The sequence below is a fragment of the Wolffia australiana genome, chromosome 19 (genome assembly GCF_029677425.1).
Source record: "Wolffia australiana isolate 7733 chromosome 19, ASM2967742v1".
In the NCBI taxonomy this organism is placed as follows: Eukaryota; Viridiplantae; Streptophyta; class Magnoliopsida; order Alismatales; family Araceae; genus Wolffia; species Wolffia australiana.
The window spans coordinates 7,044,095-7,303,360 of NC_135853.1; the positions used below are offsets into that span (position 1 = coordinate 7,044,095).

The window sequence follows — 259,266 nt, forward strand, 5'->3', positions numbered from 1 at the left end:
ATTGACATATCCATATAGGTAAAGCAAAAATTGACTGATTAATATATATGTTGGATAAATGTAATTAATTGTGTGAGCCAATAAATATTTATTGGGCTTATGGAGTCATCCACTACATTGGTACATAGGACTAGTGGGTCATGTGAATAAGGTTTCTTAAATGTTAGAGGATAAAATTAAAATGTAGGGGCTTAGTGAAACTTCCAATTATGTATAAAGGACCAAAATTGTCAATTAATAAATACCCAGAAAAGTCTCTCATTGGGTTCCTCTTTCTTCTCCCTTCTCCTTGGGTGCATTGAAAACATGCCAATGACTAGGTCTATATCATGAAATTACATGTTCATCGACATTGAATTATTTATATATTTGCATTAAAATATTTAATTAACTACATTAAAATAATATGACCATATTAAGTTTAAGTTAGTTGAATAAATTTAATTTTTCATAATTATGTGATGTTTATAATGAAGTTCATGAATATGCACATTTACTTAGTGAATTATGATGAGACCATAATACTGTAATCACCAGTCTTTAAACAAGTAGTCTTGATACGCATATTCAATATATACTTGGGATGGACATCAAACTATCTGGATAACACCATCTGATATTACTTATATGATCTTCTGGCCACTAGTGTGGATACACTAAGAAGGTAGGTGATATTTGGAGGAAGAGCTCACTGAAGTGATCGATATGTATCCCTTGCTGGTTTTATTCTTAAAACTCAATTATTATTCGTTGAACTGGTCCATCAACCTGAGACACCAAAGACATCTTTTGCACGGACGACTATGTTTTAACTATGGCACACAAGTCTCTAATCATGCGATTAAAATATGTCTAAGCTTGAATATAATAAGAAGTGCACAAAGGTGATTGAGTGGTCAAGATGAGATTGTCCTCAGTAAAAAAAGATTGTACATCAAATTCTTGGCTATGCTAGTGATGATAGTGGAGAAGGTTTTATCCACATATTTTCATCATGCATCAGTACAAGCCCAATGATGGGTTATGATTTGACAACTAACCATACCCTAAGCCATTTGGGAGTCTCAAATAGTCGACGGATTATACATATGCGATAATTGATGATGGTAAAGGTTCCATGACAGAATTTTATTACAAATATGTGTCTCCTAGAGCACAAGGTGTAATTCAGCACCCGGGGGGCTGTAAACTTAACCTATCAAGTGGTTTAAATTGATCCTTGATTAATTATTCTATATGTTGATATAATTAATTAATAAGTTTGATAAATATGTGTTATTGGGTCATTAAAGTTATTAACTATATTGATACATGGGCCTATAGGTTCACACAATTATAGTGCCGGGATGGGGGCAACATGGCTTTGTCATCCCAGGTTGAAAAACTCATCCCGTCTCCAAGACTTAACGTGAAGGTTTTCCTATCATCGGGAAAAAAACTGTCCCACATTGAGGTCTTGGATGATGGACAGATAAGGGAAGGATGAAAATCTGTCAAATTTGTTTCTGACGGTTCAGATCTTGCCTTGTGGCATCACTAAATCAATTCCTTGACATTGATTGCAAAAAGAAAGGGACCGCGAGAGGGAAAGAGGGGGCATGTGAGAGGAGAGAGAGAGAGAGAGACGGAGAGGGAGCAGGTGAGAGGAGTGAGTTCGAGAGGAAGAGAAGGAGAACAGGAGAGAGAGAGAGAGGGAGGGAGAGAATAACAGATGGAGAGAGAATGAGGGTGAGAACGGGAGAGGGAGACCGTGATAGAGAGAATGAAGATGGGAGAACAGGAGAGAGGACGAGAGTGGGAAGGAAGAGAGGGAGAGCGTGAGAGGGTGTGTGTGAGAGAGAGAGAGGGATAGAATGAGAGGGAAAGAGGAGAGTGAGAGCAAGGAGAGAGGTGAGAGTAAAAGAATGAGAGGGAGAGAGGAGAGTGAGAACAGGGAGAGAGGAAGAGAAAGAGAGTGAGAGAGGAGAATGAGAGTGGGAGAGAGGGTGAGAGACAGAACAAGAGAACAAGAGGGAGAGGAGAGTGAGAGCAGGGAGAGAGGGTGAGAGAGAGAGGGAGAGATTGAAGGAGGGAGAGGGGGAAGTGAGAGGGAGCCGGCGATGGTGCACAGGAGGAGGTGGAGGGGGAGGGGCAGATAGCCAGAGAGGTAGTATTTAGGGTATTAAATAAAATTTATTTTTTTTCATCTGGGACAAGGGATGGGATGAATTTTTTTGGAGGGGATGAATCTGACAGACTCAGTTGGCAGATGAACTCTTTCGTCATTGGACAAATCCCTGGACGGTACAGTTTGGATGGATCTAAAATAAATGGATGCTGGACGGGATGATCTTCGCCCCGTCCCGTCCATCGTCCACATCCCAAATGATCCGGAACTATACACACACATAAGATTAATGGATGTTGGCGGATATATTCAAGCTGCCCATGCCAGCCAAAATTGGGTTGCCCCCCCCCCCCCCTTTTTTCTCTCCTACTACAGTTACTCCACCAAAAGGTCTTGATGGTAAGAAAATCAGATTGATTAGAGAAAAGTTGGTGAAGAAGAAGAAGAAGAAGAAGAAGAAGAGGAGGAGGAGATTCAACAAGCCTTTGATCACCTAGATATATCTAGAGGTTGAGCACATGAACAACTTAGAGACACTATCTCAAGAGAAAGTCAAGGGTTGAACAAGTTTTCCATAAGGTAATGAGGTTATTTTGTTTCAAAGATCTATTATCAATTGATCAACATTTTTCCCTGCATTGAAAAAAATTAAGCACTAAGTCATATCATTAGAACTCAATAACCATGTAGATATAATTATTTATTTGTGAGAGACTCCCAAATCACTATTAAGTGTCATTATAGTTAGTAGCTCCATGGTGGATATCATTAGAGAGCACCATATTTCATATTTCTACTACAATGGCCAGGGATTTAATTGCACCTTCTTCCTTGAGTAAAGCTTCGCTCATACTAAGGGCATATAATCACCTTTCTGGATCTATTTTTGAATCATAGCTAAGACCATTAGGAGTGTTCATATTAGAAAATCATAGGTCATTGTTAAATACGACTGTCCATCCATAATGTGTCTTTGGTGTCTCAAGTCTACAAAGCCCTTACACAAGTATTGCATGAATCAGCCTGATTACTTTTTAGAATTATATTATTGAAGGATTCATTCATGTCATTTTGAAGAAATCTTTTCCATAGAGCACCCACTATTTGCCCTTAGTGTCTCCACATTGATGGCTATGGGATCTGATGGAAATATATATATGTGGCCGGCAAGCCAATCATACATTCCACATCTCATTCCACATCCATTAATAAAACATATTCATTCTAGTGCACGTGTGATGCTTATACTGAAGTTCACGAATACATGATCAGACTTAGTAAATTATGATGAGAGCGAATTACGGATATCACTAGTCTTTAAGCATGTGTTCTAAATATTCCTATTTCAAGGATATGCGAGAAGGACATTGAAGTACTTGGATAGAATATCACTATCTAGCCTCACTCATATAATGAGTATGGCCAATCCCGTAGCCATTAGTACGGAGACTGATGGAGGACCATCCTGGAGACGGCGCACCAGGACGACAGCAGCCACGTCGAGCAGCCCGCGCCGATGCTCGCCACCCAAGGTTCAAGTACCCCGCGTAAGAACTCCTATCTTTACTTATGTTCATTTCATGTTTGTTTGTATTTTCGGAGTAGTGGACTGGGCCAATGTTGTTGGGCCTCATCCTCGTCATTTCCCTTTTACTTTTATAATTGTATTTTTGAATTTGTAAGGAGAGACCGAACCACTTCTTGTGACGGTTCGTCCTCTCCCACGTTCTCTTGGCACCCATCCTCCCTATATAAGGGGATGGCATGCCCAAGGAACATTTGGAGTCATTATTGAAAAGTTTATTCACAATTCATCTCCCCCCTATCGTAGTTTGTAGCGTAGGGGGTTTGGCTAGGCCCATCCACGTCGAGATCACTCCATGGTTAGAGCCCACGTCTCTCTCGTCGAGATCACTCCGAGAGGAACGTGCTTAGACGTGCCGTCGAGATCACTCCAGTACACTTAACGAAGTTCAAGAAGTTGACGCCGTCAAAAGTTCAGAAGGCCTTCGTCGAGATCACTCTGGAGGTTCTTGGAGGCTTACGACGACGACGACGTGACGCCGACCTGGGAGATCCGCTCCATCGAGAGAGCTCACCCAGACCGATCAAGAAACCCGTTCTTGACAGGTTATTGATCTCCACTCTCCTCCATCTCCCATCTCTTCCACCCCTTTCAAAAAACCCCAACCATCCTCGTCCTGGACTTTCCGTTCATCCTCCCACGTTCTTGATCCATTTCCCCACATTCTTCATCCCTTCTTCCGCGTTCGTGAACCCTTCTTCCACGTTCTTGATCCCTTCTTCCACGTTCTTGATCCCTTTTTCCATGTTCTTGATCCATTTCCCTGCGTTCTTGATCCCTTCCTCCCACGTTCTTGACCATTTCTCCCCCCCCCCCCTCCCCCATGTTCTTGAATTCTTGAAATCTTGAAACCTCAACCTTCCGCCCTCACTTTCTTGATCTGTCATCCACCCCTCGTTCTTGAATTCTTGAAATCTTGAATCCTCAACCCTCCACCCTCTCTTTCTTGATCTACCACCGTTCTTCCCTTCCATGTCTTGGATTCCCGTCACCCCTCCCTTCCCAACCCCCTCTTGGTCGCCCTACCCGGCCAACATCGCCATTCCGCCCCCCCCACTAGTCCAATCACTTCCGCCTTCGCCCCCCTTGTTGCCACGCCTCTCCTCGCCGGGACCCCGCATTCGCGTGGGCGTTCACATGCCCGCCCAACGCCCGCACGCGGCGGCCACCTCTGCGCACTCGCCTGCCTGCCGTGCGCGCACCTCACGCCCTTGCTGGCCGCACGCCCGCCCACTATGCACCGTCGACCCTGCCCGCCAGAGTCGTCCCGCGTCCACTGACCATGCCGTTGGGAGTCAGCCGCGTCCAGATCATCATCTCCAACGATTCGTCCGCATCTCGTTATCAGTCGGGACGATTCTCTACGCCGTGGACTAAGCGACCCAAAGGTCAGTCTCGTCTTCCCTCCATATTTCCAGCATTATTATCTTCTCCAGTCTCGTCACCTGCTATCGCGTCCTCTGCCCCACTTTCCTCTGCACTGATAGGATAGCCACCATTGTCGAGAGTAGGGAATTCGTGTGGTTGAAAGGATATTCATTTGACAAGGACGCCGAACACTCCAAGGCCGTCATACGCCCCTCACCGCTTAAGCGTCTAGTTGATTTCGTGGGTCATTGGGAGTTTGATCTTAGGATCACTCTTCTCTCGTTGATCGGCACGGCCGACGCCGTTATCCGTTGATTCCCTAAGTGCTCACTCAGCGTTTTCTCATTACTTGAATTACATCTCACATCATTCGCATCATAATTCCTGTGACATAATACGAGCCGATCGATCCTGGCTGACATCGTATTACATCAGAGACACTAAGGATAGATAGTGGGTGCTCTTTAGTGAAAAGAGTTCACTGAATTGATCCATACGAATCCATGAATGGTATTATACTGAACTATCAATCAGGTTGATTCACGTCACGGTCGTGTAAGTGGTCCTTAGACCTGAGATACTAAAGACGTCTTGTGGATGGACGATTGTATTTTGACTATGGCCAACGAGTCTCTAATCATGGGATTCTAAACGGTCTTAGTTCGGGTGCATCAAGAAGTTCACGAAGATGATTGAGTGGTCAAGATGGGATCGTCCACCCTTATTATAAGAGGGGATAACTCAAGGAAGATGATGCGATGAAGTCCTTGGCCAAGGCAGTGATATATTGGAGAAGAGTTCTCCGATGACTTACAAATGCATTAATACAAACTCCGATGATCGATTAAGGTTTGACAGTTGAACATACCCTAAGTTGTCAAAGGAGCATCAAGTGCAGAGGGACTTGCGCACACAGTAACCAATGACAAGAATGATACATCTTCTTAGAGGGTCACATAAAAATGGTATTTTGGATGTTGAAAGATATATTTAAGTTTTGGGCTTTTTATGAAAAATACCCATTTAGTCCAAATACCCATGAAATTCACACAGGCCATATCTGTTTAGAGGCCTTCCCCTTCTTCTCCCTTTGGGCCACAGCTCCTCTCCATTCCCAAAGCAATCAGACGGCATAACGACGATGATGGAGGTTAAACGAGGCTCATCAACGAGAAGGAGGAGATTTGACATGTTGAGGATCACTTAAATACGTCTAAAGGCTACAAAGTTGAGCAGCTTGACTCGCCTCGCTCTAGGATCCAAGAAATCACAGATGCAATCTATGCAAAGGTACTTCGTTTCATGATTTTATTGATGTCGTTTGATTCGTTTCATCGATGAATTGTCATCAGAGCCATCTTCGCCGTCATCAGCATCACCGCTAGTCTGTGTCCATCCCGATCGGCATGCCAAAGTGACAGTGAAGACACCCGGGTTTAAATACCTCGGGTAGAGCACGTCCATGCCCGTATCACCGTGTCTTAATTATCTATTTTTAGTCGTTTGATTCCATGTTCATGTTCTTCATGAAGAGTTCACCGTACTCGTCATGACACATCCGTATTACTGCATTTCATCTGTCATTTTATTTTGAGTCGTTTAATATTTCTTCATGTTTTTTTTCATTTTCAATGTTGTAGAAGGGGTCCCTTATTGGGCTCCTATGTGTATTGTGTAATGGGTCCATCATGGCCTTATATAAGGCCACGATGGACCATGTACATCTCAGATCTGGAGTTTTTGTTTGGCAGTTATCAATATTCTTCCAGGTCTCACCGTGAGGAGAAGAAGAGGAAGACGAAGCAGAAGAGAAGGAGGAAGAAGGAAAAAGGAGAAGAGAGGAGGGAAAAGTCAAGAACGGGAAGAAGAGGGGATAGCATCGCCCATTTCCTTCTCCCTTCTCCCTCCCTATTTCTCACGAATTCCACATTCGGTGCTCATTTGCCCTTCATTGCCGTCGCTGACCGTCTAACCGCGCTAGCAGAAGACATAAGAAGAAGTGCAAAGGGGAAAAGAGAAGGAAGAAGGAAAACAAGAGAAGAGTAGAGGAAGAGGGTGTTCGCGCACAAATCCACTGTCGTTGCCGTCCGTTTTCTCGCGCAATCTGAAGAAAGGAAAGGACGTGGTGAAAATAAAGAGCAGAGGAGGGAGGAAGCACTGGTGGATCCTTCTCTCCGCCTCGTCCACCTCCTGCTATTCGTGAAGAAAGATAATGGAATAGCAAAATTTCATTTATTGCCAAAAATGGGAGGGGAAAGCCAAGAAATACAGAAACCAAAATAAAATTTCAGCTTTAGTCTAGTTGTTCAAATCAAGATTATAATTCAGTAACAGGCAGATATTTAACATTCCCAACCTGGGGCATGATATAAATGATCACTAGAGAGAAAAAGATAAAGATATAAATGAATACTTTGAAAAACTCTCTGATGCACATACTAGAATTATAGGAGGAAATAATGGGTTTAAAAGATTTAGGGGTTTAAAGTGCGGTGTCAATCTACGTGATACTCTTGAAGGGGAACTTGTTGGTGCAATTGATCCTGATCCTAAAGGCTACATACTCTTTGACATTGCAGCTCTGCTGATTACTATAGAGATACGCTGGCCATCCACAACTATAGCAGAAGTGGTAGCTGCCAGTGTACATGGTTACATTGAAGCACTAGCAATTCCATCACAGGACTTAACGCCCAATACACCCATGGCCTTTGTACACGTTTAGCTATATCACCTCTGTAAGAGGGAGAATTAGAGTGGCGAGAGCCCACATCTCCACCGCCACAAATCCCCCCCTCCGTGATTTCTCCCTCGCGTGAGTTCCAGTTGGTCGCACCGAACACACTGGTGACCCTCTCCAACGGACCGTGTCGTCACACTACCTGCAAGCCACGTCAATTGTGCAGTTGAGCCGCGTTAGCTGCATCAGCAACAAGTCATGTCTGCAGCACCATCCGAGTCACATCGTCGCGCTACTCCGGGCCACACCGCTGTGACAACGTTCACCTCTATACGGGATATCTTCTTCATCTCTTCTCTCTACCCACCGCTCTAGTGTCGCGTCGTCGCCGCCTGTTGAGCTACCCCGTTCCGTCACCTGCACGCTCCACCTTCCTACCCGCTCCACCGTGCAATGTCCAAGATGATTGTCGACATATGGCAATTCTGACAAGGTACGTTGTTTCCCCTTGCTCGTTAGTTATATTATGTCTTTGAATATACTTTTGACTGCACTCCACCGCCCTGGGGTAGGTAGGTGAGAGAGATTCTCGAGAAAACTATGTCACGACTGATTCCCTAGGTACGGGCCGAGCCCATCCGTTAGGTGTAGCCCCTATGGAATTCTTCCTTTTGGCGTCATAGTCGCTGTCGTCACTCCGACAAGGGTCACAAGGTCACCCTCTTCGTCCTCGGTTGCCCGCCCCAGAGATCGAAACTTGGCAACTTTCCCCGCAGGTCGGATCTGCACATAGATTCATCTAGGTTTCTTCGCATCACGTAGTTACATTGACTTAGTGAATTTCCCATCAGATGACGCCATCGACGACGTCCGAAATCATCTCTTATGCTGCTTGCAATCATCATCTTCATCCATTTCAATGCCTCTAGAACCCAACAGGATGACCCAAACTCATCAAATGATAGGAACCAGAAAGTGGTATTACTTACAAATGTTTTGATGACCTTCTTAAGCATCCAGTAAAAAGATGAAAAAAACCATAAATTGGAATGCATATTACTCATCAATGTGTTATGATCTCCATGTATCTTAATCAAACTTGAATTCTATCCCATTTTATTTTTATAAAAATAATGGATCAAATATATATGATGCATTTGGCTACCAAACATAAATTGGGAGCAGAAATCCAAGATGATATATAGAGATTGAATGAAAGAGGTTGAATAGAATTTCCCTGTTTTCTCCTATTCCTTTTGATTTTATCCTTAGGTTTGGATTGCTACAATGACTTGATCTTCCATCTGGATCCACATTCCTTATTTCCCATATTTGGAAAAAAGGACTTTCCAAATTCAACTTCTGGGGTATTTCCACAATTATTCCCTTCATTGGACACTATTATTAACATAACATTAATGGGCTAAAAAATGGAGTACTTTCGTACTTGGCCTTTGATAAGCCTAAAAGTGGTGTTAAAAATATGTCTTTGTTTTTTCATTTAGACTTATGCAATAAAATTTATAATAGCCCTTAATCACTAAATACTATGTGTAGAGCAAGCAAGGATCGAACTACAGGGACGCACTCTGAAAGAATATTTATCCTATTTCAAATAAATTAATTCATGAATGAATTAAATTTTCATTTAATCGGCCTTAATTGTGTTTAATTTTGTTTTGTAATTAATCAAAATTAAGCAAAAGCTTAATAGTGATCTTTCTATTTTCGGCCAGGACACTCCAGATAGGATAATTTTGACTCTTATATCAGATCAATTCAAATTTCCAATATTCAAACCAGAATGATTTATGAAGACAATTTTTATTTATTAAAATTGGGAATTAATAAGCAAGAAATAGATTTTTAAAATTGGACTTGAAGATGGGCGAATTCTTGGCTGTAATTTTGGATTTAGGTATTTTAAATGTTCTGCATCAAAGATGCAATGCTAGTACATCATCTAAGAATAATTAATTGCTCCTAAAGTTTCCCCTAAGGGTATTATCCCAGATCTGCACCAGAACGGGAATTGAATTTTCCAACGATCAATTTTTAGATCTAGAGAGAGAAAATAGATGAAGTAACCTAGAGAGAGAAAGTAGAAGAATTTAGGGGAAAATGAATTAGAGATGAAATTTGACCCTAAATAATCTAAGATGCAATTTGAGATAGAAATCAATGTAGAACTAGGAGTTTAGAGTCAGATCTTGAATCAGAATCAAATTGTAATGCTAATCACCATTCAAATCAACTTTAAGGGCATGTACATTGTGCCCATGCTTTGACGTTTTAAAATCATCAAAGAAGAAGTTCAAACAATGAATAAGAAACTTACAACTTTGAAGATTGAACCCAAGATATGTCGACTTTAGAAGCAGCACTTGTGTCCTTCCTGGCCAATTTCTTGGGGGAGATCTTCCTTGCTGAATTTCCCTTTCTTTCCTACTATTTCAAGATCCCACCGTATAGATCGTTGAGGGTGAAAAGACAAACATACACTCAATTTGAGCGCGATTGGACAGCTAGATCTCAAAATATCGCCATTTTACTGGCAATTAATCCTCGCCGTTGGATATTTTATCTCTCCTCCATGCGGTAATAAAATGCCCTTTTCTGATTTGTCACCTCGTTTTATCCACCCTTGGATCGCACACAGCCACGTTCTTGCACAGAAAACAAAGCATTTATTATTTTGTAACGAAATGCATGCAAAAAAACATACCTTTTGAGCGGATAAGAATGCGCCACGTCGTCACGTTCTTTTTTCTATTTTAATAAAAGAAGGTAAGCTTACCGTATATTAAATGCATGCGGATTCGATAACCGCGTGCAATTAATGGATGTGGCTAATCGATTCCGGGTGTATGATTACGAGGAATATTCTTACTTCATAAATGCATGCAGAGATTGATTCTCTGCGTGCATTTATTGCACAAAAAAGACAATAAAGAAAAAACAAAGGGTACCTTTTCCTCGCTGCCCATGCGCAGTGATCATTGACCCATGATTCACTCATTATGGCATCCCGCATTGTGATACCAAAATGAGCCTATAAAAGGCTTATTTTGGCGCTTCCAATAGTTTGCCTGAATTTTTGGGCGAATGACGTGGACGCCATGAAATTAATCAAAAAATTATTATTTTTAAATACTAGATAAATCATAAAACTTATTCTTCAATTCTAAAAATCATTTCTTGGCTATATAATGGTCAGAAAATAATAAAAAAGTATGGAAATTTTCCAAAAAAATTAGTAAAACCCATAACGACCTCTAGCCAAGTATTTTATGCCCTGAAAAAAATATTTCTTCAATGCACTGAGGTTAAATGCCATGTATAAAACACTAAAAAATAAAAAACAATCATACAATCATAATGCAAGTCATTTATGTCAATTTATGTATGATAACATGCAAATATGGCTAATAAAACACATATATGTAATGTAATGTTCATCAATATGGCTAATAAAACACATATATGTAAAACACAATAATGTAATGTTCATTAAATTTTCTAGGTATCAGCCTCTATTATGGTCTTGGACATCTCTTTATGTTCCATTTTCACCCATAAATCACCATTTAATGAACCTAATTCATGAAGTTTAATTAAATCTCCAATAAGGTGTGAGAAAAATCTACTTGACTCTTAAGAAACAAGTGGATTTAGTTTTAGAAGTAAATAGATAAGATAAATAGAGCTTCGGAATTAAAAAATTAGAGTTTGGTTATTAATAAGTCAAATTAAACCTAAAAATTAGTGGTAAAAAGCTAGTATGCAAGCATATTTTTATTGACTTAATTTTCATATCTTTGGTCAAATATAATACCACTTGGTTCCTTGAATGAGTTGTCTTGAGCCACATAGAATGTCAACCCATGGACAAATCAATATGGTCCTTGGCATGTTGTATCTCCTCCTCATCTATTCACTCAGTTTTTCCATATGTCTAGATTTATCTTCTTAGTGTTTTAGCATTGCACCATATAATAACTAATATGATGTGTAAACACTAAATAAGATATGGACTATCTGATTAGCTCGCATACCATAACATTCTGTAATTCATAATATCTCATTGGTGTCCCAGGTCTCTGCATCACCTACAAACCTGTAACATGAATTCCGATGGGCTCTTTCTCTAAAAATTGCACTTTTCTCATGGGTCCCCCACACAAATATGTTTATAGGATCAACCATATGCATTTTATGATCATGAGCGATCAATAATATTACAAATAGATATGTGGTATCCCAATAGGAAATACAATGAATAGGAGCATTGAAAATGTGTTCATTGCTAAGTGATGGTGATGCAGGACAACTAGAGGAACGCGTGCAAGCGACTAAGGAGATGGGATGGACGACGATGGGTGCGGATAAAGCAGACCACAAATCCACACGACCGGTTTCGAAAACTTAAAACCGATGAAATAATGGTGGTGTAGTCCCTTTCCTCGTCGAGGGCGGGAGTACTGTCTTCAACCACCGTGACGATGCTAAAGCACCAAATCCAATACTTTCGACTTCGTGTTCGCAGGAAAAACTCACGAAAAGACCTAATCCACTAATCGTTGAAATTCCAAGAAACTCAAAGCAAATCCGACAATGGTGGAAGAATTCTCGTGGAATACTGGACGGAGAACACATGACACCAAAGAGTTCAGGCATACCTCAGCACCGGAGTGCGTGATGAGGCTGCGGGAAATTCTGGTCGTAACGTGGCTCGACGATCCGGGCATTGTATGGCCCCGCTTGGATGATATAGCTTGGCGATCTGGGCATTGAGTGGCCTTGGCGATGGGACGGCCGGACTAAGCCTGGTTGCTCAGTGGTCAGAGTGCTTGGGCGTGGGGCATCGTTGGCGGGACGATTGACGTGCGCTTCGACAGGGTATCGCGGATCCAACTGTGGGGTCAGTTGGAGGGGGGTCAATGGGGGAGTCGCCCCCTTGCGGGTGCGGGCCAGCACCCCGACACCAAAACGGTATGCACGACGACATGTGGCGGCGAGAACGTCCGGGGCGTGGGCGGTCGGCGTGGCAGCCAGGGCGGTGTCGCTTGCACGGGCAGTCTAGGCACGGGCAGCCGGTGGCGGCCTGCGCGGGTGTGGCTGCCTGCACAGGTGGCGTTGGCGCCTGCGAGGGTGGCTGGGTTGGCGGCCTGCGCGGGCAGCCTAGGCACGGGCGAACGATGGCGGCCTGCACGGGCGTGGGTGGCCCGAGCGGCCGGCTTAGCTGCCTGCGGGCGTTGTTGGCGCCTGCGGGGGCGGCCGGGTTGGCGGCCTGCATGGGCGGCCTAGGTACGGGCGGTCGATGGCGGCCTGCGCGGGCGTGGCTGGCGCGGGCAGCCAGTTTTGCTGCGTGCGCGGGCAGCGTTGGCGCCTGCGCGGGCGGCTGGGTTGGCGGCCAGCGCAGACAGCATTGGCGCGGGCGGCTGGCGGGCGGTCTGCGTGAGTGGGGGTGCCAACAACGGAGATGGGGATGAAGACCGGCGGCGGTGGTGACGACGGTCCGACGAGGATAGGGTTAGGGCAAGCCTTCCAAGAGGAAAACTCATTTCTTGAAATAAACTTTGGCTAAAGGTTTCTTACAGCTTTGGCCTTCATATAGGCCTTGGAGGAAAGAGATAATTTGGGAAATGATGTAAAAATAAAACGTGGGAGATGTGTAATCATGTCATGTCAATGGGCAGTTCTGGATCTGTCGTTGACGACGTGTCATGACGCGGGATGTCTCGAGAGGCGGTGGTGGTACGTCCGAAGTCTGGCGGTTATTTGGTTGATGTCGTTGACGATTCTGCATGCCCGGCGTGTCGGATGACATTGGTGGCGTGTCCGGTGTCGTAGCGGTGACGTTGTCGCCACCAAATGGCTTCATTAATATCAAATCATAAATTTAAGATTTATAACTGGGATTCACTTTTTAAGAAATCATATTTTTTGACCAATGAAATGAGGCCATTTCGTTGGTAGATTAACCAAAAATATAATCATTGTTGTCATATTTTACATTAAAAAAATTATGGATGAAGATGGAATAAAATAGAATAAATGGGGAAAAACGTATACTAATAGAATACGTTTTTCCCCATTGAAAATATAAGAGGCCTTTCAAACACTTGAAAATATAACTTTTTTAGTTCAATATACTAATATTTAGTATATTGATTGTTGAATGTGTGTTTCTTCTTACCTAGTTCCAAATTGATCACAAATGAGTTAAGAATTAAAAAATTACCTAGTTTCTTCTTAGATTTAATGTGTTTGTTGAATCTTGACTTCTTACCAGTTCATCTTTACAGTACAGCCCTAGATTTACACTGGGATTTCATTCGAAATAATATATCAATTTAAATTTGATCATGTTTATAAAATAGGTCTAATATGAGCTTTATTACACAATCACAAACACAAACTGGCAGTTCAGAGAGTTTTCCCACATTCTAAGAAATTTGGAATTTGTCATTATGGAAAGAGAAAGAGGAAAATGCATTTTATTTTATAGGAAAATGGATTGATTCCTTATTTCAATTGAAAACCTGTTTTGTGTCATGTTCTTGAGAAAAAGAAAGCTAATATAATATGTTAGTTTACGACCAAATACCCGCAATAACACAATTCATCAGTTTGTTGGACCATTGTGCCACTTGCAATATTATGACTTTCTCTAAGACCTACAAACTATTCGCAAGATAATCAGTGAAATACTGAAATAAATCAAAGGCATACATTAGACACTGGTTTGGAAGTTAGATTAATCATTTTGTGTATGAAATAAATTTCAAAAAATAATAAGTTACTAAGTTTTATTTTCTAAACAAACATGAAAGATAGTTTGGATCATTTCATGCACATTCTTCATTCATATTATGATACCCTTACACATATTTGACATGAAATTATATGATTGTGCATGAATAATGGAATTTTGGATAAAAAAATTATAGGACATTATTTCAATCACTAGTATGAACTTTATAGCCAGGAGTGACATGTAAATACATAATATGTGAACATGCTACCGATGATAAATCAGTTTATTATGATATCATTATAATTTATTCCACTGGACATATGATTGAACGTCATTACAGACACAAAATATTTATAAATCATGAATTTGAGATTTATTAATTAAAACAAGATGAAGTGAAATTGGGTTGTGGGAAACTTATTATTAGCAGGATGTCTGAAGTTTGGAGATAGAGGCAAATGACAATCAAGACAGTATGGTGGCGCACACGACCACGCACCATCACCGGACATAACGTCACTATCGCAGGAGACGTCCCATGTCATGACATGTCGCCAATACAACTTCGGACCCAAGATCCGAGCATCATTTAAATTAAATTTGAATTTTACGTTTATTTTTAATTTTCTCTTTCCTCCATGGCCTGTACATAGGCCAATGCTGTATTAAATTACTTGATGAATTTTTCTTTTGGAATTGAAATTTTCTTCTTCTAAGAGAAGTTTTCTCCTCTCTGCTGCCGTCGTCGTCGTCGTTGGTCACCACTATCGCCGTCAAGAGGAGGCCTCCCTACCTGCACCATCGCACCGTCGCATATGATCGCCACACACGGCCGCTGCACGCATAGCGTCTCGCCCACCCACTACCTGTGCGGTCGCCGTGCTCAGCCGCCTGCCCACGCTCCCGCCCGCCCATGCAGCCACCCGCCCTCGCGGCCTCGCGTGCAAGCGTGGCTGCTGCACGGAGCCACCGTCCGCTACACTAGCGCGTATAACCTCTGCCTGCACTGGTCCCTGTATGCATCGGCTTCCTGTGCCCCATTCTGCAACAACGTGCCTCAAACCCTCCTCTTGCATTAGTGAATCTCGTTTACCATGTCACCCTATCAAAGTGCACATCATTTGATCCCGCCAATGACGCGTCGATAATTTTTTGCATTGCCTCTTCCCACTATTCTTGTGCTCTTTTCACCGCGGTGGTTGTAAGACAGTCCTTGCGCCCTTGATCGAGGAAAGGGGCTGCAACATCTACATTTTCACCGGATTTAAAGGTTCAAAAATTGATCGTGTTCATTTGTGGTCTGTTTTATCCATCCCTAGTAGAGTTAGCCTATCCCATTCGTGTCATCCTACATCACAGTATGTGGACAGATGATGGTATGATTGAACAAATTGATGGATATTATGTGGCCGTCAAGCCAATCACACCACCATATTTATATAAGTTCATTGAATAAAATATTTGCTTTCATTATTATTCCTTGTGATGTTTATAATGAAGTTCATGAATACGTGAAATGACTTAGTGAATTATGATGAGATCATAATACAGTGTTCACTAGTCTTTAAACATGTATTCTGAATATTCCTATTTGATGGATAGTCCAGACGGACATCAAATTATCCGGATAGAATAGCACTAGCTGATCCTACTTATACAATAAGTATGGGTGATCCTGTAGCTATTAGTGTGGCGACACTAAGGACAGATAGTGGGTGCTCTTTGGAGAAAGAGTTCACTGAATTGATCTGTACGAATCCCTGAATGGTATTATACCTAAATGTTAATCAGGTTAATTCAAGTCACGGTTGTATAAGTGATCCACTGACCTGAGACACCAAGGACATCTCATGAGTGGATGACTACGTTTTGACTATGACTTATGAGCCTCTAATCATGGGATTCAAATAAGTTATAGATTGGATGTAGTAAGAAGCTTACGGAGATGATTGAGTGGTCATGATGGGATCATCCGCCCTCGATATAAGAGGATATTGACTGAAGGAAGACGATGCAAAAAAATCCCTCGCCAGGGTAGTGAGGATATTAGAGAAGGTGTTCTCTAGTGATCCCCTAAGTACAAATCAAATGATGAATTAGGGTTTGACGATAAACCATACCCTAAGTCATTTGAGTGTCTCGCGCAGATGATGGATTATACATATACGGTAACCGATGATGGTAAAGGTTCCATGAGAGAATACGAGACTACTCGGTATCTTCTAGAGTACGAGGTGTAGCTTGGCATCCTAGGGGGGAAACTTAACCTATCAATTGGGTTAAATCGATTCTTATTTAATTAATTTATATGTTGATATCGTTAATTAATATGGTTGGTCAATAAATGTTATTGGGCCATTTAAGTTATTAACTAGAACGATACATGGGCCTAGAGGGTCACATGCACAAGGTCATAAGGGCATTGGTAGATATATTTTACTTCAGAGTCTTTTGGAGAAAAATCTTAAGTAAAATATAAAGAGGGAAAGGGGTCTCATTTTAAGCATACATGCAAGCCTGATTTGAGAGTCTCTCCCTTTCTCCACTCTCTTCTCCACTTATCCAAGGAAGAGTGTCTTGATGCTAAGGAGATCTTCAAGATTTTCAAGAAGAGTTGAAGAAGAAGACGTGGAGATCCAAGCGCCAAGTGATCACGTGGATACTTCTGGAGCCCGGACTCGTGAATGGCTTCAGAACAATCTCAGAGCGACAAAGTCAAAGGTGGAACGAGTTCCACAAAAGGTATTTTCAATGGTTTGTTTAAAAGATTGATTGAGAATCGATCGACTATGCTTCCGCATCCATGAAAACGTGATTTCCATGGACAAACCAAGGCACCGAACCCTACACAAATGGCTATTTAATCCCATCCCATCCATCCGTAGCCATCATTTTTCATGTGTCCATCCATCCCTCTTAACCTCTTGTTGCAGGACCTGGAGATAGGGTGCTACAAATGGTATCCGTATATGATATTCATATAGGATAATTTCGGACGTTGAAGATATCGGATTTGGATATCATTATGTATTAATGGGCGTATAATGGTTACGAATATTGTTAGATTGATTTTGATATCAGATTTTGATACTATTTAGGGGATACCAATTACAATATTCGCATCGAACCCTACACAAATGGCTATTTAATCCCATCCCATCCATCCGTAGCCATCATTTTTCATGTGTCCATCCATCCCTCTTAACCTCTTGTTGCAGGACCTGGAGATAGGGTGCTACAAATGGTATCCGTATATGATATTCATATAGGATAATTTCGGACGTTGAAGATATCGGATTTGGATATCATTATGTATTAATGGGCGTATAATGGTTACGAATATTGTTAGATTGATTTTGATATCAGATTTTGATACTATTTAGGGGATACCAATTACAATATTCGCATCGAACCCTACACAAATGGCTATTAAATTCCATCCCATCCATTCGTAGCCATCATTTTTCCTGTGTCCATCCATCCCTCTTAACCTCTTGTTGCAGGACCTCGAGATAGGGTGCTACAAATGGTATCCGTATATGATATTCATATAGGATAATTTCGGACGCTGAAGATATCAGATTTGGATATCATTATGTATTAATGGACGTATAATGGTTACGAATATTGTTAGATTGATTTTGATATCAGATTTTGATACTATTTAGGGGATACCAATTACAATATTTGCATTGAACCCTACACAAATGGCTATTTAATCCCATCCCATCCATCCGTAGCCATCATTTTTCATGTGTCCATCCATCCCTCTTAACCTCTTGTTGCAGGACCTGGAGATAGGGTGCTACAAATGGTATCCGTATATGATATTCATATAGGATAATTTTGGGCGCTGAAGATATCGGATATCAAAACCGCTAACATCAAACAAAATAGATATTTGGGTTGAATTAAATGGAAAAATATAGCCTAGATAATAGAAAATTTATATTTCTGAAATACTGATATGAAATTTATACTAAATTATTGTTCCACTTTGATGTCAACTTAGGGAACTTAACAAAAAATACACTATAAAAGCAAAGATGGTATGTAAAAATAACGAGTATCATTTGGTGGGATTAGGCAAACATAGGATTTCATTCCACAAGCCATCCATTAACCCCCCAAGAGCTGTGGGTGACTTGATGCTCGATGAGGTTAGTCATTGGTAGGGAAAATTTGTAGCGGGTCTAGTAGATGTGGTCAGCCAATGGCTCAGACTACAGATCACGGCTAATAGGAATGTGTGGCTTGAGTATGGGGTCAACTAGAGTAAAGTGAAGACTTGCAAGGATTTGTCTCAAACTGGTCGGGATCAATTCGATTTGCTTCGATGAGAATTGACGATCACTTTTAGTGGTATCTGTGTAATTTAAGTCATGTCTACCTCTATTATCATCATTAGCTTCAGAATCAAAGTGTTAGCATCAGATTCAGAATTCAAATGAAGGCTTGGAAAGATTAGCCTTGAACTGGCATGAATCAATTTGATTTGCTCCAATGAGAATTGAAGATCATTTTAATGGTGTCTCTTTAATTTTATTCATGCCTGCCACTGTTGTCGTCATCAGCTTCAGAATCAGAGCTGATGACGTGCATGCTTGAGTCTTGTGGTTTCTTCATGAGGCATTGAAAGAGTAGTCGCATACTCCGTCGGGGTATACATTGAGGTTGGGCTACCACTTCCTCAAGCAGTGACTTTGCACCTGTAATTAGGGAAGGACACGGTTTGTTCTTGGTCTGGTTTTACTGAACACCTAAACCTAGACCTAAAGTTTGGTACAGTCTCCATCTCTATCCGGTCTCGGTCCGTTCTGGTCTTTGGTTGGTCAAGTTGACTAGTCAATGTGCAATTCCATGTTAAGTTGACTTGGCCGTCTCATTGCATTTAATGTCACCTGCGGAGCCGAAGCAGTATTGGATAATGAGAGAGAGGGGGAGAGAAAGAGAGATATAATTAGAGAGAGAATGTGAGAATGTGAAAGGGAGAGAGTGAGACTGAGACTGAGATCATGCAAGACTGAGAGAATACCAGAGGGAGAAAGTAAGACATTGAGAGAGTGAGAAGGAAGATTGAGAGAGAGTGTGTGAGAGTTATGGAGGGAGAGAGGGAGTAGTTAAGGAGAGTAGAAGAGGGAGAGAGCAAGAGAGGCAGAGAGGGAGATCTGGAGAGGGGAAGTGAGAGGGAGAGGGAGAGAGGGAGAGAGGAGAAAGAGCAGGCGAGAGGGAGAGAGTTCAGTAGGGAGAGAATGGGCAAGGAAGAGGAAGCAGGCTAGAGGGAGAGAGTATGAGAGAGAGAGAGGGGGAGAAGGAGAGCTAAAGAGAGGGAGAGCAAGCAGAGAATGAGAGGAAGAGAGGAGTGAAGTGGGAAAGAGGATGAAAGAGAGAGGGAGAGAGAGAAAGTGATGGTGAGAGAGGAGGAGAGGGAGAGCAGGAGAGAGGGTGAGAGTGAGAGAACCGGTGAGAGCGCAAGGGGGCGAGAGAAAGAGGGCCTTGAGAAAGGAGTGGGAGACCCGGTGAGAGAGAGGGAGAGGAGAAATGGGAGAGCGAGAGAGAGACATAGAGAAAGAAAATGAGAGGGAGAGAGCGAGAGCGGGAGAGAGGGCGATATGGAAGGAGGGAGGGAGAGCGAACAAGAGTGAGAGTGGGAACGAAACAAGGGAGAGAGAGATAGGGAGAGAGTGAGGGGTGGGGAGAGGGTGAGAGGAAGGGAGGGAGAGTGAACAAGAGGGAGAATGAGGCTGGAACTACGGGAGGGGGGAGAGAGAGAACGAGAAAGAGAGAGAGGGAGAGAGGGGGCGAGAGACAGAGAGAACGAGAAAGAGAGAGGGAGAGAGGGTGAGAGAGGGGGGGAAGAGAGGGAGAGAGAGAGAGAGAGAGCGAGAAAGAGAGAGGTTGGGAGAGAGGGGGCAAGAGACAGAGAAACAAAAAGAGAGAGGGGGAGAGAACTAGCGGGAGAGAGGGGGTGAGCGACAGACAGAACGGGAAAGAGAGCGGGGGAGAGAACTAGCAAGAGAGAGGGGGTGAGAGACAGAGAGAATGAGAAAGAGAGAGGGGAAGAGAACTAGCAGGAGAGAGGGGGCGAGAGACAAAGATAATGAGAATGAGAGAGGGTGAGATAGAGAGGAGAGAGAACAACTGGGAGAGAGGGAGAGAGAATGAGCAGGAGAGGGGGAGAGAGGAGAGAGAGGAGAGAGAGAGCGAGAGGAAGAGAGGGAGAGACAATGAGAGAGAGAGAGAGAATGAGAAGAAAAGAGGAAGAGAGTGAGTGAGGGTGAGAGAAAGAGAGTGATCATGGGATAGAAGGAGAGAGAGAGCCGATCTTCAGTCCGGTTCGACATGCGAAATGGTCTTGGACCAAAAGGTTTCGTCAGCCCTAAAATGGCTGACCAACGGTCCTGTTCGGTCCGGTCTGACTGAATTTCGGGTCAGACCATGTACTTCCCTACCTGTAATGTACTAAATGGCTTAGGTGAGATTTTATGAAAGATTCAAATATAAGGTAAAAAGTTCAATTCTTCTGTGGGCTAACAAATATCACATGTCCAACCAGTTACAAACAATGTACTTATATTGCATACAATGTACTTATATTATCCAAAGAGTAACAAAATAGAATACTTTTTTGAGTTTGAAATCAAAATTTTGGACTGGTATCACATCAGCATCGCAATGCTTGGTGTCCTATGTCAAAAGCCCATTGCCTAAATGTTATATCACTCTGAAGCTACCGCGACATCTGAAATACACAGTCATTGTACAATCCATATGCCTAACATAAATAAAGATAAATTTGAATCATACTTGATGGATCTAGTTCAACATTGATTTCACCATCAAGACATGTGCCGTACCATTTCATTTTTTCTCCTCTACACCAACACTTTACACAAACAAGTTCCTCGATACCCGAAACCTCTAGTAGAAATTTACATACAAATTTTGATAGTGCTGGATAGATGAGAACACCCTTACTGCCCCCACCAGGCACGTGTAGTATCTCCCCTTCTTGGTTTGTTGTACATAGGAACGTCTCAAATTCTTCCATAGGGGGCTGCTGATGTTGTTCCTAAAGATAGTTCATTGCTAAGGGCTTGACTTACCCAAACCTTCGATGGTTATTATTGACGGGCATGGTTGTGTCGCATCGGTCATGTAAAACTAATGGTGTAGTAGGGAGGATTCCTCTAACATACGAGACACCTTCAAATAGGATGCCTCGTCAAACATTGACCGCTTGCAAAATGGGCCAAGTATTGCGGCTGCGAGGACAGCATCATTGTTCCAAAAAAACTTTTGTAGGTGATTAGTTTCGTCTACATGGTGATGTATGCAGCCATCAATGATGCTCGTTCCTCCTGAGGTAGTCTCTTGCTGGTGAACGGCGTGGACTCAATAACTTGCTTCATGACATCCTCTATGTGTCGTGATAATGCCCGCACATGGAGGAGGACTTCTCCAACAATGGACTGCTTCAATAAATTGACATGATCTTTTGTGTACCAAAAGGTCCAAGTAGGAAGGCATATTCCTTCAACAACTATCATTCTTCACGTGAGATCTTCGTCTGGCTCCCCCTACCATGAATAATGCAGCCCCTGCATCAATCACAACTCTCTTCACAATAACTTCTTCTAGCATCTCGTGTGTGATACTCCACTGTGTTGGGCAATCAAGAGAGGGAAATCTTGGCTTCAATTTATGTTTCCTACACAGATCAACATAATATATCTATCGCTTAGTTTTTGAACAAATAGCATAAACAACTGGATTCACTTAGTGACTGTGGCCCCAAGCGAACCGATGCAGCGCTGTATTGAGATGCCCTCTTTCCCCTCCTCCACCTCTGATTCATTGCCATACAGGTTGGTAGTCATGCTGACATCACTTTCCTCCTCGACTATGGATGTCATAGTGGGAATAGAAAAACTCTTCAATGCAGCTTGAACGACGATGTTCACAATGTTGTGACGCAAGAAACATGTCATCTAGCGCTAAACACTATGCTCAGATCACATAATTTTATCCCTAATATGGCCATCATTCTTTTGTTACTTGATCTGTTATCAAGGGTCACTGCACATAACTGCAATGGAAAGCACAGTAAACATTTTATCCCACATTCAACAACTTTATCATGGAGAAATATTCTTAACATTACTTACCCTTGAGTTCAGTCCAAATTCTTCAAGCACCTCAACAAGAATTTTTGCCATAGACTCCACTTCCAAGAAGCATCAATCTAATGAACTATTACACCTAGAAATCCACACCACAGTCCATGCATCGACTGCCGCCAACACACGGTTGACATCTGATAATCTACACACAATATCCACCTTCATCCTCTCAAATAAGTTCATCGTCCACGCCTTGATGACTCGTGCAATAGGAGAGGGCATTTTTGACTGTGTCGCATATTGCCACGTCTCCTTCCACACATCAGTATCAACCCACGCCATGGCAGGTTAGTGCAACATACATGCCCACTAATGACGTCCTTGGTCTCTTCTAGCGTCCAACCCCGCAAAGGTCGCCTTCGATTGAAAAGACCTGATGTCCCATCTTTTGCTAAGTCATGTATACATCTTTGCGTACAAGGGCTGACCTTCAGCCCATTATGTTCTTTTGGATGAACAAATTTGGAATGACGCCAAAAGACGCTTGTACTACCATCTATTGGGCGCTTCTATTGCACGACCTTTGTCGCATTTTTTGGGCAACAAATTTCACACTCATATTTGGAATCCCCATTTCGTATGGGGCATTTTTTTGCTCGTCGACGGAGTTACGATGCGTCAGCAGTATTTTCTGCTTGTAAATTCCTCAAAGGCCAACTCCTTGTCAATTTGGGTTAAAGCATTCTATGTCGACGACATGGCAGTTGGTTGGGCGAAGATTAAGGTGTATATGTAATGTACTAATGTTCAAAAGAGGAACACTATGTAATATTGGAAAAATAAAATGCACAGTAAAAAGTAAAGCACCATAAGACAAAGTTGAAGGAGCTCTATTAACATTTAACTAAGAAACAAAAATCGAAATAAGGGGAGGAAATGACTAGAGACAAATAAGGAGACAAAATAAAATATCCATGCAAGTTAGAGATATCCATGCAAGTTGGAATTTGTGAAGATGTTAGTGAGGCTCAACATTTGTGAAGATCCTGAGGAGGTTCAACATACTAACAACCAGATGAATATTCATAAAATCAATCATTCAAGTAACTCAAAGAAACTAAAATCCCAACGGTTGTGGATTTGACTCAGTGCGATGCGATAAGATGGTCAACATATTTTTTGTGTTATTTTACTCTGTTAATTTATTTCAAACTCATCTTCTCCCAAAGAGAAACCCAAAGCCATACATAATTTCTATTCTTCTTATATTTTTGTGAAAGATTTGAATTACGTATGTCACATAAGGATATCGTTAGTACCGTTAGTAGCACACGAGAGAAAGACACTGAACGAGATAGAGCCAAAGAGAGAGAGAGAGATACAGAGACAGAGACAGAGAGAGAGAGAGTTAGAGACACATAAAGATACACAAACAAAGAGAGAGAGATACATAGACAAAGGGAGAGAGAGATACAGAGACAAATAAAGAGACAGACACACACATAGACTGAGACATAGAGATATATATAGAGAGAGAAAGAGAGAAATACACAGATGGAGTCAGAGATACATAGAGAGAGAGACATCGCGAGAGGTGATAGAGAGAGAAAAGCATCACTTTAGGGAAGGTTCTTGTTCAAAAAGACATAAAAAGATGCAAGTAACTTCGCATATGTCTTCAATGTGATAGTGGGTCACAAGAAAATTTCTTCTCAGACTATGGTTTGAGAAACATGACATTATAAGCACAATTACAAAAATGCTGACAAATCCCAAACACATTGTCCCAAAACTCGAGCCCAATCAAATTAGAGATCTTAAAAATTTTGTACCATTCATTCTTACAAAATTCAAATGCAAAAAAATTGCCAAAAACAACAGGCAGTCCAGCTCATCTAGTGATTTAGCACACTGATTCAATAATTATTCAAATTTCAAAAAACCTTGATCAAACCATCTAAGGTGATATTTTTGCAACATAAACCAACATATATCATCGAGAGTATTTGATGAAAAATCAGGTCAATGTGTATATATAACTAAGAAGAATACATGTTTTATTGGCAGTAATAATAAAATGTTTTAATAAGCATTATGAATTACGATTTGGGGGAAGAATAACATAAAGATGATGAATCTCATAAGTTTACTAAGCAAATGGGGTGAATCATCTGCCCTAATGTATTTGTTCATGCAATAAAATCCTCGCTGCTGATTTCTATCAGAGTCAGATTTCACTCACAATCACATTTCAATCAGAAGTGGAGAACATACCTGATGTGAAACTACCGTGTGGCCTCTGCGTCATCGGCACCTCCAGCAGCAGCTCCAACAGCTTCTCCAACAACAGCATCAGCTCCAACAACCATCGCCACCTGCTCCTCCAACTCCTCAAGCCCTAACAAGTGATGCAGGACGACGTCGGGGACGAGGTCCTGCCGTCTCCGAGGATGGGGCTTGGTGTCGACTGTGTCAATGCCCGACAGCTACTCCACGGTAGTCGTCTAGCACGGGTATCCTACGAGGAGGACCTATGATGAAGATGCACGGGCGAGGGGTGTAGCACGTGCAACTGCCGACAAGCAAAGGGGTGCTGACCTCCGGAGTTTCGACGGAGTCGCCCAGAGACAGGGATAGACCTTCCAATCCTCGTCCAGGTGGACATGGACGTTACGGCGTCGAATGGGATAACTCCCGCCGGGTAGTGCTCGCACGTGACGGGTGGACCTGACTCGTACCAAACAGGTAGGACGCTCAAATTCGATAGTTCTTCACTCAACCTTACACGCTCACCTACGTCTAACCCGAGCGCGGTGGAGGCAACCGAAAATATACTGCAAGAAATAAAAGACGGGGACAGTACGGCGTACCTCGTCGGGGAAATCGTCTTCGTCTCGTGCAGGAGGGTCGGTGGAAGCGTCAGCAAAGGCATCGGTGACGGTAGTGGCAGACAATCTGGCGCGGGTGGATGCCGGAGGATGGAAGATGCCGCAGGTCAGAGCGGGGGATAGAGCAGCAGCCGATAGACGACCCGCGGCGCAGTGGCATGGCGCGGCGGGCGCGAATAGGCACGGCGCAGCGGGAGGTCACGGCGCGGCGGAAGTAGCACGGTGGGTGCGGCGTGGGACGCGGCACGTGAGACTGTGGAGTGGAGTGGGCGCGTCCCGGTGAAGATGGATGGCTCGGCGACACAGGCGCGGCGCACGGCGCGGTGCAGCAGCCTGGCACTGAGGTGGCCGCGCGGTGGGACGCGGCATGTTCCGGACAAGAGGCCACGCAGCAGCGTCGGCGGGAACGCTGTAGGGTGGCTGAGGGCCCCTGGCGAGGACCCAACAACGGTCATCGACGGCAGGGACGCTCGCGCAACGGCACGGGCGTAGGGCATGGGGGCCCTTAGACCAAAATGACCCTACCAAAGACTCAAACAACCCTATGACCGTAGGGCATGAAAACGACCTGGAGGAACAAGGAAAACCAAGACGAAAGATGGGGAAGGGGGGGGGGAGATCCTTATAAGGACAAACCTCCCTCCTTACACATGATCATGACGTGTAGGAAAACGACGAATGACAAAGACCAAGACTAAAACAACAAACAAAACAAATACGTAAATACGAAGATAAAGGTATCCATTACCCGGGATACTTGAATCCGGGCGTGCGTACCGTCGCCTTGGCTTGCAGAGCGGGCTGAACACGGACGGCGGGTGCTGTCGCGGACGACGGTGACGTCTACGAAGACGTTTCCGGGGCTTCGGCTGGGGCTACGCCATCAACAAGTATGTCTTTTCTGTAGATGCACGTATTGGACCGACATAATATAAAAAGTAGTATTGGGCCAATACGCTTATCGTTTTCATTATCCGATGTCCGGACACGATATCGAATAATGAAACTCAGAATAGTGTATTGTCTCTGAACGGTGATGGATAACGGAACCGTAAACGATAACAAATGGAATTTTCCCGTCATCCAACATTGATATCCCATAATAGTGAATATCTGTCCGATATCCGGTATCGGACAACCGATATCCGGAAAAAATCGGGACAGTGTCTGATACCGGGTATCGGATATTGAACAGGTATCGTCTGTCATGTGTAAATGGATATTAGGAAAGATATCGAAATGGGTAAGGACAAGGTGGATATCTGCTACTGGATATCTAATTTTGATATCCAGATATCGGAGCCGGTATCCAGATTTCAAAATCCGATATCAAGAGAAAAAATCAATATTGATCATGCTTTCTGATGATTTACGTTTGCAACTCCCATATGTTTTTATTATATTATGCCTCGTCCAATATATACACCTCTGAATATTCGTTTCTTCCATATGGAAGAGTTTAATATTAAATGTCCCGTTCCATCCCGTCCAACTCTGTCCCGTCCCGTCTGCCTCTACCCGCCTAACCCTGTCCGTCACATCTATCCTCGTCCCGTCCCGTCCCTTTTATCCCCGTCTCATCCCTTTAATCTCGTCCCGTCCCTTTTATCCCCGTCTCATCCCGCTTAATCTCGTCCCGTCCCTTCCCTTTCATCTCGTTTATTAATCTCGTCCCATTTCGTCCAACCCCGTCCCGTCCCATTTCGCCCAGAGCTTCGAACAGTATTTTCTTATGTTGGCCGTTCGATCAAGATCTGACGAATATGATTGCGTCACAGCAGAAATATGACGTAATATCTCCGTTTGACTATTTTCGAATTAAATATTAAATTCTCGAATTCCGCATAAACCTCTCTCTCTATCTCTCGCTTCTTTCTTCGTCAAAGCTCTGGACTGAAGGCGCGGCTAGTCGTGGTAGGGCGAATTCTTGCACTATTTCTTGTTTAATCGTTCATGCCGTCGAATAATCTTTTATTTAGTTGAGTAATCTTTCATAGTGTTGAATAATTTGACGTTGATCGAGTACGGTGGAGAATTGATAATGAGATGGATTTCCTGTTCTTGAAGAAGTCATCTGAGTCGCGTAGAGGGGATCATAATGGTGTAATTTCTTGTTGAGAAAGTTATACTTGCTGTAGTGGCGGTAACGATGGGAATTGCGAGTCTGGATTCTTCAGATCGTGCTGGGGGAAACTGGATTACGGGAAATTTGATGTTAATTAAGTAGCAGGGATCTAATTTATTTGATAGAATATCCCCGATTTTATTCTCAAGTTATCTTTCTTCTGCTGCGCTTCGCATTTTCTTCTTCTGATCTGTAGTTTTCCGAATATCCATAATTAACATGTCCCTCAGAATATTTCAAAAAAAAAGCCCCTCAGATGTGCTTCCTTTTATTGTTATTGCAGGAAAAAAAATTTGGAAATAGAGTTGGGGAAAGTGCATGTAAAGTCTCGGCATGGACGAGGGAAAAAGAGGGGTATTTTCATGCTCCTTGCTTAGTCTATTTTGTTTGGCTATAATTCTTGAATTCCGAGAACAATCGGTGATATCCTACAAAAACAGTGCAAATTCTTTTGACAGCTTTTTTCTTTCTAAATGTCATCTGCTTCTCAGGTCCTTTCATCTCTTCAAACAAATTGGGAAGGTCACCGACTTTGTGTGATCTCCCCTATCCTTATTTCACACAAAAAAAAATTCTTCAAATAAATTTAGCTGATATTTCTTCAAATAAAAGTTAGCTAATATAGAAATGTTGTTGTTTTCCAAGAAAACATGCTGCATTTGCCTTTTGACATCTTTTTGAGAAACTGGATTGCATTTCACCGATGAAATGGCGTCTCGCTGGTGGAAATGCAATTCAAATGGAAGAGACAAATGTCCCTCCAATGTCTTAGTAAAATCATTATATGAGTGGTCATTGTTCAGAGGCCAAAACAAGAATAACAGAAGCCCTGAAAAACTAATTTACTTTCAAGCTATTCTTCAGGTTTGTTTTTTTAGGAGACTTTCTTCTAAGTTTGCTTCATAAATCTCCCAAAAGTATTTAGTTGCTTCTACTCAAGATTATCTCTTTTGATTCTTACTCTTCGGCAGCCAGGTACTTTATAATTCTGCTTGTTGGGACAGGACAGAAAATTAGTCAGCTGCAAATGCCTCTTGAACAGGGAAAGTATCATAAGACATGCCTATACTCATGTGACAGAAAACTTTGCCATGTGATCAAATTTTATCCAGGGATGAATTGTAATCAGACATGGCTTTGCTGTCCCCCAGTGAAACATCATAGTAAACATGAGTATAGATTGCCAGATCTGCTTGAGAATTCCTTTGAAACTGGATGCCCAAACCTGGGATACATTTTAAGCCTGTCAATATATATATTGAACTGTCCTCTCTTACATTTTCTTTGGGTTGTGCATTAACTCACTAAGTATGCCCACTGAGTACGACAGGAAAGATCTGGTTGGATTGGTAGGTTTACTCAAGAAGTGTTAATGCCTCCTATGATTTTAGGAGGTACTGTTAGCTACCACTGTAGGTTTAGTGTCTAGATCAATCTGAGGTGAAACAGATTTACATGCAGACTTTCCAGTCACGTTTGTGGTTTGGATTATAAGTTTTATGGGATAAAAAATGTGTTCTTTACTTCAATACCACCAAAGTTTTTTAATTTTTTGATGCATTTTCCTCAAATTATATGGCCAGCTGTTTACCTAAGAAAGCAATGCCAGGTTGATTGTTATCTTTGCCTGAAGGACCGTGATCTAATTGGCTGCACATTCAAACAGTGGAGTGTGTGACACAATCCCAACCCTCCTCTGGGGAAGTCCTGTCTTTTCCCTTCTTCATGTTCCCTTTAGATGGGGCAGCCCTTTCTTTAAGGGGGCAGCCAGAAAGTATTATGAAGTTTAAGCTCCTTATCTGATCTCCCCAATGTCTATGTCCCATCTCTCACTCTATGATCCATGTGATCACTCTTCTGCATGGCATCTTCAAGCAGCTCATCCCTGGTCAATCCCCACCTACTCTATTCGACCTCTCCTCCCTGACCATTCCCATTCTTTTCTTTACCCTGAGAACTTCTCTCTCTCATATCTCTTTCGACCATTTTCATCTCTGTGCTCGACCTGGAAATGTGTTACAACCCAAACGGACGAAAAGTTATCGGTAGAGCGTGAATCACGACTTTCAAAAGATAATTCACTTTGGAACCCAGTAGCAACGCACACAGAGTTTGAAGAAGATAGGGATGAAAGGAAACTATTACGATCGCACTGAATCGGTGGATCGTTTCTTGAAGGAGAGGGAGGATCTCCCAACCCAACCGTGGAGTGCCGCAGCTCTCGCCAAGGGAAGTCGCTTCGTATCCTCTCCTGCTTCCTTCTCTTCTCTTTTGAATTACGTTTGCACCTCTTCGTATTCCCTCCGCTGCTCTGCACGTGCGAGACGGAGGCGCTTCTTCCTTCGCACGTATGTGCGTGGAAGAGTTGTATCAAAATGTAATTCAATTGAAACATTTCATCACCTTTATTGTACTATACATAGAAGATGATATGACATGGGGGAATCGTATGAGTATGATCTCTTTCACTGAAGCAAATACTGGGTTATTATTTCTGATACTTGCACGATAATTTCTTTACAGAATCAAGTTAATTGTTATGCCTGACTAATTACGTGGAGATCGCCTTTGCATGGGCTTTGAGTTCATATTCTTTATTTTGTATTTCTACATGCCCTTGTTATTTTATCCTATTTATGGAAAAGAATGAGAATTAGACTGTAAAGAACAAACCCAAAAAAATTCAATGAACACATCAAACAATCAAACTAGAAACTGAGTTACAGAGAGCAACTGTTGTGCTTTTGATGTAACTGTTGACTATTAGGGAATAAATGAAATTGCAATTGAGACTTAAAGTTTTTCGATAAAATATCAAACATCCGAATGTTACTCTTGGTTGTAACATTGTTTTCATGCTATTTATCCCATTACTTGATGCATCTCCTAGATAGAAATTCCTTGTCACATGATCTCTAATAATTGATCTTCTCATTGTTTCAGGATCTATCTGGTCCTTCGAATGTTGAAGGCCCCAGTGCTCATGCTTCTCTTGGGGAAAGTGGAGAAAATTTACTTGGTTCGAATTCAGGCCTGGCAGACGATAACGAACAAGTTGATAATGGCCCTGGAATCTATGCCATTCCAGTTCCTTCATTTGCTGGGGAATGGACTGGCATTCCTGCTACCAATCTGATTCCAATCAAGTACAATGTGCCGACGTGAGTTTACCCTGCGGGCCTTAGTTTTAATTTATTTTGGTTTGTTAGTTTATCTTGTCTATCGTTCATTTTCCTATTTACTTATTGTTAGTATGCCACGTGTTATGTAGCCCAAACCCTCCGTTCTTTCTTTATTTTATCGTTAATGGGCCAAGTGGTATTTGTGCCCGCCTCTCCTCTGTTCCATTTATTGTAAGTGGCTCACTTTGCGGAACCTTTATTGATCATTTATTCCTAGGAGAGGAATAAGTAGCCTAAGTTGTATGGACTAGCCCATATCGTGTCAGCCCATATGAGGAGCCTGATCCCGCCCTGTGAGATCAATTAATCCTTCTCAAGTGCTTGCACGCCACTTCTTTGGCTGAAAAATCAGGCATCTGTGTCATCCCTGTTAATCTGCCCAGCACCAGTGTGATCCTTTGTCTTCGGGCTCATCAAATGTCTTTGAGAGTTATAAGCTGCCATATTGTCATGTGCACTAATGGGAAAGAACAATGAGCACCAGATGGAGCGACTGAAGACAAGTCTAGAGATGCAGGGAGGACCATATTTGTTTTTCTGGACATCTATGTCAGGTCAGATGGATTCATCATGTTTGAATGGTGCAAGATGGTAGAGTTGACTCTGGAAAGCTGGTGCTCAGGCAACCATTTATGACAGGTCCATTTCCCAAGAAAGATCCGCAGGACAAGACCTGGAAAGCAGATGAATCATTAATGTGTCAATGGATAATAGGTGCTAGGAACCAGTTCATGAGGACAGATTTCTTGGACAGGGGGATCAAATCCATAAGTATAGTGCAAAAAGCATCATTTGTGGTGCATTTATGAGCTATACTTAATTGTCACCCAGGTGAGACGAGGAGACAATCATATCATGACCTATGGCTTCAGGTTGAAGTGCATTTGGAAGGACTCCTGCAAGTCAAGTGAGAGAGGATATGTGCTCTGATACAGACTCATCAGCTTCCTCATAAGCCTCCACCTTGATTCAAAAATCTCAGGAGCCAAATTCTCCACAGGGAGAGAACCAACTCTTGAGGCCATAGGGAGTTTGGTGAATGAGGAGAACTGCCTTAAGCTGGCCCCTTATGCACCTACCAACTACTTTCTTGCGTTGGGGTCCAAAAAATTTCACTCCAAGCCAGGGCAGGGCAATTCTATCTCAAAAAAATTTGGCGGAAGCTCAGGCTCAAGAAGAAGACCCAAAGGATGGATTGTTGTGCATCTTTTGCAGGAGGAAAAGGCACACGAAAGAAACTTGCTGGAAGCTAGCCTACAAAAATCAGCAGCAGCAAAAGAAAGCATATGTAGTCACTTACCAGGAACAGGAATTAGGAAAGCCATCTGGTGGGAGAGGAAACTGAAGAGAAAGGTCCTGCAGAAGGGTCCTCTAGAGTAAGCTGAACTTGAGGAACTGTAATAGCAAGCCAACAGGTTCCAAGAGCGTTTGAGCGCTACATCCAAGGTGAAATCAGGTGAGAACCATTTCTTTTCTAGAACTCACCAAATTTCATGGATTTTGGACACTGGTGCAACTGATCACAAGTCAAAGTATGAAGCCCACATCTCAGACACATTGTCAAATAAAAAAGGCTGTTAACGTCGAGTAAAAATCTCCATCCACAATCACGTACTCATTTTTGCAATGATATCAGATGAGCTCTTAATCTTGGCACTTGTAGGGTTCCTTTGAACACCCCAACTCTTTCCAATTCAACCTTATCTATGTTGAGGATATCTTGATCACAGGGGACAATGCAGAGGCGATCAAGAAACTTGGTAAGGACTGTGCTAGCCAATTCGATATTAAAGCTCATCTGATACTAAATCTATCAAGAAACTTGGTAAGGAGCTCTGATAACATTGAATTACTTTCTGAAGTAACCCATTCCAAGTCATTACCCTCAGATAGCTCATGAATGATCCACCTGAGATTCATTTTCAAGGTGCTCAGCAAGCTACATAAATAGTATGATTGGAAGAGGTTTCTTATTCACTTGCTATGTAGGTCTAACTATGGAGGCTTATTCAGATGCAGACTTTGCTAGCTCTATAATTGTTCGGAGGTCAACATTTGGATATTATACCTTTATGGGTCAATTATTTTTCATATCATGAATAAGTGACCTAGGTTGTCTAACATGTCTACCCGCATTTAACTGGTTGAAATGAAGTGAAGCGGGATGTCATTTTGTGATTGGGCTTTCTCATCTAACCCTAACAGGATATGTGGAGGCGTGATTGGAAGATGAGGCCCATAAAATCAACAGTGTTTAACAGTATGGCTGCCTGCTAGTTTTTTTCAAGCTGTGGACCTTCTCTTTACTTAACTTAATTTTCTTCTCATATTCGTAAACATGCCCTTAAGGAGCACCTTAAAGATTAGTTATGGGCCAAACCCAGTATTTTATACCATGTATTTACACAGGTTGACATGAATCAATAGGATTATATTATCTGGAGGAAACCCTAAACTATTAGCACCAGCTGGGGCTGTATCCAGCAGATCAGATGTGAAACTTGACTTTTATTCAAACTGGAATTAGATAATTTTTTTAAGGGCTTAATTCCTCCACCCTCCTATATATTTTGCTGGAGGAAACGTGAGGACTTTTAATACATATGCACCGTAAGTTCCGTGAAAAGCTGAAACTTAATGAATCTAGTGGTTTTCACATGTTTTTTGCATTTTATTTTCCATTTCCAAAGAGGAACCCTAGATGTTAAAAATTTAAAGGCTTGTAATTAGTAGGACATTGGGCCCTCCTTGTCTGTAATCACTTGTTTACCTTTTGATGATCATAGGACAGATGATGCTGGGAGATTTGTTTTTTATTAAAAAGAAAAAGAGGGAAGATCACCTGTAGCGATGATCAACCTGAAATTACTAAAATATATAATCGTAAAAAATACATCACTGATTACCAACCTGGTCCCCTTTCTGTCCTTCACTTCCTACTGATCAGTAGGACATACAGTTCTCCTCTCCACAACATGTAGTACGGAATCCAGTGACACAGCTCTTTCCTTTTAATACCCAGGTCACCGCGAGGAGCCTTTGCCACCTCAAGTGTCCTCTGCCTGCACCCCCACCCCAACCCCCCCCCCCCCGGAGTGAGCTCCAGCATGCCTCGTCAAATGTTACATCTACCCAGATTGGCTTCTGTGATCTCCAAATTTCCTATGCAAAATAACACTCAAAAAACAGATGAGAGCAATCTTCCTCGCCTTGCACACACATGGGGCATGATGCTGATACATCTGGGATCGTATCCTTTCAGAGGACTTATGTCATAATTCGTCTCCGCACTTTTAATGGGACCCTTCTGCTTCCATAAAGGTCGACACAGATGATGGCCTAATCTTCTGTTATACCCTTCTGATCCTCATTGTACCTCCCGAACTGAAATAGATGTGCCCATCCACATCCAGCCGTCACAGGTTCCAATGATGGGCTGTAGGTGTCACATGGACTGCTGCAATTTTCAATAGGTCTTCCATTCTCTGGTCAGACAACACACCGTCCACGATCAGATTCCATGTGTCATCCCAACAGTCTTGCACCGTGGCTTGAGGATTCCCTGTCAATGCAAAGAGGAAGGGGAAAGCCGCTCGAAGCTTGCCTTAGGCAGTCCACTCATGTGTCCCATAGCGAAATATGGCTCTGTCCCTTGGTTTGGGTTCAAAAAACCTCAAAATTTGTGGGAAAATCTGTCTCAAGCGCTGCCAGAAAATGGATGCCCTTCAATTGGGGTTCACCGCTGTTCCTAGCTCATCTCCTTACCATAGCTGTCTCTCAAGACCTTCGTGGCCATGTCTTCCTCCAGTCTGATAGGATCCCGACTGGGATCGTATTGAGAACGTGGTTAACCCTGGCAGGGTGGACGACGCCGAGGGGACGAGAGTGGCAGAGAGTGGTGAGTGGACGTTGCCGGAGGAACGGGGGCTCGACGGAGTGGACATCGTCGAGAGAGAAGGAGACTACTGGAAGGAAAAATACGACTAACTCATGTCCTGCCCTCCAACGAGGAGGGCTACATATATAAAGGAGATGCAAAAGACGAGAATGCCCCTAGTGGGCTTACTAGACGGAGTGGATCGTAACACAGTCACATAATCTTGCCTGCACATTTCATCAACAATGCGGCGGTCATGTCTTGTAAGTGTAGTACCCCCAGCCTTCCCTGCTCCGTGGGTTTGGCATGACGACTTGTTACTTCAAAACCGTTGAAATTCCATTTGTTACATCACTCAATCTGCCTTATATAGGCAGGTATAGGTGTTAGACTGCAGAGTTAAAAGTATAGTATAGTTGAGTTTTATGTTAGACTGTGATACGATCCCCATGAGGACTTATTGAACGAAAAGATATAATAGCACAAGGAATGACCTCCCTCTTGTCATTTAATGAGCAACGTATCTACAAAACTATAAAATAAGATAGAAGGTGGGAGCCCCAAAGAGAAGGGTCTTCTTCAGGAAACCTAGTGGGCTGTCACTGCAGTGATTGATGTTGGAGCTTTGGGGATCGAACCTCGAGTTCCAGAGGAGCTGATCCAATTCCAACCATTCATATCTTACTTTCCTTCTCATCATTTGATAATCCTTCTACCTTCATGCCACGTCTCTCATCATCAGTCACAATGGTTCTCCAATCAATACACTACGAATCTTGTTTTTAGAGGTGAACTATATTTTCTAACATCTATTCGAATCAGAGCCTACATCTCTGTTCCTTGGATCCAACATAGTCAGGGCTATATCACCAAATGTAATATATTGTAATTTTATTTAAGGCAGATTGACCATTAATGAAATTTAGCCGTTCTTTGGGTTTTTTTAGAGTTACCAGGGCGGCCGTTTCTGATACGATCTCGTACTATCTAGGGTTAGTTTAGTCAAGTCAACCCACTAGGGCCTTTTGTGTTATTTGTTCCTTACATACTTCCTTTATATAGGGATGCCCTCCCTCTAGGAGGCAGCCAAGAAGAATGAAGCTAGACTCATCAATCTCCTCTCTACAAATCTGAGTCCCCTCTCTCCCTTGTGATTGTCTCTACTGCACCACGTCTTCAGGCAGCACGGCCCTGGTCCCTACCTCTGTTCAACCTCCCGTCAGATCATTCCCGTTCTACTCTTCAATCCCCCGGGAACATCTACGCTTTTCGTCATGCCCTCTTCCCCAGTACGAATTTACATCAGGAGTTTCCTATCAGGTTCCTCATGTTGTCCTGCATCCTCCCAGCACATCCCTGCATCAGGCTTTGAGCTTAGCCTAAACCGTAGAAATGCTCACTTGTTACACATGCAAGAAGGGAATTACAATACTACACAAAAATCCCAAAAACTTAACCCTGAATCTGACACCACTTCATCTCGGTTAAATTGGTGGTCTGTATAACCAGGGTAATAAGTTCGGCCGGAGGAGACAATGGGGATACGCGGCAGGAGGGAGAGCAGCAGCAGCAGCAGCAACAAGGGCAAGTTGTGAGGAGATTTCATTTTGCAATACAGATAGACTTGATGCTCATCTTCAAGCTGGCGGCGGTTGTTATCTTGTTCAATCAAGAAGGGTCTCGGCAGAGGCTGGTTCTGCTCATCCTCTTTGCATCCATCATTTATCTGTGAGTTTTCCTTCTTGTCCACGTCACATTATCAATTTCCAAATTCAAGGTCAATTCTAAGATTCATACAGATGAATGCCTAGAATATGTGTCATTTGTTCTTACGACTTAATGAAATGTTTATTGTTAGCTCTGCTCATCCTATTTGCATTTCCATTGTGTATCCATGTGATATTCCTACCAATGTCGATTAATGATGTCTATAATCCTGCACAATCAAATGATTTAAAATGCCCACTTATTTTTGTTAAATTTCTTTTAATTAAATGATCATTCCTCATTTTGAACTAAGAAGAGCCTCTGTAGATGTTTTGGTTCCGCCCATTCTCTTCGTATCCCTCATTTATATTCGAGATTTTTTTCACAAAAAAATTCCTTACCCATGTCAGTAATCAATGTCTAAAAAATGTACATAATAAAATGCTTAAACACATCAACGCCATTCATTTGTGGAATTTTGGTTAGTCAAAAGATCGTTGATCATTTTAACTAAGAAGAGTGTTGAACCGTGTACTGAACTCTATTGGGCACCTTGGAGGACTTCTCTCTCTCTTATTTTCCTCTCTCTCTCTCTCTTAACTATATCCCACGTGTGACCTTCTGTAAGTGGTCACACGTGGGACATTCATTTTAATGCTATGTCACACGTGGGAGCCTTCTTAAGTGGTTCCCACGTGTGAAGTTGTAATGGAGCCTTTAAAGGCCTCCAAAAACCCTAGCCGGGAAAAAAAAAAAGAGGTTTAGTTGGTTTTCTTTCCAACTGTCTAAGGCGCCGCCCAGTGCAGGAGCTCTTCCTTCTCCCTCCTTTCTCTCTCTCAGTCCTCTGTATCACCTTACAACATGGTATCAGAGCACTCTATTCTCTGAGTGCATCCCTACAGTGCCTAGGAGTTTGGTTGCTGGAGTAGTTTGTGCCTAGAGAAGTTTTTCAGGCCAACATACATCAGTTCTCCAAGTTTTTTGAAGGTTGTTGCTGTCTCTCCAAGAATGGCGAATCAAGGAGATGAAATCGCAGCCCAGGGTAACCCTGGGTTAGTTCAGCATAACTCTGAAATCAGAGTTTTGGAAGCAGGTGGGTCAAGTGCTGCACAAACACCGGATTTAGGAAGAGCTGCTGTGGTGTTTCCTCCTGCAGAAGTTAAGTTTGATGGGGGGAACATGTTTGAGTGGTCCAAGATGGTCACTCTCACTGTTTGTGGATGTTTTTTGGGAGATCACTTGACTGATCTGCCCAGACCCCAGCAGATGCAGATTTCAAGAAGTGGAAGGCAGAGGAGTCCCTCATTTTGGGTTGGATGTTGAGATCCATGACATCTGAGATGAGGAGAGATTTTCTGTACTGTGAGACAGCTAAAGAATTGTGGGATGAGATTCAGAGGTACACCGCGGAGCAGTCGCATGACTGGCGCATCTACGAATTGAAGGTGCAGGAATCTATGGCACGTCAAGGAGGAGAGAATGTCCGGCAATACTCCTCCCGGCTGAAGGCGATTTGGAGAGAGATTGACCATCTATGGCCTACACAGAATCCACAGTCAGTGGAACGTCAGTATATCCTGAAACAGCGGATATTCACGTTCTTAATGGGCCTGAACTCGGTCTACGAGTCCGTGAGGAGCCAGCTTCTTCACCGGGAGAAGTTGCCATCACTAGAAGAAGCCATAGGTTCAGGGTTACCCCAGACTCTCAGGGGCAAAATTCCGCTGCACTACTTACGAAGAAGCCTGAGAGTCGGGGCAATCCCACTGGCAATTGGACAGCACGTCCATCGCAGCCAAATTCAGTAACTGGGAGCGAAGGAGAAGACAGTCGTGACGCTCTCTTCTGCAACTACTGCAAGAAGCGTCAGCATACGAAAGAGAACTGTTGGAAGCTGGCCTGGAAAAATCAGAACTCCGGAAAGAGGGCCATGGTGGCCTCGTCACAGCCGCAGACCCCTGGAGCAACCGTAATGAACTCAGAGGTTGAGGAAGTTCAACAAAAATTAAGCTCCACTGCCCTGGTACAGTCAGGTAATTCCTCCTCTCCTGAATGGGTTGCTGACACGGGAGGTACTGACCATATGTCCCCAGAAAAATTGTTAGATCATACGGCCCAAATAACTCATGTATTACCGGGCCCATGTTTTATAAATGGGCCCGATCATAGAGAAATATGACTGTTGATTCCAACGGTCATATATCTCCAACGGTCGATTGGCAGCCTCTCTAAAAAGGGGAACATTGTGTAGTATGAGGGGGGTGTGTGTGTGGAAATAATAACAATATATTTCTTCTTGTTCACATATCCTCTCGATAGTCAAGAATTCACATGGTATCAGAGCAGCAATCGTAGGCACACCAAAGGCGACAAGTTTTTTTTTCTGATAATTTCTAATCTTCCTCGTTCGGCGACGAGTTCCTCTTGCAATCTCGGCGGCGTCTTTCAGCAACGATTTCTGCGACGATTTCGGCAATTTCGGCGACGATTTCGGCAATTTCGGCGAAGATTTCGGCGGCGTCTTGCTGCTATTTCGGCGACGATTTCTGCTTCGGCGACGTTTTTCAGCAACGAGTTCTTCTTGCAATTTCGGCGGCGACTTCTTCCTCGACTACTCCTATCTTTCTCTCTCGGCGAACTCGGCGAGCTCAGCAAACTTGGCAAACTCAACGAACTCAGCGATTTCAGAGATTCTGCAATTTTGTTCTTGCGATTTCGCGATTTCGTGATTTCACGATCTTTCGCTATTTACTCCCGGAGTACCTTTTGATTCGCGATCCACGCGTTTCAGAAAGACTCCGCGCTTGGGGCAAGCTACGACCTGTGCAGAAGAAGAGAGGAGTTTGGCTCTTGGGTTTTTTCCTCTTGAAGCTTCACACGGCGAAATTGCCCGATCAGAAGTTGTGTTTATTTTCCGGGGAAGTTCTTCTCCAGTGAAGACTTGCTCCGTCAACACTCAGATCAGCAGCTCTTGTTAAGGAGTATTCCGTCTATTTGTGTTCCGTCTACTCATCTCCAGATGGGAAAGTCCAGGATGGTTGAGAAGGAATCCGAGATCACCTCCTCAACCATCATTAAACCGGCTGAGACACCTGCTCAGCCAAGGTTGTTCTTACAGGACCTGGATATCAAATATAATGGAATCAATGGGCAGAAGTGGATAATGTTGGTCCAAAGATCCCTTAAGGCTATCTACCTGGGGAATCACCTAACAGAAGATGCTCCTTCGAAAGACGCTCCCAAACTTGAAAGAGTAATTTGGGAATCTGAAGAAGCCTTTATCACCAATTGGATGATAAAAAATATGGAACCAGATCAGGCAGACGACTATCTAATTATTGACTGCGTACGAGACTTATGGCAAGAAATTCAGAAATCATGTGCAGAAACCCACAGCGATTATCTTGTCTATGACCTTCGAGAACAAGAGAAAGCATTGAAACAGGGAAATCTATCAATTTCTTCCTACTCTGCAAAATTAAAGGCCATATGGAGGGAGCTTGACCTTCTCTGGCCCACTGGCGACAAGAACTCAAAATCTTATCTCAGAGAAACCAAGTTCAGAACCCTCACCTTTTTGATGGGATTGAATTCAGAGTATGAGAATCTTAGAAGCCAATTGCTGCACAGAGAGAGGTTCCCCACCTTTGCGGAAGCTATCTCTGAATTGCAAGGGGCAGAGCGGCGGAAGAAGCTTAACTCTAAGGATGGCGAGGTGTCTACTCCTGTCTCCGTGGCCCACTTGGCCAAGTAAGGGGAACCAAGGCACAACATAAATAATGCAGCCACATCTTCTACTCAGCTCCAGAAGTCCACTCCGCAGGAAGGTAATTCCTCAGAACTTACTTGTGGCTATTGCAGGAAACCAGGCCACCTAAGAAGGGACTGCAGAAAGTTAGCCTGGAAGGAAGAGCAGATCAAGAAAGGGACGTGGAATCCAGGGCAGCACAAGAAAGCCTATGTGGCAAGTGAAGGAGAGGAATTATCTGCTGCAAAGAAAGGGGAGGACGGAGGTAAAATTCGGAAACTTATTCAGTCAGAAGTAAACAAGATCCTTCAGAAGTTTGGCTCTACTTCACTCGTACAGTCAGGTAAGAAATTCATTTTCACTACAGTTACTAATAATACACCCACTACTGTTTCTTGGATTTTAGATTCTGGGCCGACAGATCATATGTCACCCCACAAAATGCTATTTAAAAATTATGAGCTAGAAACTAATAATCTCAGAGTTTTTACTGCAAATGGTGGAATATTAGAAGTGGCAGGAAGAGGATCAATTGAGATCAAAGGGAAATTACTGAAAGATGTTTTGCATGTACCTGAATTGAAAGCAAATTTATTGTCCTTAATTCAGTTAGTAAATGATACTGTATGGCGATTTATCTTAGACTCAGATTCTTGTTTCCTATGTCTTAAGGAAACCGGACGGAAGATTTCATCTGTTAAGAGGAGGGGAGGTCTTCTCTTGCTAGATGGATTGGAGGAGGATGAAAGGCAGAAAGCCACCTATACTGCCCAGAGTGAAGAGCGGATCAATCTCCTGCATAGGAGACTAGGGCACCCCTCATTCCACATTTTGAAACATTCCCATCCCAATTTGTTTAAAGGGATTATTTTTGATAATTTGAACTGTGAAAGTTGCCAATTTGCTAAACACAAACGATCTTTTTTTCCAGTTTCAGATCACAGAACTCAATCAGCATTTGATTGTATCCATAGTGATGTGTGGGGACCTTGCTCCACACTTGGACTATCCCATCACAAATGGTTTATCTTATTTGTAGATGATTTCTCTAGATATACATGGGTGTATCTACTGAAATCTAAGACTGAAATTCCATCTATTATCATCAAATTTTGTGAGATGATTCATACACAATTCGGAAAGAAAGTACGGATATTTAGATCAGATAATGCAACAGAATTCTTTTGTGGAAAAGTAACTAATTACATGGAAGAAGAGGGGAATTCCCACATTTATCTTTAAGAACTAACCTCCCGGCCAAGGTGTTTGGCTGTGTTCTATATGTTCAAGTTCATCATGCAGGTAAGTTGGACCATCGAGCCCTAAGATGTGTGTTTCTGGGATATTCTTCAACCCAGAAAGTTTATAAATGCTATCATCCAAGCTCCAGGAAGATCTTCATTAGTGCAGACGTGAAGTTCGACGAAGTCCGAATGTTTCATGCTCATTTGGAACGATCAGAAGAGTATTTAGAATCTTCGGAGCAAGAAAATGATAGTATGCAGCGAAGTCTCTCCTCAGCATCAGAAACTTATGATAAGGACATGGCTATAAGTACTCCTCCAAGTCCTCCTGAGGAGGAGCCTTATAGACCACGTGACGACTCAAGTACAACAATCCTGCCGGCAGGAGGAGAAGACTCAGGAAACGATGGTTGGTCCATTGCCATAAGCAAGGGAATTCGTAACTGCACGAAGACTAAACTCTATCCAGTTAAAAATTATCTATCTTACTCCCGGCTCTCTCCAGAGTATAATCAGGTGGTTCAAGCCCTAATGACAGTATCTATTCCAAAGAATGTGACAGAAGCGATGTCATCTGCAGAGTGGAAGACAGCTATGGAAGAAGAAATGGCAGCACTAAAGAGAAATGGTACTTGGGAGATGGCCCCACTCCCACCAGGAAAGAAACTAGTGGGAAGTCGATGGGTATTCACTATAAAATATCACTCAGATGGGTCAGTGGCCAGACACAAAGCTCGTTTGGTGGCACAAGGATATACACAGTCTTACGGCGTCGACTACAACGAAACCTTTGCTCCAGTTGCAAAGCTAAACACAGTTTGGGTTTTAATAGCACTTGCAGCACTATTTAATTGGCAGCTCTATCAATATGATGTGAAAAATGCCTTCTTACATGGAGAATTGAAAGAAGAAGTGTATATGGCACCTCCTCTTGGATATTGTTTGAGTCAAAACTCAGGGGACATATGTCACCTCAAGAAGTCCTTATATGGACTGAATCAATCGCCAAGAGCATGGTTTGGAAGATTTTCAACAGTAATGTTAGCAGTGGGGTTCTTCCAAAGTGAGGGAGATCACACATTGTTTATAAAGCATGGCAAGGATGGGAAGATTGCAATTTTAATTGTGTATGTGGACGACATCATTATCACTGGAGATGACCACACTGAAACTCAGAATCTGGAGAAACACCTTTCACTTTCCTTTGACATAAAGGCACTAGGTTTAATGACGTATTTCCTGGGAATTGAAGTGGCCTATTCTCGGGCAGGGATCGTACTTTCTCAGCAAAAGTATATCCTTGATTTGTTAAAGGAAACGGGGAAGTTGGATTGTCGACCAGCGGCTACAGCAGTGGATAGTAATGTTAAGTTAAAAGCTGAACAGAGTGAAAAAGACACCCGTAAACAAGACTTCATTTCAACGTCTCATTGGTAAGCTACTTTATCTCAACCACACTCGGCCGGATATTGCTTTCGCAGTCAACTCTCTAAGTCAATTCATGAATGATCCTCGGGAATCACATCAACATGCAGCAGATCGCATCCTAACTTACCTGAAGGGGTCAATTGGACTTGGTCTACTATTTAACAGAGGAAGTGAGCCGAGTGTGGTCCTCTACACGGATTCTGACTATGCAGGATCATTTGAAGACAGCCGGTCTACATCTGGTTATTGCAGTTTCATAGGAGGGAATCTTGTCACATGGCGTTGTAAGAAACAGAAGGAGGTCTCTTTATCAAGCGCAGAAGCTGAACTCCGAGCACTGAAGAAGGGAGTATGTGAAGGAATGTGGCTTAAGGGTATCTTGCAGGATTTGAAAGTTTTTTCAGACAAAGGAATGACTCTGTACTCTGATAGCAAATCAGAATTGCTATGGCAAAAAACCCAGTTCAACACGAAAGGACGAAGCATGCAAGGGTGGCACGACACTATATCAAACAAAGCATTGATGAGGGCTTCATTATACCTCACTACATTCCTTCTCTGGAGCAGATTGCGGATATTTTCACCAAAGGGATCCCTGGCCTGCAGTTCCAAGTCTTGGTGTCCAAGTTGGGCTTGATCAACATCTATACCCAACTTGAGGGGGGGTGTTAGATCATACGGCCCAAATAACTCATGTATTACCGGGCCCATGTTTTATAAATGGGCCCGATCGTAGAGAAATATGACCGTTGATTCCAACGGTCATATATCTCCAACGGTCGATTGGCAGCCTCTCTAAAAAGGGGAACATTGTGTAGTATGAGGGGGGTGTGTGTGTGGAAATAATAACAATATATTTCTTCTTGTTCACATATTCATCCTCTCGATAGTCAAGAATTCACAAAAATCCTTGTTCGGGAATTATGTGTTAACTGAGGGTTCCGACAAAGTGCAGACCGCTGGTGGAGGATCATTGTCGGTTAAGGGAATTGGGAATATCTCAGTTAACTCTCTCGGAATTCTGAAAAGGGTCCTGCATGTCCGAGATCTAAGAGCCAATCTTATCTCGTTACAGAAATTAGTTGATGATTATGGTTGGAGGTTTGTCCTTGACAGTGATGATTGTTTTCTTTGTGACAAGGTTTCCGGGAGGAGGATTTCATCCATTAGACGGCAAGGTGGACTGCTCCTCCTCGAGACTTCTCCACAGCAGTGCTTGGTGACGCAAAGAAATAGTACCGGGGAGGAGAGGGTGCTGCGTCTACATCAGCGGATGGGGCATCCCCCTTTTAATTTACTTAAGACCCTTTATCGAACCATGTTTCGTGGTATTTTGGATGAGAAGTTATTTTGTGAGGCCTGTCATCTGGCAAACATCGTCACTCAACCTTTAAGTTAATCGAAGAACGTTGTGTTTCACCTTTTGAATGCATCCATAGTGACGTGTGGGGGCCCTGCCCCACTACCAGTCTTACAGGATGCCGGTGGTTTATAATTTTCGTGGAAGATTGTACACGGACAATGTGGACTTATTTACTGAGATCCAAGGCAGAGGTCCCACAAGTAATGATTCAGTTTTGTGAATTGATCTTGACTCAGTTTGGGAGGAAAGTTAAGCGATTCAGAACCGACAATGGCTCTGAATTCTTCAATACTACAGTGAACTCCTATCTTGCAGATCAGGGAATTGTTCATGAATCCTCCTGTGTGAATACGGCCCAGCAGAACGGATTAGCAGAACGTCGTCTCGGGTATACTCTGGCCATGATACGCTCCTTGTTTTTTCAGGCGAAGCTTCCAAAGTGCTACTGGGGAGAGGCAGTACTTACATCCACCTACTTGATGAATCGAACTCCAATGAGAGTAATTGGATATCAGTCCCCATTGAGCTTGTTAAGTGCTGAGTTTCCGGGCCTGAAATTTTTCTCCGGTCTACCAGCTCGTGTCTTTGGTTGCACAGTATTCGTGCATCAAAGTTCTGGTAAACTGGACCCGAGAGCCATTAAGTGTGTCTTTGTGGGATATTCAGGTACGCAAAAGGGCTATAGATGCTATCATCCCACCTCGCGTAGAATTCTATGTATCTGCGGATATTGTATTTCATGAGTCGGAACCGTTCTATCAATCTGAGAATCTTCCCAAGACAGTGACAGTGGAGGAAAATACAACAGGGCTGCAGTTTTTATCTCTCCCAGAACAGAAAATGGCAGAGACTGACACTGTAATTCTGGAAGAGACCGTGATGGATCCTATCCTACCTGACGAGGAGGGGGATGAGCATGCTGAGGGAACTGAAGAAGTGGCTGCTGCTGTTGAAGATCCTGAGAAGGAAGGAATGGAGAATTTAGTTGGGCCATCAGAGATTTCTGATGGAGTGCCAGCAGAACCATCAGACATTGGCCAAGATGATTTGGGGTGGCCCATTGCCCTGCGAAAAGGTGTACGTTCCTGCCGATCGACCGTAAAGTACCCAATTGGGTATTACGTGAAGTATGAGAAACTGGGACAGGATTATAAAACTTTTCTCACATCCCTGGGAAACATTATCATTCCCACCCGGGTTGAGGAGGCTCTTCAAGACCCGGGTTGGAAGGCTGCAATGGATGAGGAGATGGCTGCACTGGAGAGGAATGAGACGTGGGACCTTGTCTACCTTCCCAAGGGAAAGGGGGCAGTTGGTTGTAAGTGGGTATTCACTCCGAAATTTCACTGCAGTGGGGTGTTGGAAAGACTAAAGGCACGGCTGGTCGCTAAGGGATATACTCAGGTGCAGGGCGTGGATTATGGAGAAACTTTTACCCCGGTAGCGAAGTTCAATACGGTGCGCGTTTTGATCGCAGTGGCTGCAAAGTGTCGTTGGGATATTCTGCAATTTGACATGAAAAATGCTTTCCTCCATGGTGAGTTGGAAGAAGAAGTCTACATGCAACTTCCTCCAGGGTATCAACCACCAGAGAAAAGGAACCTTGTTTGCAGGCTGAAGAAAGCGCTCTAAGGGCTAAAGCAATCCCCTAGAGCTTGGTTCGGAAGGTTTACTAAGGCAATGGTAAATCTGGGATATCATCAGGCCAGAGGGGACCATACACTCTTCATTAAACATGGGGCTAGTGGAACAATCACTATTCTTGTGGTATATGTGGATGATATCCCCATGACAGGCAGTGATGTGGTGGAAATACAGCAGCTGAGTGATGCCCTTTCCAAAGAATTCGACATGAAGAAATTGGGTCTGCTAAAGTATTTTCTGGGCATTGAATTTTCCCATTCAAGTGCTGGAATCTCTCTTAGCCAGCACAAAGATATCCTCGATCTGTTGAAAGAAACTGGACAACTGGGGTGCAAACCAGCAGCTACGCCACTTGATCCGAATGTGAAGATTGGGAAAGGAGATGATGGCGCGGCAGTGGATAAGCACTTCTATCAGCGATTGATTGGGAAACTGATCTATCTAAATCATACGAGACCGGACATCTCATTTGCAGTCAGTCTCCTCAGTCAGTTTATGAGCGAGCCTTACGAGATTCATCTGCAGGCTGCTTTCAGGATTCTGGCATACTTGAAGTATACAGTTGGGCATGGCCTCCTATTCTCTCAGGAAGGGGAGATTGCACTAGAGGCATATACAGATTCGGACTGGGCAGGATCCTTGGTGGACCGCAGATCTACTTCGGGCTACTGTACATTTCTAGGTGGAAGCCTGATCACGTGGAGGAGCAAGAAACAGGAGGTATCCCTCTCCAGTGCCGAGGCTGAGCTCCGTGCGCTGAAGAGAGGAGTTTCGGAATGCCGCTGGTTGAAGCACTTGCTTGAGGACCTATCACTTTATGGAGATGGGGGAATCACGCTCTACTGCGACAACCAATCAGCCCTAGCGATTGTCAAGAATCCAGTCCAGCATGACCGGACGAAACATATGGCCTTGAATCATCACTACTTGACCGAGAATATCGACCGGGGAATTATTCACCCGGTGTTTGTGTCGTCAAACAATCAAAAGGCAGACATCTTCACGAAGGCACTTCCGACATCACGGTTCCAGTCATTGGTGTTCAAGCTCGGCATGGTCAACATCCACACCTAGCTTGCGGGGGGGTGTTGAACTGTGTACTGAACTCTATTGGGCACCTTGGAGGACTTCTCTCTCTCTCTTAACTATATCCCACGTGTGACCTTCTGTAAGTGGTCACACGTGGGAGCCTTCTTAAGTGGTTCCCACGTGTGAAGTTGTAATGGAGCCTTTAAAGGCCTCCAAAAACCCTAGCCGGGAAAAAAAAGAGGTTTAGTTGGTTTTCTTTCCAACTGTCTAAGGCGCCGCCCAGTGCAGGAGCTCTTCCTTCTCCCTCCTTTCTCTCTCTCAGTCCTCTGTATCACCTTACAACAAAGAGTCTCTGCAGAGATTGGTTGTGGCCCTTCTCTTCGTATCCCTCATTTATATTGTAAATTTTTTACCCACGTCAGTGATCAATGTGTAAAAAATGTACACAAGAAATGACAAAAAATATCAACGTCATTCATTTTTGCAATTTTGCTTTAGCAAATAATTATTGGAGGGTCGGATTTAAGAGGGGTCTCTGTCGAGGTAGGGTTTGGCTCGTGCTCTTTGCATCCAATATTTACGAGTGACATTCTTTACTTACAATTGCAAGTGGCCAATTTCGGATTATGCGCATATGTTATCTGTTTAACTATACGATTAATCAATGATTATCCGAATGCTTATTTTAGAGGCGACGACGATGAACAATGCTTTCGCTCTATTTAAGCATCTTTAATATGTCGCTGTGTAAGATTTCGTTGAGATCACACGGCGATAAAAATCTGTTGCAGCATCCATCATGATTAAATATCCGGGATTTGTTTTTAATCTCTTAATATATTCCTTCATTTCGTTTTTGTTTTTTTCTTTAATCTCTCAGAAACTTCTAGTGACTGAAATCTTTGAGATTATTTTTGTTGATATGATTATTATGTTTCTTTATTTTTCTCTCTCCTGTTAGCCCATTAAGGGCCCTATCTCTAGTCAGCCCATTAGGGCTCCCTATAAAACCCTGTAATCTCTTTCATTTCAAGGTAAGAAGAATTGTTTTCTTGTTCACATGGTATCAGAGCCCTAACCCTAACCCTAATCTGGGTTTCCTGGGCTTGACCTTGCGCTCCGATCTCTGGCGGTTCTCACGACCGCCTGATCTCGCGCTCCGGTCCATCGCTGTCCGCCGTATCCTGCACCGGGGGTCGCGTGCAGCAGTTTGCCACGCCCAGCAGCCAGCCGCCCGCCGCGAGCAACCACCAGCCGCCCGCCGCGAGCAACCGCCTGCCGTGAGCAGCTGCCAGCCGTGCACGGTCGCCCGCCGCGCGCAGCCTCCCGGCGTGAGCAGCCGCCCGCCGTGCGCAGCTGCCAGCCGCGCACGGTCGCCCGCCGCGCGAAGCCTCCCGGCACGCGCAGCAGCCAGCCGTGCACAGCCGCGTGCTTCGGTCCGCATCGACCTGCCTCGGTCCGTGCCGCGAGCCGCATCCGCCGCGCCGTGTATCTGCCTCAGTCGAGCCATCAGCTCTTGCAGATCCCACCGCTCGGTGCAGTTGTTTCTTGCGGCTGGTTCAGCACCTTCTGACTGTGATCTACTCTGATTGAGCCACCGGATTCTACAATGACGAATCCGGTTGCTGCTGATTCGCCAGAAGCCCAGACCTCCACTGTTACGCCAGACTCGACGCCGGTATCTACGCCACATGCAGCTGCAGTGCCTCTTGAGCCCGGGAATTGGTCGTCCTCTCCTGGGCCATTCTCTCTGCCTAGGATGCCTCCGGATGGTATGTTTACTGGATTTAATCTTCTGCAATGGCGCCAGTACGTCCAGATCACTTTAAAGGGGCGTCTCATGCGCCATCTTCTAGAAGACGGACCTCCCCGGACCAATCTCAAGTATTATGACTGGCTGGACGTTGAGGGGGTAGTTCATCGCTGGCTCTTGGACAGTATTTCACCCAGTGTTAAAGGTGAATTCCTGTCTCTAGAGTCGGCTCGGGCGGTCTGGGAAGCGGCACTCGAGAGCCACTCCAAGAAGCACAACATTGCGACTCTGTACGAATTGGTGCATCGGGCCGCCAACCTGCGTCAAGGAGACCGGTCTATCATGGAGTACAGTATGGAGCTCATTTCGTTGTGGAATGAGATTGACCACTACATGCCGCCCGACCCTCATTCGGTGGACCGCAAATATACTCTTCAACTTCGGGTTTTCCAGTTTCTTATGGGACTGAACCCGGAATATGAAGCGGTACGGGCTTAGCTTATACATCGGGAGACTGGTCCTACCTTCAAGGATGCGCTCCGCAGTGTGAGGGTTGAAGAATCTCGCTTTCAGCAGGCCCAGAACTCGGCTTCGGCACTTGTAGCTCAGTCCTCTTCGTCTGCGCGCCCATCGACGACTACACCACCCAGTTCTTTGCCGCGTGGTCAGACTGCTCGGACGGAGGATTCTCCGAAGGGTGATCCTTCGCTGTTTTGCAATTACTGCAAGAAGCGAGGTCACTCTAAGGAGACGTGCTACAAGCTTCAACGGAAACGCATGCAGCAGAGTAACCTTGCTACTGTCGCACCTGCTGCCGGTCCCATGCCTACTCCGGGTCAAGTACCTATGCCATATGGTCTTCTCCCACCCTCGCCCGCCAGCTTTACTCCGGAAGAAATGGGCGTCACGCCAATTGCTGGATCGTCCAGTCGTGGGATCATGCTCCTTGGCCCACGCAGGTATGTCCACCTGTCTTCCTACACCTCCATCCCCTTCTGGCCATTCTCCTTTCTCTTCTACTTGGCTCCTTGATTCCGGTGTCACCGCCCACATGACTCCTAATCCAAGAGCCTTTGTGACTTATGAACCCGTCCCTGGATCCTCCAAAGTCAAAACAGCCTCCGGCGATCTTCTCACCGTGGCGGGTATTGGACGTGTGGCTATTTCCTCTTCTATGCATCTACCTAAAGTTCTTCATGTTCCACGTCTTACTCATCATCTTCTCTCCTTATCTAGCCTTGTTCGCGACTTGAACCAAGACCTTACATTCTCTCCTACTTCATGTTTTTATCGTGATAAGGTGTCGGGGAGGACGATTTCCATTGCTGAGGAGCATGAGGGGCTCTATCTTGTTCGACCTCGTTCGACTTCTTTTGCTGTTGCTGCTGCGGCAGTTTCCCTTTCGACTTCCCACGAGCGTTTGTGGCTTCTTCATCGACGTCTCGGCCACCCCTCTTTTGCTACTCTTTATCGTCTTTTCCCCAAACTTTTTCAATGTCATTCTGTGGACCGTTTTGTTTGTAATGCTTGCCGAATTGCGAAACATCATCGCACTACGTATCCTATCTCTTCTTCTCATTCTTTGACCCCATTCTCCCTTATTCACACCGATGTGTGACCATCCCTATTCACAGCACTTCCGGCTCTCGATGGCTATGCATCTTCATTGACGATGCAACTCGTTTCACGTGGGCATATTTCTTAAAGAACAAATCGGAGATATCACGTGTCATTCCTCAATTCTACTCACTTGTCCAGACTCAATTTTCTACATCAATTCGTCGCTTCTGCTCCGACAATGCTAAAGACTACGTTAACACTTCGTTAAGCACTTTCTTTCGAGACAAAGGCATTATCCATGAAACCTCTTGCCCTTATACACCCCAGCAAAATGGCGTTGCCGAAAGAAAATTCCGCCACATCTTTGACATGACTCGGAGCCTTCTCTTCCATATTCATGTGCCCAAGTATTTTTGGGGAAGCCGTCCACCGCCATCCATCTCCTCAACCGCCTTCCGTCTCGAGTGCTTGACTATTCCACTCCTATTGACCGTCTTCAGCATGTCTTTCCCACTCTCTCTCTCCGAACTAATCTCACCCCTCGTGTATTTGGATGTGTCTGCTATGCGCCTAACCATCACCTTGGTCGTGATAAACTGGATCCTCGTGCTATCAACTGTGTGTTTGTTGGTTATTCTTTCACCCAAAAAGGGTATTTATGCTATCATCCACCCTCTTGTCGGTTTGTCGTCACCAAAGATGCCACGTTTGATGAATTTCTTCCCTACTATTCCTCCTCTTCTCCAGAACCACCATCGTCCACATCTCCATCCGATCCACTTGAATTCCTAATTCTTCCTCCACCATCTCCTCCGTCATCCGTCTCTAGTCCCTCTTCGCCGGCCCCGACAGAAGTGTCTCCTCCTGTTGCTCCTCCAGAGATTGTGCCTCCCGACCCGTCTCCGGCCGCCGTCTCAGTCCCTCCTGTGGAGACTCCTCCTGTCCCTGCTGCTGAATTCCCCTCTTCTGCCGAAACTTCTTCGATTCCACCGCTTCCTATACGTCGCTGCCTGCCTGAAAAACGCTACGGTATTACTCTTGCTCGTCGAAAATCTCGGGTTGCTTCTCCTTCTCCAGCTGTCCCGCCTCCCTCTTCCTCCACCCCTCCAGAAACCTCCTCATTAGCCGTGCTGCCCTCGTCTCGTTCTTCTCCTCTCTATCCATTAGAGGCATCCATCTCATCTCACCGTCTCTCACCATCCTATCATGCCCTTCTCACCTCACTTGATGCCACTTCCCTTCCAAAGACGGTGGACTTTGCCCTTTCGTTTCCGCATTGGCGTCAGGCTATGGCGGAGGAGCTTCATGCTCTTGCTCAAAATGAGACGTGGGATCTGGTTCCTCTACCGGCCGGGAAGCATCTAGTGGGTAGCCGTTGGGTGTATGCTGTGAAGCATAATTCCGACGGTTCTATTGAGAGGCACAAAGCCCGGGTTGTGGCGCAAGGGTTTACTCAGAAGCATGGCATTGATTATCAAGAGACATTTGCCCCCGTCGCCAAGCTGAATACGGTGCGGATCTTATTGGCCCTTGCTGCGGATCGTGGCTGGATTTTGCAGCAATATGATGTGAAGAACGCTTTTCTGCATGGTGATTTGACTGAGGAGATCTACATGGCATTACCTCCTGGCTACACTTCCTTAGTGCCGTTGTCTCCAAAGTCGGTTGTCTGTCGCCTGAAGAAAGCACTATATGGCTTGAAGCAATCTCCTCGAGCGTGGTTTGGTCGTTTCACAATGGTCATGAAGCGCCGTGGATACCGTCAGTGTAATGGAGATCACACCCTCTTCTACCGCCATTCCACGTCAGGGGGAGTCGCTATTCTTCTTGTGTACGTGGATGACATCATTCTTACGGGTGATGATACGGCGACCATTACGGAGCTGGCTATGTATCTTTCGCCGAATTTGCTATTCGCCATCTTGGCCCGTTGAGGTACTTTCTTGGCATAGAGGTGGCATATTCTTCGAGCGGGATCTTTATTTGTCAGAGAAAGTATACGGTGGACCTTCTCTGTGAGCTTGGAAAGGAGGACTCCAAGCCTGCTTCGACACCGATTGATGCGAACCATCGACTTGGTGCCGATGCGGATGAGGAGCTTGCTGAGCCTGGACCATATAGAAGACTTGTGGGCAAACTGATTTATCTCACCCAGACTCGTCCGGACATTGCATATTCAGTGGGTGTTCTGAGTCAGTTTATGCAGACTCCTCGCAGGAGCCATTTTCATGCTGCTCATCGTCTCCTCCGTTTCCTGAAGGGCACCATTGGCCGTGGACTATTGTTTCGTCGCCATACCGGCCTGCGTCTCGAAGTCTACACCGACGCAGATTATGCTGGCTCTGTGGTTGATCGTCGGTCCACATCTGGATATTGCACCTTCTTGGGCGGCAATCTGATTACTTGGAGGAGCAAGAAGCAGAAAGTGGTCTCCCGATCAAGTGCTGAAGCGGAGTTCCGTGCCCTTGCGCATGGTCTTTGTGAAGCACTTTGGATTACCCAACTTCTTCGTGAGCTACGGTGTCCAGTTATCTTCCCTGTCCAGTTGTTCTGCGACAACAAATCGGCGATTAGCATTGCTCATGACCCCGTTCAGCATGATCGTACAAAGCACATTGAGATCGATCGCCATTTCATCAAAGAGAAGCTTGAATCGGGAGATTTTTGCACGCCATATGTTCCGTCCGCTGAACAACTTGCAGATATCTTCACCAAAGGGCTTCATGCCCCTAGGTTTGAGGAGCTCTGTTCCAAGCTGGGTGTGGAAAACATCCACGCTCCAGCTTGAGGGGGAGTGTTGATATGATTATTATGTTTCTTTATTTTTCTCTCTCCTGTTAGCCCATTAAGGGCCCTATCTCTAGTCAGCCCATTAGGGCTCCCTATAAAACCCTGTAATCTCTTTCATTTCAAGGTAAGAAGAATTGTTTTCTTGTTCACAATTTTCACACCAACAAAGTTCTTTAAAGATAAATCGCGTACATATAAAAATCCGATTATCTGGATGATTAATTGTCGACTTTAATTACTTTTTTTTGGAGACAGTTACCAGACGGGGGCATTCACGCCTCTTCTTAGATGGCTACGACAAGCCGTGGGCGCCGGCGCTCCCCTGATGCAACCTCCTGCCCCACTTCCTGGTCAGTAGCTTTCTTAATCAGTTGATTACTATAGAATCTAGAATAGAAATTTATCATTTTAATGTGATTAATCGGGAAAGATAATCAGTGCTAACATATTCTGAGTGACAAAGTTTTTTGTATTTATGTGGCTTGCAGAGGAGAACGAGCACAACGAGATGGGAGAGGGGAGGAGAGAGAATGGAGTGGACTGGGGGGGTATAGTGAGGGAGATTAAGGTGCTGGTTATCAGCTTCCTGGCTTCTCTCTTCCCTGGCTTCCACGTGCACAATGACTGACTGACTGACCTCTCTCTCTCTCTAACTTTCTCTCTCCCTCTCTTCCTCTCTCGATATTAAACTTTCAATTCCGCATTAACCTCTCTCTCTCTATCCTCTTCAATCTCTCTGTCTCTCTCTTCTACTCTTCACTCTCTCTGTCTCCCTCTTCTGTCTTTTCTCTCTCTGCATTTTGCTGTCTCTCTCTTCACCTCCGTCTGTCTCTCTCTCTCTCTTCACTTCTCTCTCTTAGCTTCCATCTCTGTCTCTCTCTCTCTCTCGCTTCTATCTCTTCACTTCTGTCTCTCTCTCTCTGTGGCTTCTCTCTCTTCACTTCTGTCTCTCTCTCTCTCGCTTCTCTCCACTTCTGTGTCTCTTCACTTATTTCTCTCTCACCCTTCATTTCTCTGTCCCTCTCCTCTCTTTTCTCTCTCTCTCCACTTCTGTGTCTCTTCACTTATTTCTCTCTCACCCTTCATTTCTCTGTCCCTCTCCTCTCTTTTCTCTCTCTCTCCACTTCTGTGTCTCTTCACTTATTTCTCTCTCACCCTTCATTTCTCTGTCCCTCTCCTCTCTTTTCTCTCTCTCTCCCTCTTCACTTCAGTCTCTTTCTTTTCTTCTCTCTTTCTCTCCCTTCACTTCTTTGTTGCTCTCTCTCTCTCTGTCGTTGCTCTCTTCTCTCTCTCTCTCTCTAACTTGGTTTTTTCCCTGTAGACTGATCTTCAGGGAAGGAGAAATAGAGAGCTAAAAGAATCCATCATTTTTTCGGTTCATAAAAGAAAACTAAAAACTGATAATAGTTGGAAAAGGGACAAGGCATGGGAAAGGACATTATGATAGCAATTCACGTATCACTTGATTCAGACGACTTATCTGCCGGACGAACTGAAAAAGGGACATGTTTATTCTTTTTATGAAAAATACCCCAAAAATGTAAGACCTAGAAAATTAGGCATTATTGCCTTGATTGATGGGAAAAAACAGGGGATGCATGCACAGGAGAGATAAGATCTACTTAGGTGGAATAAAGGGCCATTAAGCAACCAACGAATGTTTATTTTGTTTGAGAAAAATATCCCAAAAATGCAAGGCCTTGAAAATTAGAGTTTGGTGCCTTGTGATTGACGATAACAGACAACAGTACAAGTGCAATAAAGATGTGATCTATCTAAGTTGAATAATGGGCCATTAAGAAACCAATGAACGTATATTTTATTTGAGAGAAATATTCCAAAAATGTAAGGCCTTGAAAATTAGAGTTTGGTGACTCGTGATCGATGGAAACAACAGACAGGAGTACATGTGCGAGAAATATTTGATATATTTAGGTGGAATAAAGGGCCATTAAAAAACCAATGAATGTTTATTTTATTTGAGAGAAATATCCCAAAAGTGTAAGGCCTTGAAAATTAGAGTCTGGTGACCGGTGATTGATGGAAAACAACAGACAGGAGTACATGAGCAAGAAAGTTTTTGATCTATTTAGGTGGAATAAAGGGTAATTAAAAAACCAATGAATGCTTATTTTATTCGAGAAAATTATCCCAAAAATGCAAGGCCTTGAAAATTAGAGTTTGGTGACTTGTGATTGATGCAAAACAACAGACAGGAGTACATGTGAAACAATGATGTGATATATTTAGGTGGAATAAAGGACCATCAAGAAACTAATGAACGTTGATTTGTTTTATGAAAAATACTCCAAAAGTGTAAGGCCTTGAAAGTTAGAGTGTGGTGACTCGTGATTGATGGAAAACAACAGCTATTCATGTACAAGAAAGAAGTGATCTACTTAGGTGGAATAAAGGGCCATTAAGAATAGGGTACGCCTGTTCCGATACCGGTATCAAATTACGGTATCAGGATGGATGCTGTAGCGAATACCAATAATCGAATTTTCGGTATCCATTTTTTTTGACATCTGGATATCGGATATTGATATCGGATATCGGTTGCTACAATACTGATATCCGATATTGATATCCGTCTCGATGTCATCATCCGCCTCTATCACTCATGGAGAATGACGATATCGGATATCAGGCGTGGATATCGGATTTTTATATCCAAGTTAGAGAGGATATTAAAAATATAATTAATCCATAATTATTCAGCAGTTAGAATGGATCAATGTGGGCAAGAGGGTAATTGGGGTGCTTTTGATTGATTAAGTGGCTCGTTTAATGTATACAGCTGAATCTTTTCAACTTCTTCCATATGGGATAACAGGATTCGGAGTTTAACATCAAACTTCGAATCCTTTTATCCCATATGGAAGAAAATAGAAATTTTCAGCTCTATTTATTGGATGATGTGTTAATATATTAAAGAACCAACAATTGTAGGGGGCCTTAAATATAGGGACTATAGATTATAATATTAATTTATCATAAAACGTATACTCAGACTCATTTAGTATATACAGAGCAAAATTTCTACTTTCTTTCATGTCGGATTACAGGATTTGGAGTTTACATTAAACTTTGAATCCTGTTATCCCATATGAAAAAAAATAAAAATCTTGCACTCTGTGTATTAACTGAGGTTGAAAATACATCAAAAGCATACGACATTGATGTACTTTAGTCATTGATAGACATGGTCGTTCAGTTCGTTCTGTGCGAATCTGTGGGAACTGTGTTTTGTCCGGTTTTCCGAACATAACAAAATTGAATTCGCACATAACTTAGCATAGACCCCCTGTGCGGATTGTTTTGTGCGAATTATTTTTTAAAGTTTTATAAAAAAACAAACTCGATTCTTCCCTCTCTGAGTCAATCTCTCAGTTTCTCTTTGGCCCGTCCTTCTCTGAGTCGGAGCGACTCACTACCCTAATCATGTGTCTCCCCATCTCTGTACTCTCTATTCTCCACTATCAACCTACAGTCTGTATAGTTTCTGTCGGCAGACTCGCTGCTCCGGCGCCGGATTCGGATGAGGAGCATAGTGGAGGCAGAAATAGGAAGCAGAGTTTTTTAGGATTGCTAAGTTTTTTTTGGTAAGTTTTTTATTATTTTGATTTCAGTTCATGTTAATTTTGGTTGTCTCTTTATGTCTTATTTTTTATCAATCCCTCCTCTCTGTCGATTTCTAATTGTTGATCAATCTCTCATTAAATTTCATGTATACATTTATAGTTTGTGAACCTTGCTTGGACTGTTCTGCCAGCCCAATTTAAGATCCTAGACCACCCAACTAAAGATATTGGTTTATCAGTATTTGTTCTACCACATTAAGCGGCCTTCCCTAGATAACGGGCGTTCCAAAAATTAATGACGCACTACACCAATTCCTGGATAATGGTGTAAAATTCGAGTTCACTGCAATTTCACTTCCTCATCGTAAATCAATAGAATACATTTCTGTGGATTCTTCAAAAGAATGTTATGGAATTTCAGCAAAAAAACTAAATTTTCTCCAGTGGATCAGTGTTCACTATGCCCAATTTTGGATCCTCGACCTCTAAATTAGAGATATTAATTTCCCAAACTGTATCTTCCGCATTGAGCAGGAACTTCACATCCTGATGAGCTTCCATTCCACAAATCGAACAAAAAACGTTCACAAATAAACAACCATGTCTAGCTTGGATTAGCCAATTCTACTAATCCCTAGCACTTAAATTTGTTGAACAACATGGTTGGTTTGTAAATCAAATCAAGATCAAAATTTGCTTTGTCCAGCATACCATCATGATCTACATAGTTTAGATATATAAAATCTGGAACTTTTAAATTTTGGTTTTCCAGACTCTTGAAATTATAATTGAACGCCTACCAGACTATATGAGATTAAAGATGAACCAGAATATCAACTTTAATTGTTAATCACATGTTCCCATTTTCAAACTAAATCTTTTGGTAATACTTTCTGGCCATTGTCAGTTCCACCTAGACCAAATATTTGTTTGATCCATATAGAAAATTTAACTCAAAATTTATTGAATAAGCCTCACTAAAGTCTAATCAAACTACATAGGTTCATGAATGTTAATATGTATAATTTAAGTCAACAATTTCAATATTGATTTGAATTTGCGAGTTGTTCAAGAAGAAACTTAGTTTCATGTATACATCTCTCTCTCTGATTAATCCCTCATTTTCTCCATTGATCTCTCGTTCTCCTTCGATGTCTATCTTTTGATCTATCTCGATTGTACGTTTCTGTTGATTTCTCTCTCTCCTTGTCTCTCTGTTGATCTATCTCTCTCTCTGTCTAATTCTTGATCAGCAGGAAGTCATCTCTAGGAATCTGTGATCGTTTCTGCCTTTCGATACAAAGCCCTAAGCAGTGTTCTCCGTCTTCTCCATAACGATAAGAGCAATTCCTGAATTTGCCTCGGAGGTATTCTATAAGGTGCGTAGATATGTGAAAAATGAGACACAGATCTGAGAATCTTTTTTGTCAGTTAATTTTCACATATTTCATTTCTTTTGCTTCTTTATCTACCCGGATGAGGATGAATTTCAACATTATAGTTGTCATATATTTCAATTTACGACTCTGCTTGAACATTTCTACTTTATAAGTGCACATTAAACTATGTCAAAAATTAGTTTGGTATTGGATGAATTATTTGAGAAATTTACATTTTCAATTGTAACTTAGGATGCCTAGAGTACCTCTCTCGCATGCTTCTGGTTCCTATGAGAGCTCTGCATCGTCCGAGGGTGTTGGCCACATCCAGAAGAAGAGAAAGAGAAAGAATGAATGCGCTGCACGGATACACTTCACACAGGTGGCGCCAAAGGTTTTCACATGCAATCAATGTGCAACTCGTACTCGAGGTCGTGCTGTGACAGTAGAGCAAAATAAGTATAGTTGTAGTATGGTCCTATGGTGACATTTGCTAAATGTGCACCATAAAAAGTATAACGATTTGAAGGCTCAAGAAGGGAGCTCTTCTAACCAACCATCGGTGGTAAACATTTTTGACCGACAAGGTAATGACAAATTGTACTTCACTGGTTGCACGTTGGGGACGACAAAAGAAAAGCTTGTACATTTCATCTATCAGTCAGCATCGCCGTGGAACATTGTATGTAAAAAATACATCATATGATTGCTTCGATACATCTCACATAAGGAGATATCCATTCTATTGACAAGGGTTGTGAAGGAAAAAGCTGTCAAGCTTTACATTGAGTTAAAGAGCAGTATTCGTGACCGAATGGAGAGTGTTGATAGAGTGGCAATCACTCTAGATTGTTGAACTTCTGCGAATCAAATATCATTTATAGGTTTCGCCGTTCATTGGGTAGATACAGATGGAAAATGTGTGAATGTGTCCTAGCTATACGCCAGTTGGAGGGCACGCACACTGGGGAGTGCTTGAGCAAAATTGTGTTGGAGGTTCCTGCAGAATTTAAGTTAAGCACAAATGAATGTGCAATTGCGACAAACAATTCTTGAATAATGCAACAATGATGGCGACATTAGAATGGGAGTTGCGGCCAGTGGACCCCCCTTTTACTACAAAGAAACATGTCTTGTGTATTGTGCATGTGATCAACTTAGTCATGCAGGCCGGATTGAAGGTGCTCAATGTCGTCGACGATGTGCCAGAGTCAAGTTTCATCTATGAAGTAGACCTCACAAACCTTGATGATGTGTTTGATGTAGAGGTGTCGGATCCTCGTGCTATTTCCTTAGGGGGTGTTGTTCGGCGACTAAGAGAGGTGACCATCGCTATACGAGGATCGTTGAGGAAGAGGCGAAGTACTTTTCTAAAACGCAAGGAGGAAGAGACAATTAAATATGACAAACACAAGGAGGATCCCGATAGATTGCCCTACAAGGTGGAGCTCCACTTTCAAAATGCTACGCGGGTGCATTGAGAAGAAAATTGTTATTGATATGATGATGTCATCTGCTCTTCGAAAACGTGCTTTACTTGATGCAGAATGGTACCTAGTAGAAAAATTTGTCGACTTACTCAAACCACTCCAGCATGGTACCTCTGTCGCTATTCAGAGCAAGGCACCGACGTCAAATGAGGGTATAGTCATTATTAAGGGATTGATGATGCATCTTGAGCAAATTAGAGTGGGAGTAACGAACTCTTCCATGCTTCTAGTTGGGCACGCTAGCTCTGCTAGGCAAAGGAACGCATTATCTAATGTATGTTCTGCTATGCAAGCGAAAACTAGATAAATATGTGTCTGTACTAACACGAAATGAGGCTTTCACTATCGCCTCTCTACTTGACCCGTCTATGAAGCTTCACTTGATTGATCCACAGGCTAAGAATGAGGTTCTATCTAGTGTCTGCAATATCATGGAGTCACATTTAGCATCACAAAACATTGGGAGTTGGCCCACCAAACCATCTGCTCTATCAACGGAGAGTGATTTCATACAAATGGAGCTCAAAGAACTACTAGATCCGTGTGAGCTACCACAAAGAGTTGATCCGATTGAAGAGCTCGATGTATATGCGACGGCCCCACCACCATTCAGTACGGAGGTCTTGCATTGGTGGAAGACGACGGATATCATATAATTTGCATTTTTATATTAAAAATCTCGTGCTTTCCTTATTGAATATATGATTACTTTTACCCCGATAACAGGTCAGGTTTCTTACCCCGCATTAGCATTGGTGGCGAAGGAATTTCTAGCAGTTCAAGCGATGAGTGCTGCGTGTGAGCGTCTATTCTCAGAAGGGCGCCATGTAATCAACTATAGGCGATCGAAGCTCACGGCAGAGAGCGTTGAAGTCTTGATGATGTTGAAGTCATGGTACAACAACGATGGTTTGAGAGCAGAAAGGACAAAAATGGTGATGAAGATGATGAGCCATTTGACATTCGTGTGAATGCACCCACCGATTAGACTCTTAATATTTTGTCTTCCTCTTATGACATATACTCTGTTATTGTTCCTTAACTACTATATTGAACTATCGGTTTATTTACACATTAGGAACTCTGTTATTGCTCCTTGAATTGGTGAACAAAAATCATGATGATGGTCATGGTAAATTCTTTCATGTTTTCATGACGAAGATTAGTTGTCCAACACATGATAACGGCGATGAAGATGGAAGAAGACCACGAGCTAGATGCAAGACTCCTCTAGAATTCCTATGGAATTACTATTAATGTGTCTTGGATGATTGTTCACTCAACTTTCTCACATATTTGGATCTATCTTTTTGGAATTTAACTGAGTTGTGACCCTCGTATCCATTTTTCATTTTTACTAATGTTTTTTGGTTAGCATGGCGTCGATCACGTTGAGAGCACCAATCTCTCACAACATCGCAATCCGGTAAGGGTAGCATAAAGTGTCTGATGCTCTTTTTTACTATTTTTTCATTGATGCTCTTGCGTTACCATTCTAGAATCTTCTGAAGTATCTTGGATTGATCCATTGTCACTGACAATTGTCTCAAATTATTAGGAAAATCGATTGATTAAATTGATCAGAGTGCTCGAGGATGACATTGGATATCAATTGAGAATTCTGGAGCATAACTATCCAGATACGCCTGGTGTGACATCTCATCAGAATTATGTTTTGTTATATGAAGTCTCATATTACAATGTCTCTTTTTCTCTTTAAAAAAATCCTATGACTGTTTTATCTTTTGTCACCCAGGATTGGCCATTAAAGATTTTTGGAATGTCGATGAAAGAACCATAGTCTGTGTGGTAGACCCAACATGCAGACCCAACATTTAGTGAGGCCAAAATCATCCTTACTTCAATTGGAAAATTCTTTAAGGGAGTTCTTAAATTTTCTCCACCCTCTCCAGACTATCTCTCGTCTCTTGATACAAGCTAATGTCATTGATTACCTCGAACAAGCTTTGTTTAGAGTATCTTCAGAAAATTTGGATTAAATTGAGACATTTTGTTTTGATTTTGAGGGCTGTGACCGTGTCAAATTTAAATGGATGTGCACCTTAGGTTGATCATGGATGGCAAATTTTTTTAACATGACAGGCAATATCTTGCATTTAAATGTCGATGCAACAGTTGCTCTAGAGGTTCCTTGAAACTTCAGGAGCCGCGTGGTTGGGAAGTATGGAGACATGTTCTACTGTTGTTTTTTCTTACAAATCTTTCAATGGTTGTTCGTTGATGACCTTCATTTTTATGAGTTCTTTCACTCTATGGTGGAAATAGGGTGAAGACCAATCCATCGAGGATGCTATGATGGCGATCTTAGGCTGCTTGAGTGATCCGTTGGAAAGGACTAGCTGTGCAGAGTTTCTATGAGCATTTGATGAACACAAATTTGCCATAATTACATGTTCAAAAATGTACATAACTGGCATATCTGCTGTCAAAATAATAACTATGCAAAAATGTGCGTAGTTGGCATCCAAAGGCTGAAATCATATTTTCATGGTCTACAGACTTTGATAGTAATTATTCAGGGATCTCTTTTTGCAACTTTGAAATCATACTTTCATGGCCTACAGACTTCGACAATAATAGCTTAATGATCTAAGAAATTTTTATGAGGTAGTAGATTAGTTTTTAAATAATTTTGTGTTTTTCCCTTTTTTGTGTAACTCGTAGTCCATAAAGTCTTCACACATGTTCAAATAAAGGAGTTAACACATGTTTTTATTCAGGTTCTGGGAAATCCTTCTCTTTTCATTGGGCCCTCAATCACAATCCTACCAAATTAAGAGTCTAGGACAATAAATTGGCTTACACAAGCACCTTCAGTTTCCTGCGAAGGTTGACCTCAGGTCAATCTATTTCATGGCCTACAGACTTCGACAATAATAGCTTAATGATCTAAGAAATTTTTATGAGGTAGTAGATTAGTTTTTAAATAATTTTGTGTTTTTCCCTTTTTTGTGTAACTCGTGGTCCATAAAGTCTTCACACATGTTCAAATAAAGGAGTTAACGCATGTTTTTATTCAGGTTCTGGGAAATCCTTTCTCTTTTCATTGGGCCCTCAATCACAATCCTACCAAATTAAGAGTCTAGGACAATAAATTGGCTTACACAGGCACCTTTAGTTTCCTGCGAAGGTTGACCTCAGGTCAATCTATTTGATCTCACTTCACCTTCAATATTGCTTAATGATCTAAGTTTTTATGAGGTAGTGGATTAGTTGATATCAAATAGTGTAACTCGTAGTCCATAAAGTCTTCACAAAGGAGTTAACATGTTTTTATTCAGGTTCTGGGAAATCCTTCTCTTTTCATTGGGCCTCAATCAAGATATCAGGATGGATATTGAAAAGTGAACAGTGGATTCATGTCAATCTCAGAAGTTCTTACACAGTAATTCTTACACTGTTCATAATAGAATTATAAATCTTTAGAAAGCTATGATGCATTTATAAGAATTATAAATCCCATCATTCTCCCTCTTGTGTATTGATAAACCATAAATTGGGGTAGATTATGTTGTCTAAGGCTTGATAACTTGCAAATTATAATGTTAAATTGATGTATATTAGATTATATTTATGTGTTCTAATGGCCATATATGCATGTTATCATATATAAATGGATACAAATGACTTACACTTTGATTTTATTACTGTTTCTAATTTTTTAGTATTTTTACATGGTATTTAACCTCATTTCATTGAAGAAGTATTTTTACAGGGCTTTAAATACTTGGCTAAAGGTTGGTAAGGGTTTTACTAATTTTCTGGAATTTGTCCATTTTTTAATAATTTTCTGACAATTATTTAGCCAATATATGAATTTTAGATGTAAAAGAATATTTTTACGAATTATTTAATATTTTTAAAATGAATTTTATTGAATCGTGGCATCCACATCATTTGCCCAAAAATTTGGGTGAATGATTGGATGCCTTTTATGAGTGCTCTAATAGCTCATTATGGCATCGCAAAGCGCAATGCCATAATGAGCAAATCCTATTTTTGAAAAAAATGCACGTGGGCTACATGGCGCGGTCGGCAAGGAAAAAGGTAAGTTCTTTTTTTTTATTAATTTTTTTGTGTAATAAATGCACATGGTGCATCGATCTCCGCGTACATTTATGAAATAAGAATATTCTTTATATTCAATGCATGTGGAGTCAGTTAACCGCGTGCATTAAATGCACTCAGCCAGCGACATCATGTGCATGTATAAAGAATTTGTTGTATTTAATATAGGTAGTAATTGATTTTCCGCGTGCATTAAATGCACCAGGCAATCAAAAACTGCGTGCAATATTCTAACGAAAAGCAGTTTTTGCCTTTTATGATATTTTTTAACAAAAACAGGGCGACGTGGCGCATTCTCCCCCATTCAAATGCAGCATCATTCTCCAATGATTATGACCTTTGGAAGCACGCAAAAACATGGCAGCGCATGACCCAAGGGCGGAAAAACAAAGAAAAAGCCATGGATGAATCAGAAAATGCCACTTCTATCTACTTGAAGGAGTGATAAAATTAATCCAACGACTAGGATAAATCCCCAGTAAAATGACAATAACTTGAGATCTATTTGTCCGATTGAGCGGAAATTTTGAGGACATGTTTGTCTTTTCTGCCTCTATGATCCATACGGTTGGATTTTAAAATAGAGGTCAGGAAAAGGGCAAAATTAACTTTTTGAAGATCTCCGCAAGGATTTGGCCAGGAAGGACACATGAGTTGCTTTGGAAATTGACAGATCCTGATTCATCATGAAAGTTTTAAGTTTCTAATTTGCCTTTTGAACTTCTTCTCGAAAGATTCTAAAACGCCATGGCATGGGCAAAATGTACATGCCCTTGAAGTTGATTTGAAATGAAATTAGCATTGCATTTTGATTTTGATTCAAGATCTGATTTTTAATCTTTAGGTCTACATTTATTTGGATCCATTCTACATTTTTAGATTTTTAGATTAGGGTTGAATTTCACTTTTTCCCCAAGTTCTTCTACTTTCTCTCTCTAGGTAAGATCACCTATTTTCTGTCCATAGATTTCAAATTTGATTGTTTAGAAATTCAACTAAACATCTAAAATACCTAAATCTAAAATTTCATCCAAAACTTTGTCCATATTCAAGTCCAATTTGAAAACCCCCTTTCTTGATTATTAATTCCCAAATTTTAAGCATAAAAATTATCTTCATAAATCCGCATAATTTAAATATTGGAAATCCAAATTGATTTGATACAATAATCAATAATATCCTATCAAAAGTATCTTGACCGAAAAGATTAATATCAAAATTAAGTTTCTACTTAATTTTGATTAATTATAAACAGAATTAAACATAATTAAAGTCTATTTTAAAGGCAAAATTAATTTATTCTTGAATCAATTAGTTTTAAATTGGATAAAAATTCTTGCTTAGTGCCTCCCTGCGGTTTGACTCCTTACTTACTCTATACATAATATTTAGTGTTTAAGGGATATTATAAATTTTATTGCATAAGTCTAAAAGCTCAAACAATGACGTATTTACGCACCAATTTTAGGATTATCAAGGCTCCTGGTGTATACAACAGTATTTATAATTTTCCTTCCAATCATAGAGCAATGGAAGAATACATACACAAGGAGAAGTATAAAACAAGTGGATTTCAACTTTAATCTTTTTCCAGAATATTATGTTCATTTTAGTAATGAAGTCTAATTAAAGAAATTAAATACTGAAAATTAATTCAAAATAACTATATGAAGTGGAATTTTATAGTCTAATTAACCCATTTTATCAAAATCTTATAGCATATATAACTTCATGAATTTATAATTAAATACTGTGGCAAAACCAGGTTGTAGAGTGAGACGAGATGCAGATTTTTACTATTGTTTGTGGAAATGGAGATGGAGGCAAACATGCACTGATGAGTGGTGGAGTTAGAGTTGGTATGTATGTTGGTAAACACCTACGATATCGTTGATGATAACTGATAAGCTCGAAATGTACGTGTTATATATGTCGTTATTAGGGGTTTCCGAACTTAAGCAATAATATTTACCTTATCCCTTAGTGTTTAAGTAAGGGGTTGAATCCTAGGGAGGCAATAGGGAAAATTCGCATTTGAATAACCTAGGGTTTAAATTCAGATTTTGGTTAAGATAATAGCTTCTTAGATATATTCACCCTTATAGCCTTTTTAGCTCAAAACATATCGAATTGCTGAAATTAATTTTCTATAATCTTCTATCATCAAGATTAGGATGTATGATTAGTGAACTATTTTTTGCAAGAATTAGTAGGTAAGTGTAGAATTTTTTGCTATTTGATTGAGTGGGATTAATATGTTTTGGTGAGTTTAAATTGACATGGATAGTCAAATTAGTATGATTTAGTTGAAGCAATTGAGGTTAATTCAGATTGATTTATGAAATTCTCTGGTAAAATCCAAATTAAATTCTCACAGATTTGGGACAATATGAAGGTTTTTATTCAATTTTTTTATTTATCCTAATTGGCTCAAAATTGTAGAAATGACCAAAATTAGCAATCCGTGAATTGGATTCACGATTTGCTAATTTAAGAATATGAGATCAATTTGGATGATTTAAGAGATGGATATAATTGAGAATCGTCACTTGTTTTTCTAGGAGTATTAATTAGATTAAAAAAAACAAGCTAAGACTTACGACTAACTATGATCAAAATCGAAAATTAAGAAAAAACTACGGAGATGAATGAACTACGAAATTGAAAAGTTGAACAAGTAATTAATTGAAGAATCAATTCAATACCAGAAGTATCAGAAGTAATTTTAGGGTAATAGGAAAGAAATTCACGCAACGAGCTAACTGAATTTGTTCAAATTTGTGCTTGATTTTAAGGCAGAATGCGGCGCCGGATCATCAAATTTCCAGTCCAATTTCAGCTCCAAAAGCACTCCAGGCTCCTCTTGAGTCAGAGAGGGAGCTCGGGACTTCTCCTCTTGCTTCCAGATCAAGAACCGGAGCTTCATTTTTTATTTGCCCCTTTTATCGCCGCGAAATCGGAAGAACTTGTTCTTCCGATTCCGTTATTTTTTCTCTCCGAGACGCAACTGGTTTATTTCTGTTTTGCATGGCTCAACTCTGGGCACGACACGCACAGAATTACAAACGTGTGTGTCGCGCACCAAAGATGCGGGCACATCTTCTGATAGGACTGCGCGGCCCTGCATGTGGTGCACGACGTTTGCACGCCCTGCGCCACTTACAAACTGTTAGCGATTAAACTGGCCCAATAAGGGCCAGTTTCAATTAAAAAATAATGTTTCTATTAACAAAACAATTAAAATAAATTTTAAAAAATGTTTATTAATGCCTAAAATGATTTTATTAATTTCTAAAATTTGTTTAATTTGTTTCTTTTCCTTTTTTATAGAAATAGGTCAATTAATCATTAAGTTTCATATAAAATTCATTTTAAAAACATTTAAAGTGTAAAAATTGACCTCAATATTGATTAAAAGTATTATTTAACTTGAAATTCAAGGAATTTATTATTTTAACCTAAAATGATGATAACAGCGTCCGTTAAAAATCAATGTTTTATGCTAAAAGCCCAAAAATATGATGAAATTAGCACTTAGTTAGCTCCTATTTGCATGTTATCAATAACCTAGGGAAAGGGACAATAGCGGGAGTCAAACAAAGAGGAAGATCACACTTACATCACCGTCACTTAACCCACAAACTAATTAGCGCTTTCTCTTCACGAATCTTGATATAACATCATTTTTTAAATCTTTCAATCGAAGAACTGATCCAAATGATATATTAAATGAGAAAATTGACGAAAATGTGTCTGACAAGTCAATCACACATCTCACATCACGTTACGTAAAAACTTGTTATTAAGATCATTTGAATCACCAATATTATTTATTCAATGTTAGTGTTCCTCAATTCAGTACAACTATGTCACAGCTTGTACGGATTTTATTAATTTTGAGAATTTTGTGAATTTTTTGACTCTGATGAGAAAATTTTATTCACTTTGCGCGAATTTTGTTCTGTTTGTGTGAATTGTTCTAGTTGTGTGAATTGTTCTAATTGTGCAAATTTTTATAATTTTCGCACAAAAAAAGGAACAGAACAACAAACAGACCCCTGTGCGGTTCATTTATGCGAATTTTTTGTTCGATTAAAACGAACAGAACAGAACGACCATGTCTAGTGATTGAATGGGATGATAAAGTTTATTTTATCTGTCGATACCGGATATCGATATCCGGATACCAATTCCGATATCCGGGTATCGAAATCCAATATCCAGATATCGAAATCTGATATCCAGTATCTGATAACCGTTTCGTCCTTAACCCCCCCCCCCCATATCAGTCATCGATATCCGTCTAGACCTAAAGGACGGATATCGACGGATATCCGATATCCAATATCAGACACTGTCCCAATTTTTTCCCGGATATGTGATATTGGTTTTCTAATATCGGAAGTCGGACGGATATCAATTGGACAATCACTAATTAAGAAACCGATTAATGTTTATTGTTTTTGAGAAAAATACCCCAAATATGTAAGGCCTTGAAAATTAGAGTTTGGTGCCTTGAAATATGGAAAATAATACGACATGAACACGAAATAGAGGTCCTATAATGTTGAAATAAAGGGGCACCCAATAAACCAATTAATACTGATTTTTTTGGGAAAGATATTTAAAAACGTGGGGCCATGGAAATTGGAGTTTCCACCTAAAAGATACTTCTTTTAATTTGGAGAAAGGGGTGCCATTGAATGTTGAAAATTTGGAGAAAACATACCCAAAAATGCGGGTCTTGGAATTTATAGCTTCTTTTCCTAGAGATTGATGAAAAACAATACGGGTACATGTAAAATAAATATGTGCTCCTTTTAGGCAGAAAAAAAGGACATCAAAAAACCAATGTATGGTTAAAATTTAGAGAAGAATCTCAAAAAAAATCATGCAACGGAAATTGGAGCTCACTGCCCCCAGATTAATGGAAAACAATACACACATAGGAAAGATAACAATAAAGGCGCATCATGAGACTAGTAAATGTTGAATTTTTTGAGAAAAGAGCCAAAAAATCCGAGGTCTTGGACATTTAACCTTGTCCCCTTCAGATTTACGAAATACAATACAAGGACAGATATATATATGTAAGAGAAAGGCATGATTCTTTAAGCTGGAAGAAAATGACACTATGAAACCAATAAATGTTGAAAATGTAAGAAGCAATTACCCAAAAAATGCAAGGTCTGGGTAATTGGAGTTCCTTGCCTTGAGTTGGATAGAAAAATATAAGAAAGACGTGCTCTTTAACATTGGCAAGAAACCAATAAATGTGGAAATTTTAATAGAATTACTAAAACAAATGAAAGGTCTCAGAAATTGGAGCTTCATGCCTTGAGATTGATTAAAAACAATAGGACACATAAAAGAGAGATGATCTTTTCTGTCGGCCAGAAACCAATAAATGTTAAAAATTTAAGAAAATTACTAAAAAAAATCTGAGAGAACTTGGAAATTCTAGCTCGTTGCTCTGATATAGATGGAAAATCTGCAGAGGCTTACTTGATTCTTCGACCCACTCAATTTTCTGTGAAAATTTGGGCAGAAGAAAATATGGGTCTTGAGGAACTGCTCTCCAGCATCAATTGGCAATGCAGCAATGATCTTGGGCATTTAATTACGGTCCAGAAACTGCAATTGGCACCTCTGCTAGTTATTGAACTGATGGGTGAATAGAAATTAGGGTTTTGCTCATGCCCAAAGGAGGCCGTCAAAGCCGATCTCTAGACTTGAAACGGGTACATCCCCAATTTCAGCTTCCGTCGGTAGTTCCTTGTCGTCGATGTCAACATATGGTTCCAGAAAATCTGCTGATCTCTCGGACGGAATGCCATAGTCTTTCAGTATGCAGGAAGACGAGTTGGCTGCTGCCTCCCTCTCAAGAACCACTAGGAAATTGTCCTCGAATTCGAATATTAAGTACTTCTCCTTGCACGCTGCACGAAGAACCAGAGGAAGATGAATTCCTAAACCAAAATAAAGGAAAGCGAAATAACACAGAGGAGTGAGGGAGAGAGGGGGAGAAAAAAAGAGAGGAATAGGGAGGGCCTGAAGAGAGAGAGTCCCAGATAGAGAAATAGTCTCAGAGAGAGAGAGACTCAGGGAGAGAGAAAGTGGAAAGCATAGAGAGAGAAAGAGAGACACAAAAAGAGAACGAGGGACAGAAAGAGAAAGAGACATACAGACAGAATAAGAGACATAGAGAGAAAGAGGGACACAGAGAAAGAGAGACACAGAAGAGGGACAGAAAAAGAGAGAGAGAGAGAGGATTAGAAAATTGCAAATGCAATGAAACAAGGTGATGAATCCATGAGCTACAAGCAGACTGAAGAAAATCATTATACAAATCAAATATAGGAGCCCGGAATAAAGGATAAATTTGTCAACTTCCCCAAAACTAGTCTCCTGGCCTATGAAGCTATTAATATTTAGGCTTTGACTAAAGGTGAAGACCAATGAAATAAATTAAAGGGAAAAAAGGAAGTTAAAGAAAGCACCAGATTGGGGATAAACTCCTATTTGTGAAGAATTTATATTCCCAAGAAAACCATCAGCGAGTCCTACTCATTAATGCCTCATTTTTTTAGCACCTTTACAGAGAACTTCATGAGAGCGTTATTCAACACCAGTTAGACCACTAGTTGGAAATATTATTCCCATTCAGGGTTTAACATTTGAAGAAGATGAAGAATGAAAAGAAGAAGAATATAAATAAGAAATAAATGAAGAAAAAAAGAGAAGAAAGCAACGAAGAAACAAGGTAAAGAAGAAGAAAAAGAAAAGGAAAAAAAATGAAATAAAGAAGAAAAAACAAATAAGAAGGAAAAAAAGAAGAAAAAGAAAAGGTAAATCACCGAAACAAAAGGAAAGTCAACAAGAGCACAAGTTTAAGGATAAACTACGATAGGCCCACTTTCAATGAGGAAGTCACCTTTAAAGGAAGAGTAACAGAAAGTTTCTAGATATTATTCACTCCTTTGACCTCATTTTCAGATATCTCAGAGAATAAGTACACAGAAAACTTAATTCACCCGATCATGTTCCAGACCTCAAAGTTACTACGCTTAGGTATTGGCTTCTAAATAAAGTAAACAGGAGCATCAGATGATGGGTAAAGTAATAGTTGCTCACTGTCAAGAAGGTGGCCTAGATGTCTAATATTCTTAATGCGGGTTCCATTGAACTTTAGAACCTGAAATGCAAAAATGTCGTAAGATCAGACCCCTAGATTCAATGAAGATTATAAAGAAAAAAAGCCTTAAAACAATCATAACTACCTGCTGATTTCCCATGTCCTCGTAGCCGATGTTAACTTCATTAGCTAGCACCTGAGAGATATATACAACGGCATTAGAAAACAATGCTCCATACATAAAAATCATAAACGCAGGAATTTTACTTCTAAAAAAAATATATCAGAAATATAACTTAAAAATGAAGGCAAAAGGGTAACAACTAGTCAGAGGCAGCAACATGGGTCTAAAACAATTTTCTTCGACGGAGGCATTATTCTTATTCCGTTACAATGATCATTAGAACAACAGTTTAACTCATTTGGTTAATAAATTCGTGTTGCAATATTAAGGGCATTTCAAAAAATAGTCGCATAAATTTCGCTTAAAAAATAAAAAGATGAGCATCGTTCACCTGAGATAGAATGACAATTTCCTCTCCCTCAAATTTCGCCAGAGAATATCTCGCTTTGGCCAAAAGTTTCAACTGAAAACGTTACAAAAAAAATAACTGAGTTTATTTTCCTTCATCAGAAGGCTGAAGGTCAAGAAAGGAATAACTTACACCAATGGAATCTTCGCACTCCTCGCTGACACATGAAATCAATAGCCAATTAACTTAGTTTCCCAAGTAAAAATGCAGCCTAGGGTTGATATTTAAGCAAGTGGATCTTCATAAATAAGAAAAAAGGTAACAGCTTACTCGATCAACGGTTCTGAAAGAGGGGTGAAGACTAGCCCAGCAACGATCAGATATGAAGGTTGGCCCCCTTCAATGTGATAGGGGACCTGGCAAGGAGTACACAGACATCATAATGAAGGTTCAGAAGATAACGGGATAAAATTATTTGAATTTGTAAGGCTTTATTGAGTTTTTTTTTTATAATTTTTCTTGTGCCTTGAGAGATTTGGTGCTCACCAAAAGCACGCGAGGCTTTAGAGTTGTTTGCACATTCATGTGAACCCCATCTCTGATGATACCCAGCTCTGCCATATCTCCAGCAAACCTGAAGATAAAGAACCAAAAAACAGATTTCTCAGAAAATAGACAAAATCATAAACAGTTGATTATCTCAAAGCATGGATGAAGCGCCCCATGGATCATGTCACGCCTTATCAAAATATGCATAAAGAACCATGAAGAACCCTATTAGTTTATAATCCATAAAAATTCAAGCCAAAATCTCTTAGCCCTAAATCTCAAACGGCCTTAGAAACCCAAAACCAAAAAAGACCAAGTACTCAACTAAAACATAGGGTCTAAAACTCGAGTATTTTTTAAGCAAAAAAAAGTTATTAGAAGTAACCTCTGCGTGGTAGAAACAAATTAAAATCAGGAGGAAAGAAAGGTGAACAAATTATATTGTTTATTCAAGGCATGGAAGAATAGCCCCATGACCTATGCCATGGCTTTTGAATATGATCATGTAAAGAATTGGGAGCCCTAAACACAAACCCATAAAATTAAGTACTCCACAAAAACCTAAAGGTTTAATTTAGTCAAGAGAATCACCCAGACTCAAACCCAAAAAAGAAAAACTAACTTGCTCGTTGAAATCTCTCCTCCGTAATTTTAGGGAGAAAAACGAACTAGAGGTAATACTTTGTAGGGTAGAATACACATTAAAAGATGGGAGATGGGAATAGAGAGAATTAGTACTTCTGGCTTATAAGATAACGGAAAGCGATACGCTCTGCAGACCGAAATGGTACAGTTCCTTCTGACCCTATTTGTACACCGTCGAAGCTCACTATCACATCCCCCTGAAATGAAAAAGATAAAAACTCCTTTTTTTGGAAAGATAACTAATAGATGGATGGCATATTAATCACTATCACAGTCGTTAGTAATGATAAAAAATGGTCATTGTTAGCCTACAGTGATGGATCATTATTAGTGTCTTTATTAAGCCATATGTGGACTCCTCTTAAATGACTAATAGAATTTGAACACAAGGTCCATTAGTCCCAAGATATGAGGGACACTATGATTTCACATTTCATCGAAGAGTAATTGTAAATGTTTTGTTCTATTCAGGCACATGCCAACTGTGCCAAAAACTAAGCTAAGGCAAGAGCGCTACTTTTCACCTTTAAGCAGGATGTTGTTCTTCAACACTCCCCCACAACACCTGCTTCTGGCCTATTTATGGCCAAGGCGTGTAATGTGTTGCTTCCATGATTTGAACCTGGAACCTGGCTCTGATACCATGTTAGAATCAACTGCTTACCAACTGTGCTAAAAGCTATAGCTAATATTATGGGTGTTACTTATCATCTTTAAGCAGGATGTTCTTCATCGACAGTTCTCCTGATAAATCCTAATCACCTCCGCAGGTTAAGACCATCAGAACACTTAAGTGAACTACTCAATGTTCTAGAAACTAAATTATTTCAAGGAATAAACCCCTAAGCAGTTTGGATTGGAAATATCATATGAATCCCTAGTCGACTTTCTTTATGTGACTTATATCCTTTTAATCATCAAATCAGACAAAGAAATGGGAAGGCCCCCCTTTATGTCCAGAAGTTAATTAAAAAAGAAGAAATCAAGACAACATGTAAGTGATTACTACTGAGGTCAATACCTCTTTCAAAACTTTATTTGCAGGAGATGTAGGTTCAACTTTGCGAACAAGGACACCCTGCAGACCAAGAAAAACAAAAAAAATTACATAAGTAACAAAATGGGAGAACATGTAAGTTTCACATTAGGAGTTACTTGGAAAGAGATAAAAGTATTTCCACATTATAAAAATTAGACTATTTGGTAGTTGAGTTCTTTTGTGTTTTTCATATCATGCTGGATTAACACTTTGACATGTTCCCTTTTCAAGAAAATTCGAGAGTGAACCACGAAGAGGAGAGCCACGTCAGCACATGATGAGTGAAGAAAGAAGCATGGGATCCTATAAATATAGGTCAGCCGAAAGACCAATGCGAGTTTTTTTCTAAGCTTCATTGTTTCCCTTTTGGGCAACACAGGCAGAGGCTGGAGTGCAGGAAAGGCCTGCGGCCAGGATAAGGATCTTCAGATCCTTCACGTATCTTTTCTTCTTCTTCTCTTTCTTGACTCTTGTCTCTTCTATTCAGTTAACCTCTCTCATTCTATGTCCTAGTTCAAGAGCTCTACTGGATTTGGTATTGAATTTCTTGCAATAAAGTTCTATAAGACAGGACTGACCTATCTGATACCAAAATGCTATCAATTTGGGTTATTTTTAGGGCATGCAGAGAATCTTCTCAAATACCAAATCCAGTAGAGCAACATTCAGGAGGTAAACAAGATGAGAATAGTACAAATTACTCAATTCGGTTGCTATTTGAGTAGAGGGAACTGGCAGAAAATTGGCAGCAGATAGATTTGAGTCGTGGCCACAATGTAACCCAGCAGAAGATCAAGAATGATCGATTGCACAGATCTAGCATGCGCAACGTCAGGGTCAATGATGATGGAGTCGCACGAGCAGCAGCATATCCAGTGCGAACAGCAGTGACACCCGCACGAAAAGCAGCCGAACTGGCATGAGCGGTGGCAAAGCAAGCAGTAGTAGTGGCCAAACCAGTGTGAGCAGCAACAAAGAGGGTGTGAACGACAATAGAGACTGCAGTGGATCTGGTGAAAGAGAAGCCGGAGTGTTGATGACTGATCAGAGGTTAAATCTCGAGCATGACTACAACATTTGGCCCATCTGATACCATGAATCACTCAAGAATTGAGGGGGATTCTACAGGCCCAAGGAAAGGAAAGAAGAAGAGGCTTAACCCTCATACGCTTCACCAGGGTTTATTACATGGTATTTTTTAGAGGAAAGAGAATCCAAATTGGGCCCATCTTAATGGGTCATTACAAAGAGACGTGCAAATTACAAGAGAAAAAGGAAGAAGTTCTTCTTTTTACCAGACCCTTGGAACTTTCTTTTATTTCTCCGTACTTCCTCATTCCGATTTTTTCTTGGTATATCGTGTTTTTGAGGGGACTTTAGTTGTAATAAACTATTAATTAATGTTCATCATCTCCAACTATGTCGAGTTAAACAGCAGAAACTATTTGAGAAGATAAATTCAGGTTATTTTTCCAATACTTAGCGTCAGACTACAGGGCTAGTGGGGTGTGTTACATAAAATCGTATCCCTGTATTCGCCTCTTTAAGGTAGGTATAGTGAAGTTCAATGTAAGCAATTCTAGGTCTATTTTCAAGCTCCCAAGGCAACGGGGCTCCTCCCATCGTCCTGCATCTTCTCACCGATCATCCAAAAGTCAACATTTTGGATGACAAGAATAATATGCAGTAGCTCAATCAGATATAATAAAGAGAGATTGAATATCAAATGAAAAATGAAAAAAGTACCCTTTATGTCATTTATTTATGGAAAAGAGAAACCACAGAGAGAGAGAGAGAGAGAATTTGCGAATTCCTGCTTCCTTGATGGCAGGGAAGCGAGGATCATAAGTTTTAATGGCACTCCCATTACCACGAGCAAAAGATCCAAAAACTGCTAAAGCTACAGATATCAGCTTCTATATGAATTTCAGGGCTTCAACGACATGTGTGATTTAAAGTCACTCAATAATGTAGAAAATATACCACATCTATCTTAAGGCAAGTACCAGTAAGAAATCAATACATCAAAAGGTCTGGTTCTTCTAATGAGTTTTACATCAAGCATCATACCTCATTTGATTGCACTTTTAAGCATGCACGCAAAGCTGGATTCTCCAACTTCTGAAGTAGGACGCCAAGGCAAGGAAATCCTACAAACAGACAAAAAATAAATATTGGAATCAACCGTTTTATTGGATATTGTTTTTCATGAGATAAAAGATAGACAATGAATAGCTAGGCTCCTATGCCACAGTCCAAAAAAATGTGGCGTAAAGGTGATAATTAGATTAATCGTACTCCAAATTGGTGTCCAAGAGAAACTAAAAAACAAAAGTTAACCAAAAATATATTTTCTGTTCTCTCAGAATTACAGAGCTAGATCACCTCAATAAAGATGTGTTGCTAGCCCAACTGAAAGTATTGGCCAACCTGAATTTTGAAACACTTTCCAGGAAGAAAGTATTCTGATGTTGAGGAAAGTTTCTTGAGATGACTTGGAAGAATGCATATCAGTGAGACAGTTTAATTTTATAATGTGAACGAATTATTTAAATGTGTCAGCAGAAGAATAATCGAACTTACCTTTATGTTTTAATTTACCGTTTTTTTGTTTATCTGTAAATGTGGGCCCCATATTTAAGAGGCCCATTAACTCACCAATCCGCTAGCACATTTATAAGTGGGCCTGGCCCATTTACTTGTAAGTCTCTGGTTTTTAAACCAGAGAAACCCTAGGAATGTAACAACGAAGTCTTCTTTCTTTCTTGCTTCCTTCTGTCGTTCTGATTGGCGGCAAGGTCAAATGCCGACCAGCCATGGAGCAAGCTGACAAAATGTATACTTCTTTCATGGCCCAAGTGATGCAACCAGATAATAACATTCATGAGATAAGACTACAGACATGATTTAAACAATGTCATGCTGTAGTTTCCGCATTTTAATGCCTTACTAATCACAACGAAGGGCTGGTTTTATACCAACTATAATGGAAGGGCACAAGTAAAAAGGGAAAGGTCAGATATGGGCCTGTTACAGAATAGCCCAATATCAGTAAGAAGATAATAACACAGTTAACACTGATAAGATAATAGATGATTCAGAGGAAGTACAGTCCCGTGGATCGGTACCTGTACATTTCATAGGGAGCATCTCCTGTCCCAACTTGCCCTTCGCATAGGGAGCATCTCCTGTACTAACTTGGCCTTCACATAGGGAGCATCTCCTGTACTCAGCAATATCCGCCATCTCTCCTGCTTCATTACTCTTTCCCATATCTTTCTGAATTGGCCCCAAAACTACATTGTCTTCCTCATCTGTGCCCTACATGTATTTATAGACTACTGACCTAAGGGAGGAAGATGGAAATGCCCCCGGGGGTCGGGAATCATATCAACCCTCAAGCCAGACGTGGATATCGTCCATGCAAAGCTTGGCTATCAGTTTGTAGAAAGTTTTCATGAGAAATGCTTTGGTGAAGATATCAGCAATCTGATCAGAAGACTCAACAAACAAGAGAAATTACACCTGCATCCATTTTCTCCATGATAAATGCCGATTAATCTTGATGTACTTGTCCTATTGTGCTTAGCAAGGTTACTTAAAATCTGCCAAATCACAAAAGAGGCAACTGTTTAAGGCCTAAGTGAATCTTTTTTAACTTTCACAACATACCCCATTTGTGGTTGGACTAAAACCCTGGAGGGACACTCATGCAATTCTCTGAGAAGAAAGGCATTTTTCTTGTCTTACTGTTAAATATCTCACTCCAAGCTGACTGCAAGAGTAACTAGAACATCTTTGTCACTGGACTAAAGGTATCAAAGTATTCCAGCTAGAATACTTTTCTATTAGTGGCCCACTCGAATGAACTCTTTTTTCTATTTCCCCCTTAGTGAGTCTGGGCCAGCCCGAACTCTTCATGATGAGCCCAGCCAGATAACGGAGCAGCTTCGGCAGAAGTGGAGCTGGCCTTCTCCACACCATATGATTGTGTAAATCCTTCGGCAATCAACCAAGCTTTATACCGATCCATGGTGCTATCGGTATTGTCTTGGGCATATATACCTTTTTGCACCAAATGGCTTTCTTCCCGGACGGTAGGGGAACTTAGTCCCACATACAATTATTTTCAAGTGCAAGCCTCTCCACATCCATTGCTCGATGCCATTTGACAGATTCAGCATTTATCTGGGGAACCTGGATTGAGTAAGTGCGGGAGCAAAATACTTGATCAGGCTTGTTCAACCTATCACAGGACACAATGGAAAATGGGATATAAAGGCTTATTGGTGCAACTTCTGGTGCTTTAGAGAAGAGGAATGGGCCAGTAAACTTATTCATCAGTTAGCTAAGCACCTTCACCAGGATTGTCTTCGGGCCCAACTCCAGAGGGCACTGAATCAGGATACCCAGGTATCTTTATAAGATTTTTACTCGATGGCCACAACTGGGGACATTGCGAGCGGAGAGATTAGTTCATTCCCAAACAAACAGACTGATCTGGTACTGGTACTGGTGGTGGTACCGGCAGACCGACTGTATCCATCAGTGGCAACGTGTCTTTATAAGATCTTCACTTGATGGCCGCAACTGGGGACATTGCGAGAGGAGAGATTAGTTCATTTCCCAAACAAACAGACTGATCTGGTACTGGTACTGGCAGACCGACTGTATCCATCAGCGGCAATGTGTCATCAGGAGACTCAACATGGCAAGCAAAAGCATCTACAGATGTTTAAAAAGCAACCACCACCATAGAAAGATTTCAATACACAAAAGGTCACACTTACAGAGATGAAAAAAATTCCTAGGAGGGGATGATAAGATTTATAACCCTTCTTAGTGGAAAAATAGACCACAAAAATGCACTTGACCAATCTAGGATCCAATTTTCCTCCCCGCCCAGGAGGAGAGTGATCGTGGAGGTATGTAATGCAGCCAAACATCCACATTGGAGGTCAGTTCTCTAATTCACGTAAGGGAAATTGATTTGTAAGATGAATGCTGGTTAGGATAAACACGGCCAATGGGATGTTGGAACCTGTTTGTCCAACAAAAAGTCCTGGAGGTGGATACAACATTGGAAATCCACCATTCTGATACCTCATTCTGTTGTGGTGTTCCACAAATGAGGATTCATGAGGAATCCCTCCGAACAAAAAAAAAGCTGGAGATGTGCACATTGAAACAATCCCAAGCATTTTCAGATTGGAACCGACTGAATCTGAATCGTTTCATAGAAATGACTGTCCCTATTGCCTCAGATTTAGTTTTCAGCTAGTACATCCAAGAATATCTTGTGCATTCATGAAAGAATATGATGAACTATTTGCCCAGTCAAACATGACACAAGGGAAGATCCCCAAAGGTCGCTTTGTACTCAATAAAATGGGCATTGGGTTGGCTCACTAACATTATTGAATGGAGATTTTTTGTACTTGGCCAATTGCCAGACCTCATTTGTGCTTTCATTTTTCTCATTGTTTGCTTGTTCTCATCACCAGAGCACACTGATCGATAAAGGTTTCTTTCCCTGCATTTGACTTTCTCTGGAGTAGATGGCAGTGAATGAAGTGTCGTCGATTACATTGGCTTCTCCGCAGAGTGTATCTCTGCCTGGACATTCGTAACCGTCTCCATTGGTGTCCCCAAGATAGCAGAATCTCAAGAATAGCATGGCAACGAGAATTCAGAGTTTTCTTTGAGGAGGGGGGCACGAACCGAGGGTTGCAGTGCTCCACAAGTTGCACAAGATGTAAGGCACAAGACAAGAGCTGCAAGATAAGTAGCAAGGGATGCTGCAGGGGAGACAAACCATGTCGCAAGACTTGGCACTGGACAAGTCTCAGTAGAAGAATGCCACAAGACTTGTGGCAGGATGAGAAGCAAAAGCTGCACAATGTGCTGCAGGGGTTTCAAGACGATCTGTGAAAGAAGAAAATGCAAAATAACTCACAAAAAGAACAGTAGACAAGTATAGACATTGCAAGACTGGGTGCAGGCAAGTCGCAGAAGAAGAATGCTGCAAGACTCGTGGTGGGACAAGCCGAGAGAACTGCAAGGCACATCACTGGAACTGCCAAACAAAAAGCAGGAGAGGAACACCAAAGCTACCCAAATTCCATCACTGGTTAACACTTGAGCTCTGTAAACACCACAAGGGCTGGTGAACGCCATTGAGCTATGATACCATAGCCCACAAGGATTTCCAGACTGCAATGCCTCACTAATCACGATGAAAAAGTTGGTTAAAGTGCCAGATACAGAGGAAGTAAAATGGAGAGTTTAAAGACGAAAAAGCCCGGTATTAACCTGTTAGCGAATAGCCCACTATCAGTTAGAAGATAATAACAAAACCAACAATGTCAAGTAAAAACAACACATTATATGGACGGTAGTCTTCGCACATGTATTAAATCAAGCCTGGCTATAATTTGGGATCCTACTGACATTCAAAGACAGATTATTCAGGTAATTGAAAACTGATACTCACCAGTATACCTTCCACTTTTTTCATAGTCATTCATGAAATGAGAAACAACAGTCGTGGGAATCACATAACCAATATTTTCAGCTTCATCAGATCTCAGCACCTAAATAGGAAATGATGATTAGAATTATCAACCTAACGCTCTAAAGCAAGGCCATCTGAATTAACAAAAACTTGGCAAAATGAAAGACACAACATTGTGTGAAATCTGAAATAAACATGCTCAAGAGTACGTTTCATGTTTTTGAAAAGGATTTAATTCGATCAGCCCAACCGTGGGGAGCACTCGGCGCCATCTCACATCCGTGGTGTCATCGACCCGCTGCATCCATCCGCAGACCGCAACATATTCGGCCATCGATACGCCTTGAAGAATTAGGGTGTTTGTATCTAGTCTTTGTAATTCTACCTTCTCTAGTGTCGGAACTTTCTGCCAATAGGCCTTCTCGGACCTCCTCTAACCCTGGAGATTCCCCAAACATGTCCCCCACTAAGCACTTTTGGAGTGAACTAGCACATGTATCCACCCCCTTTGCAACTAGGTGGGTCGTTTGTTGGTCCTGTCTCCCGGCCTGTTGGCCTCTCTGCTAATGTCTTTTAGTGCTTTCTCCAGCCCCTCGACGACAATTGGCTTGGCGATGTCCTGCCCCTCTGCATCTGCGGCAGATCACTGGCTCTCTACATTCTCTTGCTTGGTGTCCCATCGCTAAACATCTGAAGCACCTGTTCTCCTCGCTGGCCGGCCATCGAGATGTCATTGTGTTTTGGGATTGTGGCTTTTTAACGCGACGATACCTCACCGTCACCCATCCTTCTTCGTCGTATTCCGCTCCATGTGCTACTCCATTCCCTCAAACTAAGACTTCTTCGCATAGGCTTGATTCTAGTGTTCAGACCCCATTATCTCACGTGTGTGGGGACTGCTTCTGCCTGCCTGCAAAATAATTGTCTCTTTCTGTGAACTTGACTCCAGGGTTCCCCCCCATGTTCCGAGCATAGTTTGCATGTCTGGTGACCCCACGCTCTCCGGCTCTGATCCAGCACCGTTACCTTCCCTGCATGGTGTAGTCTTCTCCAATCTCCTCCTGATCATCTTCATGGCCCCTCCATGCACGAGCATGAAGCCCTCCAGTGGTTGCACATGCTTGAGTCTCTTCTCTCTGTCAACCATTGTTCTCTGCACGTCTGCCCAGTGCGCCGTCCAGCGTGGATGGAGGATCTGAGGTTGGGGATCTCACGCCATCTCCTCAGGCCCTCATGCTGAGACACATCCCAGCGGATAACCTCTTCGCGTCGGGAATTCTCCATGAAGAAACCTTCTCGCTGGAGGCCCCTGCCGAAGACATCCCTCAGTGATCGCAACTCCACATCAGGAATTCTCCATGCCGGGGGATGCTGCCCGCAGCTCATCCCCCTCCCACCATCCCTTTCACCCAGCGGCCAACGTCTGGGTGATCGCTGTGCCTGTGGACTCTGGCCCGCTGCCCCTCTCCCACCACTTTGTCTTCCTCCTGATCGGCCGCAACCCTTTTGCCGTGGCGGCCGACGTCGTGTCAGTCGTCACGCCTGAGGAATTTGCTCCGTCACTGCTCTGTCATCCTTTCGCTTTCCTCCCGACCGGCCGCTATCCTATCATGACAGCGGCCAACCCTGGGACGTTTGCCGCCCCAGATCATTTCATTCCTCCACCGCTCTATCTTTCCCATCTTCACGTCTATCAAGTGCTAGGGTTTGCGCAATGGCCAAGCAACCAGCAGAGAAGGTGGAGACTTGGCAGAGAGTCGGAGCCCCGTGCCCTTGGCGGAGTGTCGTAGCGGTGGACCTTCGTCGCGTTCTCGTCTGTACTCAAAAGCGTCGGAGCGCCGGGACGCCGACGACGTCGGAACATCGGAGCGATGTTGGAACGTCGGAGCGATGTCGGAACAGTGGAGCCCTCGTTGGAGACTTGCCAGAGCCTGTGCGCCAGAGTCTCCTCGCCGGAGTCTTGCCGTTCTCCCTTGTCTTCGTCCTCGCCGTTCTCCCTTCTCCCTCGCCCTTGCCGTTCTCCCTCGTCGTTCTCCGATCAGGGATCAAAATCCCCAAATCTAAGGATCGCCTATCAGGGATCAGGGATCAGGGATCGCCGTCCTCCCTCGCCGTTCTCCGATCAGGGATCAGGGATCTCCGATCAGGGATCGTCGCGCTCCCTCACCGTTTGTCGTTCTTCCTGCCGTTCGCCGTTCTCGATACATTAATGGTGTTGCTCTGGAGTTTGGGTGCCAGGATCTTTAGATATGCATCTTTCACATAGAAAGATGACCCCCGCCATACCCGACCATCTTGACCATCATTCGATGGGCTGAGAGGTAGAAGGGTCTCTTGCATCCCCAACAACTCCTTGAACCGTAGGTCTGATAGTGCCCCTTTCAAAATAGGGACCCAAACCCCATCCCAGTATTCTCCGACCGTGGCGTTTGGGTTCCTCGCTAGAGCAAAAAGGTGTGGAAATTTCAATTTCATGGCACCTTGCCTGGACCAGTTACCAATGTGGTCGTCATGTATATGTAATGTATACATATTTTCTAATAGCATCTGGTTTACCACCATTTTGGGTGGTCTTTCTTTTTGTCTTCAAAAAATAATAATAATTATTCGCATTGGCTAGGAGTTCACAAGCCTCGGTGAGAGACTGTTGGGACGGCACATGGAATCCAATCTTGCAGGATGCACTGTCTGAACAGAGATTGGAAGATCTCCGGAACGTGCTACAGACCATAGTGGATCTACGGCCGGTCAATGGGATAAGGGACAGCTGTTTATGGAGGGGAGCCCAGTGGTCAGTCCGCGGTGTGCATAAGAAGATCTGGGAGAGTACGACAGAAGATGCAGACGTTATCCACATGAGTATATGTCTTTGGAAGCAGAAGGTGACGTTGAAAGTGCAAATTTTTGGTTGGCTGCTTGTTAGACGTAGAGTTATGACACGTACTCTCCGAACCCACATGATCCCGGACACGCCAATCGTGTGTCGCATGTGCGGCCTTGGAGGGGAAGACTGTTCTCACCTGTTTTTTGAGTGTCCTTTTGTGCAGGCCATTTGGAGAGCACAGCAGCTGAGAAGAGTGGACGTGACGTCAGATGACGTGTGCTGGAAGTCCCTCATGAGGGGGCGGGTGGCGGACGGTCGAGCCGGAGAAGGGTCCTAGCGGTGCTTTGGATGTTGTGGCTTCACCGCAATGAGGTGATATTTAAGGGAAAGGCTGCACCGTTGGAATCGGAGCAACATGATGTAGGAAAATGTATATCCTACTGGTTCAGTATGACATAAAGGAGGGTAAATGGGTCCGGCAGGCCGGGCATGTACTATGTCATGATCAATAGCAATTTTGGGGTTGACACCAAGTTCGGTTGGGCTTCCCTCTTTCAATTTCAAAAAAAAAAACCGTGCTGACTAATGAATTGAAATACCTGAAATGCCACGCCAATACATTCTCCCTGGTCATTAAACGCAGGACCGCCACTATTTCCTGAAATAACATAAAACTTCTATTACACCAGGGAAAACAAGAATTAAAGAGGCACTAATAAGTAAATATAACATTAAAAATCATTGAAAAGTATGAACAACTTTCCGAGAAGTTTCAACAGTAGCAGGCTTGCCTACCTGGGTTTATTGCAGCATCAATCTGAATACCAAGCAAATCAGAGGTACCATGGGCATACGACGTAACCTGTTCACAGAAAAGACTAGGGCATAAGGTTTAAAATAGAGAAAAGTATATCACCCAGAATATGGATGATATAAGAATAAAAATCAAACAATAAGAAGAATAAAAATTCAGAAAATTATAAAGCAAAGCCTACAGTACTAATTCAGTATTTGATGATACAAGAAGAATAAAAATCAAATAATAAATTAAACCTTGAAGTAAAAATTAATCACTGGGACAATTATTCGTTATCAGTATCTCCTTCCAGATAATTAAACTTTCTGTTTAGTGCTCCCACAGATCATTGAGAATTAGTTGAGTTCGCTATGATGCTTTGTGAAAGGGATTGATCAGTTTGGATGATCAACTCGCGATTTTCAGGTGTCTCTGTTCAGGTCTATGGTTCTTCAAATTTGTTGTTCAGCCAAGTAACTTCATTACAGAATGATTTTAAAACCCTATTATTACCAAAAAACGTAATAGGGATGAGAAGAAACTATAATATTTATTAAGTAACTATGCAAAGCAGGGAAATGGTCCAATGCTTAAACTAACCTCAATCCGTGAAACAACACCTTTTGTGACAGATATGGTGTCGCCTCCAAGAGGATAGCCTACAACAGTTACAGAGTCCTGAAAAATAAAATGGAAAGAAAGTTGGCATAACAGCGCCAAATATATATTATGAAGTTTCTTCTATCTGAGCATATAAGCATGAGAGACGCACACAAGAATCCAAGGACAAAAAGGTTATGCAAAATAGATTCCAACACATTCAGAGGAAAACCCCGATTGTTTATTCACCAAAGGAGAACCATGAATGCAATTCTCTATCGTACTAGACTAAGCAGGATATGTCAGGTTCAGTTTCGGTATTCAACTGTAAGCCCCGTAGAGCATAGATGGGCTTTTCATTGAAGACTTTTAAATTAATGTCAAAAAAGAAACATAATTTAAAAATAATCTGCGACTGAAGGATAACCAATCCAACCTGAAGGCATGGCAAACGGCCAAACCGAAGTGGTTCAACATCTTTCCAAAATTCCTCATTCTCAACCGACAGCAATGCAAGATCACATTCAAGGCCTCTCGCTAAAACCTATAAACAGATCACTGAGGAAGTATTTAGCCAAATATCAATTAGAACAACAGTCCGTGCATGTACTTATATGGCTAAATAAGGATAAATCGAGCGACTCTGAACAAAAAATTTGCAGGATAGATATGAATACAAGATATGGGTTTCTAATTAAGTTAAAAAAAGCAGATATTCTTCAAAAAAAGGTTAAAAGTCACATGAAATGTTACGTGGTATTCATGTACCTAATAGAAACTACTGCATTGCATCAGTAAACACAATTAACACAACTTGATACTACATTTCTCATGGCCGTGATGCAAAACAATAAGCTAATATTCTAGACCCTCTCTTTTATCACAGACAAAATACGGCGAAATGCCGATCATAAAAAGGTGATCTTCTATCAGATCCCTTCAAGGACCTATCATACTCCACAAGGACATCGTCAACACTACACAGTGTGGTCTAATTAGCGCTTGTGGGTTCTAAATAAAGCTGGTGGGAGTCCATCCCTATAAATAAGGAGAGAAGATGTCTACCGGCAGCCATTCTTTTAGGTTGCCCATCTGGCTCGTTTTTGGCGTATTTTAGGAGGGACTGGTCCGGTCATTGCTTTCCATTTGGTGTTGTATCTTCTCTCTCTCCTCCTATCTAGTAAGGCAAACTACTCTTGAGAGAATCACTATTTTCAGTATATTTTCGGCAAGAAATCCTTTCAATTCTATGGTGGCTTCCAATTCTTAAGGCAGGACCTCTACTATCAGATCTTACTTTGGATTGAGATCTTTTACGACATTTCTATATTCAGCATTTCTGTTGAAGTCTCCATACTCGAATTATTTATCAATCCTGATCTTACGCCAGGATCATAACAATTTGACAATGTATTTGACTTGAAATAGACCAAACTAGACAAAGAAAAATGAAATTCAAATTTCAGTTTCATCTTTACAAGCAAAATGAAATGTGAACTTCTTTGACTCTAAATTGGCGCACTTCAGTAGCCTAATTATTTCTAGCGTCCTGGAAGTCCATAGGGAATAAAGTTTTTTTTAAGAAGCATAGGGAATAAACATAGAAATATAAGGGAATAAAGAGTTTTTTCCACACATGAATAATCAAAGCCAAGAGTGAAATAAAAACTAGAGTTCATTCTTTCATCAAGCCCGAGTAATTTTCATTGGATTAGCGATTATCAAGTAGAAGCTTGACCGAAACCAAAAAATTCAGCGATTACAATAGTTAAACAAAAAGGTGCCAAGGCCACTCAAATATGAATAACCAGAATTTGAGATACCTTGGCAGGAAATTTGGTGTCATCCCCCCTTCTTTTAACCTTGACCTGAAGTCAACAAAATAATAAATACCTAGAGAGTTATTTCAAAAAAATAAAAATAAATACCTAGGGAGTAGAGGTAAAGTAGACAATGATATTTAAGAACGTCATTACCTAAATATGCAAAAGAAAGCCAAAAATTGTACTGTAAAAAATAACAACACTACATTGTGATTTACATTATCAGGTTAGATTGGTGAGAAAAGTTAGGGAAATATTTCAATAACATTCTGAACTCAAAATAATTATGACTAAAAACTCTTCGAAATCAGGTAAGCGTGAGCAGTTAATTTAATCAATTTTTAACAAGTAAAACTAAAATAAAACTTAAGTGTTTTAAGACATGATGTCCCTTCTTCTCAAAAATCACCACATTGAAAGCATCATATCATGTGAGAAATATTTGATGAATGCGTGTCTTAGGAGTTTTTTTTGAAATAGCATCATATTATTGATTTTATACTGAAGAAAGTACAATGTCGCTAGAGAAAAATGATAACCGAAAATTTATTAAGTAAATTAGCATCAGATATATTTTTGCTTGAAAATCAGACGAGCAGCAAGCCAAAGTTCGATAGGGCCAAATTTTAATCAGTTTGAAGTAGCATAAAAAAGGTGAATGGACTATAGAATCAGAACATCCAGAAAGCACCACTTTGGGCAAGCCCTTGATATTGAAGGTCAATCCAATTGATTCAAAGTTCCCAACGAGTTTTGAGAAACCACCAAAAATTATTGAAATAATTCCTATGGATAGCCCTATCAATGAAGTTTTCAAGATCCACATATTCCCAAAATCTTCTTATTCCCCGGTCCTGCTGTTTTTTTGAAAGGTTAAAGGAATATCACCCTAGATCGGTGATCAACCTGCTACAATAGAAATATACACATTTATTATGAGACGGGCCAAACCCTTTTAAACCACCGAGAAACAAACCTCCACAACAAAATGTGAGGACCTTCCCCATTCTGCCTACCTCCTAAATATTCCACCCTGAAAAAGGCCCAAAATGCATGGAATCTTCTGCCTGGCCCAAACCTCCTGAGCAAATGGGCACACAAAGAGCATATGTAAGCAGTCTTCTCTGCCCCCTGCGCACAGAAGACACTCTGCCTAAGTGTCAGGAACTAGTCTCCTCCTAAAAGCTCACATCACAAACTAAATAGCAGCTAACCAAAAATATACATCTTCTCGGGAACATTCTGCTTCTATATGAAGCTGCACGCGCAAATGGTCGCCAGCTTGTCCTCAATCTATCCATCTCTGATCTTACCATAAACACCACATACAGAAAAACAGGTACCTTCCCAATCTCAGTCATCATATCCCTGGTTGAGAGGTCTAATATGGTTAAAAGAATACAGTGTAGCAAAAAATATCACCATCATGACCGATAGGTCACCCAGAGAGTCTTGTGCAAGAGCAAACAGCTAGGACAAAATCCTTTCATAGATTGCCCTAGCCGCTGGCCCTCTGACTGAAGTCACACATACCTCTCAGTCTAGCCACCTGCCATAGTTGTTCTTCAGTACCTTCACTGCCAGATTCTCCCTGGAACTCATGATCTTGCTCACCCACTTAGTCAGAAATGCCAGGTTCACTGTTTGTAACTCTAGACTATCAGTCCCTCCACAAATCCCAACAGACCAGCGGCATCTCCCAACCCTCCCCTGACCTTGAGCCTTTCCAAAGAAACCTTTGCATCAAACCTTTGCAACTCCCCCAGGTAGCTTAAAGGCTGAGATAGAATATGAGGATCACAGAAAGCATTGATTGGGCCGGCACCAGACCTCCCCCTCGACACTACCCAGGCCGGCCAACTTCGTGATTGAAAGTCTACCCCTCATCAATGGTAGGCCCAAATATTGCATGGGCAATGCCTGAATCAGCCTCCCCATGGCCTTAGAGTATTGGACCGCCTCCTCCTGCAATAACCCAAACCCAACAAGAGCTGATTTGGTACGGATAATTTGGAGACCCAAAAAACCTGAAAATAGATTCAGTGGCCAGGAAAGGTTCCTAGCTTGATCCAGGGAGCCTTTCATAAAGAGTATGGCATCATTAACATATTGCACTAACGAAATACCCTCCAGGAAACTCATCGTTTGGTAACACCTCATCAAGTCGTGTGAGCATGCATTTATCATACAGGTAGCAAGAACATCCAGCACTAGGAAGAAAATAATGGTGCAAAGGAACATCCCTATCTAACTCCTCTTTGCAGATGTATTCATCCCCCAGGTTAAGGGAGAGGTAAGGGAAAGTGAGAATGTCTCACATGGGAATGCCTAACTCCTAGCTTGCCCATTTACCGAAAATGGGAAAGTGAAAGGTAATGCATCTCCTAACCCTGGCCACATATTCCATGGGAAAGCCTCACATGCAAGACCATAAGAAAGCCCAGCTTAGGAGGTCATTAGCTCGTGCAAAATCTACCTTCCACATGACACCCATGTTCCCCTTTCTCCTCCACAAGGCTACAATCTATCCAGCCATGGCTGTGCCATCCACCAACTGCCTACCCAGAATGACGGATGATTCAACCGATCTGACTAAATCCCTGATCACCACCCCTAACCTGTTTGCCAGGAATTTCCCAATGATGAGGCAGCTGGAATTGGACGACGAGATGGAAAAAAAATTCAACTCTAAATGCATCTTTGGCATTTTGGCAGAAGAAAGAAGTGTGATATGTTGGTTCTCTTCATGGCATAATTACCTCTCCTGACTCCTCCAAAGTGGCCATCACCTCGGTCTCAACAAAGTCCCAGAACTTACTGAAGAAAAACACTAAAAAGTCATCCGATCCTGCAGCCCCTTCTCAATTCAAACCCTTGATGGCTGCCCAAACCTCGTCCACTGAGAAGGGTCTCCCTTGCTAGCTCCACTTGCAACTCTTGTGCGACCCTGGTTGTCCCCAGCTACACTGGCACTGTTCCCCTCCCGCGGAAAAGTCCAAAAGTGGTTAGCTAGAGCTTGAACAACTGTCTAAGTCCTGACATACTCCTGATTTCCCGCCTGCAGCCTCAATATCTGACTTGTTTGCCTCCTGCATTTGCCATGAGATTGTGTAAGTGTCACCCACTCTCAGCCACAGTTGCATTGATCGCTGTCCGCAATTCATCTCCACCTTCCTTTCTTCATCAACGACCACTTATCCACACCCCGGACTCTCCCTTACCTTATCTTTCAACAAAACTCTTACAGCCTTCAGATAGTTCATCTGCTTTATCTTGATAAGCCATTTACTTCTTGGACCCAATGAGGTGCCTCTATAGCCCTTCAATTTTCTTACACAGCCTTGTCATTGCCATCCCTGTCCGGATTGTGACCACCACCATCTCACCACCTCTTCTTTGAACTTTCCTACCACCGCCAAGTCCTATCCATCATGTGTTTGCCAAACAATCAAAGAATGGTCCAACGATGGTCTAGGAACCATTGCACGTCTGTCTTCTAGAAATGCTCCAAAAGTACCACCAAAAACAAGGATCCGTCCAGCCAAGAGAGTGTATTGTGAACATCAGTGCCCTTCCAAGTATAAGTGCAGTCACATGTGCCCCAATTCCTACTACAACCCCATTTCCCGATATGAAGAACCAAAATCCCCCCGCACTTGGGGCCCTCCGATTGGCTCTATTTGGCATACATCCTGATCATGTTGGTCTCCCCCAAACACCAATAAGAACCCTTGAACGGCATAATATCCTGTAACTCAACATGGTGATTGCTTAATAATTTGGATTCACACAACATCTCCAGAATATCTCTTCAAAAATTGGGTCTTGTTAGTTCAACATGTTAGTTCAACAGGCCCATTGGGCATCACATGTCCCTACGGCCCAGCAAGACAGTGCCCATTAGTGACTGCTAATAAGCAGCCACTAATGTGACCGTTGGACTCCAATGGTCATAAGATGACCGTTGGACTCCAACGGTCATTTTCCTTTGTTTAAGAGGCTATAAAGCCAATGTAACCCCGATTGTAACGATACTGTTTTTCCACGAGTAAATATTGTTGATTCTTGCCCATGATCCTTCTTCCTCAAAATCTCCTCTCATCCCTCCAGGATTACATGGTATCAGAGCAAGGATCATAGACATCTTTTTTTTTCGAAGGATCAAAGGCTGCGAAAATCACTCTGACGTTCTCCCGCGGAAATCGATCCCCCGGCGGAAATTGTCCTCCCGCGGAAATCACTCTCCGACGTTCTCCTGCGGAAATCGATTCTCTGGCGGGAACTGTTCTTCGGCGGAAATCATTTCGACTCTGGTCAGTATTTAAGGATTGCTCGATCGTTTTTTCGGTTTCGACGGAAATCATTCCGATTCCGGTCGTGAAACCTTCTTCCGTGGTTTTTTGCGATCTCGATCGCAAGTGCTGAAGAAACTCGTGATTGCGAGTTCTGAAATTTTGCGAATTTCTCCTCTCGACGAAAGTCCCTTATTGGTGGGCCGTATCCATTCGGCGACTATTCCTTTCTTCAAGAGGAGATTCGACAGAAATTTTTCAGTTAGTGCCATATTCATTCGGCGGGATTTTTTCTGCGGGCCGTATCCATTCGGCACATTTGTTTCCTTCTAGCAGTAATCATCAACTGCTCTGTTGGGTAATTCTCTCTTCATCCAGTTTCATTCCCCAGTTGTCAAGACTCTATGGGAGGTAAATCCCGATCCAAGATGTTGGAAAGGAATTAGAAACTTCTATATCTACTACCAAAGAAGCTGATACTACAATCCAGAACAGGTTGATCTTACCCGATCTGGATATGAAATATAATGGGATTAATGGGCAAAAATGGGTCACTCTTGCTCAGAGGTCCCTCAAAGCTGCATATTTGGGCAAACATCTAACTGAGGATGCCCCTGCAGAGGATGATCGAAAATTATATGTTTGGGAGTCGGAAGAGGCATTTATTGTAAACTGGATGATACGAAATATGGAAGAAGAACAAAGAGACGACTACCTCCTTATAGACTGTGTTCGGGATCTGTGGGAAGAGATTAATAAATCCTGTGCAGAAACCCACAGCGACTTCCGCGTCTTCGACCTCCGGGAACAAGAAAGGACACTGAAGCAAGGCAGCATGTCTATATCTTCATATTCAGCAAAGCTCAAGGCCATCTGGAGGGAACTGGACCTCCTCTGGCCCACTGGAGATAAGAATTCACCATCCTACCTCCGAGAAGTGAAGTTCAGAACGCTTACCTTTCTGATGGGTTTAAATTCTGAATATGAAAATTTACGGAGTCAACTGCTACATCAAGAACGATTTCCGACACTAGCAGAAGCTATCTCCGAACTGCAAGGAGCAGAACGTCGGAGAAAATTGATTCTTAAGGATGAAGAGTCCACTACTCCTGCCTCTGTAGCTCACCTAGCTAAAAGGGGTGAGCCTCGGAATAATTCAAGCTCTGCAGCGCCTCCTCCACAGACCCCTAAAGCGACTCCAAAAGAAGGTAATCCACCAGAACCACTTGTTTGTGGCTATTGCAGGAAGGAAGGCCACTTGAAAAAGGACTGCCGGAAACTGGCCTGGAAGGAGGAGCAGATCCGGAAAGGTCTCTGGGTGCCCAGAGACCAGAAAAAGGCCTATGTTGCAAGTGAAGGGGGAAATCCCTCCACCAAGAAGAGCAATGATGGGGGCAAAATTCAAAAGATCATTCAATCTATGATGAATAAAATTCTGCAGAGGATAAGCTCCACATCATTGGCCAGATCAGGTGAGCACTTTGCCTTCACTACCTACAATAATATTAGCCCCATAGCATCGTCTTGGATTTTGGATTCAGGGGCGACGGATCACATGTCACCCCGAAAATCCCTCTTTAAATCATATGAATTAGTTTCCAGTGATCATAAGGTTTTCACTGCTAATGGTGGGATTTTAAAAGTTGAAGGAAGAGGGACCATTTTTATCAAAGGAGTATTACTAAATGATGTTTTACACGTACCTGAATTAAAAGCGAATTTACTGTCCCTAACACAATTAGTTGTTGATACTGGATGGAGATTTATCCTCGACTCCGATTCCTGTTTTTTGTGCATAAAGGACACCGGGAAGAAGATTTCGTCTGTTAGAAGGGAAAGGGGACTTCTTCTAATAGACGGCCTGGAGGAGGATGATTGCCAAAAGGTGGCCTACAACACCCAGAGTGAAGAACGGATCATCCTCCTCCACAGGAGACTAGGACATCCTTCATTTCCTCTTTTGAAACATGTATACCCCAATCTGTTTAAGGGGATCATTATTGACAATTTGACTTGTGAGTCTTGCCAATTTGCTAAACACAAAAGAGCCATTTTTCCTGCCTCAAATCATCGATCTTCCGCTGCATTTGAATGTGTTCATAGTGATGTATGGGGGCCTTGTTCCACCACTGGTCTCTTCCAGCACAGGTGGTTTGTTCTGTTTGTGGATGATTTCACTAGATATACGTGGGTATATCTACTGAAATCCAAATCTGAGGTCCCATCAATCATTACACTCTTTTGCGAAATGAATAATACTCAGTTTAGCAAAAAAGTCAAAATGCTGAGAACCGATAATGCTAAAGAATACTTTTCTGGAGAAGTAAGAAAGTATCTAGGAGATAAGGGAATTGTGCATCAGTCCTCGTGTGTGAACACCCCTCAGCAGAATGGCCTCGCTGAGAGGAAAATTGGCCATATCATGTCTGCGGCCAGAGCCCTTTTGTTTCAAGAAACTGTCCCAAACAATATTGGAGTGAAGCAGTTGCCACGGCCACACATCTTATAAATCAAACAGCATCCAGAACCCTGAAGGACGGGGTAGGGGTGGAGGATTTGATGAGAGGATTTTTGCAGAGAGTAGTTGACTTCATAAGTTAGATTTTTGCAGAGAGGATTTTCCGGGCTACGGCCCCGCAGAGAATTCATCTTGGTCGGCACCGGAGCTTGACGATCTCCGCCGTCGGGCACGATCTCCGCCGTCGGCCCCGACGGTGGCCCACTCGTCGTCGGCACTTGCCTCGTCACCGACGCCGACGGCCCCCCCTCCGCCGTCTGCTGCAAAAACTCTCGCCTCCTCCAGCCTCTCCGTCGGCTCCCGACCCAGCTTCCACATCCAGGGTGATGAAGATTTCTGCCATGGAAGGGAGCTCGAGCGAGAACCGGAAACCCTAGCGCCCGAGGAAGAAGAAAGAAAGGACTGGGGGCGACGCTGCCGGTCGGTTCAGGGCGGCCCTCTCGCCGACGTGAAGGATCTGCTGTGGGTTTCCTTTGGCGCGATTGTGCAAAATACATGGCACGGATATACGTTGGAAACCTGGACGCCAGTTTTACTAAAAGGGAGCTTGAAGACAAGTTTCGGGCCTACGGCGCTTTGAGAAGTGTATGGGTGGCCCGTAAACCTCCAGGTTATGCTTTTGTTGAATTTGCTGACAGAAGGGATGCTCTTGATGCTATCCGTGAGCTTGATGGCAAAAATGGATGGAGGGTTGAGATGTCTCATGGGGGAGGTAGCCATACTCGGGAGCGACATGTGGGGTCGGCTATGAAGTGTTATGAGTGTGGCGAGCCGGGGCATCTTGCCAGAGTGTGCCGACTTAGCATCGGCTCCAGAGGGATGGGAAGTGGAAGACGCCCGAGTCCTAGCCCCTGGCGACGAAGAAGCCAAAGCTATGGCCGTAGGGCCTGGCGGGCCCCCCCGCGCCACGGACTGAATGACCGGGCGGGCAAACGGCGAAGTCCAGGCCGTGCGGGGTCGGAGGCCGACGCTGGCAAACGGAGTACTTTTGCAGACATACTCCGAGAAGCTCCGCGTGGGGCTGGCTCTGGTGCGCACCCTTTGACAGCCCGATTTGCCCAGCGAGAAGAGCATTCCACACAACAGAAGCGACGGCTTGAACGAATCAACGAGAACTGTTGCTTCCGTTGCCTGGGACGCGGACATGTCGCAAAAGACTGCAGAGATCCAGTAATCTGCCGCCGATGCCGACGCACAGGTCACCGCCGATCCGAGTGCCCAATGCACCTAAAGCTGGGAGGCCGTGCTGACTCGAGAAGTTTCACGGAGTTCAGAGTCACCTCTCTCATCGGGGAGGTTCAAGGAGGCGCTCCGACATTGGAGGCAGTTCAAGCAGGTTTGGCGGAACACTATGCCCCGCTTTTTCAGGCGGAACTCCAAATGGTGGACGAGAAACAATTCCTAATTAGAAGATTGCCTCGGGCAGCAAGAGAAAACATCTGTGGATGGCACCAGCAGATGCCGGCGCAAGGAACAGTCAAATGGCGGGGAGTCAAAAAGACAGACGGGGGATGCAAGATAAAGAACGGTACAATCTTGGTGGAGGCTCATGGCATTCCGTTCGGATATCGCTCAGTGGAACACGCAGCCCATATGGTGCGAAAATTTGCTCGCCTTCGCCGGATTATATCCACCGGGCTGGAGAGCGGAGACCCTCTAATCACAGTGCTTGAAGTGGAACCCCACAACGTCGGTTTTATGCGAGGCGGCCCCAGGGGCCCCGGTTGTCCAGCTCTTGGTGGTCCCACCGCCTCCTCCTCTTCCTCGATCGGCCAACTTTGTGATGGTCGGGAACCCCCCCACAGGCATCGAAGGGGACGGACGGTCCACCAGGGGAACCTCAGGGCCTCAGGCAGGCCGAACAGAGTGGAGGCAAAAGTCTGCGGCGCTTTCCACGATTGGCTCCGAGAGCGTTTCTTCGCTCATTCAAAATTTGGGGCGCAATCCTCCGACAACGCGCGATGCAACTCCTGAGCAAGCAGCCAAGAATGACTCATCGGAGGGGAGAGAAGCATGGACTCAAGCAACAAGGGAAGGTGTCATGGCAGACGAAGGGGCCACCTCCCCAGCTGCCCCTATCGCGGCTGAGCCCAGCTCCCAGGGGACAGCGCCAGAACGTGTTGAACATCCCAAGACGAGAATGATTGCGGAGGCAGCAGGAGCTATGATGGCTTCGACAGTAGAGGGCGCCACGGTAGCCTCCCCATGAATTGCCTCTCATGGAACGTGCGAGGCCTCCGTGACGAGCGAAGGCGAGGAGTAGTGGGAAGATATATCAATGAATGGGGGGCAAAGGTGGTGTGCATCCAAGAGACTATGTTAGAGCAGGATCTACCCCAAGTGTGGGGCGCCCTCGGCCGGGGGGGTGATGGAGCACACGTAACCGGTGATGCAATTGGCCGATCAGGGGGTATTGCAGTGGCTTGGAGGGCGGAGGACTTTGATAAGCTGGAGGAGTGGAAAGGGCGGCATGTGGTTGCGGCCCGTTTGTCCAACCGTGAGGACGGGCGGACATGGGTGGTGGCCTCGGCCTACGGACCACCGGCCTCGCGAAGAGGGGAACTGTGGGAAGATATCTACGCCTTTGCCCACAAATTCCAGGAGCTCCCGATTCTCATTGGTGGTGATTTCAATGTGACTGTGGCGGCCGAGGACAGTCCGAATGGCTTGGGGGGGATGGACCCAGGTTCGGCGGAGTTCAGGAACCTACTGGCCAACTGTGGATTTCAAGAAATGGGGCCCTCGGACCGACGATTCACCTGGCGAAGCGCAGCAGGCCCTCTGGCGCGCTCTCGGCTCAATCGATTCCTATGCTCCATCGCGCTGCTGGAGATGTTTCCGCTCGCAGAGGTCACGTCCCGACCCCGCCCTATTTCTGATCATACTCCTATTTCCTGGCAGGCACAAACAGGAACTGCAAAGCCCCCCTATTTCAAGCTAGATCGTTCCTGGTTACGAGAGGAGTGCTTCAAGAGGCGAGTTGCCGAGTGGTGGGGTACCGTTCCTGCTATCGGATCAGCGTCGGCACGGCTGGCTACTAAGCTGACAGGGCTCCGCCCACACCTCATCGACTTCCGCCGGAAGATTCGCGAGGACCGGAACCAAACCAGGGACGCTGCTCTTGCGGAGATGCAACGATGGGACACAGAGGAGGATAGCCGGCCTTTATCAGCGGAGGAGTTGGCGACGCGTCAAGCCCATCGGGACGTAGTGGCTGAGGAGGATTTAAAGACTGAAATGGACTGGCGACAGCGATCACGGCAGCTTTGGCTGGCGGCAGGGGATGCAAATACCCGCTTCTTCCATCAAGCAGCAAGTGGGAGACGAAGAATGAACAAGATCAACCATTTACGGGTGGAGGGGACAGTGGTCAGCGCCAGACGGAGGTTGGACGTGCCTAGCTAACCACTCGGGCTTTCTACCGTCGGGGACCGCGTAACAAATGGAAGTGGTCTGGAGCCGACGCACCCAGGATCTCGGAAGAGCAACGAACTAAGCTAATCGAGCCTTTCTCAACTGAAGAGGCTCAGCTGGCCATTCGTGGGTTGAATGCTGAAGGGGCTCCGGGACCAGACGGCATGCCAATTTTCTTCTACAAGGAGTGCTGGGATATGGTGGGTCCGGAGGTCATGGCGACTTTGGAGGAATTCCGGAATGGTACCTGCGAGATGGACCGGTTGAACAAAGCTTATATCGTGCTTATCCCAAAATGTCCGGGAGCTGAACAAGTGGGAGAGTTCAGGCCCATCGCTCTCTCCAATTCGATATACCTGATCATCGCCAAGGTACTTGCCAACAGACTCCGCGAGGTAATCGGCTACTTAGTGAGCCCTCTTCAATCTGCTTTTGTCCCGGGTAGACACATGGTGGAGAGTGTGGTTGTGGCAGAGGAAATTCTTGCGGCCTGGAGGCGAACAGGCACCTCCGGATTTATGTGGAAGGTGGACTTCGCCAAGGCATATGATACGCTTGACTGGCGATATCTCTGGAATGTATTGCGCAAGCGTGGTTTCCCGGAGGTTTGGGTGCGATGGATGAAGCTCTGCGTAGCGACCAGCACTTTTGCAGTCCTAGTCAATGGCCGACCTCAAGGGGGCTGGATCCACCCCCAAAGGGGTATCCGGCAAGGATGTCCACTGGCCCCGCTTTTATTTATATTGGCGGCGGATACCTTGACGCGGTGCTCGGAACGGTTGTGTGCAAGGGGGCTGCTCAGAGGATTTCACACCCCTGGCTGGCCTAGTGGGATCCCACTCCTTCAGTATGCAGACGACACTACTTTTTTCATCGAGGGATCGGTGGAGGAGGCTGAGAACCTCTCGATCTTGCTGGACATCTTCTCCGATTTCTCTGGACTCAAACTGAATAGGGCCAAGTCTACACTCGTCGGTATCGGGCTATCTCCAGAAGATTTGTGTCAGTGCTCCCAACTTCTATATACGCCGATTGGCTCCCTGCCCATTCGGCATTTGGGTCTGCCTCTCACTGATGGCCAAGTTGGAGCACGGGAATGGCAACCGGTGGTGGAGAGGGTTGAACAGCGGCTGGGAGGCTGGCGAGGTCGTCTCTTGTCTCGAGGAGGGCGACTGGTCTTGGTGAAGGCTGTGCTAGCCGCGATTCATCTACACTTCATGTCAGCCTTCGGGGTGCCAGTGAGCGTCAGAGAAGGCTTGAAAGCTGCATGCGGCGATTTTTTTGGAGCGGGCCCAGTCAAGGGGAATCGAGGGGCGTGGCCCTCATCAGCTGGACACTGTATGTCTCCCCACGTCACAGGGAGGCCTCGGTGTCAGGCACATTCAGCACACCAACATGGCTCTGCTGATCAAATGGGTACGTCGACTGATGCAGCCTCCATCAGATCAGGTCACGGCGGTCCTGCACGACAGCTACGGAAGGGGAATGGACTGGGAGCAATGGGCTACACCCCTATGAGGGGACTCCGCTTTCATCAGGGGGCTGAGGGGGGTCTTCGCCAAGGCTCAGCCTCTCTTTCGGCCGAAGCTAGGGGATGGAACCGGCCTTCGGTTCTGGTTGGACGATTGGACCGGTCTTGGGCCCCTGCGAGACCTATTCCCCAGATTATATGGTCTCTCGCCCGCCCCCAGTGCCCCGGTTCGGGGGATGTGGGACAATGCGTGGTGCCCAACATTACCTGCCCATCTTTCCGAGCAACGAATGGAAGACTTCCTCCAGTTACAGCGATTGATTGCCTCTTTGCAGCCGCAAGAAGGGGCGCGGGACACCTGGGAGTGGCGAGGAGCCAGTTTTTCGGCCAAAACTGCATACCGCATTCTGCGGGGACAGGGGAGTCCAGCAGACCGCTCCCTCATACCCCGAAGTCGAAAACTGTGGAGGCGGCGAATCCCACTGAAGGTGAAAATCTTCGGCTGGCTTCTCTTGCGGCGTAGACTGGTGACGCGACAGTTCCGTCAACGCTGGTACCCGGGAATACTGCCCAATGTCTCCTATGCTCCAGGGCGGTGGAAGACTGTGGCCACCTGTTCTTCCGATGCCCGACGGCCCGGGCTGTGTGGCAGGCAGCCGGGGTGGGTAGCGTTGACCCCGCTACTGAAGAGGACTTTTGGAACTCCATCAGTGGTGGGCTGTTCCGCCGGGAGCCGGAGTGGCAACGGATCTTCGCCCACCTTTGGGCGATATGGCTACACCGAAATGAAGTCATCTTCAAGGGGAGGCCTCCCTCCGTCGATGCTATTCTGCACGACGCTAGGGGATTGGCAAATTTTTGGAAGAGAGGTGGCTGTGGCCCCCTGATTTCGTCCCCCTTGTAATGCATGACTTGATTTTCTATGTCATTATATCAATGGCAACGGGGGGTCCCTATTCTGGGGGACTCTCTCTATTTTCCTCAAAAAAAAATCCAGAACCCTGAATTTTTCTGCCCCAATTGATCTTATGTCTTCTGAATTTCCTCATTTATGTCTAAGGACTAATCTGCCAGCCAAGATATTTGGTTGTATTGTATATGTACATGCTCACCATGCAGGAAAGTTGGATCCCAGGGCCCTAAAGTGTTTATTCCTGGGTTATTCGCCTACTCAAAAAGGATACCGATGTTATCATCCCAGCTCAAAGCGACTCTACATTACAGCAGACGCTTCCTTTGATGAGGCAAGGATGTTTTATGATTCAGAGAGCAGGTCGGATGGAAATCTTGACTCCGTGGTTCAGGAGCTTGGCGACAATGGGCATCAAGAAGTACCTGTACCATCCAACATTGGTCAACAGCATGCTGCAGGTCAGATTTCCAGTCCTATTCAGGAGGAGGAACAGCCTGATGTCTCAGAGAGTATTCCAAGTAATGACGAAACAGTTTGTGAAGATATTCCCAGCAACAATGGCTGGTCTATTGCCGTTAGCAAGGGTGTTCGGGCATGCACACAGACAAAGCGGTATCCAATTGGCAACTATGTTTCATATACTCAGATTTCTCCTGAGTATAATAGAATAATTCAAGCACTCATGACCGTGTCGGTTCCAAAATCAGTCAAAGAAGCCGTGTCTGCTAATAAGCATCCTTCAAGTGCCCATTAGTGACTGCTAATAAGCAGCCACAAATGTGACCGTTGGACTCCAATGGTCATAAGATGACCGTTGGACTCCAACGGTCATTTTCCTTTGTTTAAGAGGCTATAAAGCCAATGTAACCCCGATTGTAACGATACTGTTTTTCCACGAGTAAATATTGTTGATTCTTGCCCACGATCCTTCTTCCTCAAAATCTTCTCTCATCCCTCCAGGATTACAGGTCTCAACAACCAAAAACACCTGTCGCTCCTCAAAAGCATTCTGAAGAACAAAATGTACACAGATATTTTGGAGAGGACATCATGTCCAATAGATGATAAAACCAAAGATACAGTTCTTTCCAAAAGAGTCCTATTGATCTAGGGTGGTCAACTCCAGTACACAGGTTTTCCCCCTCAATGATAAAGTCTACTTTATGCACTTAAATAAGGTTCACACAAGGGACTAAGTTGGAACAAGTGGGCCTGAAAGCTTTTTGTTGCACCCATGGACTATCACCTGAACTCAATAACTTCTCTTCGCACAACCCCAGACAACAGAATCTCAACTCTTCATAACCTCAAAGTTGACAAAAAATTTTCATAAAATTGACCATATTAGAGCAAGGTTCCAGAGAAAGGAGATTAGGGCCATTATCATTTATTTTGAAACGTTTTTAAGGAAAAGGACTACAAAAAATACATAATGTACTCATAAATGAGAAAAGGTGATAACATAAAGGAGAAAGAATGGTAATAAACGAGAAAAAGGAGAAAAACTGGTACTCATGAAAGAGAAAAATCAGGCCTCATGACATTGAAATAATATTTGTCCTGCATGGAAATTCACCTGCGTATAGTGCTCAACACAATGTGCATTTGTTAAAAGTTTTCCATCACCTATCATGAAGGCACTGGATCACCAAGTAACACAGGTGTTAGCATAACCTGTGATGGTAAAAGAAATCCAACAAGGTACAGAAACATAAAGTTATAAAAGAAAAACAAATGATAAAAGGTTCCATGCCTTCCCGTACTGGTGTACTGCCTCTGCTTTTGCCACGGAAGCGAGTAATCAGGTTGGGTATGGGTGCAATAAACCTAGGTAGTGAGGAATAACGAGCATGATTAGGACAAAACAAAGGTTATCAAATTTGAAAAGTCCATAAAAGGCAATAGTCTTGGAGCCAATAACTGACCACAATCCCGCAGAGGACATTGATAATAAGACAATAAACAGGGGAAAAGGGAGTAAAAGAGGGCAATCCCTTCCCCTTCAGTACATGATGAATATTTTTTTTTTTTGAAGAAACATGATGAATATATTTATTTCTTTCAAAAAAGTGATGAGATATTTATACCCTTGACAGCCCAAGAAATAGTTGCCACCATTTACCCCACCTAAATGGTGTGTATCATTAACCACATGACAAAACTTTAATGAATGTAAGAAGAATAAAAACAAGACTACGGAAATAAGAAGGAAGAATCGGATATCAAATTTGAAGATTTCTTTTTGGGTTCAAAAAAGAAAATGCAGATGAAAAAATGCCAAAAAGGGAAAATGATATCCAGTATAACATCAATTATGGGTAGCCAAGAGGAAAGGGAAATAGGACAAATCTTAATAAATGAGTACTGGTAGACAATTTCAATATCTATTGGACAGATCTTGCCCATAGTTCCATTTGACTCAAGCTCAAGCGAATGATCAAATATTCTCATGGGCCCTTTGCTGATAGCTACTAAAGAAACCTAGAATTGAAAGAGGCTCAACTATGAAAATGACTTAGGCGGGAGTGGGGAAGAGAATAGAAGGCATGATGAGGCGTTTTCTATGGAGGGATCTGGGCCAGAACAAAGAGGGGGTCTGGCAATGGTGGCATGGGATAAGGTATGCCGCCAAATTAAGATGGGAGGTCTGGGGGTCCTACACAGGCAGAGCATGAACTCGGCATTACTAACCAAATGGGTGGAGAGAATTTGAATCCACAGGAGAACTTGGTCATCAATTTATTGCGTGACATCTATGGTAAGGGTCTGAATTGGGACAGAAAGGCAGATAGGTATCATGGAGCATCGCCATTCTGGCAAGGGCTGAGACAGCCCTTTCCTAGAATGCAATGTTTTTTTTCGGCCAAGTTAGGCGACGGGAAGACATTCCAATATTGGAGAGATGCATGGTCACCATGGGGCATCCTTAGTCAGATATTCCCTCGACTGTATGCACTTGCCCAAGATCAAAATGCCCACGTGCGTGACTGCTGGGAGGACGCGTGGAACCCGATCATACAAGGTGCCTTATCCGACCAGCGTGTGTCGGAATTCATAGATATGCAGCAATCCCTATTTCAGTTACGACCGGAAGATGGAGAACGAGATAGTTGGACATGGACAAATGGCCCCTTCTCGGCCCATAAGAATTATGCGATGATCCGAAGGGGGCAAGAGGAAGACATGGCACTAGTCAGCGCATGCTGGTTCATATGGCGCCAAAAAGTCCCATTGAAGGTGCAGTTTTTTGGGTGGCTGCTAGCTAGGAAAAGATTAATGACAAGAGTCTTTCGAAAAAAGTTATACCCAGATACTTCGTCGCAATGCGTGCTGTGTTTGAATGGGGAAGAAGATTGCAACCATCTTTTCTTTGAATGCTCCTTTACTCGTACAGTTTGGGCCAGCCAGTTACTCTCAAGGTTGAAGGTGACATCTGAACAGGCCTTTTGGGATTCGGCACAGAATTACGTGGGAAGAAGAAACAAGGAAGGGGGCCAAGCACTAGCTGTGTTGTGGGCCATCTGGTTGCATAGAAACAAGGTGTTGTTCAGAGGAAGAAGGGCTTCTACCGATGCAGCTATACATGAAGCAGAAGGACTTAAGGCAGCATGGTCCTTGCGAGCGACAGGAAGTGACGGGAGGTTTTGATGGTGACTGATAAGCATGTAAAGGGCCTGTAAGGTCCTGACGGGAGGTTCACTGTTTCGTCGGGTGTTTCATCCCTTGTTATAGTTCAAAAAAAAAAAATGAAAATGATTTAGAGTTCATTATATGGTACTTATTGTGAGGAGGAGTGAGAGTCTAAAATGGGCCCATCGTAGTGGCCTATTACATAGAGACTGAAGAGAGAAAAGAAAGAAACCCATTCAACAGCTACATCATTAAGAAGCCACAGTTTATTCCTTCGCACAGTTAAATACGACAGAAAGTCGTGGCATCTTCAGTCTCGGGTTCTATAATATTCACAATGGGGAAATGCAGAATTATTTAAAGTTCTTTATTGTATTGGTAGAAGCTGATCATGAAAACATCCATTTTTTAAAAATTATAGATACCCTTTTGTCAACAGAGAAACTATAAATCATCAGATTATAATTTCAGAGTCTTGTTAAAGAAAGCACCAAATCCTTGAGCTAAAAAAAGATTAAGAGACCATACCTTTACAACAGCATTAAGAAAAGCTGTATCTTGAAGGTCTCCCATGTCATAGACCTAATTTTGATATCAAACTCATCAGAATATACGAAACATTTTGAACTTTTGAGGGTGAGAAGACTATTTGATGCTAAAAATGAAAATAAATAAATCAGTGATGGTAATGCTACACTAAACTTTTTTAACGTGATAGCAGCTTTACCGTGAAGGGATGGGAGAGTTGGGCAGGCCTTTTGAACAATTACGAAAAGGGTACGTTAGGATGTTTAATAAAGAGTCCAGGTAAAGATGGGTACATTAGTTTGTATTGTTTCTTTTAGTTGTTTCTAATTTTCGTTTTATCGGTTGTAAGCGGGCCACAGGTTAAATATGTGGCCCACTATTTTGATTTTAAGATGTTTCTCTCTAGACAGACCCAGGCCCATTTTGTATAAGCTAGTGTATATACAGCCATAGGGAATATGAGATTACTTTTTTGTGGTGTTTTATTTTAGTGCTATATCAAACCCTAGGTAAGACAAGCGGCTGGCCAATAAAGGGATGAGGAAGGTGAATCAAAACAACAGGGTATCAGAGTGCAAGACAAGATCAAATGAAGAGTCTGGGTGTCATCCTTTCGCATTATCCGGCTGCTTGTCCTGTTAGACTTATCCCTCCGTTTTTTATGAATCGAACCCCACTCAGAATGGTCAACATGAATAAAGTCAATGGTTGGGGTACTGGACAAGGGCGAGTTGACAAGAGTCTGGAACATCTAACTTAAAGATAAGCCAGCTCAATTCGTCGATATAATAATTAACAAAAGAAAGAAAGGATTTCTCGGAGTTATTGCAGAAACAGACCCAGGAGTTCACTTTCCCATTTGAACATTCGGTACATGTATAAGTCTGTGGAAGAGTCAAAGGTTCTGATTTAAGGAAAAGTCCCCCCTAATCTTAGATGGGTCATCTGAGGGTTCGCCCGGTTCATTGTAGTGCTTACACACTAGTCTACCCTTCTCTGAAAGCTCCGCGAGACCACTTATCATTAGTCTTTGGCTGGGAGTCTTGCTCATGTCACCCGCCTATTGTATCTGCTCAGCCTCCTCTGTCAAGTGACTGAAACTCTCTAGGCAGTCATGAGCATCCCTCATGACTGGTAGTTTTCCCGCTTGTAAACGGCAGCAAGCTTCGTCAGAAGTGACTAGTCGCTTTCAACTCTTGTACTAAATATATGGTCTAGTTTTTCTTTGTTTCTTAAGTCGCATATTGTGAATTGACTTCGTAACATGGCCTCAGAACCTTGCTGCCGACGCACGCTACTAAGAGGTTCTGAAAGAAAGTCAGCAAGATACCTTGCTTGCATTCTTTGGTCAAGCCACTAGAATAGAAATGAGATAGGACTCTGGAGATCTTTCATATCTGATTACTCATAACAGAGTTTCCCTTTGTATTCTACTTCTTGGGGCCATTTACTTCACAACCTTCATTGATTGGTTATTCCTCGTAATGTCAGAACCTTGATTGTTAGTTGATTCCTCTTCTCCACGTTACTTTTTCGGGCATAGGAACAATGAGACAGCTGATCATTCAAAAAGATATGAGGGACTGTTAGTGATAGACTATCCCTCATGGGCTAATGGGCCCTATTCTATAAGCCCATTAGCCCTATTATCCTCTCTCCCTCTTAGGGTACATATACCCTTACATGTACTCTGTTCAAGTTATATCATTATCTTCTTCTTCTCTTCCCCAACATGGTATCAGAGCTCCAGAGCTCCTTCCCTAGGGTTTGACATCGCCACCTACAGCCGCCACAAGACGCACAGCAGCCGCAGCCCGCAGCCGCAAGCGCACAGCAGCCGCAGCCGCAGCCGCTGCGCACGCACAGCAGCCGCAGCCCGCAGCCGCCGCGCACGCACAGCAGCCGCAGCCCGAAGCCGTCGCGCACGCACAGCAGCCGCAGCCGCAGCACTACCGTAGCAGCGCCGTAACAGCACCATGCCGTTCACCGAGACCGACTTCCTGGAGAAGCCACTTTCTCGTTTGGGTGACTCACCAACCGACCCAGCTGTGATCAAAATAAAAGGTTACGGAGTAAATGAGTTCTCCATTGAACACAAAATTACAAAATAAATGAATTCCATGATGGGTGTGCACCTCTTTCCCAGGCAGGAGCCAACCTCAAAAATTGTCTCCCGTCAGCTTTTTAGTTTTGATCACTTGTCCCAGTATGGAGCCGCCATTGGATGTTTCACCATTGAAAAGTTGTTTACCCACCCTCATCAGCTGACCTCAACAATGCAGAATATGTAGGGAAGGTACCATAAACCCAAAGGATCTGGGTGGCTTGTCCAAAATCATCAATCACCAGTTTGTGAAGCGATACTTCTTGACTTTCAATGTTTTCTTCAGATATCTATTTTTCTCTGCATACCACATGTTTGTGTATTTGCCTCTGTTTCAACTGACACTAAAAGAGGCTGAAAGGTGTATCAGCTCCAGCCATGACGAAGAACAAGGAGAACTCAGAGGTTTCAAATACTGATGAGGCCAGTGGCGACTACAGTGGCAGCACAGTGGTGCTTCCAGATATTCAGGTCACGTTTCATTGGCTGAACATGTTCAAATGGAGCAAAATGGTGAGCTATCTTGAAAGACAGATAGTGGGAGGCCACTTGAAAGATGAGCCAATTCTCAAAGAACTTCCTTGGCATAAAACTTGGAAAGCAAATGAGGCCCCAATCTAGCAGTGGATACTGGCATTTTTAGTCCTGACATGGGGAGAGATTATTTATAATCGGATACCATCAAGGAACTCAGGGATGATGTTCAGAAGTATAGTGTTAAACAGCATCATTTGTGTCCCAACATAACTACTTCATGGACCTGCTCGAGGAGACAAGTATGCTTGGTTGTAAGCCTGAGAGTACGCTTGTGAATATCAATCTGAGGATGGTAAAGGTGAAGATAGTACACCGGTTGACAAAACTTCATCCCACAGGTTATTAGGAAGGTTGATCCATCTGCATCACGCTCACCGGATATCTCCTAAGTCAGCTCTCTAAGTCAAGTTATAAGATTCATCTCCAAGGAGCTCGTTGGGTTCTTGCACACGTAAAAGGTACAGTTGGCAAGTGTCTTCTATTCACAAGGACTGGAGGTTATCTGTTGAGGTTTATACAGATGCTGATTATGACAGCTCAATAGTGGACAAGAGGTCCACACCTGGATACTGCACATTTATTGGGGGATTCTTAGTCACCTGGCAGAAAAAAAAAAACAGAAGGTATTAGCCAGGTCTAGTGCAGAAGCTGAGTTTCTATCTGAGGCCCAAAGAATATGTCAAACTCTATAGCTGAAAGGCATACTAAAACATCTGAAGCTGCTTCAACAGGAAGATATTCGGCTGCATTGTGATAATCAATCTTCAATTGCCAACGCATAAAACCCTGTTCAACATGAAAGAACCAAGCACATTGAAATAGACCGACACTTTATAAAAGTGAATATTGATACAAATGTCACTGCTCTGGCATATGTGGGGTAATGTGAGTAGGCACCTGATATCTTCACAAAAGGAACAGCTGACGCGCAATATCAGAAGGTGGCGTTGAAGATGGGCATGAATGATATCCATACCCAATTTGCAGGAGCCAGTTTGTGTTGTTTCATTAAGTCATTAAGTCATTTCTAATTTTCTTTTTATCCATAACAAGTGGGCCACAGGTTATCAGATACCAACTAGTTCTATTTTTAGAGGTGTCTCTATAGACGGGCCAAGGCCAACTTAACCTAGATGGAACTAGGCACGCTTTGTATAAGCCAGTGTATATAACTAGTGGAGGGAATACGAGGGAACTAATTTGCTGTGTTTTATTTTAGGGCTGTGTCAAAACCTAAACAGGAGAGGAGGTTGGCGAACACAGGGAAGAGGAAGGTGAATCAAAACAACAGGGTATTAATTGATTATTGAGTCTTGAGTGCTGCAGCGAGGAGTTTCTTCTTTGAACCCCAAGGGTTGTAGAGGAACATCAGCACTGGGAGACTTTGAGTATTCTCTTGAATCTTTGTTCATCCAACAAAATATATTATATATCTTTTTACTGGTTCCTAACGCTATATTTGGGACGCCAACACATTTCCGGAAAGGAAAAAATAATCCGAAGGTTTTGTAGTCCCTAAAAACTGTATTTTGGCATATAGGAGGGAATTTCAATGAGAGTCTTCATGGCGTTATTGCTCTTAGTTGCAGATAACTTTACTTTCAAAAAAGGTCATGCGTTCTCCCAACCTGCAAGCTCTGGCATGTATCTTTTCTTTGATACAGGCATTTTCCTTGAGTCTCCCTAAGTCTTTAGGTGCATCTATCATATAAGACGTATTGGCTCATGTATCGTACTTGTGACTATGATACGACCCTTGCCCCACTTCAAGGATATTTCTGGTATTTTTTGGGGATTTTGGTATGACCCTTGTCCCAAGGCCTGTATGCTCTTCCTTTGAATAGGGTTAGCCCTCCCTTCATTTGGGCAGATTATGTATTTTTCTGGATGAACAGGAAAATCATCTGAGAACATTGATCAACCCAAATTTAATGACTGACCAAAATGGTCTTCAACCCAACCATCATTCCATCAGAAAACCATATGAAATGAGGCTCCACATCATGTAGGACGCTGCCTGCCGACACAGCTCTTCCCTTTAAAACACAACCTCATTTCAGAGCAGCCATATCGCCCATAATACTGTGAGGAACAGCCCCTCCATGCGGCCCCCCCCATCAAGCCCCAGCAGGCCCCATTGGAAGCCGCAATGGAACCCTAGTGCAGACTATGTATTGAAATTACTCTATGATACATTCTTTTCAACAACGTATCGTCCCCGTGCTACTAAAGGGCCTGGTGAGCCCGGGCACACAGGGTGAGCAGCCTATAAATAATGGGGGCAGCAGCTGGAGCGAGATTTGTCTTTCAAGAAAGCAGTTACACGGCAGCTGCGGCTGAGGCTGGAATGCGGATGCACTGCGGCCAGAGGGGAGAAGGAGGTGCCCTGCTCCGCCATTTATTTCCCTCCTATTCCCTGTCCAACCCTCCTCCACGTTCTCTCTATTGTTCCTATTCACCATATCTGGCTCTTTTAGCTGCAATCAAGTGAAGCATTTGGATTACTCTTCTCTCACATTGTTTAGCTTGCCCGCACTATTTTCGTGATCATTTTGGTGGAAAGCTTCAACATCTCTTCCGATACTCTTGGAGTTATCAATCTCATACGTCAGTGTTTCTCCCTCATCCCAATCTCCAGACCCCCTCTCTGAGTGATCGTCCACACCTTCGTCAAGTCTGTAGCCAGCTCCAACTTCTCAATCTCTTTCTCCCCCTCTAGATCAATCTCCTTCTCCCTCTTACTATCCCCTGTTGATCATTTCCGATCTATCTAAAGCATATCACAATGGAACCCCCAGGGTTCTATCCGTCATTCATAATGGATTCAACTTCTTGAAATGGGTATTTAAACAAGTCATTCATGACTAAGGCAAGTGGAAATGACAGTCTGTCATCCGTTCTGTCCAAAACTGTCACCTCATTCCATCCAGGGGCATGGATGGTGTGTCCTAATGAAACGAAATGGATTGTCCAGAATGGAAAAGCCAGACAACTGACGAAAGAGGGCAGACCGATGTCAGATAACGATGAATGCCCAAGGATGACACACCATGATGGATGATGGCCAATCAAATCAACAGATACTGGAGGCCACCAGGATGACATACCACAAATTATAAGGGGCCAAGTGGCTCAATCATTTTCGAGCCCCACTGGCATAAAATGGCCATCTGCGTTAGACTCTTAAGGTACATTAACAACCTGATACAAAAAAATGCAAGAGGTTGCTTGCCGGGTGGGGAAGCTGAATACCATTCTATGGCTCAAATCTACAAATGAAACCGTTTAATGAGTTGAGAGTTCTTAACCTTTTAGACTATCCAATTTGGCAACAGGAAATTTCAGGGTTGAGAATAACCCTCCTTTTTTTTCGAAAAAGAGACTAACCGTCCTATAAACTTCCGTGTGTTTGGTTCACGGAACTACCAGGAGTCTGAAGCCTTCATAATGTCTTTTATTATCTGATGTGAAGACATCAAAAATATTCTCAATAATTAAAGAATCAACTGCTACACATCTTTCAAGGAACTAATACTTCACGATAAGAAATTTTCAACTCAAAGCTCTTTAAAACATTATTAATAAGAAACTTGAGAATCCAACCACAGAATTCTACAAGCGCAGCTGTAAAACATTAGAATTCAGACATGAAGAAGTATAGAAATAAAAAACAAGATCATAATACTGGAGCATTCATAATGTGAAAGACGGTTAAAGAATGGACATGCCTGTTGATCGCCCAAATTAGAAGTGAACCCTTTCCTATCTTTCTTCTGAAGGTTGGAAGGCTTGAAAGCAGTGGGCTCAGCTTGAACCAATTTCTCCTTCGCACCACCAGGAGACAAATGAAATCTCTCTTGCTTCCCTTTCCTCCGAAAATTCTGTTGAGAAGAAGGTTCAATCTGAAAAATGCCAACAACAATCAGTGTGAATCACGAGCTGCTGTAGTACTTGACTTTTTTGACATATAAAAAAAAAATTACAGATTCTTGCCAGACTGGTCACAATCAGAAAGGATTTCACTGGTTTACAACTGGCGGACTTGATCATTTCCAATTCCTCTCTATTCGAAAATAACTCCCTCTATATTTAAACCTTAAGTTCGACTAGACAAGATTTGTGATTAAAATCATCTCGCCACGTACTCTTCACCCTCTCCGATTCATCAACGTAGACTAATAAAAACGCATAACACGGACAATGTCGGCATGTAATTAAAAATTCTGAAGCAAAATGAAGCTCCAAGAAAACAGGCGAATCAAAACAAACAAGCAATGCAGCAAAACTCTTAAACAACACCTACTGAAATAAACATCCGCAGAAAACTTTTAAAATCAAACTTAAAGCATTGATGCGGCGGGTCAAAAAATACACTGTCATCTTTCTTTTTCGCTTTAATCGAGCAAGTGCCGAGAGATGTCCTCCGAGATTGCTGAGTTCCATGCGACGAGCAGAAAACAAGGTTCCTCGACGATATTCGCGGTAGAGGCGGAGCCAAAGAACACTTGGAAGACGCCGCAGCAGCAATCGCCATCGTCGCCATTCGATCGGAGCGAAGGCGACGGCAACGATCTCGTCAGTGATTAAGCGCAGAGCGAGCGATCTTCTCGCCTTATCCGCTCGCGAAGAAACTCAAAAAAATATAATTGGTGAAAACCGCGCGCGGTTTCAAGCGGGGATAATTTTGCGGTCTGCTGCTCCGTCGGACCACGATAGTGGTCTCACTCTCTCAGTCTCATTTTCGTACATATTACCATTTTGGTTTACGTTTGGATTTTTACTAAATTCCACGTCCAGTAATTTATTTGTCTTTCTCTGATTGCATTTTTCAGTTATGTTCCCACCATTGAAAGGTAAATATTTATTTAATATCTTTAATAAAATTCTAAAAATATAAAATCCCACTCGCCAAAGAAGTTTCTATTGAACTCAGCATAGCCACCATATATTTGACCGTCCGTGGGCACCCTCTTGGTGTTGACGATATTTAACATAACCATGAACATAAGTTTTATACTTTGATTTTGACATTGACTAGTCAACCTGACCAGACCGGGATCAGTCTTGGACGGACGGGGACCGAACAAGAACAGACCTGGACCATAGTTTGGGCAAGGTTTAGATCTTTGCTAAAAACTCGGACCAGACTGGTACCATCAGTCCCTACCCATGATTCCCCAATGGCAGCTTTGTAAATAACTACGCTTTGTAGCATTTATATTTCCATACTGATCATTAACTATTATAAACGTATTTGGAGGAGGAAAAAATATCATGGAATCGTTCCTGGCACAATTTAGTTACCCTTATTTCCACACAGAAAACTTTTAAATGTTAAGATTTCAGTTTTAAGACCCATTTTTCTTTTCAATCTTCCTATGCGCAATCCATTCTGCATTAATGATCTAAGCCAAAATCCTAAATGTGGGATCAGAGTGACATATTCAAATTTTGATTGACAAAATCATTTTTTTTCAAATGGTTTTTACGCGCTATTGTACACTAATGCAAGTCGTAATACTAAGCAAGACGGCCAATTAAGCTTCGGGAGGAGGCCGTCGGCACCCATAGCATACTTGTGTCCTGCAGCAGTGGTGATGCATGGAGTATAAGCGGTCCTCACACCATCAATGGATATCAGTGTGGAGGTGCGCAGGGGGTACGACAGTAAGGAGAGAGGTCGCGCACTCTCCCCTCTAGTACTCCAAACAACCTCCGATAGATCCATTTAATACCCTTAATTTAAAAAATGACACTTTCGTACATCTCTAATCAGTATCGATGCAGCCATAGTGCAAGAACAGAGCACGAACACAACTTGAATCGATAAGCATTGCTCTATTTGAATCACCCGAGTCCTTAATTCACAAAGCTAGTGTATCCAACCCTTGAGTCCATAGGGGGTTGTGCTTGAGCCCATAGGCACTGGAGCACTCTATAACAAAGAGAACACTTATAGGAGGTAAACATGACTCTCAACAAAACAAAATACTTTGATAATCTTCCTTCAAAGGTACAAGGGGTCTTATATAGGCTACGAAAGGTGTAGGGTCGTCCATCAGATACCTTAAAGCATTGGGAAAAAATGACTCTAACAAAATAAAACATAAAAGCACGAACTTACCAGCCTAAGCAGAGATATTATGCAGATTTTGGGGTATAATATTTATCTATTGCAAGATATTGTGTGGCTCAAGAAGATTCTGATGTGACAAAACATCAGACTTGAAAAGGAATCACATACATATTCTGCAGATTTTGAGGATTCTTTCATAAAAAATGTTATCAAAGGGTTTTGTCGATCTCTAAGTATTTTTCTACAAATATTGTAAGCTTCTGTAATGATCTCCATCTTGGGCCACCACTTGCTAATGCGCCTCAATATAAGGGTTTTTAGACTGCATCAAGTATTATATTAAAACATATGTGACGGAGAAAGAAACTTACCTATTAATCCCTCATGGAGCCATTTAATACCCTGAACTTCTAAACGACGCTTTCATAAATTCCATGTCTCTCATTAGTGCTACATTAAATCCCACGACTCTTCATTCCACATTTCTGTTCAAGTTGGTCATTGATACTAAAAAATATGTTCTAGAGATGGAAACCTACCAATAAACACCAAACTGAGACTCTTAAAATCCTCAATTTCAAAATGACATTATCTTTACTTCCCAGATTCAAACTAGTGTTTAAGGACTGAGTGAGATCCCAACAGTATATCCTTCTCAATAGCAAGATATCTCGAGTTGATGCCAAGAGCAAGTTCCAATCCACTTAAAATAGGGTATACATCTAAGGTCGATGCCAATAATTTGAGTTTTCAGAGCAATCAGCCTAGAATCAACTAAATCCCCAAAAAAGAAGATAACAAAAAATCCCCTATCAGAGAAGACATTTTCAGGTGGGGTGATGGTGTGACACTTACCATGGTCAATCTATGGTTCCGCATGGAACCGGATAGTTAGTTAAAAGTAAAAGACTACGTCATGGTCTGTTAGATCCAATAGGAATCTCATAATATTAATTGCATCCCAAATGCAGATCATGATGAGACCATTTTCTGATTCAACTAATATACTCAGTCCAGGAAAAAGACCAAATGTTTAAAGGTCATAAATAAATCAGGGCCAAATCCTTTCAACAGTCAAGATGGAGAATATACATATGCATTAAATCAATCTACTAGATGGAAAACACTTGCATCTAATGTGTTGACATCCACATTTGATATTGAATTTAATCTGGCTTTATATGCAATTTGGACTGTCCTCTTGTGATGACCTGCAATTTTAGTGGATCAATATGGACAGATTTACCTATGTATTTGCGCTAAATTCATAATATATGCCCTTTATAAATACTAAAATGATTAAGTTAATTTGTAGTACCTTGTTCTGAACTTTGTGCATTTTTACGTATCTTGAGGGATGTTTATGACAATGGTTTCTGAACTAGTATACATTTTTTTATTAATGATATAATTTTTATGAATTTTTGGATGATATGTTCACAAGGATATCTTAGTTAGAAAGTATATTATTTATATTTTTGGGCTTTAGATTATATTTTTTATGAATTTACATGATTAGGTTAAATTAGAATCACACCGCATGTCACCATTCCATCTAGGAGACCACATCGCTCCAGAAGAGGGGCGCCCTATCGACCGCTTGGCACGTCATTGCTTGTCCCATGGACTGGTGGGCAGATGGGTAAGTCTGCGGCTGTCTTGTTGCAAGTGAGACGTACTGAGGCCCCAAGCAGCATCAGTGGTAGAAAACCATAGATCTAGATGACTAGATGATAATTTATGGAAATAGAATAAAGACATGGATGATGGTTTGGAAAGGGAAAGAGACAACTCTACGTAGAGAAAGAAGGGGAAAAAGGTGTTTAGAGTGAGGAAATGGGCAAATGAAGGGAAAAATGGATAATAAATGGTATAAAAATATATATTTAAGTTTAATCAATCTCAAGGGACATCTCCTTAGCCCTCAATGTCTCCTCTCATGTTTAAATCCTTATATTTTTCAGGATCATGCAGTTTCCACTGAACACAAGAGGACATATTGAATGAAAACTTAAAAAAACTTACATTCTGTGTCATTTAGTTCCTAAACATTTCTACACCCACATAACTAGAAAGCATTCGTTAGTGAAACATTTCTTGACTTTAAAAAACTCTTGAATATTTGGCTGAAAGTGCCCATAATGCACATAATATGAAAATTACAAGTAATGCATGAATATTCACTTAAATCAGGTACCAATGCAGGATGAATTTGTATAAAATTAAATAAAGTTTAGATGATTAACAGATCATTTATCATTTTATCACCTAAAAGAATTCAGTGAACTCTCGAATGAGAGTATGCGGCCAATGGAACTTTCACATACTTTCATGATAAAAAATTGACATCAAAATTAGAGCCCATGGACACAGAATCAAACTTCCTTGTCATTCTACAGTATTACAAAAGTTAAATTCAAATTTGAAAAATTGGAGAAAAAAATTGTTCAAAAGATTAACTAAACTAGTGAAAGTAATAAAATTTAGAATACCAAGATATGATACAAAGAAAAGAGAATTTTCGCATGACCTGCCCGTATGAAACCTTGATGAGAAAACAATAAAGCAAAACAGGTTATAGAATATTTCACTTTTCGTTTAACATAGAAATCAGGGATGGAAGGGGAAAGAGGGGTAAAGGTTTTTCATGTTTTTGTTGGCGGCTAACCTTATACAGGGGTGAGAATACATGTGTATTGTTATTATGAATCACTTCTACAGTCCTCAAACACATTAAGTTTTCACTAAACATAAAAATCGGTATTATAGGGGGTAAGTTTTCTATCTTCTTAATTTATTGTTAACCCTTTCCCTATGTGGGGATCATAATACACATTTTTCTTATGAATCCACAACTTCCTAAACCCTCGTGTATTGGGAGTAAACCACCATTATTGAGAACACAGATTGATTGTTATTATGAACGCTTCTCCAACCGTCAAACATACTTAGTTTCATAAATCAGTTATTTGGGGGGGATAGTTTTAAATTTATCCATAACCCTGCCCATTTGTAGGGATCGAATACAGATTTATTTTCATATGAATCAAAGTCCTCAACACTCATTATTGATAATATCTATTGCTTGTTCTTGTTAATCGCTTGTACATTTCTTGAACATTTCAAGTTTTCATAAGCATAGAAATCATTTTTGGGGAAAGGGGTGGAGAAGGATTAGTTTTTTGATGCGTTTAACTATGGCTAACCCTAACTCTATACCGATTCATTTTCTCATGTATCAACAGCTTCATCCACCCTCATTACTTGGTACATAAAAATAGGGGGAGAAATTAAGGAAGGACAAATGTTGTCATGTGACCTTGGATGTGGCTAGGCAGGTCACGGTGAAGACCATCCTGCTCATTCAGGTGACCGAATCGATCTTGTAGATTCAATCAGGCTTCAGCTCATCGTGTTTGAGCAGGAAGGCATGCCCGTTGAGGATCTTTGTCTTTGCCCAATGTGCCTGGTCGCGTCAGTTCCTCACCATGTGCAACACTTCAAAGGTCTTCTTGCACTTTCTGAGCCCAATGTTTCCCGTAGAAGCATTACTCCTTCTTTATGGCTTGGCAGGCAAGTGATGTACTTCACTAAGTGACGCAGCCTTTGTACATGAAAAACATAGGAACAGGACTTGAATCCACAAGCCTTGATCTACTTAAAGGAGCTAAGTACACAGAACTAGCCTCTCCAACCCTTGAATCCACAAGGGGTTGTACTTGAATCCACAAGCACAAAAGCACTCTCTAACAAAGAGAACACTCAAAAGGGGAGAAATGACAGTTTCAAAAAGACAATAGATTTTCAATAATGCTCATTCAAGGGTACATGGGGGCATTATATAGGCCACAAGAAGTGCAGGGTTATCCATAATGACTGTGCCCATGACAAGACAAGTCAAAACATTGAGAAAAACAATTATGACAAGCTAAAACAGAGGATAAGTAGCCTGACAAGCCTAAGCAGAGATATCCTGCAAATTCTAGGGCCAGTAAAAGCTGTCAGGAGATATTTGTGTGGCTCAAGAAGATCCTAATGGGACAAAACAGAAGATATGCAGCTCTGACAAGTTAGAGCAGAGATCCTGGCAGAAGAAGAATCTAGTAGAGGATTCTGTTAGAAAATCTTTTCAGAGAAAACCCTGTCAGAAGATCTTGTCAGAGAGAATCCTGTCAGAGGATTTTGAGGGGATCTAGGTATATTTCTGTAGATATTTTCAGTTCTAGAAGAATCTCCTTCTTGGGCCACAATTTGCCAATGGGCCTCATGAAATGGGCTTTTGGGCTACATCACTGAGCTATAGTGTGTTGCGGGCACCACCTTGATCAACTTCTTCGCGGCAGAGAACAATAGCCGCTTGTAAACGGGGACAACACTAATGTCTTTAATGGCGCATAGATAGCTATCGCGGTAGGCGATGTCAAAGAAATGGGCATTCTAGCCCAATGTTGTTCTCTTCTTTTATGTGGACGAAGATGGCCTTCTAGTACACTCACATCATCTTACTCGCCTCATGGGACCACTCACCAACTCACTTCACTTCACTCGCCTCAGCAGAATGGGGTAGCTTTAAGAAGAAACAAAATGATTATGTCCATGTTTAGAAGCATGTTGAAGAGGAAGAATCTCCATATAGAGTTGTGGAGAGAAGCGGTGAAGACATCAGTCTATATTTTGAAATTGAGCACCCACAAAGGCTCTAGATGGGAAGACTCCATGTGAAGCATCTACGTTTCTGAAACCTATTGTTCAGCACTTGAGAGTTTTTGGATGCTTTGCACATGTGAAGAAGGTGGATGGAAGGATCTCAAAGTTGGGTGATCGAAGCAAGACCATGGTGTCTGTTGGTTATGAGATTGGGTCAAAGGCGTATTGTTGTTATGACCATGCATCCCACAAGATTGAGGTGACCACTGACATCATCTTTCAAGAACATGCAGGATGGAATGTGACCTCTATAAATAATGGAGTCGAACAAGGTGTAAAATCTAAAGGTGTTGATTTTATAATGATTTGGATGAACACGAAATTGTTGAGATGTTGACGATGGAAGTTGGGCAAAGCTGCAATGTCTACACTAAGTCAAATTATGGATGTGAGAATGATGCAGTTTATCAGATTCATCCGTCTGATGAATCTCCCCTCAAATATAGGATCTTGAAGAATGCATATCGAATGACAAAGGAAATGCCCTCGACAACATGCTTAGTGACGATGATGGTGCCGTCCACATATGTTGAAGCCAGTGTAGAGGAAACTTGGAGAAAAGGAATGTTCGAAGAAATGGAGGCTATTGAGAGGAATCACACTTGGGGTTTGGCATCCCCACCAAAAGGTTGTAACACCGTTAGTCTCAAGTGGGTATTAAAAGTCAAGAAGAACTCAAAAGAAGAAGCTGACAGGTACAAGCCAAGATTAGTCAAAAGAGGCTTTGTCCAAGAAGCTGGAGTTGACTTGATGAAGTACATGCTCTAGTTGCAAGAATGGAGAATGTAAGAGTCATGTTGTCTTTGGTAGCACAAGGAGATTGGGAGGTGCATCTCATGGATGTCAAGTCGGCATTCCTCGACGACTACATAGAAGAATAGTAAAGCAGCCAGAAGGTTTTGGACAGAGAATAAGATCACTACGTGCTAAAGGTATGAAAGGCCCTGTATGGGCTTAAGCAGGCACCAAGAGCATGGTACCTAAAGCTCCGTGGATGTTTAACTTCATTGGGTTTCCAAAAAGGGTCAGAACAGCATGCTATGTATACAAGAAGCATTGAGGTTAAGAGACTCCTTGTGGGAGTTTATGTTGATGATCTTATGGTGACTGGAATGAATCCCAATCACATAAGTTTCTTCAAGAGCCTGGAATGAAGAAGTTTTTACAATGTCTCATTTGGGTTTACGCAGATCTTATTTGGATATTGAGGTAATTCAAATGAAGACCAAGATCAGACTCAGCCATAAAATGTATGCATTATTAATCCTTAAGGAAGCTTGTCCTGTTGACTCAAACCCAGTGCAGCACCATTGGAAGGTGGGGGAAGTGAAAAATCCAAATGACTAAGAGCGGCTGACCCAATGGCGTACAGTAGCTTGATCTGAAAATTGAGGTATTTGACTCACACCATACCTGATATCTCTTATTCGGTGGTTTCTTATCTTAAGCACGTTTATGAAAGCTCCAACACCCATGCGTACGTCTGCGATCAAGAGGGTTCTACGATATGTACGAGAGACGTGGAACCTATGTCTTTGCTATGAGAAAGGACAAATTGAGGTTGCATTATATGGATATAGTGACAATGACCACTCCAAAGATGAGACATATCATGAGATGACATATATCCTTCAAAAGGGACGTAGCTCAAGAGAGAATGTGGCAGTGCCGGCCAGTTCTCCGCCATCGTTGTTTTAAAGCTATGGCTTTCCTATTTGGAGATGGCGGAGATGTGGTTGGTAGAGATTTATATAGCCGACGTTGCTCTAAAGCTCTAAAGCTGCACCATCGTTGCTTCCTCGTCTAAGAAGGTTATAGATCCATGCAAAAGCTCGCCTTTTTCCGGGAGACGGAGTCTGCTATCAACTTCCGTGTTATTTCGCCCAAGAACAAAGACCAGGAGAGAAAATTATGGACGAGAAAAACAAGGGAACAAAAAAACAAGCCGGATACCAGGAAATTTGAAGGTTAGAAAGAAAGAATATTTCTTCCTTTATGATAGGGAAAGAGGAAGATAGATGACAAGAAAAGTTAAGAGCAGATCGGAAGGAATATTTCAACGAACCAGTATATGCTAACATAGTGCTTTACGCGAAAAGATATTACACCTGTTCTCAGAAACCCAATTAAATAAAATGAGCAACCTCGGTCACTGCTTGTTAGCGTATATCGCCAAATAAACACTAGCGGTTCTCGTTTATTTCCTGGCAGGCAACATGGAATTTTTGATCTCCGAACAAACTACACCTTGTAACCAAAGCTGAGTTGAATTTCATTCAGTAAGGAAACCGCCATATCGATTTCATTCAAATTGTCGCCATCATAAAACAAGTTATGCATGTATTGGCGCTTTTTCCTAGACCCACACACAGCCAAAAACCAAGTACGATGGAACATATATTTGTATTACAGCGATGATATTCCACAAAATCATTACGAAAAATCATACATGACGAAAAGTTCCAAAAATATCTTTAGAAACGCCTCCAAACTCAGAGCGCAGATGGTTTTTGAAATATAAGGGAACTCCCTACACTCAAGTAAATCCAGAAAACATAAAAATAGAAACCTACACAGACGTGTGCAGAAAGATCAAAACATAGCAACCGAAATCAAATCTTTATATGTTTTTTAATTGGTCACTACAGAAATTAGCCATAATGCAGACTTAAAAGTCACAGCCATCAAGAAAACATTCTTCTTACGTTACACAGTTTCGGTAAGGACAAATGGATGAACAATTATGCCTCATAGTTCGGTAGAGATTTCCCGCGTCGATTTTTTTTGTTTAGGCAATTGCTCTTCTCGGAACTTAGTCCATTTGCATACGAATAGAAGTATCAGATAAAAATCATTAATATATTAAACATCCATTACTACGGCGTTCTATCCAAACTCTAACTTCACTAGTGAAATAACCAAGAAGGCCGTAAGGAAAAACATTATCCAAGTAGAAGAAAAGGCACAAAATGGACATATTCACAAGAAATTTCTGCAGAAATGTATCAAGATCCTCCTTTCAAAAAGTTCAACATGTAATAAATAGAGTCCCCCGGAGAGGAGCATTAGGGATCCATATAAATTATTTAACGGGAAATGGCCCCCTGAATATATCAAACGACTTATTTATAATCTCGTCGTCATCGACGAAAACGTAGTTATCATACCATTTTCCAATTGGGGAATTTCAGAAAGGAAAAATGCCACTATCTGAATAATAATTAAAGCATTATTGATTGATAAGTAGATATTCATCAGTACAACTTCGAAAGTTATCATTACCTTAAAAAGAGCGTCAAGCTATATTACAGAATTACGATTAATAATTTAATCTAGAGGAGTGATATATCTTCATATGTTTTTCTGTGTTCCCATTTCTTTCGCCTCGTCCAACCGATTTTCCGCCCGAGAGAACAGGAAACAATCGCGTGACCGACATGGCCACGTCCAAGGTCACCCGGTAGTGTTTATCCTTTCCGAATTGCTGCCCCTATTGGTTTGTGCCAGATAATAAGGCTGGACGAATCTGTTTATACTCAGAGAAAATGAATCTGTATAGGGTTATCGTTACCCAGAAATTAAAAGCAATCGAAAAACTCTCCCCTCCCCTCCAACCAGCAACTCCACAATTGATTTCTGTGTTTTTTGATAACATCATACGCTCAACGACTGTACAAGCGATTCACAAGAACAAGCGATCTGTGTAAAGAAGATCAAAGGCCATGTCAAATCGTCATCGACCGAAATAGGATGGTTAAATAACTTAGCTTAGTAAAAAACTGGATATATATCTATACTCGGTATGAGAAATAGATCATCAGGATTAAATATAAGATAATATAGATGGTTAGGATCAAATATAGATAGGATTAAACTAGTGGACAGGAGTAAATATAGATAGGCTTATATAACCATTAATAAACTAACGGTGAAAATTAAATCTAACGAGGTAGTTACAGATCAAGATCTGTAACTACCTACTACTAGCCGTTTCTATTTATCTATAAATGACAACCCATCTGTTTATCAAACTAACTAGTCCAAGGAATTAACAACGATCTTCATCCTCGTCGGGCTTCATCTCTCTTTCCTTCTCCTCTACCTCTATTCTTCTTCTCCTCCTTCTGCTACTTCCACTTCTCGTGAATGAATCTTTTCACTGTGTTCTCAATAATGACTGTTGAGGGCGCTGATTCATGTGAAAAATAAGATTGTATTCTCATCCCTGCATAGTGTTAAGGTTAGCCATAATTAAAAGCATCCAAAAACTCTCCCACCTCCCCACCCCCACAGCATAACTATCCGGACGTTCGGTCCTGGTTCCGGTTCGCACGTCGAACCGGACCGAACCCACTCCCCCTCCCCCTCTCTCAGTCTCTTCCTCGCTCTCGTTCTTCTTCTCTCTCCCTGTCTCCCTAGCCTTCTCTCCCTCTCTTCCTCGCTCCCCATCAACCTTTCTCCCTATCGTTGTCGCTCACTCTCCACCTCTCGTTCTCACCCTCTACCCTGCTCTCCCTCTTGTTCTCTCTCATTCTCTACCTCTCTTCTCACCCTCTACCCTGCTCTCCCTCTTGTTCTCTCTCACTCTCTACCTCTCTCTCTCTCCCTCTATCCTGGTCTCCCTCTCTTCCTCTCTTACTCTCTTACTCTCTCCCTCTCTCCCTCTCTCTCACCCACTATTCCGCTCTCACTCTCTACCTCTCTCTCTCTCCCTCTATCCTGCTCTCCCTCTCTTCCTCTCTTACTCTCTTCCTCTCTCCATCTCTCCCTCTCTCTCCCCCTCTTCCGCTCTCACTCTCTACCTCTCTCTCTCTCCCTCTATCCTGCTCTCCCTCTCTTCCTCTCTTACTCTCCCCACTCTCCCTCTCTCTCACCCACTATTCCGCTCTCACTCTCTACCTCTCTCTCTCTCTCCCTCTATCCTGCTCTCCCTCTCTTACTCTCTCCATCTCTCCCTCTCTCTCACCCTCACTCCATCCCATTCTCTCCCTCTGTCTCACCCTCTCTCCATCTATTTCTCTCTCTCTCTCTCTCTCGCTCTCTCTTTCCCTCTCTCCCTATCTCTCACCCTCTCTCCCTCTCTCTCGCGCTATTCCTCTCTCCCTCTCTCTCGCGCTATTCCTCTCTCCCTCTCTCTCGCGCTATTCCTCTCTTTATGTGGTTCATCCTTGGGAAATCAATGAAGGAGATCCTTATGTTTGCATCAGATAAGGGTCACACAGGCTATGTCTTTATATTTTTGGACCCTTAACATATTCGCACATAGTAGTCTTGAATCAAAACAAAGGGAGCTACTCAGAAAAATATAAGTTTAAAATGAGTATTTGATTTCATTTGAACACAAGAACGCCACAAAGTTTGGTAACTATTTTATGATGCTTTCAGATTATTGTTGTTTTGTTATAACCTTGTTGTCAAGAATGCTAGTGCATATCTTCTGATAATAGATAATGTTACCACTAACTTCAGATTATGTCAGAAAGTAGAGAGGAGGATTTATTTATATGATGAACGGTGGTTCGCTGATATGCAAGTCTTTGGGGTGCCAAATATCAATACCCCAATCACCTCTGCGCCTTACTTATCAAAGACGGATATTTGTGGATTTTCAATATCATGGAGAAGATTAGGTTCACAAATCACAATGATCTGTACCGATTACAGCGATCACTGAGGGGATCTCAGGACCCTTCTCTTTCATTCACACAATTGCCAAATTCGAAAGTGCACTCATTAATGTTGAACATCGCCTATGGAGAGAATAAAAGAGAGAGAGAGGGAGAGACAGAGAGAGAAGAAGAGAGAGAACGGGAGAGAGATAGAGGGAGACAGAGAGAGAAAAGAGAGAGAGAGGGAGGAAGAGAGAGAGAGAGAGTGAGAGGGAGGGAGAGAGAGGTAGAGAGAGAGAAGGAGAGAGAGAGAGGCAGAGAGAGAGAAGGAGAGAGAGAGAGGCAGAGAGAGAGAGGGAGAGAGAGAGAGAGAGAGAGAGAGAGAGAGAGAGAGAGAGGCAGAGAGAGAGAGGGAGAGAGAGAGAGAGGCAGAGAGAGAGAAGGAGAGAGAGAGAGGCAGAGAGAGAGAAGGAGAGAGAGAGGCAGAGAGAGAGAAGGAGAGAGAGAGAGGCAGAGAGAGAGAAGGAGAGAGAGAGGCAGAGAGAGAGAAAGAGAGAGAGAGAGAGAGGCAGAGAGAGAGAAGGAGAGAGAGAGGCAGAGAGAGAGAAAGAGAGAGAGAGGCAGAGAGAGAAGGAGAGAGAGAGGCAGAGAGAGAGAGAAAGAGAGAGAGAGAGGCAGAGAGAGGGAAAGAGAGAGAGAGAAGAGAGGGAGAGAGAAGAGAAAGAGAGAATAGAGGGAGAGAGAGAGAGAGAGAGAGAGAGAGAGAGAGAGAGAGGGAGGGAAGGCAGGTAGAGAGGGCAGAGGGAAATTTGCAAGCAATGAACACAAAATTAATACATAAATATTACTAAATCAGAATCCAATCCACACTATCTGGCTACAAAGAAATCACATGAACTGACGTGAGCTTAAAAATAAAAAAGTTGAATATTAAAATTAATAGAAAAAACAAAATTAGAGGGAGAAAGACAGAGAAAAAGATAGAGCGAGACGTGGACGAAGCTGATGAGACACAGAGAAATAAAGAATGATTGCAAAAGAGATGGAGAGAGAAATAAATAGATACAGATATATGTACAGATGTGTAATAAGGGAACCATTCAACTGCCTTATGATTATGATAAATACGAATATCGATGGAGATAGAAAGAGATAGAAAGGGATAAAGAGTGAGAAATACAAAAAGAGAGATAGGGCGGGAAATAAAGACAGTCGTTTAAGGAGAGGGTTCGAATCTTCCGTTCAATGGGCTCAGGAGACGGTCGATTTTGCAGAGCTCGACCCTCGGCACAAACGAGACTGAATGAAGAAAAATCTGCAGTAAATGAGAGAGAAAATTCGTTCGGTGAATACAACCAGATGTAGCAGCCACGAGAGCTGAATTCCCTGAAAAAACAAGCGATTGAGGAAATAGATTCTACGGTGACTCTAATAAGAGATCCCGAAGCAAAGTAAAGTAGAGAGAAACGACGGTGATATCAGAGCATACGAGAGAGAATGTGAAGCAAAATAAAAAAGCCGGGAGATTATTCGACGAATAGGACTTACGTACTGTTCTTAAAATATCGCGTGACTTTAAGATTCTGCAATATTCTACCGTAAACGCACTCTAATTACTATACGACCGATGTGCTCGACAAGAAACCAAAAATGGCTCCTGCGACAACCTGTGTTACAAAGTTTACGGCAAGAAGGAGACGTTTGAGAGGAACGTGGGCTTGTCACAGGATGAGAGACTGAGAGAAGTAGATAAAGAGAATGCCAGAGAGAAATAATAAGAACGGAAGAGGAGATGGACAATGGAAAAGCGGTAGAAATTGAAGGGAGGGAAGTCAGATTGACCTTACGACGGGTCGCAGATCGAGAGGAGATTCAGAAGAAAAGTCTGAAGAAGTACATGTTGATGGATCGTCAGGCAGAGAAGAGAGGAAGAGAGATTCACAAGGGAAGAGGCGAGGAGAGAGTAGTTCAACAACAAAACATCCTTCCAACTTTTTATGAACGCCTATTTAATAAAGTTTCTCCGAAAAGAGAGCGGAAAACTCTTAATTCTATACGTAAACATCTGATCTCGCTCAGGAACAAAAAGAGGTCAGAAGAGAAGGTAAAGAGAGAGGGGAAGAGTTCTATCAAGATCGTTGTCACACTGGTTCTTATATATATAGATTATCATAACTCGAGTAGGCAATGGTTTCTGCTTTGAGAACACAGATCGCTTGTTCTTGCGAATCGCTTGCCCGGTCGTTGAACGTATTATGTTATCATAACTCGATTGTGGGTGTGGGGGGAGGGGAGAGTTTTTAGATTGCTTTTAATTTCTGGGTAACGCTAACCCTATACAGATTCATTTTCTCGACTATCAACAGATTCGTCCAGCCTCATTATATGGCAAGAACCAATAGGGGCAGCAATTCGGGAAGGAACAAAAATTCACACGAAAGAACCGCACATGGCCTTGTTCTTTGTTGTGTGCTTTTTTTTTTCAAAAACGAACAAAATTCGCACATTCGCACAAAACTAGAACAAAATTCACACAGAGCGAACAAAAGAACCGCACACGGGTGTTCTGTTCTAATTTGTTTTTGTTCTGTGCGGAAAACCAAACAGAACAAACAATTCGCACAAATTCGCACAAAAAGAACAGAACGACCATGTCTATGACTCATGGTGAAGGCTATCCCGCTCGTCCGCACGATCAAATCGACATAGTAGACGCAGTCCAGCTTCAGCTCTGAAAACTTTGCCACGGGCAGCACCACCAGCACGTCGTGTCCGAGCATTAGGGTGTGCCCGTGGAGGCCCTTCGTCTTCGCCCACTGTGCCTGCCAGCGCAGGCTCCTGACCAGGCGCATCACTTCAAAGCTCTTCCTTCGCACCACCCCTTGTTCTACTTCTCTGTCGCCCGGCAGGCAAGCAATGTACTTCACCCAACTATAGTGCGTTGCGGGTGCCACCTTGATCAACTTCTCCGCCGCGGAGAACAGCGGCAGCCCGTAAACGTGGACGACACCGACATCGTCGATGGCGTACATATAGCCTGCCCAGTAAGCGATGTCGAAGAACTGAGCGCCGTGGCTGAGTGCCGAGAGCTCGGTCCAGTCCTCATCCCTGACGGCAATAACCGCCAGGGAAGACAAAGTATTACGTAGAACGGACACCGCGGGCGGAGACTGTGGGGTTTGACCTTGACAGGGTCCACATGATTTATGTTCCCGCTCAATGGTTTTTTCAACTCCCGCTCATGTTCCTTGTTAAAGGAACACTTTAAACATTATTTTCTTAGAACGAGTGCTTATTTTTCTGGTTTCAATCTTCCTTCTTCTTCTCCCTTGTTCTCTCCCACCAGGACTTGTGCTGCCAAGGAGTGGCAGCAGGGATTCTATCCCAACATTTGGTATCAGAGCTTGAAGTCTGGTCCAAGGAGGAAGTAGGAGGAGATCCATGCCATGACGGGCTGGTGAATCTACCTCGCAAGCTAGTGGGATGTCTTCAGCAAAAGATGAGGCTTCTGGAACCTCTGTCGTGATGCCCAGGTCTCTAGTCGAGACTGGACATGGTTTCCCCATTCTCTCCAAGCAGAACTATTCTCTCTGGGCTATGAGAATGCAAGTTCTGTTGGAGCAGAATGGCTTATGGGAAGCTATTGAGGCAGAGTCGGTGACGAAGAAGAAGGATCATCAAGCTTTGTTGGTTATCTATGGTAAAATATCTGATGAGATATTGGCTCAACTGGATAGCAAGCTAACGGCCAAGGAGACGTGGTTGATGTTGAAGACGAAGAACTTGGGTGTTGCTCGTGTTCAAAACGCCAGAGTGCAAGCCCTCAAATGCGAGTTTGAGCTGCTCATCATGGGAGAAGATGAGCTTGTGTCTGATTTTGCAGGAAAGTTGTCCAAAGTTGTCACTCAGCTAAGGACCATGGGAGAGAAGTTAGAAGGAGACGTGGTGGCCAAGCTACTACAAGCTACTCCGACGAAGTTTGACTCTATTATATCCTCCATTGAGTAATTTTGGGAGATAGAGTCAATGACGTTGGAATAAGCCGTGGGATCCCTCAAGATACATGAAGACAAGTTGAAGGATTCCCAATCAAGAAGAGAGGAGCAAGTTCTGTTAGCGAGAGCTATCAGAAAGGGCAAGAAGAAAGACGAAGATGAAAACTCTTGTGGCCGTGGATGTGGATGCGGCAAAGGAAGAGGCCGTGGCTGAAGCAGTGATGGCAAAGGATGGACCAAAGATGAGGACTATAGACCTGGAGATAAGTCAAAAATTAAATGTTACAATTGTGAGAAATTTGGGATTTTGCTTCTGAATGTCGGAGCAACAAGAAAGAGGAGAAGGCAAGTTTGGCCAACGCCGAGGAGAAGGGCGAGTCGGCCTTGCTAATGACATTGACAGAGCCTCTGGATCATGCACTACTCCAGGGGAGTGAGGGAGATCCTCTGTTGCAAGATATGTGGTACCTCGACACATGGGCCAGCAATCATATGACGGGCATGAGAAGTCTGTTCTATCAGCTAGAATAAGCCCACCTTGGCAATGTTCGCTTTGGCAAATGGGTTGAAGGTAGATATTCAAGGCAAATGAAGCATCATAATGCAGTGTCAGAGTGGATGAGAAATGACACTAAATAATGTTCTCTTTATCCCTAAATTACACTCTAACATTTTTAGTATTGGGCAGCTTGATGAACAAGGCTGCAAGACTGTGACGGAGCATGGTCATTTGATCATATACAATCAACAAGGGAGACTGTTGGCTCGTGTAAAGAAGACCAATGGTCGTTTATATCTGTTGAAGCTAAATACTATAAGAGGTTTTTTGGTTTAGGTTGACGATTCTACTCGAGTATGGCATGTATGCTATGGGCATCTCAACCACCAAGCATTGAAGTTGTTAGCTGATTGAGAGATGGTTGAAGGATTACCACTCTACCATCTCCATACCAGTTATGTCAAAGTTGCATAGCAGGCAAGCATTCGAGAGCTCCATTTCCATCTTCATCAATATATAGAGCGAAGACACCACTAGAGTTGCTACACGTTGACTTATGTGGTCCGATCACTCCGTCACATGGGTTAGTAATTCTTATTTTATGTTGATAGTTGATGATTTTATTCGACTCACTTATGTTGCCTTGCTGAAGAAGAAGTCTAAAGCTCTTGGCGCTTGCACAAAATTTAAGGAGATCGCAGAAGGCGAGAAGAATGTGAAGGTCAAAGTTCTTAAGACTGATCGAGGAGGAGAGTTTGCTTCAGCAGAGTTTTCAGCTTATTGTAATAAGCATGGGATAAAGAGACACTTGATGGCTCGATATTATGTGCAACAGAATGGTGTCGTTGAGAGAAGGAATCGGACAATATTGTCTATGGTGCGATCTATGTTGAATGGGAGAAGCCTTCCCAAGGAGCTATGGGGAGAGGCAGTGAGCACTGTCGTGGACTTCATGAATCATGCTCCAACTAGAAACCTAGAAGGAGATACTCCGTATGAAGCTTGGATTGGGTCAAAACCTAAGGTTGCACACCTTAGAGTTTTTGGCTGCCTATCTCATGTGAAAGTGCTTGGGGGGCACTTGACCAAGTTGGATGACCGAAGCAAGCCTATGGTCTTCATCGGTTATGAAATTGGGTCTAAAGTTTATCGCTGCTATGACCCTAATAGTGGAAAGGTGCATGTGAGCAGAGACATCATCTTTGAAGAAGATGCCAAATGGGACTGGGATGTCCCTGAAGTGAAGAAGAAGCAAGGTACCACACTCTCTTATGATTTTCCTATGTTAACTGAAAATTGTGATGGTGAGGTCAATGGACATATATTTAAATTAACACATAGCCCTTTTATGAAAATTGTGATGGTGAGGTCGATAAATTAACACAAATATATATATTTAATCGCGTGTTCCTTGAGGGTGATACAAATTTGGTTTAATCTTATAGAAGGGGACTAAGTCAATGGATCAAGGATTTTTAAAAAATAATTTGGTAATACTTATGATATTTCTAACTTAATGGGAATAGGAGATTTGAAATGGACGACCAAAGTTTAGCACATGATAACTTTAAAGTAAACAATCACTTAGAGAAAATGAACCATTATCATGAACCACAATTATCTCAAAGTTAAGGTGACACAAGGTACCTTAGAGATGGGAGTCAATAGCTTGAATGTTCTGATGTTGAATGGCCTTGATTGACGTTGATCTGCAATTCCACGAGTGGGTGTGAATAAAGAGAGGGGAATGTGTTGAAAAGCGGATAAAAGGAAGTGTGAGATTTGATCAGCACGAGAGGCTGTTGATGTGTAATATGAGGGGGGTGGAGATGAAGTGTGGAGAATGATTTACAAATTGGATGGGACAAGGGGTGGGAATTAATGAAGTTAAGAAGAAGGGAGACAATGAGAACTAGATGGGGATGATGAGGTGGGATGAAGGGGTGGTTCAATGATGGGGATGATGGGGATAAGATGATAGGGAAATGATGGAGATGACAAAGTATGGATAAAGGGAACGGAGGAACCCAAGAGGAGTTGACAATGTTGAATAAGAGAAGCCGCCGTATTCGTTCCGTTGACGCTCCGTTGCCGTTATCGCCAGAAAATCACCAAGGAATCACTCTTTTCTCACAAACAACTTCACAATAATTCTCAAGCAAAAGTGTCCATACAAGAAAAGAAAACATGAAGTTAAGAAGAAAATAAACTGTCAATTCGAAATGGTGGTTTAAGAGAATATGGTAGAGAGAATGGTGGTCCACATAGAGAAAGTTGTGGGGAAAGTTGAGGGAGAGAGGTAATGAGAAAAGTCAACTTGGAGGTTATAGGGGAAGAGAGAAAGAAAGAAAATTAGAGGAAAGAGAAAAGTGGAATAGTCAATAATTGTAGGCGGTTAAGAAGGAGAGAGAACGGATAAAAAGAAAGAGGAGAAGTGGAGAATAGAAGTCAAATAAAAAGGTTGAGTGAGGAGAGAGAAGAAAAGAACGCCAAATATTGAGAGAAAAGAGAAGGGAGAGAAGAGAGAGGGAGAAGAAAAGTCAAAAGAGAGAGGAGAGAGAGGGAAGGTGGTTAAGCATTTCCCAAAAGTAGGAGTAGAAGAGAGTGAGAAATGGGAGAGAAAGAAGGGTGATGGTATTGCATGTATTTTTCACCTTGAAACTTTTTACAACGATCATGACTATTTATAGTAATGGGATATTACGATGGCTATATTAGAGAGGTAATCCTAGCCATTGGGTGTTTCCCCTGCTGGATAAAATTCTAACCAGCAAGCCTCATAAGGATGTGGGATTATGTGTTCAATAACACTTTGATGATGATTAGTATGCAACTTATTGGTCAGTTGGGTTATCCGACGGAGATGCCGAGTTAGCTGACTTGCTTACACCACCGTTATGCACAACAGCCGAGGTAGAGCAGAAACGTTAAGCTTGGACAATATGCGAGTAAAATGAGCTTTGGGAAGAGATTTGGTTAATGCATCTACCAATTGATATTTGTTGGGCACGAATTTTATTTGGAGATTTGCTAGATACTTGTTCCGGACAAAATGATAGTCAATCTCGATATGTGGGGTGCGAGCATGAAAGACCGAATTTGAAGCGAGATATGTGGCTCCAAGATTTTCACACCAGAGGATGGGTGGCGAGCGTGGAAGAAGATTTATTTCCTTGAGAAGAGATTGAATCTAGAGAATTTCGACAGCTCAGTTGGTCATGGCTTTGTATGCAGATTATGCACTTGAGTATGCCACTGTGGCTTGCTTTTTTAGCTCCATGAGACAAGATTACTGTTGAGATAAACGAGAAATGCACTAGTGGAGCAGTGATCAACAGAATCACCGTCCCAGTATGCATCACTAAAAACATAAATAGTTGAATCAGAATTTTTGTGAAGTACCAATCCAGAGGAAATGCTGCCTTTGAGATAACAAAGTGGATATTTAAGAGTTTGCATCTCAGCAGAAGGAGGTGAATGTATTTTCTGACAGGCACGATTGACAACAAATGCAATGTATGGGCATGTAAGGGTGAGGTATTGGAGGGCCCCAACTAATTCTCAATAAAGGGTGGCATCCCCTAAGGGAGAAGATGAAAGGGAAGAGGAGGATTGACCATAGGGTGTAGGCAGAGGCTTACAGGTGGTCATTTTAGAACACTCAAGGAGAGAAGCAATGTATGTGGATTGGGATAAAGTATACCCATGAGCGTGAGCATGAGGCTGAGTAGAATGCCAAGAAAGTTATGAGCAAGACCCAAGTCTTTAAAGTCAGAGTGAAGCTCGTGAACGAGTTGAGCAATTGCAGAAGTGCTATGTGAAAGAAGTAAGATGTCATCTACATATATTAGAATAAGATGGGCACTGGAGTAAGCTGAAAGAGGTTGATCCAAGAAATCTGAGATGCAGGAGAGAGGATGTGAGTTTGTGGAACCAAACTCGGGCGATTGTGTAAGGTCATAGATAAACTTTAGAAGTTAAGAGACATGAGTTGGTTGAGTGGAGCTTAAAAAATTAAGAGGTTGATCCATGTAGATAGTTTCATGTAAGTCGCCATGGAGAAAGGCATTGAAGACATCCAAATGATGGATCCACCGGCGGTGGATGGTGGCTATAGAGAGCAGGAGACGAATAATAGTATGCTTGATAATAGGGCTGAACATGTCAGTGAAGTCAAATTCTTCTTACTGGCTAAAAACTTTAGCGACTAAGCAGGCTTTGTACATATCAATAGAGCCGGTAGGAGTGTGTTTCAACCGATAGACAGATTTATGAACAATGACTTGGAAATTGGGATTCTGAGGAACAAGGATCCAGGTGCGGTTCAGCATTGAGGCACAATACTCTGTAGACATGGCTGCCATCCATTGGAAGTTTTGGGAGGCATCCTTAAAGGAGGTGGGCTCAATGGGGTGATGTAGTTGAGCCATAAGTGCATGAGGGAAAGGATGTTTGATAGAAGAGAAGCTTAAACATTTGGACTAAGTCTGGAGAGGAGAAGAACAAGTGGCAGTAGGGGACTGGGGAGCAGAGTAGAAGGTATGGAGAGGTATAGTTTTCAAGAGGATGCTAGGGTAGGGTGTGTAGCCAAGTGTGGGAAGGAGGTCAGGATATGTGACAGAAAGATCTTCTGAACAAAGTAGAACAATTGGGGAGTAAGAGGCAGAACTGGTCAGAGAATGAAAGGGTGGGGGTTCGGAGGGAAAGAGGAAGACGAGGAATGCAAGTTGGGAGAATCATGAGACACAGGAGGTGAGCAAGAAATTGACACATGAGACAGATAGGTAACAGAAGAGAGAGCAGGAGAAATAGAATGATTCGGGGAAGGGCCAAGGCGGCCATATCTAGGCGAGTGCATAACATTGGGAAATGGAAAAATAGATTCATAAAAAATAACATGACGTGAAATGAGAGTTTTATCTGAAAGCAATGAGAGGCATCCATAACCCAGGTGTAGATAAATTTAGCCCAGAAGGACGCGCTTCTCAGATTGAGAATAAAAGTTGTGATGAGAATAAAGATGTAAGTAGGGATGGCATAGACATCCAAAAGCGCTTAATAAGAAATAGTCAGCAGAGGCAGTGAATAAAGGTTCAAGAGGTGATTTGTTGCTAAGTACAAGGGTGGTCATGCGATTGATAAGAAATGCAGTCGTGGCCACAGCTTCATCCCAAAAATTTTTGGGCATGTGTGCAGAGTGAAGCAACGTGAGAGCAGTTTCAATTAAATGGCGGTGCTTGCGTTCGGCATTACCACTTTGTTCAGGAGTATGTGGGCACGATACTTGATGAACAATGCCTTTAGATTTAAGATATGTGTGAAGAGCTTGGTATTCTCCACCTAAATTCTATGATCTAGTGACCATCTCATTCTACCATTTTCTGCTTGTAGTTGAATAAAACAATCAAATTTCATTTTGAAAATCTACACATTCCCTCTGGTTTTGGCATTTCTACAAACACCTAGGGTGCGCTCTTAACTTCTTTCATTTTTCACTTTCTTTTCTCTCTTGCCAGTTGCCACAACTCTCCCTCTTTCTAAGTATTTCACTATGTTTTATCCATACATATGTCTTCCTACATTTTTCTTAACTATAGTTTAAACAATAAATAATAACATCCCTTACAAGTATTATTATCTTAACATATATTCTTCCTCTCTTCTAACTCTTTGTTTAATATATATATACAAGTATTACCTCACTCTCTATAATAGATCCCTGAGTAAGATTATTTGATCAGAGAAATAATAATCAAAACGATGAATATACATCGAAATATTCATTTAATAATCTCGAATTTCTAAAGACACTCTTAAATTCCACATCTCCAATTTTCAGTTTACCACATGGATCACTAATTATTCTATAAATACCATAGAGAAGGGAAACTACCAATTTACCCTCCACAGAGCCATTCAATAGTTAAAGACTATTAATCATCCAATGTTACTTTCCTTGTTACTATCACCAATTCATAATAGGTAATTAAGCACCTAATATTGCAGTTTGGGTATTTATATGTGTCAGAAATAATCATTACCAAAAGGGGAAAAGGGGGGCAAATTACTTGATATTTTGCTGTTTCCTCAGTATTTGTTCTTGCAGTTCCCGCCAGGGTAGTAGGGGCGGCAGAACGAAGAAAGCAGGCGCGCTGGGGTTTCCGATTCGACCTCTTCTCTATCGATCGAAGCAGTTTTTGATCTGTATTCTTAACTTCTGTTCTTCTTTCCTACCCTTTGATCGATCTCTGATACGTCGCACTTGGCGGAGCAGCTGACGAGTGGCATGATGGGTAGGTCTATAATCCTCCATTTAACCATCGTTGGTTCTTGTTATTGAGGATTTCTTTTCGGTTTTTTGTAATCGGCGCAGTTTAGTTGCTCTGCTGCTCCTAGGGTTTTTTGCTTCGAACGGGTAGTGCGTATTTTCTCGATTTGTCTGGGGTTTCTGCTTTTTTTGTTCCACATTTTGGGTTATTTGTGATGAGTGTGCATTTTTGCCTGCTTTTTTGCGATGAACTGCCTCCTAATCGGGAATCTATGTCTGGTTATGGCTATGATTTTGTCTCTCTTGGCAGGTCGAAGTGATGTTTCGCGCGTGGTGATCTTCTGGGTTCAACGATAGACTCTACGATCCAGGAAATCGACTAAAGAGCCTCGTTTTCTCGCAGATCTGGAATTTGCATTATCCGAATCTATTTATTCGGTGAGCATTTCAAAAATCTTTTTCGCTTAGATCACTAGAAGACCGACACCAGTGGATATAAGTCAACTTTTGAACGTTTTGTTCGTTCTGATGGTTTACCTGCATTACATGGGTTATGGATCCCTGACTGCGCTTTAATCTTGTATAATCAGTCAAGAAGTTATTCTGAGATCTTTTACACAGTTGATGCAGCTTTTAGTCGATATGCATTATTTCTATCATTTGAATGAGCGTCGTTTAAAGAATTTCGTAAAGCTAGCCTTTCTTTTTTATTTGACAAAGTTTACATTTTCCCTACCCTGTGTTTTCATTTAATGACGATTTTTTTTCTGTAAATAACAATTTTGTGATGATTTTCTCTGACGGGACTTGAATCTGGGGTGAAGAATGGAGGAGTAGTCGTTTGCCTTAAAAGTCAAAGTAATTAATTTTGAGAAATATTTCTTTGAATAAATCACTCTCCCCCCATGCTTCTGCATAATACAATGTAATACTTTTAGGAAATCCTGGTAGAAAAACATTTGCATAAAAAACCAGGTATGCAAATAGTAGTATAGTGTCCTCAGGCGTTTCAACTCAATATTTAACGAGCGTCGTTTTTCATCAGTTATTGTTTTTCGGATTCAAATGGGTTGATCACCAGTTCCAAGTGATCTTCCTTTTGTCTTTCAGAAAAAAATGTTTTGTTAATCCAAGCGTTTCTTTGTTCCTACTTTAAGCTAGTTGATAATTATCTTGAGCAGTAAGTCATTCAGATATTTTACGGGGTGCGCTTGAGAGAAAATGTTGTTTGCTGTCTCTACACATTCTGATTGTTCAAGGTTTAGAGATTATTTGGTGTTTATTTAATTATTGTAGTTTACACATCTTTTCCCTTGTTAAATTTTCGATTGCATATAATTCATTATCGTGTTTAATTTCACCGGTTTTGAAAATCAGATGTTTTAGCGCCGAAGTTAATGTAAAGCAGTAGAATCTTCAATTATTCGGCTTACTTTTCCTGTTTCTAGAAATCAATGGCCGGTTCATCAGGGCCCTGGAAGCGACTCGAAATATTAATTTTTTTTAATAATAGTTGAGGACTAAGCGATTAACTAAGCAAAGCTTTAGCCTCTGCGTAATGACTTTGGTGGTTGTCCACCAATATGCTATTTTCCCAAAAAAGACCGATTTCCTATCATTATTTTTCTTCATTCGAGGGGAAACAAAATCAATAATTTATTTGCCTGCATAGGTTTGTATTTAAGCTTCTTTTTGGCCTGAAAATTGTCATTTTCTCATCTTATTGCAGCAACAAACTAATGAATGAGTCTCTTTTTCCTTTTTTTTTTTTTGAAGGGAGGGATATGTAGTAAGATTTGCATCTTGTTAAGAGTGTGGGGGTGCTCATCGCGAAGCGGGGATGGAGTGCAATAAAGAAGAAGCTGTCCGGGCGAAGGCCGTTGCAGAGAAGAAGATGCAATGCAGAGATTATGATGGAGCCCGAAAAATGGTCCTCAAAGCCCAGAGACTTTTCCCCGACCTCGAGAACACATCGCAGATGCTAACTGTCTGTGAAGTTCATTGCTCTGCTGAAGCAAGAGTCAATGGTTTTGAGGACTGGTACGGAATCCTTCAAGTGGAAGCCTCTGCAGACGAGGCATTGATTAAGAAGCAGTACCGGAAGCTCGCCCTTTTACTTCATCCAGACAAGAACAAGTTTGCCGGTGCTGAAGCCGCCTTCAAGCTCATCGGCGAGGCACACCGCATTCTCTCAGACAAGATGAGTCGCACTGTGTATGACTTGAAGAGAACTTCTAGCGTTAAAACTGCAGTTTTGAAGTCTCAGAGTGGAGCCCATAACTCTAGAAAACAGCAACCTCCAGTGCCAGGAGGATTTGCAAACCACGCCCCGCCTTTCAGCAATTTTCATCATGCTCAAGCTGCTCGCCCGCCGCAACCGCAGACCACCACGGCTACTTCTGGGTCAGCTACATTTTGGACTCTTTGTCCTTCTTGTAGAATCAGATATCAGTACTACTACACCATCCTCAACAAGCCCCTTCGTTGCCAGAACTGCTTGAAACCTTTTGTTGCATATGAGATAGAGCCGCAGGTTGCGCCTGGAGTCGTGAACTTTGGATTTCCCCTGAACAAGTCTGGGTTATTTCCGCAAGCTCAACACACTTCTAGCGCTGGCCAAAACCATGGGAAAGAACAATGCAAGAACGATGGGACTGGCCCTGTTCCTACTGTGTTTACCAAGGTATTTGGTCAAGGCAGTAGCCACGAAAAGAAGCCAACGGAGGATAAGAAGGAAGAGAAGGCGGAGGTTGAAGAAATGAAAGTTGCAGGGAAACAACAGCAGACGGCTTCGAATGGACAGCCATCGGGTAATGCCAACGTGAAGCGAGGGAGGAAGATGACAGTGGAATCAGAGTCTGACTCGGACGACTCCGACGACGAGACAATGCTGAGAAACAAACAAAGTGCCGGCTACAGTTCAGATCACCGTCCTCGTAGATCGTCAAGGCTGAAGCAAAATATTTCATATGCTGACGAAGCCAACAGTGATGGTGACGACACAAAACCTCCTTCCAACTTCAAACGGCTGAGGAAACGTTCGTCTACTGAACCTGTGCATGGGAACGATGAAGAGCAGGTCGAAGCACCCGCCGAGGAAACTTGCAATCCTTCTAACGAGACAAACTCCACCATGGAAAAACCCGTGACCCCGCAGGAGACGCCGAAGAAGGCAACTGGCAATAAGGCTGCTGAGAGCACTAAGTCAGACGACAGCGACAGCGACAGCGACAGCGGGCCAGGGGTTAACACGAACTATCTGGACTACCCGGATCCTGAATTCTACGACTTCGACAATGATAGATCGCCCGAGTGCTTCTCTGCTGGTCAGATCTGGTCGCTCTATGACTTTTTGGACGGGATGCCGAGATTCTATGCCCTTATCAAGAGCGTTTCTTCGGCTAACGGGTTCAAGGTGCGGTTCAGTTGGCTGGAGCACGTGCCGATAGGGGAAGCCGAGAAGAAGTGGACCGATGAAGAGCTGCCCGTGGGCTGTGGAGCATTCCGGCTTGGGAAAGCAGAAACCTCTGACGTCTCCCGTGTTTTCTCCCACCCTGTGACGTGGAGCAAGGGCAATCGGAAGAACCAGTATCTAATAGTCCCCAGGAAAGGCGAAGTGTGGGCTCTATTCAGGGGCTGGGACAAGAACTGGAGCGAAGAGCCGGAGAAGCACCAGAAGTTTGACTACGAGGTTGTTGAGGTGCTGTCTGATTTCAACGCCGAGTCTGGCGCCGACGTTGTCCATTTGGTCAAAGTCCAAGGCTTCACTTGCGTCTTCCGCCAGCGAGGGGGGGATGCCGTCCATGTCGCTCCGGACGAGCTACTCAGATTCTCTCACCAGGTGCCGGCATACAGGATGAAAGGGACTGAGCGGGAAGGAATCTCCGAGGGGTTCTTCGAGCTGGACTTTGGCTCACTCCCCGTCAACATGGACCCGGAAGTCGAAGACACGGCGGAGAAACCTGCAGATGAGGTCAGATACGAGGACTCCGAATTCCACGACTTTGAAGAGGAGCGAGGCGAGGATAAGTTCAGGGCGGGCCAGGTCTGGGCGTTGTACTGCGAAGACGACGGCTTTCCCAAGTACTACGCCATAGTGAAGAAGGTGGAGACGGAAGAGTTCACAGTGGAGCTGACGTGGCTGGAGGCCGAGCCGCGGTCCGAGGTGGAGGCCGAGTGGCTGAGCCGGGGGCTCCCGCTCGGGTGTGGGAGGTTCAGGCTGCTGACCGGAAAGGACGGCAAGCAGAGCTACACTGCCACGGACACCTTCTCGCACGTGGTTCAGGCCCGGCAGATTGCCGGCGGGACGAAGCGGGGGCCGTCGGCATATGACATCGGCCCGAGGCCGGGGGAGGTGTGGGCAGTGTACAGGAATTGGAGAAGTGATTGGGAGATGACTGATCTCGAGAAGTGCATGGACGCGGGGGAGTATGATATGGTGGAGATACGGAGTTCGTCGGAGGTCGTGGTGGTGGCGGCGGTGCTGGAGAAGGTCGAGGGGTTCAGGACCGTGTTCAGGGCGGCGACAGCGACGATGATGACGACGACGGTGCTGGAAATTGGGGTGGTGGAGATGACGAGATTTTCACACCAGGTGCCGGCCTTCAGGCTGACCGAAGAGCGTGGGGGGAATTTGAGGGGTTGCTTTGAGCTGGACCCGGCGTCGGTCCCTGAGGTGCTTCTCTGCTCAGGTTAAGTCGATTGTTGCGTTGTTTGGCTTGGGTTTTTGGGAGTCTCCTCGCCGTGTGATCTATGGATTTTTCTTTTGAACGGCTGAGGAGCGCAGCGGCTCGCTCGCGATCTATCTCTCTTCGGAATCAGGATTTCCGTTTTTTTTTGTCATATTTTTATACACGTACTTATTCCCTGTTAAAATTAATCCAGCTAATATTGAATGCTGATGTTGAGTCCTCGTCATGGATGGGTCAAGTATCTTGAGTTAGGCCATCATTAATTTTTAAAACATGTCTTCCCCGCATCACTACCATTCTTATTCTTGGATTAATTTGTGATACTAAATCTGTCATTGAGCAAAAGGATAGGCAGAGAGAGGGGGATGAAAATATGCAGATAGAGAAGAAGAATGGCAGAGAGATGAAGATATGCATATAGACAAGAAGAAGAATGGCAGAGAGAGAGATGAAGATATGCATATAGGGAAGAAAAATGGCAGAGAGAGAGAGATGAAGATATGCATAAAGAGAAAAAAATGGCAGAGAGAGAGAGATGAAGATGTGCATATAGAGAAGGAGAAAAATAGCAGAGAGAGAGAGAGAGGTGAAGATATGCATGTTGAGAAGAATGACAGAGAGAGAGAGATGAAGATATGCATGTAGAGAAGAAGAAGAATGGCAGGGAGAGAGAGATATGAAGATATGCGTATAGAGAAGAAGAATGGCAGCGAGAGAGAGAGATGAAGATTTGTACATAGAGAAGAAGAATGGCACAGAGAGAGAGAGATAGATGAAGATATGCATGTAGGGAAGAAGAATAATGGCAGAGAGAGAGAGATGAAGATATACGTATAGGGAAGAAGAAGAATGGCAGAGAGAGAGAGAGAGATGAAGATATGCACATAGAGAAGAAGAATGGCACAGAGAGAGAGATAGATGAAGATATGCATGTAGGGAAGAAGAAGAATGGCAGAGAGAGAGAGAGATGAAGATATGCATATAGAGAAGAAGAATGACAGAGAGAGAGAGAGATGAAGACATGCATATAGAGAAGAAGAAGATGAATGATAGAGAAAGAGAGAGATAGAGATATGCATATAGAGAAGAAGAATGGCAGAGAGAGAGATGAAACATGCAGATAGATAAGAAGAATGGCGGAGAGAGATGAAGATTTGCAGATAGAGAAGACGACTGGCAGAGAGAGATGTAGATGTGCAGATAGAGAAGAATAATGGTAGAGAGAGAGAGATGAAGATATGCATATAAAGAATAATGGCAGAGAGAGAGATGAAGATAGAAAGGTATGGAGGTTTCAGAGGGGTAAAAAGATAGGCGGCTAGAGAGAGATGAAGAGGGTAGATAGAGAGAGAAGAAGATAGATAGAGAGAAAAAGATAACTGGAAAGAGAGAGAGAGATGCATTCATAGGCGTTCTGAAAGGCATTAGAAGGAAACTACAACACAAAGCACAGCGGCAGGGAAGACATACATAATAAGACACAATTATCATGCTTTGATATTAACTGAACACGATTTTACTAATTAATAAATGCAAAACTCACAATAGAATTTAAACGCAAATCACACAGTAGGAATATCGTATAATGCAACCAAATTTCATGTCATAAAATTCAAATAATGTGTACTATCAGTGTATAATTCAGAATCAATTCAGTATAAAATGTATGATTGAAACTTTATTACAGCACGTGAGTAAGAAAGAATGGTCCTTTCAATCATTAATAAATGTAATACTTTGCCCCTTCCTGCCCAATTTTAGTACTTCTACAGTAAATATGGTATCTAAATCTGCATTTAATAATTAAATACAAATAATAGTTATTTCCCTAAACCGGAACATTGTTTAGTTCCATCCAAAACGCGTCTCTCATGAGCAACGAGCGACGTCAAGAACCAGAGCGATACCACTTCAATCATAGTCCTAGTTTGTCTCTTTCATCGAGGGTGCCCATAACGTTACCCTTTCGCGTCACGCTTTCTCGATAATCGTCCCCTCACACCACTCATACTCCGAAGGTTCGACTTTAGGAGAATCAAGACTGAAGCAGGCACGACTTTAGGAGCATTACAAAGTAAACTAACTCCGTTGCTACCATCTACAGTGCAGGGACGAGGAGGGGATGGCTTTTTCGTCCCAGTACGAAAAAATCATCCCGTCCACGAGATTGGACAAAAACTGGGACGGAAATTCATCCCAGGATGAACGGACGGGATGGTTTTCCGATCGTCGAACGGAAAAATCCATCCTGTCCAGAGGTCTCGGACAATGGACCGTTAGGGATGGATGAAAATCCGTCGGATTCGCATCCGATGGTCGAGATCTTGCCACGTGGCATTGGTTAATCAATTCCTTGGCATTTTACATCGAAGTCCCTGCTTCTTTTCGCACACGCAAACTGACGCAGCCCAAAAGTATTTGTTCATATGTCCCTTTGCTCTCTCTCCCCTCCATATTTCCCCAAAAAAACTCAGAAAAGTATATTAAAATTTTAAAACGTAATTTTAAAACTTTGGAACGGGACGGATTTCCTCCGCACGGGACGAACTGGCAAAGCTGGGACGCGGACAATTTTTTTCTTTAATGGATGAATCCCTGGACGGGACGGGTTGGACGAAGTTGAAATATCCGGACATCGGACTGGACGATCTTCGACCCGTCCCGTCCATCGTCCACGGCCCGGACGATCCGGAACTATACTACCATCAATCCGGCACAGCGGAACGATCCCTGGGAGCGGAGACGAGGGACAGGGCAGACCAGGCTCTGGCTTTTGCCGGCAAAATAACTGTCATTAAATTAATTAACAAATAATTTTCAATTAATAAATAATGGGGTTTAACGGTTTTAGCCGGTTAAGATCCGACCGCCTCTTTTTAAATGGAAGTTCCCGCCAAGAATACAGCCATGGCGAAGAGCGAGAGTGCTCGGCGTGCGGAGAAAGCTTCGATGGCGAATGTAATGGCGGACCGATCGATCGTTCCTCGGCGGATTGGAGATGAAGAAATTGATAAAAATCTCGGATTTCATGGCCAGTTGTGCGATCGCGATGATACAATTCCTTTGGAGGAAGATGATGATGATGATGCGGTAGAGACGGAGTTCATGGAGGAGTCTTCTGACCTAGCCGGAGAGACGCAGTTTATGGAAGTTCAGGATCCTGTCAGCTGGAATCGTGGATTTGAGGTGTGCGTGGAGACCGAAGCTGCTGAGGATGGCGAGGAAGGGTCTCAGAAGACCGCGGTGTTGGATAGTGATGAAGAGCACTCCGATGAAGTCTCCACTCCTTTTGTGATTCCTTCCGTGAATTGCATAGCTGAATCGGATCAGGCTTCACCTGCTGTTGGAGGGGACGGATCAGGTTTGTCTCTTTTTTGCGTTGTGATTGAGGAGGTGAAAGGGGAAATTCGAATTTGGTTCGTGGATAAGTGTACTTTAGCTTGTCGGATTTGAGATTTTTTTGGGATTATTTCGATTGAGCAGGGCCTATAAAGAGGAGCTTCAGTGAAGTCCGGGCTGCATCGCTGCGGGCTGCTGGTCTTGCAGCAAGCCGGAACGCTACTCCAGAGATTGGCGTTTCTCTGAGGAATTCATCTTTTGCTGGTGAAGTAAGTGAAACTAATGAGATAGTCCTTTCGTAAAAAATCTCATGTACTTTCAGTTTTCAAATATCATGGCTTTCTGTCACCTCACCCACTTTATCTATTTTAGATATAATCTCTTTTAGACACAAGCGATAATGTCATGATACTGGGTCTCTCTCAGGAAGTTTGTAAATCCTGTACTTTGCGATTTCTGTGCAGGTCTCTCATGGTGATGAAGCTGCGAGTAGAAATGTCAGCCATGCAGCAAGGAAGCTTGATTTTGAAGAGAAATTATCTGGTGGAGCTGATGGTAGAAATTCAGAGCCTGTTTACTCTCTTTATTGCTCGCAAGAACCAGCTGAACAGATCAAGGCAGATGCTCTGAAGGCTGTTGATAAATTCTTGTTCGTTAATGATATGGGGCTCTCTCAAGATTACAACAATGGGACGAGAATCGAAGTGGAAAAGTTCTCAGTTCCGATTGCTGTAGGGGCTCATAAACTAATGAAAACTTGTATCCCTGGAAACCCTTTAGGGAAAGCCAGAATTTTTGACTGGGTTGATAGTTGTGAAGACGAGGGTGGTGGTGACTTCTTTACAAAGAGAAAAGACCTTTTTTTCGGAGGTACTTTGCATATGAAGAAATCCCATGCATCATCATTGAAGGAAGAAGGTAGATTTTCTGGTGATGGTTCTAAGAGAACTCGTCTATCCTCGTCAGAGCGTCGAAGGAAGCCAAAAACTTCCATTGGCGATGTTTCTCGAGATTCACCAGTAAAACTGTCAAGAACTGCTGGACCTGATACTCAAGTTGCAGCTGAAGCAATGGATCTTATTTCTTCTAACCTTGGAGGCAGTGTACGGAGATCAATGAGGTTAAAGGCGCTTCACAACACATCTAAAGAGGATGGTTTGTCAGTGATTGGCCCTCATGTGTCCTATTCTCTTGAGAATGAGAGAGTAAATCTCGAGCAGGTTAAATTTATGGCTTCATTGGATGATGCGAATGAAGAAGAGAAAACCCCTGAAAGGGGAAGACGGCATGAGGGAGAGCAGGCAGTTGAAGACACATATGTGTTGCCAACTTCTGAATCAAGTAATGTATCGCCCATTTGCACCAGTGCTCATTCTTTGAGAGAAAAATGTCAGAGGCGCTTATCAAGATCATCAGTTTTCAAGGAGCCAATTAAACTGGGGAAGGCAGAAATTTCTCCAAATGTTGGCCTCAGAGATCTCCGAAGAAGGAGAGAGATCGCGAGCATCCGGGTTTGTCTCAGTCATCACTTGGATGATGATATAATTAAGAAGCAGAAAAGGGTAAGGCATGTTACAACATTTGCTTTCTAGAACTAAAACTAGCGTTCATCATCACTGATGAGGATGCGAAGTCGTTATTGTCTGTGTCATTCGTCATTGGAAGGATCACGACGATGACTAAATCATCATTGTCATTGACTTTCCTCCACTGGTCGGATGAGGATGCTGATGATTGTTTTGTCTCATCATACCCTCTGTTAAACTCACTTGGATGAAGAGATACGATGATGAAATCGTTATCATCTTCGTCATTTGACTGTGGCTGACACTACGATAAGGATTATTGAATCATCATCTCCATTCAAGCTGAAGACTTCGAGTGATGGTTTTTGAATGACAGTGATGACTTTCGTCATCGCCTGAAACTAGAACCTTTTTTACTTTCATCCTGAGATCTTTCTGCTTTGCAGATTTTGGTGCGTTTGGGTATCTCCTCTGTGGATTGTGTTTCGGAGGCTACACATTTCGTGGCAGATAAGTTTGTTCGAACTAGAAATATGCTGCTAGGAATGGCTCTTGGCAAACCAGTGGTGTCGCATCACTGGTTGGAAAGCTGCAGCCAAGCACGCTGCGCAATTGATGAGAAAAATTATATACTTAGGGACGTGAAGAAGGAGAAAGAGATAGGGTTCAGCATGCCGGATTCCTTGTCTCGGGCACGGCAAAAATCTTTTCTTCAGGTATATGTCCATTTGATTCAATTATCTTTTTAGATTTTACTCGGCGTCTGTAAATTATGATATAGATATTAGCTTTTCTTGCTCTAATTTGTAATTGTTGAAACTTATTCAGGGTAAACGAGTTTTCATCACACCTAATGTCAAACCCAGCAGGGAACTAGTTGCTGACTTAGTTAGGGCAGCCAAAGGCGAGGTATTCTCTTTATGATTATCATTCTCTCATATGCATTATTGTCTCTATGGTGGTAGTTTTTTGATTACCAGACTATGGCATTTCTATTCTTATCTTTTACCCCCAGACGTACCTTACCCTTATATGTTTTTATTTATTCATTTAAAGTTATTTTGTGATAAGGGTTCTCTTTGAGATAGCCCACTCTGCATACATACTTAAGAGCCCCCCAACTTGTGAACGAAAACTGTTGTGTTTCCCGTTTTCTCTCCTTTTAGACTGACTCTATGGCTACCTCATCTCGCCCCTCCAACTTCAGCAGTGGGCAAAATCGGGATACAATTTTTTGATTTAATAATCCAAATTGGAGCAGTGTATTTTGCTCCTTGATTTTTAAAGGAACATATTATTTGCCAGCCTGTATCTAACAACCATTTTCTGCTCTCCACCTATTTTCTTTTGTTAATATGTAAGTGGGCCACATCTTATAAATAGCTTACCGGCGCTCCTTTCTAACTTCCCTTTGTTAACTACTTATAATCCACATGGATTATAAGTTCTCTAATGTTTAAATGGGCCACGGCTCGTTACTGTTTAATTGGTATTTAAGGCAGGTTAGTAAGTAGTGTTCTTTTTTATAACAAAGTCCTAGGAAGAAGAGAGGTGGCAGTGCTGGTGGTGGGTCATCTGGAGCAGGATCTCATAACCATCTCTTGTCATTTCTCACACAAATACTCCATCTTCATATTTTTTAAGAGAACCAAATTAAGAATAAATGGATTCATGTGTTTGCATTTGTGGATGATTTTCTTTCGAAAGGATGAATCTGTAGATGATAACATACACTGTCAGGTGTATGCTCGAGAGGAGAGCCAGCCATGCAAGCAGCAATGGCTCAGGAAGTTTCCTGCACTGGGGGCCCACTACCAGAGAAAACGACTAAGAGCCTTCCTCCCAACTGAGTGAGGTAGCGCAAAGTACATCATGAGTCTCCGATTTAGACCTTGATTTAAGCCTCTATCTGGGACATGATTCTTGAAAGAAATAAAGCTAAATATAGAAGACAGACTGAGAAAAGGAAAAAATATATCCGGGGGCTAACCCATTTAAGCATCTGAGGGATGATCTGTTAGGCTTTATGCTTCCTGGACCACTGGCTCCAAAGGCGATCCTCATATGGTTCTGTGGCAGGGGCCCATGGTTAAGGCGGGCCATTCGAATAGTAGGGGAAGATGAACTGATTCCCAACCGATGAGAATGGTAACATCACGTAATTTCCCACTTGATTCCCAACATGTTAAGGTGCTCCCAGTTGGTTGAGAGCAGATTGATTCAGAATCCCCTTCAGTGCAATTCGAGGGTCCATTATCTGATTTGTATGAAAGAATCGAGATTTTACAGTGTCTATTCCCAGTCCATCTAACACCCACTCAATCTGGGCTATCATGCCTAGCTTAACCATCAGTTTCTGAAACCCTAATCCTGGTAGGCCTCTGGTGAAGATATCAGCTACTTGATCTGCATTGCAAACAAATTTTGGATTGATGGCACCCTTGTCCACCTTTTCCTCAATGTAATACCGATTCATTTCAATATGCTTTGTCCTTTCATGTTATACTGGATTATTGGCAACGGCAAAAGCTGATTTTTCATCACAAGACAGTCTAGTTGCCTTCAGTATTTTCTTCCCTTCTTCTTCCAGAATACCCTTTGACCCTCACTCCTTCACATTACCTCTTGAGCCAAAGCTCCTTGACTCAGATTCTGCCCTGGATCATGTGATCACTTGCTGCGTTTTGTCTTCCAAGTCACAACATTACCTCTTATGTATGTGTAGTTCCCTGTTGTCAACCTTTGGTGTACGACTGATCCAGCATAGTCAGAAATTCTTGTCCAACTGTGGTTTTTAGATAGGAAAGCACACAGGTATGCAGCTTGAAAATATATTTCCTTTGGATATTGCATGTGTTGGCTGCACAAACCAACAGGAAACATGATATCAGGCTGATATAGCCTCAGTTAAATCTGATAGGAAAACACTGAGAAAATATTCCAAATTGTTGTCTTGGAAATCCAAATACCTCTATAAAGAAAGACCCAATAATGTCTTAACGTGACTGTGAATCTGTGAGGAAAAAGAAGAATCTGATGGAAGAAAGATGAGATCAAATGAGGATTTGGCAAAGACACGATAGGTGAAGCAGAAGCCGACTCCTCTCGTTGTCGGAGCCTCCCAAAGCACCAGCCTAAACCACTTGCATAGCTGCCCCACTCGATTTCTAGTGGTCATTTCTTGAATTGTCATTCCTTCCTCCACCTTATATAAAGAGGAGAGGCACATGTGACTCCTATTCATCCCACTTCTGTACTTACTGGTATAAATTTGATTTGGGAACTTATTGCAGGCTTGTATGATCCAATCATATCATCCCTCATTAAAGGACTTGTATGATTCAAGCATATCATCCCTCATTACAGGACTTGTATGATTCAAGCATATCATCCCTCATTACAGGACTTGTATGATTCAAGCATATCATCCCTCCAATGAGTCACCATATGTGCTTCTCGAAATAGATGATTCATTTATCCATACAGATCTGTACAAATATGTTACAGGGTTGTGGGCTCGACCCGGTACTACTCACGAAGCAGATCCTCATACCCAACAGATCTTCGTAATGTATTTTTACAAATATGTTGAAAGATGGGGATTAAAAAAATGTTACACCTTGAAAGAAGGAAATTGAATAAAGAAAGAGAAAAATAAGCTAGAAAAGGAATATAGAGTATGCATTCAGCATGTTTCCAAAAATGTTGCCTATCTATTGCAGCTATATTTATATTGGTTCATAATTCTGTGATGCAGCCTCTGGAGAGGGTGGGGAGATCAGCAGCAAAAGAGGATCTTCTGGTCATATCTTGTGATGAGGATTTTGCCATCTCTTCCCCTTTCCTTGAAAGAGGTAAATGATTACTGCGTCATGTTTGAGGATTAAATTGTCAATTTTTCCGAGCTGCTCGTAATCAATAATCTTCAGGTGGGGAAGTCTTCAGCTCCGAGCTCTTGTTAAATGGGATTGTTGTTCAGAGGCTTGATTACGAGAGGTTGACCCTGGATGCAATACCTATTCCAATGTTTAATTAATGTTCCCTCCTTCCAGTCCTATGAAAAGGCATTTATAACTAAGTAATTCGGTGTTTTATTTACTGTGCCTATTTTTCTAAATGAACAATGTTTGTAGAAATTTAAAGCTATTTGTGTCAATCGATTTAAATAATTTTTGTAGAAGTTTCAGTTCTACATCCGATCTCTAAAAAAAGCAATTTAAGATTACTTATGATGTATCTTCTTGACATCATTGGATTTGAACAGTGTTTGTTGAAGTTCCAGTCACGTCTTCTATTCACGAGAATTATTTTTAACAACTAGAAGGAATTCGTCAGGACTTTGACGAGGTCCTGCTGATGACATATCGGCAGAAAGGCAAATGGCCAATGCCCATCAGATAGGGCCTGGGTCGGGGTATATGCCCATTATTTTATTTTGTTATGTTTTGTTCTAAGACTCTTGTATGGACGATTAGTTTGGCTTTTGAGGTATCCGTGCTGCATCTAACAGAGTTGGAAGCCACAATCAAACTCCTCTCCGGTGCAAGAACCGGGTAGATTCATGAGTAACATACCAGAGGTTTATTTGTTATACTTACTTTTTTGGGGAAAAAAATGTGAAGCGGTTTGTGTCAATCAATATAAATAGTATTTCTAGAGGTTTCAGCTCCTGCTTCCATTCCTTGGCAAGAACAGTTAAATAAGAACAAGAAGGAATCTAGCGGTTTATTTTACTCTCTGTCTCTCTGCCTATCTCTGGGATAAGCGATCAAATTTAAAGCTGATTATGACAATTGATTTTGATCGTGTCTTTACAAGTTATGGCTGTTCCTTCAATTCCAAATAAGACGAGACTCTGTGAGGAGCTATTGATGTCCACTGATTCAAATGTTATCTCCAGAAGTTTGCTTTATGTATATTCATTCAAATGCTGTCTGCAGAAGTTTTTGTTTCTCCTTCCTATCCCTAGAAAAAAGCAATGGAAGAATATACAAGGAACTCATGTAGGAATTTTCTTAAGTTTCCCGATTTTCATAGAGAGAAAATTACAAATTTAAAGATTTCAACGTCAACTAATTTTAATATTGTTTGAACAAGGAATTCGAGAAGGAATTTTGCAAAGCATGCTTTTTTTTCTGGAGAACTGATCAAATTTAAATCTTATTTCATAAATATTGTGTCTTTAAGGAATTCATTTTAACTCACTCTGCCATTTTTTCAGCTATTCAAATTTCAAGTTATTCATGTCCTTTAATTTAAATAGAGTTTGTAATGTTTTGTTTCTGTTCATCCACAGACATCAAATTTTCACTGATCGTATCAAGCGGACCCGCTCTACTATCTGGATTAGAACAAGCAGCAATAATCAGTTCCTCTCCTTGAGCAAGTCCAGGTAGGCAATCCACTGCTTCATAGAGTTCCGTTTCTTCTTTTCCTTGTATAGCTAACCTTTACTAGACATCTTTAAAGCCATGTTTAAAGATTTGGTCTAAGACTCATTTACAAAGTCCCAATTCACATAAGTTCATAATAGGTTTAGCAGACGATGATTGAATGGTGTACAATCGTCTGGGATGGGAGGGTATGATGGTTTAGGATGGTTTTCGTCTTGTCCCAATTCCCTTTTTTTGGGTCGTCTAAAACCGTCCTGTCTGAAACTGTCTCATCAGGGAACCGTCCGGTCTGAAACTGTCCCATCTGGTAACCATCCCGTCAGGAAAACGGCACGCCCCTGCGGTCTCGATCCCTTCTGACATTAGAAATGGGAAATGATTTGAGTTCTGAAACAAATAAGTTCTTAAATTCAAGAAAATAATCATCAAATGGAATTTTAGTACATTTCTCTGCAGTCTAACGACTGCAGATGAGACCGTTCATTTTCGCCAGATGAAAATATGGTCTCATCCTTTGTCCGTGTTAGAGTCCTGATGAGATAACCGATTCTTGAAATCGTCGGGTTATAAATACCCCCTTGTAAGGTCATTAGAAGGACTTTTGGATGAAAGATCAACTTGTGGTTTCTTGGCACGAGTAGCTGTATCCGTCTTTCGTGAGGACAAGAACTCCCGATTCGGAGGTTCTTGAGAGTTTGTTCACCTATCGTTCTCTCTTCTTCTCTCTTACCTCTTCCATCTCTCCTATTCTTCTCTCTACCCCTCGTCCCATTTCTTGATTTTTTTAGATCTCCATGGGGATCGTAACAGTTTGGCAGAGGAACTTCCATCTCATCTGACATCCGAGACCCTGGACGGGACCGGTTATTTTGTCTCAGGACGAAAAAAATGCCCTCTCTGTCAGTGAACTTACAGGGGTGGGTTGATGAATGATGAAGGACGAAGGCAACAATGATTACAGCTCTTGGAAACCAGATGATGATGATGATCCCAAACAATCACCATCGTTATCCAAAGTACCGTCATCATCTTCGACAATGAAAATTGATTATAAACTGATGGATGATTTGTCATCATCCACTGGTCATTGTTGATGCAGAAACCTAGCTTATACTAATTCACTTAAGTTACGGGACAAATGACTACTGTTTTCCAGATTAATATTCTTTCATAAAGATTCGTTTACTGCTCCTTTCCCAAGTTTTACACTCATGATCCCAGGAATACCATTTGATGCAGCCTTCCTCTCTTCTAATTTCAGGAATTCCTCTGATTAGGGCATTTTATCACTTGCTTAGTGATGGTTTTGTAAATATAAATAATTGTTTCAACTAGTTGAAACTTTCGATGATGATTGTTCAGAGATATCATCATTAAATGTTACTCCGACATATTTAAATAATCATCTCCAGACGACAAACCATCGTATAGGGTTACAACCCAATACGACATGCAGAGCAGGATGACGTGGCTCCGGATGATGCTTTGTGATGCAGCCTTCCTCCCACAAAATTTAGGAATGCCCCTAATGCAGGCTTTCAATCACTTGTTTAGTGGTGACTTTGTAAATACGAATCAATTAGATGGAATATTAATTTTGTAAAAGTTAACACGGCATAACCCTGTGTAGGGTTCAGTAACTGTTTTCCGTCACGTCTTTAGTCCCGTCACGAGGGTCATGATTGAAGATGAAGACTTGACGAAAGACATATCTGGGACTGTCACAGTGATGTGAGAGTTGAGGAGTTGCCGGGATGACGATGACATGACAAATGGTATAACATACGGTGAAGGGATCGGATGGGAGAGTTGAGGAGTTGCCGGGATGATGATGACATGATGGATGATATGAAAGATGGTGAAGGGATTGGATGGAAGAGTTGGGGAGTTGCCTGGATGACGATGACATGACGGATGATATGATAGACTGTGAAGGGATCAAATGGGAGAGTTGAGTTGCCTGGATGACGATGACATGACAGATGACGAGGGGTCAGGATGGGTGACGTGACGGGGCATGAATCTCAACAATAGTGGACAATATTTTTTAGAAAGGAAAAGCTGTCTCACACTCTCTCCTTCTCTTCACATGTGACATGTTCACGGGTACCGTGGCCGCTATGAGACATGGTGGGGATGCTGGGAGAGAGGTGCATAGTGAGGGAATCAGAAGATTTATTGCTCGCAACAAATTGCACAAACTTAGGTCTCAAAACAATTAAATTAAAGCTGAAAATAAAAGTTTTTTATTTGTTTATTTGCCCTTAGTGCCTGTCTGTGATGCTATCCGGATGACGGGATGAAGAGACAAAAGTCATACTGTGAAGGTTTTTTTCTAAAAATCAGGGACGCGTGACAGGACGGGAGCCGTGACAAACTACCAGCTACACTGTCCCGTCCCATCCATCCCGTCCGGCACATTGTTAACCTTATCCCTGCATTAATATCCATCAAAATAGGAATACTGAGAAAAATGAATGTAGAACTGATTAAATATGCAGAGTGGGGCATTTTCTAGTATGTCTTCACTGTTAATAAGGAGCCCGCCATTAATTAGGCTGCTGATTATGGTGCCATCATCCAGACCCTATGCACATCGTTATCTTTAGCAAGCGATCATTTAAGAAAATCAGTCAGCGTTTGATTTCTAGATTAGGGTTCATCTATGTCTCTGAATGAATGCCTTTTTAATTTAGAAAAAAACTGGCCTTGAAAAAGGTAAGCATCTCCATAAAAGAAACAGGATTTTGCGTTTGATAACAGCCTGAAAAGGCAGTGGCCTCCTCTACTACCTTCACAACTTTGCAAACGTAAGAATCCAGGCTGGTTGCATTGACTCCATCAGCCATTCCTGCAGACGAGAGATAGATGAGACGAAAGTCTCAATAAATAAAAGAAGGGTATAAATATAGGAGAGAGAGATAGATAGACAGAGAGAGAGAGAGAGACAGCATCCTATGACAATCAAAAAGATGTGCAGAGAGAGAGAGAGCATTTACATGCATTCTTATATAGTTTGGATAGATAAAGAAAGAGATATAGAAATGTACCTTGTGCAAGGAGAACGGTTAGCTAGTGGCTACTCAGAAGACTGGGAGAAGTGGTGGTGGCCCCCATCTTGGGGGGTAGACGTAGGCGACGGGCCATCCTGAAAGTCGTACCCGCCGCCGCCTGCCGCAGTCGGATTGCTCTGATAGGATGCGGGGTTGAAGCCCTGAATCCCGCCAGGCGAAATCGGCATAGCGGACGACCCGCCTGCCGACGGAGGGGCAAGAGGCGGAGGCCGAGGAGGCCCATTCATCAGCATTCCTGCCGAGCCCGGACCGTGCGGACCCGGATATGGCATTCCTGGCATGCCCCCATAACCTGCACCATAAACCCAAGGACAAGATTTAGAGTGAGAAAGAGAGAGGGGGAATAAGTAAGGACCATTCCGGTTTCATTATTGTTGAAGATATGGGCTAAATAAGTACGTAAAACTCATTAATAAGCCAAATGGAGTTAGAAGATTATCTGCCTCCATCGGACCCATTAACCACGGCTAACGGCTAGTCAAATTAGCCGTTAACTAGACGTTAGGAACTAGCCGTTAGAGGGCTAGTATAAAACTGTTTGTATCATTGTAATGTACTAGCTTTTGCTGTTAAATAAAAATTTATCTTCTTTGGTTCTTGCTCTACTCTTCTCTGCAATCATCAGAGTAAATCAACAATTATCTTAAGCCATAAGAGAAGAGTGTTACTGAAGCAGCGGCAGAGAGATAACTCAAAACAAAGAGCATAGGATCTTGATCATCCCCCAGATCAGACTGTAGACCATTGATCAAATCGATTGATCAGATCATCGCATCCTACTCTCTGCTATCAAGATAAATCCTTATGAATAGCTGACATCTGGTGAAATCATGGCATACCCCATCCTGTCTTAATAAGCCTACGCACTGATTCCGGTTAGATTATGAGCTCTACAACCTTTTTCATCATAAATAAACCATCTGTTTGACCCGTTATTGATTAATGGAACGAATAAAAAAGAAAGAAAGCATAAGAACCGAGGTTTTGGTCTTATACCTCGTACATATACACCCAAACATATACTTCGGTTCAGTGCACGTATATGAGATTTCAATGGGAAAATGTCCGACTTTGTCCATGACGGGTAATAATATATCGATAAATAGATGAATTCTGAACTCAATGAAGATTAATGAAGAATGGATTTAGAAAAAAATGAAATTAACAGTAATCCTTGACAGATACTTGGGCACCAAAAAAAGAATGTTTCCTTATTTTGGGTTCCTAGTTTTTTGAAATCCTTTCGTTTAGACATTTTGAACAGAAGGTTTAGGCGTTTTTGGATCTGTCCAAAGTTCTGACAACTTTAAAAAAGATCTTATACTATATTTATGATTCCTAATCCTAATTATTTTCTCCATTTATGCTACAATTGAAGAAAAAAGAATCTTTGGTTATCAAACTTCGAATTTGCAGCCTGGAATGAAATTAAACATATCAGCAGGATAAGCCCTAAAACACTTTCAAGCGCTGACCCAGAGGAACAAGAGCAGCTTTGCTGCCAAGATTGACATTTTCTATACCTAAAACAGTTCCGAGAAAATGCAATCACAAACAGAAGCCCTAAATTTCGTATTTACGATCACGTATCCTAATCATTATCTGTCTACGTTCTGGAATTCCGCAAGATTGACATTTTCTAAACCTAAAACAGTTTAGAAGATAACTACAATTCCTACATAAATCAATATTCAAGAACCATAGATAATTTAAATCAATATTCGACACAGACCTGGTGCTCCTGGCATAGGACGTGGCAAAAAAGGAGGCCTCATCGCGGAGAAGGGCGGTTGCGAACCGCCAGGCATCGGCATCATTGGTGTAGGGAGAACGGGGAGACGAGGCCGCTGAGCATTTGGCGGGAGAGATGCTAAATATGTCGCGCCGACTTGATATGCTGCTTGCCCAAGATGCTCTTTGATCCTTTGATCTATAAGGCTTTGGGTTTGTTGCTCCTCAAACTGCTGATAGTATTGACGTACGTTTGCCTGGTGGTATAATAATTCAGTCAGAACATGCTAGGTCACCGATGTAAGATAATCTACCTATTTGTCTATCTCTCTGTCGATATGTACCTACCAATTTATCAACCTGTCAATCTGTATATATCAATCTGTCTCTCTCTTTCTATGTATCTACCAATTTATCAACCTGTCTATCTGTATCTATCAATCTGTCTATCTCTCTTTCTCTGTATATATCAATCTGTCTACCTCTCTTTCTATGTATCTATCAATTTATCAACCTGTCTATCTGTATCAATCAATCTGTCTATCTCTCTTTCTATTTATCTACCAATTTATCAACCTGTCAACCTGTATATATCAATCTGTCTATCTCTCTTTCGATATGTACCTACCAATTTATCAACCTGTCAATCTGTATATATCAATCTGTCTCTCCCTTTCTATGTATCTACCAATTTATCAACCTGTCTATCTGTATCCATCAATCTGTCTATCTCTCTTTCTCTGTATATATCAATCTGTCTACCTCTCTTTCTATGTATCTACCAATTTATCAACCTGTCTATCTGTATCAATCAATCTGTCAATCTCTCTTTCTATTTATCTACCAATTTATCAACCTGTCAACCTGTATATATCAATCTGTCTATCTCTCTGTCGATATGTACCTACCAATTTATCAACCTGTCAATCTGTATATATCAATCTGTCTCTCTCTTTCTATGTATCTACCAATTTATCAACCTGTCTATCTGTATCTATCAATCTGTCTATCTCTCTTTCTCTGTATATATCAATCTGTCTACCTCTCTTTCTATGTATCTATCAATTTATCAACCTGTCTATCTGTATCAATCAATCTGTCTATCTCTCTTTCTATTTATCTACCAATTTATCAACCTGTCTATCTGTATCTATCAATCTGTATATCTCTCTTTCTATGTATTTACCAATTTATCAACCTGTCTATCTGTATCTATCAATCTGTCTATCTCTCTTTCTATGTATCTGCCAATTTATCAACCTGTCTATCTGTATCCATCAATCTGTCTATCTCTCTTCCTATGTATCTACCAATTTATCGACCTGTATATCTGTATCTATCAATTTGTCTATCTCTCTTTCTATGTATCTACCAATTTATCAACCTGTCTAACTATATCTATCGATCTGTCTATCTCTCTTTCTACGAACCTATTAATCTGTCTATCTCTCTTTCTACGTATCTATCGATCTTTCTATCTCTCTTTCTACGTATCTATCGATCTGTCTACCTCTCTTTCTACGTATCTATCTATCTACATATAAATCTTTCAATCTACCTTTCTTTATACCTACTAATCAATCTGTGTCTCTCTCTATCCACCTATCTACCTATATATCTGCCTAACCAATATCTACTTATCTCTGTGTCTGCTTATATGTCAGTCTATGTATCAATAAACCAAAATTAGGAAATAATAAACACCTTGTGCTTATACCCAGCATTGTGTTGCTTCCGGACAGATGGCTGAAAAAGGTGGAGAAAATGAATAAGCTAGTAAGAAATAGGACTACTACATCGAAAATTTCAATCAATTTCATAAAAAAAGAGCTAGGGAAGCGAACTCTTCAGTCGTATAATTGAAATCAAAGATAAATTCAGAATATAAGAACACTGGAGTAAAAATGCGGTCAACCAACTTATGGAATCAACTTTACAGACGAATGCGGAAGATGAATGTCAAGAATTACAGGCGGTAAAACCAAACAAAGTTGAGAACAATGGAAAATCAGACATAAATTCGGAAAATAGGGGCACCAAATGAGGCAATAAGGCAGTCAATCCACCTGTTAGATAAGATTTATTGGCAAAAGTGGAATGTACAAATTAACAATCACAGGCTAACATCAAGAAGTTGAATTCATGAAATTTAGAGTAGCCAGTGCTATCGCAGGTTCGATATACTTCAGGAAGTAGAACAAAATTTAGATCATTTAAGAGAGACTGATTTATACCGAAACTAAAAATTCGTCCGAATACAAGGGATAATCCCGAGCATTCAACTCACCGAATCATGAGTGAGATAAGTATCACAATAATCGCAATAGTACCTGCAAACAAGACTAGCAACAGTTAAAAATACGCACTTCCACGCAAAAATCAACACCAAGGAATCGTAAACCGCTTTACCTTGGCATTTTAATGCAATCTCAGTCCTCGCGAAGAGTATCTACGTGTTGGAAGCTAGGGCTTAGGAAGAAAATGACAGTATTATCAACCAAAGATCAATGAAATTAAGAAAAACGAAAGTAGAGACAATCTAGAAACTTCAGCGCTTGCTACGCGATCGGAGCGCAAATCAGAATCAACTACGACGACGAAGAACATCGATCGAACAGAGGAAAGAGGGTTTTATAGAAGATCAAATTCTGGCAGTAAATAGAAGCGTATTAGTCCACATAATTTGGCCCAGTTAAGAAGATCTCGGCCCAATACCCAAAATGAAAAATAATATTAGTTTATACTTTATAGAATCAATCAAAGAGGCTACAAATTTATATGTTACGTACATTTTTTGTGTAGATGAAATATTTTTCTTTGGAATCAAATAAAGGGACTGAAAATTTATTTGTGAAGTACATTTTTGTGTACATGAAATATTTTATGATAGAATGAACCAGAGGACTACAATTTTATTTGTGGAGTATTTTTTTGGGCAAGTGAAATATTTTACTTTGGAATCAAATAAAGGGACTGAAAATTTATTTGTGAAGTACATTTTTGTGTACATGAAATATTTTATGATAGAATGAACCAGAGGACTACAATTTTATTTGTGGAGTATTTTTTTGGGCAAGTGAAATATTTTACTTTGGAATCAAACAAAGGGACTGAAAATTTATTTGTGAAGTACATTTTTGTGTACATGAAATATTTTATGATAGAATGAACCAGAGGACTACAATTTTATTTGTGGAGTATATTTTTTGGGCAAATGAAATATTTTACTTTGGAATCAAATAAAGGGACTAAAAATTGATTTGTGAAGTACATTTTTTGAATAAATGAAATATTTTGTCATAGAATGAATCAAAGGGACTATAATGTCATGTGTGGAGTATATTTTTTGGGTTAATGAGTAGCATTTCATTCATTTGGAGAATCACATTATAAAACAATTTTGTTGTGGGATCAATCAGAGGGGCTAGAAATTTATTAGCGTGAAGTATGTTTTCTGGATAAACGAGGAGTTCATTCATTTGGAGCATTGCATAAAATATTTTTATGGAATCAATCAAAAGAACTGTTAATTTATTAGTGTCAAGTACATTTTATGAATAAATAAGTGCCAGTCTATTCATATAGAGCATCACATAACACAATATTTTTTTAATGGAATCAACCAGAGGGACTTCTAATTTGTTGGTGCGTGTACAGTTAATGGATAAATGAGATGCATTTCATTCATCCGGGGCATCATATAACCAAATATTTTGTTATGCAGTAAATAAAAGGATGTAAAATTACTTAACATAACTTTCATATTCTTTCTACCAGATGATCCAAGAGAGTGAATCAATCCCAGATTGCACAAAAGAGAATTTAGTTTCGCTAAACATATTCACTCAATGGTTTCATTATGAAATAAATTTTTACTGTCCAACCAATTATATATTTTTTTAAACATGAGGGATTTTGTAGTTTTAAATGATTTAGATGCTCATGGATAATATTCAGTTGACAGTCATTTTTCCTTGATTTTTTTTTTTCAAAAGTGAAAGGGACAGTCACCTGAAAAAATGATGACCATCCCATTATAATCAACATGGTTCATCATGAACTACCTAAACAATATCACATTCATCCCAGTCCATGCCTGACCTGAGGGAACCTGGCTGCCTAAAGACCCTCTAGAGCATGGAACTCCCCATCCGAAGAAGCATTTCTGCCTCTAAATATCACCTCAGTCCTACGTAGACAAATGGCCCATAATGTTGTAGTACCTGGTCTCCCACTTCATTTGTTTTATCCCGCCTACTCTAGATTAAATTCAATAAAGGCTGCTTAGAGATCACATCTGCGCGTGAGAGCTCTTGAAAGGCTCAAATAGTGTGAGCAAAGGGGCACTTAAAAAATAGGAGCTTATTGTTCTCTTCCCCTCTAAGACAAACACATATTCCCCTGATGTCTTATCCTTTTGTATAAGGCACACTTATAGCCAACAAAAGATCTGTACCTTCAATGGAATTTTCTTGTCACAATATCATTCAACATGCTTGGGGCATGTCGACTCCTCCTCTAGCCCCATTTGAATCCTTGGATAGGCCTTTCAGACCAAAGGGCACATTTGGTCCACTTCAATCATTGTATTCTCCGCACTAGGGTCTCATTTGCACTAATGATTGTTGCATGTGAATGAATTATTTAATGCTCTAGCCCAACAAGACACTCTTTAAAATCAGTTTCACACTACATCCCAACAGTCCCCGGCAGTGGCATTTGAACTTTTTCTAAGAGCATATAATTGAGGAAACACCTCACTCAAAGTTCCTCGAGATGACTATTCACCCAACCATTACTGAAATAACGAGCTGTTTCCAAAGTTGGTGGAGAAAAAATCACATACCCAAGGTGATATATGTCTGAGTACTTGCCAAAAGGTTGATGTTCCTCTGAATGAAACCAATCGCAATTCCTAATTCAGCCCCTCACCGTACATAGCCCGCAACACTTGGATGGTGAGGTCTTCTTGGGGATTCATAATCCTTTCCATCCTCTTGATCCACAGGGTCGCGTTCATACTTTGGATGTGTAGTACCTCCAAGTCCCCCAATTTTGAAGGTCTACATACACTATCCCAAATCAATAGCACCAATCCCATGCTTCAATCCAGTCCACCTTCTTTCACAAGATACTTAGGATCTGGCCTTTTAACTTCCTCTCAATTCATTTTGGCATCTTGAATAGTAAGTTTTAAAATATAGGGATTGTGGAAAGCACTACCTGATGTCGGACATCACCGATGGCGTCGTCCAACAGGTAATTCCCTAATAGGCTGTAACTACGTGATGACGTGAATCCTAGGGGAATTACATGCAGGCCGCGAGATTTGAGTGGACGGCCGAAGACGGTGACGGTGATCTTCTAACCCTCGTCGGAGTGACGACGGTGACTATGTTGTCGAACCGAATACATTCTATTGATGCTCGCACGTAACGGACGAGCTCGACCCGTACCAAAGGATTCACTCAATTCATAATTTTCTCTAACCTAATCTAACCCGAGCGTATATTGCAGAAAGTAATATAACAGACGAGTAAGGGAGCAGCGTACCTCGTCAGTGGCATCGTCGTCGTAAGAGAATCCATCGGTGCATGGGCCGGTGCGGGCAGATAAGCAAAAGTGTGTCGAGAGACGGGCATTGTGTAGCTAGACAGGCAACAAATGACGCGACACTCAAGCAATGATTGGAAATCAGAGATGCAGAGAGAGCGCGAGAGAGAGATCCGCGATGACGAGGCATTGCAAGACGAACAGCCGGTGGTTGACGGTGCGATATGTGATTGTATCGATGGTGTGATGCAACCAGAGTGGGGTGGCCGCGTCCGTGGGCGCAAGTGCTGTCGTTGCGAAGGTCCAAGCTGTAGCAAAGGCAGCAGAGACAACGACGACCATAGCTACAGACGCAGCAACCGTGAGCAGTGCAGTGAGAATGGTGACGTCAACAACGTCACGCGTGAAGCAGCCAAACGATCAAGAATGCGGAGAGACAGGCCTCAGCAACGTAGATTCAAGGGCGGGGTCAAGCACTAGTCGTCCCTGGGTGTGAAGCATGCACACAACGGCAACACCCAATCCTGATGTTCAGCACCAAAGACGGTATCCTTCGTAGTAGTGGGCTTCTAGGGAGGTGGACGGCGTGCATCCACCGTTAAGTTCTACGGATGTGAATGGAATCCGCAAGAGCTTCCTACACAACCGCGTACATGCAACACCAGTGTAAGGGTAGACATGCTGCAATCGTAAGCGTGGCCGCAAGGGCATGGATCGCTGTAGGAATGATGGGGGACCATCTCGCCATCAACCAAGGAGGACGTCAGCAACCCCGCCGAGCAGCTCGAGCTAACGTACGCAACACGTTGTTCAAGTACTCAGCTTGATGACATGTCAGTAGGATCACATATTTCCTATTATTTTCTTTAAATGTAATTTTCTTTTGAATTTTGGATGAGCCTACTCGTATTTGGGGATTCGTCCATTAAACGGTTATTTTCTGTGTGCGTGTGAAGGCGTCGCTCATCCCCAGACGGTTCGTCCCCATTACGACTGATTGGGCATGTCTTCGTCCTTATATAAAGACCAGTATGCCTAAGAGGAAAACGGACTTGAAATTGAAATTTGAAAATTGGAGTTTGAGATTCCTTGTTCTTTCTTTCCTTGTTGATAGATAGAATTCTCCTGCAAGATCGTGCTTCAAAACAACTCTCCCACGATGCAAATTTTGTGGATCGTCGTCATCACTATCTTCAGAGAACCGGTGCAAAGTATTACCCTCAAGAAGCACCATTTTCTTGATCGTCTTGGTTCACGAATCTTCCAAGAAACATCATCTTGGAGTAATCTTGGATCCCCGGAGGAACGCCTCGCCGACTCAATCCCCCGCTGCACTCGTGCACGCACCCAACCCCGACCGCGCCCACCGTAGCCGTCAACCGCGCGCGCGATCAAGCCACCCTCGCCGTGCGCCTGCACGCAGCCCTGCTGCCGCATCCCCACGGCCCTTGCCACACCCTTGTCCTTCACCACGCCCCTGTCCATAGCCCTCCGCTGCATACCAGCGGCCTCCCTTGCCACGCGCTTCTCCGCGGCCCACTACCGCACACCTGTGCACCCCGATCGTGCCCACCGCGGCCCTCAACCTTGAGCGCAATCGAGCCGCCCTTGCTGCGCAAATATCTACGACGACGCTACTGTGCCCTGTGACCCCTTTACCGCAGCTCATGTGTCCCCTGTCGTATCCACCCTCGGTCGGTCTACTAGTTGGTCAACAATCTCGTCGTGCCGGTCTACAACACAGAGATTGATCAAAGGAGACACGGAAATCGACAAGGACTTCGTCCCTTCCAATTCTATCGTCTCCCCTTTGTCCACATTTTTAGTTATTTCCTTTAGTGCCGTAGATGTGTAACCCGAGAATCAGAGAGATTATACTTGCTTCATCACAATATGCATAACCACTTGTGAGTGTAGGATATCTTTGTGGTAGTTCACTATCTCACTAACGGAGGTGGATTGGACGCTGACTGGTAAACCATTTACCTCTCGTCTTGTAGCGTTGAATTGGTCCAAAGGGACATTGATGAGTTGAATTGTGCCTCAATCGATCTTCATTGATTTAACTATTTGTAGACTTTGTTCGCTCATTCCTCGTACTCTGTTGTTATTCTCAAAACTTGCATCACATCATCAAGCTAATTTCGTTGCATACGTCGATTCTTGTGGGGTAAAAAGCGCCAATCAATCCCGGCCAATAGCGTTTTACATCAAGGAGCTTCACCGGTAAAGCCGTTGTCCTGCGGCGAGTCTGGGCACGGGGCTGCGAAAGTCCAGGGGTCACCGTAGAATTCTTGGTGGCCTGATTGAGACCCAAGGATCAATCATGCACAACCTGTGGAAGCCCGGGTCACAAATGGGATTCCTCTGCGCACTATGAAGGAGACCCCAATGGATGTGGCCGAGACCCACCCACACGGCACGGTAGGTTTTCTCCATAAGGTGCAACGGAGATCGTGGAGGGATTTACTGTGGATCCAAAATTCTGATAGGGATGGAGAAATTGGTGGAGTATCACTGGCGTCCTCTCTTCTTTCTTCTAGTCTTCCTTCTTCTTCTTCTTCTTCTTCCTCCTCCCTCTTCTTCTTCCTCCTTTCTTTTCTCTCCTCTTACGTGGTGCCCATCATGGCCTTATATAGGGCCATGATGGGCCCTTTATAATAAGTCCAACAAGGGGAAGTCCAATAAGAGACCCCCCCTTTTACAACATAAATACTGAAAATAATAGATTAAATGATGTGAAAATCAAACAATACAAACAGATCCAAAAACATGATGATATGGACGCATCACGACAAGTAGGGTGCGCTCGTTATGACAAACACAAAACAGAAATTAAACGACTGAAAACAGATAATTAAAATGTGAATACGGGCGTGCTCTACTCGGGGTATTTAAACCTGGGCGTCTTCACCGATGCTTTGGCATGCCGGTCGGGCTGGACATGGACGGGCGGTGATGTTGTTGATGGTGAGGATTGCTGCGATGACGTTCCGTCGATGTTGTTTGGGTGCGCTCCATCAATCCTCCAGGGGTCGCAAAAACTCGGCTTCGCCAAGTTGGTGATGGTTAACGGCAATGGCTAAAGGAGATCTGGCCGCAGGTGTCGTAGATCGTCCTCCATGATCCATGAGTCATCTGCACTTGTGTGTCCCTGCCAACGCACCAAAAACCCCCACGATAGCTCACCCCCTGCATAGTTAATTACCTCTTGCAGTATAGAATCGACTGACTCATGCCAATTGGGTGAAATGATTGACGGAGTGGTCGCGACATACTAACTCACACTGAGCGGGTCTAGAAAGTCTGGGTCAGAGGGGGAGAAGGGGCTCGGTGCAGAGCCAGGTCTTCCATGTTAAACATAGAGCTGATCCCTTGTGTAGGAGGGATTTCGATGACGTAGGTGTTATAGTCCACTCTTTGGAGGATCGAGAACGAGCTGGTGCTACGAGCATGTAGCTTAGTTGTCGTCCTGGGAGAATATCTCTCTGGTCTTAGTCTCACTATCACACGGTCTCCCACGTCGAACACTCGGGGTTGGCGATGCAAGTTGGCAACCTGCTTGTACAATGAATTTTAACTCGTGATTCTATCATGAATATGCTTATGCAACGAAGAAACATGTTGGGTGAATGCAAGACTGTCCTCAAAAACCCTAACATAAGGAACTACGGGTGCTAGGCCGAGGGGTCGATGAGGAGCCTGGCCATAACTGATCTTGAAAGGACTCAACCTGGTGGTTCGATTCACCAAGGAATTTTACGCGAACTCAGCGCGGGAAGTTATCAAGTCCCACGTTGTAAGGTGATCACCTACTGGGGACCTAAGAAGGTTACCCAAGCTCTGATTGACTACCTCCATCTGATCATCGGTCTAAGGGTGGTAAGCCGTCGAGAACTTAAGTTTCGTCCCGGGGAGACTCCATAAGGTCTTCTAGAAGTTACTTGTGAAGCGGAGGTCTCAGTCAGAGACGGTTGAAGTGGGCAAGCCGTGTAGATGCACAATGCCTTGGAAGAATAATTGTGCAACTTGAGTTGCGTCGGATGTCTTTGCACAAGGCACAAAGTGTGCCATCTTCAAATACCTATTAACGACGACCATGATAGAGTCGTATCATCTTACGGTCTGGGGTAACCCTAGGACGAAGTTCATACTGATGTCGTCCCACGGTCGCTTGGGCACCGGTAGGGGGTATATGGATGGTTGCCTTAATGGACCATTAGGGGAATGGTCCATTGAGAGACCTTCCCCTAATGGACCAACTTAAAAAAAAAAAACAAAATAAAGCAAGGACTAGGCCCAAACATATGGCACATTAACTGTTCATAAACATAAAGAAATGCATAAATAAAATATTAGCATATCGATCGTCAACCCGTGTACTTGAAGTATTGCATCGGCTCGGGCGTCATGTCGCGGTTGATGGCTAGCTTGAGTAGGAGCTTCTAGATGGTCCCCCATCATTTTTGGAGTTTCCATGTGTACCTGTTAGGAAAAAGACAAAAAAATGAATTTTAATTGTTATTTAAGTAATATCCTCGCAGTTGCTGTGGTGGCGCGTCATCGCGTGCCATGTTAGTAGAAACCCCTTTTTTACCAAATAGGAGTGTGACACAAGTGTGACACGTGTGCACGTGCACACCATGTGCACATGTGGCACCATGTGTCGCGTGACACATAAGGGCAGATGCATATTTTGACCATTCCACTGATAGAAAAAGAGTAAAAAGAAAAAAAAAATTAAAATTAGCTCTTTCTCGATGCACATAGTGCATTTATTGCAAAAGGAGCTCTTTTTGTGATTCATCCACGTCATCGTGCACAGTAAAAAGATAGAAAAAGTAATTTTTTATCTTATATGCCATTATGGCGGCGTTTTTGCGATTCCATAACAAAGTAGATAAATGTTTGGCTGACTCCAATCATTATCTTTAGTTATGATACATGTTATTCGACGAATCAAACGGCGACACGCGGTGGCGTGAGATATAAAATTCAAAAATAAATTCTAAAATTCATATTTAATAAAGTAAAAGCCAAACAATATAAATAAAATATATCAACTCATAAAAATCATATCTTCACAAATTTAATGTCAAAAAATTCAAGAAAATTTATCTTTTGACTTAAAAAATTGTATTCTTCAGAATCTGTTGTCATAAAAATGTAAAAAGTACATAAATCTGCAGAAATTTTAATTCTAAAATAGATTTAATCATGTTAAGATTGATAACATGCGTTTATAATTAATTTAATGCAAATAAACATGTAAATATGGTCAGGTTAATAAGCTAAAATGATTTTTATCAAATAACCTCTTCCACTGCCTCATTGTCAACGTGTCTCTTATGCCCTAATGTTAATCTGAAATTCTGGTTTTTTGATATATTGCTATTTGCCACAAGATGAAGAAAATCTTGTGTTGATTATCTGTGTAGTTGTCTCTACTTTATTTCCAATTTGTTGTCTTTTGTGTAACTACCCCTTCACAACTTTGAATTTTGTTTGCCTTATCATTAGGATTCATGTGCCCTCCAACTGTCTAATTTTTTGACCCTTGATAGGGTATACTTTCTCCTCTTCTTCCTACCTTGTTGGATGCACTTCTGACACCCATCAAGTGTTTTTCAGCCCCTCGATTCCCCTCGATTCTTTGTCGCAAAACTGGCTTTGACTTATGAATTCCATGATCTCCCCACTTCTTCCTTGAATCTAACTTCTTGCAACCACGGTTGATCTAATTTAGATTGCATATGGAGTTTCATTAAGCTCCTCCATGTGTACACACTCCATTGGCCCAATTTCTTGTAAGACTACATTGGAGACGAATGACCATTACTCTTCTCAATCCAAATATTTCCCTCCTATTCTTTTGGCTCCATCTCTCACTTCCAGAGTCACATTAAAAATCTTCCCCTAACAACATTGTGACCCTTAGATGGTGGACACCACTCCAACAAATTCCTGTCATAAGTGAATCCTACTCGTGGCATTCATTGGACCATAAATCGAGACTAGATGTAACTCAAAATCACCACTCTTCCTTTTCAACTTAGCTATTGTGACTTATATACCCCTCCTCACATCTACTTTAGAGAACACTACTTCACTCCAAGCTACCAATACTTACCTAGAGCACTGGACAACATTAATTGCAAGGAATCCTTTGGAGAAACCTTAGCCCAGTTGGCTTCTTGTGTCTCACATCTTTCCAACATAATTTCCTACAAACACGTCATTGTTACTACGCATTCTCTCAAGTACCTTGCCATTATTCCCATCCTACGCTCATTTTGGAGATAGCTTCATGATTAAAATATGATTCCCCAGCCTTGGTCTGTAGCTTATGTAGCCACGCCTCAACATCGATCTTATCTACTTATCAACTAATTAAAGGGTCTTTGTCCCCCTCACTCAGCTCCCCCCCACCATCTTTGCCATCACCATAGTGGCATGCTCTAGAAGCGACAGTTGACATATAGCCCATATCTTCCTTCACATTACCTCAGGTCAATTCCCAAATCGTTAACTTTAGACACATCCACTTTTCTATCCACTATCCATGCCACAACCCCCACTTGTGCTTAATGTCTTGTTTCTCCTTTCGCACACAATGAAGTCCCTTAGATTTCCCCCTTTCTGGCTTAACGATGCTGACCGTGATTCTCATACTCCCACAGCTTTTGAATTCTTTGGGGTGTCAATTCTACTAGTTGATGGTCTGTTGTCTCCAATTCATGTTATGCCTTCCCTTGGATGACACATCTCCTCGAATATGGAACTCCAAGTCTCACTCTGAGTTCCCTTAGTTGTTTATTCCATGTCTTATATGTGAGTGATTTTGGATCTTGCCTGTGTGGTCCATTGGTGTATGTTTGTCTCCAGCTAGGGTAGATTCCCTCGCTGCAATCTAAAGGTGGGATATGGGCATCAATTGTTTCCAATGAGGTATCCCCACCTTGTATGGTACCTTTCTCATGATATTCTTCAACCTCTCCCCTTCTTGATCACAATGTCGATAGCAGTGGAAAAATTGCATGGACAACCTAATCTCAAAGTTCCCCTTCGAGCACCCCAAAATTTGATCATTGGTGGTATTGTGGCTCCCTAGAGCCCGTCTGCCTCTAGTAACATGATGGTAAATTCCTATATACCAATCCAATTGAGAGGAATTATCAGATAATGCCAAACGACTTGAGAGGAATTGAGCAAAATGATGTAACACGGCAAGTGTCAGGACCGACCGGCACGTGTCACAACACAAAATTGGCAGTCTGAGACAAATTCTAATAAGATGAATGCAGAATTGATGAATACTAATGAGAAATATGAAATGACTACTGATTAAGAAGACGACCAATTAAAAGATGGGAATGTGGACTAATCAAGTTCTGACTCCCAATGACCAGGCATATTGTTCAGACGCCTAGTGGTGGGGGGGACACGTAGTATCTAATGGCATCTATGACCTCTAATAATAATGATCCTAGTGCTTTAACAATGAAATCCTACCCTAATAAGATGGTCCCTAGTCCTAGCGATGATTTTTGAAATTATTGGCAGAGAAGTAATTGAAATACAACAATGTACAAAATAATGATACTACTAAGAAAGAAAGGGAGAGCAATAGGACCTTTTTGGTCAAAACCAGGGAGTCCGAAGCTTGGAGTCATAGTGTCAATGTTGAATGTATTGGCGAAGACTGTTCGGCGATGATGATGGAGTGTGTCGGAGGAGGGAGAGCTCAAACAGAGGGAAATGGTTACACCGGCTTGATCTGAGGACATGCTAATACATTGAAAGAGTAGTGGAGCAAAGGCCGGGGTAGGTAGGCAATAGTGCGGGATAGTGCAAAATCAAATCTCAATAGTTGACAGAGTATGTGAACTCTGTCTGTCCACGCAGATCAGAGATCAATGAAAAGGCTAATTCAGGCAATTGGACGTCCATTCTGATGCTCATGATTGAGATGTGCGAACAAAAACTGTAGATGGGAGTATCTTTGAATGTGTGGTGTTCTTGATGGTTGTTAGTCAAATAATCACAATTCAGAGAGGCAAGATCATTAAAGATATCTGCAAAGAAATGGTTCCAATATCCAAGCTTCACGGTGGATATCCATGGTGTCAGTCACGAACGAACATGGGCAGTGGCCTAGGAGACGAAGAATTTCAGCTCTGGGCAACCAAGTGCATGCTGGCCACTAAGGATGGAGGGCGCTGACATATCACAGGATCTATCAGACGGTGACACTGGTAATGGCGCGGGCAGGCAAGAATCAATGTGATGGGTGCTTGAATCAGGGTTAGCATGCAAGAAAGGCAAATCTTGGAAGAAAACTCCAAGTAGATTCAAGAAGAGATGGAGACAACAAGAAGCGGCGTGCGACGGCATCGACTGTCGTTCTTACAACGGAGTTACTACTCAACGACGGTGAACCTGAGGGCTTGGCGATGAACAGATCCCACGATCCAATCTTAAAAAAACTGTGAATCGATATCTTTCCTATGGGAGGAAGCGAGAACTCAAATGAGAAGGAACTTTCAATTTTCAAAATGCACTCTAAGGCCTTCCTTGGACATTTCGTCCCTTTATATAGGTTAGGGAGGATGCCCAATTGGGCTGAACGCAGGGAAACCATCTCAAGATACATCAGAAATGAAGGCCCATCCAACAAATACAAAAATAACCATGGACGAGGCCCAAACACGAAGGCCCATCCAACAATTCAGAAAGAAAAGAAACCAAAATACATGTGACTCTCGTATAAGGCACCCCTAAGAACGACGTCGTGTGCTGCCATATATATCTTCTTCATAAGGCCTCCCTCCTACCTCTAGTACTCCCCATGGTTTGTCTTGTCGGTCATAGGAGCCCTCCAGCCTTGCTCCAATGAAACAATCGGAGGTCGGTTGGTGTACATTAATGGCAAACTATACTGCCTTTATTGTCCTATGCATGGTGTCCTTGCTAGAGACATTTGTAGCATGTCGTACCCCTCTAGATATTGGTGATACGAACTGACTTTGTGTTGCTTTATTATGTCACAATCCAATCCTCACCCATAATTCTTCCTCTTCCTCAATTGGCGAGACATTGTGCCCAAAGATTGTTAGCCCCTCCAAAGCCCCTACGGAAGGAGCTGCATGACCAGAATGCCAAAATGAGATAGAGGAACATTCATCTTTCTTGGCCTGCACTTTTCCCACAAGGTGTATCTTAACTTCAGTGCGTATCTTCTCATGCCTGCAGCACTTCGGTTGCCCTACGCTTCTTTTCCAAACTGTGCTTCCCTGTTTTACCATTACACATTTCCTTGTGTTGATCGTGGCTTCCCCGTTTCTACAAGGCTACCTGTTTTTCCTCTTTATACATATCACGGTCACTTGATGCGGAGATCGTGAATCACTTTTGTATTTGATCACTGGTTGTCATAATTGGATGTTGTACGACATTCAGGAGAAAATGATCACATATTTGTCGATCATGTTCATCCCCTTGTTGCTGAGATTCTAATCCTCTCCCATTTTCATGATCACGATCACATTAGATTCCATTCCTATTCTATGGTCTATATGCAAATGTTGAGTTTTGCTTCAAAGAGAGTTTTACGTCACAGTCGTGTGTCATCTTGATTGCATCATGGAGGGTTTTGCGTTGCATGCTGTCATGAGTCCATCCTTTCAGAGAGCACACATTCTAATGTACATGTAAGATGTAGAGCAGAATAGCACAAGGCAGTGGAGACGATGCTTCCTACGCTTGAGAGATAAAGCTTTCAACCTCTCATCATGCACGATAATATAAAACTTACTTTTATAATATAATTTCTTCATTTTATTTACTTAAAATACACCATATTATTCTTCATCTAATATTACATTTTAGTTTACATATGTAGTATTTTTCTTGGGATTTTTTGTTATACATAAATTTAAATGACTTGTGTTTGAGACATTGTTCCTCTCGCTCTTTTGTTGCATCTATTTTATGTAGTAGTTTAATGTCTATTGATCTATCTATTTTCCTCACAAAAACTTGTATATTGACAAATCCAATTTGATGCATGTAGGTATGCACATCTTATGGATAGTTTTTGGAATCATTATGCCATAATATGCTCATTTAAATTGGAAATTAAAATTGATGTATTAGTTGGGGTCATTTTTTTAATTCACATGTCCAAAAAATCTTCCATAAAATTATGTTCATTTTAACATTATGCATTTTGGCCTAACCACAACGCGGAGTTAATTATGACACATGATTTGTTTTCAAATGAGAAGAAGCATGAAATGAGAAGAATTGTGAAGAAAGAAATAATAAAAAAGGGGGTGTATGAGAACGAGTGCATGCAACCAAGACCTGATTCAGGAGCAATCAACCAGCCAGCTGTCAAGGAGTGTCGACACGTACAAACAAGTTTAGCATCTACCATCACTAGTGGAACATTGAGCCCAACATCTGATTTTGCATCTTCTGACTTCCTGCTCAACCTAATTTTGCATCTTTTGACTAATAATCAAGAACAACATCAGGAAATCTGTATTTGACGCATACAACTAATCTAAAGCCCATGAAAGCTCCAACCGATCTGGCATAGTGATGTCGGACGTCGTCGGGGATGTCGTCCAGTTGACATCGAGTATGATCGTTCGGTGCCGATGAATGATAATGGTATTGGACTATGACGGTGGCATCGTCCGTCCAAAAATCCTAAATGGAAAATATGCTACGATGCAATGCAAGATGTGACTAGTTTGGGTACGTGCAAGGGCTGACTAGCAATGGACAACCGATTTTCAGACTCGACGGAGTCGCTCGGTGGTGGAAGGATAGACCCCTCGAGCCTCGCCTGAAGGGACGAGGACGACTACGGCGCTGAACGTAGGCTTGTGACGGGCAGACCTGACTTCACGCTCAACCTTTCTCTCTCACCTATATCTAACCCGAGCGCAGTGGAGGCAATCAGAAAGTATACTGCAGAAAATAATATAACAGTCGGCAGGGTGACGACGTACCTCGTCGGCAATGGCACGCTGAAATCCTCTGCGCTAAAGTGTCTGGAGCAGTCGTGGGCGACGTCGGCAATGGGAGGCACTGGGGAAGGAACCATCGTGGGTACAAAGGCCTCGGGCCGGAGCAGATAATCAGGTATCAACAGGAGGGAGGGCAACGACACGATCACACGCTGAGGGCCCTTGGTGCCCAGGCTGGCATCAGAGAGGGTCCACCAAGGGAGTGGCTGGTTGGTCGTGGCCCGGTCAATCAAGGCTGGTCATGTCTAGTCGTTCAACGGAAAGGGGAAGGGCGAGACCAGGTCATCGAGCGCTCGACGTCAGGAGTCGAAGGGGCGCCGGCCCGTCAAACCCAAAGATCACCGACCGGGTGGATTGGTGAACGGTCGTACTGTCCGCATGCATCGGGTTTGACCCGATCGCGGAAGTCGGCCGAAGAAAAGGACCAGGACCCGATCGCGACCGGCGAGAACCGGCGGGACAATGTCCGATCGAGCATCGCGGGTTTGCTGACCCTGATCGACTGACGGGTGACTGCGTTTCAGGAAGGGACGGACGTCGCGAGCGCTGTTGCGGGTCCTGGAAGTCGTCCGGTACTCGAAAGGAAGTGGGTCACGCTGTGAACTGCACTGCTAGGGATGACCACTGATTGAGGGAGTCAAATGGTGAGGAGGGGTGGATCTAGGCCGTCTGGGCCTCCTTTGTCCTTCTTCCCTCCCTTCGACAAGCTCTGCACTCCACAAACAATCCCGCACGATATGCCTCTGCTTCTTCTTGGGGTGGGACTTGCACCGTTCTTCAATAAACAATTCAGAAATGTAGAAGCAAAAACAAGTCCAACTCTGTTAGGGCGCCCATCCTTTCCTTTTATAGGGAAGGACGTGAATGGGCCCCTAACAACCCAAAAGAGAGGAAAACAAGGGGGTCTAGGCCCATTAGAGGGGAGGGAGGGGAATGTCCTTATAGAATGGACTTCCCTTCACTACAGCGCAAAAACGAAAGGGGAAAAGAAATAAAAGACAAGAGAAGGGGAATGGACTGGAGGAACAAGAGGGGGGACGAGGGAGAAGCGGTCAAACCAAAGCTTCTCTTCCCGTCACTGACGAACGTTGACGGCGGAAAACACAGGAAAACACGGATAAAGACTCGGATGAAAACAACAAAAAAGAGAAGATGATATGTCCCTTACCGTGGATATTTCAATCCGTCGCGCCGTCGCCTTGGCTTGCTGGGCAGGCTGAACGCGAGTTGGCGGTGGTGTCATTGGCGACGGCCGTGTCTCCAAAGACGTTCTTTGGGGCCCGGGCTGCGTCGCACCATCACACAGGAAGGCATCAAGGAAGCTTTAGGACATCTCAAACTTGCACCAACAAGGAGGAAGGTGGGTAGAGACGCACACCAAAGCTAGGGGTTGCTATCAACAACCGCATTCTCAACTCACCTAAGTTCGGTAATTCAAGTGGATTTCTGCCTCTTCTCTGGTAGAATTTTACTTAGTATTTGTTCTTCGATTCTTGGAGTATTAGATTCAAGCCAAACGGAGGCTGGAGTTGGATTTTGAATTACATTTTTAGAACTTCCAATTTGAGGCATTTCATCAAACGCCAATTGGACACCAATAATTTTGCTCATTTTCTTTTAATTTTATATTATAAAATGCCAAAAAATATTTATTAAATATATAAATTGATATAGTAGTATTGTACCAAGATACTCTAACCCGTTCCTTTGATTAATACCAATAACCATGTAATACTTCCCTCTTATTATTCTATATTATCTTCTGCCTATACCTCTCTACCTTTCTTAAATTCTCCCAAGAAATGAAAGACATCTTCTTATTAATTTTCTAGCTTATAAACTTGTGCTTTATATCTATAATCCAATGCACCTCCATTAATAGATATCTATAGATACTTAATTCATCTCTTCCCACTATCATTATAATTCTTATCAATTTCCCCTACTCACTATCTCCTTAAATATAAATATTCCTTTAATTACTATATATGTCTCTCCTACCTTACTCTTTCTCGATATTATCCCAATTGACACTACCTCTAATATATATTGAATAATACTTTATACTATTTTATTAAATCAGTAATCCCTCTTATTACTCGTATTTTTGTCTCTTTCCACTTAGTCCGTACTCCCTATTTCTAAAGGCCTGTCCCTATGAGACAACCTCAATCACAACTAGACATACCTAAGTGAGTTTTTAATAAAAATTAAATTAATCAAGATGATTTAATTAACAGAAACATTTAAAATAATGTTGTATTTTCCTGTTATGTAAATTAAGTTTCCTATGAGTTTATAATTTATCCAACTCTCTTATTCTAAATTTCAATTCTGCATATGAATTTCTTTTACCTTTTCTCATTACTAAAACTTATCTTGGCAAAAAATAATTTCACTATTCCCTTAAATTTCAAACACAACATAGGTCTCCACACAGCTCAAATCATAAATTCTTGAGATGATGTGGACCTACACCACAGAAAAAGCTGTTTCCTTGTATTTCTTCTACATCTGGTGTTGCTTGAATGGGTCTAATATTAAATTCATAAAATGGTTTGCATAAATATTTTAGGATACAAAAAAATTATTACTCATGTTTTATGATTAATATAAAATTTGACAAATGTCAAGGCATCTCAATACCCCATACCTAAACACCTCAAGTTACCAAATTTGTGGTATATTTGATATGGTTATGGGATAAATATTGTACAAGTTATCATCAGAGCTAACTAAGATTATTCTATGAACTCGAAATGAATAAGACATTAAAAATTTCAGTACCAATTTTATTAGTGGTACAAAGATAAGAAAGCTATTCATCATCTTGTACAATAAGAGCTTGAAAAATAGATATATATGTACAAGAAAGATCCTCTGGAATCTGAGGCTGCGTGACTATTGGAGTCTACTATTTTGAAAATTTTAAAAATCTAATGCAAAAATTTTGAGGTAATAAGAGAAAATAAAGTTTATTCTTCATACAGAATCACTAGAAAAATATGGAGATGGCTATCATATTAATTGTGCATTATGGTAATTAGAGCTTGCTTTTTAAATTTTTACTTTTTACATGTACCCATCATTGTTGGCTCTAGAGTTTATGGGATTTATTTTTGGAAAGTATGCAAAAAATATATATTTCAATTTTGAATATTGAATGTTACCTTCTTTGATAATACTTTTAAAGTATACTTTTACATGTAAGCATCATTGTTGGCTCTAGAGTTTATGGGATTTCTTTGATAATACTTTTAAAGTATACACTTTCAATTAAAAATTCAGCATTAGACTATAGTTTTTATTTTATCATTATTTAGATTAATTAAAAGCATAATACATTAATTTTCAGAAGAAGATGCCATTCATTTGATGAGAAGTAAAAAAGATTATCAAAAATTTGCATGGCTAAATTTAAAGCATTTACTTTCAAAGTAACAGAAAGAAAAGAAAGGACTGGAGAGGGAGAGTCAGAATCGAAAGAGGACTCCTCATCCATAATGCACCAACATGTAGATTTTTGCCTCTAAACTTGTACATATCTGTATCATGGCTGTAGGCTTGATAAGCCATATCATCTTAACCAAAAGATCATAGACAATGTAAGAAAAAAAATAATTAAAAGGAAAAAGTGGTTAACTTTAGATCAGGAAATACTGATATCACAAATTAAAATTATTTTCCTTCAGTATTAAGATGGGGAAATCTGATACCTTTTACCCGACCTGTTTGGTGATGAGAAGAGGAAGCGTGGAGATGACATGTTTTAATGACTTTGGAAGTTGATGAATTTTGAAAAAGATTGAACAACCCATGGGTGATTCAATAAGCCACACCCTATTTTTCTTATGTTAGGAATTCATATCTTCATAGATCTAGATGTCATATATCAAAATTTCATGTAAAATACTAATTAAGTGAATAATTTCCTCATGTTAAAAAATGAAGAAGCAATAACCGTTTCAAATTCAATTATATCAGCAAAATAATTTTTATTCTCCAATAACTCATGGAATTCCTCTAACATGATTTCATTGAATCAAAATAACCATTTCCTTATGAATATATATGTGTGTGTGTGTGTGTGCGTGTGTAACTGATTCAATGTGGATGGCTAGTAATTCAAAATACATTTCCCTATGCACCCTATTGACTATTTCTGGAAATATTTCATAATAATAAGGAAATCAACATCGTGATAAATAAGAGGTAATATTGAAAGTCAAAATCATACAAAGAATTGTAACATGAAAATTCCTGACACTTACCTTCATTTCTGCCACAAGTTTTGGCCTCAGCAGCTCATATGGGGATTCATAAATCTGTGGTATATTATTTAATTAGAAATAGTCATTGAAATTGTGGGAACTACCAAAGACTCCTTGAGGATATTAACCGCATTATTGGTATCTTGTCTTCTGGCATTATTATATTTAATCATACATTGTCTAATATATGTCAACATAGGATCACATTATGTTCCAATTTTTTATTTGATTTAAAATTTGTAAAATTATAATGTGATAAGATTGATGATTTGCTCAACCTAGAATAACCTAGATGAATGTAACATAAGGTTTTTCTAAGTCTAGATGTTAACAATGATTAGATCATGAGGTTTACCATGTGAGATGCTCAACTTGCACTAACATCCACACACTACATTTGAGCTGTATGATATATATATTCATGATACGTATGATAAGAATATTTTTATGAGTAATTTTTATGATACAACATGGAGGTTTGGATCTCACGCATGCTCCTCCTTTATAGTCTTCGGATATGAATTCCTTTAAGTCTGGAAGGTGGAACAAACTCTAGGCCTGCTGAATAAGCACTGTGTAGTTTAGTGTAATAAACTCCGTTTCAACACACAAATCTATTCATTGTAAGTATCTAAGGTACTGCTCAGAACAAATGCAGCAGTTGATGGAGCAAAATCCAACATGTATGAGCATTGGGAACCAAAGAACAAGCAGATATTCAAGAGGTTTCATGTCCCATTTGATGAGTGCTCAGCAATGTATTAAGACTGGTGGAGAAAGCTTCAAGCTATAGTATAGTTGTTGAGATTCTGATGCACATTAGGAGAATCTCATTTTCCCATTTTCCATACATTTGAGGGTTTCCTAGAAAGATAAATCTTAATGGGACGGTTATTAATGAACAGAACATCTTCTTGAATACTTTTAAGTCTTGAAGGATCTAATCTCCTATGAACAAATCTTTGATCGAGCAACAGACTATATGATATATCGGATGCCAAAACTTTGACAGTCCAACATTATGATTGGCTTGAGAAATCGACTAAGTATGAGTATGCATTGGATATCATTAAAGGAATATGAGAAGAGTATTATAATTGAGAGATTCATTTTGACATGGTTCAACTTTACATGTCATTAATGAGCTATGAGATATTCAGGTGGGTGTAAGACAGAAATTTAGGCCATGATTGGTGTATGATGAAGCCATTTCATGAGGGAATAGATCTCATATATTCACATGATTAAGGGATCTTCAGTATACAATTTTTTCTTGAAGATGATTGAATGGACTTGGAGGTGGTGTGAGCTTGGAGAATAGTTCTATGTGACATAAGCAGTAACCTCCCCATTCAATTTCTCCCTAACTCATATTGATAAGTTCACTATTAATTTTAAAATGAAAGAGATCTGGCTATGCTATTTAACTTACTTGAAGATCTCAAGGGTGAACTTTCAAGAAAAAAAATTCTAAGACACCTTAGATGGTATGGCTAACAATTAGGTCTCGAACATCCCTCCAAAGGACATGAGGAAAAGCATTTTAAGATAGCTCTTTTATAACATGATACTTGCTACAATGATTAGTTTGACAATGGTCAGAAAGGTTACTTGAAGAGGAACTAAAATGGCTTACTCATTTATTCAGTTTGAATCAAGTTGAGAAATATCTATGCTTTAATTGTTGACAAGTGGGTGGAAGCTAAGAAGATACAAGATGACGTCAAAGCTAGAAAGTATCATGAATTTTGCAATATAATCACAGTATGGACGAGGAACCTCAAACTTCTATTGGGATTATTATGTTATTATCTTATTCGTAATATATGTTATTATCAAACTTCTATTAATATTCATAATATCATTATGTTATTATCATACTAAAGACCATAGTTTCATAAATATTGTGAATAAAATTTATTATGTTTATTTGAAAAAAAATTGGTTGATTTTGAATTATTAGTCAACGGAAAAGATCAGTTTGATGTTTCTTACTATCTCCAAGTTTATGTTGTTCTTATGAAGAGAAATAACTATGTGAACAAGGATCATCTTTATGATCTTAGAAATATCATCAAAGTAATATTTCTGGAGATGCATGATATCCAACTCACTGCATTTGATTTGAATCATATGAAAGTCACTAATATCGCCTGATGGGTAAATTACTTCTGCACAAATTTTGGAAATGGAGAACATGCCAGTGACATATTGAGGCTGATATATGTTGATTCATGTGGCCATATACCTGAAAGAGTATCTAAACTCTTGATCAGATCAAGGATAATAATTCTTGAGTATGGAATCACATAGTTCATGAATGATAAATATTATCCTGACTTAGTCGATCTATTCACAAACACTTATGAGGCATGGTTCATCAAATAATGAGAAATTGATTCTCATTATGAAACCTTATGGATGTGCTATTTAAGTTTCTAATGCTCTTTTAGGCAAATGCAGTTATATTATCCGCATACCTACTGAACTTGTTCCTAGAAAATCCATGATTTTGGTAGTGGAAAAGGATAGAAATACGAGTTTACAGATGTTTAAGTGTGGGGAGTTGAGCCCGTATGAGGAGTTCACATAAGATGAGGTATGAACTTATGGATATCCAGAAGCGAAATTTTGGATACTTATTGTGATGTCCTGAGGGACAAAAAAACATTTTTATCTGCCAACGGGCCGTCTTCCTAGAAGACATGTATCTTCTAGGAGAAGATAGTGGGAGAAAAGGTAGTATTTCAAGGAATTCTAGATCCGTAACCATGAAGACCTCATTGGATGAGGACTCATACTCAGTGAAATTGATCATGCACACATAAGAAATTTACTTGTTGAGTCAATAGAAAACTTTGATATTAGATATAATAATTTAACAAAATGTATACAAGTTCTATGTTAGATATTTAAATATCTAACCGATTATGAGACATCTCAAACACTAGAAATTATAACGAATATATGGATCTTTAAAGTTGATCCACATACCCATTAGGATTGTCTTCATTGAGAATAAAGATGAGCCATGTCTATATGTAAATACTAGTAGACTCAAATTAGTTTCATACTATTTTATGTATAGGACATTCTATCATCAGGAATGATATCAGAATGTTATCCTAAAATAAAGGAATATGGATCTATAGAGATAGACCACTACTGTTATTAAAATTCTCCAATCCATTTCCATGGAAATCATAACCAAGAGGGAATCTGGGACAGAAGAATGCAAAATAGGTCTCATGTTGATGAGATGTGGAGCTCATATGTTTGAGGAATATTCATCTAATCCTCCTCGATAACCCTAAAAATGCATGTAAATATGTCGTTGATTTGGGGTTTAGACTTATACAATAAAATTTATAATTTCCCTTAATCACTAAATATGGAATATAGAGTAAGCAAGGGGTCGAACCACTGGGAGGAAACAAATAAGAATTTTTAATGAATTAATTCAAAGATGAATTAACTTTGTAATTAATAAATCTTAATTATGCTTAATAATGTTTTTAATTAATCAAAATCAAGTTAAACTTAATTTTGATTTTAAATATTTTGGTCAGAAAGCTCAAGATAGGAATATTTCAATTTTAAGATCAGACTAATTCGGATTATTAATTTCCCAATTATTATAAAATTTTAAGACAATTTTTATGAATTAAAATTGGGAAATTGGGAATTAAATAATCAAGAAAGAGATTTTTAAATTAGACTTCAAGATGGATGAATTTTCGAATCAATTTTTATTTTTAGGTTGTTTATATATTAAATGAAATTACTAAACAATAAAAATACAAATCTAGAGAGAGGAACTAGACAAATTAACCTAGAGAGAGAAAGTGAAGAATTTGGGGAAAAGATTAAATCCGACCCTCAATTAAAAATCTAATGAAGTAGAAATGATAAAAATTGATGTGGAATTAAGGATCAAAAATCATATCTTGAATCAGAATCAAAATATAGTGCTAATTTCATTCAAAACCAACTTCCAGGGCATGTACATTTCGCCCATGCCTTGGCGTTTTAGAATCGTTCAAGAAGAAGATTGAAATACAAATCAGAAACTTACAACTTTAAGTGCAGAATAAAGAACTGTCAACTTCCAAAGCATCCCTTGTGTCCTTCCTGGCCAAATCCTTGGAGAGAGCTTCAAAAAGTGATTTTTTCCCCTTTCCAGACCTCCATTAAAGATCTAACCATCTGGATTGTAGAGGGAGGAAAGACGAACCTACCCTCAAAATTTCAGCCCAATCGGACATCTAGATCTCAAGATATCAAGGTTTTAGTGATGATTAATCTAGGCCGTTAGATTTAATTTATCTCTCCTCCAATGAGTGAGGAAATGGTGCTTTCCTATTGGTTGGCATGAGTATTTCTCGTTTTATGCCTTCTCGGATCACGTTCTGACACGTGATTGTCCTCGTCGTCGGTGCGTAATCATTGGGCCACATCTCCTTCTTTTATTTTAAATTTTTTTCCAAAAAAAGAAAACGACAAAATGAGCCGCACTGTTTGACCGCATTATTTTTAAAAAATAATAATCAAATGGGCGGTAAGCTTACCGCCTTTATTTACATTTTACGGCATTTATTTATGCGTGCATTTAATGCACGCGGCGAATCAATGCCGTTAAACGTCGTCATCATTTTTTTATAAATAATAAAAGGTGTCGGTTAATGCACGCGCTAACGACCTTAAAATATATATATAAATATTGCACGTGCGTCGGTTAGCGCGTGATTAAATGCACGCGGCTAACCGACATTTTAATATATATATTTTTGAATACTTTTCGCCAACTTTTTGTTTATTTATTATTATTAAAAAAAAACTTTTCATATATATAAAAATGCATCCACGTATTTGCCCGAATTTTGGGCAAATGACGTGGATGCCCCTTGATATATATTTATAAATGCTAAATAAATGCTAAATAAATGCTAAATAAATGATAAAAAATCATTTCTTGGTTAAATATTGGTAAAAAAATTATATAAAAATATGGAAAAATCCATAAAAATTATGAGAGCCCTTACCATCTTATTATGAGGTTAAATTCCATGTAATAAATGATAAAAATTAGAAATAATAGTAAAATGAAAGTTTAAGTGATTTATCTTTATTTTAATATGATAACATGCAAATATAGTCATTAAAACACATCATTATAATGTAAAATTCATTAACATGTTAATTTTCAAGTTATCACTCCTAAATTGAGTGAGAAATTAAAATAATCTTGAATGGCTTGGCTATTGGATCCTCAGTAAGTAATATATGTACAAGGCCGGTGGAAACTTTGCTCATGCTATGCGTAGATTTTCAGCTGACCCAAGAGAGTAATACTAGATTAGCAATGAAATGAATACTTAAATACATGTGAATGATAAAAGATTTTTTTGCTTCTAGACAAAAGGAGATGAAGCTTCAAGGCTACACTAACTCGAGTTTTCATCCAGACACATTCTTGTTCACATTGACTTTAGGTGTGGTGTCTTGGAAGAACTCCAATTGGAGTAACACTACAGATGTGACAACAGAAGCTAACTACATTACTACAATTGGTGCCGCTTAGGTGAGAGAGATTGAAGAAATTTACCATTGATCGTGGATTTAGTCATATTTATATGTTTAAAATAAGTGACACCACATACTTTTAAACTAACATATCATCCCACATACTTTTAAAATTCATTATAAGCATCACACATTATAGATAATGAACATGCTTATAACAATGAATGCTTGACAAGATGTTGAAGGCGTACTTTGCTTGCATGGCACACAGTTCCACAAATTACAGCCTAGTAGTGGAAAATTTAACAAATATGGATTTTAGACACTAAAATATTTTTCCTTCTAATTTTATAAATGACCTAGCCTAGGAGAGCATTTTCTGAGGTCCATTAGCAACTAGTGGCCCAATAAGACGATTTTTCTAGAGTTGACAGGATCTATAGAAAAGTACCTAGAGCCCCAAAAAATCCTCTAACAGGATTTTCTCAAACAGGATTCTCTGATAGATTTTCTCTTACAAGATCCTCTGACATATTTTCTCAAACAAGATTCACTAACAGATGTATATTTGACAAAATCCTCTAATAGATCCTTCTTCAGCTAGGATTTGCAAATATTTCTGCTCTAACTTGTCCCCTTAAGATCTTCTTGAGCCACATAGACATCTCCTGCCAGCTTTTACAAGTCCTAGAATATGCGTAATATCTCTGCTCTGGCGTGTCAGGCTGCTTATCCTCTATTATAGCTTGTTAGTGTTATTTTTCTCAATGTTTTGAGTTTTCCTGTCATGGGTACAGTCATTATGGATGACCCTACACTTTTTGTGGCCTATATAAGGCCCCAAATGTACCCTTGAAGGATTATTGCTGAAATTCTTGTTTCTCTCCTCTAAATGTTCTCTTTGCAAGAGAGTGCTTTGTACTTGTGGATTCAAGCACAACCCCTTTTGGATGGTTGGATAAGCTAGTTTTGTGATTTAGGAGTTGGCTCCTTCAGGTAGAGCAAGGCTTGTGGATTTAAGTCCTGTTCCTACCCTATTTGTGTACTAAGGCTAAGTCAATAAATGTCCTTTTGAGATCTCTTAAATCCTCATTGTCCTTTAAGTATGGCACAGTGAATATCTTCAAGCTTTTTTTATGAAGCTCAAATGACATATGGATGCTTGATAATAGAGTACAGAAAATGTGGGAATGCTTGAGTTGGATATCAACTCTACCTCTCTTACTTTATTGCACGACTCATCTTACTTTAATTAAAATACAAATACAAATGAATTGTTCAATCCCTGTCCAAAATATAGATAAATATAAATTTTAAAAAAATCAATATTACAATACCTTATGCATACACAAACCTCTTTAAGTGAAGGGAGTTCTCAATGCATTGGTCAATGTCAATTCAATCAAATCTGTAGTGCGGTCCAAGTTTTCCCACATCCTCAATTTTCTTCCTGAAATAAAAACTAAAGAGGAAAATTACCAAGCTAAAGCAGAATTATGTTAAACTTGATGGTACTAAGTTTTTTCATGTAAAAGTGGTATAGATCACATTTGAATGAGCTACAAAACTGCCAAAAGGCTTTGCAAGTTTGTAGTCAATACAACCCTTGACAATAATTATATCATCTTCATAAAGTTATGAGCTCGTTTGGCTGGCAGTGTGAGTAGGATACGGGAGGGTTGATTAGCCAAAATAGGGGTGAATTTTGCAATTTTTTAATCCCTTATCGTTGTTGATTTTAGCATGTACAATAAAATATATAAAACTCTAACTTAAGATGTATAGTGATAAGTATGGGTATCGTCTAAGGGAAGCTAGTAAGGTATTCAATTAGTGATCTTCTTGAATAATTGAACCCTAATCAGAGTTAATTTAATCTTTAATGAAGATCAAATCACCCTAATTAGATGAAGAGTTTAGAAAGGGGTGTAGAAGAGATGGGAAGAATAGAAGAAGTAAGGAGCTCTAGATTGATTTCTTTGATCCAATGAAAAAGATCAAAGGGGTCAATTAGAGGGGATAAGAAGAAAATCTGATTTGGCTTTAGTATAATTTTGGGAAGTTTGGTAACGAAAATTACTAACTATTAGATGATAAAGGCAATCTAATATCCCCTAGAAATTAAACTTTTATAAATTTTTTAAAGTGCAAATGGGATAGCTAGGTAAATTTCACAATCTCTCCTCTCAATCCCATTAAAAGTTTGTACATGCCACTCAAGCCAAGCAATTAGAAATGCAGACCAAGATCAACAGGAAAAATCACAAATTACACTAACAAATACTCCAAATGACACTAAAATTCAAATACAAGGAAATAGAAATCACCTGATAGGGTTGATCCATGATGAAGCTCCTCTCTATCTTACAGCTGTGATAGAGCCACCTCCAGAATGACCTCCTCCTCTTGAAATTTGGCTTTTATACTTGGGTTATATGGTAAAAATTACCAATTTACCCCCAGGTAATAATTAATTTTTATCCATCAGTGTAGATTGATCTAAATGATCCAACCGTACAAATAGAAATATGAAGTCAAGATGAGAAAATCCATAAACAAAAATCACCTCAATCGGACTTCAGGATGAAAGGTAATTAATAAATCAAAAATCAACAAATCTAAGTCGTTGGATCAATTTTTATTTATTAATTTTTTTTTTTCTACACGCAATGTCGTGTCGTTCTTTGACAGGTCGACGCATTTGAACTTAAAATGGCGGGCTCATTCTCATAGTGCCACGTACCCCCTGCTAGAAATATGACAAAATAAAAAAAACATCATACATAGTGGTGTGTATGTACCGGTGCGCTTGTACTTCAGTCAGCCAATGAGAGAGTGCCACGTCCCCCCCATGCGCGCATTGTGTATGCATGCGTGGCAGGTGAACTTATTTCTTGGAGAGAAAATTTCCTGCGATTTTGCATAAAAACCCCTAATTAAATGGGTGCGCTCAAATGAACGCCGTTGAAGAAATATTTGTGTTGATGCCCTTCTCGCTTTCTCTCTCCTCCATTTTTTTTCTTGAAAACCATTAAAAAAATTCTGATTTTTGTAATTGTATCTCTACGTTTGGACACACAGCCGAGACTTTTTTAAGGGCATAATTGCAACACAAAATGTAAGAAAAAGCCCTCCGGCATTAGAAATTGCTTAAAAATTTTTATTTTTTCTTATAAATATACTTTTTCCCATTTAAAAATTCATTTCTTCCTCAAATAATTCCCAAAAAATCTAATAAAATCCTATAAAATTCTATAAAATTCAGTAATTCATCCCCACCTTAATTATAATTAAAATTAAATTTTAAACCTGCCATTTTTATAAAAAATAATTATTCCAATATTAAATAAATTCCATAAAATTCATAATTTAACAGAAAATTAGGAAAAATCAGACTTCACTTGGAAAAATTAATTTACATGTAATGTATGATAACAACACCATTTTAAACTCTTTAAATGCAGAAGATTTTGCTAATAGCTTGAAATAAATACCTAATTTAGGGTGTTATCATATACCCCCCTACTTAGACATTGCTAGTCCCTTAGCAACATCTAGGTATTTTGTCAAATTCTCATTTTTCATCATGTTGGAAGTGGTAAACATATCAATCACAAGCTGAGATGAAACACTAAATGACAATTTGAGCGCTGACCTTTTTAGGAATGTGGGGTTCCTCTCTCCTTGGTTTGGATGACTAAGTAGATGAAAAGGGAGTGTACTTGTCATTAGGTATGATGCTATGGTCCTAGGGTAGACTCTCTTAACTTGTTTATTACTGGCCTCGCATCTCTCACAAGCAAGATCACTCTCTCCAGGGGTGGCGGCCACCTAGTACTTGTCTCTTCAATAGAACAAGCCAATTTCCTCATCCTGTTGAGCACAGAATTCGAAAGATAAAAAAAGAATATATGGCAAAATTGTCGGGATTGTAATAGGAATGATGGAAGTAGACATGGTTGTTCAGTTCCTTTTCTGTGAATCTCTGTGATTTGTTCTATTCGGTTTTTCGAACATAACAATAACAAATTTTCACAGACCCGTGTGTGGTTCAGATTGTTTGCTGTGTGCGAATTTTTTTAATCATTTTGAAAAAACAACGCAATTTCGCCCTCTCCCTAGTTCCTCGGCGGTCTCTATCGTTTTCATTGTCATCGTTCTCCCGTGTGAGATCGCATCTCGGGTAGTGCAACATCTCTGACCAGTATTTATCGTGAGTAGATGTTCCTTGCCTTGAGTTCACTCATTTTTGAGTTTCTCGTCTTGTGGGTTAGATTTTCATCTACATCCATACTCCAATTTTCATTCCTTCGAATTTATGATGTATGAGAAAAACTTCAGGGGATTTTATTGCTTTATGATAATTCTCTTGGGTTTTTGCTCCAATGGGTCAGAGTCAGAAGAATATTAGCAGTGGTATCTCGATCGATCAGTGGGTTCTACTGATCCAATGATGGTTGACCGGGAAGAAATTAATTAGATTCTAGGAAGAAAAAACAAAGATCTCTGTTTGTTATTTATCATCTTGCATTCTTTTTTTGTATTGTTCATCTGTGTATCTTTCATTGATTCAGTGAAGGGAAAACAGAAGAAATTGATTGCATTGAAGTTAACCTTGGGCATAAACTCTGCCAATTTTCTAGATTTTTCCAGACTTTTCTTTAATATCTTTTGTTTCAACTTTTTCTGAGTTACTTGTTAAGACTCAACTGTCCTAATGAAGTTCCCAATAACTTTTATCTGTTAAGACTCGTCCTTATCCCTCAACTGTGGAGCTTCCTCTTCCCGCTACCCTATCTGAGAAGACCGTTATGCCTCTCTATCCATCTACCTAGAAATCTTGATATCTGAATAATCTATATATTTATATAGGTTATTCACGCATCTACCCATCCATCCGTCATTTGATTTTTTCATTCATCTTTGCACCTACTGACATATAGAATACATACACTAACAGTCTATGAAAGTTATACTCCAACTCTATTTTTTTCCTTATATTGATTGATTATCTGTTGACCAAGGCAGACATCGGCAGTGAAGGTAAGCGAGGTACTATTCAGAGATATCCGTGGCATTTCAAAGACAGCCAATGCAATTAAGTTGGCATGCAGCGACATGGTGTCGCCCAGTGATATCATTCTTCATAACATTAAGTTAAAGGCAGAAAATGGTGGCAGCGTCAATACTTTCCGAGATAAATGGGGGTAATGAATAAAACAAGGAGAAATTGATTCATCTCTTATCTCTACTATATGTCCTTCAGTTCATGATGGTTAATAGCTCACACAATCCAATCATTGGTCAATAGTAATTACAATACTAGAGAAAGTAATTGTGCGATTTTGTTCTTCAATTATGTTAATTTTCACTGTTGAATTTAAATCTATTTTTCAGGTTGGGATATATTTATAAAAAAATCATTATAAACCATTTTAACCATATATTTCTGCTATTGAAGCAGAAGAAACTCTTTATTCCACTTAAATTGATGGTTGTGATAAGATAGGTGTAAAAATTAGAACATTATAAATTCTAAAGTGTTTCTTGTATTTTACTGCTGTGAATATTGGATGACATGAGACTCTTCTCATTTTTTGAGTAGAAGAGTTTCTTCAGATTATGTATGTGAGGAAAAATAAATGAAAACGTTTTATTTTTTAATTAAAATTTTAAAATCATGTCAAAATGAAAAGATTGAGTAGAAATATCATGGAAATATTTGGAAATATTTCCAAATTTGTGGTTCTATCATGTAAGGAAAATTTTTATCAAGGCATTAGTAGATAACTTTGATAACACATGGGATTTTTAGGTGAACATAGCGTCCAGTTGTCAGATTCTCTCTCTATTTGGAATCACTGTGTCATTAATTGGGACCTTTATTATCCAAATCAACTTTTACTTTAGTACATATCGGGTAAAGTTATGGCATGTCATTGTAAGACAACATTATTCCACTACCCTTGAACCAAAGTACAATCATCAAGGCTCTGATTCTATGCTTCCTCAACAAGTCAATTTTAAATTTTAAGTCAATCACATCAGGATACCCTACAATTGATAGCAGGGATTCATCAACAATAACATATGTCAGCCATAACATTACCACATAGACTATTACATGCCCATAAAAATCTTGTTATTAGGATCATTTGAATAACTAAGACTATTTCTTTCATAATACAACCACACAGTATGAAAAAATATTCTATACATTTTTTCCAGTGAATTTGTGTGAATTGTGAAAATTCTGTGTGAATTTTTTTTGAATTGTGAAAATTTGTCGCAATTTGTGAAAATTTTATTCTAATTGTGTGTCTTTTTTCTCGAATATTCTAATTGTATGAAAAGCTGTTCTAATTTTTGGACAAAAAAGGAACAGAACAAAGAACAGGGCCCTGTGCGGTTCTTTTGTGCAAATTTTTTATTAATTTCAGATGAACAGAACATAACAACCATGTCTAGATTGAAGTCGCGTGAAGGGGATGGGATAGGTGTTAACAATGGGGTGAATTTATGGTCAAAGGGATGCGGTGCTACCTAAGATATCCTACTCCCAAGATTTTAGACTAAGTGGGTAAGATAGAAAAGATGTCACCAATATGATGATACATAATTACAGACCAATATAACCATGAATGGAATATTAGCATAAGAAATGCATACACATCAAAACCCCTTTTTCTTATTTTTTTTCCAATATATATTTTTATTTTATTTTTCTTGTTTTTTATTCTTCATGTTTTTTAGAAGAGGGGCATGAAAAAAATAAAACACCTTCCATCCTATAAGTGGTTTTTAAACATCTTATAACATTTATCATGAATGACATAAAAATAACATTTGTCAAGAGAGAAGGGACAGAAGAATAAGATTGAGATAATGAACAATGAATCATGGACAGAAGAAGAGGCAAAGAAGCGATATCGGAGTGATATTATGGAATGGAAGATAGACGTATTTGGGTTTATCCTGAAATAAGAGAAGACTAATGGCGAGACAAAACAAATAAGTGGAATCGGTTACTTCGAGCTGATGGAATGGGGGACCTCAATTCACTCATCACTCTACCTTTGGAGCATAGAGCATCTACCCTTTGACTTTCCATCATCTAATCACCACTAGACTCTCTCCCCAAATTGAAATTGAATCCATATTGCTCAAAATCGCGCATTTTTCTATCTGCAACGTGCTCTTTATCCGCTCTAGGAGCTTAAATTCTCCGCACATGATCCCAAACCAATGAATGAAAAGTTTGATGAAGGTTAATTATGGTGAATAGCAGGCTAAGTTCATGCAATGCATTATGGTTGCCAAATAAAATGAACTAGCTCCCCCCTACTATATCATGCATGGTCCTCAATGCAGAATTGAACAAATAACCGAATGAGAAGTTGAGGGAAAGAATGACAAACAATGGGATGGACATTGTGGCTCGCCATTGAGATGATAGATATAAAAATCCTGAATAAGTCGTAGATGCATCATGAGTCATAATTGCTCCAACTTGGTCAATATCCTGGTCAAGAAAAAAAAACACAAAAACTAGACTAATGGAGGAGCCACATGAACAAAACAGTTGAATTCGTTAAAGAGAGAAATTTTAGAGAGAAATCAGGTTGAGGACTTGGGTCCTAAAAGATCAGACTGTGGCTAGCTCTTCAAAACTGCTCCTCCATATGGTAAGGTTGCCTCCCTCAATTCCTCCTTCATGTGGCTCCACCTACTTGGTGTGGCATATATAGAAAATAGGGAAAACGACCTAAAGGGGAACTGGAAAAGGATCCCAGTTCCCATTAGGAAAAGGAAAGCAAATCAAACTAAAGATTATCTCGAGCGTCAAGCTAAACTCAAAGCATTGTGTATGAGAAACTCAATCCCCATGAGTACATAACTATATTTAAAAGTGAGTTATCTTCTGACTTTGGCTCACAAGAGTAAAACGTTAAAGGAATGTGAAATAAAGAAAATTATGCAAAAAATTTCCATTCAAAGAAATGATCATGCCAATCTATAAAAAGGATTTTACGCAAAAAAGGTTCAGCCTCAACTTCACTACAAATTTGTTTCATCCTTTTCTTGGTTTGAACTTTAAATAATTCATTTGGTGTACTGCAAAATTTGTTTTCCCATTTATATTTTTATCAACATCATCCTCATTGAATAATTCATTGCTATTTTTCATCACTTGATTTCTGTCATCAAGAAACAACATGTAAACATCAGAGATTAGTTTGTCCACTTCTTCCATTGAGATCTTTGATTCCCCAAAATTATTCCTCTAAGATTTTCCAAAAGAATCATGTATTGAGAATTCATTCATCTCTTCTCCACGCATATTATATGTGGGTTTACATACACTTCCAGTACGCAGTGCTTATGAAAATCGAATAGGAGGTTGATACTCTTCAAGCTTAGGATGGTTGTGTTCAACCTGCCCTTCCTCATCTGTTTTCACATTTTCTTCCATTTGTTCCTGAAACATTAACTCAAAAGCAGTATAACTTTCTGATTGTTATTCCCCATTCCCATGTACTCCATCTTCACAAAAATATAAATTAAAGATTTCAGCAATCTCAATATTTATAGTTTTCCTTTTTCTGACAAAATAATCTTCCTCAAGGCGACCACTTTCCGCTAATAAATCCTTCAAAAATTTACAAACCTCTTTCTCCATATGTAAGATCCTTAAGTAGTATTATCCCCTTTCATAAAAATCATTTGTTTTAGTAGGAAATCTTATAATCATATTATGAAGTTGAATCATTTTGGAAAGACATTCATGTTTGAAAACATCCTCATATTCAAAAAAATAATTCATCATAAACTGGCCACTCTTTTAGGAGTCATCAAGTTGAGAAATTTTCTCTTGAATCAGTTCAAAGTCATTAACAAATACATGATGCTCTTTGGAAAATGAAGCTGAAACATTTTGCCCTAAACTTGTAGAGGAAGATCCTAAGGATAGTGATTGCCCCCGCTCATAATGTGGATTTTCTAAAGGGGGAATAACTCGAGTGTGGAAACCATAACCATGGGTATTATGGAGAGAAAATTTAGGGGTTGTTGCCTTTGTAGATTTCAGATAATACAAATGCTCATGATAACTGGAGAATGGTCATAATCATACATATAAGGATTAATGTCACAATGTATTTTTTCACCATGATGCAAGGAATCTCTATGATCAAGAAAATATTCAGATTCTGAAATTTATTAAAACAATGATCTTGGAGATGATTTTTATGAAACTCATGATAATGAGAACTTTTCCCCTAATAGTGAGACATGGTTGCTTCATATGCTTAGAAGATATTGTCTATAAAATGTAGTGCAAGAGTATATATAAGATTAATAATAAGCAATTTATAGAAAATTAAATCAAAAAGGTTTTGAATAAAATTTTAAAGCACTCAATTGATAGAAATGAAAACCAATTCAATTTCCTTAGCATTGCTTCCCCAGCAATGACACCAATCCATAAGCCAGAATAGGGATGAATTTTGCAATTTTTTAATCTCTTATCGTTGTTGATTTTAGCTTATACAATAAAATTTATAAAACCCTAACTTATGATGTATAGTGATAAGTATGTATATCGTCCATGGAAAGCTAGTTTGAATGGAATGGAAATGAAAATAAATTCCTTCATGTATTACCCCATTCTGTTGCATCTTCCGTCATCGGTCCATGACCTTAGAACAGTAACGAAACAAAAGCCTTCATTGCTTCTGTTCTGTTTCGTCATTAGGTGATAAAGTCTAGCTTTACAAACTTGATGGAATGGGATGAACCAGAAAAAAATGCCTTTCCATCCCATCCTTTATGTTCTATCTTTCGTCATCCGTCCTGAACTCAGAACAGTAACATAACAAAAGCCTTTGCCATCCGTTCCGTTCTCTTTCATCATCTGGTGATCCATTCTACCTTTACAATCAGGACGGGACGGGACGGGATGCAAACAAAACAGAATGCCTTTTTGTCCCACCTGGGCTGTTCCATCTTCCGTCATCCATCCTGACCTTGGAAAGAAAGCCATCGTGCCTTCCAGTCCTGTGTTTTGTCATCGGGTGATTTACTCTAGCTTTACAATTAAGATGGGACGGGACAAAACATATTTTTGTCCTCTCTGTGTTGCTCCATCTTCCTTCATAAACCCTGACCTTGTAATGAAAGCCTTCGTGCCTTCTAGTCCAGTCTGTTACATCATAGGGTGGTTTACTCTACCTTCACAAACGGGACGGGACGGGACGGGACGAAACAGAACGAAATACCTCTCCGTCCCATACGCTATTCCATCATCCATCATCCGTCTCGAGCTTGATGTGCGGTAGAGCTTTCTGACGAATTATGAATGATGATTTTGGACGGACGGAACGGGACTGAACGGATTTCAGTCATCCGTCCATAACATTTTAGTTTGTCAGTTTTGTCTTCGGTCCATACTTCGTCATCGTCACAACCCCGTCGTCAGTCCCGTTCTGTCATTCGTCTACTATAGATGGATCAATCGAGAGAGAGAGAGAGAGAGAGAGAGAGAGAGAGAGAGAGAGAGAGAGAGAGAGAGAGAGAGAGAGAGAGAGAGAGAGAGAGAGAGAGAGAGAGAAATACTTCTTACACCGAAACGTCATCAGTCCGTTTTTGTCATCCGTTTCGTCATTTCCGTCATCAATCATCCGTCACAGATGACGGATGACGAATGCCTAAAAGTACGTTCAGTCAGTCTGTGCTTCGGTCCGGGACGAAGATGGATGAGGTGTTTGCACGGACGGATGACGACTCGTCATCCGTCCAACAGCTCTATTATGTGGACCAAAGGAGAAGTGTACACGTGGCAGTTTTATTTTCTTGAGGAAGGGGGAATAGAGCAAGTACAGAAGGCGAGGCTCGCCTTCTCCGGCGATCTGCTCAGAAATTTGGAGAAATTCCGAGAAATTCGGAGAAATTCGGAGATGTCAAGGAAGGCGGACGATCTTCCGCCAGGATTCTCCGTTGATGACGCTCCGATTGGTATTTATCTTCGCCGTTTCTATTTTATTATTGTTTTTTGTTTGTTTTTGCTCTAGTAGAATGTAGTTCCATGGGTGTGATTGATGGAACCGACAGGGGCAGGGGGAATTTGCATGCGATTATCAGTTGCTTCTCATTCGTTGAACTGACCTGCCGCCGGATTCAGCTTTTCATTAGAGTCGTTAATGGCGTTTTTGGGGAATTTCGGGATTCTTGTTGGTTTGTCTGGAGTTTGTTCTTTCATGTTCGGCTATAATTTGTTGTCTCTAAGTTTGATTCCGGGAGTGGACAATGGAAAATTTACCTATTCAGTTTGTTTTTTCGTCGAGTAAAATTTGTCGCTCAAATGCAATTTCTCGATTCGAATGACCTGCCCCAAGATTTTTCATCGATGAATCGCGGATTGGTATAGAGATACGCGCAATTTGGTCCGGACTTGGTTTGTTTCTGTCGTGTTAGGATTTGTTTTCCTAATTGTGATTGGAATCGAAGGGGTAAAAGTTTCCATGTAATGTATTTATTTTCGACTAATTTCCTTATTACTGGATCGTTCAGCTGCGCTGCCGCCGGATTAGGCTTTTAATTAGAGTTTTCTGTGGCTTTTTTGGGGAATTTCTGAATTCCTTGTCTCATTCTATCTAACCATTTGTTAAACTGTTTTATTTCCGCTCAGTATATTATTGATCTCTTCATCGTGTTCTTAATTCAACGCAAAGACCGGCCGAAATTTTACAGTGTTTGAATCGACTCGTGTTGTATAATAGCTTGGGACAACGCCAAGTCGCGCGGGCGGCTAATCGAGAAGAAGATAGACTTCCTCGAAACTATCACAGGAAAGGTACGGTTGGTTGATGCGTTCAGTTTTTTTTGCTTCAATCAAGATTCATTCAATTATGCGAATTATACTTTAGAGTTTAGAATCGTGGAGTGGATTTCTTCGCTGTATATTCTTCGAGAAGTTTGTCATCCAACCTAATTTGATCCGATGTTCATTGTTTGATAGAATCCCCTGTTGTATTACCTTGCGTAGATATTCAGAAAAACTGGGCGATGCATGATGAAAAGAAAATGATTTCAATGAAATCTAATAATTTACGTTCTAAACCAATTTGAAGGGTAAACAAGAGCGTGGAATCAGGCTACCCATCAAAGTTCATCTGAATCACATCTTATTTTGAATTTTCAATTTACAATCTAATGGCCTTGGTGATTTTGAATTATGAACGCGTTATGAACTACTGTGCATTATGAACGCGTTATGAACTACTGTGCATTATGAACACGTTATGAACGCGTTATGAATGCGTTATGTGCATCATGAACTTTATGAACGCGTTATGAACACGTGTGTGATACTGTGCATTATGAACGTGTGTGTGATACGACCCTTGAAGTGTGCTCGTATCGGGGTAGGGGGCTAGATGAGGAGGAGGAGAGGAGAAGCGGAAATGATCTGAGGAGAGGTCTAACAGATGAGGCAGGGATCAGACCGGGACTAGCCACCAAAAAAAGCAATGAAGCAAAGACGATCAAATGATTAAAATGCCCTTGTGGACTAACATGATGTGACTAACCCTAGATGGGTTGTGGATCATATCAGTGTGTCTCAGAGCAATGCACATCTTTTTGGTTTTTGGTTCTCATTATCATTACATAGTTCAAGATGGAAATAGATGCTCTTCATTCTACCTAGGCACACTCTTCCTCGGACTGTATTTCTTGAAACAAATGTTGAATCTTACTATTTATCTTAAAAAAGTTACTTGAATCTTCATATTTTTAAATAATTTTACTTCCTAGCAGGTAAGTAACCGGAGGTCACGCAGATGGCTGAATGACCGCTTATTATTTGAGCTCGTTCCACGTTTGAATGCAGAAGAAATTAGAGGCCTTTTTGCACCGCCTCCTTGGGGTAATTTTTTATAATTTTATTTTTAGTGATATTTCAATTTTTTCCTAGGAGTTCTTTTTTCTGAAATTTTTTTTTCCCGGGAGTTTCTTTTAAAAATAACAATAACGTTCATTCTAAACAAACGAATGGAAGTTTCTTGTAAGCCTTGTTTTCAGATGCGTGCAAGTCTAGAACTTAGTAATTGATGATAAATAGTAGAGCACCTGAAATTTCAAGCAAGAGAACTCCTAATGGCGATACCCTACTTTATGCATTGTGCGGCTAACAGAAAGAGGAGATGAAAGACGTACAAAACATTAGCTCGATAACCAAAGGTTGACATACCATCCAGTTTGCATACATCCATTAGGAGGACCCAGATAATAAAACAATGAGAAATCATTGGATCAGTACTTGAGCATTTGGGAGAGAATACGGGTTATGCGGCCTACTCTGTTAGAATTAGAATTGCAAGCTCTTCATATTTCAAACGTCGGGGGTTGTTCCCCTAGCTGAAGAATTCAAGATTGCGTCTCTTTAGTTCAGTATGAGAACTTCTATGTCGAACACCGGTGCAACATGTTCCGCTTTGTTGCTTGAAATGCAACTTTTGATTAGGTGTCGGTTCCTCAGTAAGGTTGTCGAGTAGTTGAAGTTTGGCAATCTAGTTGAAATGCCCTTGTAATAATGCTGATAATGCTTGATACTGTTTGTAATCTTTGATACTTTTGCAATGTTTGATCTCTTATAAAGTCTCATGGCCTGCAATGACATATCAATCTTATCCAGTAAGTTTCTTAATTTTGTGCCAAAAACTTGACAGTGTTGCTCGAGTGTAGTTGAAAGCTTTCTTCAAATCTCTACCTGTATTATGGTCAAGCGCAAGTTTAACTTTCATAAAATTTCAAGTTATTGGAGTCTACCTTACGACTATTTTAAATTTTACTATCTTGAGATATAGTTAAGCCTTAATATGGAGAATAAATTATATTTTTTTGCTGAAGGTGACGAAGTTCCGGTGTCTGCATTTTCAAAGACTAACGTAAGTGAGTGGGATTCTTTCAGAAATATTGACATGGACAAACAGGTATGCTACGTGATCTCAATAGGTGGTTATTATGCCCTATTATGCCTCTTCATTTAAATTACTTGGCATCCAGTGAAAGTCACTTTTTATCTGGATATTATTTATTCATTTCAGCTTCTAGTAATCTCCACTATACTGGAGATGCTTTTCTTTAGAGATGTAAATGATCAATGAAAACTTTATCTGGATGTTTTCGTCTTGTGATTTCTGAAATATTAACTTTGGAGTCTGTTAACTTTTTTAATGATGTAAATTTTGTTCCTGAGCTGTTCTTCTCATCCGCTTTAGGCAAGGATGATACAAGGCATGGAAACTTTCACAAGAAAGAGAGACATTCCTTCTTCTGCGGCTGTTGATAAATCCATCGCACTGATTGCATGGCGCCGAGTAGACCGCCGAACAAGAGAAGCATTGAGACGTAATTTTCTTCCAGACCTCGTTCAGAGTTATGAGGTTAAAAGACAAATCTCTCCAATTTGGCAATATTTTTCTTGTCCTTAGCTTTGATCTGCATTGACTCAATCTCTGCCTTCTTTTTTTGACTCAGAAATGTATTCAAGAGTTCATTAGCAATAGCGGAGAAGAAGAGGCGATGGTGCTCTCTGTTCAGGATCCCTTCCGAAGATTAGTTCTGCATGGGGTCTGCGAGGTAGTTCAAGGCTTAATTATCTTAATTGATCTTATGCAATCCATCATCAGTCATCGGTCCTGATAATGGCACAAAAATCTCTGTGCCTCCTGTTCATTTCGTCATCGAGTTCCGCTGATTTTCTCTTGATTTACCACCGTCCTCCGTCTGTTCAGTCTTCCGTCCAGTCCAATTCCTCTGACGGAAACATAACGGAACCACAGACTCTGTGACCGCTGACAACCCAAAATACCGTACCGTTCTGTCCCGTAGTATTCAGTCATCCGTTCGTCTGTCCTAAGCTTGGAGATGTTTCCATGTTCCTCTGCTGACGATTACTTTTGTCAATCTTTGAGCAAATAGAAATGTTGGATGATGATGAATTCACCATGGTCATTGTCATCCCCAAATCTCTTTGTCGTCATCATGATCCATACTTAGACTTGGACAAATAACAATGACGATTTGTCCTTGACTGGGTGGATGACGAGGACGAAGACATCATGCTCATCTTCGTTCATCAATCAGATGAATCATCATTATCATCTAGCATTCTGTCATTTTGTCGTCATCGTCATCATTATCCGTATTCCAAGACCATCATTTCCATCATCATCCATACATATCCATCATCATATATGTGCAGCATCATTTCATATCAAACTACACAAGGTTGGTCGATAAATATAAACCTCCAGGTCTAAGTAAACATCATACAGATCATATTCAATACACTATTTCGCATCAAAGAACAAGGATAAAAGGGAATTAAACTAGAGTTGTTTTATGTTCACAGTTCTATGACCTTGTGTCTGTGACACAAACAAAGAACAAGGAGGGCAAGGATTGGAAGGTTACCATGATAAGGAGGAAGAGATCTGGTTCTCAGAAGATCCCTGTTGGAGTCACCATGGCTGGTTTCATGAGGGCTGCCAAAGTCAGGGAGCCTTCTTAATCTTAATTGAGGCCTGTTTATGTTGTATATTATTGTTAACTGAAGGTAGATCTCTGTTTTTATTTAACAAAACCCAACCTAACATTTGAGACTTTGTCCTTGCTTGGAAAAACTTATAATTTAGGTTAGCAAATAACCTAATGCTGACCTAAATTATGTTCAAGCATGTTTGTCAGATTCAAAGTCAACGCCAAGCTAGAATTATGGGCATGCTTGTGCATTTTTCTAATATTGATTTTAGAGGGAGGAGAAAGAGAGTATCAAACAAACATGTCGTCATCCCGAGCCACGAGTGGACGGCAGAGGAACGATCATCTTCATCGCCATGTCCGTCGATGCGGGTCGTAGGTTGACGCCGCTATATTGCAGGGATGAGGAGGGGACGGTTTTTTCGTTCCAGGATGAACAAATCGTCCCGTCTGGGAGATTGGACGAAAACCGGGATGGAAATTCGTCCCGGGACGAACGGGCGGGATGGTTTTCCTATTATCGGACGAGAAAACAGTCCCGTCCGGAGGTCTCGTACGATGGACGATAAGGGATGGACAAAAATTTGTCTGACGGTTGAGATCTTGCCACGTGACATCACTACATCAATTGCTTGACATTTTACATCAAAGTCCTGCTTTTTTTTTTGCGCACGCAAACTGACGCCGGCCAAGAGTAACTGTACATATGTCCCTCCGCTTTCTCTCTCCTCCATACTTCCCTAAAAAATGCATAAAATATATTTAAAATTTTAAATGTGAATTTCTTTCATCCGGGACGAGGGACGGGACGGTTTTTCTCCAAACAGAATGAAACTGGCAAAGTCGGGACGCAGACGATTTTTTTCTCCAATGGACGAATCCCTGGACGGGACGGTTTTGACGAAGTTGAAATATCCGGACGTCGGACGGGACAATCTTCGTCCCGTCCCGTCCCGTCCATTGTCCACGTCCTGGACGATCCGGAACTATAGACGCTACTCATGCTCTGACTGCGAGATCACACATAAGATAACCTAGCCTAATATCTGAGACTTGACCCTGGTTGGGTAAAATTTATAATTTGGGAGGCTAATTATAAGCAGGAAGCTAATTATAAGTTAATGCCAAAAGTCAACATAAATGTCAAGATAGTATTATGGACATGCCTGTGAAGTTGCAATAGGATCAAAATGAAATATCCCTTCCAGCAAATGGAAATGACAGTAATACCCTTACAGAGTCTAGTTGACCCCAAAAATGGTAATTTTTGAAAACTTTGGGTCAAAATAAGATTGACTTTTACCAAAGTAAAAGTCAAAATAATGATATTCTCTTGGCATGGGTGGACTAAATCATGTTAAAGAAATGAGAATTTCGTTAATTAGTCCACTAGTAATCTCAAATAATAAAATATACTGTGCTGGTCCAGGAATTTGGGCTGGGCCAATGAATTTGGGTTTATCAAAATTTAAAAAAAATTATTAATCTTTCGAGAAATTAGCTATTTTCATTAATATAACTGATATCCGAACTCGTTAAATAAGTTAATCGCGCGCTTGGGAAGACGCGTGCCAAGTCGGACTACTATTACTTCGCTGGAGTTTCAACGCGGAGGGCGATTTGGAAGACTTAGGGATTTCTGCAATTCTTCTTCCCTGGAGATTGCGATTCCTACAATTGTTCTTCGGAGATCATACTTGTTCACGGCATCTGTTTTCAGATCGAGATTCTGAGATTCTGCGGTTCTTCTTCACCGGAGGTCAAAATTCAGGTATTTCGTCTTTCTGGAGATTAAGTTTCAGAGATTTCTGCGCTTGTTCTTCATCGGATATCTATTGTTGGGCACAGCATCTTTACTCTGATCGAGATTTTGAGCATTTGTGGTTCTTCTTCACCGAATGTCAGAATTCAAGTATTTCGTCTTTCTGGAGATCGAGATTCAGAGATTTCTGTTCTTGTTCTTCATCGGATATCGATACTTGTGCACAGCATCTTTACTCTGATCGAGATTTTGAGCATTTGTGGTTCTTCTTCACCGGAGGTCAAAATTCATGTATTTCGTCTTTCTGGAGATCGAGATTCAGAGATTTCTGCGCTTCTTCTTCACCGGAGATCGAGACTCGTGCATATCATCTTTTTTCAGATCGAGATTCTGAGATTCTTCGGTACTTCTTCACCGGAGATCAAAATTCATGCATTTCATTTTTCTGGAAACCGAGATTCAGAGATTTTTGCTCTTGTTCTTCATCGGATATCGATACTTGTGCACAGCATCTTTATTCTGATCGAGATTTTGAGCATTTGCTGTTCTTCTTCATCGGAGATCAAAATTCATGCATTTAGTCTTTCTGGAGATTGAGTTTCAGAGATTTCTGCGCTTCTTCTTCATTTGAGCGCGATACATGTGCACACCATCTTTTTTCAGATCGAGATTCTGAGATTCTGCGGTTCTTGTTCATCGGAGATCAAGATTCCTGGATTTCGTCTTTCTGGAGATCGAGATTCAGAGTTTTCTGCGGTTGTTCTTCATTGGAGATCAATACTTCTGTATAGCATCTCTTTTCAGATCGAGATTCTGAGATTCTGCGGCTCTTCTTTATCGGATAACAAGATTCCTGCATTTCGCCTCCCTTGAGATTCTGAGGTTTCTGTTGTTCTTCTTTCGCGGTGATCGCGATTCCATCAATTTGTGTATAACGGAGATTGAAATTTCTTCATTTTGTCTCCACTTGAGATCGGAATTCTGAGGCTTCTACGGTTCATCTTACCCGGAGATCGTGATTTCTTCCATTCCTACCCTCAGAGATCAAAATTCCTTCAATTTCATCTATATATGCTGTTCTTTTTTCTAGATTCCTAAAAGTCCTGTCCCTCAGAGATTGAAATTTCTTCATTTCAGATATTCTGCTGTTCTTCTTTCACGAAGATCTCTATTCCTAAAAGTCCTGTTCATCAGAGATTGAAATTTCTTCATTTCAGATACTCCGCCGTTCTTCTTTCACAAAGATCTCTATTCCTAAAAGTCCTGTTCACCAGAGATTGAAATTTCTTCATTTCAGATACTCCGCCGTTCTTCTTTCACAAAGATCTCTATTCCTAAAAGTCCTGTTCATCAGATATCGAAATTTCTTCATTTCAGATATTCTGCTGTTCTTCTTTCACGAAGATCTCTATTCCTAAAAGTCCTGTTCATCAGATATCGAAATTTCTTCATTTCAGATATTCTGCTGTTCTTCTTTCACGAAGATCTCTATTCCTAAAAGTCCTGTTCATCAGAGATTGAAATTTCTTCATATCATCTGCGTTGCGATTGATATTTTGAGATTTCTGCTGCTGTTCTTCGTCAAAGACAGCCATCGCCATGGGGCAAGGCTGGAGCAAGAGGCTGGACGACTGGATGTACCCACAACGGTACCAGTACAACCTCCCTCCCCACCCGCCGCCCCTGCCTCCGTCATCCGGTCCAGCACCTGATCCGGTCCCCGTGTTCTCGCCGCCGCCACCGCCGCCGCCACGCTATGTCTTGCCTGCCAATTTGCCGTACCAGGGCGCTTCCAACCGCCCTCATCACCTTGAAGGGCTTTACCAGGGGGCTGTCCCCTACCCTGGACCTCAGCCGAACGGTTACAACTACTATTATCAGTATCCTCCAAGTGGAAATCTTCCTGGAAGATCGAATTATCAGTATTATACGGTGAATCAAGGGGGCGCTTGGTGGCCTTCGTCTGCTCCAATTACTTATCCTTCTGCTTCTTCTTCGAACATGGTTCCTCAGCACCCGCCGGCGCCTTACGTGGAGCATCAGCAGGCTGTTAAGATAAAGAACAACATCAATTTGCACAAGGATACGATTTCTCTGCGCAGAGATGAGCAGAATCCGGAGCACTGGCTCGTTTCCTTCACTTTTGATGCTCTGCTTGATGGAAGGTTAGTCCATAAAATAACTCCTTTCTTGATTTTTCTTTTCGAATTTAACGTCAGGTAATCGGGAGTTCTGTCATTGACCCTAAACGATGCTGGAAAAACCTTTCATTGTTTCAATGTTACTAGGACTGTTTGTTTGGTTTCGAAAAGAGTTAAAACTTTTGTTCAAAAACACAAACTAGGGTAGAAAATGCATGCTGCGACTCAACTGGGTTGTTGATCCTGTCTTCCTTTATTTTTTCGTTTCCTTTTTTAGTCACTGGTGTTTCTATCAGGAGATGCAATGGAGTACTTGCTTAATTTGTATTTTTATCTTTCTCTTTCTTTAGTGATGTCTAGTTTACTGGAGAAGCTATTGTAGACCTTTAACTCGAAAGTTTCTCATGTTGACTGTGTATCCTGGGATTTTCTGGGTATTTCCGTTTATAAGTTGGAGGGACAGTATTTAAAATTTTATATTAGCAATCGCTGTTGCGCTGACATTGTACTCTCAAGAATCGTTTATCTTGGAGGATATTGTCTGATCCTCAGACATGAGCTCTTAAGCCTTATTATGTTAATTTGCAGAAGGTGGTGAAAAGCTGAAAATTTCTGAAGTAGTGTAGGATGAGGTCTTTCTTTAGAGATTTTTGAACCGGGTACCTCCGATCTCATTTTCTCACTTTTAGCCCCAGAATAAAGTTGACGGATGATGAGAAATTCATTATCATCGGCATTATCCCTGAATTTTGTCATCTATGTTTGGGCTTGGACAAATGATGACGAATATGAATATAAGGTTTCTTCATAAACGGATGGTGATGTGATAACGTTCGCTATGGAACTATCAAGGTAATTGCCAAATTTGATATGATCCGCTACGGATCTGTCACGATATGAGAAGAAATTGATTGCAATGATCATTCCTTTAATTGGAATTAAAGGAAGAAATGCAGTACCAGTCTATGTTAAGAACAAGAAATCAAGTCTGAAGAACTGTGAAAGAGAGGAAGAACGAAAGAAGAAGGATAAACAGAGCGGGAGAGTAAAGCGGCTCCTTGCTCTCTTCTGGATCTGGAAAGATCTCCTGAAGTCCAGCCACGTCTCAGCAGCTAAATGAATTCTTGGTCAATGGTATTTGATCAGGATCTCCCACCTTTATATTGAGTTTTCCCCCTGGCCAATCTTGATCATTCCATCCCACACGCGTATATTCGGGCCGTTACTTGGGCTTTGCAGCTTCTTGGCATGCTTATTCTTAGAGTAGTGATTCTTAAGGTAGGGTGAGGGTGATTTATTCTTCTTTGTCATTATCATCTCTGAATTTGTTTTTGTGAACAATATTATCATCCTTGAATTTCATCATCCTGGACGAACAATGAGATGAATGACCAGACAAATGATGAGATGACTAGGAGATTATTTATTCTAAATCAAGTAATTCTATGAATGTCAATGAGGATGGGTCATTGTTATTATCATCGTTCATCGTTATCGACCTATATGAATCCTTCTTTGTCATTATCATCTCCGAATTTGTTTTTGCAAACAATATTATCATCTCTGAATTTCATCATCCGCGACGAACAATGAGATGAATGACCAGACAAATGATGAGATGACTAGGAGATTATTAATTCTTCATCAAGTAATTCTACGAATGACGATGAGTATTGTCATCATCCATCGTTATCGTCCAATATGAATCCAGATCTGAATACTTGAAGTACTTTAATTTTCCCTGAATTGGCACATTCGTAAAATTGTTCCATCCTTTTATCAGATGAAAACTTCCTAATATTAGCCCTTAACACGTGTTTTTCAACGTGCAGTATAACAATATATTACTTTGCCAAAGAAGGGGAGAAGTGCGACTTCGTGCCCATGTATCCTGATATTTATTCTCCTATCACTGAGACCTTTCAAAAAGGGCATGGACAAAAGTTCTGCCAGTCGTCCGGGCACGGCATCGACCTTGGATTCTTCGAGCTCGAAACTCTATCAAAACCATCTCGGGAAGACGTCTTCCCTCTAGTGGTGTGTGCCAAAGCTTGGTCAGAGCCGGTGACCACCACCACTGTTGACAAGCAGCCTCAGTCTTTGGCGGATTCCGGAGCGCAAATCACGTTAGCGGTGATCGAGAAAGGCGGCGGCGATACCTTCAAAGTGAAAGTAATTAAGCAGATATTATGGGTTGATGGGGAAAGATATGAGCTGAGGGAGATTTTCGGCCTCGCGAGCAGCGCAAATGAGGAAGTAGACGGCGACGATCTGGGCAAAGAATGTGTTATATGCATGTCCGAGCCTAGGGATACTGCGGTCATGCCATGCCGACATATGGTATGATATAGATTTCTATAATTACAGTCACTGCCCTCCTTGCATAGCTTTTGTTCCGCCTTCTTACGTAGATTTCCTTCTTTTTTTAGTGTATGTGCAGCGAATGCGCGAAAACGTTTCGGTTACACTCAAGCAACTGCCCTATATGTCGCCAACCTGTTGAGGAGCTGATGGAGATTAAGGTAAATAGTGGGTAATTTCTGGGCTTCAAGGATGGATCTCTTACGTCCTGATATATATATTTGTTCTTTAATTAACCTCAAACCCATCTGGGTTGAGGTTATATATCCCATTTTAACTGTGCATATGTTATCGGCTAAAAAATGGTGGTAGCTTTTGTACATACTCTGGAGACCATTCTGAAAAATAATAGAATTGAGAGTTTTGAGATAGACCTGGAGTGAACCTTGTGCATATAGCTTATTATGTCTATATTCTGCTGTCCGTTTCTTTTTATAATCCCAAATTATTAGCTTTGCTGCATTACAGATTGATCTACATTGAGGGCCCGAATAACGTTATCCGGGAATATGATACGTTCCCAGATTGTTGGTCTATTAGAGACATATAATATATGTGAATGGGGTGGATGTAGCTTATTATGTCTTGATACTGTTGTCTGTTTCTTTTTATAATCCCAAATTATTAGCTTTGCTGCATTACAGATTGATCTACATTGAGGGCCCGAATAACGTTATCCGGGAATATGATATGTTCCCCGATCGGGGGTCTATTAGAGACATAGAATATATGTGAATGGGGTGGAACCCAAATCAGCAATTCCAGACCAGGGTTTGTTGGTCCCAACGGCGTTGATATTGACGGGGCCCATGATCTTCTAACTATAATTTTACTAAGTTGACGGTTGAAATTGCCGTCAGCGGTCCCTCATACACCGTCAATATCTTTGTCCACCACATTAAAAATGTATCATCATGAACGTCGTCGTCATTGCCAACAGGGCTCAATGACACTGACAAGTTCCCCTATTCCGGATTGAATCTGACTGAGCTGACAAGCCCTTGGGAGGATCACATTCTTTCGTCCCCAAAATCGATCATGCCGTTATTGGGCCAGGCCTAATTTTGGTTCAATTAGATTCCTATGTAAATAAAATCAGCATCAGAAGTATGCAGAATGATGACACACTTATCACTACAGAAACCAGAAAAAGGTGGGTAACTTCCAACTAAGGCTCAGTTTAGCCTCCAGTTCTTTGAATTTTTTTTTTAGTAATAAAAGATTCAGCTAGGAGATTGAGATTTTGATGAAAAATTAGAAAGGTTGCTTGGAATATCATTTTGATGAAGGTTATCTAGCATAGTCAAGAGTTATTCCAAAGTGTTGATTGGAATATCTTATATCTCTTTTTTATGGACTGTTAACATGGGGGTGCCTTTTGGATTCTCTCTCCTACTCTCTATAAATATCTTGCAATAAACCCTAACTCTTGACTTTAGGTTCTAGAGGAGCCTAGATAGTTGATCCACCTTTGTGAATATGATATCAATACCATCATCATTCCATTGATCTCTGACCCTTCCATAATTGGGTTATCAGGTCTAGTCGCGTCGCGGATCGACCAACCTGACCTGTTGTGTTAGGTTCTAGAGGCAGGTTCGGCAAGGGTTTCGTCGGGTCGACCCGAGAGGGCCCATGATTCTAGATGTGGTCAGCTCAGTAAGAATTGATTTATACACAATTAAATATATATAATTAAGGATTGATGCAATTAAACTGTGAAATTAGTTGTAAATATCATAACACTTGACCTGAATACCACTTGACCTAGAGGGTAGGTAGGTGGTGGGGCTGCCAGCCGGAGCCAACCCTTGGTTCGAGTACACGACTTGGCCAGAAGTCCTTGTCAAGGATTGGTTAGACTTTCTATCGGATCGACCAGTGAGCCCGGCCTGACTGCCCCACCCAAACCCTGCACAATGCTATTTCATAAAGTCAAGCATGGTTAGCTTATGTTGACTAGTAAATATACTTGACAAGTAATATTCACAAATATGATCAAATTTCTGATCATTGAACCATAACTTACTAGAATCAAGAGATTCATTCCAATAAGGTGACAGTATCCATCTCCATGTGTTTCTCTATCTCTTTTTCTCTGTATCTATATCTAACTCTATCTCTCTCTCTCTACCTCTGTTTCTATCTCTATCTCTATAAATTGCAAGATTTCTTGATCTTATTACATTCTTAGTTATCAATTAACCTTTTGTGCGAAGACCATTTTTACTACCGAGAATTTAAATGCCTAAGTAATACCAGAAAATAAAGTAGAAAGAATAAACAAAATAAAGACAGGCTTAGTCTTTAGCCAGATATCAAAATCAAGCCATGTATCTCATGTTTCTTACTCCCATGTTTGACAGATTAGCAGTCCTATGTTTCATCCTCTTTTTCCCATAACTTTGATAGTAACTGGAAATATACAATGAAAACGGTAGAACACAAAATAAAAAGAAAGTGGGTCTTGGAAAGCAAAGAAGTAATGTTTTGGGTTAAAAGAATGTTAGCCAACACGACATAGAGTGAAGAAGAAAAACTTCAGGCCAGAAGTTGTTGAAGGAACCAAAAGATATACATGAAAAACCTTGATGGGAAGATAAACAGAAGAAGCATGGAAATTTTTTTGCATCAAACTCAAAGGAAAGACTCAATTGCTAATTGAAAAAATTTAAAATTAATAGCTCTTTCGATTATGCAGATTCAAGTGCTGATCAATAAATAAGTATGATTGTTCCTCTCCATTTTCATATGTCAGAAATGTTCATGCCAAGAATCATCAATTATATATTTCTTTGATTTAGGACTTCGTTCAGAGTTAGTTGAACCTAATGTTATCAACCTAGCTTAATAAAATGATTTTTACTGTTTTATAAAATGGTTTATAGAGCATTAAAAATCATGGATGGAATAATATCCTGAAAATAAAAACAAAATATTTCAGTTTAAATGTCTTAGCAATGTTACACATTTTTTAGAAATCTCAAATGGTAAAAGTCAAAGTATATTCCTCATCAGCTTTAAGATACTAAGGCAGTATTGTCTAGAGATAAATATTGATATCACCAATTATATTAAAAAATGTGTATCTAGAGGATAAAGGAGTAAAAGACGTGAAAACTTCTGGATCATTGTGTCAAGGGCAATCTACACGATGTTGTTATGACTGCAGCTAATTAATGAAAAGAACATTTTGACATAGAAATGTTGATAATAATGGACTGCCTATTTATCTTCTTCCACTGGTCGTCAGTATATCAATGAATACCATATTTTATGTCAAAAATGTCTGCTACTTGTTTAACAAGCATAACACATATAACTGTAAAATGTTTCAAATAATGTGTTTGTTAAATTTTAGATTCATAAAAAACCTCCATTAAAATTTTTAAATGATTTTTATTCCTTAATGTTGTAATTATACAATAACTATACCTAGATGAGGACTGAATATGTTAATGATACGCTATCAGAATCTTTATGTCTAAGTATATGTTCATTTAGTGGAACGGAGTTCATAAATAGAGAAATATGATCGAGCTGAAAGTGTCTACTAATCTCTTTGTACTAAGTCAAGTTAATACTAACTAGGACAATTAAAAACGACACTCATACAGACAAACTCATTAAAAAACCTAATTATTAGTTAATAAATTAAGGCTGGAAGCGGTGACCAGTGACCACCAGGCACTGTCAGTAGTTGTTAGAAAAATGTCAACTTAATACCAGTAGTATTAAGTAGTATTTCTAAGTACTAATAGCAGTTAGAAACACTGAACTACTATTTTTGACACTACTATTTTTATATGATTTTTGTCTACTATTAGGTTCCGACCAGGGATCGACAAGCGTCATCCGTCATGTCACACGTCACTCTGACAAAAATGTGGCGGATAAAGTGACGGTGACGGCGATGGTTTGAGGGGTACTTGACGGTGATGGTGATGGATGACGAAGGGGGCGTGATGGTGACATGACGATGACGGGGAGCCCAGGATGCGTGACGTGATGGAACGGCCATCATGGATGACAGCCGTGACGTTATTTCTACATACTTTTAAAAATCAGTATTTTTAAATGTTTCGCTTTTCTGTCATTTTGCACAGAAGTACATGTTTTTTTGCATTTTCAAACTGACGCCACCTATAAATAATTGGAGTTATATCCCTCAAATTTTCTTTCCTTTAAATTTTCCCCAGTAAAAACCATATGAAAATTTTAAAAGTATACCACTAACTGTAGATATTACCGTAATATCCTATTTTCTTGATAAGTTGATCTATTTTCCACTTAAAAATTATTTTCTTCAACAAAAAATTTCCAAAAAATTCAATTAATTTCCAGAAAAATTATGAAAAATTCGGGGACCCATCCCGACATTAATGAACATTAAAATAATTTTGAAACCTGGGTGAACCTAAAGCAAAGGATTGGGACATGTATTACAATGAGTTTAAATTTGATTTTTACGTGGTTATTTTGAAACAATTTTTTAAAGTATACATTTAAAAGTATGATGCAGTATATGTTCACATCAAAACATATGCCGGATTGGTAGAAATTTTTCAAAGAATTTCACTAAAACATATGCCAAAATGGAGGGCACCATAAAATTAAAATTTCACTAATTTTTGTAATTTTTTTAGTGGTCTTAGCCATTCCTCCAAAGACTTTCCTCAACAAACTTCAGCCCGGAGCACCACTATTTTTTAAAACTGCTTCAAATGCTACGTTCAGTCATCAAGATATGCACCGAGAGAAAAGCTGCAAAAATGCTATCCACCCATCTGCGAGGACGACAACTCTAGAAAATTGGAAAAAGTAAGTTAGTAATTGGGTTACTGGAAAGTAATGTAAACCATAAAAAATGAAAAAAATAGTTGCAGTAACGACCATGAAAAACATACATGAGTAATACGTTCTTGAGGAAAATTATAAATGATTGCACCCAAAAAATATTGAAACATATGTTGAATGTGAGTGTGTCTTAGAGCCCACATATACTTCCATAAAAAATCACAATGACGAACTTGAGATCTAGGTGATCATGATGGAGTTCTAAAACTTCATTGTGACCAGGAGCCCAATGCTTTCAGCAGTAAGGCGTGCCCTCTTGAAAGTGACGATTGCACGTCTTGTGGAGAATAAATGCTCTGCTGGGGCACTAGTCGCACATATTGAGAGAAACTCTTTCTCTAGGGTAGATAGTCGAGGGTAAGTTTGTGAGCCTATGCATGCCCACCATCCTAGTGCTGTCTCCATGTTTTTTCTTTCCGTTGATTGGAGATAAGTTTCCAATTCTCCGTTGGAGTCGGTACCCGTCGTTCCTTCTCCCTAGCTGGTGCTACACCATCGATGAGTTCAGTGAGCCAGTCATAGTCCTCAGGGTCATTACCAACTATATCTTTATCACCATGCATGGGCATAAGTCAGCGGAGAAATGCCAATTCATCATGAATGATGCTAGGATCGAGTGATGATCCCTTTTTGAAAGGGTCAAGAATGGTTGTTGTTTTCATTGCATGGTTCTTCGAAATAATTGACTCATACTTCAACATCTTACACTTCATGCTCTCACAAGCTTGTCGGATAGATGCAATTTGACAAGCGGTCATCTTTCTTTCTGACATGAAGATTGTATAAATATCAAACTTATGCAACACTAAATCAATATGTTTCATCAACGCCTTCAGAATGCAAAGGACTTCCATGACTCTCACTATCTTCGAGCCACTGACATAGTTTTTCATCCTGTAAAATGGCCCTAGTATGTCACAGAAGTCAGTCAACATTTCCCTCTTGTCACGTGAGAGTCTCATGTCCTGATCTGCTATGTACGAGATTTGTAAAGCCATAAAATTGATGATATCTCGCTTCTCCAATGCGGCATGTAACATGTCATGCATACTGTTCCACCATGTTGGATAGTCTAATGAGATTTGGTTGTGATTATTTTGCATGTCTTTGCACGTCTTCATGTACTGTTGGCGTCGTTGAGTTGATGCTCGGATGCTTGTCACTAAGTTTCTCAAACGGGCAACCGCATCCCCCAGGACAAGGGCACTATCATGAATCACCATTTTTGCATGACTTGCCATCGCCTCGCGCATAGCATCCAAATCATCTATGTCAGTGTCGTCTGAAGTATCCTTTACTTCGTTCGCTATGCAGTTGTCCGCAATCCAAGGAGGAGGTGTATTCACTGACATACGCAACGACTTCAATGCATCTTGAACAATAATGTTCAGCACGTCGGAGCACATGGAACATGTTGGTCCACTATGAAACGGTCATTCACTGACTTGAGATCCTTCGCGAGCAATGATATCATCCGCCCATTGCTTGATGCATTGTCTGTAGTGATAAAGCCAACCTACATTAGAAAGGTTAGAGTTGCAATAAGGCATTACGACACAGAATGAAGCATGATGGGTTGTCATTGACCTTCATCTTCAAACAGAAGTCATCCAACATGTTTCCCCATTGTGTTTCCCCACTAGCTTGCATATAGCAAGTACACATTCACATAGTTCCCACCGGTGGTTTACTCAATGAACTGTGATGCTGAGAAGACCACACAAATTCTCAGCAGTCCACGCATCCATTGTCAATGAGACCATGGGGACATTTGCTGATAACTCTACGAGCCTCCCCTTCATGACCCCGTATAACTTATGTGTTGCAGCCTTTATTGTCTTCAATCCTGGTGGGTCAACTGTCCTCTCAACAGTGTATTTCCACATAATCTTGAACCCCACACTATCCACGATGGCCCATGGGGAGTCCGTGAGACAAAAAAATTATGCTATGATCTCCTTCATCTTTTCTAGCGTCTTTGAGACTACACTACACTGCCCGTACGCCTCAACTATCGTCCGTTGATCGGGATCAGTGCCCTTCAGCTAACTATACATTCTACCATGATTGAACTGCAAGTGCCTTCAAATATGTTTGTCGACCCGTCTTGTCATCGCTTCAACCTATTCCGTAGTGGGTCAACTTTTTGGTCGCGACATAATACGCACACCCATATGCCTGACCCAACCTCTGTGAAAGATCTCAATATTTCTGTCTTCCCTTTGCATTTGGTACGTGAAGTCCCAACCAAGGGTAGATGGGCTTACCGAACATCCTTTGACAATGATTCTACTGCCAAGTCAACGCACATGTCGCCACTTGGAGTTTCCATCGACGACTGGTTCATAGAGAAGAGATAAACTTTGCTCTGCTCATTGCAAAAGTCAGAACAGTGCATGAGCATCATTCTAAAAATGCTCATTTTGTTAAATTCAAAGATTAACTCATTTACCTACATTCAAACATTCTTATGACATATAACACAAAGTAAACATTGAATAAGTCTCCATGAAAGAAACAATAGGATACAATGAAATTCTTAAACATTCAATAAACACGCTGAACATTCTGAAAATATGATATGAACGGTGTGACCTGTAGGTGAGTTAGGAGGGACGGAGAAAAAAAACTAAATTTTATTTGTTAACCCTACCAAAAGGTAAAATGGAAAATGTCGTTTCCCAATCCTGGCTCTCTATTTACAATCATCACAGCCATCTAAACTTACTAATATTTACAAATCTCTCCTTATATAAAGTTCCTAAAGCATTATTAAAATTTTCTCTGCAATGACATCACCATTTCCATTATTTTCAACTTCCTTTCACATGAATGATCCGCCAAAATAGACATCATCACCGCTTAAAATGACTGATATATACAATAATCGTCCTCCCTTAAATCAAAATTTTTGCAGCAAAGAAACCATGATATGTATAATAATCCTCTCCCCTTAAATCAAAGTTTTTAGATACAATCTTCCTACATTTTTTCCTTCAGAATTTTCCTTAGAGTAGCTCAAAACAAAAAAAAGTACTCCCTGGCTCAAACATCGTCACCATCACCATGAACATAACAATGATGATCATCATGACGGACTAAATTGACAGACGTGTACAAGAATCCTACGACTCTAAATCAAAGTTTCTAGATAAAAAAAATAATCTTCCAAATATATTTTTCCCTCAGAATTTGTTCTTCCTAAAAGATAGAGCTAGATCATCATCACCATCACCATGATCAACATCATCATCATGACCGCCAATGTTCTCTTCCCTAGAGTTTCTCATCCCATAAAAATGAATGAAATAATCCCACAGATTGACATCAGGATGATCATCAACCTAGAGCTATGATCATCATGATGACCACCCCAAGTGACACAATAGGTGCATTTGATTTGATTCCCATAAAACATGAAAACACTGTCTACGACGGGGTTTTATCTCTTCTTATTAAATTCTATATATTGGATGTGTCGTGCTTCGCGTGTCCAAGAGCAATGGAGCAACCTATTGATGACCGGAACACTAAACACCCATTTGACGTGTCTGACTCATCAAATGGGTCTTGTGACATCCCAAGGAAAGTGGCAGACCCCGTTGGCTGGACTAGTGACACTTTAAGCCCATGGCCTTGGGTTCTGTTATATGGAATGGGACACATTTGATTGTGGGTCATAGAAAAATAGTTTTTTAAGACAAAATAACATATTAGAACCAGAATGAAATGCTAAAAAACATGAGATAAAATATATAACAAGATATATGCTTCATAGAGATTAATAAATCAAGCCAGATAACTCAATTATGTGTCATACCTCAATTGAAAATTGAAAATTAAGAATCATTAAAAAATTACAAAGTAAAAACTATTTGGGAAAAATAGATATGTGAAGCATCAACACAAATTCATAGAGTCATTTGGTCTGAACGCTGGATGAAAACCATAAAAAACTATAAAATTCATAGAGTCATTTTGTACCTCTGAATCCAACGAAATAGGTTTCAGCTCAATCTGAGATGAAATGAAGAAGTTACAAGTGAAAACCCCAAATCATACGGAAAAATTGTTTTGATTTTCATCAGAATACTGTTTGAGAGCTAATCTAGAGGTCAAGGCGAATAAAAAGAAAAACACGAGCTATTCCGACGAATCAATCATGAAATTCAGATTCAATATTCAGTGGAATAACGTTCAAGAACCTAATCTTGCCGCTAAATGGGACTATAATGTTCTTGCTAAATCTCTCATCCTAGAGCATATACATTTTTCCCATAATCTAATAAGATTGCACAGAAGTGCTTAAAAATTTAAGATAGGTAAAGCTAATTAGTAGGATCAACAGTTAGTATTGAAAGACCCAAAGTATAAACTATGATATTCTACTTTGATTCATTAGCACCTAGATCTTGTACTTTTTTGTGGGGAGCACGATGAAGATAATCCAACTCTCTCGTCCTTCTCTTCCCTATCTTAGATCTTAGTCCGGATATCCTTATCATCATTTTTCCTCCCCTCAGGTTAACCTAACTCTTCATGAGAAAAAGTAAGATCTTCTTCTTGATTGTACTTCCTGTAACAGATTTCTTAATTACTCGATATTCATAAAAGAAGTTATTTATCTCCTCTGTCTCTATCTCTCACTCTCTCTCCCTCAATTTTATACCAGAATCACATTTCATATTTACATATCCTGCACCCTTTGGAGTGACCCTTTAATAAGTACTAATGTATATGTCAGAATGCCTGAGACTGATTTAATTCAAAATACATTGCACCATTAGAACCAGTATTATTAAGTACAAATGCATAGTTTTTTAAGACAAAATAATATATTAGAACAAGGATGAAATACTAAAAATCATGAGATAAAATAGAGTCATAGAGTCATTTGGTTGAACGCTAGATGAAGACCTTAAAAAACTTGCCTCAGAAAGATGTTACACTCATTTTGGCCTTCTGACTCCAACAAAATAGGTTTTAGCTCAATATGAGATGAAATGAAGAAGTTAAAAGTGAAACCCCAAATCATACAGCAAAATTAAGTTTCAATTTTCATGAGAATACTATTTGGGAGCTAATCTTGATGTGATTGAGAAAAAAAATTAAAATTTCAGATTCAATATTCAGTGGAATAATGTTCAAGAACCTAATCTTGCCGTTAATCACGTCAAAAACAACATCATGAGGTAAATTGACGAGGAATCATAGGAGATCATGACTGAAAACAAGAAAAAATCACAAAACTTACAGCCCAAAGAGGAAGCTAGGGCGCCCTCCCGGTGACCCAGCCGACGAGATTCTGCAATGCTAAAGTCTGTAAGTTTCAGAAAAAATGGTCGTTGCAAGCTCGCAGCCTGCGAATTTTTTTTAATGTAGGGTTTTTTCACGTCACCGGTGACGGTGATGCCATCACGGTGATGCGGATGGGACAGGACGCCAAATGGAGGTACGTGTGACAGAACATGATGGGTTTTTTTGTATATGCTGGGACACGTGATGGGACGGTGACGTGACGACAGTTTTGTCAGGTCACATTTGTCACGTTCTGTCATCCGTTCCATCACATCCGAGGCGTCACACCCCGTATGCGCCATTCCCTAGTTCTGACATTAAGGGATTTCCCCTTCGCTGATTTTATTTAATTTCTCAAGCCACATACAAGAATGGATGGTAAGAGCACCCAGAAGCCTAAACTCTTGTCCGAGGCCCTCCAGAACATTTGAAAAACCAACATAGAAATATGTTAATCACGGCATAATTTAAATTAAAAAATAAGGTAATAAAACCATAAAAGATGAACAGTAAGAGTAAGGTCAATAATTAATATGGTAAGCCTCAACGAGATGATGCTAGCAGAATTATAGATGAAGTTGGATTTCGTCTCAGGTACATAGATTTTATGACCTTAATATGATTATTTCTTGTAGGTTGGAGAGTATATCTTTAAATACTTAAGTTGATCATTTGACTTAAAGGGAGGTCAGATACTAGAAGATCTGGTCACTTGTATTTGAGTTGGAATTCATATTTTATGCGTTGGCTTGGTTGAACTTTTATGGCATTTCTATCTTCATTATCTCTCCACTCTCTCCACTCTTCACAGACCAAATGTTCTCCAAAGGCAGTCTCTAATGCCTCTATGTTTTCTACATTCTCTCTTCCCTCTCTCTGTGCTCCCTCCAATCAATTCCTCTCATCGTGCATGCACTTTTCTAATGTCTCCATTCACTTTTCATTTTCTGTCCACACTCGTAATTTTCATATGCTTATTTATTCTGCAACTGTGCTATCTTATTTCTTGAATTAAAATTCGTTTTAACTATATATTGACAGATTTTTTGGTGGATATGTTACCTAGTTCTTCTACGATTTATGTATATATTTCTGTGTTTCTTATGAACCTGGGCATAAGGCCCACTATGTAATTATTACTTCTTAGTTATGATTTTTATTATTTATGTCATTACTGATGTAGCCTTATTAGCCTGAGAATTTGTCCCATTATTTAACTCTTAATTTTCATTTATGTTTTTAATTATTATTGATGTAGCCTTAATTTAATTATTATTTCTGTGTTTTCTTATTATCATGTGCGTCAGTTCCATTGACTCTTACTTTCCATTTCTTTTTTTGATTGTTAACTTATTTATGCATGTTAGCATTATCCTGTGGATTTGTCTCATAATTTAATTCTTACTTTCTGTTTATTTTTTTGTTAATTTATCATATTTTGGCTCTTCTTATTAGCATTGGGATATGTCTCAACATTTAACTCTTACTTCCCGTTTGTGGATTTTATTATTTATCGCATTTTTGTGTTTTCTTATTAACATGCAGATTTATCCCATAATTAACACTAAATGTTAATTTATGTTTTATCTCCCTCAATTTTAAATTTTCTTTTTACTCATTACTCCAAGTTATTTAGCTTCTTTATTCTTTATATTTTATGTGCATGGGAACTTATTCTCTCATAATTATATAATAACATGTTCATGTAACTCTTTTAGAGTGTTTTTATGCCCATTTCACAAGAGTCAAAGAACAAAAAAGAGGTTGTTGGTGTTCTTTCCACCAAATCAGAATCCAAATAATTGTGGTAGAGTCTTTAAAACTGCTGAATATTTCAATGATTTGCAAGTAAGCAGAATGATAGAGAGAAAATATTATCTAATGAGGAGAAAGGGTGCACATCAAAAGGGTGGAAACATATGAAAGGATGTTACCCAATTAATGCATGATAAAACCACATACATCTCTATTGATCAGTTTTCCATCACAGACCTTTTTTTCTTCTATGAAAAATCTTGAGCTAGAGTTTAATGAATTGATCATGGGACAGAGCAAGAATGAGCTCACACTCTTCATTGCTTGCATAGCATGCCCTTTCACTCTTGAGCCATCAATGAAGAGACTTATGTCATATTATACCCAAAATATGTGATTCTTCCTTGTAAAAACACAGTGTTGAACACATTACTCAGGATGTTTAAGGATTGGAATAAAAAACTGTGAACCAAGTAGGAGCATGTGCCAATTCTTGATTAACATTATTGCTTGGACATCAGAAATTAAAGTTTCGCTTTCAGGAATAATTGTCCACTGGACCAATGTTCAATGAACTGTGTGTGAGTGTGTCTTGAACTTGGAAGATCTGTCTAGCCGCCATTCCGGGTAGATGATGAGCAACAAATTAGTGAAAGTCTTACATGAATTTGAGATATCTGACAAATTCGCCTAACATGTTCTCAGAAAGAATTTTATCATGAAGTAATGAAAATTATTTTAATACTACAGTTATTTCTATTATCTTCCTTAGACACATGCCTTATGCAACAAAGATTCAATATGATTTTATTCAAGAAAGATCATTCCAAAGTTATTGATACTTTTTTGGTACAACATACACTGAATTATGAAAATTGGCAAGCAAATCAGGTCTAGATTTTGGCTGATACACTGCAGAAAACATACACTGAATTAAATTAATTCTCCAAAATTAATTTAATTTATTTACACCACCTGCACGTGATGCAAGGCGAAGCGGTTGGACATTGCACCCGAGATGGCGAAAGTCCAGTAGCCGAAAGCATCACTAGCTCATGATTTGCAGTATTATTGTCTGCAGAATATTTCTAATTTATGGCTGCAAAGACTGGAGTAGCTTCTTCCTGCACAGAAGACACTAGTCAGTTTATTGAGCTCCATTTAATTGTTCAGAGAAGAGAACTCTATCCAATTCTAACTCTAGTTAATCTTTCAGGATTCGGTTTAAGAATGTTTTCCCAGAGATAATTTTTTAGAGTTTATTATTCAACGTTTGTAAATTGCATCTAGTGCGAAGAATTCATTTAAAATGAAAAATTCAAGATCTTGAAAGAATTTTCTCTGCAGAAATTTCAGAATTTTGTGATTATTCTACCGGTGGAATCCTAGTTAATACTTATTTTTTCTATCTAGAACGAATAATCAATTCAGATGACAGATTCAAGAGCAAGGAAGTTTCTACACTTTTTTATACAATCCAGATCATCTTTTCCTATTCAACGCAGGATTTTCAGCCATCTATCCAATTATTCTACTGATGGAATCCTATCAGATGTTCATTTTTTCAAATGTAATATTGCTAATCAATGCCATGGAAGTTCCAATGCGTTTTTTAATACAATCCAGATCATCTTTCCCTATTCAACGCAGGATTTTCAGCAATCTGTCCAAATATTCTACTGATGGAATCCTATCATTTTTTTAAATGTTACAAGACTAATCAATGCCATGAAAGTTCCAACGCATTTTTCCCTATAATCCAGATCATCTTTCCCTATTCATCGCAGGATTTTCAGCAATCTGTCCAAATATTCTACAGATGGAATCCTATCAGATGTTCATTTTTTCAAATGTTACAAGACTAATCAATGTCATGGAAGTTCCTACGCATTTTTTAATACAATCCAGATCATCTTTCCCTATTCAATGCAGGATTCTCCCCAATCTGTCCAAATATTATACAGATGGAACCCAATCAGATGTTCATTTTTTAAAATGTAACAAGACAAATCAAGTATAAAAGTTTCTACGCACTTTGTCTACAATCCAGATCATCTTTCCGGATTCTCCGCAGGAAATACATCATTATTTCCGATTATTCTACCGATGGAATCCTAACCAATTTCCTTTTTTAAATATTTAATACGACTAATCAATAGATTCCTCGTTGATTAGTTTAATGCGCAGAGAAAAATCAGATTGAAGATCAAGAGAAGGTTAGGGTTTGAGCGCCAACCTTGAATGTGGCCCCCCAGATCTCTTCCTCAGACGCGGGGACGGCAGTAATCTTGTTCTTGGGATTCTCGTAGCTCTTCAATCCTCCGATATTCGTGCAGTAGAAGCAACCTTAATCAAAAAATTCAAAGATTCTAATCAGTGTTATCTTGTCAGACTAATCAAATCAATCAGTCATCCCCCCTAACAAGAACACTTAGAACAAATCAATCAATCATTCTAATCAGTTCTTGTTCTTGTAACAAGAACACTTGGAACAAATCAATCAATCATTCTAATCAGTTCTTGTTCTTGTAACAAGAACACTTGGAGCAAATCAATCAATCATTCTAATCAGTTCTTGTTCTTGTAACAAGAACACTTGGAACAAATCAATCAATCATTCTAATCAGTTCTTGTTCTTGTAATAAGAACACGTAGAACAAGACTGAATCTGGTGGGGTTGATGATGGAGTCTCCTCGTCTCTATCGTCATCAGTCCACATTTCATCATCGTCACCATTCCATCATCAGTCCCATTCTGTCATTAGTTCCCGATGAAGAAAACGGATGGACAACGAAATGCGAACAGATGGAGTCTCGTCATCATCTCTACTGTCATCAGCACCATTCCATCATCAGTTCCGTTCTGTCATTAATCTTCGAGAAGAAAGGATGGATGATGGAATCTGGACAATGAAATGTCGACGGATGGAGTCTCGTCATCTCTATTGTCGTCTGTCCACATTTCATCACCCTCGCCATTCCCTCATCAGTCCCGTTCTGTCATTAGTCCACGGTGAAGAAAAAGGACGGATGACGGGATCTGAACGACGAAAATGACTTATATTTGAGAGATAAGGGGAAATACCCCATTTAATGATGACCAAACGCATCATCAGATGAGAGTTAAATGATGGAATTGTTGTCATCTCAACTACCATCCGTCCACATTTCGTCATCGTCTCTAGTCTCCCATCAGTCCACGACGAAGAAAGGAACCAATGACAGAGACCCAGATGACAAAAATAACTTATGTCTAAAGAAAAGGGAAAATAACCTTTTAATCCTTCACACCAACCCAGATAGTCGTTATCGTCGATGAGGACGATCCATGTGAATGACTAAGAATAAGAGGAAGCAACCCATAAACCATACATTCCCTTAACTCTCAACCCGTCATCTGACGACTATGACGAAGTTGGGGGAATTTTAGATTTGGATTGAGATTTATTCTTAAATATTATATGATTATCACATTTCTGATTATATTTAAAATTTTTATTTTATTTTTTCCCTACAATTATATTCTTCTTCCTACATCCTAACATCATCCATCATCTTGGATGGATGACTGCTGACTAAAGACAGAAATGACTCCGCATGAGAGCCCTACAGACTGAAGTCTGCGAACTGAAGTCACTTTTGTAACCATACTTCCTACAGAAAAAAAACTAACTGGATCGTCAACTACCTCGGGGGAAGGCAGCAATCGACTTGCCACAAGCTCCTCTGAGAAGATCGAGATCATCGGCAAAGGCCAAAAATCCATCAGCCGTTGTCCCCCAGAAGAAGGGCACCTCCCCGTGTGGATCCTGCGCTTAAAACCACATGATTGTCATCCAACGGCCGAGATTAAACCAGAAAGCTATATCACTTCATTTAATAATCCGTGAAATTATACAATATAATACTGAAAATAGCAATAATTATTTCAAGAAAATCTATCATCACCTTCATCATATAAGCCATGAAAATCCATGTGTATATATATATATATAAATAATATAATGCTAAGAATAGTAATAATTTTGTCAAGACAATCTATATTTTCCTTCAGTTAATGAGCCACGAAATTCAATGTCACATCTATTACACAGTATAATGCAAAAAATAGCAATGCCATTTTCAAGAAAATCTATCATCACCTTCATTTAATAAGCCATGAAAAATCTATGTCACGTCTGTTACACAAATATAATACAAAACAAAGCCATGCCATTTTCAAGAAAATCTATCATGACCTTCTTTTAATAAGCCATGAAAAATGTACGTCGCATCAATTACAAAGTGTAAAGCTAAAAATAGAAATAAAATTTTAAACAAAATCTATCATGAGCTTCATTTAATAAGCCCTGAAATCAAAGTTACATCTATTAGACAATACAAATCAAAAAATAACAATAACACTTTTAAGAAAACCTATCACTTCATGTAATAAACCATTGAAAATCTATGGTATATCAATAACACAATATAATACTAATAAGAGCTATAACATTTTAAAGAAAATATTATAAAATAAAAATAAAGTAATAATCAAAACTATATCCATCTCACAGTATAATGCTAAAATATCAATAACATTTTCAAGAAAATCTTATAATATAAATAAATAATCAACACTGTATATTATTCACAATATAATGCTAAAAGAGCAATACCATTTTTAAGAAAACCTTATATAATAAAGAAACAATTAACACTTTCTCCAGCACCCAATATAATGCTAAAAATAGCAGTATCATTTTCAAGAAAAATCTTATAAAATAAAGAAATAATCAACAATATGTATTATTCACGATATAATGCTAAAAATAGCAATAGCACTTTCAAGAAAAATCTTATGAAATAAAGAAATCATCAACAATATATATTATTCACAATATAATGCTAATAAGAGCAATAACATTTTCAAGAAAATATTTTAAAATAAAGAAATAATCAACGCTCCATATTATTCACAGTATAATGCTAATAGGAGGAACAACATTTTCAAGAAATTATTATAAAATAAAGAAACAATTAACACTTTCTCCAGCACACAATAAAATGCTAACAATAGCAATAACATTTTCAAGAAAACCTTATAAGATAAAGGAATAATCAAAACTATATCCATCGCACAATATAATGTTCAAAATAGCAATCCCATTTTCAATATAATGATCAACACTAAATCTTATACATAATACAAGGTTCAAAATAAATCACATTTTTCACAAAAACCTTATCAGACTAAAAAAGTGATCAATACTAAAAAAGTTATAAAATGCTAAAAATAGCAACAACATTTTCGAGAAAACCTTACAAGATAAAGGAATAATCAAAACTATATCTAGCTCACAATAAAATGTTCAGAATAGCAATCACATTTTTCAATAAAATCTTATCAGACTAAAAAAACGATGGACACTATATCTTATATACAATAAAATGTTCAGAATAGCAATCACATTTTTCAATAAAATCTTATAAGACTAAAAAAACGATGGACACTATATCTTATATACAATAACATGTTCAGAATAGCAATCACATTTTTCAATAAAATCTTATACGACTAAAAAAACGATGGACACTATATCTTATATACAATAGAATGTTCAAAAGTAGCAATAACATTTTTCAATAAAATCCTATAAGACTAAAAACATGATGAACACTATATCTTATATACAATTCAATGTTCAAAATAGCAATCACATTTTTCAATAAAATCCTATAAGACTAAAAAATGATGAACACTATATCTTATATACAATACAATGTTCAGAAGTAGCAATAACATTTTTCAAGAAAAAATCCTAAAAAATAAAGAAACCATGAACACTATATATATAAGCCAGAAAGAAAAGCAAGAACAGTTGAGAATCGGAGCCTACGGCGGCAGCGAAGAGGGAGGAGGAGGAGCGATCGAAGATGAGGAAGGCGAAGGAGCCGCGGAGAAGGGCGACCATCTGGCTGGGGGGGAAGGGAGCGCGGTCGCGGAGCGCCTTGTAAGCTTCGATCACCATTATCACCTCGTTCTCCTTCTTGCTCAGCCCGTAGTGCTGCTTCAAGCTCGAAATGTTCTCAATCGCGCCGCGGAAAACGCAGAATATGTCGTCTTTCACCGCGAATGACCTAATCCGAAGCAAAATTAGGGAGAAATTCTTGAGGAAACGACGGGAGAAACGACGAAATCGTCATCGTCGTCGTCAATTATCCCTTTTTAGGATTTAGGGTTTCCTACAGGAATTGGGGGAAAAGGGTTTTTTCCCCCAGTTTAGTCCATCTTGTCAATACTAGATGATCATCTAGTCAATATGATCATCATGTTGTCTTTTTGGAGCTGTCTGTTCCGTCTAGTACTCACTGAATCATAAATGTTCTAAAATTCAAGAAAAAATCATAAAATGGAAATTTAGTATATTCCTTCCGATTTTTAGTCCATCCAGTATTTCACTAGATGGATCATATGATCATCCAGGTTGTCTTTTCGGAGCGGTCCCATCTGAATCATAGTTCTAAAGTTCTAGAAGAAATCATAAAATAGAAATTTAGTACGGTCGCGGGTTGGACAGGGAAGCCATCCTGGTGGATGATATATATATAACTTAGATATGATCTCTATATTTCAATAAAGTCAAATTCAAAGTTGGAAGAAGAATCAACATAAAAAATTTAGGTCAAAAGATTAATTAAACGAGTTAGGCAACTTGTATATATCAAAGCTTCCAAAAAAAGTACCATACTCAAATAGGTTATTGAGCCCTTAAACATAGTGAGCTTTCAAGCAGGTATAGTGTATTGGATAATTATGAGAGATTTATGCAACAAAAAACGAACTGGAATTTCACTAATTCATCTGGAAACTTTTTCATTTAACTATATAAATAGTTTTCTAGTCAGATCAATAGAACTTCTTTTATTGTATTTTAATAAGTGGAGCCTGCCTTTCTCTTCGACCCACCCTTATTTCCATTTCAATCTTAGTAATCCTACCAAATTCTCCAGCCTTGAAAGATTTTATTACTACCCTGAATAAATTAAAAGGGTGGTAAGATAAACTTGTCACATAAATTCCTAGATTAGTAAAAGAAGTGAAAAATAACGATTAATTTATATCAATAAGCCAAATAAACACAAATTAGATGACAAAGATGGCAAACTGAACATGACCTAATCCAACCCACCATCAGTCATCAATCCTGAGTTTGTTATATGAACGGAACTGAATCCAACCCATCATCAGTCATCAGTCCAAGCTCGGAACAGGAGCGGAACAAGAACGGAACGGAACCGAATCCAACCCATCATCAGTCCTGATCTCAGAACAGGAACGGGACAGAATCCAACCCATCATCAGTCATCAGTCCTGACCTCGGAACAAGGACGGGACGAAATCCAACCCGTTATCAGTCATCAGTCCTGATCCCAGAACAGGAACGGGACGGAATCCAGTCCATCATCAGTCATCAGTCCTCACCTCGGTTGGAGGACGGGACGTAATTCAACCTGTCATCAGTCATCAGTCCTGACCTTGGAACAAGGATGGGACGTAATTCAACCCGTCATCAGTCATCAGTCATCAGTCCTGACCTCGGATCGAGGACGGGACGAAATTCAACCCGTCATCAGTCATCAGTCCTGACCTCGGATCGCGGACGGGACGAAATTTAACCCGTCATCAGTCCCGAGCTTGGGATATGAACTGGACGAAAGCCAACACGTCATCAGTCATCAGTCCTGAGCTGGGAACAAGAACAGGATGGAGTCCGACCCGTCATCCGTCATCAGTCCGGAACGAGGGAGAGGAACAGAAGGGGACGAAGCCCTAAAACCATGGCCCGTTCCGTCTGTCCCGTCACGTCATCCGTCATCCAAGGGGGTTGGGTTGGGTGAAAGGAGGAGCTACCATTACCTGGGGCTGAAAGGAGAGTCGTGGAGGTGAGAGAAGGCGAGGTGGCTTCCGTCACCGTTGACGTTGACGGCGACGGCGGGGTCGGCCGAGGAGAGGAAGCGGGCGACCAGCTCCGAAGCTTTCGTCTTCGGCGAGGGCGAGCGGCCCGCCGCCGCCGCCAACTCCTCCGGCGGCGCCGCCACGGCGCTGCTAAACACGCCCAGCATGTTCTCTCTCTAACTCTCTCTCTCTAGCTCCCTCTCTCTCTAGCTCTCTCTCTCTTGCTCTCTCTAGCTCTCCAAGTCTCTCTCTCTAGCTCTCTCTAGCTCTCTCTCTCTCTCTAAGTCTCTCTTTCTCTCTTGGTGGGTTGTTCTCTCTGTTTATAGGGGAGAAGGATGGAGGGTGGCACCCATCCTGCGGGCCTGCTCGTGTCCCTTGGCATGGAGGTCTCTCGCCACGCGTTTGCAGAGAGAGAGAGAGAGATAGAGAGAGAGAGAGAGAGAGAGAGAGAGAGAGAGAGAGAGAGAGAGAGAGGGAGAGAGATGCCTCCGCCCACATATTCCCCGCTGCGGGGCAAAATATCTCAACGTCAGTCGTTTTCTCTCTCTAACTTTCTCTCTTTATCTTTCTCCCTCCCCTGAATTTTCTCTCTAGATTTATCTCGCTAGATTTCTCTTTCTATTGATTTCTCTCGCTAGCTTTCTCTCTCTAGATTTCTATCACTAGCTTTCTGACTCTTTAGATTTCTATCGCTAGCTATCTCTCTCTCTAGATTTCTATCGCTAGCTATCTCTCTGTCTAGATTTCTAGCGCTAGCTTTCTCTCTCTCTAGATTTCTATCGCAAGCTATCTCTCTCTCTAGATTTCTAACGCTAGCTATCTCTCTCTCTCTCGATTCCTATCTCGAGCTATCTCTCTCTCTAGATTCCTATCGCTAGCTATCTCTCTGTCTAGGTCTCTATCGCTAGCTAGCTGTCTCTCTCTAGATTTCTTTCGCTAGCTATCTGTCTCTCTCTACATTTCTATCACTAGCTATATCTTTCTCTCTCTAGATTCCTATCGCTAGCTATCTCTCCGTCTAGGTCTCTATCGCTAGCTATCTCTCTGTCTAGGTCTCTATCGCTAGCTATCTGTCTCTCTCTAGATTTCTTCGCTAGCTATCTGTCTCTCTCTAGATTTCTTCGCTAGCTATCTGTCTCTCTCTAGATTTCTTCGCTAGCTATCTGTGTCTCTCCAGATTTCTATCGCTAGCTACCTCTCTCTCTAGATTTGTATCGCTAGCTATCTCTCTAGATTTCTATCGTTAGCTATCGCTCTCTCTCTCTCTGTAGATTTCTATCGGTAACTATCTCTCTCTCTCTCTAGATTTCTCTCATTAGCTTTTTCTCTCTATAGATGTTTCCCTCTCTCCAAAAATTTTCTCTATAGTTTTCTCTCTATCTCTAGGGCACTAGGTACCTTATATGTACGTCTATATGTTTCATCCTTTATCTCTGTCTTTATTTATCTATATTTATCTCTAGCTTTATCTCTCTTTCTAGATTTTTCTCTCTCCAAATTTCTCTCGGTAATTTTGTCTCGCACTCTCTGAATGTCTCACTGATTGTCTCATCCTTTATATCTACATATTTCTCTCTAGCTGCTCCTCTCTCTCTAGATTTCTTTCTCTATATCTATCTCTCTCGCTCTACCTTAGTGTCTCTATTTTACTTAATGTCTCATTAATTGTCTTATCCTATCCCTCTAGCATTCTGTCTCTATATTTTTCTTTCTAGCTTTACCTCTTTCTCTCTAGATTTCTCTCTTTCTCTCTAGATCTCTCTATCTAGCTTTAATTCTTTCTCTCGAGATTTCTCTCTCTCTAGCTTTATCTCTCTCTAGACCTCTCACACTCTCTGTCCCTAGCTACCTAAGTTTCTCTATGTATATCAATATGTCTCAGTGATTGTATCATCCTTTGTCTCTTTAATTTTCTCTCTCTAGATTTCTCCCATACTCTCTATCACTATCTATGTTAGTTTATATACCTCAGTTTGTCTCTCGTACTTTATCTCTCTCACAACTTCCAGTTTCATCCCTTATCTCTCTAACTTCCCCCATATAGATATCTACTAAGATATCAGCCCAATAATCTAACCTCAAATTCTCTCACTAACTCAATCTCTATCTATCTCACCCTTTAATCTGGTTTCTATCTCTGGTAAACTCAGTATCTCTCTCAAAGAGATATTTCGCCTCTTTCTTCGACGATCCTCATATAGCGATGACCACCTCTCTTAGGCACCGAACAACGTCCCCTATGGAAATTGCAGGAGGATCCGACTCCTCCGCATCTAACACGTTGTCAAGGTTTGTGAGGTCTACTTCATCAATGAAGCTTGCCTCGGGCCCACCGTAGACGACATCGAGCGCCTTCAGTCCGGCCTCCATAACTAAGTTGATGACGTGTACAATACACAACACATGTCTCTTTGTAGTAAAATGGGGGTTCACTGAGCGCAAGTCTCGTTCTAATGTCGCCATCACTGTTGAATTATTTGACACATTGTCTGTCGTAATTGCGCAGACCTTTGCGCTCAACATAAATCGGCCAGAACCTCCAACACAATCTCGCTCAAGCACTCCCCACTATGTGAGCCCTCCAACTAACGTATAGCGAGGACACATTCACACATTTTCCATGCTGTATCTATCCAATAAACGTTGAGTCCTATAAATGAGATTCGATTGGCAAAAGTTCAACAATCTAGAGTAATGGCCACTTTATCGACACTCTCCAATTGGTCACGAATACCGATCTTTAACTCAGTGTAAAACTTGAAAGCTCTTTCTTTCACAGCCCTTGTCGATGGAATCGAAATCTCCTCTTGTGCAATGTATCGCAGTAGTCGTATGAAATATTTCTTACATACAATATTCTATGGTGCGGGTGACTAACAAATGAAGCGTACGAGCTCTTCTTTTGTCGTCTCTGACGTGCGACCAATGAAGTACAATTTTTCTATACTTGGTCGGTCAAAGATGTTCGCCACTGAAGGTTGGTTAGAAGAGCTCCCTTCTTGAACCTTCAATTCGTTATACTCTTTACGGTGCACATTTAGCAAATGTTGCCATAAGACCGTACTGCAACTATACTTGTTCTGCTATACTATCACTGCACGACCCCTAGTACGAGTCACACATAAATTGCATGTGAAAACCCTAGGCGCCACCTCTGTGAAGTGTATCCGTGCGGCGCATTCGTTCTTTCTCTTCCTCTTCTTTTGGATGTGGCCAACACTCCCCTTTGTCGATGCAGAGCTCTCGGAGGAAGCAGAGGTATGCGATCGAGGTGCTCTAGGCATCTTAAATTACAAGTTCATCCTAAATGATGAGAAAGATAGATAAATCAATTGGGAGACAAAGATAGAGAGAAAGCAGCAGAGACATTTCCAAACATTAGTTGATCCAATTTCACGCAATACAACACAAATACGTTGGTTTATCCAAGAGATCTTTGTTTCATGGATCAAACATAAATACCATGGTTTTAAAATTTTAATCAAGGGTATACCAACCATTCCTTCGTAATACGACGAAGACATCAGTATTGAATGACTTCAAGACAACAGTAAAGTAGAATCAAGAACAGATAACTTACTTTTAGCGTTTTTTGTGATAGAGTATCCTTTTCAATTGAATATGTCTTATTAAGCGATGATCAATACAACCAAAAAATTTACGCGGACATAGAGAAACGGCGAAATCAACATAGAGAGAGGAAATTATTTGGAAAAACCAAGCCAAATCAGCACGAACCGAAATCGAATCAAGAAGGAAAACTTACCAATAACTAAGCAACCCAAATTCCGAAGGACTTCAGAAATGCTCCCTATGCTCCATAGCCGAGTCGGCGCTAGAACAATGAATCTGCCCGGTGCCAACGGAAACCGTACAGAGACAGTGAGAGTTTGGATAACCGTACGACCAACTGTATAGACAGAGCATTGGAGAAAAAGAGGGAGGGGGAGAGGGAGAGGGAGAGGATGTGTGTGAAGAAAGAAGAATAGGGAGAGGGGGAGGGAGAGGGAGAGGAAAAGTGATTGCGAGAGGGGGAGACAGAGAATTGGAGAAGAAGAGGGAGAGGGAGAGGGATAGACATAGAAATGGAGAGGGATAGAGAGAGGAAGAGTGATTGAGAGAAGGGGAGACAGAGCATTGGAGAAGAAGAGGGAGAGGGAGAGGGAGAGGGAGAGGGAGGGGATGAGTGATTGAAAGAGGGGGAGACAGAGCATTGGAGAAGAATAGAGACCGTGAGAGGGAGAGAAATAGAAATGGAGAGGGAGAGGGAGAGGGAGAGGAAGAGTGATTGAGAGAGGGGGAGACAGAGCATTGCAGAAGAAGAGAGACTGTGATAGGGAGAGACATAGAAATGGAGAGGGAGAGATAAAGTGATAGATAGGGGGGAGACAGAGAATTGGAGAAGAATAGAGACCGTGAGAGGGAGAGACATAGAAATAGAGAGGGAGGGGGAGAGGAAGAGTGATCGAGAGAGGGGGAGACAGAGAATTGGAGAAGAAGAGAGACCGTGAGAGGGAGAGACATAGAAATGGAGAGGGAAAGGGAGAGGAAGAGTGATTGAGAGAAGGGGAGACAGAGAATTGAAGAAGAAGAGAAACCGTGAGAGGGAGAGGAAGAGTGATTGAGAGAGGGGGAGACAGAGCATTGGAGAAGAATACAGAGAGGGAGGGGGAGAGACATAGAAATGGAGAGGGAGAGGGAGAGGGAGAGGAAGAGTGATTGAGAGAGGGGGAGACAGAGAATTGGAGAAGAAGAGAGACCGAGAGAGGGAGAGACATAGAAATGGACAGGGAGAGGGAGAGGAAGAGTGATTGAGAGAGGGGGAGACAGAGCATTAGATCTCTATTTTTAAATCTCTATTTCTCTACATCTCTCTCTATCTCAGTCTCTATCTCTCTCTAGTTGATGGTGGTGAAGTTCTCTTTCTCTCTCTATCACCCAATCTCTCTAAATCCCAGAAAGCTTATTCGATGGTGCTGAAACAGTGACGTTATTTTCCTTACACAAAACTCTCTCTCTCTCTATGGATCTATCTAGTCTCTCTATTTCTCTACATCTCTCTCTCTATCTCTATCTCACTCTCTATAGTTCTCTCTCTATTTCATGGTGTTGAAGTTCTCTTTCTCTCTCTATCTCCCAGTCTCTCTAAATCCCATAAAGCTGATTCGGTGGTGCTGAAACTGTGACGTTCTTTTTCTTACACACAAACTTTCTCTCTATGGGTCTATCTATATCTCTCTCTATCTCTATCTCTCAATCTCTCTGAACGTCAGAAAGCTGATTTGATGGGGTTGAAGTCCTTTTCCTGACTCCCTCTCTCTATATTTGTCTATCTCTCTCAATCAATCTCTCTGAACCCCAGAAAGCAGATTTGATGAGAGTGAAGTTCTTCTACCTCCGTGTGCCTCTCTCTCTCTCTCTATTTTCTCTCTCAACTATTCGCTCTCTCTCTCGCTCTCTATTTTCTCTCTCTACTCTTCCTTATCTCTCTCTACACTCTTCTCAGTCTCTCTTCTCTGTTTCTCTCTTTCCCTCCACTCTTCTCTGTCTCTACTCTTCTCTCTCTACTCTTCATCGTCTATCGTTCTTCTCTTTGTGTCTCTCTCTCCCTCTACTCTTTTCTCTCTACTCTTCACCGTCTCTCGTTCTTCTCTCTCTCTACTCTTCATCGTCTCTCGTTCTTCTCTCTCTCTCTACTCTTCATCGTCTCTCGTTCTTCTCTCTCTCTCTCTACTCTTCATCGTCTCTCGTTCTTCTCTCTCTCTCTCTACTCTTCATCGTCTCTCGTTCTTCTCTCTCTCTCTACTCTCATCGTCTCTCGTTCTTCTCTCTCTCTCTCTACTCTCATCGTCTCTCGTTCTTCTCTCTCTCTACTCATCTCTCTCTCTCTCTTTTCCTCTACTTTTCTCTGGCTCCTCTTCATTGTCTCTCGCTCTTCTTTCTCTCTAGTCTTCTCTCTCTTCTCTGTCTCCATTCTTCCCTCGCTCTACTCCTCTGTCCCTACTCTTCTGTCTCTCTCTGCTGTTCTCTAATTCTTCTTTTCTCTGTCTCTCTCTTCTCTTCTTTTCTCTGTCTCTCTCTTCTCTTCTCTTCTCTCTCTCTCTCTCTCTCTCTCTCTCTCTCTCTTCTCTCTTTCTGGGGGTGATTCTGAGCCACAAGGCCGTATAACTTGAAAAGCCAGGGCGGTGAAGGTACCGCCGACAATGATTTTCGACCTACCAAGACCCACATACCATAAGTAAGGCCCACAAGATTTCCTGGGCTTCTCTCTCTCTCGCTCTCTCTCTCTCTCTCTCTCTCTCTCTCTCTCTCTCTCTCTCTCTCTCTCTCTCTCTCTCTCTCTCTCTTTCTCTCTTTCTCTCTCTATCCCTCTCTCTCTCTCTTTCTCTCTCTCCCTCTCTCTCTTTCTCTCTCTCCCTTTCTCTCTTTCTCTCTTTCTCTCTCTCTCCCTCTCTCTCTTTCTCTCTCTCCCTTTCTCTCTTTCTCTCTCTCTCTCTCTCCCTTTCTCTCTCTCTCTCTCTCTCTCTCTCTCTCTCTCTCTCTCTCTCTCTCTCTCTCTCTCTCTCTCTCTCTCCCTTTTCTCTCGCTCTCTCCATACAAAATCCAATTTAACAAATTACAAATATTCATTGCAACAGGGTCAAACTTATTGAGCATTAAATAAAAGGATCTTAAATATGAAATAAGATGATTGGAAACCAACCATAAGATCTGCCCATGATTTATTTTCACGTGTAGTGGACCGGCCGGGCCCGGTTCAATGAAAGTTATGGTCCAGAATGAAGCCATAAGATTTGTCCATAACTAAGTTTTGGTCCAGAACAATTTAATAAAAATAAATGTGACATCTAAATAAAAAAACAAAAAGTTGTTTTGAACAAAAATCAAAAGAATCTTGTGGCAGAGATTGGATGCAGGGGCCGGGCCCTCTTCATATTGCATAGAAAGAGAATGAGAGAGAGAGAGCATCAGCATTTCACGGTTTGCCTAGATCCATTATCTCCAGGATGATGTTGATCCAAAAGTCTTTGAAATATTTTAAAATTCTTTAAAAAAATTTAAATAAAATGAATAATTATTTTTTCGTACGGACTGAAAAAATAATATTTTGTGTAGTATTTCTATCATGTCCACCATCATTCAAAAAATGATATATTGTATAGTATATCAATCTTGTCCACCTTCATTGAAACAATAATATATTCTTAAGTGTATCTATCAAGTCATCTGTCATGTCCACCTTATTGGGTCTGGCAAGGATGGTATAGCGTATGGATTATGCAACATCCCATTCTGCCCCTACGTCACTGAGTCGTCTCTCCTCAAACCCTAAATGTGACAACAAAAAAGGGGGAGAGAACAAAGGAGGAAGGAAAAGGCCCCACAATTGGTATTAGTTAATTTGTCCCTTGATTTTTTGAGGTTGGGTCTAAATCTACCTGCTATTCGAGAAGACCTTATATAATCTGTTGGGTCTTCTATCTATTAATCTTTTGTTGGATTTCTATGTACTGGTTTCAGTGAATTTCTAGTTTGAAGAGCCAAAATAAAGTTGACCTCGAAATCTAGTTTGGATTTACTGTGTTCTCATTTTGATTATATAAATACATTAGCTATCCCATATACTTTGGGATTTTATCTTTGGATATTCTTATGAGCATTTCTGTGTATCATATTCAGAAAACTTACACTTGTAAGAACCCAAATTAAGTTGACCTGGAAATAAATTTGGGATTTCCAGTTCTTTTATTCGCACCCCGTTTAAATATTTAGACCAAGAATGTTTTTCAATAGTCTTATGTATATCAGTGATTGAGGTCTGACTCATGAAATTTGTAAAGCATATATTGAATTCTTTCTAGATTTCCAAGATATATAGAACCGTTTTTGGAGACTTAAATGTGCCAAAGTAACACCTATGCCATCCAATACCCAATGGAAACTTCAGGGACTAAAGATCAGTATCTAGTCTCAGAACTCAGGTGACTGTTTCCGCATTGTAGAAGTGTCATTTCCTCTATAATTGAAACATATTCAATTTTTCTGAGAGTTCATATTTTGTTTTATTTTTTCTTTTTTTATTATCATTACTTTATTGCTACTTATTCCCTACGATTAATAAGTGCAATAATATGCCATCATTTCCTTATTTCCTATCCTAGATGATGTTTTATCTATTGAGATCGTAATAATCATTTTAAATTTATTTTATCCGTTAATTTTTTTACCTAAAAATAATTAATTCTCAGAGAAAATAAATTTAAAATGATCATAATTTTTTATACATAATATATGATTATTTATATTTTAAATAACTCAATAATTATATATGTATGCCACTCATTTTCTGAAAACTAGCACTTAAATAACCGCACTCCCTTATAGTGCATTAAATTATCAATAGTTAGTTACATAGTATCTTGTACTTGTAGTTCTAGGAAAATTTCCTTTGCGTTAAAATTACTCTTATAGAGTTTGCTTAGATCCTCTTTTAATTTCTTCAAATATAAGTTCCTTACCTTTATTTGTATAGAGTTTGGTTAATTCCTTTGCGGTTAAATTATTCATATAGAGTTTTCTTAATTTTATGAATAAAGAAACTTAAAGAGTTTGCTTAATGCTAAAATTATTCATCAGTTGCTTAATTATTCATATGGAGCTGCTTTATACATACGTAAGGGTAAGCTCAATGTTTGGGTTAAGGACTTATTCATAAGTTGCTTACCTTTTTATTTTTTCCTTTTTAGCTATTATCACACTAATTCATATAATCATTTTAAAAGAAATTTGTTTATGAATGACATCCTGAAAAGTTTCGAGTAAAATGGGACCATTATATAGAAAATAATCTATATATTATTATTTGATTTATTTAATTAAAATATAAATAATAAATAATAATAGTTATTAACTATCTTAATTTCATATCTAAATTTCCTTAACTATAAGGATTATTGTGTTGTGGGTGTCTAATGTGATTTTTTGCTTTAAAAAAAATTGCCATTTTATGTTTCAGTTGAAGTTGTAGTATTTTATCTGATGACAAACTACTTTGTTGAAGATAAAGTAATATTTATTTGTGTTATAAGTGAGAAAGGGAAATTCACACTAGGTAAAGTCAAAGCTATTTATATTATTCATTTTTGAATTTATTATATTATTTTATAAGAATGAAACACTCAGAATTATGGATAGAAGTAAGGTTGGCTGATCTAATATGATCAAGTTAGATCATAATTTAGACATCACGTCTGAATGGTTTAATTTCAATAGTTTGATCAATATTATATGTGGATCTTAATCAAGCATCATCAATCAGATGGGAAAAATCCTTCTGATTGATCTATATGCCCATTAAGCACAATCTACATATTTTTAATTTTTTATAAAATGAAGGCTTACTCATGGAACCATCACTAGAGTCATCATATTTTTATCAAGGTCACTAACACACCTAAATCCACTGGTGGCACTATTACAACAACCATAAAAAAAAAGGCCACAAGGGTTATCACAAGGGAATGACGCAGAAGTGGGGTATGGAAGGAGGTACTCACGAATGTGCAGAGGGGGGAGAGGAGCCATCAGGGGAGAATAAATTTGGTATTTTTAATTTCTTTAGAAATGGTGTTTATAAAATAATGAGAACCCATCTATCATCATGTTCAATCAACCGATCAGTTTTCTGATCTAACTGTTAATAGTTTGGGCATATAGATCTACCAATTATGCTCAATCTCAATTCATACACCAATTATATGGGGCCTATTTTGCACTGAGTTAGCCAATGAAATGGAATATTTGATGAGCCAAAATGCTAGTTCAATAGATCATTTTACCAATAAGGTCAAATCTCCCAACCTTAACTACCACAGAGTTCACTGAAACACTTGTGCATGTTGAGTTTAGAATATAAATGATGATTTTAATATATTTTTTATAATTAATTGTTATGTTTTTTATGTATTTAATTTTGGTCAGATTCAGATAAGTGATTCATATAGTTGTTGGATTTTATGGGTCTGATCAACGATCCGAAGATAGTTCACGCAATAACAGAAATATGAATGGTAATACGCCTTTGTAATAAAAATTAGAATGTAGATGATTGAATCACCTTCTCTGGAGTAAATTTTTTCCTTTTTATTCCTTCAATGAGTCCTCTTGAGCCTCACATGTTATTCATCTAGGTGTATTTGTGAGTTCCTTGACACATCTAATATCCTCATCTTCTACTCAATAAACAACATTGTTGATCCAGGATGGATCTTCTTGCCATTCCTGTTGCATCATAAGGGCAGAGGGCCATTGGGAGAGATGATAGAGGGGAAACCAAAGAAAGAGTAGATTTTTTTTTAGTTTACTTCATTTTATAGTTATTTGAAGTTTTTCATAATAATCCTATTGTCCAAAAAAACCTTATTTGTGTGAACTTCTAGGTCCATGTCCTAGTCTATAAGCCCATGAACTCTTTATTGGATAATTATTTAACTAAATATATTGTATGAATAATATATATAATATTGAATAAGTTAAACACAATTTATAGGTTGAGTCACCAACATTTGAGGTTTCAAGATACACAACATCTTTTAAAAGGTACAATGGCTTCAATTAACCCTCAAATTGAGCCTTTCTATCATCAATTATAGTATTTGTAAAATGCATCATCTATATGAAACTCCTAGATTGAAAGATGTAATGGTTAGATGTCAAAACCTAATCACTCATCATAATTGATAGTTATATGTTGGAGAAAACATTGGATAACTCTTTCTCTGATATTTTCACCATCTCATCCAAGAACTTCACACCATCTCATCTCATACAAGAACAATCCCATCTTATACACAAAATTACCTTCACAGACTTGTTGAAACATAAATTGGCGCTACAAAAGTCATTTAAGGCTTCTATCTTTTTCAACAATATCTATCAATTTCCTAATGAGAGAAAGGAGAATAAGGGTCGAATCCACTTGGAGTAAGTATTGAATAGTTCAATTTAAGCCTTAATTTTGTGTATATTGTGATTTTACTATTTATTTTAGGAATTAAACCTAATTTTGTGAAATAAAATTAGTAAAAATAATAATAAAAATAATACTTATCCTAATTAAACTAAGTTATCCAAAATGATAGGATTATTATGGGTGTTATGGGAACTTTCTAGTGAGAAATCCTAATTAATTGTAATTAAATTCATTTTTCTGGACTTTGTAAGCTCTGGCTGATGGTTGAAAGTGGTGGCGTAAGTTTATTGGAGAGGAAGAATGAAATATCACAATTGGATGTGACTGATATGTGCCAACGAGCGATAGAACAAGGGCAAGTGATGTGGATATATCATTGTGTGGCTAAGATGAGATCAAAATACACTAACGAGTGGCAAAGTTTGGTGGAGGCATGAGGTATGGTGAAAACCTAGGTTTTTGGCGATGGTATCCTCAAAAAAGGATGAAGACATGAACCTAAACAAGATGAAGACCACTATAACCTTGTCTTCACCTGCCTCCAGGATGATTGGTGCTTTTATTAATTTGTCTAAATAAAAACCTCACTCCTTCAATCATTTTCTCTTGGAGCACAAAAACAAAAGCAAATGAGACTTTCAATGCACAGAATCATTCAGAAAATTGAAATTAAGAACAAACTACAAGGTTGCCTTGTATTATAATCGCAGGAGTCTTTTATAAATCCAAGATGAATGATGGATAATGGAGGCAAAGATGGAACTACCGATTTTGTTTCTCTTCTGATAGCGAATTAACATAATGGCATGAAAATATAGGAAGACCTTAAAAACTAAAAAAATCAATAAACATGTTTGAATAAATTCAAAATAGTATATTTGAAACATAAATTTATTTTCTCTATGAAATTAATGTTAAAAAATTCAATTAAAATATCATGAAATTTGAGAAATCAGAATATCAATTTGTTTAAATAATTTGAATTAGATTAATCCAAATATGTGTTCTGACTTATAAAATTATTTCCTTCGTGATTTAATGAAATAAAATTGCATTAAAGTATCAAAAAATAGGAAAAAATCATAATTTCCTTTTTCAAATATATATAAATCCCTAAAATTATTTAAGTAAATCCAAGTATATATTTTATGACTTGTAAAAATATTTTATTTATGAAATTAATGTCTGAGAACTATGTTAAAATGCTATAAAATAAAAAATGAGAGCCTCATTCTAAATTTAGAATAAATATTTTATGATATAAAAACATGCATTGATGATAATATAAATGAAAATATATACATTAAATACACAAAAGTACAACTTTTTAGTAGCAATATATTGGTGATTATTAAATACCCCACGACTTAATCATTGGGGGTCAATTAGAAATGCCAAATATGTTGTCTGTAGGTTCTTCATTCACCTTGAATTAAATCAAGAAAAGTCTATCAGTTGTTAAAGGTATCAATCACATGTTCAGCATTAAAAGTTCTTATGAAAACTTAGATCCTATTCTTTTCAGGAATTCATGGAATTAACCTCCTGGTCTTGGAAGAGCTTGCAATCATGAGGAAATTAGTCTGTCTTGATGGTTATGATAATATATCCCTGAAAATTTCTCACTTCACACGTTGACATGGCAGGCCTCACGTAAGCGGGGATCACTCTCTCACTGGCAACGGCTACTTAGTGTTTGGGGTCTCCCCTTATGTAACACAATGCGACGGTGTTGTCGGGTTGGGTTACACCACAGTGAGTAGACAAGTGTGATGCCAGAAATGAATGAAGCAATGCGTTAAAAAAACAACAAAAGGTAGTCGATTGCTGCCAATTAGAACGAAGGATGACGGATAACCCGAGGGGTCTAGGATCCGAGCAGGCTCCCAATGACCTGATAGATCTGCATGAATACTGACGAAGCAAGGAAGGAAATTCTTGCATGAAGGTGTTCCAACCTTCGTCGATGACTAGTCTAATCCGACACCAAGAATGAAAGCTATTATTCTCACAAATGGTGGTGGCTAATCCTATAAAATAACTCTCCGGTGAGGCGATGAGAATCGACAGTAATGCAGGTAATTAAGCTGAAAAATAGTGGGGTAGTTAATAGGATGAGACCTGCAAGTAGATGACCAGGTGGCGCGGAGCGACATGGAATAATTGGGCACAATCGTCCACGTCTTATATCTTCAAGAAGACCAGTGATGGAATAATTGCCTGATATTAGGCGGATATGCAAGACTGACTATTGTCAAAATTCCACAGTCTTAAAATTGGGTTATTGGGTCCGTGGTCATAGAATAATGACTAGCCCCACCGTCAGTGAGCAGAGACTTGTCTTGGTCGATATGGTTAAGTATATTCGTACACAACCCAAAAGATGGACGTCTAGAGGGTCGTTGGTTGACCGGCCGGCTGGAGAATACATGCCAAGTAAATCAAGACGTTGCTGGTCAAAGAAGACGCTCTGATGATCCCGTGTGGAATCGAAAAAAAGAAAAGAAGAGAATCGACCGCTGCAAGATGAAATAAGCAGTTACCAAATTCGAATTAGTCCACGGTCGGGTTAAGAGGAGAAAGCACACCCAATGGGACGGTTGATTCAAACCGCACAAAGACGGGATGGAATGGGGTTGTAATTATGTCGAGAGAGAGTCAAACGTCATCCATCACGTCACACGTCACCGTGACAGACACGTGACAGATGATGTGACGGTGACGCTGACGGAACGCATAGGGTTAAAATTTGTCGTTGGTGATTGAGATTATTCAATAAACATATTTAACCGTACTTAAAAATATTTAGTTAGGGATGAGTACGGATCGTCTCCACAGGGAACGAAGATTAAGGAATTACTTTCTTAACTTGTGATGTTCTTATGAGAAGATCGACAAAAGCACGATTCAAGGATATGAGCTAGTGATATTGATTAAGAAGTACTAAATGTATATGTTATTTCAACTAAAATAAAGAGTAAATGATTGTGACGGACACGAAGATGAACAAAAGTATAAATGAGGATAATGGTTGGGTATGATGGCACGGATGGAGAGACGAGAAACACGAGTGAAATGAGAGTGCAAGTATGATGATAAATTCTAATTATGTTAAATATAGTGAAGGGAAAGAGACAACGTAAGGCGAGGACACTTACCTTAGATCCTTATGTTCCGCCAGGATCACGGCGATTTACGAGTGACGGTAAGCCCCTCCTCTTCTCCAATGCTTCTTCCCACACACTCAGGACACCAAGAACACTCTTGATGGATCTCAAAACTCACTATCTTTCAATCAGCCTACACAAGTAGGAAGAAAGTTCAATATGAATTTTACAATGATCCAGGCCTCTATTTATAGATATGAGGGTATGGATAGAAAGAGGAGGGGGAGACGAAGCAACGCTGAAAATTTCAGCTAAATCGGAGTTGTAGATCAAAAGTTATGGCCGTTTCAATTTGAAGAAATCCTAGCCATTGATATTTTCTCTCTCCTCGTCATCGGCGTCGTTTTCCGTGCCCGTTGAGAATTTAAAGCGCTCCGCATTCCGTGCTTTTCGTCTTCTACGCGTGCGCTTTTCAAAGTCCACGTGTACCTGAAGAAAAGTCAAAGAAAACAAAGCAAAGAAGAAGAAAAAAGAAGCAAAACACGTTTTGTTTTCGGAGGGAGACGTGGCGGCACGACAGCGCGCCACGTCACCTTCTTCTTTCTTCTTTTTCTTTCTTTTAAACGAGTGGCTGTGAGTGTGCCACGTCACCCGGCGCCAAAAAAAACCAAAAACATTTAAAAATTCATATTAAATAAAATAAAAGCCCAGAAAATACGTATATATATATATTTTTGACTCAGAAAAATCATATCTTTCCAAATAAAATGTCAAAAAATTCCATAAAAATCATTTTCTATCTCAAAAATAATATTCTTTTAGAATATATTGTTAGAAAATCCATAAAATGCAGTAAAATCAACAAATCATTCTAAGAACAGATTTAATCATTTTAAGATTGATAACATGCAAATATAAGTAATTAAATGCAGATAAATAGGTAAATATGATCATATAAGGTACTTAAAATGCATGTTATCAATAGGGCGTGACGATGACGGCGACACGTGACGGGCTGTACGTGACAGTGACGTGACGGTGACAGGATACCCCGGACGCGTGACGTGACAACAGGTCCATCACGGATGACGACCGTGACGGATTAACATAGTAAAATAAATTTTGTAAATAATGCTATAGTAAAATAAATAATATGATATTTCAACTATGCTTATTAACATAGTAAAAATAAATAGTATTATTTCCGTCACCGGTGACGGTGACAGCGTCACAGTGACGGTGACGGTGTCGCGGTGACAGTGACGGCGTCATGGTGACAGTGACGTGATGGAATGAGGAAGAAGGGACGCGTGACGAGTACGTGAAGGAATTTTTCAAAATCCTCGGACGCGTGACGAGATGGTGACGTGACGAACATTTCATCACGTCACCGTTAGTCACACATCGTCATCCGTCCCATCATGTCTGGGGCGTCACGTCGATAGCGGTTTCAGCGATAGCGGTTTCTTCTTCGTCGTCAAACAATCGGGTGTAACCGCTTTCTTTCATGCAGATCGGTGGTGGGACCCATCAAATAGGGAAAAAAACAACACTTTTGATTTCCAAATGCAGTATGAGTCTTCCCATTAGGGCATACCCTCCTTTATATAAGGATGGTTGCCCTAATGGGCCATTAGGGGAATGGTCCATTGAGAGACCTTCCCCTAATGGACCAAATTAAAAAAACAAAATACAAAATAAAGCAAAGACTAGGCCCAAACAGGTAGCCCATTAACTGTTCTTAAACACAAAGAAATGCATAAATAAAAATATTACTAGATGGATCTTCAAGCCATGTACTTGAAGGCCGGGTCCTTCGCATTGGCTCGGGTGTCACGTCGCAGCTTCTGGCGAGCTTGAGCAGGAGCTTCAAGATGGTCCTCCATCATAATATTTTTTATACCTGAAAATAGGAAATACATATTATTCTCCCTCGTATAAGCTCAAAATATCAATATGTATTAATAGTGACGAGGTAAATAAAGAATGTTAAATAGATAAGAGAATGTGAGTGGTTATGATCCTCGATATCTATAGGTAAATATAGAAGAGAACGATGTATTACTTAAAAGAAGGCATTAGGGTTAGTAAAGGATAATGTATTGGTAAATGCTACTTCGATAGCTTACTTCCAACAATAGAAGAATGAGCAGAATGCACAAATGTGTATGATAACACCTTAAAATTTGTGCTAAAGTACATAATTAACACAAGTTTATACATTTAAGCAGTCTAAAATAAGATTGTTATCATATATTTACATGCTAATTAATAATCCAAGTGAATTCTGATTTTTACCCTAATCTTCTGTTAATTTATGAGTTTTATGTAATTCATTTAAGCTTGAAATAACAATATTTAAATGTAAATTGCAGGTTTAACATTTTAAAATAATGCTAATTATTGTGGGGATGAATTACTGAATTTTCTAGATTTTTATTTTTATTGAATTTTTGGGAATTTATTCAAAGAAATGAATTTTTAAATAGAAAAAGGATTTAATTATAAATAAAATAGTAGTATAAATCAATTTCTAAAGGTGGAGGGACTTTTCTAAAATTTTGGTTGCAAACATGCCCTTAAAACAGCTCTCGATCGCACACTGCAAGCGTAAAGATCTGATTAAAATAGTTTGAAACTTTTCTTGAAATAATCTGCATTTTTCTTTGTTTTTTAGGGAAATATGGAGGAGAGAAAGTGGAGGGGCATGTGTACAATTACTTTTGGCCAGTGTCATTTTGCGCGCAGGAATTAAAGCGCAGACTTTTGTGCAAAACTTGAACAAATTGATTTTGTGGGCCACGTGGCAGAATCTCGGCCATCGGAAGAAAATCTGACGACTCAAATGTAATCTGTAAATGATTCTTTTGAGGGCATTAAGTGCACCGCCTGTGCTGCGCATACAAAGCCCACGCACGGGAGGTGACATTGCAACATCTGATTGGGGGACGACAGTATAAACACACAGGTAAGTCCGTTTTAAATTGTATTTCTGTTAATTTTTTCTTTCTCTTAATTTCTGGACGGGGGCACATGGCGTGCCAAGAGAGGAGGTACCAAAAGGACTTTAAAATTTTCCAGCCAATCAGAAGGCAACACAAGATTGCGTGTAATGAAAATTTTATTTAAATAAAATAATATTGGTCCAACGACTACGATGGGTCGATATCCATTTATTAATAACTTTTAATGCTGATGTCAGATTGAGTTCAAGTTTTATGGGTTTGCTCATCTAAACCCCCTCTTTCTATCCGTATGATTGGATCATTCAGATCAAGCCTACATCGATGGGTAAAAGATAATTACTTATCGAGGGTAAAATGGTAATTTTTACCATTTAACCTAAGTATAAAATCATAAATTCGAGCTGAGGAGGTCATTCTGGAAGGAACTCTTTCACAGCTTCAAGACAGAGATGAAAATCAGCCTAGATCATCTGCATTTGGTATTTTTGACTTCATTGTATTTGTATTTGAGTTGTAGTGTAATTAGGATTATGTGTTATTAAATTTCTTGATTCTTCTTCTTGATCTTAGTATGAAATTCTAAATCCCTTGGCTTGAGAGGCATGTTCAAGCCCTTAATAGGATTAGTAGGAGTGATTATTGAAGTGATCTAATTATTCCACGTGCAAAATTAAGAAGAAAAACTAATAAAAGGGTTTAATTTCTAGGGAAAATTAGATTATAGTTATGAGATAGTAGTGAGTTTGTTTGGAGATCAGTTCCAACAAATTATCAATACATAGTCTCTTAACCCCCTCTACTTGACTCCTTGGATCCTTTTTATTAGATTAAAAAATTCAATTTAGAGATCCTTACTTCTTCTTTTCTTCCCATCTCCTCTACCCTCCTTTCTAAATTATTCATCTAATTAGGGTGATTTGATCTTCATTGACGATTAAATTAATTCTGGTTAGGGTCAAATTATTCAAGAAGATCACTAATTGAATTGCCTTACTAGCTTCCCTTGGACGAGACCTATACTTATCATTATACTTCTTTAGGGTTTTATAAATTTTATTTTAAAGTTAAAATTAACAACAATAAGGGATTTGAATTGGATAATTCACCGTTAATTTTGGCTTATTATTGTAGAGAAAGATGAGGATGGTGGATAAAATAGGTATGTGTCCGCCTAAGAATAGGATGGTAAAAAGGGATGAACAAGTCAAATACAAGGCTCATATATAATTCATCCCAAGCTAGTGAGAAAAGGAAGAAATAGATTAAGAATATGTAGCTGAAAATTGAGCAGAAGAAAAAGGAAACCATATCATATAAGAATGATTTCAGAACAGGAAATAGGAGAAATAACTTTGGAGCAAATCATATCAAAAGCAATTAGGGTTGATGGGGGAGAGATGGTTTCCTATTGGGATAGACAACAAGTAAGGAAATGGTGTAAGATAAGTTAGGGAAAATGGTGAAGAGGAAAACATACATAGATTTCAAAGACAAATTTTAGGGGGCTGAAGGAACGGTGATTTTGTGCTTTGGGACTTGAAGAAATTCAAACTAATATCCAATACTAAGATTCAGCTAGCAGGTGACCAAGACACATAAGAAGGGTCGGCTTATAAAAGTTGGTGGTGAAGTGGAGGTTCACACAAGTCACTCATCACTACATCCAGAAATATAGTAATTCATGGATTCATGTCTGTTCCTTCACCCTACCGGATACCCTTGCCATTTACGAATCATCCACATATTGTCCAAAATCATAGTTTGTACCATTTAAAACATGTTTATGATCTACTCTATGAGCCTAACTTCTCTACACATACTCTTATGTTCAAAGGTAAATGAAAATTTGAAGGTGGGATTATAATATTATTCATGTTCATTAAAAAAAATTACCCCTTGAATTGTGCCAGGAGGACAGGAATTTTTTTGGGAAGATAATAGAGGCGGTTATGGCTGGGAGAGGAGATCCTTCTGTCTAGAGGAGGGCATGGCTGATATTGAATTACTTCACCATCTCTCATTATCATGTATCTACCTACCCTTTGACCAATCCTTCTCATTGGCCTCTCTTACTTACACTCATCATTTCTTAAAATCATTACCTCTTTCGTAAATCATTGGTTAAACACATCAATATCCTTCTAGGTGACATAAAATCACCACGATATTGGTCAATACAAGAAAGATCTATTGGGAATCACATAAGCAGGCACCTAGGGGTAGAAGGGGGAGGAATGATAGGCACATGAATAAATCTTGTATGGATTAATTCTTACTAAATTGGAATTTTTATTCAAAACTCCTAAACATTAGGTAGGTAGTAACTTATGTATGACCCTTTAATCTCATGTATCAGTGTAGTTAGTAACTCTAATGGTGTTAACCTTTATTTGGAAACTATATAATTAACTATACCAATATATCTAATAATTAATCAAACATCAATGTAACCCAATAGATTGAATGATTTTCCATTCCATGGGGGGCCAAGCTACACCTTATGCTCTAGAAGATACAAAGGAGTATATCCTCTCTCATGGAACCCTACTGCCATTATTTGTTAAGTAGAATCTCCCTTTGATAATGCACATTTTTAATAGGTTATTATGACCTTTGTAACATGTTTATTTACATTAAATTGATTATAAATGTGTGTTATCAACCAACAAATGAGTAATTTTTTTGGAATTTTAAGTAGTTTTATGAATTTTAAGTATTTTTAATGGTTTTATGAAAGAACATAATTTTTTGAGTCAGAATATGATTTTTTCCTGAATTACTGGAACAGATATCATTTTTTATTTCAGAACATATATTTCTAAAAGCTAAATTAATTGATATCTATTTGGGAATTATTTAATGGATATTTAATTTTTTTTAGGATTTTTGAAAACTCAAAGAAACTCAAAATGCTAAGAACGATCCAAATTCAAGTCGCCACATCTGACAATCCAAGAGTTTCATGCTGAAATTTTGAGCGTAGCTTTATTATTGTTGCCTCTTTACATCAATATGGTTGGATCTATAGAGCCTTGGATTTTTATAAAAAAAACTATATTTGAACTTACTTCCACCTCGAGAGGCTGATTGAAAGAGAGGAAAGATATTGGAGGTCCATCAAAGTATTCTTGGTGTTTTGAGTGATTGGAGAAGTCCTACATATAAGTGGAGATGCTGATTTGCATCACAAAAAATGCCTTGATCCTGACAGAACATAGGGATCCAAGGTTAGTCTATTGCCTTACATTGATTTCTCTCCATCAAAACCCTTTAGTTAGATATACATCCTTATTTTCATCATCTCGTTGTCATCACCGTCTTCCATCATCTCACCCTACCATAGACATCTCTGATCTCAATCTCGATCTTGAACTCGTCACCTTCGTCTCATATAAATATCAAAAATCATCTAGTATATCATCCTCTTCTCCATCTCACAACCACTTATTTGTTTTTCCATCACATACATTAGTTAGCGCGTTAGGAATTCTTCTTCCACCATTCTATTTCACCATAATCCATCCACGGCCACTCACATCCATTCACCCATCTCATCATCATATCTTCTTATTCATCTTGTACATCCATCATTTCTTCACATATTCATCTGTCTTAATATCCCATTTCCATTTGATCTAGCCACATCCTCGTACCTATTCCTCTTATTATTACTCTTATCATCCTTATTAAATAATTATTATCACCCTCTAACCACCTCGTACCCATGGCATCATGATCTCCTCTTATCTGAAGAGTATTTCAACCTAGTATCCGTTCCCTGCAGTGATGACCCTTGCTGATCACTAATTACTCAAATAAATTTATGAGTAAAGGTTTTTAAATTACTAAAATACCAATGACAAAACTATCAATCAGGCTTATTCAGGTCATGATTTTGTAAGTAGTCCTTGGACCTAAGACACCAAAGATGTCTTGTGGTTTGATAGTTTTACTTTGACTATGGCTTCCTACTTGTTAAATTCTAAAAAATCTTAGTTTGAGTGCAGAAATAAATTAAAAAAGATGATTTAGTGGTCAATATGGGATCATCTGCCCTCACTATAAGAAGAGACAGCTCAAGGAAAATGATGTGATGAAGGCCTTGGCCAAGGTTGCAGAATATCTTTGAAAAGTTCTCCAATGATTTTCAAACACATCAGTACGAACTAGAATGACAGATTAGGGTTTGACAATTGACAATACCCTTATTCATCCTAGGTGTGACAAGCAGATGAGGGACTATAGATACACGATAACTAATGATAGAAATGTTCCATGAGTGACTTGATACACACTCATTTGAATCTTCAAGAAAATGAGGTGCAGCTTTGCACCCCACAAACTGGAGACCAAACCTATCAATTCAGTTAAATTGATTTATAATTAGTTAATCTATATTATAATTTATTTAATTAATTCAAAAGGTCAATAAAGGTAATTGGGCTATGATGGAAATATATGTGCCCGGCAAGCCAATCACTCATTCACATCTCGTTCCATGTTCATTAATAGAACATATTCATTATAGTGCACATGTGACACTTATAATGAAGTCAATGAATACATGATTGGACTTAGTGAATTATGATGGGATCGTAATATAGAGATCACTAGTCTTTAAGCATGTGTTCTAAACATTCCTATTTGAAGGATACACGAGAAGGACATCGAAGTATCCGGATAGAATAGCACTATCTAGCCTCACTCATATGATGAGTATGGTCGGTCCCGTAGTCATTAGTGTGGAGACACTAAGGATAGATAGTGGGTATTCTTTAGTGGAAAGGGTTCACTGAATTTCTCCGTACAAATCCCTGAATGGTATTATACCAAACTGTCAATCATGAAGATTCACATCACAGTTGTGTAAGTGATCCTTAGACCTGAGACACCAAAGACATCTTATGGACGGACGGTTGTGCTTTGACTATGGCCAATGAGTCTCTAATCATGGGATTCTAAGCAATTTTAGTTCGGTTACATCAAGAAGTTTACGAAGACGATTAAGTGGTCAAGATGGGATCGTCCACCCTTGGTATAAGAGGTGACAACTCACGGAAGACGATGCGATGAAGTCCTTGGCCAAAGAAGTGAAATATCGGAGAAGAGTTCTGTGATGATTTCTGAATGCATCTGTACTAACTCGGATGACCGATTAGGGTTTGACAGTTGACCATTCCCTAAGTCATCCAAGGAGTGTCAAGTGGATGAGGGATTATACGTACATAGTAAGCGATGACAAACAGGTTCCATGAGTGAGTCGATACACACTCCTTTGTATCTTCTAGAACACGAGGTGTAGCTTGGCACCCCACGTGTTGGAGACTCAACCTATCGATTGGGTTAAATCGATCCGACATTAATTAATCCATATGATGATATAGTTAATTGATTTGGAAGGCCAATAAAAGTTATTGGGCCACTAGAGTCGTTAACTAGGCTGATATATGGGCCTAGAGGTCACACACAAATGGTCTTTTGGATGTCAGAAGGTACACTTAAGTTTTGGGGGTTTTTATGGAAAATACCCACTTAGTATAAATAGGGGAAGGCCCTAAACGAAATACACCTAAGCCAGAATTGTTCAGGGGCCTTTCCCCTTCTTCTCCCTTCTCCCCACACCCCCTCTCCATCCCCGATGAGATCTGGACGACATAACGACAATGATGGAGATAGAACGGAGCTCGTCAATGAGGAGGAGATTTGATGTGCCGAGGATTGTGTGGATATGTCTAGAGGCTGCACACTTGAGCAGCTCGACTCGTCTCACTCCGGGACCCAAGAAATCACAGATGCGATCCGTGCAAAGTTACATCGTTGCATGGTTTTAATGATGCCATTCGAATCGTAAATGTCTTCTGCTGTGTATCATTTTGATTTGTTCATCCAGATCTAGGCCTCTAGAACCCAACAGGCCATAGAGTCATTAACTAGAGTGCAATAGCAGCCTATTGGGTCACATGCGAATGGTTCTTTAGATGTCAGAAGATAGACTTTAAGGTTGAGAGTTTCTATGAAAACTACCAACTAAGTAGTAGGAAAAGACTCTGAATGAAATTCTCCTAGTCTAGAATTTTTCTCACCCATTTCATTTTACCCCCTTCCCCACTTAGCTCCTCTTCATTCCCAATACAATCGAGACAATGTAATGATGATGGTGGAGCATAGACGGGGCTTGTCAAGGTGAAGGAGGATATTTGACATGCCAGAGATCACATTCATACATCCAGAGGGTACACAATTGAGCATCTCAAATTACATCATTTCATCTAGTGAAGATAATGATAATTTCATGACTATTGGATTCATTCCCTAGCTAGTAAATTCACTTTTTGTCGTGAATCATTGGCAATATTTTAGATTCATTTCAGATATAGGATTTTTACATAAAGATTCAATTGAGATAAATATTATGGACTTAAATTAATAGAAATATCAATTTAATTGTGTCCTGAATCATTGGCAGTATTTTAGATAAAAACATATTTGGATCGTTAAATTACATGGTGAACACATATGTTTGGACTAGTTTATATTCAATAGACTATTTCATTATTAGATAAAGTAATTATATAATTATATATTTTAATGATACACTTATCAAAATATAGAGTTTAGACAAATTTTTGAGTTTGCATTCAAGGGTTTATGGAGTCTCAGTCATTACACGTTAGTATGATGTTATTCCTGATATTTTATAATTTATTATTTAAGTAAGATATTTATTAATTACAATTACTAAATATGTGATCGTGTAAACTTATATATGAGAAAGCAAGTGACCAAGATAGATAAAAATTTATCCTTCATTTGTGTTGAGTATTGTACATTGTTTTGATTATTTTTATTGGATGTACTATTATTTTTTAGGAAGTCTTCTAAGTTGAATTTTTAGGAAAAATATAGAAGACGTCATGGAGATTTAGCACACATTTAGGGCAGGGTAATTTTAAGTTTTATGGGGATAATAAACCATTTGAATTTATTTTTCGAATGGTAATTTTAAAATCCAGAAAGTTTTTTAATTTTTTTCTTTCCTTTGAGCCAAACGGCCCTATGAGGCCCACTAAAAGTAAAATTTTATGATTGGGACACATAAAGAAAGGGGGAACGTATTGATCAAGTTTCAATGTTCTCACAAAAACAAGTGTAGATTTTCTTTGTGAAAGATAAAAATTACTCTAGTTGGATCTTGGCATTTAACTTGATTTTTTTCTGTATGATTATCACTTTCTACATTGATCTCTATAATCATTCTTAGTGATCGATTTCTATATTGATCTCTGTGATAATTTTCAGTGATCATTCTTTTCATTGATATCTAGTGATTACTTTATGCGACTGCAATATAATGGTTTCTCCCTGAAATTCTCTCTTAAATTTCAGTTGCATAATAAATTGTTGATTTCATTTTCCTGGTATAAAAATAATTTTTATGATCTTTTGAAAGGTTATATTTGATCAAACCATAATATTCTAGTTATACATACTTTTCAAAAATCCCAATCATAAACATCGGTTTAAAATATTCATCCATCATCAATTTTATAGTAGTATTTTATTTGTGGTTTTATAAAACTGTCTCTATACAATATCAAATATGAAGTTTACCTGTTAATTTATAAATATTTAATAAATTGAATTGTTCACTAAAAAGCTGTCTACACAACCAAATAAGAATTCTATCTCCAAAATTTTACAGCTTTCATAAACTATTGTTATACAATATCAAATAAGAATTGTATCTGGAAATTTCTAAAGCTTTAATAAATTGAATCCTTCTATACAAATTGTCTGTAGTATCCAGTAAGAATTTTTTTGTAACTGTATTAATAAACTGAGTTTCTCTCTCTGAAAAGTTGTCTGCAGTATTCAATAATAAATTTTATTTTGACTGATTTATTCACAATACAAACTTTCATTCTGTGATAATTTTCATATTGCTTTCAAATATTTTTAATAAATTTCTCCATATTACTGTTTCATTACTTTATTTGAAAATTAACTCACATTTTCTATCATTGAAATATATATGTTTTTGTAAATCATGCTCTATAAAGCTTTTGACAATAGTCGATGACAATTTTATTGCTGATAATGAAAAACTATGTTTTGATATAAATCTTTTGCAATGTCAAACAAAGGCTAGGAGAGCTGTAGCTTGGTGTCATGCGGTCAAATCCCGAGCTAGGAACAATGCTTGAAATCTGATGCATGCCAGCCTCAGTGCTTGGAGTAGAACACTGAGCAGCCTTGCTTTGTGGCTGTGGAAGACTTCGCAATAGCTTATTTACGCTTAGAAAGGGTTAGGAGAGAAGGTGGGGACGCAACCCCGTACAGGAATAGGGTCATTTCATGACATATCAAAAATGTTACATCGTAGTCATGGACATTACATGTGGGAAGACGAGGGAGGGTACCAAAATAACGAGATGAGGCACCGTGCGCCTTGGTAGTGTCACTTTTGAGCCTTCAGGCCCGCTGCTCCGCGCACTCCCACCAGCCTCGCCGCTACACACGCGCCTAGGGCTGGGCGCCAGTGGGCATGGCGCCGTGGCCATCTGCCAGCCCATCCCAGCCTTGATGCTCCATGCCCCACTAGCACCCCCCGCTGACACCTATCACCCACGGTCTATGCAACACCACCGTGCTCAGCGTCTCAAACTAGGCGTAGCACGCCCAACACTACCCACGGGGGCACCAAGCACCTGCAGCCATCTCGACGATGTCTGTGCACCAATGCCTTAGTTTCCTGGCGGAATGTTTCCCGCCCCGCACGCGTAGCCAGCATGGCTCACACGCCCAACTGCGTGGTTTGCCTGCACAATTCCGCGCGTAGCGCTGCAGCACTACCGCCCAACCTGCGCATCCCAACCGCACTCACGGTGCTAGACGCCCATGATGCTCTCTCGGCGGCCCGCGCGCCCAGCACACGCAGATGTCCCCTGGTCCGCCACGCTTGAACGCCGACAAGCACACACACCATAAGGGCGTTGGCTTTAAAGATCATGGTCGGGCGTCACCACGCATAGTGCGTGTTGTAGTGTCGCTGTTAATGACTTAGTCTCCAATCATGAGTCCAGTACATGTACATGCCCCACAATTCCCACGCATGCGTTTGTGCAGGAATGCCACATACTTTGGGGTCTTACACTAGGGAATAGAGGACCAAAATTTCAGGATAGAATTACCAAAGTTGGGAAGAATTTTCTAGGAGTATCTTAGAGGAAGATTGGAGATATAAGATCTTTAAAGACTTGTTAACATCCTAAGAAGAAAGAAGCAGTTAAAGGTGGTCATGGAGAAAACTCAAATGTAGGAGTTGAAGATTGTCCCCTTGTAAAGTCATGAAATGAGATTGTGAAGAATTGTGAGACAAGATTATCTAACTTGAAGAATCTTTTAGTTATATCTAAATATTTTTCAGGAATCTTAGTGACTTTTTGGCTGGATTATGGAACCAAGTAGATTGACTCCCAAATTGAAGTAAAACATTATCTCCAAGAGACGAGTGGTGAGCTTTACTCCAGGAATGTAAAAACTAAATATAGGAAAATATAAGAGAGTGATATATTTTAATACTCATTCATACATTACTTTTTCAGCTGAATCAGAGACACATCATAAAAAAATGTAATAAAAAAATCATCAACGATTATTAAAATGTAAAGAAATCCAATGCAGTGAATAACAAAATTTACTTCAAATAATATATATATATATATAATTATGATTTCATCATCTTTATAGTAATATGATACTATTGACATTCTTGATTGTTGACAATGTTGATTAAAAGGAAATTATTGGTTGTCGACATTCTAAAGAAATTGAACAAAATCTACTTAAAATAAGTTTCGAACCATTTAGGATGAAATTTTTTAGGGATAAATCTATTAGAATATTGATAATTATAGTAATATAGATCTCTAGGAGAAGGTATTGATAATTAAAGTAAAACAATCATATGTCAAGAAAACGATAGGTAAAATACATGACATATATTAATGAATAAGTTCTTCATTACCACTAATTGTGAACCTCTTGAATACTTCATTGATTTTCCCCCGTTAGTTTTTTTTAAATGTGATAACTGAAGATATTTTTTATTGAATCGTGTGAGTATGAGGGCATCTTCGGATCGGAGTATTTTTTATGAAAATTTTTATTCAGAGTCTTGAGATCAATTTTGAGAGAAATCTTTAAGCCAGTGTCAAAATATGTATGCATATTTTCATTTGTTATTTTTGGGAACTATTTAATAATCACATATCTATTGATTATTTTACAAGGTATCATAATAACTCACATTTAGTAGACATGAATCAGTATCTGGGTGAATCACATTCTTATAATTTGTGGTTACGGGACCATGTCTTATGGGGGAACAAATACTTCTGATATCTGGAGAGGAAACCAATGAGTTGTATGGTATTTGAGGCTTAAAAGTACAGATCAAGAGATTGGCTCGAACTCTAGATCATATTTTTTGTGGTTAAATATTTATTCTTCATTCACATGTGTCATATTTGCCTTGGAAAAAAGGGATATCAAATTGGCCTCATTTATAATTTTGAGTTTTGTAATTTGAGAATATATCTGCTTAGAAAATTATATTAAACCTGTGTTTGATCATACATAAAAATCTTAAATTATTTGTATTGTGATATTTTTATCCTAAAACATAATTACACCTTTGTCACTTGCAATCATATGATAATGTCTTTCAGTAATGCAACAAGGGATATCCAATTCATGTTATAGTTTTTTTGTAATTGTCTTAATTATAAATTCCATTTTTTAATTTTGAAAATTTATCTGCTTAGACAAATTAAAGTAAACCTGTATATTATGGCATATATAAAATTTCCAATTATTAGTATAGTTTATATTTGTATCAAAAAACATTTTTTCTGAAATCTTAGTTACACCTTTGTAACTTACAATCCTGATAATGTCTTTGAGTAATGCCATATAGCCCAGTGTGTTTACTCTTTTACATGGCACAAACATAGAGACCCTCACATTCAAATTTTAAAAAAAAATTGAAGAAAATTGCATCACTAATATCACATCATGACCTAATTAATGAAACTTACTACATTTTCAGGCCGTTAGACAACTAATTGGGATAATGGTTTAACTCAGAAATCCCAATTCATGCAAATCTGTGGCACTATAATTTATTTAGTTTAAGAGGGGGAAGGTTCTTCTAGGATCACAAATGGAAGCGTATTTGTTGGCTCACATGATTGGAGAATTATCACAAATAAGTAACCATCATTGATCCGTAAATTTTGTCATAATCGTGAGGATTCATGTGTGACATGGACAAGTGGCAATGGGGATGTCATCAGCCAGATAGGTGGGAATGATGGTCGTCAAGAAACTGGATGATGAAGGCAATGATGAGACATAAATATATAAACCTCCTTAGTTTGGACATGATAGGTGCTAATGATGATGCCATCTCTTAGAAACTGAATGTCAACAGACAAATTGTTATCAACCATCCTGACTTTCATTGTTAACTCCCACTGACTAAAGAATGAGCAACATTGTTGAACCCAGCATGGATCTAACCAATAATTAAACAGGGAAAAAATGAAAGTAGCAATCATAATCTGACAATCATTCTTCCATCCCTCAAAACGATTTGATTCACTGAAGTTAATGCAGGTCAGCATTGAGATATTCCTGTAAGATTTGCCCTGATATTCCTAGGAGTACATATAAAAAGATAACCCCAATAATATACGAAAATGCAGGTTACCAAAGAAGAAAAAAATGAGAAAAAACCTTCTTTGCAGGGGTCGCAAGATACGCTCAAGGCTAGAGCGCAGCCACGGCAAGACTGACGGCGGTAAAGACAGCGTACAAGGCAACAAGGCAGAACCCCCAGACACGTGGCACCCGGAAATGGCACCACGTAACCACGAACAGAGAGCCCATCAGGCTCAGGAGTAGGAATCCAAAGGCCACTGCGATGCTGACGTGGAAGGTGAGCTGGAAGGCCCTGGGATACACATCAGAAGCAGCAGCAGCGAGGCCGCCGCCCAGCCCAACAAGCATATTAAACATGGGTCCGGCGAAGCAGCCCGCCACGGCCATGGCGGGCCGCCCCGCCCGTGCCACTGCAATCTCCGCCGCCAGATCACCAGCTGAATTGCCCCAGGCAAGAAGGGTCAGGCCAAGGATCGACGGTGCCAGGCCTGCGGCCCGGCCCAGCGCAGCCAGGCAGCTCACTAGCTCTGCGGCAGCAGCCGAGATCCAGACTGCAGCCATGATGAAGGCGAGGAGGGTCGCCGGAATATCCGCAAACGACGGTGGAATATTCTTGGGGAGGAGGTAGCTGGCTGCAGCGAACGGGACGGGGACGACAGCAGAGAGGAGGAAGGCAGTGGGATGGTGGCGGTTGGGGAGGGCTTGGCAGAGGGCGAGGACGAGGAAGGCGGGAGGGCAGAGAGCGATGTGGGCTGCGGAGTAGAGTCTGGTCCACTCCTGCGGGCGGGGGCTGGGGATGGTGAGCTTCAGGATCGCCGAGGTTGGTGCCTCCCACGCCAGCGCTACCTGCCCCACCATTGCCCAAGCTCGTATGTTGGACACATGATATGCTGGGAGGAGAGAGAGATAAGTAGGTAGAACATCTGTGTTTGTAGGTAGGTATGCATGCATGCATGTATGCACGTATGAATGTGTGAAGATTGATAGATGTTATATGATGAGAAGATGGATTACTGGATATGGAAAGTATATCACTTGATGGGACGCCTCCCATACCCATGCTCCCTGGGCCCACCGATATCCGAGATGACATGTGCTGGATACATGATATGATGGGAGGTTAGATAGGTTGGTAGAACATATGGGTAGGATCAGATGGATGGATATGAAGTTAGATAAATGTATGTAGGTAGGTATGCATGCAAGCATGTATGAACATGCGCGCGAGTTTGTATGTGTGTAGGAAAGCATGTATGCATGGATAGAAGAATAGATAGATATTTTATGATAAGAAGTTCGACTACTGGATAGAGTAGATATATGATATGCCGGGAGGTCGAAGAGATAGGTTGGTAAAACACGCATAAGTGCAGGTTAGATGAAAGAGATATGATGTATGGATCTGAAGTAGGAGATATATATGGATGGACCGATCATATGATGGATGGATCTGAAGTAAGACATATAGATGGATGGATCTGACGAAAAAAGTATATAGAGAAGGATGGGTTGGTGCGACTGTGTCTGTGTGTAAATGCATGTTTGGATGGATGGATAAATGGTATAAGATGAGAAGTTAGACTGCAGGATGGAGTACATTGGTAGATATGATGGATGGATAATCTGAAGGATTGAAGGAGGGTGGATTGGAAAGCAGATTTATTCGTAGGAATGGATGGATCTAAGTATTTAGGGATGAACGGATGCAAATATATATGTAGGGATGGATGCTCTGCTGTAAGTATGTAGGGATGGCATATATATATGTAGGGATGGATGTTCTGCTGTAAGTATGTAGGGATGGCAGATGTATTGGTGGATGGGTGCATGTATGCATGTAGGAATGGATGGATGCATAATCATATTAGTGGTAGGTGGATAGATGAATAGAGAGTCGGATGTATGAGAGATGGATAGATAATTCCATGGCTGGATGATCACATGATCATCATGAGGACAACCATGTCAAAAAAAAAAAAACCTCGACAAAACCCATGAATATAATTAAACAAATGAACAGATGAACAGACTCAGAGAGAAATCTATGAGATGGTAGATGAAAGAACGAACACATTGATGGATGGACTGATTGATCGATGTTCATGACGAGCAAAACGATCACAGAAATAAGAAAACAATCACAGGGACAGATTGACAACAAAATCACCTTTCGGAAGAAACCCATAAACGCAAAACTCCGATCTGAATCCGAAGCCTCGATCGCGTCCAAGGAAGCAGGAGGCGGCTTCAAGATCTCATCCCGCAAACCCTTCTCAATCTCCACCTCCCCGGCAAGAATTTCAACTCCATCCTCCTCCCCACAAGCCGAATCCATCCGAAAAACGACCCAGACGAAGAACACGTAGAACAGCACGAAACCCAGAGCTTGCCAGAGGTAAATCTCAGCGCTGAGGTAGACATAGAACAAGGCCGAAGCGGCGACGAGGTAGAAGAAGGCGTCCCGGACGAAGGAAGCGGGCTGGACGGAGAAAGGGGAGGCGTTAATGGCGACAAAGCCGAGAACGAGAGAGGAGACGAAGGCCCCGGCGGAGAGGATAGCGCCGAGCCCAGTTCTGGGCTGGCCATGGCGAACAGCGGCGACGGAGGAGAAGACGTCGGGGGCGCCATTGCCGAGCGCGAGGAGGGTGACGGCCGCCTTGCTGGGGGAGAGGCGGAGATGGTCGGAGAGGAGGGAGACGGCGGGGGAGAAGTGATCTCCGGCGACCTTCATCAGGAAGAAGAAGAGGAAGAGGAGGAAGAGCGAGAGAGAGGGGATGGAGAGGGCGTCGTAGTTGAAGATGCTGCTGGAGCGATCGCCATGGTGAGAATTGGGGAAGAAATTTGGTGGGCCGTGGTTGAAGATGCTGCTGGAGCGATCGCCATGGCCGGAACTGGGGAAGAAATTTGGTGGGTCGTGGTTGAAAATGCTGCTGGAGCGATCGCCATGGCCGGAACTGGGGGAGAAATTTGATGGGTCGTGGTTGAAAATGCTGGTGGAGCGATCGCCATGGTGAGAATTGGGGAAGAATTTTGGTGGGTCGTGGTTGAAAATGCTGCTGGAGCGATCGCCATGGCCGGAATTGGGGTAGAAATTTGATGGGTCGAAGTCGAGGAAGAGGATAGCGACGGCGATGGCGAGGGCGATGGAGAAGAGGAAGAGGATGCAGAGGAGAGAGAGATGGGCACATGCCCGCGCCATTTATGGGGGAGAGAGAGGAGATTCGAGCGCTGCCATGCCCGTCTTCTTCCTCTAGAGCTGTGAGATCTGCTGCAGAGAGAGGTGTAGAGAGAGGTGAGAGAGAGAGATGTAGAGAGGGAGAGGGGACGCAGAGAGAAAGAGGAGAGATAGAGAGAGTTGCAGCAGAGAGGGAGATAAAGAGAGTTGCAGCGGAGAGAGGGAGAGAGAGAGGAGAGATAAAGAGAGTTGCAGCAGAGAGAAGGAGAGAGGGATGTAGAGAGGGAGATAAAGAGAGTTGCAGCGGAGAGAGGGAGAGAGAGAGAGAGAAAGAGGAGAGATAAAGAGAGTTGCAGCGGAGAGAGGGGAGAGAGTTGCAGCAGACAGGGAGAGAGAGATAAAGAGAGTTGCTGCAGAAGGGAGAGAGAGGGAGAAAGAGGAGAGAAATAAGTAAAGTATAGCAGCAGAGTGGGAGAGAGATATAGATGAAGAGATAGAGAGAGAGGAGAGATAGAGTGACTTGGAGATAGAGAGATAGATGTAGAGGGTGAGGAGAGATAGATCAAGTGGTAGACGAGAGAGGGAGAGAGAGATAGATATAGTTGGAAATGAGAGAGGGAGAAAGAGATTGATGTAGAGAGATAAAAAAAAGTTGCAGCCAAGAGAGAGAGAGAAAAGGAGAGAGATAGATATAGTTGGAGATGAGATATGGAGGGAGAGAGATAGAGGTAGACAGAGGGAGAGAGGAATACAGAGAGAGAGAGGAAAGAGATATAGCGAGGGGGAAGGAAAGAGAAAGAGAGATAGGAGAGAAAGAGAGGCCTGTTTCTGGATCCCTACAAGAATGGCTTCCAGCTCTAGCATCCTTCATTAAAGTGTAACAGTGATACGGTTTCGATTCGAGACCGGATCTTGTACGATGTAATGCTTCCAAATTGTAATTCAATAGAACTCAAGTTCAACAGATTAATGTTTGAGAAGGGTAGGGGGGGGGGGGGGGGGGGGGATGTTCCCGGGGAGTAAGAGAAGAACGGGAATGGTAAGGAGAGAGCGAAGGAACGCCGGAGGTGGAGAACGTCCCACGAGCAGACTTGCGATGTCCACTTGCGAGAGGGAGAGGGTGTCACAGAGAGGGAGAGAGAAGGAGAGAGCTAGAGGGAGGTGGAGGACGGGGAGGCTCACAGGGATATTCTTCTTGCCCTCCACTCTCACGAGTGAGGGCTTAAATGGGAGCATCCATGGGCTGGGCTGACGTTGCTGGGCTGGACCGTTGCCGTACCTTCCTCTGCACGTAGACGCGGTGGTGGATCATTTCAGTGTTCCCCCCTAATTTGACCAGCTTGTCCTCAAGCTGGAAGTCAGGGAATTGATCGCTAAGTGTAGCAGCCCCTTCCCAGATGGCCTCTGAGGGTGGAAGGCCCTTCCAGTGGGTGAGAACCTAACCGCTGTAGGTGGAAGGACGGAAGGCAGAGATCTTCTCTGGTATGACTTGCCAAACTTGATCGACAGTGAGGTGGCTTGGAAGCAGCTGGAGGGTAACGTTGACAGGCGCGGCACGCTTGAGTTGCAACACATGGAGTACTGGGTGGATTTGGGTGTACGGGGGCAGCGCTAGCTTGTAGGCGACGGCACCCATGCGCTGGGTAATGGCATATGGACCAAAATAACGAGGAGCGAGCTTCTCGAATGGCAGGAGTGCCAGGGATTGCATGCGGTAAGGTCAGAGCTTTAGGTAGACCTAGTCCGCCAAGGCGACTTCCACCGGGTGCCGATGCTTGTCAGCCTGGGTCTTCATGAGTGCTTTGGCGCAATCGAGGTGCTGCCAAAGAAGGTCAAGGTCGGCATCGCGGTCTTGGAGGAGCTTGTCAACGTCGTCAATGGGAGAGGAGGCCGAGCCATATCGAAGGAGAGTGGGGGGTGGGCGACCTTATACTGCCTCAAATGGTGTGGTCTTGTTGACTGAATGGTATGATGTGTTGTAGCTCAGTTCGACCCAATACAACCAGAGACTCCAGCGCTTGGGGTGGTCGCATGCAAAACAGCGGAGGTAAGCTTCTAAACTCTGATTTAGCACCTCGATTTGGTCGTCCATCTCCAGGTGGTAGGTGGAGCTGTGACAAAGTTGGGTGTCTTGAAGGGAGTGCAGCTCTTTCCAGAGAGCGCTCATGAATATGCTACCACGATTGGAGACGATGATGCTCGGAGTGCCATGCAATTGGACCACCTTGCGGGTGAAGCATTCAGCTATGTCCTTAGCCAAAAATGGGTGACAGAGGCCGAGGAAGTCGGCATATTTGCCGACGCAATCCACCACCACCAATATGGAGTCAAGTCCATTCAAATTGGGGAGTCCCTCGATGTATTCCATGGAGATATCTTCCCAAATGCGCAGTGACCTGGGAAGAGGATGAAGGAGACCCGCTGGGGCGAGCGTGGAAGCCTTGTTTTGTTGGCGGACATGGCATGCATTGATGAAGGTCTTGATGTCATGCTTCATGTCGGTCCAATAAAATTGTGAGGAGATGCGCTTGTAGGTTTTGAGGAAACCTCTGTGATCGCCCACCGGTCGTGTGTGAAACTCGTTGAGCACAATGTCAATGAAGTGGGAGAGCTTGGGTAACACCACCCTGCCATCATAGAGGAATGTCTCGTTAAAGAGGGTAAAATGTGGTGAGGGGGCCTGGCGTGCTTTGATGGCTTGAACGATAGAGGCGAGCTGTGGATCCTCCGACACTGCTTGGTGGATAGCACTCAAGTCGTCCCAATGAGACCACGAAATGGCCTGGAGGGTGAACTCCATGGAAGGAGTGACATGGGATAATGTGTCCACGACCACGTTCGCGCATCTCGTCTTATACTGTACGGTGAAGCGGTAGCCCAAGAGTTTGGACAGCCACCTATTGTAGTCGCACTGGACCTCGCGTTGCTCCAATAAGTGCTTGAGGCTTTGTTGGTCGATGTGGATGATGAAGGGCTGGAAGAGCAAATAATGTCGTCACTTGTGCCATCAGCTCACTCTCGTAGGCCGAACAAGCCCGAGATGTTTGCAGAAGGGTTTAGCTGAAGTATGCCACGAGCCCATTGTGTTGCATGTGCACTGCTCCTATGCTAGTGCCGGATGCATCTGTCTCCAACACAAACTCGTGAGTGAAGTCAGGGAGGATGAGTACCAGAGCGGTAGAGAGAGCTTGCTTAAATTGGTCGAATGCGGCTTGGGCCTTGGGCGACCATGCAAACATGCCCTCTTGAGGAGGCAGGTGAGCGGCCACGCAATGGCAGCATAGCCGGCTACGAACCGTTGATAGTATCCCGACAGCCCTCGAAATCCACGGAGTTGCCAGAAGGTGAGGGGTTGCGGCCAGTCGCGGACAGCACACACCTTTTTGGCGTTCGTGGCAACGCCCGAGGAAGACACCCAATGGCCCAAATATTCAAGCTGGTCTTGGAGGAAGAAGCATTTGTTGATGTTTACAAAAAGTGAGTGGGCGTCGAGGAGCTGGAGAACTTGTTGGAGATGCTCGATGTGCTCGTCCGTAGAGCAGCTGTAGATATGAATGTCATCAAAGAAGACCAAAACGAACGTCCGGAGGATGAGTTTGAAGACGTGGTTCATCAGGGCCTGGATTGATAAGCACTGGAAGAAATCTAAAAGCAAACATTCCAGTGATTGAGCACTTGATGATGATCCAACCTGCTATCTCAATGCATGGGATTTCCTTGGGGATACAAAGATTCACATAGTCAGTAGTGAGACCTTATCCTTCGGATAACCTAGTGCGACCAGACAGAATTCTTCGTGACCTGCTCCTCTCCTCTCCTCTCCTAAAGTCGCCCCTCCAGTTTTTTTTTTTTCAGATGCTGAACCAGCTTGACTTTTGTAACCGAATGTTCTTCAAGAAACCACTAGCTGAGCCAAGTCAGGTTGCACATTGAGAGGCTTTGTCACCGGTGCGTTCGACAATCCGAAGGGCATGACAAGGTACTCGTAGTGCCCCAGGTGAGTGTGGAACACAGTCTTGGCAATGTCGTCGGAATGCATACAGATCTGTAAATACCCTGATTTGAGGTAGAGCTTTGAAAAGAATGCAATGCCATGCAGTTTTTCAAGGAGCTCGTTGACCACGGGAATCGGAAAATGGTTTGGAACTGTAATTCTGTTGAGGACGTGGTAGTCGACACATAACTGCCACTCATTGTCCTTCTTGCGGACGAGGAGAGCCATACTGGAGTAGGGGCTGGAGGAAGCGCAAATAATACCCGCTTCGAGCTGCTCGCGCACTAGTCGCTCCGACTCGTTCTTCTAGAGATGAGAATATCAATAGGGTTGAGAGTTGACGGGACCCGTACCTAGAAGGAGAATGATCCAGTGGTCAAAGGTGCGGCGAGGAAGTAGGCCGCCTGGATGATGGAAGACCCGAGAAAACTATTGTTCCAGGAGTGCTTGCACTTTGGATGAAGCCGGGGAATCTCTAGCAGGTCTAGAGGGCGACATATACATAACGTAAAGTGTCCCAAGCACCCTGTCAGATCGATGGCGCGTGGCGTCGGTGCAGCTAGTGTTGTGTTTTCCCGCCAAAGTGCGCCATACCCCGTTTACTTGGAACTTGAGGAGGAAGAGGTCCCAATGAGCTTGTGTCCAGCCGAGGGTACAGAGCCAAGAATACCCAAGGATAACGTCCATGCTGAGGTTGGCCACCGGAAGCTAGGTGACCACTGCCATGTGCCCTTACAATCCCACGAGAAGGCCTCGACCTGTTCGTCGCCCTTAGTGACGTTGTTGTTGCCGTAGCAGATTTGATAGGGGTGCCTGTGACTGAATGGGAGACCCAGCTCCATCGTGAGTCGACAACAAATGAAGCTTGTCAAAGCCCCCGTATCAATCAACATGGTGACCATCCACCCTTGGATATTGCCCTAAATGTGGAGAGTGTGTGGTGATGTGTGACCATGGCGGCCAATGATTCCAATTGGACTGCATTGAGGTTGGCCTTGTTGGCCCCTTCGTCATCCTCAGAGGTCGCGTCGAGTTTGGTTTCATGGTCGCCACTCGGCTCCTCATGGTGATAAGTGACGATATGGATGTGCAAATCCTTCTTGCAGTGGTGGCCCGGTGTGAATCTCTCACTACACTGGTAGCACAACCCTTGGGCTCGCCGACAGAGGAACTCGTCTTCTGTGAGGTTGAGGCAACGGCCCTGGGGAGGCCTCTTGTGCCCTCTATTAGGGCCCCCTGGTGCAGCAATCGCGACACGAGGAGGCACTCCTTCGAGCCCACGAGGTAGCCTCATGGCTCGACAATCCCCTTGGTCTTGCAGCTTCACCAAGGTCATCTCCGCTTTGAAAGCACAGTTAATCATTTCCTCCATGTTGCGGGGTCAGAGACGATTCGTCTCGGCCCGAAGGGTGGGGTGGAGAGCAGCGTGGAGCGTGTGCATTGTCATGCCGTCAGCAAGGGTGGGTAAGTACCCCACAAACTCCATGAAGGATGCCACCGGCTCGTCGACGCCCCCGGCCTATTGAAGACGCATGAGACGACAGTACGCCTCCTGTGGCTTGATGCCAAAACGGCGGTTGAGCTGCTGTTTGAAGTCCCGCCAGTCTTGGAACCCCCCGTAGTCATCGACATTGAAGAAAGCGTTCCGCGTCATCCACTGGTACGGAGCGAAAGTATTGCTCCATGTGCCGTAGCCAGCAGTCCGGGTCCCCGTCAGTGAAGATTGGAGGTTCTTCCATGCAAAGACGGGGCAGTGCCTTGTTTGGTGGACCCTCCATGACCTTGGGGTGAGCTCGTCAAGGCTCTCGCGGTGCAGGATGCAAGGACGCTTCGGATGCCGCATCAAACTCGTCCTTTTCTTCTGCACACCACAACTCCCCCACATAGTCATGCCGGGGAAGCACCAATGGCAATCGGCGAGACCCGTCCCCCGACAGGTGAAATTCTGCCCTTGCACGAGCCATGCGGCAACCATGGTTGTACGCAAATGGAGCGTTGTGACGAGTGGGTTCCACCCTTCTGCACCGGGCTCCTTTGGGTGCAGCCACGGATGCGTGCAAGTGGCACTCTCCCCCCCCCCCCACGTCTACATCTTCACCACGGCAGACTTCTTGAGCGGGCCCGAGTCGTGCCAGGCCCGGTCAAAACGGGCCGCCCAGGTCAGTTTCTGGCCCGTCCTAGTGCAGGTGAGGCCGTCAACTTATCAGGTCGGGCCTGTCACAAGGGGGTGGAGAGCCTCCCCCTAGGGCCCACAACACCCCTTGCTCTTTAGCTAGGGCCCGTTAGGGTCCCGAAAGCGAGGGCATTTGCTGATTCTATGCCCCCAAGAGTTGCTGCATTTGTGTGGCAAGCAGAGCGAAGTGGCGATCGTAGGCATCGGCCAAGGCCTTTGCAGCTGCGTCATCTCTGTCGAAGGAAGAGGTGGGTTCGAACTTGGCTTCCATGCTAGAGGTGGCAGCGGAAGGCGACGTGGTTTGGCTCTGATACCAATGATATGGTCCCGATTCAAGATTGGATGTTGTGCGATGTAATGCTTCCAAATTTTAATTCAACAGAACTCAAGTTTAATAGATTGGTGTTTGAGAAGAGTAGAAGGAGGGGGTGTTACAGGGAGTAAGAGAATAACGGGAATGGTAAGGAGAGAGCGAAGGATTGCCGGAGGAGGAGAACGTCCCGCGAGCAGACTTGCGATGTCCACTTGTGAGAGCGATAGGGTGTCACAAAGAGGGAGTGAGAAGGAGAGAGCTAGAGGGAGGTGGAGGACTGGGAGACTCACAGGGATATTCTTCTTGCCCTCTACTCTCACGAGTGAGGGCTTAAATGGGAGCGTCCATGGGCTGGGTCAAAGTTTCTGGGCTGGGCCATTGCCGTACCTTCCTCCGAACGTTGACGCGGTGGTGGATCATATCAAACACCCACTTTGGAACTGGTATTAAATTTATTCTTTCTTATAACCTAAAACAAAATAAAATTCAGTAATTGGAGCCCTCCATGGGCTAGATCCATTGGACATTATTAAAGTTGAATTATAAGTGATGTAATATCTTCCTAATCGAGGAGGGAGATCATA

General features: G+C 41.1%; 11 protein-coding genes across 17 annotated transcripts; 7 read left to right on the plus strand and 4 right to left on the minus strand.

Moving 5' to 3' along the window:
* Nucleotides 1-27,357: 27,357 nt before the first annotated feature.
* Nucleotides 27,358-53,668, plus strand: LOC144715432 (uncharacterized). Of its 4 annotated transcripts, XM_078590339.1 has the most exons (7): nucleotides 27,358-27,425; nucleotides 27,920-27,990; nucleotides 30,580-30,797; nucleotides 36,205-36,423; nucleotides 40,264-40,493; nucleotides 53,217-53,311; nucleotides 53,450-53,668. In XM_078590339.1, the coding sequence occupies exons 2-6, from the start codon at nucleotides 27,970-27,972 to the stop codon at nucleotides 53,285-53,287; spliced, it is 759 nt and encodes a 252-aa protein (XP_078446465.1). In that variant the 5' UTR covers nucleotides 27,358-27,425; nucleotides 27,920-27,969; the 3' UTR covers nucleotides 53,288-53,311; nucleotides 53,450-53,668. The 4 variants fall into 4 exon arrangements, with proteins under 4 accessions (XP_078446465.1, XP_078446468.1, XP_078446467.1 ...); XM_078590342.1 differs by lacking the exon at nucleotides 40,264-40,493; XM_078590341.1 differs by lacking the exons at nucleotides 53,217-53,311; nucleotides 53,450-53,668 and adding an exon at nucleotides 43,964-44,137.
* Nucleotides 53,669-68,814: 15,146 nt separating this feature from the next.
* DEG2 (DEGP protease 2) lies at nucleotides 68,815-109,948 on the minus strand. The gene is made up of 21 exons (XM_078590389.1): nucleotides 109,681-109,948; nucleotides 109,037-109,210; nucleotides 102,668-102,721; nucleotides 100,263-100,336; nucleotides 100,086-100,149; nucleotides 85,902-85,946; nucleotides 84,515-84,622; nucleotides 84,079-84,156; nucleotides 83,478-83,544; nucleotides 83,282-83,340; nucleotides 79,838-79,937; nucleotides 75,415-75,494; nucleotides 73,327-73,383; nucleotides 72,399-72,502; nucleotides 71,658-71,745; nucleotides 71,442-71,527; nucleotides 71,304-71,328; nucleotides 71,154-71,225; nucleotides 70,784-70,834; nucleotides 70,638-70,698; nucleotides 68,815-69,442 (listed from the first exon to the last, which is right to left on the minus strand). Exons 1-21 carry the CDS (start codon nucleotides 109,849-109,851, stop codon nucleotides 69,198-69,200), a joined length of 1,863 nt encoding a protein of 620 aa, XP_078446515.1. The 5' UTR covers nucleotides 109,852-109,948; the 3' UTR covers nucleotides 68,815-69,197.
* On the plus strand, nucleotides 93,195-94,685 carry LOC144715878 (uncharacterized). Its single transcript, XM_078590884.1, has one exon. The coding sequence runs from the start codon at nucleotides 93,207-93,209 to the stop codon at nucleotides 94,683-94,685; it is 1,479 nt and encodes a 492-aa protein (XP_078447010.1). The 5' UTR covers nucleotides 93,195-93,206.
* Nucleotides 109,949-125,183: 15,235 nt separating the features above from the next.
* On the plus strand, nucleotides 125,184-125,708 carry LOC144715516 (uncharacterized). Its single transcript, XM_078590452.1, has one exon. The coding sequence runs from the start codon at nucleotides 125,184-125,186 to the stop codon at nucleotides 125,706-125,708; it is 525 nt and encodes a 174-aa protein (XP_078446578.1).
* Nucleotides 125,709-132,270: 6,562 nt separating this feature from the next.
* On the plus strand, nucleotides 132,271-137,363 carry LOC144715469 (uncharacterized). The gene is made up of 3 exons (XM_078590394.1): nucleotides 132,271-132,487; nucleotides 132,773-132,900; nucleotides 134,239-137,363. The coding sequence occupies exon 3, from the start codon at nucleotides 134,303-134,305 to the stop codon at nucleotides 137,156-137,158; it is 2,856 nt and encodes a 951-aa protein (XP_078446520.1). The 5' UTR covers nucleotides 132,271-132,487; nucleotides 132,773-132,900; nucleotides 134,239-134,302; the 3' UTR covers nucleotides 137,159-137,363.
* Nucleotides 137,364-139,807: 2,444 nt separating this feature from the next.
* LOC144715727 (uncharacterized) lies at nucleotides 139,808-149,999 on the plus strand. The gene is made up of 9 exons (XM_078590701.1): nucleotides 139,808-140,514; nucleotides 140,637-140,761; nucleotides 140,957-142,054; nucleotides 142,465-142,734; nucleotides 142,847-142,927; nucleotides 145,776-145,872; nucleotides 145,948-146,014; nucleotides 147,315-147,410; nucleotides 148,673-149,999. The coding sequence occupies exons 1-9, from the start codon at nucleotides 140,034-140,036 to the stop codon at nucleotides 148,686-148,688; spliced, it is 2,331 nt and encodes a 776-aa protein (XP_078446827.1). The 5' UTR covers nucleotides 139,808-140,033; the 3' UTR covers nucleotides 148,689-149,999.
* Nucleotides 150,000-150,120: 121 nt separating this feature from the next.
* On the minus strand, nucleotides 150,121-154,836 carry LOC144715728 (U1 small nuclear ribonucleoprotein C-like). Its single transcript, XM_078590702.1, has 6 exons — nucleotides 154,626-154,836; nucleotides 154,504-154,546; nucleotides 153,921-153,962; nucleotides 152,218-152,473; nucleotides 150,462-150,777; nucleotides 150,121-150,262 (listed from the first exon to the last, which is right to left on the minus strand). Exons 1-5 carry the CDS (start codon nucleotides 154,631-154,633, stop codon nucleotides 150,491-150,493), a joined length of 636 nt encoding a protein of 211 aa, XP_078446828.1. The 5' UTR covers nucleotides 154,634-154,836; the 3' UTR covers nucleotides 150,121-150,262; nucleotides 150,462-150,490.
* Nucleotides 154,837-189,430: 34,594 nt separating this feature from the next.
* On the plus strand, nucleotides 189,431-194,270 carry LOC144715772 (R3H domain protein). Its single transcript, XM_078590750.1, has 7 exons — nucleotides 189,431-189,615; nucleotides 190,380-190,453; nucleotides 191,419-191,527; nucleotides 192,511-192,593; nucleotides 192,882-193,046; nucleotides 193,141-193,242; nucleotides 194,018-194,270. The coding sequence occupies exons 1-7, from the start codon at nucleotides 189,558-189,560 to the stop codon at nucleotides 194,174-194,176; spliced, it is 750 nt and encodes a 249-aa protein (XP_078446876.1). The 5' UTR covers nucleotides 189,431-189,557; the 3' UTR covers nucleotides 194,177-194,270.
* A 1,426-nt stretch (nucleotides 194,271-195,696) lies between these two features.
* Nucleotides 195,697-200,780, plus strand: LUL4 (RING/U-box superfamily protein). The gene is made up of 4 exons (XM_078590465.1): nucleotides 195,697-195,916; nucleotides 197,499-198,072; nucleotides 199,881-200,388; nucleotides 200,478-200,780. The coding sequence occupies exons 2-4, from the start codon at nucleotides 197,507-197,509 to the stop codon at nucleotides 200,583-200,585; spliced, it is 1,182 nt and encodes a 393-aa protein (XP_078446591.1). The 5' UTR covers nucleotides 195,697-195,916; nucleotides 197,499-197,506; the 3' UTR covers nucleotides 200,586-200,780.
* A 12,320-nt stretch (nucleotides 200,781-213,100) lies between these two features.
* On the minus strand, nucleotides 213,101-220,575 carry AILP1 (aluminum induced protein with YGL and LRDR motifs). 2 transcript variants are annotated; one of them, XR_013584654.1, is made up of 6 exons: nucleotides 220,220-220,575; nucleotides 218,199-218,439; nucleotides 216,008-216,128; nucleotides 214,556-214,665; nucleotides 213,295-213,443; nucleotides 213,101-213,231 (listed from the first exon to the last, which is right to left on the minus strand). XR_013584654.1 is itself a non-coding variant. In XM_078590470.1 (5 exons), exons 1-5 carry the CDS (start codon nucleotides 220,423-220,425, stop codon nucleotides 213,408-213,410), a joined length of 714 nt encoding a protein of 237 aa, XP_078446596.1. In that variant the 5' UTR covers nucleotides 220,426-220,575; the 3' UTR covers nucleotides 213,101-213,407. The 2 variants fall into 2 exon arrangements, 1 of the variants encoding a protein (XP_078446596.1); XM_078590470.1 differs by having other exon boundaries at nucleotides 213,101-213,443.
* Nucleotides 220,576-249,030: 28,455 nt separating this feature from the next.
* On the minus strand, nucleotides 249,031-252,631 carry CAX11 (cation exchanger 11). Of its 3 annotated transcripts, none has more exons than XM_078590747.1 (3): nucleotides 251,195-252,629; nucleotides 250,042-250,123; nucleotides 249,031-249,917 (listed from the first exon to the last, which is right to left on the minus strand). In XM_078590747.1, exons 1-3 carry the CDS (start codon nucleotides 252,224-252,226, stop codon nucleotides 249,136-249,138), a joined length of 1,896 nt encoding a protein of 631 aa, XP_078446873.1. In that variant the 5' UTR covers nucleotides 252,227-252,629; the 3' UTR covers nucleotides 249,031-249,135. The 3 variants fall into 3 exon arrangements, with proteins under 3 accessions (XP_078446873.1, XP_078446874.1, XP_078446875.1); XM_078590749.1 differs by having other exon boundaries at nucleotides 249,318-249,873; nucleotides 251,195-252,631; XM_078590748.1 differs by lacking the exon at nucleotides 250,042-250,123 and having other exon boundaries at nucleotides 249,031-249,873; nucleotides 251,195-252,625.
* Nucleotides 252,632-259,266: the final 6,635 nt, after the last annotated feature.

Excerpts from the sequence above, each read along its gene's own strand:
- LOC144715432 (XM_078590339.1), top strand. The coding sequence starts at position 27,970 with ATGGACGAGGGAAAAAGAGGG. Across the intron at positions 36,424-40,263 it reads TTTGCATCCATCATTTATCT|GAAACCAGGCCACCTAAGAA; the intron begins GTGAGTTTTCCT and ends TGGCTATTGCAG. Across the intron at positions 40,494-53,216 it reads TACTTCACTCGTACAGTCAG|TTACCAGACGGGGGCATTCA; the intron begins GTAAGAAATTCA and ends TTTTGGAGACAG.
- LOC144715878 (XM_078590884.1), top strand. The coding sequence starts at position 93,207 with ATGGCACGGATATACGTTGGAAACCTGGACGCCAGTTTTACTAAAAGG.
- DEG2 (XM_078590389.1), bottom strand. The coding sequence starts at position 109,851 with ATGGCGACGATGGCGATTGCTGCTGCGGCGTCTTCCAAGTGTTCTTTG. Across the intron at positions 100,150-100,262 it reads CAGTACACCAGTACGGGAAG|TGCCTTCATGATAGGTGATG; the intron begins GCATGGAACCTT and ends TTGGTGATCCAG. Across the intron at positions 84,623-85,901 it reads ACACCAAATTTCCTGCCAAG|GTTTTAGCGAGAGGCCTTGA; the intron begins GTATCTCAAATT and ends ATCTGTTTATAG.
- LOC144715516 (XM_078590452.1), top strand. The coding sequence starts at position 125,184 with ATGTCTTCAGCAAAAGATGAGGCTTCTGGAACCTCTGTCGTGATGCCC.
- LOC144715469 (XM_078590394.1), top strand. The coding sequence starts at position 134,303 with ATGGAGTGCAATAAAGAAGAAGCTGTCCGGGCGAAGGCCGTTGCAGAG.
- LOC144715727 (XM_078590701.1), top strand. The coding sequence starts at position 140,034 with ATGGAAGTTCCCGCCAAGAATACAGCCATGGCGAAGAGCGAGAGTGCT. Across the intron at positions 142,735-142,846 it reads GGCAAAAATCTTTTCTTCAG|GGTAAACGAGTTTTCATCAC; the intron begins GTATATGTCCAT and ends AAACTTATTCAG. Across the intron at positions 145,873-145,947 it reads TTCCCCTTTCCTTGAAAGAG|GTGGGGAAGTCTTCAGCTCC; the intron begins GTAAATGATTAC and ends AATAATCTTCAG.
- LOC144715728 (XM_078590702.1), bottom strand. Across the intron at positions 153,963-154,503 it reads CTTATCTCACTCATGATTCG|CCATCTGTCCGGAAGCAACA; the intron begins GTGAGTTGAATG and ends CACCTTTTTCAG. Across the intron at positions 150,778-152,217 it reads TCCTATGCCAGGAGCACCAG|GTTATGGGGGCATGCCAGGA; the intron begins GTCTGTGTCGAA and ends TTTATGGTGCAG.
- LOC144715772 (XM_078590750.1), top strand. The coding sequence starts at position 189,558 with ATGTCAAGGAAGGCGGACGATCTTCCGCCAGGATTCTCCGTTGATGAC. Across the intron at positions 190,454-191,418 it reads TCGAAACTATCACAGGAAAG|GTAAGTAACCGGAGGTCACG; the intron begins GTACGGTTGGTT and ends ACTTCCTAGCAG. Across the intron at positions 193,243-194,017 it reads TTCTGCATGGGGTCTGCGAG|TTCTATGACCTTGTGTCTGT; the intron begins GTAGTTCAAGGC and ends TTATGTTCACAG.
- LUL4 (XM_078590465.1), top strand. The coding sequence starts at position 197,507 with ATGGGGCAAGGCTGGAGCAAGAGGCTGGACGACTGGATGTACCCACAA. Across the intron at positions 198,073-199,880 it reads GATGCTCTGCTTGATGGAAG|TATAACAATATATTACTTTG; the intron begins GTTAGTCCATAA and ends TTCAACGTGCAG. Across the intron at positions 200,389-200,477 it reads TCATGCCATGCCGACATATG|TGTATGTGCAGCGAATGCGC; the intron begins GTATGATATAGA and ends TTCTTTTTTTAG.
- AILP1 (XM_078590470.1), bottom strand. The coding sequence starts at position 220,425 with ATGCTGGGCGTGTTTAGCAGCGCCGTGGCGGCGCCGCCGGAGGAGTTG. Across the intron at positions 216,129-218,198 it reads CCTCCCTCTTCGCTGCCGCC|GATCCACACGGGGAGGTGCC; the intron begins GTAGGCTCCGAT and ends TTTTAAGCGCAG. Across the intron at positions 213,444-214,555 it reads TCTGGGGGGCCACATTCAAG|GAAGAAGCTACTCCAGTCTT; the intron begins GTTGGCGCTCAA and ends TCTTCTGTGCAG.
- CAX11 (XM_078590747.1), bottom strand. The coding sequence starts at position 252,226 with ATGGCGCGGGCATGTGCCCATCTCTCTCTCCTCTGCATCCTCTTCCTC. Across the intron at positions 250,124-251,194 it reads TTATGGGTTTCTTCCGAAAG|CACATGTCATCTCGGATATC; the intron begins GTGATTTTGTTG and ends TCATGTATCCAG. Across the intron at positions 249,918-250,041 it reads TGATATACTTTCCATATCCA|CATATCATGTGTCCAACATA; the intron begins GTAATCCATCTT and ends CTCTCCTCCCAG.